The sequence below is a fragment of the Lathamus discolor genome, chromosome 3 (genome assembly GCF_037157495.1).
Source record: "Lathamus discolor isolate bLatDis1 chromosome 3, bLatDis1.hap1, whole genome shotgun sequence".
Lineage (NCBI taxonomy): Eukaryota > Metazoa > Chordata > Aves > Psittaciformes > Psittacidae > Lathamus > Lathamus discolor.
Genome location: NC_088886.1, coordinates 92,054,038 through 92,289,518, shown reverse-complemented (window position 1 = coordinate 92,289,518; position 235,481 = coordinate 92,054,038). Strand labels below are relative to the sequence as shown.

At 37.7% G+C, this 235,481-nt stretch overlaps 2 protein-coding genes across 10 annotated transcripts; one reads left to right on the top strand and one right to left on the bottom strand.

Moving 5' to 3' along the window:
• The first annotated feature begins 29,582 nt into the window (after positions 1–29,582).
• SLC4A10 (solute carrier family 4 member 10) lies at positions 29,583–193,340 on the top strand. Of its 8 annotated transcripts, none has more exons than XM_065670576.1 (26): positions 29,583–29,645; positions 94,084–94,273; positions 97,093–97,174; positions 108,269–108,415; positions 117,494–117,632; positions 125,051–125,211; positions 136,255–136,443; positions 147,720–147,811; positions 152,334–152,491; positions 154,313–154,400; positions 154,909–155,055; positions 155,597–155,697; positions 157,072–157,246; positions 157,431–157,564; positions 158,682–158,927; positions 170,182–170,287; positions 173,107–173,268; positions 173,506–173,619; positions 174,105–174,266; positions 177,018–177,269; positions 178,540–178,608; positions 180,898–181,071; positions 181,702–181,824; positions 184,918–184,985; positions 186,536–186,652; positions 191,116–193,340. In XM_065670576.1, the coding sequence occupies exons 2-26, from the start codon at positions 94,247–94,249 to the stop codon at positions 191,180–191,182; spliced, it is 3,300 nt and encodes a 1,099-aa protein (XP_065526648.1). In that variant the 5' UTR covers positions 29,583–29,645; positions 94,084–94,246; the 3' UTR covers positions 191,183–193,340. The 8 variants fall into 8 exon arrangements, 6 of the variants coding, with proteins under 6 accessions (XP_065526648.1, XP_065526650.1, XP_065526646.1 ...); XR_010610725.1 differs by lacking the exons at positions 29,583–29,645; positions 94,084–94,273 and adding an exon at positions 37,738–37,818 and having other exon boundaries at positions 191,116–191,289; positions 191,574–193,340; XR_010610726.1 differs by lacking the exons at positions 29,583–29,645; positions 94,084–94,273 and adding exons at positions 37,738–37,818; positions 190,301–190,393 and having other exon boundaries at positions 191,116–191,170.
• Positions 193,341–194,311: 971 nt separating this feature from the next.
• Positions 194,312–234,746, bottom strand: DPP4 (dipeptidyl peptidase 4). 2 transcript variants are annotated; one of them, XM_065670580.1, is made up of 26 exons: positions 234,659–234,746; positions 234,492–234,576; positions 226,678–226,776; positions 226,008–226,102; positions 225,812–225,886; positions 223,872–223,924; positions 223,700–223,772; positions 222,502–222,622; positions 221,909–222,069; positions 219,836–219,939; positions 216,256–216,391; positions 216,059–216,103; positions 213,207–213,311; positions 213,037–213,104; positions 212,792–212,842; positions 212,202–212,326; positions 211,204–211,251; positions 210,628–210,726; positions 208,516–208,585; positions 206,834–207,028; positions 205,854–205,908; positions 203,730–203,829; positions 202,015–202,079; positions 196,741–196,813; positions 196,417–196,490; positions 194,312–195,581 (listed from the first exon to the last, which is right to left on the bottom strand). In XM_065670580.1, the coding sequence occupies exons 1-26, from the start codon at positions 234,662–234,664 to the stop codon at positions 195,483–195,485; spliced, it is 2,280 nt and encodes a 759-aa protein (XP_065526652.1). In that variant the 5' UTR covers positions 234,665–234,746; the 3' UTR covers positions 194,312–195,482. The 2 variants fall into 2 exon arrangements, with proteins under 2 accessions (XP_065526652.1, XP_065526653.1); XM_065670581.1 differs by lacking the exons at positions 194,312–195,581; positions 196,417–196,490; positions 196,741–196,813 and adding an exon at positions 201,074–201,170.
• Between the last annotated feature and the right edge of the window lie 735 nt (positions 234,747–235,481).

Below are 235,481 nucleotides of genomic sequence, written 5' to 3'. Positions count from 1 at the left end.
AGGGCAGAGGGAGCGGCCCGAGACCCGACGACATTCCCGAGGGGAGCCCACTGCAGCGGTGGGCGGCCACCGCGGGTAGCCCTGGTCAGAAGTGGTTTTGCTGGGTCGTGTTCTGCGGGGGTTACCCAGCGGGTCTGGAATAAATACGTAACGTGTGACAGGTCTGAACAAAATCCTCTCCTGTGTGTGAGTGGTTGATGTTATTCCATAACTATTTCGACACGGTAATTCCGTATCTATTTCTGCGAGACATTGGAAGAGATAAGGGCTGCAGAAGTAAAAAGGGCTATTTCCTATCGGTAGGTCACTTTATTACTCTTCTAATTTTTTAGATGACTGTCAGAGGTGCACCTGTGTGTCTGATAACCACATGTTTACTGACACATTCAAATGTTTGCGTTCACCTGGAACCGAACACGCAGGGTTTGACCCGGTGCGTGGAAATGATGATAGCCTTGTGGTGCGCTTGGTTTAGTCAAAGCAAAACCCCCTGTATGAATTTGTTAGACCAGCAACTAATTGCATGAATTTTACATGAAGTATAATTTGTACAATTATTCTAGGCATGCTGAAAAGGCTTTTAATTTAATGATTGTGTAAAATAATCTATTCCATTGCTCTTTCTTTGCTTTATTTGATATAACACAAAATCAAGCTCCGATGTGTAGCAAGTAATTCCAAGTTCTTACCGGCAATACTTTCTACCACGTTTTACATTAATACTATAGCAAATGTAATACAGTGATTTACGCTCTGCAGATTTTGCACGAGTATGCTATGCATATTTGATGACACATTGCATATTTTAACAAGGTTTTTAATGACTGATTGAAATGTTTGCTAAGATATTTTTTAAGAGCTGGAGGAGAAATGGTTGTGGAAAATGTGTGTAATAGAATAGTGATAAGGATAGGAGGGTTTTGATTGACAGTATGAGGAAGCAGATGGATGACTAGGTAGGTCAGAGGTAAAGATGTCTTTGACAGCTTTTTAAGTTCCTTTGGCCATTTTGGTCCAATGAATCATGCAAAACATGTGTACATTACCAAACTGATGTCTCTGCATCGTTTACTGTTGGAATCCTCATCTTTTCAAACCCACCCTAACCTTCTTTCATCACCACTTGACGTGCTATGTCTAAACTAGATTGCAAGATCCTAAGAAGGCAAGAATCTGTCTTGTATTACTTGTCAGCAAAAAGAAAAAAAAAATAGGAAAAAAAAAATCATGTAAACCTATGGAGCTAGAAGAACAACCGTGACAGATTGGCAGAATAGGCGTAAGGTGGGACATGTTCTTCTTAATTTTCGCTGTCTGGTCATCACTCCCCTCCCCTAGGTAGTGCTCAAGGGAGATGTGGTGAACAATGACTTCCTCTCTGTCCCCCCGCCCCCCCGCCCCCGTTCCCCCCCCCCCCCCAACTGGCATAAATCTGAATTTTCATAAGTCTGATAAGAGACCTAACTGCATAATTTTCCTTATAACATTATGCAGCAAGTGCTGTTGCTATAGTTAAAATGGTTTTCTTCGCAGTCTGTCTTTTCAGGTGCTTTGTGTGTCCCTCGCAAATTACTTTGTCAACTGGAAATGCTCTGATTTATCCCTGCAAAAGGTTACTGTTTTTGGAAATCTTGTTTAAATTGCATAGGACAATTTTAAAATCGCTGTGATAAAAAAAAGAATGCGTGTGTATTGGGAAACAGAAAAAAGCATTTTGCATGGAAGTATGATTTCCAGGTACTGTTTCTGTGCAGAATGGACACAAGTTTTTCTTTTGAGTATTAGAACTTGTCATGAATGTGGTCTCCAGTGGGGAATGTGTCACTTGCTAAGACACAGGGGCAAAGGCAAAGAAAAAGAATTGAAATAGAGGAGTGATAAGTACATAGAAGGCAGCAGACTGTTTGTATTCAGTACCCTGTTATTTCCAGCTAAATAGATGTAATATATTTGTGGTGGGTCCAGAGAGCTGCATGGCTTAGTGATAACATTTCATGTGTTTATCAGAGTGCACATTAATCTGGGAAGGCACAAACAAAAGCAGCGCTTATTTCAGAGCGTGATCACTCGGAAGCTGCCCATTTGTTCAAATATGTACAGCTGGAAAAAATATATATGGGTTGAAATATATATACACATATATATAACTCTTGAATTTTTGAGCATATGTAATATTTTCCTTCTTACAGATGTAGAATACTCATGAATTCATAAAGATCCAAGGCTGCTGGTGCTGATTAGATGTAACTTTTGGCCCTATAAAATATATTACACAATAAAATCTGTGATGTTTTATTCATGCTGTCACTGCAGTTTCTCATAGCTGCAGTGTTTCTAATGCTAAAGGGCTGCTATGAGTACAAGTTATCTTGTTGGTCTTCAGCTGACTTTTTAGGTCAATTTTATTTTTTATTTTTTATTTTTCCAAACTGAAGGCTGAACGGGTGATAACTTCAGGCACATTGCTTCCGTGTATAAACTACCTCTACTGTTACACTGATATTAACAAGCATTTATTTCTTAAGCTTTAAATAAGAAACAGCTGGTAATGACTTTGAATCTGTTTTAAGAGACATTTTAGGTAAAATGCTGATAGCTTGTAAATGTGTATTCCTGCCTTAGTCTCTGATCGTGCATGCAAGTTCATATGTGTGAACAACGTAAAGCAAGAGGTCAGTCCTACAAAGACTATTCACTTGTCTAAAAATTCACAGACATAAATGTTTTCAGGATCAAGGCCTTTTTCAATAATTGTGATAGTCATGTACCTTGAAGTGACTGACTGATTTAGAATACACTTAATAATTTGATTTTTTAATATAGTAGAAACGCTGCATTGATGAGTTACCAAAGCGCGTCATACGAGCTCACACTTCAATCATTTGTAATATATTTTTTTGTTTGCTTGCTTGTTTTTGTAATTTTTTTTTGTTGCTGTTGTTACTGGCAGCACTAACACATAATTTAAACTTTCTAAAAGTCGCATCTTAATTTGTATGGGCCGTGCTATGGTATTAGTTTTTCTACACAGGCTTCTTCCTTGAATTATATTTAGTTACACATTGACTGCTTCAGAAGAAGCAGCAGCGGATAATACTGGTCTGGGACTGAAGGGCGAGAGAGCAACACCAATATTTTCAGTTGAGAGAAATTTCAGGTTGCTGAAAGTTGTCTCCTAGTTTAGAAGGAGACACCCACCCACCAGGAATTAAGCTGAAATCAGAAATGTAAGCTAACAAATGCTTTTGGTGATGGATCAGCACCCTGGTTCCAGCTTATTTACCTTTGTGGAAATGTTTGCTGACGGGGAGGCGTTATTCATCTGGAGTCGACTACAGCTGAACTGTCGCATCTCCATCTTCCATAGACTTCCTCCTGGAGACGCTGATGAAATCTGGTGGCTGCTCTCTGGCCCTGGGGAAAGTTGGGGCTCACCCTCTATCATCTGAGGCTCCCTCCCGAGGGCCTGGCAGCAGCACCTCCCGTCTTACCTCTTGTTCTGTGGTTGGTGCCTACACTTTTCTAAATTAGATCTGTGGTTCAATAACACAGAGAAATAACCGCTCCCCATGCTGTGTCCCCTTTCAGCAAACTCTTGGAGCACCTTCCCTCTCCCTGTGTTGCCACTGCCGTACCACTATATTTCTAAAGCATGACGATTTTGCACGTAGGCATTACTTTAAGCTTGGTATAAGCTCCCTTCTGGTAGCTCAGTTTACTCTTGCACTAGGAGAAGAGAATATTTCACTTGGATTAGATGAAAGGTATTGAATAAGAGGTAAAAGGTTTTCCTTTTTATTGACTGTTCCTGAATTTCCTATGGAAAACATCGTGCATGAGTGATGAGGGGTAGTAGCATTTTTCGAAGTCCATGAGCGGTTTAGTTGCCTGTGTTTAGAAATGATTAAAGTCTCACCAAGAAATCTCCAGTCTGGTGGTTCTACGGGATTTGCACACTTTTTACAGTTTGATTCTCGGGCACATTATCAAACATTTATTTCAGATATTCATTGAGCAGTAGTATTTTTTGCAGAGCAGAATAGTGTGGATTAAATCCTCTACTGGTGTGCAATTATGTCATTTCATTGGCTTCAGTGGTTCAATACAGATTTGTATCATCTGATAGCTTCCTCTAGCCAAAGCAGGTGCTGTTTGATGGAATGAAGAGGGCCAAGTATCAATTTGATATGCACATTTGTTTCTCCTGTGTTAAAATAATTATAAAAACATCAACTGATATCTTACTGTACTTGCATTTTCATTTCTCTCTGTTTATAAGAATAGTTGAAGCTTCATTTTTGCTTATTGTCAAGGTTGATTTCAGTGCTTTAGTTTTCTTCACAATTAAATCAAAACCAGTTTGCTTGGTGTGTGTTTTGCAAGAATTTGTCCTTTTTTAGGAGTAATATTTTGGCCAACTCTATTCTTTTATTATAAAAGAAACGTTCAGAAGTTGAATGGAAAAAAAATAATCAGATATTTCTAGTCCTTCTTGTATGTGTCTTGGGATTTTGTAATGCCCAGATCTTTTTCATGTTCTCCGCAGACTTATCTAGTCTAGCTCTGTTTTTTTTTTCCTTTATGTTAAATGCCACAAACCCCCTGTCCAAAAACATCCAGTATCGTATTTTTAAAGATTTCTGTTTCAGTTTTGTTTCCATGTACTGTTCACTTACAGCTTCTTTCTAATCATTGAGATAGATGAAAAATATAAAGATTTTTTTTAATCACAAACTGATTCATTTATATAAGTAGACATAAGCTAAAGTAACATGAAGTGTAACAACAGAAATTAAAAATGGGCTTTTAAAAATGAACATTAAAATTTACATTAAAAACATGTGGATACAAGATTGCTTCAGGAATATATTTTCCTGTACACCATTCAGACAGATGTAATCTAAAAGGCCAAACCCCATGGTAGTCTATTAGCAGTATATGCTTATTTTCCAGACACATTATAACTGCAGAAACAACACAACTAATTGTCCTGTGACAGTGTAAAGCTTAGTGTACACGTACACATAAGTCTTTGCAGGATCAGGGCCTATGTCTATTTTGCTTCAGCAGTGTTATCTGCTCTGGGGTTTGGGATGTTTTCTTTCCCCTTGGTAATTAAAATGCAGATCTGTCACTGTGGTCACATTTCCCAGCTTTAGAAAGACAGGGGTGATGCCTGTGCTGAATGCAGCCTGTGCTAAACAGTGATTATATTTAATTTTTACTTTATCTTGATATCTACAGCTGCCTCAGGGTAAGGATCTAGGAGATTTTAAGTGTAGTTCTGCCTACCCAACCCTTTTCACAAGGGTTGTTTTGCCGTCAGTTCAGCTCGCGTAAGTCACTTTAGATGGTGACGATGCGATTGCTTGCGAAAGGCTGCCAGGCTGGTGGGTGCAAGGGCAGGACAGCAGGAAGCTTGTGATCTCTTTCACGGGCAGGTAGGTATGAGACTGGTTTATCTATAACCCAAAACTTGCCCTCAGAGAGTTGTTTTGGATAATGCATGCATTGCTTTATTTCCTGGGAGATGAAGCAGCAGAGCTCCAACCTGATGCGAATACACCAGTAGTCCCGAAGTAGCTTCTGATCTCTTCCCCTGGTAGATCTTCAAAGCTTTGCATGAGCTCCAGCCTCTGACTTGCTCTTCTCCATCCTTTTCCTTAGTGGTGGGCGGGGGGGCTCTTCACCAGCTCCTCACGGCTGGTTCTGTTTAGAGCTTGAGTGTGTAGATGAGTGCTCTCTCCTTTAACTCCTTCTGTGGAGGATGCTTAAACAAGGAAAGCCCTGCTCAGGATTAGCGAAGAAGAGGAGATCGATGGAAGGCTGCTCTCTTTTGTACCAAACTTCGTAATTTACATTTGCATAGAGTTTCTTGTGATTGTAAAGGGTTTAACTCGTATAAATCATTTGACATGACACATTTCATAAGAATCACCAATGTAAATATTTTTAGCATTTGTAGTTACATAACCAGGGTGTCTGTTTCTGTTTCTTTTCTTAAGAAGAATGTAACAGGTGAAATGGTTTTATGGGTGTTTCGTTACAACCTATGGAGCCTTTGCTGAGCTAAGTTCGATTCTTCATAGCTTTACATATAGATATTTGTTTATTTAACTTAAACACCATTTTCCAAAAGACTACTGGCCAGAGGATATCTTAAAATAACCTGCTTTATAAAAAACATTTAAGCTTGTAGCAGTTTCTAGTCTATTCTGTAATTGCAAGGATAAGTATGTCATGTCTAGCCAATAAAGATTTAATCTATAGGATTAAATCTTGTCTCAAATAATGTTATTTCTGAATAATAGGAGAACATTCTAGAATCTATAGGCACTTTTTCAGGGTTACACAAACACACTGTTTTGCCTGAGAAATCCTGAGGTTTATGCATTTTATTACATTGTTTTGTTTGTTTTTTTCCACAGAAAAGTAGATAGTGTAATGCAGCTTTAGTCCGTCTTCTGTATTTTTCCACACATCTTGGTGTCCTCCTGTATTTCATCAGAGATTTAGGAGCAACTTGACTAGTGCTTTTATATTTTTCTTCCTTTTTTTCATGTAAGATTAGATTATTATTGTTATATTTACAATATCCTTTGCGAAGTTTCATCTTGTATTACAGTGTCTACAATGACAAACCACAGCTCGTCTGAGACTGGGAGTATTTTCCTTGAGCATCTCCACCACTGGACTATGGTGTGTGTATGTCAATTTTACTGAGAGGTTGGATTAGGGTATCAGCTGTCATTGGGTTTTGTTGAGATTTGTATTTTGGCTGTACACCACACAACTGTGTGAAGACTGGCCTCCGCAATCTAGGAGACGCATCTTCTAAATCCTTCCTCGCGGCTGTTACTAGTGGCTTTGTTTCTGACAGTTTCTAATTTTCTGTACATAATAAAATCAATTATTTTGCACATGTATGCTAAAGCTAGAGGCTGTTTTTTGACTGTGCATTCTACAATTAGTTATGTAAATAGCAGCATATGCTACAAGTTTCCAGTGCTCACCCTGCCTTTATAGAAGTGTTGGCTCAGGCTCTGCTTCAAAGTTAGTTGGCAGAGGTGTTTGGTGCTCTGTGGCTCAGGCTCTGAAGACAATGCTTTCTTCATCAGTTTTCCCTTGTGTTTAGTGTGTTAGTCTATAGTACATCTATAGTACATGTTTCTATGCCAAAGCCGAGACATGACTCGAATGCACTAGGGATTTTGTTAGTCAGATGTTCAAACTTCTCCACATTTTTCTTGGTTCGTATACAGAGGGATACTGGTAATTGTACGTGTGCTGTGGAACACTTCCTGTCTGCATAGTCAATCTTCCCCCTATCCCACTTAGGTAATTTTTTTAAATAACAAAGAAATAATAATTAATTTATTTATTGAAACAATAAAGTTTGAATTCACGTCTCTGCCTAATGGTTTCTAAACCAGCCCTGTCCAGAGATTTCAGGGGTATATAATGAAGTTATATTATTATTTAATCCCATATGAAAGCCTATTGCAGTCTCTTCAATATCATCAAACATTCCGGTGCCTTTTTTAAAAATGCTTCAGCTGCAGGGTGTAATCCACAAGGTAGGTTGGTAAAGCAGCAAATTCCAAGTGGTGTTCTAAAATTGCTCACATGCAAATTGGTTTGTTTTTCGTCTTCTCCTAGAAGATCCTGCTGGAGCCCTGATCAAGCACCCAATGTGGAGCAGCTTTTGGCACCTTGTTTTTCAGCAGGACTTCTGAACCTTAAATCACAAGCTCCCATAGCTTCAGTCACAGAAAACAGACAGGTTTGTTAAAGCTTATTTTCTGTTACTTTTGTGCTAGCTCCCTGTATGGGGGGGTTGGGTGGGTGGGCATTAAAGAATGCCCAAAATTAAATAATTTTGGTTAGGAATGTTTTATGTTGTGGCACCTACTAATACAGGATATTTGTTGGATGTGCAAGCTCCTCCAGAATTCACTAATAAAGTTAACTTATCTCTTAAGTCAACCCTGTGCTATTACGTTCAAGAATCATGTATTACTCGTATTTATGTGGAAACACCCTACTGCTGAGGGCACATAATAGTGAAGCCACAATGTAATAGTAAACAGGAGCTTAATGGCTGGAATGAGATTGAATTTCCATGCTATGAAAAGCCTCTGAGAAAAAAAAAATCAGACGAAACTTGGGTGAGAATCCAAGCCCCTGTTGTGGATTGACCAAAAAAGTCCTTGGGTATTTTGAAGACTAGTTGATATGCTCACTTTTAAGGAGTAATTAGCTCAGATTCTGTTGGGTACATGAGACAAAATATGCCAAGTGGATATACGTCCTCATAGATGAGGAAAATTCCTCAATCTAAGACAGCAAAATAACAAAGTGCTTTTCTTAGAAAAGCAGCTAGCATAGTCGGAGAGGTGGGAAAGAAAGTCCTATCACACGGTGTAACTGGTGTATTGGGTTGGTAGAAACAGATCTGCAAAAGGAGAGACCAGTCATAGGTAGTACAAGCAACAGTCTTCCATCAATATCCTTCACCTATTGTCTTCCAACTAAGGTCATTAACAAGCGCTTACATGCATGGGACCTTTTATTTTAGAGAAGGACAAGGATTACTCTTTGACCTGGAGGACTTTATTTCCTGCATATTGTTAAATAGTGCATGCATTAGGCTCTTCTTTGGATATGGGGGTTCATTAGCGCACACCTTCTATTCCAGCATACATCAAGTGTTCATGCCCTCATATTTCTGAACATGTATGGTGGCTCATGGGAGAGCAAATTCCAGAGGCAAAATGACCTGTTGGTCTAACAGCAGCTACTTTAACTAAGATACATACTTTACTTCTTTAAAATTACTTTTTTTAGCCATTTGTCTAACTTAAATTTATCTTCTAAAACCCATTCCACTAAACATGTGTAACGTCTACGCATAGGCAAATGCTTAGAAACCAACTGTAATTATGCTAATCATATTATTGATGAGATAAATGATAAATGTGGAAGCAAGTAGGTTAATTTTGCCTGATGAATGGCTTAAAATGATAATTTTGTAAGTAATCTTTTTTTCTTTGAAAGTTAACCTATTCTCCAAATGTATTTAAAATGTTAATAAACTATTAAATGAACAAGTAACACTATATTCAACATTTTTACACCATTTCTACAGTGGGTAAAATTGTAGTATAAAGTTGGTGTATACTCGATAACAATTTACATGTTTATTTTACCATCTGGTAAATGTGTAAACGATATTTTGAGAAGCACATTTCAAATTCACTTTAACAACTTATCCCCGACAATATGTATCCTATCTCATGTACTGACTGGAAGGATTTTGAAAACCTCTCAGAGAGAAATGCAGTAACAAAACATATTATTTTTTTAGTGACGCTTAAGATCAAGCTTAGCACCAACTTGGAGGTCTTTCACAATTTGGGAAGGATTTTGGTACATTCGTGGTGTCAAAGAGAGATTTCAGACTATTTTACACACCGCAGTATAAAGATATCATCTCATCTTCCCTAAAGAAACCATAGGGTGCATAGGTAGTAATAACAAAACAAATACAGTTTGCTATGTTGTTGTATAACTGCATTGTATCCTTTCCAGGGGGTTTGAATTTGCTGTCTCTTGTGTCTAAATATGGGAAGCTCATTATTAGAAGTGTTACAATGAACCCCAAGTGGATTGCTTTTCTCATGTACTTTAACAGCACTTTGACACTGCAGCCTTCTGCCTTTTTATTTTAGTCTTCTGTTTATTGGTCTCTCTGGATTAAATTGCAACCACTTTCTTAAATATAACAAACTAGAGAATATTCTGTTGTGGCCCAGCTTTAATTCACCCTTTCCTGGCTGTTACTAATCTTAACTGGGGGGGGGAGGAGTGGGGGGGGAATACTTCCTTTTCTCCTCCCCCAGCCCCAATAAAATGTAAAAAAACTCTGCCCTGAAAGCAAGTCTGCCTGGAGAACACCTCCACACTAATTACCATCTGGCCAATCTGCAAATGAGGTTTGAGAGCAGATTTCAAATGTAGGCTACAGCTAGTCTGTGCCTTGTATTAGTCCATTAGTATTTATTAAGAGATCTGAAAGCATTTAGGCAACTAGAGAGCGGGCAGGTACCTTAACTTCTGGAAAACCAATCGGGCATTTATTTGTTTCTTGCAGGGTCTAAATGCCTTTGACCTGGTACCTGATCAAGAATGCTCCTTTAGTGCTTGTGGCAGCGTTTTGTTGAGTATATACTTTATAATGGCCAATGTTCTTAAAACACCTTTTAAAATGCATTGGTGAAAAAAGATGTATAAAATTATTGTACAAATTGTAGTTACTCCTGTATCAAAGTTAATGAATTACAATATTAATTTGTTTTTATTTATGTGATATTTCAGCATGGGGGGAGAAAACCCTGCTTAGTACACAGTCAAATCCTTTACTCATCCGGACTAATCAGAGAAACCTGTGAGCTGCTCTGATTTTATGTGTGCATTTAAAACCAGATTTTATTATTATTAATAATAATAAAACCAGGTTGTCATTAAACAGCAACATTAAACTTAAAAAGATATTTGCATTTTTGCAGGTTAATTAGGCACACTGCATTTAGCATTACTGTTGTGTTTCATTTAGATATCACATGCATTTCACTAATGAATTTCAGGTTCAGCAGCCATTTTCTCTTCTCCCTTACAGAGATTAGACAGGACCTTTCCTGTTTGTAAATCAAAGATGATGTAATTCTTATCAGACTTAAAGAAATAATTTTTCTTTTCTCTTCCCTTTGCTGGCTTCTCGTTTTGTCTCAGCTTTGCGAAAAGTGCTGTCAATCTTACGTAAACAATAATCTATTATTGTGGTTTTAATGACAACAAAACCCCAGCCCAGAAACCCTTTCAGCAAAAGAGCACTAGCTGTTTAGGACACTTGCGGTTATAAAAGATCTTCCTGCAGGAGCCAGTTAGCTCATGGGTGAAGTCCCAATTGAGAGCACCTGGGAACACGCAGAACTGAACCTGAGTTTTGTAGCCCCAACAGCAGTTTCTGATAGGTACTTACAATGTCTTTCTTTTTAGGTTGTCTGCTAGTATCTATATTGCAGAAGCAGGTGGTCAACAAATTACTCAGGGGTTTAAAGTGGTGTTTAATTGGAATCACCTGGGCAACACATGGAAAATCTACTTCATAGAGTTCTGAAGAGGCTTCCTGAAATGATACAGGTTTGGAGGTAGGTAGTAAATAGACTAGGCCTTGAACGCTGGGTAATGTTGCTTTTATTGTTTTGCATTGGAATTTTAATACAGCAATTTTTTGACAGAAAAGAATTTTCCTCTGTAGCTATTTACTGTTAGATGTGGTGTTTGCAATCATGCCTGCCAACTCCAGGAAGGAATCCGCCCCTTACCCTATGATCACACTTATCCTGGTGGATTCCAAATAGAAGGTTCCTTGGCTTGCAAAATGTAAGCTGTTTCCCTTTAAGTGAAAAATATCCAAGCCCATTTGAAAAAGATTAATAAAAAGTGACCTTTCAAAAAAGTGAGTTAAAATTATATATTTAGTTCTCATATTGTTAATAACTGGTGCTTGTTGGCCTCAGAAGCTTCCCGCTCCCCATGTTTTTCTGTGTGTCTGCTTACTTCCAATAATTGTAAATATCAAACTATGTATTTAGTGCTTTAACTTTTAAAATACAATTTTAAAATTAAATGTGAAATTTTTATAGATTTTGATATTGACTAAAATGGCCCTTTTAAAGTGACATAAATACATAAATGGAGATTGATAAATTTATTTCAAACTACCATATGGGAAGGCTGATTACAAGGGCATGTGGAGCACAAAGCCAATTAAAGATATTCTTACTTCTTACTGTGGACCGTTGCTGCCTTCCCCATGTTCACTGGAAGCTAAACTGAGTAGCGTTTATGAAAAATATTAAGCTAAGGGCATCATCATAAATTCTCTCTTTACGTAGTCCTGTTCTCTATTGACAGTCAGATTTGCATCAAAGAACATGACACCAGTGACTTGCTGGCAGCTTAAGTAATTGGGGGAAAAAAGTGGTTATTCATATGGAAACAGGAGTTGGCTCATTACAGCCAATCACCTGAATAGCAAATGGTATGGCTGCCAATAGATGGAGAAAAAGGCAAGTCTAGTGGAAAATAGGAGCATTTAAAGGCCAAGAAAAGACATATGGTCTGTCTATGCTTGCCTTATACGCCTGGAAATTATAAATTAAGCTACGATGTAGCCCACCACCTTAATGTGAAATTCTCCATTTTCCCCATATTAATCTTGAGAAATTTAACAGATTTGGCTACTAACACTGACTTTGGCTTTTGTAATAGCATTGAAGTTTTATATAAAAATAATGGCTGAATTTATTGCTGTTTAATATTTCATTCTGTTATGGCCATACAGGATGTACATTTGAAATAAGCTCTCTTTCACAACAACTGTAGATGTGGATCTGTTCTGTCCTTTACAGATGTTCATATTTTCACGAGGGTAGGCAAGAGGAGAAAGCAGATTGTTCTTGGCTGCTCCTTTTTATAAGGTAATCCTGTGATCCTAGAATCATAGAATAGTTAGGGTTGGAAAGGACCTCAAGATCATCTAGTTCCAACCCCCCTGCCATGGGCAGGGACACCTCACACTAAACCATCCCACACAAGGCTTCATCCAGCCTGGCCTTGAACACCGCCAGGGATGGAGCACTAACAACCTCCCTGGGCAACCCATTCCAGTGTCTCACCACCCTAACAGGAAAGAATTTCCTCCTTAGATCCAATCTAAACTTCCCCCATTTAAGTTTTAACCCATTACCCGTTGTCCTGTCACTACAGTCCCTGACGAAGAGTCCCTCCCCAGCATCCCTATAGGCCCCCTTCAGGTAGTGGAAGGCTGCTATGGGGTCCCCACGCAGCCTTCTCTTCTCCAGGCTGAACAGCCCCAACTTCCTCAGCCTGTCTTCATACGGGAGGTGCTCCAGTCCCCTGATCATCCTCATGGCCCTCCTCTGGACTTTTTCCAGCAGTTCCATGTCCTTTTTATGTTGAGGACACCAGAACTTGTGTCTTTAATGGATATCTCATTTACTGTTAGCAGTAGTCATTAATTTGGTGTGCTAATGCTGTCCTTTATTCCTTAAGGTATATCGGACTTTTATTTCATTAAAGGAACAACACAAGTTCAAATTGGTCTGTAAGTTTCAGAAACTTTGGGCTTATTGAGGAGGCTACCTGACCACTTCTCTGATAAAGCATTAGTAAAAGCTGAGAATACAGAATCTTCTAAAATGTGCTTGTGGAGACGCATTCCACTTGAGAGACCAAGTTCTTGAATATCTGAGGGCAGTTTGAGTTGTTAAGATTTTATGTGGCCTCAAGACTGTGAAGGCCTGTACCCTTCTTTAGCTGCCGCCTTCATGAGCTTTTTTTGTTTGTTTGTTTGCTTTTTTTTTAATAGATTCCTTATTCTAAACCATCCCATGATCTAGAGTCACGTGGAGAACAGATGCTGAATTCTGCAACATTTTTAATGCCATGTGCTGAAAATCCAATGGTTTCTCCTTTTCAGTTAGAAATACTGAGAAAACACGGGCTCCTGACATAAGCTTCCTGGACCTTATTTCTCCATTTTATGTACCTGAAAGAGTTACTAAAGCTATTATTTCTGCTTTGCATTCATGGGCTTTAAAAATAAGCTAATTTTTGTATGTTATTCCAAAATTCCTGATTGCAGCTGAAACCCCTTTTTTTAGTTAAGAAATGATTTCTGACTTCATTGTAGTGTTACAGGAACAATGAAGCCTAAAATTTTGTTTTGAACAAAACTTTGGATTTAATGGAAGAACAATGAGCAGTAAAATTGTGTGTTACAACTAGCATGCATTTAAAATTTGATATGTGATAGATGTTGTGAAAACCATGGAATTTGGGGCTGCATAAAAATGTATATATGCTTATCTAAAATAATTACATCTATAAAGTTTCTAATTGGGTCCAGTGACATAATGCACTTGCAGTTCTTCCCCTACCCTCGCCAGTGTTAGGTCCTTTCACAAGTACTTCTGTTCTCCTCTTCCCTACTGCTTCTTTGCGGGTGAGTGACCTGCTGGCTTCATTTCCCTGTCTTATTTCAGCACAGGCACAATCAAATCATCTCAACTGGTGACCCTTCTGAAAAGGAACTGCAAAAATGAAGTTTCTTCATCCACTTTGAATCTGGTGCGTGTCCCACAGGGTTATTTTGGGATTTCTGAGGTATAGGGCAAAGAGAAGTAAATCTGCACAATTCTGAAAAAGTGCTGCTAAGAAAAGTTCTCATGAAAATATTGCTTTATTTTGGGATCATCCTGCATTTAAAGTACTACAGGCTTATATTTCAAGAAGTTTCATCTTGGTGACCTTTTTCATTCAGATCCAAAAATTAACCCATAAATCTTCAGTAAAGCCTTAGCAGGGAAGACCAGTCTAGGTAACGGGAGCCTTTGCCCACCAGTATACACTGGCATCACTCATTTACTGTAGCTCCAATTAATGGTAGTAGAAGTTACACTTGTAAATTCCCCCACGCATTAATGAGCGAACAGACTCCCTCTGTTTAGTTAACCATCTTCCAGTTACCTGGCACTTTCCCCATCCCTTGTGAGATCTCAAATATTTAATTAAAGCCTTTTTTTCTTTTTTCTATTTTTTTTTCTCTTTTCCTCCCCCCACTCTCCTTCATTCAGTTTGTTGAGTTGTAATTCTTGTTGGCCTGATGCCTTGGCAACATTCAGCACTTCTAATTGCCTGTATAGTCTGGCCTAGTCATGGAGCCTTTTAACTTTCATTGAGGCTTCCAGCAGTATCAGCCTTGCTGGTCACAAGCTTCCCACTCAGGTTCCGTTCACAGCCCTTTCGCTGATTACTTGTTATGTATTTAAAGAGCTCCATACTGTTTATTTCATTTCCTATTTGAGATAGTCTGTTTGCTTAATTTTTTTCTATGCTAATTTAATTTTAAACATATAGGGCTGTCTTCCTGGTCAAACAAGCCAGAATTTTGCATCCGTATGTTACATTAAATAATAATAATAATAATACAACAAATAATAGTCAATGCTTTCTACTTCTGTAATGTCTACCATTCAATGATCTCAAAGCATTCTTATTTTACAAGTGGTAAAATGGTGTCAAGAGACATGAACTACTTGTTAAACGTTACGTGTGACATCTGTTACAGAGCCAGACATAGGACTGAGTAGTTTGGCTTCACTAATAGCAGTTAGTCTAGTAATTGCAATATGCTATAGGAATTATTAGGCTAAAATATGCTTCAACTGAATGGGCTGTACCCTTGTAGAGCTATGTACTGTGGAGACTTGTTCTCAGAATATCACGTTTCTTGGTATAACAGACACAGAATGGAAAGTGGAATCCAGTGGATATTGATGTGATCTCTGTAAAGGTTAGTAACCCCTGTAAGTATGAGTCATGTTGGTTTTATAGTCATTATTATGAATCACAAATAGACTGTCTTTAGAGTCATTACTTTTAATCAGAAATAGTCCGGTATATCTTGTCTTTTGTTTTCTGTGTGAAGACCTGGATTTCAGCAAACCTCTTGCTTACTATGGCTACAGTAAGTCATTTATGTCTCTACAGAGATAACATGCTAATGTTAGGACTTATGCTGACATAATCCGAATGTGTCCTCTTTCAATGTCCAGCAGCATACAGAGGGCAACTGAAAATGGTCACTAAAATTTGTGGTTTTTAAGGTTGCTTTTGCCTAGCAGCCAATCATGGCTCTATGCTGGGAGGGCTACCACGACTCTCATCTGTGACCGAAATCACATTCCTTTTTATGATCAATCTGAAGTAGTCAATAGCTGATTTTTCAATGCCTGCGCTTGGCTTTTAGGATGTGAATGCTTATATGCATTGTTATTACATACTTATCTTCTTCTTCCCAAGGTCAGACAGCAGAACGCAAGAGTGAAGAAGAACCACTGTGACTATATCTGTAGTATATGTGAGTGGAGGTCAAGCAAGTAAAAAGAAGGAGAAATCACTGCTGGCTAAGAAAGGTTCCCTAATGTGGTAAGCATGGTGAAATGACCTTTTATAGCTTTCTGGAGTGAAATTAACTTAATTCCTGTGGTGGTACAGGGATTACTAGGGACTGCATAGGAATAATAAGGTGGGCTGGAAAGCTAACAGCTGAGGTATGTGGAAGTACAAGGTTATACAATATCCTTAAAAGAAAAATCTTAAAATGGAATCTGGTTGTTTTCTTCAAACAAGAACGACTCAAACTGTGATCATGTCTGAAAAACAACACTATAAAAAACAGTCTGATTCAAATACAGGATTTAATTTGTAAAATAAATGTGTGTCCAATACTTTTTCCATTATTCCTTGTTCGACCCATGTGTATTCTGAGCTCAGTTTTAAGCATAACTTGTTGCCCATGGATGCATTTGGGCTTCTGGATAAAGACTGTGTGGGCTTTTGAGCAATAGTCTGCCAAGCAATATATCACGAATCCTAATTGTTTTAGAAAACAGTTGTTCTTTTTCTTCAGCAAATACTGTTGTATCCACATTATTAACATAGATATGTATAGTCTTTTTGAAAAATCATTCTCGGTTTAAAGAATTCTAATGCTTCATACAGTGATTATGCAAAAGTCTCATGTATAAGCAATACCGATGTTACTGGAAGCGCCTCATACAGAGTCCAAATATAGCAGATCAAATCAAAACTGTGCTACATCTTAAGCAACTGTTGACCCATTTCCATATCAAATTGGTTTCTGTCATAGAAGACTTTGCTTTTTCTTTTAGAGATATTTACTTGTGCTGTGCTAGCTCAACTACAGTAACAGCATGTTTTATTGTAAGATCATTAAATAATTGGTCAGTTGGGTTTTAGCTTTGTTTATTAACAACTTTCTATTTAAGAGACTGTCATAGTGAAAGGTTTGTTCCTGCTCTGTGGTATGTGAACATACCACTGGCTCCTGTAAAATCAGTCGCCATGATTCAGCACATGCAGAGAGCTGGTGCTAGGTGCTATGCCATGCGCAGGATGCCTACCAGTTGGGTTGATAAGCTCAGTCCTAAATATCTAACTTAAATAAACTGTGGGGAGGAAATTCTATTTTGAAGATTTCACTTTGTCCTTTGTTTACCTTTTTTTTTTTTTTTTTGAGGGTGGAAGGGAGGGACCAACAGGATTAATGGACTCTGGCATATCAGTAAAATCTCAGAGATTGCTATAAATACCTAGAGTAGGAAGAAGGTGAGTTGTTAGCGGTGTAAAGCTTGTTTGTGCCACTTTGTTATAACATTAGCAGTATCTTAATATAGATTTCTTTTTTGGCTTCTAATGATACATTCGTTTCACTGGGGAGAGGATAGGGAAAATGTGCTACTGCTGTTTTTCTGACATGAGCTGCTCTTCCCCTCCATGGCTCCTGGAGCCTCCTCAGGTGCTAGTGGGCCCTCTCATGGGGCTGGCCACCGAACCTTGCTCCAGCTCCTGCTGTGTTTGGTAGGGATGCCTCATTGTGTATGGACACTGATGGAGCTGACTCTGCCAAAGAGTAAATCTCAGACCCCTGAAATATTTTAAAGCAGGACTAATTTCTTGCACAAAATATGTATAGCCCAGGCTGCAGGCAGCAGGCCAGTTGGGACCACAGCAAGCCTGCCAGTGCCTGTTATCCAAATAATCTGTTATGTTGCATGCCATCAATTCGCTCCTACAAAATTAATTATATAATATCAGCAATATTTGAGCATTTTGGCTTAGAAATTTCAAATAAATTTGCTTTTTTCCAATGGTTGGTTGTTTTTTGTTTTGTTTTTCTTTTTATGTGTTCAAGAAAATACTACTATTGAAAAAATAAATGTAATAAATCATTAAGGTGATTTTGATACCTTAGCAGCACTTCTGTGCTGAGGTCATGTATTTTTTGCTATCAGTGTCTATACAGATGATTCAAATGTACAAGAACAATCTGTAAGCTTAGTATATTTGTACTTTTCCAGTTTTTCCTTTGAAAAGTGGGTTCTTATCACTTGGGGGAGCAGTGCTGTTAACATCAGAGTTTTCACTAAAAGCTAAACTTATTTTCTGAGGACGTGGTTTTACACATGCCACCTCCCAAAAGACTTTTCTGATCTCAGTTAGCAGAACCTACTGTTTCCTCCCCAGACTCAAGATCTATATGTCAAATATAGAAACAACAAACATGTGTGGTTTTACGTCTCATGTCAAAGATGATGCCTTCAGAAAGCATAGCTGTTTCCATGATGATGCCAGGGCAGGGTACAATATTAGCTGACAGGCATGGGAATCTTATATTTTACTCGGTATGTCCTGATGCAGAACTAGCCTAAGTTGTGCCCTGCAAGCAGGCAGGTTACAGCCTGCTCCAGCTGCCCTGCAGCTCCTGTTCCTCAGTGGTGCTGAGTTCTGTGTTCCCACCTCTGCATGTGGAGACCCTCCAGTAGCATGGGGCTGTTCAGGGACTGGTGACCCATGAGACAAGCTGCCTCATGATAATAATCTGTAATGGAACATTTTCACATCAGAGAACGACGATTTTTTGAAAATGTCATTTCTAATGGAGATAATTTGCTTGGAGAAGCAAGAAAAATCAAGAAGCAGCAAATTTCCAGGGGGTTCCTCGCGAGCCTGGGGTTCCAGTTTCCCCCTTTTTGGCAATCTGTGTATTGGGTTCCTCTCACAAGTGGACAGTTTCAGATCCTGCCTGTCTTACTGATAAGCCTCTTAAGGCTGAAGGATGCAAGTTTCTTGGTGCCTTGCCTCTGTTAGAAGCTCAGATAGCCTGATGGCAACTCAAAAACTATGAGGCTTTGAAGCTGCTGTGCAAGCCAGGGCTTATCATCTCCAGGTTTTTCAGAGTAAGTGGTCTATTATAATTCCTTCCACCACTGATTATGACGCCTGTTTATCTATGAATGGCTGTGATTAATTAAATTATTGTAACTGGTGAATAATTAAATTATTGTAACTGTAGTTTTACAATGCCAGAGAAGCAAAACCTGCCTTTGTAACAGTGTTTAGGTTGCTTATGGCTGCAGACTGTGAAGGTGCTAGCTGTATTTGAGAATTTAGCAAATACCGGCTAAAGGAAGACCGAATCTAGGCTGTGTTATCCAGCCTTTCATATCTGTGAATTCCAAAACTATCTGAAAGGAGATATAGCAAAACAAACCCTTTCTTAAATCGAAGTGGTATTCTCCAGCTGGAATCCTGTTACACGTCATCAGATACAAATACTGGTTTTGGTGAACTCCTCAAACTGATGTTTTTTTTTTTTTTAAATATTCCACTGCACTTGGCAAAACAAGGGAAAAAAATGGAGTAGAAAATTTCTTTGGAATAAATAAAAGGTAGCTGCTCTTAGCATTTAGATTTGCATATGATAAAAACTATTTGTGTTCAGGTTCGGTGATGATGCAACTTTGAGTCATTCTTAAATGAGAGACATGGGTCTGAATCACAGCTAAACAAGTCACTGCTATTTTTTTTTCCTTCGGGGATCTTCAGCCTGGCTTTGTTCAGTGAAACTGAATATGCCACATTAGAGCACAAGCAGATGATTACCAACAATGTTTATTGATGCTACCACTAAGAGAAAATGGCAGACTGATATAAAATAAAGAGACTTAGCAGATGGGATATTGGCATTTGAATTGGTTAAAATAGATTACTGATTTTACCCCAAACCTGCCCTTTTATGAACACTGTGGTATTGTTGCTTGTGGAAGAACTGTAAATCGTATTCATCCCCATAAAATTATTTCTCATTGCAGACCCAGACTATTTATTATTACATAGGCAAAGAATATTTTATTACCAGGGAAATCTAAAGCAGTGGTTCCTTGTTAGAGCTCCTGTCAACAGTGACTGTAGACATAAGCTGCTAGCATAGAAAGTTAGATTAAAAGAAACCTTTCTTGTTTCTAGTATCCCCTTAATATAGAACCAGCAAAAGCAGATCTGCAAATGTAATTAGTCACATGCCTCTAATTGAAGTCAATGGGAATTAGAGTCAATATATGTTTGATATTGACTGCTTTTCATTTAAACACTTGTGACTGGACAGTGCTGAGAACCGCATGAGCCTGAAGAGGGACCCAGAAAGTCCAGCTGAAGGGTAGAGCTGTGACATGTGCTTCGACCCTACTAAAACCAAAATGCAGATGTAGAATAGGCCTAGGATAGGTGTAAGAACTTAGTGGAATTTAGGCTATATGCATCTGGCTCTAGGTGTCTAAATAAGACTATAAGGTCTTCATCATGGTAACTCTCATGGACTCCAGGCTAGCGTGAGGAGGCATGCAATGATTAATTAGCTCTTTGGTTTTAACATCTAGCATTTTGTATTGTGAGTATCCAGCAAGCTCTGGGCCCAGTCTTGTTCAACATCTTTGTCGGTGACACGGACAGTGGGATTGAGTGCGCCCTCAACAAGTTTGCCGATGACACCAAGCTGTGTGGTTCAGTTGATACGCTGGAGGGAAGGGATGCCATCCAGAGGACCTCGACACGCTTGTGAGGTGGGCTGGTGCCAACCTTATGAAGTTCAACCACGACAAGTGCAAGGTCCTACACCTGGGTAGGAGCAATCCCAGGCACAGCTACAGGTTGGGCAGAGAAGAGATTCAGAGCAGCCCTGCAGAGAAAGACCTGGGGGTGTTGGTTGATGAAAAAATGAACATGAGCCGGCTTCAGTGTGCGCTCACAGCCCAGAAAGCCAACCGTATCCTGGGCTGCATCAAAAGGAGCGTGACCAGCAGGTCGAAGGAGGTGATCCTGCCCCTCTACTCTGCTCTTGTGAGACCTCACCTGGAGTATTGTGTGCAGTTCTGGTGTCCTCAACATAAAAAGGACATGGAACTGTTGGAACAAGTCCAGAGGAGGGCCATGAGGATGATCAGGGAACTGGAGCACCTCCCGTATGAAGACAGGCTGAGAAAGCTGGGGCTGTTCAGCCTGGAGAAGAGAAGGCTGCATGGAGACCCCATAGCAGCCTTCCACTACCTGAAGGGGGCCTACAAGGATGCTGGAGAGGGACTCTTCATCAGGGACTGCAGTGACAGGACAAAGGGTAATGAGTTAAAACTTAAACAGGGGAAGTTTAGATTGGATATAAGGAGGAAATTCTTTCCTGTTAGGGTGGTGAGACACTGGAATCGGTTGCCCAGGGGGGTTGTGAGTGCTCCATCCCTGGCGGTGTTCAAGGCCAGGTTGGATGAAGCCTTGGGTGAGATGGTTTAGTGTGAGGTGTCCCTGCCCATGGCAGGGGAGTTGGAACCAGATGATCTTAAGGTCCTTTCCAACCCTAACTGTTCTATGATTCTATCTTCATTATTGGCAACCCTTTTTCGTGGGTCAAGGCATGTTCTTTACATGTAGGTCACCCAAATAGCCCTGAGTCACCGGTATTTGCTCTGGTGGCTTTTTGCACTGGATACAGTTCTTGATGTAGCTGAATTAATGGTGACCCTTAGTATCCAGGATGATTCATCACAATTGCCAATGCATATTTATAGCAGCAAAAATTCATTCAGTGCTAGTCAAGGAAATCATGTGTGAATTTAAGTCCAGTTGGCAAGGTAGTACAGTATCTGAAATGTTGGCTGTGCAGCAGCTGTCATTCTATGCCAATCTATTCTATCATACAGTAAGCAGGTGGCTCACACATATTGTTTTTACTACATATCATTTTAATTTTGCAATGTCTCACTGAAATAGGAAATGTGTGCTACGGATTTCAATAAGATTTTCTTTATTGAAGCCAGGAGAGCATGTTAATAGCATGCAGCAATTTACAGTATAGTTGGAGTAATACAGCAGCTGCTGAACCTGTTTATTCCCTATGGCTGTAGTTGTGTATCAGTCTTAAGTGAAGCTAATTAACTTCTATTCATTAGGGATTTTACATAAATTCAAGCAGAAAAGAGAATACAAGCCTCAAACAGTTTGTGTTCCTTCAGCACCCTTTTGCGATGCCATACTGCAGCAACCCGCCTCCTCTGGTAGACATGCGTTGTCCTCAGGCCAGCCGAGGGGGACTCTCTGGGCTCGTCTGTATTTCTGAGATTCGGTAATTTTTTGATGGCTTGATCTGCTGAAGGAATTGTCTTTATTGCAATGTGGCATGTTAATTGTGTGGGAAAACGATATCTCGATGCGTTAGAAATAACAGTTTTCACAGGGCAGCCCCTCTGTGTTTCACCTTTCACCAGAACTAGCATTTGAGCAGGTCAGATGAGGCTGGCAGGACAGGGAGTGACAGTGTCCAACTCTGGACAGCCTTAGCATCCTCATACAAATATGGTCTCTGTTTCCGGTATTGGATGATCTTCTTGGCTCGCTTGATTCTCAGTATATTTCTCAGCTTTGTCTTATTCTGGTTGGGCAAACACTTTCTTTCACAATAAGCAGTATCTCCTATTCGGGTTTTGTTTCTGTTTGTATTTTTTTAATTTTCTGACATTTCTTGGCCTGGGAGGATATCTTGCTTGGTCTGATTGTAACTCCTATTCAAATTATGGGAAGTTCTCCTAAGATACTTCTCTTTGTGTGAATTACTGTTGATAGAACTGGTAATGGTTTGTTTGGTTTTTTTTCTCTCTCTGAGAGTTGTTTTCCTTTCACTGACAAAGGATATTGATAGCAGAACCCTTACCTTGGCAAGGTGTTTTAAAAGTCTGTTGTCTGAGGGGGAGTTCAGGCTGAAACAAAAAACCCCCCAAAACCACCACCTAAAAATATAAAAAATAATTAATGGGAATTGTAAAGGAAAAAGAAGGATAATAATGAATATATTACATGGGACCGCTTCTCAGCCTTTAGGCTGAAATGCCTTTGAATTCAAGATTTGCATTTTGGTGAAGTTTTTCCCCAGGTGAGCCAAAAGATAGCCCACCTGACTTCCTAAGGGCTTGATTCATTGTCCCCTTCTCTTTGTGCTCACCTTGTCCTTCTCTCACTTGCACGTAATTACCGAATGTTTCTTCTTGCTCCCTCTGACTTTGTCTTGTCTTTTATGTCCTGCAGACTTCTTTCACTGTCCCTCTCCGCTGTTGATTCCTTCTTACAGCCATGACAGTTTGCCAGCTCATGCATCGTTTCGACTGAACGTCCAGTTCCTCTGAAAACCCCACTGTGACTCTCACGCTGCTCCAAAATAGAACTGTTGAGGCCGAGGATAAGATTAAGTGAAGCATCAACACCATCCTCTCTTCTAAAATGCAGCTATTTTCTACGAATCAATACAGTATCGTTTCACTGCGTATCACGCTACCGGCTGCTCTGGCACAGCAGCTCCCTGCAGTTGTGCCATTTGAACGCTGAGTGGCACTAAAGCCCATGTCACTGGCAACACGAGGCATTCCAAAACGGTTCTCAACTCGGGAGGAAGTAACTAACTAGCTAATACATCAGAGGGCTTTTGTTTGCCTGGGAAGGGAGGTTTTGTAGGTGCAAACCTGTAACAGGCATTACGTATCTTGGACATGTTGCCTCTCCAGTTATTTTTGAGGAGAGATTTATCTGAAGTTTTGCTAGGGATCATTCTGAAACCATTGAAGAATTCTTCAGACCATGATACTGACTTTTTCCTTTTTTTTTTTAACTTAATTGACTTTGCTATTTAGCTTCAGGCACATTCAGTGTATTAAAACAAAGCCGTTCGCCTGGAAATCCTACATAAATGTGAAGTTAAATTTCTCAGTTTGTCCAGCTTAGAGAAGGTGTAGAAAACCCCCAGTGCTGTAAGTGCTATTGAGCAACCTTGATGTTGTTTCTAAAAGCTGTTTGTGGGCAGCAATTCATATTTTGCAATACCCCATTGTTCTGGTGAAATTTTGTACAATTTGAAGTTAGTTGAGACCTTGCTCCTGCTTATTCAAAAGGTACATTTGATCAAAGGATTTTAATTTTCCTTCAAAAAAAATAGTTCCTGCTTTTATTGAAGGAACGCTGTTTTTGTGAGTAGTTCATGACATGATGTTACATTCAGTTTTCTTAAGAGGTCAAGATCATCTGTACTTTACTTGAACGAAACACCTGGGACTTGACCTTAGACAGCTGCACTTCGTGTTTGACAGTTTTCACTGGAGCTCAAGACTACCACACTGCTGTCATTCAGTGTGCTGAGGACATGACTGCACTCTTGGCTCTGACCTGAAATGCAGGAGGTATAGCTGTAGTATGCGCTTAAAAGCGAAACATTCCAATGACAGGGCACTGAATTATGTATACAAGTGGCATGCCCTATTTATTTAGTCACTAATCAGACTTGTATTACTAATCAGAGTAGTACCTTATTTCTCTTCATAGCTAGCAGATGATTGTTTGGTACAGAAGAATTTTAAGAGGATGGGTGTGGGAGTTCAGTGGCAAGCATTACTTTTTGCCACCTTTCATCTGCACACTGTGGCACTGCCCTGTTTCTTCACACCATTTTAAGGCAGGTAAGACCTTCCAGTTAAATGAAACTGAGCCAGCTGGACAGGATCTGGCTTCACCTGGAAAAGTTGACAGTTTCCATAATGATTTACCTAAATTTAGAGGGGAAAGAACCTTAACTTCATGTCCAAGCACAGCTTAAGGCAGAATTGTAATTATAGAAAACTACTGTGTCCTGAGCATGAGACAGATCTTATCAGAGAAGGGTACATCAACTTTCATCTACCACCAGGGTCTTTCAACTCTGTGGTTTGTGTTAACTTTCTGACTGGCTCTGTATTTGAGATATGGGAAGGCAAGACTTCAGAATTTTAATGGCTCATGCTTGTTTCCCATATCTGAACCTTGTTCAGCTGTATGGAAAGGGTCTTCTGCAAGCTGATCAACTCCTTTGCAGTGTCTGGCCAGTAGCTAGCAAGTGTCATAAACACAACCAGCAACCAATATATTTTCTGTTGAAAACATCCCATAATACTGCCATGCAGTTAATAATGTGATCCCTTTCACTCATATGCAGCAAAGATTGTATGTTTTTGTTGCATTTTTCTGGGATGAGAAAGAGAAATATCCATGTAAAAAAATGAAATATAAAAATGATCTTTGAAACTATAAAAATAATGGTCCCTGTTAAACAAGGGGTCTGATTCTTAGGGGGATGCCAGACAAGGTTCCTGTTGTAACGTTACTCTCTATATCAAGTTTCAGGATCAGTTATGTATGATGGGAAAACTTGTTCATATGTTCATATGTTACTGAGTTCCTATTCAAAATGGGAGTATTCTTGATATTTGCTTCTCCTGCAGCGGCAGATGAGAGTTACTGCAAAGGCCCTTAGGTCAAGTGTTCTGATGACCTCATCAGGCCTCCATCTGTGGTTACACGACTAGCATATTTTTGTAGCTCTGCGTGTCATGCTTCAGATAGTGCACCAGTGTGTGGATTGTCAGACACATGTGGGATTGCCTTTTCATGACTCTAAGGCCTGTGGCTTTCCACAGGTATCAAAAGCTGTGAAAAATATGTTTTGCAAATTTGGACAAGCTGTACTTGTAATATAATCACAATTGCTTTAAATGACCATAGATGGTGGCAGTGCCCCTTGAGTGTCAGAGGTTCTTCGTGCTCTTTCTACAGACAAAATTTGGATACAGAATTCTTTCTTTCCCGACACCAGATTCTGAAAATTCGTTCATAGTTGGAGAATCTTCTTTGTCTTCCTCCTGTTTAATATCCCCAAACAGGTATTTACTGTTCCACAGTGTGAATGGTTTTCTCATATTTAAGCCAACCTGGTGACACACTGTCATTCCTGAACAGTTCTGCCTGGAAAATGGGTAATTTATTGCAGACATTTCACAAAGAAGAGAAAAATGTCTTCCATTAAATTGTTTTTTACTACCTCTAGGCATTAACTTTTATTATTTTCTGATTGATGATAGTCTTGTGATTTGGACAAACAGCAGCAATCAGCTAAGGTGAAAATATACTCTTTTCACTTGGGGGCTTGTTCATGAGCTAAAAAGAAATGGCTCAAGGGTATCTTGGGCTAGATTTCCCTTTGAGATACAGGGTTTTTTTTTTTATTTTTGTTATTAGAAAAGATCTTTAAATTTTGTTACTAAAATTTAGAATGAAATACAATATTAATAATCACATATCAAAATATCCTTACAATTTTTCTTGTCACAGGGAAATGGCAAAGTTTCCATGCTGAATTTGTTAAGCCCCCTTTCAGTAATTTTTGAAATCTTTGAAGATGACCTACAGAATCATATGGAAACACATTGGTGTGATCTTCATTCTGTTTGGTCTCAAAACACAAAGCATCCTGAAAGATCCTACATGAAGATGCTCTTCAGTTATGCTCAGTATACCTTACACCTATTAGGCTTTCACAGTCATTATTAGGCAAATGGAAGTTAGACTATGGAAGTTAGACTTGCAGTACTACCAGTTCCTGCAGGGGAGGACAGCTATTGAACAAACTTGCAGTACACTCGGTGCTACCACAGTTCCATTGCCAGTGTTAGCCTAGCTTAGTAATTTAGGCACGGCTCAGATATGAGCGTCTGTGCTGCAACAATAGAAATACGTTATCTGAAATAACACCAAGAAATAGAGTAAAAAATACATGATCTCCAGTGCTAGCAGTATTGACATGCAGAAAGGTGCTCTTTTTCCTAAACAAGTTAACCTCCTGCCAACCCTGAATACAGTTCAAGCGACTTAACATACTCCATTTGTGCAGTTGTAGCTTGGCCTGAGGATGTGAGAGAAAACAAAGTGTGTATGGAGAGGAAACACCTCTCTTAGCGTGGTGGTAAAGAATGGATATACTTCTGAACTTGTAATCTATTCACTAGATCTAGCAAGAGGTAGCAAAACTCAAGCAAAATGTAGGTTTTACAAAAGTGGTACAGGTATGATGCCAAATAATTGAATTTCTTGTAACTGAGAACCTGTAGTGTTATCCTGATAACTTTCTTGGGGTAGGGCAGTGATTTGTTCTCACAAGAAGGCTCTGGCCTCTACACACCCTCCAGTCTCTCTGTTTTCAGCATTTCGTGGAGTACCCGAGGCAAGTCCTGTGCTCTTGCTGTCCCATGTATCTTGGCTGCAGCACACTACAGCTTCCCCATGTTATAGTTTCCTCTTTGTGGGAACCAGGGCCCTGGGGGAGAAATGGTACAATAATCTTGCTTTGATATGGGCATGTCAGAGTGGGAACCACGGGAGATGACCAGCAGTTTTCTGTCCTTTAGATAGCTCAGACATTTGTGTCCTACAGTCCAAGTTACTGAGATGTTGAACGCAGTTTATGACATACTTTTGGTCAAGGTTTTAATCAGTCCATCACTGTTTCCAAGACTCGCAGCCTGATGCCAACATCAAATTATGCAGCAGTACCCCAAGGTACGTTTCCAGCAGCGCAGTTCAGTCAGTGTGATATTTATGTTTGAAGCTTCAGGTGATCCTGATAACCTCACACTTTCACTGTAATGCATTTTCTTGTGTGCAGTTAGAGTATTAGTGGGATTCTGGAAGCTTAGGCAGCTTCTGGTCGTGCCAGCAGGTGCTAACATATTTACCTGTGTCAACACATTGGCTTATTTTTTGGAACAGGCAACGATTCCTCAGACCAGAGCATTAGTACAGGCATTTCTGGGCATAATGCAGTGGCTAGGGAGTGGATTTACGCCTGTGTCCTTACACTTACAAATCTACAAATACTGCAGTATTTGCAGAAATGGCAAAGAGATTACATGTACTAAATGGCTTGTCTGTCTTTTTTAAATCTCTTAATGGGCTTAAAGACCCTATAAATAGATGAGGTACAGAAGCCCCACACTCACTGTCTTAGAGATCCACAAACACGTAGATAAGATTTTTTGAGAACTCTTACCAGAGTTTTCTACTGCTCTGGTAAGAGTTTGCACAAATAATTGTATCTATGTGTTTAATAAATTACAAAAATAATCCCTGTTAATACTTCTGTTTTTTCTTTATACCTGGAAGTTTAATCTTTTGTTTTTCTCATCTTGAGGAGGAAAGTACAATTGTATTTGAGCTCAATTATTGCTTCTTTTCCCAAGCAAAATTGTTGAGCTCAGTTCTGTGGTTGGTGTATTTAACTTTAGTCAAAATTGGATAAAAAGTGGAGCTCAGGCTTTATGCTGATATTTACTTTGAAAATGATCTCTTTTTTCAGGTGTAATGCAAGACTCTTTGGGGGTCTATTGGTATCTAAGCAACTTGTGTGAAATCCTTTTGAAGTGACTGGAGAGGAACAGGTGCCCCTAGATCATGATTCACCTTAAATGTTTTCCCTAGGGTGAGATGAACTATAGCTGAGAAATGCCTTTTTCTCTCTATAAACTATAAAATGTGTCGAGCTCGCTCCTAGAAATTTAGGCTGCCAGTGCTGTAATATATATATATATATATATATAAAATTTGAACAGACCCCAGTTTGTTGATATTCCTCTGTACTGGGGGCAAAACACCAGAGCTGTGTTGTTCAGATGTGACTTTGTGAGTACCAAGCAGAGGGGAATAATCACGTACCTGTACCTGCTTGTTGTAGTATCACTAATTTGGCTCATGGAACTGACCCATTCCAGATGCACGACTCTGCATTTATTGTTAAACTTCACGAGGTTTCTGTCAGCCCATGCCTTCGATTTGCTGAGATCTTCATAAATGGCTGCCTGGTCCTCCACAGTGTATCAGCCACTTGCCCCAGCTGGATACTTTGCCATGGGCATCAGAAGGGCTCTTTCTGCCCCATTGTGTGGGTCATTGATGTTAAACACCTGAGGCATTAGAAAGGATCAGCCCCAAAACTGACTGACTGGAGATGGGCACCACTTGTAGCTGGCTGCAGTTAGAGTTTGAATCACCAATCAGTAGCCTTAGGGCCTTAATGGGCAGCTTTTCACTGACTTTGTGGTTCACCCATCCAGTTAGTACCGCCTCAGTTTCCCCGCAAGGATGTGATGGGGGGACTGCATTGAAAGCCTTGTTAATGTCAGGGTGGATGACAGTGTTTGTCCTCCCCTTGCCCACAGATACAGCCGTTTCATTATGGAATGCTTCTGGACAAATGCTTTGAAGTATGCTTGCAACTTACAGAATATATGTCATTAACAGTTGTGTATTGGGACCCCCAGTATACTTTTATATTATTGTCACTATCATCAAACATAATGAAATAGGGCTCTACCACATACTATGTAGCCTTCCTAAGGGAAATTTCATGCTGTGAAATTCTTATAAAACCATGGAATTGTTATCATTGACTTCAGTGAGGCCAGTAACTCCGTAAAGATTTAATTTTCTGTGTCCTAATTACCTGCCTATTGGGGAACATGGATGAAGTTGTTCTCTTTGCAGAATGAAAAGCTCAAGTTAAGTGTTTATCTTTAAAGAGAAAGTTACTGCCTTGTAGTAACTATTGCACTGTGTTTGAAAGAAGCAGTTGCAATTCAGTGAAAATCCTTTTCAAATCCCTATTTTTGTTTTGAGTAGGCTACTTCAGTAAGGAATGCACTTCATCTCAAAAGCCTATTTGACTGTATTGGAGCTGTGCCAGTTCATACCAGCTGGTCTTGTGAAATTGCAAGCCACTCAGGATCCTGGATTCTGGATTTCAGGTAAGAGATTTTTTTTTTCTGGAAATGTATCATGTGGAAAAATAAGACAGACGTGTACTTCTGTTTCACTGGTAGGTTAATACTAGCACAGCACACAGCAAGCGTTTGTCCTGTATGTAGTGGTGAGAGCAGCAAAACCAATAAAAGTGGTATTTTGAAGCATTCCTGGAAGGAATGCATGATTAGAATATATGGTAAGAGTTAGTGTTTGTTCATTTGTTTTTGGTATCTCTGAGTGTGCTCCCAGAGAAGGAGAAAAAATATTGCATCTGCTAAAAGATGTTACTAGAGTCAGGTTCCTGCCGAAGGTGGGTAGAGTAGAGAGGGAGCTAGGCTGCCAGCATCCACAAATTACCTGCAGCAATGGTTTGACTACTGAGGAGCTTCAGTGTTATATACAACCTAGAGTGGGATTGGTATTGGAATATTTATAACCTTAGTAGCTTTGTTTAAAAAAAATTAAGTAAGAAATTACCTGGTGTGTGGATTTTGTTTGTTTGTGTGTTGGTTTGTTTGGGGTTTTTTCCCTACAAAAGCTTCATGCCAGCAGCCCTTCCATTAAACATGCGTTTAGTTCGTTCGTAAACATCGCAAAGAAACAAAACATAATTCAGACATTACTTGTTTTCTGCACCACAGCACATCTCATACTGCATTTTTTAAAATGTACCAGGAGAAAAGTAATCAGTGCAAACTTAAAAAGGTAAAAGCTTTGAGGTGAGATCTTCCTGCACAGAAGCCGACAGCAGACTTTTCAAGGGCTCCATTAGAGCGAAGACTTCATCTCTTGTTTGGTATTGTTAAGCTTGGTTGGGTTTGCATCAATGTAAGTCCATTTTACGGAAATACCTTCTTTCATTGTTTTGTTATTCCTGAAGTCTGGAAATTAACTTGCTGTTTTACTTGAAATACAAATACCTGCAAAGGTTGCAAATAAGCCATCTATTAAAGGCACATTTTTCTGATGAATGTGCACTAATCCTAGTCTTCTCATTTTCTGATTTTGAATATTTTGTGAAGTTGTTCACTCTGCTACTAAAATTGGCTGGCAACCTTCTAAGTGCATTTTGGTTTTTGAATTATGAAGGTGGAGGGTGCATAAGAGATACATAAAAGATTTAATTAGGTACACTTCAACCATTTCTACTATCGCGACACTTTAAAATGTGTAGGCATTGCTTCAGTTTTATACTAAGAAAGCTTAGCTCTGAATATGTGATGAATTTTTGAGAATTGGATCTCAACTGCAGGCATTAATTAGGGTACTTTTTTTGCTGAAGCTGTGTGGAAATCTGGAGTTTACTCTTGTGGACAGAAGTTGTTAACTGTGTCTTTGGTGTGAATCTCATTGGTAATTCCGTATTAATCTGGTTTTGTAGCTAATAGTGGAGACCCTGGCCTGGGACCACGCTAAGTCAAAGGGAGGGAGCAAGTAAACCTCACTGTATGTGTTAGGAAGGGTAAGAAAAGTTCATATTTGAGACTTGCTGAAGGGGTGATGACTGTGACACCACATTAACTAAATACTATTCTGGTATTCCAGATAATGCAGTTTTAACTTTTTAGTTGGGTGAGACAAAGCTACAGATCTATGTAATTTCCCTGTCCAAATCTAACAGCTCAGGCATGACACCACGCAAACTCTGCACTCTTTCAAGGACCCACATGGCTTGGGTACAGATCAGTCTAGTTCTCACAGTTTAGTGCTTTTGTTTCTGGGATTAAAATACATAGACCTGGTGTCTTAGATGTATGTACAAAATATTACTGTTTGTAAACTGTACATATCTCGAGGAATAGTTCTTTTATAGTTACATGAATACCTATGGAAAAGCTGAAGTTTTGTGCCTTTTGCTTGATCACAGTAAGGCTGCATGATTAGTTTGGTCTGCTACGGATGCTGACAGAACCCCTGCTGAAGTGCTTATAGTCTAAGGCAAGTGACAGAGGATGTGATTAGGATTTAGAAGGTAAAAGTAGGTACATGCACTTCATAATATTGACTTTAGTATGTATTTGCAACTTTGAAGTATCACAAACAAGTAAAATCACAGCCAGTCTTATCCATCTTGCCCTCTATCATCTGACCCTGTAGATGCCTCTGCTAGGAGCTCTCCTTATGCTGCAATGCTTAAGGGAATGATCATGTTTCATGATGTGGAAAACAAGGGATGATCCAGAGGTCAAAGGCATATAGACTGGCTCCTGAGTGCTACATTGTTAAGCCAAGTTTTAGAATATTGTGGTGCTCCTGTGCAAATCGGAATAGGTCAGAAGAGCCACGACAGGGGTGCAGTCTTCCTTTGCAGTAAGGAATTAAAAGCACTATAAAGGAAGAGAAGTATTAATACAGAACCTACCTGTACTGAGAAAATAGAAGTCTTCTTGGCCTGGAAATGAGACGTAACAAGATCCAAGGACCTGAAGTTCAATCGAGACAAATGTTGTCTTATGTCTGCAAGATATATATTTAGTTATAGTTTGCTGTTGGAATAACTGGAGCAAACAGCGTATTATTCTTCCCTTGCAGGTTTTAAATTAAGGTAGCTTACTGTTTCTCAGGGATTATTTAGGGCAGTGACTAATCAGAGCCTGATTCAACGTATTTTATTTAGGAAGTCAGATTAAATGGACATGTTTGAGCAATTTCTTTCACCTGGAAAATAAGCCTAGAAAGGGTAGCTATCTTAGTAATTAGCAAGCTAATGTATTGATTCATTTTATGTATTGTATTATTTTACAAGGTAGAGTAACAACTCTTAATTATTTAGATTTTAATATAGTATTCTCTAATATTAATTTAGGAAGTAGCAAAATTCAAAGGCCCATCTTAGAATCAGAATGCCATAAAATTCATAGCCTTTGGTATGTGATACCTTGTGGGGAAAATTAAGGAAGCAACCAGATATTTGGTGCTTTTTAGCAACACAGATTGTCTGTTACGGGAGTTGTAGGATTGGGCTTGTGGACTCAGACATATTTCATTGGCATTACTTTTCTTTGGCTGAAGAATGTGAGAGGTTATATTAGTGAGACAATTATTAGAATACTTTTTTTCCTTCTGATGCCAGTATTGAAAAAGAGATTATGTCACAATCAAAGCATATATCCCAATCAGCCCTGAACCTTTTTGGGTCATATTTCAAATGAATTAACTTAGAGTCAAATAATTTCAGACAGAGTATATTAGCATAAGAAAGAGCCATTACTGCTTTCCAATGAAATGAGAAACATAACTGAGTACCACCTGTCACAAAGGCAGTACAATGATCCAGATGGTTATTTATTTTCAGATAGGGAGGAAGAATGGAGAGAGGAATAACTGCTGCCAGAATTTCTGCTGTTTCCCCCCCTGCTTTGTCACCTTCTTGTCAGAACAGTTTTTCTAATGCCAGGAAAAAAAATCTCTGAAATAGGTTGTATTGATGGGATGTTTCTTTTGATATCGAGGTAGTTCACTTTCATTAACATAAAATGCAGTTTGGGAGGGCCACCCATTACTATTTCATTCTTGTACCATCAATAAGAGAAAAATAGAATGAAAAGGATTTTGACTGCTTGGTAATGATTTCTTTTCCCTCTGAAGCTTAGAAATTAATTTGCAATTTTACTTGAAATAGAAATACCTGTAACAAGCTGAAAATAACCTGCAGTTTTCAAAAAAAGATTTCCCTTCATTAAAGAAATATTTTCTATGATAAAAGTGCACAATATGAGCATTCGAACTGATGTGTATTGTGCATGTATTTTATTCACCAGTGTATTTGAGGCTCGACCTTAGGCAAGAATCAAGAGAGAGCAAACTGATCTCACCCTAGTCCTTTCTGATTTTGAAAACTGTGTGAAATTGTTCACTGTGCTGCTAAAATCTGCTGGCAACCTTGTTAGATCTGACAGAGTGCAGGTTGGTTTTGGAATTAAGAACATGGTAAAAGTATTGGACATAGATGTAAATGAGTGAAGTAGGTTTCAAGCATACTTCTATTATGGGGACATTTTATAGTAAGTGGTTCTCATGATCAGTTTTGTAAACTAACTACCATGTGGAAATCAAGAGTTCGTTCTTGTTCAGCAGCAGTTCTCCCCCACCTCTCCCATCCTGGTAGAGTGACATATTTTATGGCTAAACTGGGATAACAGCCAACACACCGAGGATGTCTTCCTAGAACATGAATATAGAAATCATATTTGGAGAAATTTATTTTAAATTATAGCTTTATTTTGGTGACAAAATGAAAACTGACAGAAAAGTATGACAGTAAAAATATGAGTGGGATTGGGTCAATAAGTGATTCTAGGCTTCTGTGACAGCTTATTTATATTTATATTAAAATATACATAAAAATTAACATTGTTTATTATATCAGAGTACCTTCTTGGGACTTAGGTGGAGGAAGTACCTGTCACTCTTAATAATTAGGGAGAAATCTTTAGATAAGAAACTAGAACTTACATTACAAAGACATAATAAGGCAAGTAGTGCAAGACCTCTCATGAGCTTGAACACTGTAATTTTTAGGTCTTCATTTTGGAGCTGTAGCTTATCATATGTCTATTTTTGTATATATAGAGCTATGTCTGTGCTGTGTAAGCCAGTGGGAATTATTTAAATCCCTGACCATTTTAATGTCAAACCCAGATAGGTAGGTATAGGCCACCTGCCTCCAAAGTCTATGATATATATCCCTCCAAACTGCTTTAAGAATGGGCCAAGCTTTCTGAATGTATTTCTCCTTATATATAAAACATACCCTTTGAGAATATATTTTAAGGAATGAAACCTCTGTTAAGTGGGGTTTAAAGCATTAATCGTCATTCAGCAAAACACGTGCATTGTGGCTTGATGCAGGCCAGAGGGGTAAGAGGCAGTTTTAGGAAGGAGAAGAATAAATGTCAATTTCTGCTGTCTTTGTTTTCTTCTGAAAGATGACACCAGGCAGGGATCTGGTCAGTTTCTAACTTCAGAACATTATTGAATGAGAAAAATATTTCCCCTTTTTCCCACTTAAGTTTGCTATAGAAGCTTTATTATTGTAAAACTAAATGCAGAAGCCCTTGCTATATAATGCACTAGAGATATATATAAAGACAAAATTAGAGTCTGGCATAAATAGGTCATAAAGGTATCTATTCCAATAGCATATCCTAGGTATTCTTAAAATCTTAAAACTTAAGCGTATCTGCATGTCATGATGTCAGAACAACTGCTCTTCTTGTTTTTAAGTTTCTTGAATTCTTGATGACTTGAGAACCTCCTCTTACTTTTTTCCTTAGCCTTCATGTACAAAAGCTTGAAAATATCATCTGGTTGTGTACTAAAAGTTCCAACTTGATGCTAAAGCCTGCTCTGCCTCATTACCTGTTCCAGTGGAAGGCGTCCCTGCCCATGCTAGGAGGGTTAGAACTAGGTGATCTTTAAGATCCCTTCAGATCCAAACCATTCCATGATTCTATGATTTTAAAACTAATTCTTTTGGGATGGGAAGGGGCATTACTACTGTAATAGAGTAATATTGAAAAAGAGAAAATTACTGGGTATGTCTTGGAGTATGGCTCACATCAGATGCAACAGTGAAAGAAACCAACTTTAAATTTAAATTCGATTATAAGCAATTGGAGAATAAATATTACCTTCTCTTTGTTCTCTCTTTGGTGTGATATACAGCTAGGAAGTTACTAAAAGAAAATGGTAGTTATGTTTGATTGAAAATAGAACTTTCAGCTCAGTCTTTTATGTTCTTCCACTTTTGTATTTGGAAAGTCTTTAGCTTTAGAGGTTTTGAACTCAACATTTCGGATCTTCATACTGTCACAGCTGTTGGAAAGAATTACTTGCACTTTGCCTATTAATTTGTGGCTTTGTAGCTATAGAGGTCTGTGATGCTTTTACTTGAGCAGAGCAGGACAACACAGAATGATTTAGGGAGTTTTGATATTTAACAGAGTTTTTCCATATTTTGTCTATTATTCAATAATGGTGAACTCCTGACTGTAAAGCACTCTGGCAAAGAACCTTTGCAATCACATCGCTGATCCTCTCTTTTGCTGGTCCATTCAATAACTTGTAGTTTGTGTGAATGGTGCTTGTGGTCTTGATCCTGTTTCTCACTGTGAAACATTGGGAAACAGTGTCATGCACACAGTAAGCTGATACACTTCCTCACAGCCTTTGTAAAATCTGATTTGTCCTTGGGCTTTGCTTTTAGAGGTGTATGTGTGAATGAGTGTGTTTTCGGAATCTTTTGGGGAGTGAAAGATGTGTAAATGCCATTGAGCTTGATGTATTGCAGTATGATAGTAAAAATGCTCTTGGGCAAGCTCAAGGTATTTAGGCAGAGAAGACTTAGGATGCTTATAGTAATGTTCATTGAAATTGCTGCCTGTACACTGAAGGTTTTTGGTTTCACAAGTGGTGTATTCACTTTAAATCTTTTTTTTTTTTCTTTAAAGTAGGAAAATCACTTTTAAACACATTCCTTTCCCAGCTTTATAATGACTTTTATAGCTTAATTATAAGCTCCTACAAATAGGGTTTTACTGCACAAATGCTGACGCAGCGTTACCTCTAGTGACCTGAATGGCCTCCTATGTTAATTAGCGTAGGTCAGTAATCATATTATGAAAATATGCATCTGGCTTCTGCCCCAGAATCTGGACCACAATGGTGTTTGTCTTTCTATACAGTGTTACATGTATGTATCACTTGGTACTGAGACCAAATTCTCAGTCGCAACTCAGAAAAATAGTCTGCTCCTATGTGAGAACCAGCTTGAATTCCCTTTCTTTTATACTACCTCCTCAGCCTTCTGCCTGATGTACAAATAAATGAACCTGGAAAATCTTTGGGAGACTTGAAGAATATGCCTCATGGCAGATGAAATTCAGTCAGATTTAGAAAAAAACTATTTGTTGATCTACTTTTAGACTGCAAAGGCTATCAGACATGCAGGGAGTGGCCTGCTGCTTTGGCAAGGCAATCAGTGGTAACAGGGAGACAGATTTACTTTTTAGTTCAGTTTTCTTAGTTAGGTCTCTGCTCATTTTTATTCTTATGCCTACAGGCGTGGATGGGAATGTTGTTTTGGGAGATGTGCTGGGAAGTGATGAATATGAGACCTTCTGTAGCTCAGCTGCCTTTGTAGGCACCATTGCATCTTTAATAGTACAAGTAGTGCTGGGGCTCAACTATCTTTATGCTCACTTGGATAGTCAGATTTGGGCTTTGGCAATTGTTCATGTAGCTTGTTGGGACTTTGGTATGGCTGAATGTAGCTGTTGAGTTCTAGAGCCAGACAGACTAGGACAAGTTAAAGGTGTACCTAGCTTGGATGATTAAATTGGTTGAAGGGGGTAATACTCACATTGAATTAACGGTATCCAGCAGGATATGGTAGTCGGGTATGTGTTCGTAACTTGCAGGTAAAAGGGGATGGTGGAGTTATTTTAGTGGAGAATGGCCCAGATCACAGACACCCTCTATTCTGAAGATGCCGTCTGTGTCTAAGTGCCAAAGCTTGGCAGAGATCACTGGTTTCCAGTGCACTTCGGCGGCCGCCTAGACCAAAACAAATCTTGGTCCATGAGTGAGTGCACTGAAGAAACAGTCCTGGGGAGACTGGCTGAAGCCTGATGTGAAGTGGTAAACTTGGAAGCCGTGTCCTGATCAGGTTTGCTATCGCAAATCCCCGGCACTCGGGGATTCGGAGGTTTGCTCCCTCCGCTCCCTCGGGCTCGGTCAGGGAGCCCGCTCCCCTTTCGGCCGTGGGGACCGGCATCCCCGGCCCCAGCAAAGGTGCCGTGCGGAGGCACCCGCGGCTCCAGGGTGCCCGGTGCTCGGGCGCGGCCGCGCAGGGCCGAGGCCCGGCCGCCCTTCCTGGGCGGCGGCAGCAGCAGCTGGACCCGGCCGCATCCCGCAGGTGGATCCGGCTCGTGCCTCCCCCCGCGCCGGGCCGCGGAGCCATGTGACTGGCGCGCTTCCTGCCTCCTCGCCACCTGATCCGCGGAGGGAGCGCGGCGGCGCGCGGAGCCCAGCGCAGCCCAGCGGCTCCCGCAGCGCCCGGGAGCGCGCCCCGGCGGGCGGGCGGCGGGGAGGGCTCCGCCGCCGCCGCCGCGGCCCCGCCGCCGCATGGAGACCCAGGACCAAGGGGCGCAGATGGAGCCGCTGCTGCCCACGGTACGGCGGCCGCGGCGCGGCCACGGCTGCGGGAGGGGGGCTGCGAGGAGCCCCGCGGGGAGGCAGCCGGGGAGGGGTCGCGGTGGCCGCCGTGCTGCCCGCCTCTGCTGGGGGTCGAAGCGGGGTTCGCGGGTGTGTGGGGAAACAGGTTGGCTCGCTCCGGTGCCGGGCGGCGCGGCGGCGGGGTTGCCTGGGCGCCAGCACGCTCGGGGATGAAGCGCGGTGTGTTTGTGCGTGTGTGTGTGTATGTATGTGTGTGTATGTGTATGTGTGCGTGTCCGTGTCCCGCCGGGGTGAGCACCCTGCCCTCCGGCTCCCCAGCTTCAGACATCCGCTTCCCCTCGGTGCCCCTCTCTCCGCGTCCCCCTGTTTCTGACATCTCCATTCTCGGTGGGGCAGCGCTGGGGAGCGGGCACCTGAGGTCTGCGCCATGGGGTCCCGCTCCGGGCTGGGACTGTCCCTGCAGCTCCTGGCCCTGCCTTGCCTGAAGACCGCAGAGGAATCTGCCGAGGTCTGGCACTTGCATCGCGGGGTCTAGCTGCCCCCCCCGGATCCCCGGCTACGCTTCGTGCCGTGGTGTCGCAGTTTGTTGTGCTCAGTGGTGGAGCTGGTAATCTGCGGGGTTATTGTCGTTTTTTGGGGGGGTACGGAGTGCACCCCTGCCTCTGAGCACAGTGCGATTGCACTGCTACGGCTGGGCAGCGTTTATCCAGAAAATAGGAAAGGGGTCAGTTGGTGGGGAACCTCTTAGATCAGTGGGGACCCTCTTTCCTGCCTGGCTTCCCCCAGACACAGGGTTTGCAGGCATAGAGAAGGTGTGAGGTGCGTGTTGATCTTCGTCTCCTACTGAGATTCTGTTTGTGAATGGTGGTTCCTGCCTTGCACGGGAAATCACTCTGTCTGGAGCAGGGAGAAGTCTTTCATGTGCATACACTGGTGTCTGACAGGCATACACATCCCTGTGAGCACACCGCATAGGTCTGCAGAGGCTTCCCTGGCTCCTGAAATGGATCTGTGTTAGAGCGACATTGACAAAGCTTGAAAGAGACAAGTCTCAGCCTCTGCAGGTTGATGAGCTGCACTCATGGCAAGCCTGTTTTCTGTAGAGTCTGTTCCCATCATCTGTTGACATGGTCCATTTTGCAGTCAGGTGGCAGGTTGCTACACAGTGTGAGGTTATCCCTGGCATCTCCTTTCTCCTTGCGGCGGAGACAGTTTTTCCTGTTGCTCTCTCAATAGCTTTTGTGAATCCTAATTCCTGTTACTTGCTGCTCTCGCACTTTCTGGTGCTGGAGTAGAAGGTCTTGTCTTTTTCACTGGCAGACTGGCTGCACGCTTCCTTTCCTTAGAGAGACAATTCAGTGTAAATCCAGTTTCCATTGTGATCACTGATTCTTGTGGAAGGTTTAGTCCTCAGTGTTTCACACCAGTGAGGTAGCCTGCAGTCAGTAGCAGCCTCGCTCTTGCTCATATACCTTGCTAGCAGCCTCCGTGCTGGTCTTGCTTTGCCAATATGTGTTGTCTCTGGTTGTGCAATGGCCGCTGCACAGGGCATCAGGCATTAGCTTTTAGAAGGTGCAACATACAGGATTGCCTTGTGCTGTCTGGTTTAGAGTTTTGTTTCTCCAGGGGTGTGCACAGGAAAAAAGGCTGTTGCTGTGGTTGAGAGGACCAAAGAAGACAGGATTTCTTGTGTGCTGATGAGGGGAGAATTGTTGTCAGTTCCTTTGCAGCTCTGGCTGGCGGCACCCTGCCCGATGCAGTACCTGTCTGCAGAGCCACAGGTCCCCATCAGTGCTGTTGCTTGTTAAGTTTGTGTCCTGGTTCGCCACCTCCGTTTACTTAAGCAGCTGTTGTGCTTGCTTCAAGTAGGAAAGGGAGACTTCTATACTCCATGTAATATATATCATGGCGTGCCCTCTTCCTCTGTCCTCCTTTACTCTCACTGTTTCTGACAGGGCCTCTGCAGGTCAACAAGGCAATGTTGCTTTCTTGCCACAGTGATGGTAGAAGGCATAGCTCCCTCAATCTTAGAGGTTTTGCAGCCCTAGTGGCATTTTCTTCTTGCATCAAGTGATTAAGTGTGTGGATGTGCTTTGGCAGTCTCTGCCTGGCTGATGTCTAGAGCCCTGCATGTGGTGAAGGCAGAAGTGGCTTTTGCATGGTTGGGAGTCTTGTACCTGGAGTCTCGGCAGAGTTTAAGGAGCAGGAGTTGGAGCTAATGTTAGTGTTTTTAGCCTGGGAGGTAATGCTGTGACATAGCGTACCTTTAAAATGCTTCTGGTTTAGGGATCAGTCCTCATCTTTACTTGAAACAAACAAATGGGAGTCTGAGCTGTAAGATGAATGCAGTTCTGTTCCCAAATGTTGTCCCAGTTTGGTGGACTCTGGGTCTGAAGAGAAACGCTCCTAGCTGTGCTCTTTTCCTTCAAGAGCTTAGTCTAATGGCAAGTGCGTTTATTTATATTTTTTTTTGTGAGACTGTGACACATGATGCAGTTTAATTGTTATTTATAGTAAAAAGATGGCAAATGTGGTCCTTGATTAATTTTATCTTCTGATGGTGCTCAGAGATTGTGAAGCCTCAATATAATTTCCCACCAAAATCCCGCAGCTTGTACAAAGTGGAATCTATTTTTACTGTAGTGTTAGTCATATGTTGTTATTGATTTATTATACAACCATTTAATTAAAACCCCCAATCCCTAGCAACTAGCAAAATGATAAAATGCTGTGGTTTTGGGGGGGGGTGTTAAACGATTTCCTTACCAGTCTCCTTTCCCAGAACTGTTACCAAAAGAAGATTTACACAGCCACAGCACCTCTGTTTAGCAGTTGGGATACTGCTTCTCATTTTTTTTGCAGTGTGGCCAAATTCCTCTGAAAATTATTAAAACTCTGTTGCAAATTGCCTGTAAGTGCAATATTGTAGAAATAAATGTAAAAGGAAATTGTTCACCTGGAAACAATTTGTTTAAACTGCTTTTGACAATGCAAATATAGTCTTATTTTTATTGTTCAATGCATACACTAATATGGTAACAAATTGCAGGCTTGTATGCTTACTGTATCATCTAATGTTTTATTTATCAGTCATCAAGTATATTTTTTCAGTATGATTATTCAGAGTGCTTTAAAATAGTTGTGAGTAATTGAAAGATTGCTGAGGAGTCATCATGTGTTTACAGAACGGGAGAAACAAGCTCCAGATCTTCTCCACAAAGATACTTTATTGATTTCTAATCAAAGGACCAGATATGGTTAGTTTGTCTGCATACATGTATACCTTGTTGCATGCAAATTCTTTTGCAAATGGTCACTTAAGGCAGTGTGTTCACAGCAGAAGTTACTCTGTAGCGTATTTGTTTATGTATGTTCTGGATCTCTCTTGTATGCAAGTCAAAATTTGCTTTCAAACCAGGGTTGTTGTCAGAGGCTTGATACTTCAGGTAGAAGGACCAAGTGCAGGTATTTTCATAACTGTGTTTGTGCTGGGCATGTCGTTTTGCTGTGTTTTCTGAAGGTAACAGTAAAGCCCATGTATATAAAACCAAATTGACTTTTCCTTTCCAAGTTTATATTCTCTCACCAAAAAGCTGTTTTGTTTTATTTATTTATATATTTAAAATTCTGCTAGGTACAAGACCTTAAAGCATGACCTTGCTGATGCGTGCCCACAGGTACATATACGTAATGTATATGCATATGCTATGGTATGTTCTGTATGCTATACGTAAGATATTGTTTGTAATTGAGTACTGTTGTTGCTGCTGCAAGTGGCACGCAGTTACTACTACTTAGGCCTCCGTATGTGGGAGAATGGTATAGCGAGATCTTGGGTAGTAACTATTTTTAATGTGGCAGGTGAGTGTGGGAAGCTGCTCACACTAACAGGCCAAATTCTCTTGCTTTTGTTGATGCTGAGTGAGACCTCCGACGAGAGTTGCAGATGAAATGTATTGCTCATTGTGAGAATGGATGGCAGAGCTTGAGCCCACAGTTTGCATAGCAGTACTAATGCTCAGTTCCTCGAAATTTAGGATTATAGCAGCACTTATGGCAAGTTTATAGAGACTATAGGAATGTTGTGTTTCTTTTGGAAAAATGCAGAAGCAGTATTACATTTTCAAGACAGGGGTACTGAGATAATAAAACCGTTGATAATAAAACCCCAAAACCTAATTGTAAGTATAAATCTAGGATTGAATTGCTGCTTTGGGTATTTCCGTTTTTTACTGCTTGATTCCAAGTTCTGAGTGAAAAGAAAAAAGAAATCCTTTTCCAGGAAAACGCTAGAATGAAATAAAGTAACAATCAGGGGCACGTGTTTATTTAAGTACATCCCCTCCCCCTTATATTTGCCAATGTCATGATTATAAAAGATTTCTCTGGATCATATGTTGTCCTGTGGTGTTACTGTTTAAAGATAATTGGCAGCCTGATACATATCTGTGAAAAAACAGGAAAAAAGTATGAATCCTGTGTGGAAATCATGTTACTTTAATGTGTCTGTGCCTGGTTTGAGTTCTTTCCACAACTTCTACTTGTTAAACACACGCTTCCAGTTTCCTCTGCTAATAATTGTATCTTTCCTTTCTGTTTTTTCCTTTGGAAAAAAAATATTGAGTCAATCCTTAAACAAAATACTTGCACCGACACCTTTAATGCTTCTTAAATAAGTAATGTTTACAACCTCAGTGGATGAGAGGATTTAAGCAGGTGAGGGAAAACTTAATCCACTCTAAATCGTCTTGAACAATTAGTTGTGTATCTGATATCAGAAGAGAAAGCCATAGGCATAGCACATTCATTTCATTTCTGTAATACACTGTAACATACATGTTTGGGTCTGCATTGTAAAAATCCCAAACTTTTGAACAGTAATGCCATTAAGACTCCCTTTGCAATAATAATGCCATTTTTATGTTAATGGTGGAGTTATTTAATGGAGGGCTGAGTGTGTTCAACACAGTTTTCAGTATTGGTGGAATTTAAAAGTTACTCTCATGAAATGAAAAATGAGCTTATCATACTTAAACATAATATAAACCATGCTTGCACAAGGCTCTTGATTGGGATAGGCAAGGTGAAAGTTGGAATACATGATAAAGGCGGTTACTAAAAATAGAAGAAAAAGAGTCTTGGTCTGGGAGAAAGAAGTTGCAGGGTGACATAAGGGTAAAGTTTTGAGTGTGGAGAGATTTGTGCAAACTTGGAGAATCGAGGGTGTTGTATCTGACTGTGGTATGAAACAGAAGAGGGAGCTGATTAAGTTTCACACGGAAAGACTGTTTTGGTTACAGCATGGGGAAAGTCAAGGAGGAACAGAAGCAGGAAGGCCAGCTCATGCCTTTGTACAGCTGGGGCAAGACAGGATCTTGAATCTTGATTCTTCCATATCTTTTCTGATTTCCCTATCCACCTGCTGGACCCTTTTCACTTTCTTTAATTAGCTATTTATGAGACATTGTAAAGTTGATTTTTAAATAGGATTTGGAATTCTATGGAGATGTGGAAGATACATTAAGACTTGCAAGTTCTTGATTTAAATGAAATGGAGCAGGAACTTGCTGCAAAGAAACAGGAATAGTAGCATATTTAGAATAAATCTGGATCGTAAATGTTGATAACTTGTTACATCCTCCTGAATCTTGAATTTATCAGAAACGTTTGCATTTACTGTGAGCACATTCAAAGAGTATATTAGAAAGGTAGATGCCTACTATTCATCTGATTTTGTGTTTGCAAGCAGGTTTTAAAACCATACAACAACATAAAATGTAACCGTATTTATGAATGCTAATCTGCAAAATGCTAATCCTATATGTAGATTTTTAAGCCTTCATGAAGCATTATTGGCTTTTAAGGAGTATAGAAATCTGTTTGCATCAGTGGGGCTGCAAGAAGTTCTAGGACAAGTTTCACTGACAGCAATCACTTGGTAGCTGTTGCACTAAAAATGCCAGAAAGTATTACACGTTCGTGTTGCATTTTGGAGAGAGATGGGGATGGTTTTGCACCTTTTTATAGAAACTTGTATTAAAGTAGTCAAAATCATCTAAATTATGGAAAACTGATCTGAAGCCACTGTTCTGAGGGATTGTTCCAGGTATCAGTCACTAACAATTGCACTAGACATTCATAAGCACTGAAACTATGTAAGGATGGAAAAAAAAACCCCAAACCCTGCTGTTAGATTTGGGTAAAAGTAGAAAATAGATACTTTACTTAGTCTGTCAGACTATTTCATTAAATTCAATAACAAAATGGCATGGAGAGGAAGATAATATGTACATGTAAACTTCCTTTCCAATATATGAATGTGTACATGGGTTTTATGTTAGAAGAAAGCAGCCATAAAAAGAATGTGATTTCATGTTGAATCTTTCCCAGTAAAATGCTGAAAACACTGTGGTGGTTGTCTGGAATTAAGGATATTTACAGTGTTGTAAAAATTGATAGGAAATAAAGGTACAATCAGGGAGGTTGTGTATCAGATTACAAGTTGGTACTGACTAGTAGTTTTCATATTGTTTTTTTTTGTACAATCGAAGAACAGAATCCATAAGGGAATAAAAATAACTTCTCAAGTATTTTAATTTCGCTGTTCAGGAAAATTTTAGTGGTACATTTGAATAGTTGGATTTATAATTGTAGAATACAAATTAGAAATAAGAAACGGCTGCATTATACTGATGTGTTCAGTATTTGCAAGATACAGTAAAATTTTCAGTTTTGTTAGTGGACCGAAACATCAAGCTTCTGAATACTAAGATGGATCTGTTTCATTCTGTAAAGCTATATTTTTGTTGTAAGATGAAACAGAAAAAAATGATTCCGGGATAAGATCCTGAAGTCTCTCCTAGATCTGGTTGGAGCAAAGATGCAGTTGATAAATTTGTGCTTGAGTGTATTTCTAGAAAAAGAATTTTGCTTTCAACATAAATCCATCATCTGTCTGTATCCTTGACAGTTTCCCAAGAGCCAAACAGGAACCCTATCAGTCAGATTATTAAAATTCAGCTAAGAAAAATGTCGATCTGTTTCCTCCTAAATTAAGATATTGACCTTTTTTAATTTTTGGAAATGTATACTTAAATATACCAAAAAGGATTGAAGTTTTCTATTTGGAATTAAGCAGCATAATGACATCTAAAATAATCCTGAGGAATTTGTCAAAATTCCAATGCAACTATCAATAAAGTGTTAACTGCAGATCTAGAAATACGCATCTTTTTTCAAGGCCTGCCTCAGTAGAATTGAAGATGTTGTTCTTATTCTTATTTAATTATTTAATTTGCTTGTTTCACAAGTCAAAGCCTATTGCAACAGCTGTAAACCAAATGCGAATCTCGGGCTTTTTGCTAAATCCATAAATATGTTTTGCTGAATCTAGGAAGTTGATATTTTTCGTTTGAAAGTTTTGCAGGTAAGTGATGAGAATGAGAAGATGAGAATTTGAGTGAAAAGTATTAGCTGCCCGTTTGCTCTGGAGATTTGTTCTTTACCTTGGGACTCAAGGTTGAGCTTATAGACAACGCTGTTCCCAAGGACTGCTGAATAACCATGCAGAAGTGACTGAACCACTGTTGTCCTTATTACCAGAAACCTCTCACCTCTTCTGCCCAAGTGGGAAGTGGATAAAGTTGGATATCATCTGTTAAGAATGCAGAACAGTGTTTTTGTGAGATTGCATTACAAGCATCTCTAGTGTATTGATACAAAATTTTAAAGATTGGAAGGGAGAGGATATATTCTCCTGGTATGCTCTATAACATGAAGAATGTAACAAAAATGATAATTTCATATTGCCTGTGGAAGAAAGTAGGCGTTCTCCTAGCTTTGATTTCATGAAAACGTGGATAACCTGTATCCTTTTTCAGAAAAATCAGCATGCTTTAAGAATTTCTTTTAATCATTTTTTGACCTATTTAGGTAAGTACCAAAATAGAACCAGAGTGTCCCAGAACAGTACATTACTGCACTGACAGAAGGGATATTGTATGTATTGGTGTTTAAAATGAATTTGTAGAATAAAAGTAGTGTTCCCTTCCATCCTCTCACCCCCAAATCTATGCAGTCCTCAGGAACAACTTAGTTTCCAGTTCTTTTGAGGCTACTGCTGCCTTGGTTGAGATTCAAATGAGTATCGTCACTAATACAAATGTTTATGCAGTCTCTCCAAGTCCGCTGTCTTCTGAGACTTTAACATACTTTACTTTTTTTTTTCCAGAAAATTTCATAACTTCGACTGTAACCCATATTACTCATCTCCTTCAATTACTGTCATCCTTTCCCTTTATTTGAAGAGAAGATAGAAATGCTCAAACATAAAACTTGACTGATGATATAATTATCTTTTAGAAAGCTTCCAATTTATTCTGTTTTTCCTCTTAATGATTGTGTTGCAGTGAAATACTTAACTATGTCCACTTGTTTTTATTGCAACATTAGAATAGCTTTGAAATTAAAAGTGGCAATGAACTGTAAAAGCGCTCATAAAGCTGTATTTAATACTCATCCAAGAATCTTGTGGAAATTCTAATAATAGGTAAATTCTAGATCTTTTTTTTGAGAGAAGTATCTGAATGAATCCAGAATAGGTGAATATGCTCTCAAAATTAGTATTTTGAGTGCAGTGCATAAGCCTTCATGCTTATTCTCACCAGTTTCATAGAAAGGATTTTTTCTGTAGCCATACAGCTGGCTTTCCTCACTAACACCAAATGTGCCTCTTGCTTTTGGAATCTGCTTCTGCCAGTTCTTATCCTGTAATGGACTGGACTGAGAGAAACCCTTTTCTGAAGTACCCACTGAAACCTCGTGTTTCACAAGACTTTGTTCTAAAATGACATTGGAATAAAAGGTTAAAAATTTTTAAAGAAACTTATAAAGAAGAAAAATACGTTCGCTTTTGGAGAGATGGATTTTTTTTTGCAGTGATCTGTAGTTTGTGGCGTTTGATTGTGTTCGTGTCACTTCATCTTGCCTAAAAGTTTATGACTCTGTGGTGCTGTATCAGCATTGATGTACTTTGGCCAGCAAAACATGGATTTTTTTTTTTCTATTTGCCCGACCATAATTAAAAGTAGGTGAGAGGTTTCTAAATGCAAGCCAGTATTGCCCAGAGCAACAGAAAACTGCAGCTACTTCTGGAGTGGAGAAAACACTTTGAAGAGAAACTGAAGAGGTGTGCAGCTGCCAGAAGCAGGTTTCGAAGGAAAGGAGTTAAGTTTTGAGAACTGCGTATCTCCGCTGTACCCATGAAGAGGGATTTGCCTTGGACTGGCTTCTGCCACAGGAACTGTCCCATTAACAGTTGCAATGATACTTACATGGTAACAGGATTATAGCTTGCAAGTCCAAATATGTTACAGCCAAAAAGCTCAGAATCCCAAAGCTACCTTGCCCTGCTTCCTTCTCCCCAGTTTTTCCATAAATACGAAACTTGTTAGTGTACATATGTCTGTGAAAAAAAGTTAAGAGACCAGAGTTTTGTAAAAGAAGCTGTCAAAGAAGAGTATAGAAATATTAAAGTGAAGGCATTTAGTGAAAGTCATTATCAAAGCATGTAAATGCGTAAACCTGGGCTATATATCTTTTTACTTTTTTTTTTTTCTTCTGTGAATGACGCAGACCTGTACAATCCAGTCTTGCACACATTCATACGACCTACATGCCTTGGGTAGTTCAATACAAAGAATGTAGGTTTCAATGAAGCATCCAATGTAAGGTCTAAGAAAGACCGGTAGGAAAGAAGTGTTCTCATTCTGGAACCATTTCTTTTTTATCTTAAAGTCTAGAAATTTTGATTCCAGAAGTACCATGGTATTTAGAGCAACTTGGCATATAAAAATTCTGAGCAGTGTTTCAATGATAATATTATAAAAAGGTAATATCTATAAAACCAGTTCTTGGTGGACTCTTGGGCTTCTGAAATTGCAAACTGTGGCATTCATCAGAAGTTATGATTTCATGTTTGTTTGTGTCTATCTGGTCTCCCTTGGCTTGCATACAAAGAGTGGCTGTAAAAAAGCCTGCTGTGAGGTAGGTAACATCAGAGCCTTCTCTTTTAATTCCTTAGCTGCATGTGCTGACCTTACATAAATGCAAGATAGGTTTACCCTTGTTAAAATTGGGGTAATCTGCTTTGTGCTTGGCATCATGCAAGAATAAACACAGCAGTTTATTACAGCATGGATAAGATGCTGTAAATGAGACATCAAGTTTAGGTGGTTGTATTTTTTTGGTTATTTGTTTAGGCAAAAATGTGTGAACCTTTTGAGATGAGAACTGTTTTTTTGTTCTGGATGGATGTGGGGCCTGTCATGAAGGGGTTCTGGTCCATTACTGGCTAATTCAGGAGCTAGGACAGTACACATGTGAATAACAGACTTGTTTATTGGCTTGATTTTAAGCAAGTAAGTTTCTGGTAATGCAAAAATAATAGAATCTGCTGCTTTTCTGTAGTTTGTTGCTCTCCTGATTGCTCATGAAAATAACTGAGCTATTGCAACATAACCATTATGGCTGTAATCACATGAAGTGCTTGCTGTAAGAGTGCAGATAATAGTTACGAATGGTGAATGGACAATTAAAAATACCTCTTAATTTAGGCTTTTATTTATATTTTTTAAACCAATAAAACTTTTAATTTTCTTACACAACAAAGAGTAACTTTTATGGATTCAGGGAAGTGCTGTTTATGGATGCGAGATTACAAAATTCTAGAGGATTGTGATTAATCTTGTTCAAATACTGTAACCCAGAGACTGTTATTCGGCTATACTTTGATATTTGACTCTCAAATTTTTCATTTCGCAGTGATTGCAGGAATACCTGTTTATATAACATTTCCATTTTGAATATTCTTTAAAAAGCAAAAGACATAATTATGTCTGGCAAGATTGTCTTGAGTGTAACCAAAAGAATTGATAAATAGTCTGTGCGAGTTGTAATACAGTGTTGTTAATACTTTACAGTTAGAGTACAGGTTTTAATAACTCATTATTAAGAGCAGGTTTATTTCTGCTATTGATATATTTTTATATAGGAATGTAATACTGGTTTATAATTACAGAGTGATTTACTTATTTTTTTTCTTTAGTCCGTAAATGATTATTTTCCTAATACTAACATTCGGCATTTTTCCAGCAGGCTTTTCTTGGGTATTATGGATATTTGTGGCCATATATATGGAAATATGAAAATATATTTGATTATAATGGGAATATTTTTTAAAAATTCTGCCTGGTGGCAAACATTCAATTTAATTCAGTGTTTTTAGCTTTCAAGAAATACAAGAGTAGGTAATTTTTCCTTTAGTTTTGTTATTAATACTGTGTTTTGGTACTAGTCATACTTCATTTGAATTACATAAACCCAGGTTTTGTTTTGTGATGACCAAACTTCTTCAGGGCACTAAAATCACATTGAGATTTATTACAGTATTTCAAGCCTTAAAGCATCTTCTACTGTGTCAGAAATATGTATAGTCTCTTTCCTTTTCTTACATGGAATGGAAAGATGACTCAATCCACAGTTAGCAGTGGGTTTCCTTCACAGTCTCAGTTTTTAAGTGTTTCATTTAAGGTATCTTGATTGGTAGGATTGGTAATAGAAATGATAGGAAAGTGTCTTATCATTTGGAAGTGCTAAGAGATGTCGACATGAGTGATCTAAGACATGCATGTGAATTGTGAGTGTAATGAAAAGCAAGAAATTTAAAAGAAAATTCAGTATCAAATCATTATTGTCAACTTTTATGTTTCTGCTATAATCTTGCAATCTTGTAGCTTTTATACCAAGGAACACCTATATTCCAGATTTTTAATTAAAAGGTGAAAATAAAATAGGCAATATTTTAGCCCTCATGGTGGAGATGGAAAATGTGAAAACATCAATCTTGATAATCCAGAAGGCAGAAATCATTGTATGTGTGCTTCTTTTTAAATCCCATCTTTTCAGCCAATCTCTTGCTTTTTAGGTGCTCTTGCTGGCTTTCAGTATCTTTTTTTCTCTGTAACAAATTCCATCTCTCCCTAGGATGCTTTTGTCTCTGCTGTCTAGGATGTTTGTTGTCCAGGTTGTACTCCTTTTTAATGCTGTGCTCTACTTGGGCATTTACTCCTGCACTTCTGTGGCTTGTGCTTCACACAAGTGCATGCCAGTGTTTAAGGGGAGGTGACAGGCAAGTCACTGCTGATGTGGACACAATGTAAAAAAAACCTTTCAGAGCACCTTCTGCGTGTAAGATCAGGCTGCTCTAAGGTCTCCCCAGAGCTTTCACCTCTCTAAGCTGGACAACCCCAACCCTCTCTGACTCTCTTCATAGGAGAGGTGCTCCAGTCCTCTGATCATCTTCCTGGCCCTCCTCTGGATTTGCTCTAACAGGTCCACATCCCTCTTACGTTGGAGGACCTAGAGCTGGATGCAGGTGAGGTCTCATGAGAGCAGAATAGAGGGAGAGAATCACCTCCCTTGACCTGCTGGCCACGCTCCTATCGAGCTTAGTGGTGTCATTGATGATAGCACTGAGTGCTGCTAACCTGAGACAGGGCTTTCCCTGAGCTTTCAATTTTAGGACTCTAAAGTCTGGATCATATTTTGAGGTAATGTCATTCAGCCTTCCATTACTATTGGGAAGATAGTTTCTGCTCAAATCAAAGCTGTGTAGATTAGGAGTTGCTCTGTAAATGAGGCAATTCAGGAGATGGAGGATGAGATACCATGAAAAATAAAGAAAAGGTAAATACAGAATAAATCCTAACTATTTAATTATAGCAGAAATAGTGAATTTCAATAAAATTATCATTCACTAAGTTAAAAACAAGAGAGAAACACTTTCCACAAAGTATAGAGTTCAAGTACAAAACTTAAAGTGATGTGGGATATTGTGGAGACCATTAGTGTAAATAGGTTAAAAAGGAATTAGGTAATTAAGCACGATGATCCTAATTCAACAAATGCAATCACCATCTGAGGAAAACTTTAAACTGCCGATTACCAGAAACTGGGACTGAATACCAGAGGAAAGACCATTTGCTAGTTCCATTTTAACTTGTACTAAAAGGGGCAAGTAATGGGGCAGCCTGAGATAAGACATGGATTTCAAGAGAGTTCTGCAGTTCTGCTTTTGCTTTTGTTCCTGGGGTCCATGAAACAGGGTTTGTTATTGTTAGCTTCATGGGCTATGTCTTGGGTATTTTTGTGGAAAGAGAAATAATTCTCTTTGGTCTTACCAATAACTTGTTCATCTGTAGATGAGATCATTTAAAAATAATAACTTGTCCAAGATGAATTGGGGTTTCCCAGGCAGTCTTTATTTTCTTGTGCCGAAGAGTTTATGTTCTTTCTGATCAGTGACATTTTTTGTTGGATTGTTTTTGGTGTTTCAGGAGAAAGATGTTCCTGATTGAGGGGTCCCAAACAGAGGAAAATGTAGCACTTGTGAAATATTTGCTGTTTCAGCAGTGGGCAACAATGATCCTCGAGAGGTCTGTCACACTGTATTCTTGCTGAATTCAGTAGCAAAGAAAGAGGAACCTCTTTCATCTCTGCCCATGCATTCTCATTTTCTTGCAAGCAAATGAGCCATCTGTATGTGGACATCTTCACAACCTTGCAAACTGCTGTCCTTCTTCCCCAAAGTACCTCCTGTTTGCTGAATTTTTGGAATGTGCTGCCTGGCAATTGATAGGGTACAGCTTGGCAGGATATGCCAAATACTTGCTTTTTACAATGGGCAAATACTTGTGTATTCTTTTACAGATTCAAGTAATAACTACAGAGGGCACAAGGCTGCCACTGAGCCAGGGAATCATTAGAGGAGCTGATGATGGATGCCAAGTGCTTTCACTTTGATTGTGTTAATGACAGACTATTGTATTGGATTTTGCTTGGTTGATTCATTTTGTTACCAGCTGTGAGTAATTCAACTGGTGAGCCCTAGATGGCATCTAGTTTGTCTCTTTGCTGCTGCTCTGCATGCTTTCTTCACATCTTTATTGTGTGCTTGTCTGGATGATGGAAACACATGGCTATTGTAATGGGAAAGCATGATTGTAGCATTTCTGGGAGTTACAAAATTTGGTAGTTTCATAGTTCCCCACTAGTTTTGGTGCTGCAGTCTTCGAATACTGAGATTGAGATAAATTTTTGGTCTCCATTTAGTCTGCAATTTCATATAAGAGAATTCTGGTTTCTAGTATCAAGCACTACAGTCATGCACACTCTTAGTAAGATCTATTTTTCAGGTGCATAAACACGCAATATGTTGGAAAATCAGCAATTTTTTTCTGATTGTTATGACATTACCATTGCATGCAGACTTCATGGTTGTTATTTCACATGTATCTTCAGATTTATCAGGAGAGACAGAAAACCGGGTTTCTAATGTACACCACTGCAAGTATTTAAAAATAACATTTAAAACAGTGTTCAAGGATGCTAAAATAGAAATCAGATGCAAAGATCTGTAGAAAAGAGATGTTATGAAACATTTTCCTGGCAGGACTGGGTAAGACTAGATGCTCTGTTGGAACATTCATAAGAAGGAAATCTAAGAAAATATTCCCTGTGTCAGGATTAAGGAATTAAATTCTCCATTTTGGATTGTGTGTTGCTGACAAACGAAGCTTGAATTCTAATTCTGTTTTAAAGGTTAATGCTCAGGTTTAAAAGTTTGGGCCTAAAAAACCTCAGAATTTTTACCAATATCTCTATCTCTGGGTTTGGATCTTATCTATAGTAAAGAAATGTCCTGATACAGAAATTTTTCCATGCATATTTTTGTTTATTGCATGGTGAGACTTGTCCAAATACTATTTGGGAAGGTGCAGTGCTGTATAACTTGATTGAAACCAATGGAGTTGCCCCAAAAAAGCCAAAAATGTGATTTCTCTCTGTGTATTTCTGTAGTAGTTGTACAGTTCACACAAACATGTAATAGCATCTCATTTTCATACGCTAACATCTTTATCCTTTTCATTTTGTTTTCTGTTTTTCTACTCTTCTTTGATTCTCTCTTTGTCCATTGTGCCCCACCATCAGGAGCAGATTATCACTCGTCGTGATTGTGCATATGGTTCTGTACAATATTGATTTTCTAATCCTGACAGCTGAGAGCTACAATGACAGCAGCCTGAAATTAACTTAGAAACTCGGGATCCTAATCACTGGGTTTTGTGCTGCTTCAGCTGTCTGCACTTTCAGCCAGCTAAACCAAGACTGTATTACTTGCAGATGTGTGATAGAGCTGATTGATAGGTCAGTTCAGGATTTATTCGAAGTTGAGAACCCAGCTGGGAGCTGAGAAAGCAAGAAAGCCTTTTTTCCACATAGTACATGGAATATGTTGGAGAAGATGACTCCTGAAATTTTAAAGGCTATGTATGCAAAATTTCAAAGACATTTAAACATCAAAAATACATGGAATTTCCTACTGAGATTTCAAAAAAAAAAAAAGTGTAACTCCTTTTGGCATAGTATTTTCACTGAACTAGAGACTCTTGGGCAACTAATCTGATTAAAAAAACCCAAACAAACTCAAACCCAACAAAAAAAGAAGTAGCAATTAAATGCTGTAATTTTGTGACAAAATAATGCAAAATTAACACTGAACAAATGGTAATGTACAGTCATGTAAGGAACATGTAAGCATACATTGAATCCGCCTGGCTTTTAAAAATGGGCCAGATTTAATATGTCTGTTTCTGCTTCACTATACTTCCAGTGTTATACTAACCAATGAAAATAGATCTCTTTTTTTGGAAAATATCTAAAAGTCTAACTGCAAAACAAGATTAAGACAGACTATTTAAGTAAAATGACCTACAAGCTCATTTAAGGTTTATATCAGTTTTAAGTTGATCTGCTTTGCCTAGGGCACAGTACAGAAGGGCAGAACCCGGAGAGAGGGCTATGCAGGCAAGATGCCTGTGGCAAAGTCTGCTGTACATTTGGTTAGTCAAATGCTTAAAGATGCTTGTTTCTCTAGGTACCTTTAGCTTTTGTCCCCTTCAGCAATGATGAGTCTGTTCTCAGACTGTACTTTTCTTTGTGATTCCTCTAATGGTATACTCTCTGCTACTGGTTTTCTTTTTTGGGGAAAAAAGCCCCATCCTGTTCTCTCATTTACTTCTTTGTATATTGAGAGGTGTAAGTCAGAGGTAGCAAAGATGAGCATGGACTAAAATAGGAGTGCACACTTGATGGTCCATTTGTGGCTTGAGAACATCTTCTGGATGACTATAACCAGAATATATCAGTATGACAGGCTTAAAATTATAGGTGTAATTAGCATCCATATTTCATAATTCTTATTCTTTACAGAGTGTAGGGAAATTTCAGGTCATATTTCTGAAATACAGTACCTGAATTGCTGCTGTAATTTCTACTGGTGTTTCCACAATGTTTTGTGGGAACCACCTCAGTGGTTAAAGCTGGATCTGCAAGTGGACCTTTACAGTATCATGCAGAAGATGAAGATAACTGATGCATTGCAGAGGTTTCATGTTGTTGCATAATGCATCAAAATGTTGCATAATAGATTAAATGTGAGTTGAGAGTCTTTTTGTGTTAATTTGCTTAATTAGTTTCTGTATTTTTAATTTGCAGAACTTCATCCAGTTACTATAGTAATTGACAGAATCTTCCTTCACTGAAATCATACAACATAATTGAGTGCTTTCTTACATTTCAACCTGTGAGGTTGTTTTGTGGTTTTTGTTGATTTTTTTTTTTTAATAATAGTATTTTATTTTTTTGGCATGTTTCTTGTTGGCAAGTTTTTATTGCATAAGGGAGGTGTAGTGTTGTAACTATGATTTTTAGGATAGAGATGCTTCAGTTAAACAAGACCGCTGCAGAATTTTGTAATGGTGCATGATTTGGCTGATCTACTGTGGGAGTTCATTCTATCATCAGATTCTCTCCAGCTACAATTATTTTTACACTCCTTCCTCAAGCACTTAGTGATCTACATTAGGAAAGAATGCTGAAGCTTTCACACTGTTCACAGAGCCATTCAGTCTTTGATCTACATTATACTTGATTCAGGTAGGATCCCAGTCTTCAGTTAGTTGATTGGAAATATTTTGAAGAAAGCGATCATGGGTGACGGATGGCCTAAATGAGGATAATCTGAGACAGCTAGCAATAAAGGGGGATTGCACCCATGCATCATCAGTTGCATTAAACTACAGTAACCTAGCTAGACAGGGAAAATGTAGCACTTTGATCGTAATCAAATTCTGAAGTGGAAGGAAGGGGCAGCATTTCCAAGTTACTAGGACATACTCTTTACATGCTTATTGTGTTCATAGGTTCATTTTTTGAACTGACACAGGTTTTTTTGCTGTTCATAATTTGACAGCAGCTTATTGACTATAGTTTCAAAATAGGAATGAAACATTAGCTTAATTAATGTTTACATAGGGAAAATGTGGTCATTTTCCTAGCATAAATACCAAGGCTTTGAAAGAAAAAAAGTCTTCACATATCAAAGGAATATGTTCATTTAAGGAGCCAGAATTTTCTCCAACTTGTTATGATTGGAAAATTGATTTAATAGTCTTTCTTTCCCTGGAAAAGACTTGTTAAGGCTGACTGATATAAAGTTCCTGAAAATAGGGCTACTGTTATTACAATAAATGACAAAAAATGCAGTGAAAGACATAATCTGAATAATGTATTTTTGCTTGGGGGCTTACTTATATTTAGTCTCCATGTTATAAATATCACAGTTGTAATTTTTCAGTAGAAGATTCACAGCAGTAATTGTTCTGATACACTAGTAACAGAGATTTTGGCATATTCCCAGCACCCTGTTATAAAATTTAGATGATGAAATATGAAGATGGAGATATTTTTAATGTTGCCTAAGTGATTTTGATGCTTATTGATTTTTAATGACATCTGAAAATCTCCTGAATATGTAACTTCATCCCCTTGATTTTACATGTTATTCATGACCATTCAGAAATACTTCCAAATTTAATTTTCTTCCTGAAGTTGTAGAGCCTCATATAAATCCTTGCAGCAGTGTTTCTCAATTTCCATCTTGTCTTGCTGACAAGACTAGATTTGTTTTTTAACTTGTGTCACCTATCAAGGAAGATTTTTCTTTCCTTATGTGGTTATTTCCTGCTAAGGAATGAACAAAGAAGTGTCTGCTTAGAATCATAGAGTAGTTAGCGTTGGAAAGGACCTTAAGATCATCAAGTTCCAACCCCCCTGCCATGGGCAGGGACACCTCACACTAAACCATCCCACCCAAGGCTCTGTCCAACCTGGCCTTGAACACTGCCAGGGATGGAGCATTCACAACTTCCCTGCGCAACCCGTTCCAGTGCCTCACCACCCTAACAGGAAAGAACTTCCTCCTTATATCCAATCTAAACTTCCCCTGTTTAAGTTTTAACCCGTTACCCCTTGTCTTATCACTACAGTCCCTAATGAAGAGCTTGAAATGCTAAGGCCAGAAATGTTCTTACCCTTTACAATTAAAAGTTGATTAGCAGTAAACCATTATTTGGGAAGTGGATGAGTGAGGATATTTACTTTCCGATAGGGCAGAGATTTTCTTTATTGTTTCTACTAATTCTACTAGGGAAGAGTCAGCCGTTACCATGTATTTTTATTGTTACCATGTTCAGTCTAGTATTTCTAGGTGGCTGGAAAGTTCGGTTTTCAATTTCATTTAATCTGTTGAGTTCCACAGTATTTAACAATCTTGTTGTTAAAAAGTTCTTGCTGAAGTTTAACTTGAATTTTACAATGGAAAACTTACTCATGTTGCTTTGAATTATACTTGCTTAAACCATCCTAAATCATTCTCTTCAGCTCTCAGTTTCAATAGTACTTTGTTATCATCTCTTCTTAAACTCTAAAGCTTTATGTTTGTCATAGCTTCTTTTTTAAATGAACTCATTTGTTGATCACTTTCTGGGATTTAATGAAACTTTTGGGGAGCATTTGAATACACCTCTCTCTACCTGCCTAGGCTCTTTAAGTCAAATACGAAAGGTGAATTTTAAGAAATTAAATCCTGGCCTACAGCCTAAATTATTGAGATTTGTAAAATACTTTTAGGGCACCTAAGAACAGCTGTCAAAGTACAGGTATTGGCAAAACATGGACAGGAACGGAAATGGGAGTGATCTGTCCTTGGGCTGGTTCAGGGTTCTGATTTTTGTATATCTACAAGGCTTCGTTGAATCAGTGCCCTTGTTCCTTGCAGGTAACTTTGTGAAGCGCGTAGAAAGGAGTGGAGAGGGTGCATGCCACGAGGGAAATATTCGGCCAGTAGAGATGCATGAACCGGTAGAGAAGTTAACTGCAGTTAATGCTATTCGTGTGTTACAGAAATGCATTGCAGGAAATACTGCAACTTTCTCCTGACAAAAGCCGTGCACTTCCAACGCTGCGAATTCTTCTGGAGGACAAACCATAAAAAAGTTGTTTCTTGAGACACCTCGGTTAATTTTTAGGGTAAGAAACTTTACACAGCAGTTGTGGCTGTTGTGAATTTGAGTGTATCTTTCGTTAGTATGGTCTGCCCTGCATACTTACTGTGTTATCCTCTCTAAGCAGGTATTTATTAGCGCTGGGCAGTGCCATGGTATGTTCTTGAAGGAAGTTTACTTGGGACTAAATTTTCTCAGAAAGGTTATAACTAGGGAGAAGTGAAAGACCTTGCAACTGAGTGCTTAGAAGTTGTTGTTAATAAGCTTACACTTAAGCAGTGAGCATTGGGCATAATAATGTTTGTGAACCTCGCAGCCTGTTGTGAGTTTGAGCTGGTACCAGCAGTTCTCTTAAAGCCTTGCCTGAAGGATTGCCACCATCCTGGTATGGAAAAAACATGCTAGGGCAAAATTTGCGTATGTGATTCCTGTGTTTTTGACTCTGTGTGGAAAAAATAAACCCAGAACTGTGGGTGCATTTGCTGCAGCAGCATGACATTGTGCTTCTGCTAACTGTGTTTACTCAGGGGAGTTTACACTGGGGCTGTTTCCTAGAGCTGCCTGAATTCTTTCAGGCAGAGAAGCAGACCTATATCTCTCATATTAAAGTGGAACAAACAAGAGTGGATGGTGTTACAGTATTGCTAGAAAACAAAGCGTAGTCATCCCTGTACTTTAGGTGTCGTTGGACATGTGTTTTTCAGAGAAGAACAGAGAAAGGTGGGTGAGCACATATGGTGTGAGAGCAACACCCTGGCTGGCTTTAGGCTCTGGTTAGACATTTCTTTGCCCTGTTGAGACCAAGCAGAATCTTAGCCACAGATGAAACTTAAGTGTGTGTGTGTATATGCATATACACTAAATATATATATATTTACATACATTTAAATATATATGTGTATGTAATATTCATGTGTACAAAGTACATATATGTATGTAATGTATATATCTGTATATGTAATAAAATTTGTATGTATATACAGAAAAGAGAGGCTCTTGTCCCGAGTAGTTGACTATTGCCAGTACCTGTCATCTTTGTTACTGTAAGTATTCCAGTAGTCTTCTGAAGGAAGTACAAGCCTTTGTTTTATTGAGTGCTAATTGGATTCTTTTTATTTCTACTAACACGTACATCAAAATACTTTCTAGGTGTGGTCATGCCCTTTTAAATCAAGTGAAAAGCAGGGGGATAAGACGTGGAATGAAAAAATAAAAGTTTCAACATAAGCCCATAGTATGTATTAATTGCATATAGAGCATTACATAGGCCCAGTGCCAGGCATATGCATGCGTATTTCCCACCAACATTTACTTTATGTGAGTAGGAGTTTAATTAATAATTTCTTGCTTCTCGGTTGTTTTTCTAGCCAGAGCGTTTGATATGAAAGCCTTTGTCTCAATTTTCATAAAGTAAATGTAAAAACCTGGGAAAAATGTTTACATAATATAGGGAGAATAAATAACTTGTGCAAATCAGATTTTTGCCATTTTGTTAACAACATCAGCAATTAAGTATTGCTTCCTAGAATCTGAATATGTAAAATTCCCAGTGGCAGCACATTGTTTATGGGCTTTGAAATGATACTTTCTTTGTTAGAGTGTCAGTTCCTTTGGTATGTATTTCCTCTGTCACCTGAGGCTATTTTTCCAACACGTAACACATGTGAGCTTTTTTCTGCTTTCTGAATAATCAGCTTTTCCTTTTGCTCATTAAGCATAAAAATGCAGCCAAGGTATTAACACAACATGAGGTATTAACAGTGACCAGTCTCTACCAAATACTAAGTTCTTTTTGTCTCTTACCTAATTAACATACTTTAATTAGTTCACTACATTTAATGATTGTTATGTAAAACTCAACATATTCTACCTTCAGGATAACCATGACATTCAATCTAATGTGTCAGACTGGACAGTATGAATAATTAATACAGTATATTTGTCAATTTAGTATACGGACTAGCTTGACAGACTGTGTTCTGGGGTGGTGCTCAACATGGGGGGTCAGGAAGCAATCTGCTGGGCAAGGAGCAAGGGCAGCACCCTGTAATGGCTCTGCTTGGGGGGGAAAGAAGGGATGAACCTCGACAGAAATCAGGACCATGCTGGCACCAGGTGCTGCTGAATCTGTCCGGGGTCTCCTGCTGGCATGAGGCAGAGGCAATCCTTGGCTCCATCTTCTGCTTTTTGTGCCTTATACCTCCTTTCATGCTTCACTGGTAGCACTGGTTCAAGTCAGAAGTGCTTAATAGTAATTAATACAAAATGCAGTATGTGTATTTCTTATAAAAACCAAACCCCTGCACTTGAGCTATTAAAATAAAAAAGATAACTGCTGAATACTAATTCTTTAAGCTGCTTGAAAATGAATTTTAAAAAGAATGTGCTATTTTAATACTTCTGACAGATGCTAGAACTCCAGTATGTCTTGGGTTAAGTTATGTACAAGAAAAATTATGAAACTGCAAAAAAGGTTTAGCTGAGTGGAAATAGGCCTTTCTCTTGTTACACCGATGTGTTTTGTGCTTTCTCTGACCAGAAATGGCCTGTTGTGCTTGGTAGCGTATGAGAATTTTTGGCTTCAGAAACATGTGAGAGGCTGGTGGTTATCCTTTGGCACTGCCTTGTGCACCCTCTGGGTGGAGTGCTGCAAAATATCCTGTGTGATTAAGACACATGAAAATGTCTCTAGAAAGCTTGAAATTGTCTAGAACTTCTTTTTGGAAGACCCTTACTAGTAGCAAAAGTTTCTTTTGTGCAGTTTCTATGTGGGCATAATGCCATCTAGCTATGAGCACCAGTGGCTGTAAGGCTTTCTACAAAGGTCATAGGGACGACCTGGAAAATAGGCTTAGACTTAGGAATGTCAAATTAATAGAAGGGCTTGAGAACATGAGCAAGGGAGAGCAATGCATTTTTCTTGAAATAGATTATGACGGTGCTACGAATGAGAGTTTCAGATTTTTACTTAAAAGGATTTTAGGCATTATATTTTTGGGAGAGGTAATAAGGTGAATGTATGGAGCATCTGTTTGAATAAAGAACTCATTTCTTCAAGTTAGACAAATTCTGTTTCTCTTAATGATGAAAGGTATTTTTTGGTTTTCAAGGTGAGAAAGAGGCAAAGAGTTAACTGGAGCATAGGAAGTTAACTGGAGCATAGGAAGTTCCACGTTAACATCAGGAAGAACTTCTTTACTGTAAGAGTGACAGAGCACTGGAACAGGTTGCCCAGGGGGGTTGTGGAGTCTCCTACACTGGAGATATTCAAGGCCCGCCTGGACAAGTTCCTGTGTGATGTACTGTAGGTTACCCTGCTCTTGCAGGGGGGTTGGACTAGATGATCTTTTGAGGTCCCTTCCAACCCTTGGGATTCTGTGATTCTGTGAACAGACCCACTTACAATGCTATGTTAAATTCACATGCTGGTTTGGTTTCCCCAGCTACTTTTGTCTCTTCCTTGTCAAGGATGAGTTAGAATATAAGCCTATGGTCTATCAACTGCTGGAGGCTGAGTGAAGTAAGAAAGCAATTTAAAAAAAATGAAACATTTATGAGAATTTCCTTTTTATGATATAGTCTGAACTGCTTTACTTAGCTCATAATGCAAAGTACTTTTTTTTACATTAGCATGACTTATTTCTATTGCATTTATTCTAAATATTTATCCTGCTATCATTGAGTGAGTTTTGTAATCTTTTGTTGCTAATTACTTTCTTGAATGAGTTAGTTATAGGGATAGTCATTTTATAGCTGTCGTATTCAAAATGATTTATGGTAAACTGGCTTTTGCACGAGTTGTGTAAGAATTTTAGTAATGAGAAAGAATTTATATACAGGTGGTCTGCAAACAGGCAGGGTACTTGATAAAATGATCACACACTAGTGTGTAACATGCACAGTTTATTAAATAAGCACACGAAAGCGAATAAGCACACTAATGCGAATCAGGTATATATCTGTATGTATATACAGTACATAAGTACAGTAAAGTGAATCAGATATATATATGTACAGCACAGAGGAAAATTAGCAATGCATCAGATCGTTACTGTATGGAGAGAACAGAGATTAAGAAGAAATACATCACCAGTTATCACCTAATCATCATCCAGGCGCACACTTCAGGCTGGGAAACCTTGCTGCAGCCGATACCAGGAGTCTCAGGAAGTTGGGAAAATTCCTACATGATGCTTCCACCCATAGATGAGGCTTTGGATTGGGCTGCAAGAGGGTCCTGCTTTTATATTCTTAGAATAACAATGGGCTTTATGCCAGCTCTGTGCTTGTTTGCTTGTGGGGCTGTGCAGTTTCACATGATCTCACTGTTGTCCCTGCCGAGAGCGGTGGCCAGGCACACTGGTGAGGGCGAATATGAAGGTCAGAACAACTGCACACCTATGTTTTCCTGCCTCTTTCCAGTGACAGTCACAATGAACATAAACATATATACTCTACCAAATACACGTTGACAAAAAACGTACTTTGGTATGTCTCTTAGTCACAAGTGGGAATCAACTGTCAGCTAAGTTCCCGTCCATTACAGGTGTCTCATCCCCTTGCTACCAAGTGGGTGCTGGCTGCCATATATTTGTTTTCAAAATACACTTGTTTTCTTTGTAGGTTAAGGCGGAGGCTGTAATTGAGATTTACATTGCTGGCCAGAGACAATTGGAAAATGCTGTAGATAGGTGAAATGCTCAAAATTTTTACTAGAAATAGGTGTAAAACAGAAAATTTGAATGATTCTTTTCATGATTCTCCTTTTCCATATTATTCTTCTTCGAGTTCGCACACAACACTGAGCAAGTTAAACTGCAGAATTTATCCCTAAAATAAAAATTGGGTTGATGGTTTGATGAAGAATCATTAGAATAATTATGTAGAAGTAGTATATAGGGATTTGAGAATAATCAGGCTATTGGAATAACGCAGTAATTCTTGAAATATATCTGAGGTGGAATTTGTGGCGTCATAGATTATCTTGAAAGGCAGTCAAGAAGTTCTTGAAATATAGATTTGGGAGGAACTAATAAAAATATTATTCCTTACATATATTTAATGAAATTAGGATTCCAGCTATTTAGAACTAACTCAAATCTTCATGTGTTTTTTCACATCTTCTGCTTCGCTTCTGAAAACCCTAACTTTTAACAATTTATCTGAAAACTGTTCAAATTAATGAATGTATTCTTTACCATTTCCTTAACTTTTGGTTTTGCATAATAAAAGTAGAAATAAATCAAAACTTGGAGGTCATAGATTAGAATTCAAATAGCTTACATAAAACAGGCGTGATAATTACAATATTCAATGCTACTGTGACTAATGTCTTCATGATGTTATCTTGTTACAAAATTGCAAACAGCAGACAGTTACAATTTGCATTAGCTGCCTAAATGTTTTTTCATACTAAAACGTATTTATTATTTTTACCTAAAAGATTTTGTCCCTTAAGCCAGTCCAAGAACTAAAGCAATTGTAAGAGTTATCTCGGTGGTTTTAGTCATGTAAGGTATTTTAAGTTTCCTGGTACTTGAGGTTTCAGTATATGGCTAAAAAAGTCATGAGGTGTGACACTAGGTACAATTTTTTAGTGTACTGATAATGAAAGGCTGCTTTATGCAGGAGGTTTACAGCATTTTATCCAGCTGAGTTTTGCAAGTCCCAGGTAGTAAAGCTAGTGCTGCTTCCCATTTGAGACTGTTCTCCAGGTGACATAGTTCAAAGTCAGTTTTTAATGGTGTACTTCTGTGAATTTCGCAGTATTGGGTATCTGTATTTCTTCTAACAAAGAGAAAATAGCGTAACATTTTTGTATCAAACTTTGAAACGTTTTTCTGAATAATGAGAGTGTTTATGCCTCAGTGACATGGATTTTAAAGAGGATGTGGAGAATGAGAGTGAGGGTGGAAATCCTGTCACTGAATATTTCTCTGATGGACTGATGTCAAATCTTCTTATCAATGCAAATATGGTGTTGCTATGGGCCTTCATATAGTTCCTGAGTCTGGTCTGAGAACTTGGTGATAAGGTTCTGGTCCAAGTACATCTGGTAGTCTTTCAAAACATTGGAGATAGCACAAGCTGAAGCCGTGTACCCTCTGAGGAGTTTAATGAGGCTGCTGAACAACTCTCTTGTGGTGAGAATGTCTTTGCTTTATAGTTACCCTTTTCCCTGAAATTTGCATGGAAATTGGCTCACAGCTGTAACCTAAAAGGGAGTTTTAGAAAGGTTTTGAGGAGTGTAGATTATGTAATGACTGCTTGCTTGCAGAACTGACTGACATCTTTCCTTTCTCACTTACCCTTCTGAACTCACCTGGGTTTTTTACCACCAACTTAGAAAACATTAAGTCTTTTAGCGAGCTGCTACAAGGCCTGAAACAGGGCTGTGCTGGTGCTGGATGTGTATGGTGGTTCTGCTGATGATCACTGGAGGGAGATGAGAGTCGGAAAGAAATTGGCTAATTCAGGAATCTGTTTGTTGTCACTCTCTGGGGAGGTGGTCCCATCACTGGTTTTCTCCCTCTCTGCAGGAGAAGAAAAAGAAAAGGTGGAGATGGCTGCTGCTGAATATATCTTTCAGGACAAAGGGGAGGTTTATTATCCTGGGTATATTTAACCATGATAGATCTGATCACTTAATTGTTAGACTGTCAAACAATAGCTGCTGTCAGGCAGGCCAAGTTCATGCAGTAGTATAGGATGAGAAATGATTCACTGTCCTCATGTGTGTATATGTGGTGTGTGTGTATATATATATACACCTAAGAGAGAATGACTATGAAGAATCACAGAAATAAAAATCTTTGCACCTTTGGCAAAAAAAAAAAAAAAACAAACAAAAAATACCCCCAACCCAGAGTTAATGGCTACATAGCGCCATAGTTAATATTTGTATTTAAGAGTCTTTACAATGGAGCTTTTCCAGAAGATGTGCTGTTGCACTTCAGGTATTATAATTTCATTCTGGTGATTGCAATATTCTCTTTACTTACTGGGAAACAGTGTTTAATAGAACTAGTATTCAGAAGAATTAGCGACGTCGTCTTCTTCTTCTCATTATTATTTATTATTTATTATTATTTTTATTATTATTATTATTTCTTCTTCTAACCATTTCTTATCACAGTAAGGCAAGCATACATGCAATCACCAAACCCCCTTCAAAACTGGTGAAGTCCCCATTACTGGAATGCATCTTAAGTATTACATTTTCTTCATTTTGGTGTTCTTTTATCTTTGTCCTTTACACTTTTACTCTTTCATAAGTGCTTTGCGCTGAAGTACTTGGCTGAAAGGCAGTTAAATATAAAAGCTGGCAGTGTCTGACTTTTGAAGCTCCTGTGGGAGACTCTGCGTGTTCCACTGGGTATTTTATCCCAGTTTTTATCTTTGAAGCAATCATTGGCTTTTTTTTTTTTTTTTGAGATCTAAACATTTTGATCTGTCCTTGTGTTTAAAATTGTGTAAAATTGTGTTGTAAAAATATGTCCTTGAGTGTAAAATTGTGTTTTAAATATAAAAAAAAAAAAAATAAAAAATATATATGGGCAATTAGATTTTTAGAGCATTTTTAATTGTTCTAGGAAAAGATACCTTCTTCCCCATTTTTATACATAAATACATATGATTTTGTCTAGTTTATATAGTTTGTATCTCTGATTTTATAATTTAATCTATAACATCCCAACGTGAGCTTTGGGGCCTGCTCCTTGTTTGGGGTGACTTTTCTTTCTTCACCCCTTTCTGTGTTCTTCCTACATCAACCAGAGGGAGGCTGCCTCTAACCCAGTGCCTGTTTAGGCTGTGGATGCCTGCGAAGTCATAAGAAAGATGTTTAGCTTTTAGTGTGATGTACTGCTTCAATAGCTTTTCTGTGTCCCCTCCTAGAGAGGGTATAGCAAGGCAGAGCTGGTACAGTTAATCTTGGTCTGCTTGCTGTCTGTGTGTGCCATTTTAAGCTTGCAAGAAAACAAATGTTTTCTTCAGAGCTCACATTTCAGAATTGATTTTGGAATAGAGTGCTTGATCATTTTATTTATTACTATTTTTTTTTAGCTATAGTAGCTGATAAAATTAGGTAATAATCTGATATATTACATATTTATGTGATAAATTGCATTTATAAAGCACTCTTTACTGTCTGGCTTTCTTTCTGCCATGTTTTTTGTCAAGACTACTAACTAACCTAATCCTAAAATATACTGGTGTAACAGCTCTTTTCCCATAGCTTTCCTTCAAAGCAGTGGCTTTCCTTCACAACCTTTGAAACTCTCATCCCATATTACAATCTTTTAAGACTCCAAAGGGTATTTTGCATAGGACCAGTGTTAGGTTTATGCTCTGATACTTAAGCATATGAACCCACTTGTTCTGCATGATTGAAATAAGCATTTAAAACAGCCTGGAAAATTTTGGAGTAGGTGATGTATCCAGCAAATTTATTTTTGTATGCTCTTTGACAGAATAATATTGGCTAGAATTAATCTTTATTTATTACCATTCTCATTTAAAATCAATATATTTTATAGCAAAGGAGTGTATGCGTGGATGGATTTTTAAAATATCTGTATTTGTATCTATGTTGCCTGTCTATATTTTATTGATAAAACTTTGAAAGGACCATGGTGCACAAATAATGTGCAAATAAGCTGGTATCTGGGGATTCATAAAGGTATTCAGACATTCTGATTGCTTAGAAGTATAGATAAATTAATGAGGAGGAGGGCACAGCTGAGTTTGTATTAAAAGTATAGTATTCTTATATTTTTACATACAGTAGAGGAACTTGTCTGAAACTCGCTTTTGTCTTTTTCCCCATTGTTTGAACTGCGGCAGAGTTTTGTCTGATTTAGAGCTAGTTCTGAATATGATATAATTTGACATAGTCTTCTCAGAGTTCTTCCTTTAAGAAAAATGACTAAGTTCTCTGCTCACAATGGGCGTATCGATGTCAAAGCTCAGCAATGCGTTAGGGTAATTCTCTAAAGCTCTGCACCGATCGAAAAGATTATTGAAGAACGCACAGGCATTTTTTTGGTGCTAAGTCTGAAATAGAAATGGCTAAATCCTCACTGGGTATAAGTTATATAATTTGGCGATGCTATGCTGATTTATGCCTCTTGAGAGTTTGCCTGCAGCAGAAGCTGGAGGTGATGAGAAGAGATTGGATGAGAGAAAGACCATCCAGGAAAAACTCATCAAATTTGTCATTCTTGAAAGGACCATCATAACATATGGTAAGGCATATCATTTACCTCAGGCTCAGAGGAAAATGATTTCTGCTAGGAGAATATTAATTTTATTTCTTACAGGATCAGCTGACAGGGGAGGCTTTCTCCTGGCTGGTCTTCCCCTTCTGTTTTCTCTAAAGGGAAGGATGGAAGCTTGGAAATGTCTTATCTGTAGCAGACAAGCAAGTTGGCATTTTGCCATAATTTTCTGCTAGCAGAGAGGATAATGGTAATTATATGTCAAATTTTAACATTTCTCTTCTTTGAAAGAGAACTTTTTAATGCAAAATATTTAGAAAAGTCAGGTCTATTCTGAAGCGGATGAGAAGCTAGGATTAGTGAACTGACAAAATTTTCTTAAGAATTTTTTTTATTCCTCTTCAGGGACAAGAGAGAGATGAAAAGGATCAAAAGAAAGCAAGCTACGAGGTGCGCAATCTAACTAGGCTGCAATTTCATTATTGTGTAGTATTTGAGAGATACCCACAGCAGCATTGCCTGGCCTGCTGTTCCGTCTGTAAAAATACTGGAAGCACTTGCTTTGCTAAAGGATGCCAGCATTTTTTTGTTAAATTTTTATTTCTTTGTTTATCAGGAAAATAAATTTCTGTTGTGCTGTCCAAACACATCCAAATTCCATCTTCAGGATGGAGGGTGAAAATGTTCTCCTGTAATCAATTTTAGCATCACCAGTGGTTGCAAGTTATGCCCCTAGTCAGCCATGTCCTTAGTGAATAAAAGAAGGGGTTTCCCAGACCGTGGCATGTGTTACAGTACTGCTTAGATGCTTAAAAAGGTGGAAAGCTTTGCCTTCTTTAAAGTCAGAAAATGAAGGCATGGTCATTTAAAATAGGACCTGTTTACCTTCTAGACACATACAAAATTTATAATTTCAATTGATTTTTGCATATAATTTATTAGAATACATGATTTACGTAAATATAGTTTTGCTAGGAAAATAAATCCACAACTGTGAACTTTTAGAATATGTTATACTCTTTATATTCTGTGTTTTTCCAAGAGCAAATGTCAGGTCAAGGGAGGTGATTCTGCCTCTCTACTCTGCTCTGGTGAGACCCCCACCTGGAGTACTGCATCCAGCTCTGGAGTCCTGCATCCAGCTCTGGAGTCTTCAGAACAGGAAAGAAAGACGTGGACCTGTTGGATTGGGTCCAGCAGAGGGCCACAAAAATGATCAGAGAGCTGGAACACCTTTCTTAGAAGGAAATTCTGAGAGAGTTGGAGCAGTTTAGCCTTGAGAAGAGGAGACTCCAGGGACACCTTGTTGTGCCATTTCAGTTCTTAAAAGGGGAGAGACTTTAGCACGTCCTGTTGTGATAGGACGAGAGGTAATGGTTTTAAACTAAAAGAGGGGAGGTTCAGGCTGGATGTGAGGAAGAAGTTTTTTGCAGTGAGGGTGGTAAAATACTGGCACAGGTTGCCCAGAGAGGAGGTGGATGCACTATCCCTGGAGACATTCAAGACGAGGCTGGATGTGTTTCTCTGGGCAACCTGTTCTAGTTGAAGATGTCCCTGCTCATTGCATGGGGGTTGGACTAGATGACCTTTGACGGTCCCTTCCAACCCAGACTGTTCTGTGATTGCATAAGCAACCATTTTTTATATATACTCTTAAGTACTGAATTGCCTCTCAGCAGTCTGAGAAAAAGATGTCTGCCTTCTCCTACATTATCTTCTGGGAAATGGTATGCCAGGCATTTTGTAGTTGATTTTGAAGGTAAAATACTGGATAGAAATAGTTCTTTCTTTTCATTGCTTTAAAACTGCTTATTATACATTTATTCTAATTTGTCGGCAACACGTAATGCAGTGGTGTGTATCATCAGGATTTGGCCTGTGATACAACCTGAGTTCTAATGCTAGGATACAACACTATTGGCAGTAAGATATTTGGAAAAGTGGGTTTTGATACTGAAGAATTGGAAGCAAGCGGTTCATTTCAGGTTTTGACTGTGCAGCTGTGGTTCAGGTCTGCCTTTGCTTGTTTCCTACTTTGTTTTATAAGGGTTTTGAGTTTCCTTTAACCACAGTTGTGGTTATCCACAGATAACCTGATTAGACTTATGTAATGCCTGTTGAACTAATCACAAAAGGACAGTGTTGGAGCAGTACCACATTTGTGAGAATGTAGTAAGTGTGTACATAAAATGTAGCAAGTTTTTAGTGAGTTAATAAATCTAAACGTATATTTTCTAAATGGTTTTCTTGTATGCCTAGAGAGGGGTATTTACACTTTATAACAAAAAAAAAAACACTTCAATAATTTCATGGTATAATTAAGTAAGAGATACATAGATAGACTGCAAAGAGGTAATAGAAACAGTCCTGTCAGTAGGATTAAAGGGGAATGGGCTGTCATTAGTTACTTTTGAGCTTATTCCACTCAAGTACAAAGATACTTTTTAATCTGTGTTGATCTGAGAAGTCAGATGAAATTTAAGAACTGATGAACTATTTTGCTTAAAAGAAATTGCTGAGCTGTTTATATTGTTAATACCATTCTACATATTGAGACAAAAGCTCAATGTTTTTAGTATGGGAGAAACCAACTGTTACCAAGTTGTGGGTTTTTTTTTTGTTGGTAGTTTTGTTTTGTTTTTCTTTTTTATTCGGAGTTACAAACTTATTTCCAATCGGTGTTGAGCACCAGGGCAATCTCCACATTTTCCTTAGGTCCTACTCTTGGTACCAGTTCTGCTGTACCTTAAGTTTCTGCTTTTTTTTTTTCTTCAATTGTCTGTGTTTTCATGATCGTCTCTAGTAGAAATATAGGAATGAAAGACACAGTTTTGCTCTTTCAGTTTGATTTCCTGCTCTTGCAGACCTTCAACTTTTTATAGTGTAAAACCCACTAAACATTAATGACAGCTTTGTATGGATTTATGCTTGTTCCAGGATTTTTCTTTTACGTTAATATTATTTCTTTTTCCTTGGCATCTCGGTCTTGATACCTACAGAGATCTCCCCTTGGTCTTTTTTTTGTTAAACTAAACAAAGCAAGTATTTTCAGTTTCCTCTCGAAATTTCCCTGACCATTGTAGAAGCCTTTATCTCTTGCAGTTTAAATTCCTTTTCTAGGCATAGATGATGAGAATCGAGAATAGTAGGATTTTAATAGAGTTTCTTGTTATTGCATTAATGCTGATGTCTGTTTGCTAGAAGTATCTTCCCTGATAATTTTAAAATTTCATTCCATTTCCATAGGGACATCATGTTGGTAGCTCATAATTACTCTGTGATCAGCTTTGTCCCCACAGTTTCATCTACTGTAATTTTTAGCTGCTGAGCTCTCAATTCTTAGCAGAAACTTAATAATCAGTTCACATCTTTGCATTTCGCATTATTAAATTTTACCGCAATTTTCCTAAAGGTAATCCATGTCTTCCTGATGGTCAGGTAATCCTGGTCTTCTTCATATGAGCAGCGATTTCCAGTATCAGAAATTTTTGAGTGAACCCAAAATGATTTTTTTGTATTATTAATACTACTTATGCTCTTGTCATTAGTAAATACATAGTAAAATTGATCCCCCAAAATGATGCCAAGGAATATGTGTTAGTATTGTTCTTCCAGCTGTTTTGGTACAGCACTACATCATCTCACCTTACTTTTACAATCTGTAATACCTTTCACTGATCTCAAGTGCTCTCCATCACCAGCAAACATGACTTAATTTAAAAAGTTGAGTGACAAAGCTTCTGTTGTTAGCTCACTTATTGCATAGGTCAGGTTTTTTGATGTGAAGCTGATTCATAATAGACTCGAAGTGACCATTATTTCACCTTACATAATCCACAGGGAGTCTGAATTTGTTTTTTCTCTCTTTCTAGATTTTTTTCTTTTCCTTTCTTTTTTCCCCGGGGTTGGGGGGGGGGGGGGAATAGAAGGAAATAAAAGCAAACTGTATTTGAGAGTAATACTTTTGTATGCTATGAAGTGGTACCTGTTGATATTCTGAAGGGAATGGATTACCATATTCTTACTTTGAACATCTCTCAGAATAAATAACTATACTGTATAAAATAGTATTACATTTGTACCATCTCTCTTTTAACATTTCTAATGAAATGTTAAAATTTTCACTTTTGCAAAAGAGTAATTGTATTGACATGAGGAAAGACAGGGTATAGCTTCTGGGAGAAGATTCCCCTAGTTGGGATAATACAAATGAAATATTATAATCATACTGCTGTATATTTCTGAGTGCATTTATAATCTGTACTGAGATCTGAACCTAACTCATGAAAATAGTCTTTTGTCTTGTCTTCTGCTAGCTCTTGAATTGATTTTAGATAATCTTAAGGTCCTTTCTAACTGCAAGTATTCTATGATACTGTGAATTCCTCAAATGTCCAGCTGGGCAGAGATTATGTATTCTTTGTGAGCAGAAACTACATAAGTGATGTTTCTGGCAGCTGCGGTTAAAGCTCCTAGTTCTGTTTTTTCCACTCTTTGGGTGGAGATACATAGTTCAAGATTTGCACAGAGATAGCATGCATATTATTTATAAAAGGTGTCTTGGCAAAATACATTTTTTATGTGGTCACTTCTTACCATCTTCCTAGCCTTTGTATTCTAGCTAGGTGGTTTGTGGGGACTTGGAAGTGATTACCAGTACCTTATAGATACAAGGTCGTACTCCCTTATGTAGCTGTAAGTAGCTACTGATCAGAATATAGTATTGCAGAACTGCGTGTTTGCGTAGGTATAATTAATATTTAATGCTGGTGTATTATTATCTTTTATAAAATTATCTTTGGAAATAAAAATATTACCCTGGGAGATACTCCTGTTTAATACTGATGTAGGGAAAGATATTTTCTCCTTCTTTTACTGCTGAATCACTCTTTTCCATTTTTTAAAGGGCCTTTTGTCTCCTTGTATGTATGCATTTATATCCTGTGCACATAAATTTGGTACTGTTCTCTAGGTTGAAAGTGAATTCATGAGTTTTAATGGAAATAACTTGATAAGTGGCAGCTTTCACAATGAGCATTCACTATATACAAAGTGGTACCCTGACTGCCATTATCAGCTGATGTAAGAGGACAGCGTCAGGTAGTTGGGTCTCAAGATTAACTTTCTGGAAAATATGAAAAGCAGCATCAAGTCTGTCTTTAGCTGATTCCCTGCTGTACTTCAAAACTTCCTTGGGCTTTGGTGGCTAGCCTCTGCTAGGCTGCTGGACATGTCACTGGAGAACTTACATGAATGTGAGGCTGAGTTCCTTTTCCCTGTAGATGAGGCAGTTGCATGCTGTATAAAGTGAATCAATTAAAAATTGATGGCAGGCAGTTTCTCTCTCAAAGGGAAAATCTGTGATATTCATGGATGAGACCAGTTTGCTTTTATCAGTGCCATAATGTGAATGACTATAAGCCAAATTTGATTAAGTTACTCAAAAGACCAACTACTACAACTATATAATAATAATGTTAAACTAACAGAATAGGATCTGGGTGAATTAATTTAGAACCGTTTACTTCTAGATTCAGCTTCTGCTTATATTTGAAAGTAAAGAAGGACATCCAGAATCATTTGAATAACATGCAAGCTGTAGTTATATCAGGAAGACTTTTTTCCTCCAAGTTTTATTTGTCTGTAAAATTTGACCAGTAGCAATATATTTCAATATGTGTTCAGGGGATTTTCCTCCGTGTTTAGGGATATGGGCTGAGTGCCTCAATAGGACTTTCTTAGTGCGTGAACATCAGTAAATTTTCTGTGGGTCTGGAATGCAGAGGAATTATTTAAATGATAACTTTTTCCATTTTGTTGGTGGAACTGTTTTGTCTTAGTTCTGTGAAGTTTTTGTTTGCATAAATTTGTTGCCATAATAATAGCAACAATAAACATAAATAGTGATTTATGATAATTAATTTGCATCAAGTATGTGTTTTAATAAAAATCTGGTTACTACCTTGTAGTCTTAATAATTTAAAAATTACTAAGGAGAATACTATACATTTGTTAGCTCGAAAGGTCTCTTGTATCAGAAAAGAACCGTGCATGATTGTTTTGTTTGATATCAAAACACATTTTTACTGTCATAATACTGGCACGTTCTCAAGGCATGCTGTTTTCTGGCTGCTAGCAGGGAGTAATGGAAACAATGCAGTGATCATGCAATTTATTTGAAAATAGACACTGAAAAGTCTTAGGCAAGCAATGTTTTTAATTTAGGATTCGTAAGGCTGCATAAGATAGTTGTTTTAGTACCACAAAGGTATTTAAATGCCTTGCTGCCTCTGAATTGTTTATAGTTTCTTTCTGGTAATTTTCCTTTGGATCAGATTGTGATGCTGCTTCTGAATAGTGATAGTGCTTGTTGAGGAGTGGTCATGCAAGCAAAATGTGATAACCTCGATATGTCACTTCATCTGCTGTTTTTCTTTTGTTAATGCAAAGCTGGTTGCATAATATCTGATTTCTCCTGTAGCTGACCACAGATGAAAACAAAATCCATAATGGCAGCGCTAGATTTTATAAAAAACACAAGTGAGGAGTTGAAGGATGTGGCTTGTTCTGTTTGGATGATGCAGGATTGCTTTAAGCAGTAAGCTTACTGTTTTCAGATGGCATTAGCAGCATCAGTGATATAGCTGTGTCAGCCTCCTTGACTACTGGATGTCTGTAATCGCACGGAGGGAACTATATTTAAGATCTGATATCTTGAGGGTAATGACTCGAGCACTTACTGATGGACAGAATGGCTGTTAATGCTTTCTTCACTAGCCCTGAAGATTTTGAAAGGTAGATGGGTCTGTGATGTACTTCTGTAAGACAGGAAATGCAATTTTTGGGGGTCTCTGGAAATAGAAAGGTCATGCAGCTTGGAACCGGTGAGACATTGCAGTCTCTAAGTCATCAGGTACGACCTTATAGTTTATTCTAATGTTTTTAACACAGGGGTTTGTTTTACAGTTTTAGGTCGTTTACAATCTCTTTGTCTGTGTAATTGTTTCATGTTGGATTTGCTACAGGATTTGTCGGGTAGACTGTTTACATAAGCAGAGCAATGTATATCTTGGAAATCTAATGTGGTGTCAATTGCTATTTGAACAATGTAAGGTTATTCCATATATATTTTCAACCTGTTTTTATTGTGAATATGATTTCTTTTAACTAATTCAGGGTAAAGGTTATACCTGTGCTGTAAAGTAAAATTACAAGATTGCGTTGCATTTTTACTTTGCTTTATCTGTACATGGCACACAAAGCTATTGTGAATGTGTAATGCAGTATAAGGCAACTGTTTACCTACAGTGGCAGGTTATTTAAAACAATGTATGACATTGTGTAACAGGACTGAGCTATTCTGCAGGCACAGATTTTGCTTCATTTTTTGGGTTTTTGTTTTTTTTTTTTTTTGTATTTTGCAGTAGTAGGATTTTTTTTCTGTTTTGCTTAATTTCAAATCCATTTAAAAATAGCTCACTGAGCATAACAGTGGAAGTTTGGCATGATAACGCTCCTCTTTTTGATTATTACAGTTAGTGACACAAACTAATAGTAATGGGTTGTAAACGAGAAGGTGAATAACTTAAATATTTAGAATGTTGTTTAAAACCAAATTCATTTTACTTAAGCATGTCTCATCCTGTTTGTTTTTAACTGTTGCCAACTTTATTGCATGGCTGATACAAAAGTATCTGCGAATGTATTGTGGTGATGGATAGGACAGTTGGAGCGCATAAAACCCCAGGTATGTGGGTATTTTACATAGGAAGATAGTGGCCTAATTTCGTGTGTGCAGCACAAATTGTAATTGGAGATCCTGTTACAACTTTAGGTGTTATAAATGCTAGATAATAGCCACTGTTTCCCTTGAATACATCATAGAGCAATTATGTTTAAATTTGTAGAAGTTTATTTTAAAACAGGGATATTCGGCTCCATCTTAAGAAATCCTAGATGTATTTGCAGAACATTACCATGGCAACGTGTTTGGCCATGTGTTTCAAAAGCTCCACGGAAGCCTGGAAGTAGTGTGCAATTTTTCTGTCACTTGCTTTACCCTTGTAGAACAACAATTTTCACATAAAAGTGGACTGCAGATTGGCAGGGGTGAGTGATAATTCCTGACCTCAAAGAACAGGATTAAGTGATCAAGGCTTAAAAATATTTTCATATTTCCACACAGAAATGTAAACATGTAAAATGTGGATTCGATTTTGCATTTAAAACTGTGTTCTGGTTTCACCCCCATTTAATAACATTCTGCTGGAAATACATGTGTGCGGGAGACCACAGAAGACCAAACTTGAGAATGTGCAGCAAATTGCTTCAGTAAAAAAGTCTGTCTTTTCATTTTTAATTAAAAACATATTTGTAAGAAAGTGTTGTATTACTTTTATTAGCCATAATTTATAGTTTCCCAGTGTACTTATCCAGCTTATGTTCTTATTAATAATGGAGAAAGACTGCCCTGCTATTAAGCTTGATTAGATTTGGAATGATTTAACTATACCTTTCACTTGCTACAAGATCTTTTTAATCTGTTAGAATTTATTTTCAGTATTTTAATGTATTAGTCACAATGAGTACATTCTGTTCCTTGGCATTGGAATGAAATTCCTGAAAGTATTGGTTTCATGGTATTTTGGTGCTTTGAAGGGTATTTATGGACTTTTTATTAGGACGAACCTTCCCCCTAGCTTTTTTGTTTTCTTTATTCAAATGTAATTTAAAATCTTGACTTACATGCATTTTGAAGTTGTTTCTGAACTCTCCTTTGCTCATTTAAAATAACTAGTTCTCTATGGAATTTTGCATAACTGGAAACTATAGCAGTATGTCATGTGCTTATCCTGGACTCCATTTCATCATTTATATTAATTCTGCAAGCTGTTCTGTATGTTTCTGAAATGTATCATTGATAATAATCTCCAAATTGCACAATAAACAACCACTGTGGCATCGTTAGGATAGAAACTGTGTTTACAGAGGAAAATTGGTGAAGAATGCTTACCTGAGGAAGTGTGTGTTTAGGTCATTCCATTTTGGAACAAGAATTTTACTGACTATTGCAAGTGAATTTGAATATATTTTTTCACTTAAAGGATACAGTTCCATTGTAGGTCCTCCTTAGTTTTGGTGGACTAAAGAATATTGCCCCAAAGGAATGTATTAAGGAAATGAGGCTCTTTTCTAAAAGGAGTTGCAGCAAGGTAGAGATTTACACATGAGAGCAGGGAATCAGACTGAAGAGATCTGAAAACTTAAAACTACAAACTATTTTGCTTGCTTAAAAATGTGCCTTCCCCCTCCCCCCCCCCCCAAAAAAAAAAAAAAAATGACAGTTTTAAAATGTTTGCTGCTATTTGGTCATATACAGATTTGAAGGTATTGAATGCAGTGGCAGTGTCTTGGTATCAACAAGAAGGGTTTCTTTCATTTCTCTAAACTATACCATCTCTTCTTGATTGCAGTTGTCAGTATTTGAAGTTGATTGCAATTGTCAGTGTTTGAAGAATACTGTGTAAGGAGGGATTACCCTAACTAAAGTATTCTTTCCTTATGACTATGCGTAATGACTACACATCCATGAGTATGTGTTTCCCTGTTTTTAAACATTCCAATTTGATTATAAAGGTCTTAAAAAAAATGGAGTTCTGTATGGAAGTTTTAGGAGCAAAGTTAACTAGTGAAGTTAGTGAAGTTATTGGCAAGAAGCCCAATATCTGTGTAATTTACTAAAAATGTGAATGTTCACACTCATGTCAATACTCAGTTGTGTAGTGGTTTTACTTATTATTGATTGATATTCTGAATCCATACTGCTGATTTTTTTCCCATGTTACAGTGCCAGTTTTTAAGGAAATGTCTGTACTAGGACTAACAGGAGATGGTGGCCAAACATTCACAACTAGCAAAACAACACAAGAAGTAAAAAGTACTTTCAGAGTGAGTTGAAAGAATTCAAGTCCTTTTGTCCTATGTTAGTCTCTGTCCCAAGAGATGATCCCATTCTCTGGTCAAATTCTCCTTGGTTAGTTCTTTAATTTATATACCAAGTCATTTGGCGTCATAACCTGAATTATAGAAGGCTTAGAATCAGCATGTCAGAAAGGTGGCATAAAGTAACATAGCATAAATATGTAATAGTGAACAGTAAGGTCACAAAATATATAGCTAAGTGACTAGTGTTCCAAGAATGCTGTATTCCATTTAGTGTTCCAAGAATATCACTACTTGATCATTTGAAAACAAACCTTTTAAAGGAGATTTGCTGGGATGCAGTATGAAAGTGTAGACAAATAACAAAAATAATATCACAGTAATCTGTTAAAAAAATTTTAAATAGTCATAATTAGTCCCAACAAATTCTGGGACCACCTGAGAGGGAGTAGTTGGGAAGGTAACCATAATTCTGGTAAATTCCAATAGGCCACTTACTAATTAAGATCAACATAACTACAGAGTAAGCTACCTAATGACTTCATTGTGCTATACTGATTTCAGTGTGACCTGTAAAAGGGAGAGCAACACTTTCTGGAGTAATTTAAAAAAATGTATATACCAGTAAGAGGTTACAAGATGTGACTGATGATATATGGTGGGGTAATACTGCTATTTCCATTTTATTAAGGGCAAATGCTTTTTTCCTAAGTGATACTTATATATCTATTGTGTGCTCATTTCCTCTTGCCCTGTCACTGGGCACCACTGAGAAGAGTCTGGTTAAGCCTTTGCTACTTCCCCCCCCAGTCATGTATTTGTACGCTCTGATAAGACTCCTCTGAACCTTCTCTAGGCTGAAACAGTCCCAGTGCCCTTGCCATCCTCTTCTATGACCTTTATGGCCCTTTACTGGGCTTACTCCAGTACGTCCATGTCTTTCTTACAAGAAGGGAGCCCAGAACTGTACAGTATGCCCCAGTTATGTCTCAGCAGGGCTGAGTAGAGAGTAGAATCACATTATTTGGTAAAGAAATTTGGATTGTCTGTTAACTGGTCAATGAAATATAGGAAACTTGAATCCTTGAAAAATAAGGTTTTAATTCACTGAAAATTATAAATACTGTCTGCTGGTAATCTTATGGAGAAGAAAAGCTTTGAAATAGCTTTGCTTAATTCATAGCAGGTTTTTTTAGTGATGAAACCTCCTGTTGTTCTGGAATGTCATATATGAAATCTGTGTCCCCCCGTGCAAATTGATACAAGCAAAGACTAATGTGTAAGGGGAAAGGTTAAGCTTTAATATTTTGACCTAAGCAGATTTTAAAGTAACTAAGAAGATATTGTCTAGTATGATATCACTAATAATCACAGAATCATAGAATGGTTTGGGTTGGAAAGGGCCTTAGGATCATCTAGTTCCAGCCCCTCTACTGTGGGCAGGGACTCCTTGCACTAGACCATGTTGCCCAAGACTCCTTCCAGCCTGGCCTTGAACACTGCCAGGGGTAGAGCATTTACCACTTATTTGGGCAACCTGTTCCAGTGCCTCACCACCCTCACTGTAAAGAACTTCTTCCTTATATCTAACCTGAACTTCCCCTGTTTAAACCCATTGCCCCTTGTCCTGTCACTATAGCTCCTGATGAAGAGTCCTTCTCTTGTCTACTTGTAGGCCCCCTTCAGATATTGGAAGGCTGCTGCGCTAAAAAATAAACTATGGGGAACCTGAACTCCAGGGATTCGTAAGTTTTGTTTTAGTCAACTTGCCAAAAATGATTTGTTAATTTCTAGTAAAAACTCAGAGCATGCACAGAGCTCTCAAATGTGCTCAGCTGATGCAGCAGCCATCAAGTGACAGAAAATATTCAGCTTGGTGCATTGAATGAAAATGTAAAACAGGCATTAAGTGACATGAGGGAGTGTTGTGGTATTGTAAAAATCTGCTCATTTTTGTAATAGCTTCCCCCTTTTCCCCTAGGCTGCTTAAACAAACTAAAAATATGTATAGGAGACTTCAGTGATTCAAGATTCATCCTTTTCTCTACTGATAACATAATGGTTTCACTTGTTTAAATTCGCTTTTTTAAAGATTTTATGCAGGCACACAGAGTCATTAAAATATGTGTAAGAAAGCATACTCACAAGGTTTGTATCCACATTTAATGCAATTAAAGCTATTCTAACAAAAGTAGTGTTGGTTTTATGTCCAAATCCTGTGACAGGAAGTTTCCGGTAAAAAGAGTGTCACTTTTTGTACCTGAATCCTTGAGTCCTGAAGCAGAGAAATACATTGTACTTGCATTTGTAAGGGGAGCTGCAATTGAGTAATTGCATTCAGGTGTGGAGTTTCTCTGGAGATGGGATTTTGCATGGTAGAAACCTCATGTCAAGCTTATTATGTGAGGGGGTTAACTGTGCTTCAGGGGGTTGCTGTCTGAGAGTTAGTCATGCAGGTCAGTTACAGCATCCACTGTCATTCTTTAGTTCAATTTTTCAAGGTGCTTAAGTGTTCATTTTCTATTTTCCTGCTAAGGTTACTTGAAATACTTGGGGGATGGGGGGAATCAGACTGCTCTTTCCCCTTTTCTTCTCCCCATTGTTCATCTAACTTTTCAAGTCCTGTACCATGCATAAATTTTGATGAATATAAAATTTTGGACTTTGTGCATGTACATGCGTCTTAAGCAGCAGCTGTGCATATCACAACTTTGTATTTAAGTTTAGGCAACTCTTAGTATATGAGGAAGTGGAGGTTGGGTGGTGTTACCTTCATGTTGTCTGCCATGTAACATTTTTAATGGAGTGTGCACTGAATGAACATTAGGAAAATGCGATAGTTCTGGAAAATACAAAATGAGAGTTTTGTAACAATGTAATGCAGTGATTTCTTATGGCTTTGTATATTCTGCTGAAGATTATTCCTAGGTGCTTAGATTTCATGTAGCAAGTATAGGCCTAGTTCTGTGAGTGCTACTAAGGATGCAGCTGTGTCTGGTAACTGTGGCTGGAACTTTAGTGTATCATTTGTGGTAACTGTGCTAATACGTGTCAAAAATATGACTCCTTAGATCACCAGGGCATAGGATTTAGTGGAGGTTGCTGTATGTTGCTGGTAATCTTTACCTAACTTTACATGAAATATGAGACACAGGGAAACGAAAAACTGTCCTGGCATTCTTGTTTTGTTCTGGAAGGGAGTGATGACCTCTTTCTTCAGGAACTTGGTTTCCTTGTTTCATTTGCCAGACTTCTTCCCTCTGCTAGATCTCAGTGTACCATCACCAGTCTTTCTGGATGCAGTCATGGGTGAATTTCTCATTTCTGCTAATGAGCATCTTGCAATGACTCACTGGGCTTGGTTATTGCCCAGTCTGCCTCCTGCTCTCCTCCTCCTCCTCTTTCCGGAATGGTTTGCTATTTTGTAGGTTGCAGACATGCTGAAATTTCTCAGCCATCTAACTTCTAATGCAAAGATGCATATTTGCTGTGGATGTCAGTGAGAGATGTAATCTGTGCTGTCAAAAGTAGTTACTAGCACTGCCTTGTGTCCCGAACATCTACAGTAGCAACAACCTCACCACAGATCTGAGGCATGCTCTGGGTCCTTTTCTTGTCTGCTTCAACAGATAAGAAGTGTTGTTTCCTTTTTAGTATCCTTTGCAATTGCTGAGACAGGGATTAAATTTATGTTTTTAGCAATGTCTGTATCATCAGCTGTAAACAAATTTCCCTGGCAGTTGCTTAGACTTTATTTCCCACATGGGCCTCCTTTTATGTCTGTATAAATGTCATTATCAATGTCTAGTTTAATTTCCTTTCAATTTTCCTGTCTTTGCTTAGCTATACTATACACACCTGTAAATAGGTAATCTAAGTTAGGAACATGAAAAATAGCACTTTTATCTTCCAGTGTGCACTGCATAAAATTTCTTCAGGTGACCTGAAGAATTTCTTGCACTGTTTATTCAGTTGTAGCAAACAAGATAGGCTCTTTTGCTTTGGACACTTTTGGCATCTGCTTCTGTAGAGAATTGGGCAGCAGGGATCCTGTAAAGTAAATTGGTTAAGCCCTGAAGCTGATGCTGTTCCCATAATGGATGCATCTGCTTCCAGCATGTTCATCACCATGTAGCTTCCTCTCTTGGTTTTCAGTTTGCTTATTGGGATATTCATAGTGATGTACAGTGGTGTAGTACTGTTGTGGAACAAAACTGCTCTTCCTGGAATTCAGGAGGGGGCTACATCATTTCCAAGGCAAGAAGCACCCCGTTTTCAGTAACCCCCACTTTGGGAGATTGGCTGTGTTAATGAAGGCAGGGTTTTCTTTGCTTATTCAGGTTCCTAGTGCAATTCTGCTCAGTTTGAATTTATCTGTATTTATAGCTTCCTGGTCTGTTGTCAGAGGACGTCTTGACCAGTTTCAGTGCAGAACTGCAAATGTACCTCAGATCCATCAGTTGATATGTTTCCCTGGAACATTCCACAGGATTAACTGTTGTCCAGTATATCATGCTTACTTGCGTGTCCTGCAATTTTATTCTTTAACACAGTTTCTCTAAATCTGCCCATTGCTAGCAACAGGCTATTGGGTGATTGTTTACAAACACAAGAAATCTTTTTAGAAGATTTGTTGTAGTCGGTGTAGTTGACATCATATGTCCAGTCTTCCAGTTCAAAGGTGAGTTCAGGTAATCCAGTTCAAAGGTACGCGAGGTTATTTCAAGGAAGGATGTTACACACCACATTCGGTCTCTCACCTGTAGAATTTGGGATTACAAACTGGTTTTGTTGACTAAAATATATTGAGAGTAGTTCTGTTGGAAGGCTATGCAGATTTATTACCAGCCTCCTTCTAGGCTGGCTGGATCTCCACAGAAATGTAATGCAGCATTTCAGAAACAAGAAAACTGAGGAAGCAGAAACATTCAGAAAGTGTTTTAAACACAAGTCAAATACAAGATAATAATGTCGCATAGTTTCAATTTTTTCATGGACAGATTAAAAAAGCCATCCTGCCTTTGCAGTCTTTTATTGTTCTCTGGCACAGGCATTATTTTTGTGATTCAGGATGATGAAAAGTGAACAAGAATGAGAATAATCATGAATAAATTTTCCAAGGGAATAATAGCAGTATCTATTAATGGAACTGTGCACAGGATGTGTTGACTTGATCTTTATGATATTGAAAAGGAGAAATTTCTTTTACTTAGTAATTAAATATGTCACTTGCTACTCCCACCCTTTATTATTTTTTAGCAGGTGAATAATAAATGGACATAGTGTGATATTTAGGCTAAACTGCCCCTTCCAGTGATTGTGAGGTGGATGAGCAGGTTTCCAGACTGCCCTGTGCAAGTTAGATCCCCTGCTAAAAGAAGAAGCAGGGACATTTGCTTTTTCTGTTTCTCTCTTTTTTCCCTCAATGAAAAATTCTTCAGTTTAAATGTAAGCTGTACGGGGAGATGTAGTTTCAGTCTTTAGTGGTCTTACAAAAGCTTTGGGGCCTGTCTCTGTTCAAAGGTTCAAGGGGCATTTCAGTTCTGTTCTTTCTGTTATGGCTTCTAGTCTCTTACTGAATTTTTCTACACTCTGTTGCAGTTTTAAATATGCTTATTCTTTTTCTTAGTACAGGAAAGCTCTTATGGTGTGTGCTTTTTAGTGTTCTGCTGCAGTCCATGGCAATATTATAGTTTAAAATAAAAAATATCTGGAATCTTAACTAGCTTCCATCCTGCTGGGTTCCTGCTGATCACACTGGAATTGTGCAAGGTACAACTTAATGTAGGATTTCACATACCTAATGGGGATTAACATCCCTGTCATGATCTGGTCTACTGAGAATTCCACCAGTCAGAAATGGATTTATAATCTTGATGAATTACAAACTTGCTTCCTCGAGTTTTGAATTCTGCCAGGCTTACACCAGGAGGTGAAACGATACCAGAGCGTAAAGGTTTCAAAAAAGGAAAAAAAATTAAAAAAATTATTGCACATAACTCTTAATTTTTTCCTAAGTGCTGATGTCCCTTTGTTTTTTAAGTGTGCATGTCTGTGACTTTAATAACGCAGCAGAGTGACAGGGAAGGAGTGGATTTCAAGTAACACTCTAATTTTTTTCCTTTTTTCCCTCTTCTCAGGCAGATCAGCTCCTAGAGCTTTAAGTGTTAGCTGAAATCTGTGTTCCGATATATAACACACCTGATTGCACCCTTATTTGGGGACCAAAAGCCCTGTGTAACTTCCTGGGATAGGTCTGGTTTAAAATACATTAGCTGGCATTCTTCTGTTTACAGTCCTTTGACTTCAGAAATCTTCTACTTGGAAACAATCGTTGGTAAAGGTAAGTATCAGACATACTAGCTGTGATGCTGGGCTTGGAAAAGAGTAAGTATGCTCAAAGTAACAGTACAAGCTTCTTAAAAAATGACAAACACTCCTTTCAAAGAACCCAGACATCTGATCATCCAAGGTTGCAGAATACCAGTTGACCAGGGATGTTGTTTACTCTCTTGTGTACAATGCCTTGAGAAGAATTAGGCAATCAGTATGCTATTCTGGCAGACAATCCATAAATACGATTAAAATTCCTGGGAAAACAGGGCTCAGATTAGTCCAGTTGTGCATTACCAAAGATTTATTAGTGCATGTTGGCATGAATTTCTAATACAGCTATAGAGTGTATAAGTATAAAATACCTCAACTGGTACTGCTTATATGGACATGGCATGCAATATAAACTTCAGTGGATTAAATACTCTTCTAATGTAACTATGTCATAGCAAATCATCCTTATCAACTAGAATTTTAAATCACCATGTGATTTGTTAAAGCAACTAGTGTGTGTCAGATAGGGTATATGTAACAGCTTCAGATCTAGAAGTTTCAGGGTATATGAAAACAACAATCAGGACAGTACTGTTTCCTTTCTGTTGTTGTTTTTGATTGCTTTACTGATACTTGATTATGCTTTCTGATACTTTTCCTGCTTTTATATCAGCCCATGCCCAGACTACACTTCTTTTGGTATTCTCTGTCCTTCCTCCCTTAAGTTACATCTGCCTTTGGTTCAGCTTCCTCTCTGTGCTGTTCTGTCACTTTCTTTTTTCCCACAGATGCAACACTCCTCATCTCCTCTATTATCCATTTTCTTAATGTTTTTGGAATGTTACTGGTCTCAAAGAACCTGGAGGCTGTCTTTTTACCTCCTACTGTTCTGTCCAGCCCACGGAAGTATGTTCCCTTGTTTATTAACACCGCATCATCTATGATCCTTTCTGTGGAGATTGTTACCTTTAACAATATCTACTGTGAATTTAGGTCAGAGAAATTGGTACTTCTCTGCTGTTATTCTTAAGCTCTGCCTGTTCCCAGCTTTATTTATTAATGTACATTATTTAACAATAGAATTACCTTCTGTCTGTTTTGCTGATGTTTTTATGGTCTGTATGCACACAACTCTACCTATTCTCATCTCTCTGTCTGACTTTCATTCATAATTTCTCACTGTTCAGTTTCCTTATGGATGACCGTCCAACTCTGTAGCTGCCCTGGTGCTGTTGTTTCTCATTTGAGTTGTATAACTGTGCCAAATCAGCTACACACTCAAGTTGGTCTTTTCTCTGCACTTGTTCTCTGAGTTCCTTTTCTGTGATAACTGTTTAAACGCTTTCACCATTTTTATTCTGCCTCTCTCCAAGAATGGGACTTCGCAAAACTTTCATTTTGTCTATCTTAATAACATCATTTCTGCTCGTATTTCCTTTATTCCTCTGTACTTTCCTCTATCAGCTTATTGGTTCCCTTCAGGGTCTGTTTTTTTTGTTCTTCTCATACAGTTCCAAACCCTTTTGACAATTCATGGTCCTGGCTGACTCCCAGTATCCACTTTCTCAGTTCCTAATGCCATCTGCCATGCTTCAGAGATACTGCTGACTATCTCTGGTGAAAATCTTTTGATTCTGTTGACTTTCTGCATTTCCTAATCTCTGGGATTTTTATCATCTGTTATGAGTATCTTTCTTTGCAGTTTTGCCAGTTCTGTATTTTTTGTATTAATCACATACATTCCGTTCATCTCATCTATTCCCCTCTCTCTCCATGTGAACATCTTAAAACCAACCAACTAATGTGGAAATTCAAGCTTCCTCTTCATTTAGTGAAACAGACATTAAATTTTTGTTTTGTAGTCTTTGAACCTGTTCGAATGAACCCATCCTTATCCCTGTTCACCTTCTGACCTTCTGCTGTTCTTTTCTTCTATATTTCCGTTTCTCTTCTTGAATTGCTTCCCATACGCAAGAAATCTGAGTCTCTTCACATTAAAAAAACCCAACACAAAACAACTCTCAATTTCAGAAGTTTCTATTCACCAGGTTAGCATCTTACCCCTAGACCTCCCTCATCTCATCATACCCTGACTATGTTTTGTACAATTATCTTAATTGTCTTCTAATGCCTTTCTAGAACTGCTCACTTTTGTTTTCTGTCTTTTGCACAGAAATTTATCTCACTAATGTTCCACTTCTTCCTGGAGGATTTCCAGGCTAGTCCTTTATTCTCCTCCACTCCATCTGTCATCTCTCTGCGATGCTATGTTGTAGTCTTCACTAGATTTTGCTGTTCTTAGACATTTGTCATTTTGTCCTTGTTGATTCTGTTTCTTTTCAGACTTAGTTTCTTATTGGGTGGGTCTTCTCTGCCCCTCTTCCTCTTTTTGCCTGTAGGTGTGTGTTCAGGTCTCTTAATCCATCCTCAGTCTTTGCATCCTCCTCCACACCTTACTTCAGCTAAAATAGCCGTAAGCATGGCTTCTTTATGCATTCCTGCTTTACTTTTTAGTGGTCTTCCTCCAATCCAGTTAAGCTATACTTATCTCAGAAAATTTTCTTGGTCTTCGGTGGTCATCTGAGTATAATCGTGTCAGGAAGAATTACTGAGTTTTCTTTACTTTCCTCATGTGCTCTTCTTGCACTATGCAATTCCAAGGTCTGTCAGTTCCTGTTTGTCCATGTAGCCATAAATCAGATTGAAGGCTTGCTTGCCTCAACACTGTGATTGTTGTGATCTCATCTGCCTGTCTGACGCTAATACTTATAGCTTTGCTTTACTTAATTACTGGTGTTAATATCATCTTCACTTACCATTCTGCCTACATTACTTGCTTTTTTGTCTATTTACTCATCTTCTGAAATACAAACTTCTTTCTTTGAAAAGCATTAAATTTGCCTTCCCCTTTCCTTCCAAGGGAGAGATTTTACGACAAAGTTGAATTTTGTTTTCTCTGCTGGTACTGTTGGTTTTGATTTCCAAATGCTATTTGTTTTACAGTCATTAGTATACTTGCTCAATCTTTGTTGAAGCTCCTCCTCAAAACTCCTTCTGTAGTCTCTAAAGTTAAGTATAGCCTGCTAATGACTGGCCAGGTGTTAGTTGTGTGCATCTTGTTATACTTAGATTGCCAAGAATTCTTAACTTAAGGCTATATCTTGTTTTGTATGCCTACAAGCTATAACGTGTCTTTTAAATTATAGGACCATTGAAATAGTTATAAATAAAGTAATTTATTTGAAGTATTGACTATCACATCATGCATATATTTTCAGTATATATATCAGCAGAGCCCACAGACGCTATTTTTCATTCTCCACACATGGTGTATTTAATAACAGTGCTAGTTAAAGAAAAAGTAGGCAGAATTTACAGGTATAAGGAGGGATGCTTATAAGGCCAAATACAGAACAGAAGGTATTATTATCTTAGTACCTATATTGAGATCGTGCCAGAAGAGGAGGAGCTTATTCTAATAAGCCTGATATAAACTTGTAATAAATGAAAGACTGATCCAAGTAGCTTATGGCATAATGTTTATATGACAAGAATTTTCTTTTTTTTTGTGTTCATCACAAAGAAATCCTTTAACAAATTCTTTAAATAAAAAGAAATAATAAATAAATAAATACTGAATGAAAATTCCTTAATACAAGGAGATCGTGTTGTCTTGGCAAGGAAGGCTCTGGAAAGCATCTGCTGGATATTATTTTTCATCATTGTGCTTATAACTGTTCTCACTTTAGAGTAGTATAGTGAAATACAAGTAGTGATTATGTCATTCTCATTACTTGTGCCAATAATACTTGATATCTAGTAATTTCTGCCATTTTCTCAAAGTACTAGATACTGGAGACACTTATATCAGGGAGATGGAGTCTGGAAGGTGAAATTTAATGGGAGACTAGTTATCCAGTAAATACATAAATAAATGAGTAAATACTATGCCTGTGAGAAGGGCTGAAAAAAAAATTGCTTTGGAAAAGTTTCCTTACCATTACCAAAATGGGAATGCAGTCCTAACAGCCTTTCTATTCAAAATGCTGTATATATCACCACAAGAAAGACTCTCAAATTCCGAAGGAAGAGAGTAGTTAGAGGTTAGCTAATACCCCTCAAAGGTCTGATGGAGATGGATTGCTGTTCTCTGTCTACAGGTGCACATGAGTCTGTCAGTTGAGTTAGCATTATGAGGAAATAGACAATGAAAATGATACTCTTTTCTAACAATAAAATCCTTTAATACAGAAGCACAAACCATGTATAAACTGGTAATGCCATGTTCACATTTACTTTCTACTGTATAGTAATACTTGTCCTTTTCCCTCTAAAAGTTATGTTCTGTAATTTCTATATAAAGCACACTGTTAAAGCCGTATCAGTTGTTTCTGACTTTTTATTGTTTGTTTTTATTGTCAAATAACTAGTCTAGAACAACAAGGTCATGGAAGTGATGATGTTTAAAGCTTCCAGATTACAGCAGACGTGCAATATGTACAAATCTAATTCTTAGATCTCTGAGAGTTAGGAAGACCAGTTGAAGTACTATTTATAATTCATATTTACCTTTGATTCTTTGGCAGTGCAGTTCAAATTCCTGAATGTGTATCTTGTGCACTTGTGCTGTCTAGACTTTTAAACTGCACAGGTACCTCATAATCTAATTCCATTGTCATGATCACTTTCCCAATATATTTTCAGTGAGTCTTTGATATAAAAATTCTCTTTACAGTGCAGTATTTCATCTCCTGGGCAGAAGTGATGCACAAGTAACTTCAAAATTGGTATCTCAGATCTGTTTATTTGTCCTGTTACTTCTCAGAGCACATTATCAATTTCATTATCTCACTTGTTTTCTGCTTTTTGCTTTTATCCCCACTGCTTCTGCACTGTGTACTGCTTTTCATAATTCCAATGTGAATTAATTAGAGTATCTGAACTTTCAGGTAGTAGATCAATATCATCAGTGGCTTGGAGAACATAATTATTTTTTATCTTTGTAAATAGAGTGGCTTCTGACTGTTTCCTCTGGCATTGCCCTCCCCAGTCACCATAGCTTCTTGAGGCCCTAGGAGAGATGAATAGTGAGAGCAAAGATAATCAGAATGTCGTCTGATTATGAGTTGGAGAGTTTTTTCTTGTCTTATGCTGTGACTATATAGGCAGTGCAAAAGGCCTTTCCATTTCTGTTAAGGTAACAGTTTGTATGCAGCAGAATATTTCTGGGTGATACAAATCTGGTTTTTTTGGGTTTTTTGGTTTTTTTTTTTTCCCCCCAATCACATCAGTAACTGTTGCCTGGGTAACCAAATCATTCATGACAACAAGATCACATAGATCAACCTAAATCTTTGGAGATGAGAAGTACTGGGTCATTTGTTCTGGATTTTCTGCTGAAGTTACTCCATGATGATATAGATGATTTGGGAATTCTTCAGGCTAATCCCTGCATTTGAATTTATACATTTTGGCCAAGAAAAACTTGCCAGTTGTCTTCAAGGAAGTTATTTACATGTTTCAATTTAAAAAACCCAAGTTAACCAAACACAATCATCTTTTCTCTTTTGGAGGATAATAGATCATATAGAAGACAAGTCTGAAAGACTACAGGAATCTAATTTCATCTTCAGGTATGCAACAGAAAATTGTGTGGTATTCTGAGTCGGGGTTTTTTTTCTGACAATGGATGATAAAAGGGCTGTCTTATTTTTTAACACTTCAGTTAGGTTTGGTTTTGCTGCTGGTTGAGCAGTAATATCATGAGTGTTGGCAAACCTGGAAGGTTAGTGATGAGTTTGGCTACATATAATTGTCACACTTGATCAAACTGACTGTCCATCTAGTTTACTACCCTGTCTCTCCAGATAGTCGTAATTTGACTGTTCTAAGTCTCAACAGTTTTCAGCCCATCTTCAGTGACAGTCAGTCCACCTAAGATCTTGCGTATCCGGTGGAAGCACCCATCTCTTTGCATTGATTATTAAAAAAGTGGATGGTTATGTCATCTCTAGTTAAGGCAACTTCAGTTAGGTACCAAAAGTTTTATGGAATTAATCTTTGTATTCTGCTTGTCAAGCGTGTTTGTCAACTGAAAATTGTGGATAGGTCTGAGAAACAGAAGAATCACTGAACATTATACTGGTGTTTCCGAGAGAAGGAGTTAATACATTATTGATCATTCTGGCTTGCAGTCTCAAAAAAAAAGTGATGGGTTGAACTGTACTTGGCATACATTTGTATGTAAAATATGCAGACTCCAGACTACGTAATTTTTGTGGCTGTAAAGAAAGACAAAAGGTCCTCTCCCCTGTGTTCTAGCGGCTAAGACAGATTCTGATAAGTTGGTCATGACCTCTTTTCTTCATTGCACTTGCTACTTCCACATGAGTAGCTGCTGCAAGAAGACTGCTTTCTGTGATTCTTTCCTCTGACCCTAGTTCTAGGTAAAGAAGTCTCAAAACACATCAACTTTTCTGAGGCTGAAGGCAGATCTTACGAGATGGGAAATGTATCTAACTTAAAACCCAATGTATCTTAATGCTGATTAAGAAGCTAGCAATTAACATAATGTACGTTTTTCCATTTGCTGCCCAGCATCTAATATCCTGTTGCATAGTGGGCTAAACTCCGCATGTTTAACTACATGGAAATAATGCTGTTATCCTGGATCTGTCCTCACCTGGCATTGGGCCAAGAGAGAGCCTAGACATGCTAAAAGTAAATCTCATTTGGGCTTTGGATAAAGTCCTTGCATCCATCTTCATGCTGTTGGACTTCTCTGTAGTAGCTGAGAGAGCCATTGCTGTAAATGAGAAAAGAAGATTTCAGCTAACGGGACTCACTGGGATGACGTAAGACATTTGAATAATAATCACAGAGATAAAAAATAACCATGCCTCAGGTTGAAGTCTGTGCTGTTCTCACCTGCATAATTTGTAAGTATTTGACAATGTAGTAAAGAAAAATATGAAGCAAAGGGAATAAAATCTCAGTCATGCAGATGTGATCCAGCTTAACTAGCAGCAAGGAACACTTTATTTTATTTATTCAGAGGTCTGGCTGAAACTAGCAACTGAAGAAAGATTAGTTTACAAAACCAGCAGATGTGATATGGTAGGAAGGAAGGGGAGAAGTTACAGGAATCTTAACATGACTGCAAGAGTTCAAAAAACCACCATAATCTAGGTGCCTTCTTCAGGTTTTTAAGGCGCTCACATCATTTGGGCATACCTGATAATTTTACTCTGAGGCATACAAAACATGACAAACACAGCTGCAATTAAATGTGCATGCTTCAAACAGATACTGGAATCCAGAAAGAATTTAAGAGTACATTATTTCCTTATAATATCCAATGCTCCAACAGGTTTATCGAGCCTTAGTGGGATCATTGTGTGTGTGGTCCCCTCCCCCCCTTTTGTTGCAGCAGTTATCAGTACAATAGGTGTATGAAGAATAGATAACGTAACGTATCTGCCTTGCAAATGTGGGAAATATATTGTTTCTACCTAACATGGCTTTCTAAGAAAGAAGATTCCTTATCAAATGATAGGGAAATATTTTAGTGATTATGCATTCATTTATGCATCAGTTCTTATTGGCTGTATTGCGTATAATGGTAAATAACTAGCACAGGAGGATTCAAAGTAGATAAACACAGGGATTGCATATATTTGTGAGCATTTGGTAGTCTGTAGAACCTCTTTGTGTTATTTGTGTGTACATTTTCTGCTTGCATTTCATATCATTAATTTTATAATAATAGTATGTGCTTATATTTAATGTCTGCAGGGATTATCTATGTTTACATGTTACAGGAATTGCATTATTACATTAAATGTGTGCTTAGTCTGGTCAGTAGCAAATGAGTTCTTTGGAGCCAGTGCTGATTAGTGCATTTTTTAGCAGCATTGCAGAAGATGGTATTTCTTTACTGATCCATGCTAAACAATATCTTGGCTTTTGCTGTAAAAGAGAAAAGGGAAAAAGAGGCAGAGAAGGATGCTTCTATGCATATGAAATGCAGCCTTGGGGAAGATGCAAATCTGGAATGAAAACTAATTGCTTTCTATTTTGTTGCATAGCCTGGGCTATGTGGAGTAGGGCTGACCAAAAGGAGTATGTGCTTTACGTTAACTAGTAGTGATTACTGCAGAAAGCTGCCACAAACGCAGAACTTACTGAATTATAAATGTGCTGTGATGGGTCTTCCTCGATAGGTGGATAGAGGGTGAAAAGGATAATAACAGTGAAGCTAGTGGAACTGAAAAGCAATTATATTTAATCAGAAAGATAAAATTCACTGTACTTCATACCTCAGAAGATTTCTAAATATGATTATATGTAATATAAGTAATTAAATGCAAAAAGATTTGGATGTTAGGGTGCTTTTTTTTTCTTTTCTTCCCTGTGCTTGTCTTCAGAAAGTGAAAAGAATTGTAGCATCTAAATTGTGGGCATACATATTGTACACTGAACTAGTTTTGTGTGGCTGTGTCTGTTCAAGGGCAGTTAAAAGGACAAAGCTGAACATGGCAGTCACCAGTGATTTGCATCCTACAACAGGGAGGCATCCATCTACATATAAACAGCTTTTTAGCCATTCAGATTAATTGTCTTCATAAGATAATTCCAGTATGCTGTTGGCAGATCCTGAGTTCAAATAATTCACTTTTCTACATTTTTAATAATGCCATTTTTCTGAAATGTCAAGCTGAACTTGACAAAAGGATCTTAAAAATAGAAATATTGTGTCATGGGTCTGCGAAATAAGTACAATACAAAACAATAATGCTGGAATATCTTCAGGCTGGGAAGGCAATCGTGGTGTGTATGTGATCTCTGGATAAGTCTTTAGAATTTCATTACTGACCATTTGAAAGCTGAATACACAAGGTTTGCACCACTGAGTTTATTTATTTCAGATTATGTATTTTATCATATATTACAGAGTTCCATCTTTTAATTTGTGTTTATTGATAACACAAAATAACTAGAATAATTTTATATTATAGCTTTCTATTGTTCATAGGAATGCAGTATTTAATATTTTATGCTGACAGGCGTTCCTGAGTTCCAGATGGCATTGGAGAATTATGTAGGTTGTCTAATCATCAGTAAGTGGCTTATATGGAGAAGTAATTAATACCATGATTATTTTTCTTATGAGTCATCAGGTGTGTCATACATAATTTCTACTGAGGAAAAGATCAAAATGGCTTCTGTTCTGCTGTATAAAAGTATACCAAAAAGGATTCTTTTTGGTTATGTTTTTGTTTGTGCTGCGGGTGCATTAAGAATGTAATTAAAAAGGGAAAAAAATTTACCTGAAGGTTTAAAAACGCTGAAATTTTTTCTGTAATATTAATACTCTCTGGAGCTGATTTTTGTGTTGTGTTTCAAAGGAAATCAATCATCCGGTTTATTGAAAAACTGACCAAATGTCAGAGACAGAAAATAAAAGTAGCCAGGTATGAAGAAAATTAGGTAGAAAGAAGGATTAAGAAAAGGAGTAATTTCTGGTTTTCCATGTAAAATGAAAATTTTTGTGCTATCCATTGTTCAAAATATTGGCACCAAATACCATACCAGTGGAGCAAAGTACCTACTAAGGGAAGGTCAGAGAGACATATTTATTGCAACTATTTAATAATTTTCTATTGTCCAAACAATTTCTTGTTTCCTAATGTGTCTTTATTGTTGTTCATTTACTCATCTACAATATGAGGAATATGTCCTAATTCCATCATCCAGAAATATCCTGAACTTCTACAAGTGTGTCTACATTAGCACATAGGTATTTAAAAATGCTTTAGTATGGATCCATCTTTGAAAGGAGGTACTTTCCTCTTTCCATTCATCTACCACATGATGAAAGCACTAACGTTTGTAAGAGCTATAACTAAAAATGCCCCAAAGCATCTGTCATACAATGATGCTTCTCAGCTTTTCTAAATGTGTGGTTTCTCCATTAATTTAAGTGGTTTGAGGTGTAGAAGGGCAATGCATAGTTCTGGGAGGTGTCAAGTTTAACGATCAGCCTCTTTGCAACACAAGATGAATTAGTTAGGGATGTATCATAGGTGAAGAGGAAGCTTTGGGAAACTTTCCAGGAGGTCATTTATATAGCTTTGAAATATCCTGGGTAGTGATCTTTATCAATACATTAGTGGAAAGGGCACTTTAGACATTTGTTTTAAGTTTCTAAACCATGGGCCTTTCTGTTCCTCCTGACTTAAAATTCCTGGCAACAGCTGCAGCCTCACTTTATACTCTGATAAGCAGGTTGTTGATCTAAGGTTGAAAAGCAGTACTCCTAGCACCCATGGTGACCTCCTTCCTTCATGACTACATACCAAGAAGTGGAAGTCAGATGTCTTTGAAGGTTGTTGATTGCCTTTTAATTTTGTTCAAATATGTGTTTCAGTGTTACAGTGTGTGGTGGCATTGTGAAGGATGCAGAGGATGACTCTACTGTCTGCTTTTCTGTACTCACCGCTGTATTTAAATTTCTAGTATAAGGAGACAAAAATAGTAACAACTATGTCTATAAGACTCACTAAGTTAGGTTTCTCTGAGAAATATGTGCAGCAGATGCTGCTATGTGGGAAGGTCATTTCAGCATTCATTTGGAAAATGTAAGAGGTGAAATCATGGACTGAGTAGAGTTGCTGAGCCTTGGTCTCCAAGGAGCTTGTGGTTTCCACGTGAAAGCCTCAGCTTTTACTTACTCTTTTATCCCAGATAAGTTATTTCTTTTACTGTGTGTTTGCTGATATTTTATTGCTTTAGGGAAATAAAATGTTTGCACCTACATTTAAATAAACCATTGTGTGATAACTATATTAATCAATAAAATATTTACAAATACAATTAAAAAGAGAGAGAACTGTTAGGTTGTTTATAAATATATGCCATGTTTATTGTGCTCTGATTACAGCTTCACATAAATATAATTCTTCTGCAGATTGCTTTTGAATTAGGCTAATAGAATGCAAGCCCAGTATGTTTATTTTTATGTAAACTTTGTCCAGTTAAGTTGTTAAAGCTGTGCACCTTAGAAGTATTACAAGGTATTAATATACATTGATTTGATGAAAAAACCCAAAACACTTAATGCCTAAATGTTGAGTTTTATCAGTCTGTTGTTTCCTCTCATCGTATCTTCACGTGCGTAGAGTTTCCTAAATTGAATGATTTTCCACTTCTGTGGTGCTTTACAGTTCTGAAATGCTGTGTGAATATATTATAGCACAGAGCAGCCTGGTCAGGAAGGTAGGTAAGTAAGTATTATTATCCCTATTTTGCAGATGGGGAAGCTGAGGCACAGAGATTAAGTGACTTTCCCAAGGCCACACAGCAAGTCAGTGGCAGATCCAGGATTAGCGCTCGGGGACTTCCTGGATCCCTCTCCCATGCTTTAAGCAGTAGACCACAGTGTTCACTGGACTCAGCAAGCAACTGATTGCAATAATGGACAGTTCCAAGGACTCATACCTGGTCAGTGTGTCCACGCATTTTTTTGCAGACTCCTGCAATAAGTCAGTATGATTTGAATACCCTAGTCCTAGCAGATTTGTGCACTGTGTAAAATTTCTGACCTTCCTCATCTTCAAATAGGGTGAAAGGAAGAAGTGTTAGAATTCTGAAATAAACATTGCATGGCTGTGAAAAGCATTGAGTTTTCATGCTTAATTCTGATCCTCCTGAAACTAATGGGCAAAACTGCAGTGGATTCATGGCTTTGTTAGTGTAGAGGTTGGTTGACTGCTTGGTACATTAAAAGTCATCCAGAGTATGAATTCTATCTTCCGTGACTATAGTTAGTCTTGCCTACATTTTCAGTTTGAAACTCTCATTTGTTGCAACACTTAAAAGTAATAATTTTATAGTTTTTCTGAAAAGGTAATAAAAAGCAGATTATCAACTGAAATTAAGTTTCTAGTCTCTAGTCATCATGGGAAAGTGGAGTGGATCTGCCACTATTTTTACTTGTATGGCAATAGTGTTTACCTCCAACTAGGATTAAGACCTAATTGCACTAAACTAATAGTGAGCCCTTCCCTCCTGTCTCCCCTCCTCCAAGGAGGTAGTACAGGAATAACAGAAATTACTTCTAGACTAGATGTAGTGTGACTCTTGTCCTGGTAAAGGCAAGGTGGCTTTCATACCGCTCCCTGGGAAGTGAGAGTGTACAGTGCAAGGCCTGTTTAATTGGTCTTTGCTCAGAGTTTGACAAGTGAATTGGCAACAACACAATACTCCCAATTAAGCTGTTTTTCCCTATAATATTAATGGAATAAACCCACTTCTGAGAATGAGGCGAGACTGAGATTTGCTGTGACATTACAGGAAGAGGAGGCAGGGAAGAAAAAGATTGCCAGAAGCTGAAAATTGAACACATGGGAAAGGAGAAGTCAAAGTGTATGAGCATATTTTGATAAATATTAATGAATTAATTTGTATTTAATTTACTTAGATAATCTGTAAAGGCTTTAAACTGTCCAGCGATTTAATGTGTTCCGCATTGTAAATTTCTCCTAACATTGTTTCCATGAGGCCTTTTCAGTATCAGTAAAATACTGAAGGCTATCTTATACTAGAATAGCACTATTTCTGATATGGCTGCAGTACATATATGGACTTTGGCATCCTGCCTAACCATTCACCCAGGGGCATGGCATCATGCCAATGTAATGAACGCCCAGTTGTGTCTAAACTGCTTAAAATAATGGATTCATTTTTACCTAAGATGATAAAATGGTTTGTGTGAAATTATACTGCCCTGGTACACCTTAATAGATTGTTAGGGTCTAAATTATTAAAAGACAAACCAGTTTCAATAGAAGGCCTCTTTTCATTGCCAGATTGCAGTTACATACTATTATCTGTGGGAAAGCTCTAGTAAAGATACTGTAACACTCTTAAGTCTCTCTTTCTTTCTTTAACAGCCCAGATGCTTGGAGCTGACACATTCCCAGGATTTTTCTATATAACATAGATACAGCATGATAGCTATTTTTAAAAAAGAGAGGAGCCTGAAACAAAAACTTACATCTGGAATGCATGACATCCAGCTCTAGATGTGAATCTTTTTGCCTGGGGCATCTGCTCTTTAAGGAGAGATGCTTATGTAGTTAATTTCTTGTTATATTTGGTTTCATTCTATATATAGATATAGATATTTAGCATGTAACATTGATATTCAAATTCCCTTGCTTCAGACTTCTGTTAAAGTACGAATTTTGTATACTGGAATCAAGCAGTTCTAATATTGCTTACTAAAACCCTTTCACTAATGACAAGTAAATATGTATTCATGATACATTAGTTCATGTTTTTGTATAATTCATCCTTTTTTCTTCATCATCACTTACTGGAAACCACACTAAATCATGTTGTGAAGTATAGGCTGTGCTTAGTAACTGTATTTTTACAATTGGTGATGTGAAGCTCATAGTAAAGCCAGTATTTGTTTTAGCCCTGTTGCTGAAACCCCAAAAGATTTCTCTACTTAGGGAAATGTGATTTCCTCCCCTTCCCTCCTTCATGTCAGAAGCAACCATAATAACTAATTTCTGCAGCTTTTTTAGACTAAACATGATACACTAATTCGTCATGTGGTACCTTTACAGTGCAGTAGAGAATAGTTAAAATGCATGTATGATCACAGTATAAAATTAAACAAGAAATACATGTTCTTAAGGAAGAACATCTTCTTTCTTTTCTACTATTACTTTTTCTCTCTTCCTTAATTGTAATTACAGTTGGTGTTTGCAAAGAAAAGCAAAACCTTTGCAATTTACCAGTAAGCAAAGTCAGTTGTTTTCAGGGTATTAAAGTATTCTTTCTTACCATGTTGTCAATGAGTATCATTCTCTAGCTTTGCCAAAGTACAGGGAGAGTTTGTGTTATTAATTTGGAAATTCTATATGTAGTTCAGGATCCTGGTCAAAGGACAAAAATACATGTGCAATCCCTTTCTTCAAGAGTACAAGAATAAAGCTGCCTCTGCCAGACATTTCTTCCCTCATCTCTTTTGTTTTCCTATTGACTCGTTTTTTTCTTAGTTCCCAGTAACCAGTGTTTATTCATCATCGTGCAGGTTTTAACATTTCTTCAGGTCAGTTACCTATAATCTTACTTCAGTAAAAACTGAGGCATGAAGAATAGATTTTAATAAGAAAAATTATATTCTTAAAAGCTTTTTTGTTCCTGAGTAGGAAAAATTAAAAGCATTTTTGTTTCATAATACTATACAAGCTTCCAAATTTTCCAAATGAGAAGCAGCTTACCTGTCCTTTTTTGGTGTTTTACAGAGGAATGATGAAGAGGCTGTTGTGGATAGAGGTGGAACTCGCTCCATTCTCAAGACACATTTTGAAAAGGAGGATCTAGAAGGTGAGAGAATTTTTCTGTGCATTACATTGTCCTTTTTTTTCTGAAGGTGCTGAAATGCAGTTCCAGTGTGTCAACTTTGAGCAGGGGTGCAAAAAGAGTGAACAAGAGAGTAGAATCTTACGATTAATTTTATAAAGAGAAATATTACTCTCTTCTCACACTGGTGCTCAGATAGAGATGATGGTGAAAAGAGCTGGCTGGTTCTCAGTAATCTATAATCAACTCCTGTCAGCATGTGTGTATGACTTTAGATAAGTCTTTCTACCTTTAAGTTTTGAAATATGTAAATGCAAACAGGATTGATGATTTAGGATGTATAATGGCTTCTACACTTGCTTTACCATCCCCGTCTAGTTGCCTAGCCACATCTTCAGCTGAACAAAACCATTCTGAAATGACACAGATTGTGCAGATACTTGATAATACCCACTCCAGAAACCACCTAACATCATGTAGAAGAAAGTGAGAAGTTGTGAGAACTGTCTTACCATATTGGCCTAATAATTCAGATAATCTCAGGGTCGCATTTCACTCTGTTTAGTGGATCCCTAACTTATTCTGTACTTACACTGTTGTATGACGTTGTGTAACACCCCTCCCTCCCCCAGCTCATAACTACTGGATGAAACTGAATTTCTGTTGCACACATAATATCCCATCCCACAGACTGGAACTTACTGATTTCAACTGTTAGCTTCTTGTGGTGGGATGTAGAAGGTTCTTGTCTTTGTCATACACAGCCACAAGAACGAGCCAAAGTGAAATACTAATATCTGGAGTGTATTTAAACTTCTGCATCTGAAAAGTTACCTTCCTCATGTCTAAAGAGAGTTCTCTCTGTCTGTGTATGAACTTGAGCTTTCTAAATGCCTACCCTTGATTACTTCATCATATTTTTTTTCTTCTCCTTTCACTCTGGCTGTATGAATTTCGCGTTCTCTCCTATGTGGTGGCCATATTGATGATTTCATGTGAATATCTACATGATACAAAGCAATGTTTTGCTTCCCTCAGCAGTGCCTCAAAAAGCATTTTGAACGGGGCCTGGATATGTTAGTCTGTATGGGGTAATCTCTTACAGAAAGATGTGTCACTCAGTGTAGTATATATAAGATAGTCAGCTCTCTGCTCAGTCTGTGGCAAGTCTGTGTACATGCAAGGGTAGATCTCAGGTAACGTTTCCGAAGTGGCATTTAGGGTTTTTTGGTGTCTTCAGGGGTAAATGGCTACCAGTGGATCAGGCTGGCAATGACAATTTTGAACTTAAGAGCACAACCCCTTTTTTTTGAATCTCACACTTAATCTTCTGTAGTATTCAGTCCCTTGATCATGTCTTTGGACAGAGTGAAACTATTGTATCTGGTGTCCTTAGAGAAGCACCTGATGGAAGAATGTAGGCTCCCTGCCTTTCCTTCTCTGTAATGCTGATTCACAGAATATTTTGTTGGGTTATCCTACCCCAAAAAATTCCTTTTGCCAAGTCATTTTACTGTTGATGGTAAGGTGGCCTTATAGAGATGTACAACTTTCTTGAGAATGACATCTTTAAGTCAGTCACATGGGTAGACTCAGGTGTTAAGGAAATCAGGATGACTGTGATGTTCCACATGTGACTGCATGGAATCTAAAGCTTCATCTGAAAATCTGAACAAGTATGTAGTTTAAAAATGTTGTGGTTTAAGCCCAGCTGATAACTCAGAACCACGCAGCTGCTCACTCTCTTTTTCCTTTCTTCCTCTTTGGCTTCTGGTGGGATGGGGAGGAGAATCAAAAGAATTCAAACCACATGGATTGAGATAAGAACAGTCCAGTAACTAAGGTATAACACAAAACTACTACTGCTACCACCAGTAACAATAATCATAAGGGAAATAACAAGGGAAGAGAATATAAGACTAAAAAGGGAAGGGCTAAAAAAACCAATAAACACAAGTGATTCACAACACAGTTGCTCACCACCCACTGACTTCATACCCAGCCGGACCTGAGCAGCAATCTGGGCCTTCCAGGTGACTCCCCTCAGTTTATATATTGGGCATGATATGTTGTGGTATGGAATACTCCCTTGGCTAGTTTGGGTCAGGTGTCATGTCTCTGCTTCCCCCCAGCATCTTATGCTTCTTTTCAGTGGCAGAGCACGGTAGACTGAAAAGTACTTGATTGGGGTAAGCATTACTTAGTAACAACAAAAACATTGGTGTGTTACCAGCATTGTTCTCAGGCTAAAGCTGAAACACATCACTATACTCACAGAAATATAAGAAAGAGAAATATAACTGTTACAGTGGAACCTAGGCCAAAAAACTATTTAATTACTATTTTTCACCACCATCTTGTGTATATAGAGTTGCTCCTGTGAAATACCAGTGAAATAGTCTTTCAAAAATCTGCTCCTAGGGTATTATCAATAGAAATCAGAACATGACAGTGACCACCCCCCCAATCTTTCCATGAGTTTAAATTATTTAGAATACTGAAACATTCTGTAGCTAGCCGATGAGTCTGCTTTCCTTTAAAATAAAATCGCACTGCTCCCTAATGTTCTAACAATCATTCAATATAGAATCCTTCATAATGCGGTTAGCTTTCTCAGATAAATTTCATGTCCAATCTAAGATCAGATCAGTGTGTGTATAAATATATAACTGCATCCAGAAATACCAAGTGGCATAAAAAGATCATAAGAGATTGTAAATTTTAATATCCAGTTGCTGTTAATAGCATGTCCATTTGTTTTGCGGGACATCGAGGCACTTTTCCATCTGGAAGCAGTGGATGTGACTCACAAATGTCACTTTCTTATTTTTATCCAATGTACATTGTGTTGGGTTCTGCTGAAAGCTTACCTTTTTCATAATGACATAACAGATATAAAATATGAAATTATACAATCAGGTGCTAATTGCATAGCTTAGTAAAAATCATATAATTAGATAATTAATATGTATTATCTAATTAGTTCTTTGACAGACACTTAATTGGATTTATGTTTTAAAAATATAAATAGCTAGTTACAGAATATTCTAGCAAAGACTAGTTTTGACAGGGTTTAAGTTTAAATAGCACCATAGCAGCAACATCTCAAACCTGCAATTTGTATGAAGAACTAAAGGTTCTTTAAATCTGAAAATCAATATTCTGTTTCTTCTGATTAAATTTTAAAATTGTAAGTATTTTTCTGTATTTTAATTTTAGACTATCAGCATTCAAATGTCAGAAATATTGATTTAAATGTGTACTGAAATTTCTATCTGAAATTTCTTGGCCCAGCAAATACTTGTATTTTGGGACAGCCATTGTGCAAATATATTGCAAGTACATGTCTTGCTGAAAGCTTGAAAATATGCTGGTGATTAATGCTGCCTGGAAGAACATCCACAAGACCAGAATTTTGCCTCGGTCTCTTTTGGTCAGTGTTTCTATCTTCCCTGAGCAGTATAATGAAAATCTGGGGAGACAGGACAGGAACTGCAGTACTTACAGGAACAGAAGAGGTGTGGTGCTCGTCTTAGTGCCACTAATGATGCTTGCAGTATGTACTTTGAATTGTATCCTATTATTTAAGTGCTTCAGAAGCAGACTGTTTGCAGCACTTTGGCATTCAGATTTTCAGCATGGATGTTTTTTATCATGTAATTCATTTTTGCTCATGGTTTAGTGGGAGGTGTCCCTGCCCATGGCAGGGGGGTTGGAACTAGATGATCTTAAGGTCCTTTCCAACCCTAACTATTCTATGATTCTATGATTCTGTGCTGAATTGTAAGGTCAAGATTGGTCACTAATACCAAAGAGGTCATTTGTCTGACTGTTGCATTAGTGAAAGGACAGAGAAGGCATTTCTAAAAGCAAACCAAGAAGCCTGTCTCCCCTGGTTTTAATCACATACTTTGTGTGTTATCTTTCAATGTGTGTACAGATCAGTGGTGAAATTCCTGAATGAGAATTGGGCACTGGTTCTGGATAGTAAAGTACTTAATTGCAGAAGGACAGGTTGTACATGTACCTGAACTGGGAGCAGGTAGGCAAGTTTTCATAAGCAGATGTACACAGTTGCACTCAGCTTACTCCCTGTTGTCATCTCTGGCTGTTTGCCATTGCTTCAGCGGATGTTCAGTAGTAACAGTTTTCTGACAAAATGTATATACCTACTTTTTCTCTCATCAATTAAAAATGTTTGGATCGCTCTCCATGTGTTGCGACTTTTGGACTATATAGGTATGCAAAAGGATTGGCACTAAGTGCACTCTCACTAAAGGATTTTGCTTACAGACACCATATTAGCTGAGAATGAAAGTGACTGTTCCATGGCTGTTGTCATTAGTGGTGTTCAGCTGCAGATCTGGATTTTTGTGGCAGGATTTCAGAACTGCTGTGGTTTGAGAAGAAGCTTCAATAGAGAGATGACTGAAGGCAGGATTATTATGTGGAGGTTCAGGGATGAATTCTGGCTCTGTTGGAGGAAATCACAAAATAATCCTTCAGAGAAGTCAAGATTTTGCGTAAGCTTTTTTATGTTTCATACATTTTGTCTGCCTAAGTGGTGTGGGAAAAATTTGTCTCGTGGGAAATCAAGTTTGTCATCTTTCATGTCTCTCAGGATACATAACACACCGTATCCAGTATATAAATCGCTTACATCAGATTATTCATTCTGACACTTTTGACAAAATTTAGATTATGTGGACTGATTACTGAAAGTCACAAAAGACTTCAAGCTAAATTAGGAAATAAACAACCCTGAATAAGATGCGAAAGCTGAGGATTTAAACTTAATAAATGAGAAATTAATTTGAAATGTTAAGCATGCTTATAGCGATATTTTGTATTTAACAGCGTGCATGAAGATCAATTTTGGTAGTAGATTTCGTTCTGCTGACCAGAAAAAGAGAAATCCTGGAGTATTTAATTACTCTCTATTAAAAATGGTTATTTTAGTTATTATTACTGTCTAGATTTCTTCCAGTTTGTGACAGTAATTAAAAAAATCATTTTGATGACAATTTCAATATACACAGTTAGGGTTAATATATGTAAAAGTCATTGTGATTGAACTCTAATCTCCATATATTATTATTTAGTGAAAATCTGAATGGCTCTATATCCTGAAGTAGCCTTTTATTCTCAGAGCCTGAACATTTTTTATAGAAATAACATGACATTGGACCTGTCTGCCACTAACATTATTTACTTAGAGTTAATAGCAGCTCACAGGACTGAGAGGAGATAAATCTTATTAACCTGCTGGCTTTGATTCAGCTTGCCCCCATGTGGAAGCAAGTCAGTTACTAGTTCTGCTTGGCTAGACAGGAACACTGACCAAGGTCTTCCCTCCCCTTGACTGACAGGTTGGTATAGCTTATTGCGAATAATTTTTTACTCCATCAGTACAGATCCCCTCTCCAAGCTTCCTTGCCTCTGCTTCCCTTGGATGCCCCATTCATCTTAATGTGCACTCTCACCTACCGATGCTCCTTGTGTCAATGTTTGTTAGACTTAGAGGGGTAGAATGTAAGCTGTGTAAGTAAAGAGTTGGAGAGAGATTCAGGTTAGTCTATGCTTGTAATGTCAGCTTTATAAGCATGAAATTCTTTCATTTTGTTGCCTGTGAGGTATTACATGCTCTAGTTTGTTCCATTTGTCATTTCTAAGGCACATCTTTCTCTGTTTTTGACTCCTTTTTCCTGTGTGTCTCAATATTTGTCGAGATCTCGTGTTCTCCTGAGCTATGCTTGCACTCTTGCCTTAGCAACCACCTGGAATCATAGAATGGGTAGGGTTGGAAAGGACCTTAAGATCATCTAGTTCCAACCTCCAATCGTGGGCCAGGACACCACCCACTAGGCCAGGTTGCTCCAGGCCTTGGGCAGCCTTTTCCAGTGCTTCACCACCCTCACAGTAAAGAATTTATTCCTTATATCCAACCTACATCTCCCCTGTTTCAGTTTGAATCTATTACCCCTTGTCCTGTCACTGCAGTTCCTGATGAAGAGTCCCTCTCTGTCATCCTTGTAGGCCCCCTTCAAATACTGGAGGGCTGCTGAAGGTCTACACACAGCTTCCCTTCTCTAGGCTGAAGGGCCCCAATTTTCTTGGCCTGTTTTCGTATTGTCCCTTCACATGGGTCTCTTGTCCCTTGTTTGTGGGAAGATGGTTCTCCTTGAGGATTCATGAATAACTCTGCAGGACATGTTCACATTCTGTGTCTGCTGAGGTTTTGGCAAGGTCTGAGACCTGATCTCGTGATAGGACTGTGCACGCCATACCTGGACTGCTCTGGAGCAACGTGAGGAAATCAGGAATGAACATAAGTACAGTCAAAAAGACTTTTTAACCCAGCCACAACCTGGAAAAATGTTTTGTTAAAAGGAGAGCTTTGTCTGGAGGGCAGTGATTGATGGGGGCTCTTTAAAAGAACCTTAACTTTAATGACTTCAATGAGATGCGCCTATCCTCCGTATTCAGTATGTCCTTAATGCTTTCTTGAGCCAGGGATGTTGTTTGTTCTTTTTTGTATATAATTTCTGCTGTAATTTAACCTAAAACATAAGTTGCATGCATGATGTAAAAATTTTGTGAGGCTTTCTAGGCAGTTCCTCCAAATTACAGCATGGCAAAAAGGTGAAAAAATGTCCCTTGAGCAAACCATAACCACAAACAGCAATGTAACTGCTGGTTTAGGAAGTATTGCTTTTGTCCTTTCTGCTTTCTCTTTAGCTCTGCTTCCCTGCTGCACTACAGTAACGAATCATGACTCATGTATTGTCTACTCCTACACAATTCACTATAATCACTTTTTCTTTTATAAGGAAGGACTGCTGGATTTCTGTCTCTACTCACTGTTCATTTTTGAGAGGATGGAAAATTGCATTAGGTTCAGCTGTAGTTGGCAATACATAAAAGAGGCTTCAAAGCACTCTTTCCAGAGGAGGAAGAAACCCCTCCAGTCCTGCTGAGGTCAGCAGTGATTTGAGACTTGGCTCAAACCACTGGCAAAATATTCTCTCTCAAGGCATCTTGACTTTGCAGTGTGTTTCCTTACTAGGTCACAGAAGTCTGCCTTTCCTCCTTCTGGAGGTGTTTCAAGACCCATCTGTTCCATTATCTGCCCCTTCACATCATGCCTGTGAGCCGGGATCTGAAAGGCTTGGTCTCAGTAGGTGCCTAACACAGATTCAGAACCTTCCAGGTTGAAGGCAGCACAGGCAGATGTACCAGGTGCACCTGGCACTCACAAACATTCAGATCCAGGGCAGTCACTTTTTATGCAGTAGTTATCACCTTGGCTGGTTCACTAAGGAGCAATTAAAGTACCTGCTTGAGTCCCACATGAATGGCATAGCATGGAGGCCTGTGGAACCTTTACTGGTGGGGAAGCAGGGAGGTGAATGTAGATTATATGGTTTTTTTCCTACCCGATGGCTGTTTTCTGTGTTAAATTTGTGCTTGGAAGAAGAATGGAAGGCACTGGGGCAAAAATATCTGTACTCTTAGCATTCCATTAAAAAGGTCTTAATTCCTCTAAATTAAGGGAAACATTTAGAATCCCTTTCTCTCAGCCTCCATTTTCTGTTGCAATGTCACATTCATTCAAACAATTCTAATGAGATTTCCAGAAGTTCCTAAGTGAAGTCATCAAGCACCATAAGTTATAATGGGTGCATGTTTTCAAGGCTTTAGAAATCCCAGTACGTTTCCTTTCCTTTCCATTTATTTAATGAATAAGGTAAGTGGCTAGGGCAAGCTTGTGTTTTAATGACCCAGAATGCCAGGTTCTGAAAATCAGTTTTAGATGTTACATCTGTAATTTTCAAGGGCTGTGCAGAAAGTATTTTATTTTCTGAGGTTTTCTTTTTAGATTGTTAATTTAATACTGGGGTCTTCAAATAAAATTTAGGTGTAAGGAAAAATTTCTTCTTTGGAATACAGTAACCCCAAACAACCCTTCTACTTAGATTTTATTCTGAGAAATGTCTCTAAAAGATGTATTCATATTAATAATGTATATTTCATATCTGTCTTCTCTAGGGCATGGAATTCTTACCTCCGCAAAGTGGAGATATTTATAGCACAGTATGCTTTTTCTTCAAAAGTTTAGGGGAAATCCTGGTTTTTACATATGCTATTATATACTTTCATCTGTATGAAAATTAAATGTAATTAACATGATTCCTTTTAAATATTTTATAATATAATTTGGGTTTGTTAATATAATCCTATAAAAATTAGAAAGAACACTTCATAAAAATGGTCATTACGCCTTAAATCCTTAAAATATTTTTACCTAAGGAGTGTTTTAATGCTTTGAAGGTAAACCACAAGGGGTCAAAGCCTCCTATGCTATAAATGCATGGATTTGAACTAACTTTATATTCCGAGTTTTGTTCCCCAGTTCTGTGCAATTTGATTAAAACCAGTCTTTTTTAAAAGCAATATTTATACAATTTAACAGTGGGCAGGTAACATTGTATAAAGGTGACATTGCAGAGCAGGTCAGCTCAGTGTATTGCATTTCATTAATAAGCTTTCAGACTGTAGATAATATTTTATAATAATTTATTTTCTCAGAGGTTCAGTTTTTACAAATTATTAGCTCCTAAATCCTAATACTTAAAATATGTAAGCATGTGTTTATGTTTGGCTTTCCTAGAGGCACATCTGGAATAAATCAGTGTTTTAGTTCAGAGTGTGTTTTTCCAGGAACAAAATCATAGTCTTTCCATGATAAAACTCTATTGATGTTAAGGTAAGGTTAGTTGAAAAAGCTCAGGAAGACCGTAGGATAAATCCTATGGCTCACTGATACCTAACCCACCTGACACAAGCAGGGACACCTTCCGCTAGACCAGAGTGCTCAAAGTCCTGTCCAACCTGGCCTTGAACACTTCCAGGGATGGGGCAGCTTCTCTGTGCAACCTGTTCCATTGTCTCAGCAGCCCCATAGTAGAGAATTTCTTCCTTGTGTCTAATCTAAATCTACTGTCTTTCAGTTTAAAACCATTTGCTGTTGTCCTGTTACTACATGCCCTTGTAAAAAGTCAACCTGTTCTAGTGCTTCACTGAACCTTGTTGCGAGGATCTAGATTTTTCTCTATGTTTATTAAAATTATACATTGATAGAGCTCTGTTGGCCTCAGTAGGTTTACACAGAAGGAAGAAGATCCATTATTCATTTTCTTGGTTATCCATTTCGGTTTCCAGGTTCCTGTTTTCTTTTCAGTGTGAACCAGTTCTTTCTGCATAGGGAAAGTTGTTGTGGTATTCAGACATAGATGAATGGTCTGTCATTTTAGGGCCTGTTTTCTAGTTCACTGAATAAACAGTCTGGACTCAGGTCCTGGATTCAGCCCTGGAAATTAATGTGTGTGAACCTGAGCCTGCATTTCCTGATGCAGGTACAACCTGAGCATCGAAGTGGTACAGAACTTCAGTCATGCATTGAAGGATCATCATGCCCACTTCTATCACAAAGCAGCAGGAATGTATTAAATTACTGAATTAAAAAAAAACGATCTATCCACACCTCTGAAAATTATTAAATCTTAGGGAAGATAACCTGATTCCTTTCAACATGTTTTTGGTTTCTTTTCTCCCCAAGGAAGGGGACAAGGAAGTGTTGAATACTACATTACTGTCCTTTGGTATCTTTTCCTTGTTTCATGAACTACTGGTTGCAATATATTTGAAATATACCAAAGCCATCAGTTCTTGTTAAACCATTTCTTGGGTTAAATGTAATAAACATGAAGAAAGAGGCGTCTGATAAATAAGTATGAAAAAAAATCCCCAACAATTTCAGTTTGTGGTCTTTGCTTCTGAAAAATCGCCTGACTCTACAAGAATAGTTTCCTAAAAATTGATGCCTCTGCTTTCTAGTCTCCTCTGCATGCATCAGAGTTGAGGAGGTAACTGGTGTGGTGTCCAGGCCTTTTCTCCAGCTTTTTTTGGCTCCACCTTTTCAGAGAATTCCTATGAGCTTTGAATTTCTTTGATGTATTGTGACAAATGCTGCCTTGCTCTGTTTTCTGTCCCTGCTGGAGACTCCATGGGATTAGAGATCACATGCTACCTTAGCTTAATGTTCTTGACCTTTTTCAGATGATTGACACTGCTGAATGATTACAGCAAAGCAGCAATTATCCGCTAGCTGTGTTATGCTTATTTCAAAGAGGAAATAAATGTTATTTGAGATGAGTAATCTGGACTGTGTCTTTCTGCTGAGTAACTGTAGGAGACTTGCCTGTATTGAGTCATGATTCCTTTCCCATTTGTTCTGTTTTGTGGTACTTTGTGATTGCTTCCCTTCTGCTCTCCCCCTCCTAAATGATTTACTGTGCTCTGATCCTGTTATCCCACATAGCTAAGAGCTAAATCTTTTGGGCTTGATCAGCAACATAAAATTCCTCAGGCTCAAAGATGGTGGTAGGCATGGCAATATACCTTCTTATGTATCTTAAGAAATAAAAGAAACGAAAGCACCCTGGGCTACCAGCAATGTATTTGTTAAGTGAGCACATAAAACTGTATAGGGATTTTGCAGTCTAGCTTTCAGGGCGTTTTATTGGTTTAAGTAATCTTTTTTTTTTCTGTTCTTTTTTTTTTTTTTTCTGTTCTTTTTTCTTTTCCCTTCAGTTAATTTCCCACAAGAATTCTGTCAAGGTTTGGCTCATAAATAGCAATGAGTTTTGTAAAGTTCCTGTACACACAAAGCAAACAGCAACTTCACCAAATGTTCAATGCAAAGAGATCCATGTGTCTCTTCATGTTACTGTTTTGGAAGACATTTTACAGAACACCTGTCTAGCTTTAATGAAAGTTCACACACAGAAATGCAAATTTGAAGAAAAAACTTTAAAAATCTGGCACTGCATCATAAGGATTGTATCAAGTATGACCTCTATCAAATGATTGTATATGTGTGCCACTACATCATCATTATTGTAATCAATAACATTATGACTATGACATTAGAATGATCAATATTATATGATTACACAGTTCTAATGATTATTATACCACTAATGCTAGTATGGTTATTAATATTGTTATTATGTTGCCACAGCCACTTTTTAAAAGGTAAATTTTTTTTCCCCATAGGCCATCGAACATTGTTTATTGGAGTTCATGTGCCACTGGGTGGAAGAAAAAGTCACCGACGCCATAGGCACCGTGGGCATAAACACAGAAAGAGAGACAGAGAGCGAGATTCAGGATTAGAAGATGGGAGAGAGTCTCCTCCGTTTGGTAAGATAAATTTTATCTTTGCATAGATCTTGTAATAATAAACGTCAGTATTGATTATGCATACTTTACCCTGTTACGGCTTGGATACCATTAGCAGTGGGGTTTTGGAGAACCCACCAGAGCCTCTCCAGTCTCTGCTGGAGAGGCAAGATTTATTCCTCCCATGAAGAACAGCAGACAGTGACAGTCAGTACATGAGAAATCTCAGTAATTTCTACCACTGTAGGAGACAGTCCATAAGTGTTCTCATAAAGGTAGACTTCCACTACCATTGAGAAGGGCTGAGCACTTTATGGCACCAGCTGCCCTGTGAAGGCTCTGGAGTATTTGCCTCTAAAACCGTAATGTGCTGGATGCTGGAGTGGTGGTTCTTTAGACTTAGTTTTGTAATGATGTCCATGTTACTGAGGCTGCAGTGTTTTATCAGATGTGAACCATGATCCAGATTGTGTTTGCCTTTTTCTTACGTGACACCATAATGTGCCATTGTGAGATGAGTCTGCTGAGGACTTGAGAGCAAACAGGAAAAAATACTTTTCCATTACCGAACCTGATACAAAACCCCTAAAATTCTCAAAATTTTAAATTAAAAAACATTACAGAGAACAGAAAAAGGTAGTAATGAATAAATTAGTCAAGCTTTATTTCAAAACATATGCGGATATTATTTGCTGTTCAAAAATAAGAAGCCCATGTGCTGAAATACCCAGTAGGTGTTGAAAGTATAGTAGAAACCTGTATAGAAAACAATTCGTCAGTGTACAACAGAAGAATGTTTTTAAATCATTAAGGAAATGTGCCAACATAATTTCAAGTTACAGAATGCTAATGATAAGACTTCATTTTAATCTGAAATTTGTATTATGTATGTAGAAAGATCTGGAGCAAGTAGATTATAAGTGGTGATGGTTACAGAGAATGAAACAAAGTCAAGCTTTTTTCAGACTCAGTAGATATTGGCTGTGGTGTTTCTGTCTGGAATGTATTTCAAATTTACAAAGACCCAATACTGTACTGAATCCAGTTTCTTGTAAAACAGCAAAGTTCATAAATTATTAAAATAGTTTTCAAAAAGAATATGCATATATACATATAATGTCAGATTGAAAAGAAACAATTGAAAGTTACATTAGCCAAGAAGTGAGATATCTTAAACTATGAAGCAATGTCTTATGTTAAGTCATCTGGTTTTATTTAAGTGCCAGTATGTGACACATTTTGGCTGGGAACTTAGCTCTGTTCTTTCAACTTCTGGAGACCTAGGCTTGTGTCCTTCCTAATGTCAAAATAAAAAAAAAAAAGCCCCAAACTAAAAAAAAAACCAAAAAAACCCAAGCCCCCCAAACCCCAGACCTGGTTGAATCTGTCCTTAATAGTCTTTTGACAGTTGTGCAATAAAATGCACCGTTCAACACAGTTCTGTGTGAAAATCAGCCTATGTTCAAGAATGCTCCAATGAGCATTCATGAGCAAAATGCAAGTGCATTTTGAAGTGCGTTTGTAAATTGTTGTTCACATCACTTTTCTACAGCCATACTTGTTCGAAGTAACAGGACTGCACTTTCACAAGTCACATTTTCACTTGTAAAAGTAGTACAATTATGAATCGAGGGGTGTGTAGGTAACATAAATTATTATTTTTATGAAAAAGGCCAGGACACATAAGATACAGAAGTAATCTCTGGATCTGGAATGCTGAAGATACTCTGCAAAATACTTGGGTAGTAATGAATGAAACAAGCCAAATACAGAACTACCAAACATTCAGAAAAGTCTGGGAGTAGCCAATTTTTCCACCCTGAAATAATATCTATTTAGAGAAATTTGATGGTTTTTCCCTTCGGCTGACTGGCCAGAGAACCAGACTTTGAGTGTTGACTTCTGTCCAGCCAGGCAGAAATGTGGCATCCCATAGACAACAGTGGAAGGGATTTGTCTTATGAAGGTAAATCTGACAGTTGTACAGTGACGGAAGGGTTGGACAGACAGCAAACAGACAGATAAAATTATACAGGGATTAAGCGTAGTCTATATCCACATCCTTGTTTTTACAGTGGATTTTCCTTATAGGAGTTTCAAACAGGTGATTGTGCTGACTGGGGAAAAGCACTTCCTTTAGAGAGAATATAAACATACTTTTTCTGTACTTTATTTACTCAGAGGGAGCAACAGATACTTTCCTCACACTAAGTCTGAATCCACTAAACCTCAGTAGTGCTTCTTAGCTCTCATCTCCCAGCGATCACAAGGTTATAACAGTATCCAGAGGCTGAAGGAAATTGCAAGGAAGACACATGCACTTCTTACTCTTGATGCATAACTTACTGTGAAGTACTGCTACCTAAGAGATCGGATCCAAAATAGTCCCTTAATCTGTGAATCATTCTGATTTAATTGAACACACAGAAATGCTTAGCTGCCTCTTTCTCTAGACGCCTTTTAACATATTTCTGTTGAATGGTAGGAGGCTGTATTCTTGAGAACTGAGAGGGAGGAAAGGAAAGAAAATGTTTCAATGAGCAGGTACAAGAATAAAGACAGAGAAAATAAGCATTGTGAGCGCAGCTGATAGAAAACAGTGCTTTGAGATAAGTCAGAAAAATAAATTGGATTTCTACATACAAGAGAATAAATTAGCAGTGTTTTGAAGCAGTGAAGTATGAAAGGAGCTATAATAAAAGATGCACCAACTGCATAATAAAGATGCTGGAACAAGTAAAGGCCTGAAATATTCAGACATGAAGTGCTCCAGACTGCTCAGTTAACCAAGCATGGGATGAAGCATTATTTTTTGTCATAATCTATAACTTTGTAAGTTATAACTTCATCTGTGAAGTACCATTAGGTGCAGATCTTGCTCTGCTATTATTGCTTCAGGGAGCTGTGCAGTACATAGTGCTGTGGGACTGTACAGGACCCCACTCAGTGGACAAGTGCCACCAGGTTCCTATCCAGTGAAAACCAATTTCTTAAACAGTTTTCTTTGTATCAGCATGGCTCGAAAACACCTGTATTCAGTGTAATGCCCATGGCTGGAAGCTTCATGTTGCTTTCTTTGAGTCCTGTCTGGTAAAGCTGTACCAGCTACTTTCTGAGATAAGGTGTTTGCAGAGAACAGATTTTTTAGAACATTTTGATAGCAGCTAGTAAGCTTTTTTCTTGATCTCCTACTGTCACTTTTCAAAGGTACCCTGAGTATTCTCAGTGTGCTTGTAGATTCAGAGCTTGTAGACAAATAATACATAGAATATATAGGTAATGTGCCCTTTGGGGGCACAGATCAGTTACTCAAGTTTTATTTCTGTTTTCACCACACCTGATTCTTGTTGTCTGTCTGTTGCCTCCTGATGAGATGAGGTTGTGCAAGGTGTTTCCATTTTCCAATAACGATGTGTCTTTGAATCATGTAATTTGCAGATTACATGGCTTGCTCATGGAGAGGCTTTTTTGGGTAGTAAAAATTGAAAGCAAAGTGATTTTGTTATTCTGGATTTCCACCAACTTGCCTCACAATTTTTTGGAAGAAAAAAGAGAAATCCAGTGAAATTACTCACTCTAGTTAAAAATGCAGTAACACTATTTGCTTTATTGAAGAGGTTTACTGTTCCCAGCTGAAATGCTGCTGTTGTAATTAAAGACCCAGTTTCATGCCCCCTTTAAGCTCCCCTCCTCCACAGCTTTTTGCGTGGGTCAGGTGTTTCAACTGCTCTGTGAATTAAATTAGGGAATTGATATAAATTCAAACTAGTTTGGCAAACAAAAAGAAAGCTGTTTCTAGCCTAGAGTAGCTCCTTGTGCAGCTTGTTGGAAGGGCAATGTGTGCCAGCCCTGGTGGGCTGCATGGCCACAGGCTGGCTGGGACTGTTCCATCAGTGCTATGGGTCCTGGTGGTGCTGAAAGTCTGCAACAGATTTCCCTTTGGCTGATTAGTTTGCACTTGCTGGGTATGCACGTGGATTTTAGCAGCAATATTCAGTATTTTCTCGATGTCTGGTTATTTTGCCTGTAATCAGTGAAACTGCTGTCTTGTACTTCCACTCGTGAGTTAAAGATATGTTTCTGTTTTAAAATGGGCTGGAAAAGGAAGACTTTAGCTGTCAGCAGGGTGTCTTTAAGGACAGGTTTTGTAAGAGTGAAGTGAACACAGCTGTGGATATTGGGGTTTGATTTCATTCTCCTGTGGTGTTTTCTAGTACTAGATACTATTGGGGCTTGTGCAAGGTTTGGTTTGTTCTTTTAAGAAATCTGGCTTTAATAATCTCTGGTTTTAAAGAGGCTTAAATTTATGATTCATGCTATTGGATGTGGCAAGGGAAGCTGAACAACTCTGGAGGTGATGCTAACAGAAGACTGTACGCACGGTTGAGAAAAGGCTCTTTGAAGGTAATGCAAATAAAAATGAATTGCAAAGGGGAACTTCTCTTGGTGACTAGAGGGGCTTGAAGAAAGCGTAATAAAAGGACTCAGCTGGCAATTTGGTAGGTAACCTTGAATGTTGAAGGGGTATTAATGGGGCAAATTTAATTATTTGTAAAGAATGGGGCTGTTAAGAGAAACTCCTAACCTTAACTATAGGCTTTGTCTGCTGAACAATAGAATTAGAAATTTGAATCTCTGGGCAGCTGTGGAACAGATTGCAGGAAATCTGGATTAATACAAAGTATCATAACTTCAGTTTTAAGAGTCGAGCAAAAAGATGATAATTGAAGCTTGGGAATTGCCCATGTTGTCAGATCCAAAATACGAGATTATTTGTCATAGCCTTGATGTGATGGAAATAATTAATGGGAAGAAAATGCAGAGAGAGCTTCCTGAAACAAGATTATACGTATAGGGCTGAAGTCCCAGAGGAGGAAGCAAGGGGATACTTTCTTCCATTTTGTCTGCGATGTTTGCTACCTTATGTGAACTTCTGTAATATAAATTTTATTTTAATGTTTAACATGTTTTTGAGTGTAGAAAAAGTAAATTTTCACTCCTACATTTACTGACCCCAATAAGAAACATTAGCCCACTAATACTTCCCTTAAATGAAGGCTCTCAGCAGGCTTAGGAATACAGAAACCTGTTCTGACAATTGAACTAATAGACTGTTACCAGAAATATACTTTTGTATGCTTTCTGGGGCTTATGAAGGGCAGAGGACAAAATTTGGATACATTTTACATGTGTTTCTGATTGTGGTATGGCTTGGACAGATTGTATGCACTTCTGACTGATGGCAGGGTGGTTTGTCTCAGGGGAAATCCTGGTGTGTGCTGAGCAGGAGGTGTGGATCACTCTGGTGCAATGGAGCAGGTTGTTTGCTGGGATGCATATATGTGGAGGGGCAGAGAATGATCCTGCTTTCTTATCTCAGAAACCTTGTTCCGTTAGGCGAGAGAGAGCAGTCCTGACCCAGAATTGTGGTTGCACCTGGGTATGTGTTAAAGGGGAAAATGCCAGTTATGGTTCTTTCCTACCTGTCTTTTGCAAGGTGTGATGGTAACACAGGCCACTGTTCCCCCTACCTGCATGCAGCACTGTTCCAGGGAGCAGCTCGTTGTGCTGCCCTCTGGGAGTCAGGTTATTAGCATTTCTTGGCTCTCAGTTCAGCTGTTTTGGTATGTCTGTGCACATATCTTGCTTTTGTTTTAGGGATGCTAATGACTTTACAAAGAGCCTTTGTAGCGAGCAGTATGTCAGGTTGCTGCAGACTCACTTTTCTGCGGCTCTGAATTCCAGCGTGAATTTGTGCTTTTGACAAGAGCTTATGCACCAGGCCTTAATTTTTACCCTTTTGACAGTGCAGTAGAGTTATACAGATTTTTAAAACTAAAATATTCAGGTTTTCTATGCAGGCAATGAATTTGATGTATCAGAGGTGGCTTGGATATCTATGTGAGTGCTGCACATGTGATGTGAATGCAAGCCCAGAGGAACACGAAGTCTGGCAGGAGGCTTCTGTGGTGGAGCCACAGCAAACAGAAGCTGCTTCGGCTTTTCCTTACTGAGATGGCTCATTAGCCAAGCATGGGTTGTTGTTGATGGTACTCGTGCTCCTGTCGTGTACCAGACTTTGTGCCCAGTCCCAGCTGATCCTGGAGGATTTCCTGAACTGGTGATGAGCCATTTACTTGGGAGAATCAGCAGCTGCTTACTGTGGAACTCAAGTTCTAATTGCTTCTAATACCTCTGTGCTCTGATATAAAATAACTGCAGTTATAGTAATACTAATGTAACAAATGAGTACCATTCATTTATTTTTTTTAGCTTGATCTAGATTACTTTCATTATTTTTTAGAAATAGCAATAATAATATAAAGGATTTTTTTAATGTTGGCTGTACTAGTTGAAATAGGGATAGACACAGGTAGTATTCAAGCTGATTTCTGTTTTCCCAGACTTCAAAAACATTGAGTGTCCTAAATTGCAAATATTATGATTCTAGATTGAGGATTAAGTTATCACAGTTTGACAGTCAGCAATTGAAGTATTCTTTCATACTGTTTTTGAATCATAGATTACTCATTTTCCATATAATACATTAATGACATATTTGGTATTTATTACTCTGATGAATAAGAGCCAAATCCATCTGGCATTGCTCACATGAGTAATCCTGTTAACTCAGTTTTACAAGTAGAACCAACAGATTTTCTTTTTTAATTTTACTGTTTTCCTGTAGTTTAATTTTCTTAGGGGTTGTCCCTTGAAATAAAATTATTGTACTATAAAGCAAACAATACCTTTTTTTTTTTTTTCTTTCCCCAGCTTGGCATCTGAAACTCCACCTATGGTTTACAGGTTTCAAACACCAGTACAAATTACAGCAGCAAAGAAAGCCAGAATCTAGAAGCTAGTTTTACTCTTGTCTTAGAGAGGGTGAAGATAATTTAGTGCAGATTTTAACATATATGTAGATTCTTCACTGTTGCCAGTGAAGTAGCTGTGTTACACAGAAGACCCAGTAAGAACAGATCACAGTAGTGACGTGTTTCCTTGTTACTGTTCACCTGACTTCAAGAGATTTCTGATCCTCTGCTTTCCTTGCCATGCTGAAAGTGTGCATTTGTATTAGTATCATAACTTTCATAAAACTGCAGCTCTGCTGTACAGCACTACTCATTTATTACTTAATAGTAGCTGTTGCTCTAAATCAGTTCTAGTGCTGATTTTATCAAGAGTACAGGATGTTCCTGGCAGTGCTTATTCTCAGATTCTCACTGCAGTCCAGCTCCCTACCAAAGCAGCTTGTTCTCCATGTTCTGTTACTTGTCATGTGCACTTGCCCTTTGCAAGTCACTGAATTTTTTCCTTTTGGGAAATACTCTTAACAAGTTGCACCCTTCTTGACCAGAATATGCTATCTAGTCTCAGATTAAATCTTGATGTTTGTGTTTACTTTATCCTTCTCCAGAACATGCTAACATGTGGATATGAAGAACATAAAGAATTAAAAAAATCTCCAAGTAAACAGAAATGGGTAAAGAGAGGCTGGAGGGGGTCTAGAATAGAGGTTGAAATGGTCTTAAAGAAAAAAGAGGACTGAAGAGAGAGACTAACGAAAGGGTAAAGTGAAGGAGGTTATTGCTATTCTTCAGTGATTCACCAGAAGTAATTTCTGTCCCCTTGGCTGTCCTTTTGCAGTTCCATCCTCTAAATCTTAGTAGTGCCTGAGCCTGTCTTTCTCTCCCTTCTGTCCAGTATTTCTCCTGGGTTTCATTTCCTTGCTTTGTGAAGGAGTAAGTAGCCTTGACCATACCATATCTTTACACTCTGCTTAAGCAAATAGACCTTAGGTGAAAACTGTCAGGTACTGTTTGTATTTTTTTTCCTATAGCAAATTTACTACTACCAAAAAAGGTATCTTTATTGCTGAATTTAATCTTCTGTATTGGATGCCCATTTAATTATTTTTGATTAGAGCTGTATTTGCCCTTCAACTAGCATTTGGTGAGTCTATTACCTCAGTTTTTCCAAAATTCAGAGAGCTTGAGGATCCTATGTTTTGATGCTCTTCACTGCTAGATGGAAAATACTGTAGGTTGTCTTGCAAATACAGTTGTAGAAGAGAACTTCATTTAGAGAGTGTTCAAGGAATCGCTGAGCTGTTCTGCTGGATAATCAATTTTTCAGTTGACTGGCAGCCTGGACCCTATCAGTGCTCACAAAGGGCTTTTGGTTCCTCTCAGAAATATAAAATACATTAGCAGAAAAAAGAACTGTGTATTTTTAGAGAGATGGGATTTCCTCCAGAGCTTGTTCATTTGAGATTTACATCTAAATAAGCAAATAGGATTTTATTTTTTCAAAAAGCCTTACAAAATTTGAGCTATGAGCACTGAATATACATGTATGTTAAGGTGCCTTTTCAGTTCTGGAAGTTTTCTGAGTGATGTGAAAAACAAATAGTATTTCTCTAAAATGCATTTAGTGTTCTGCACTGAAAGGTTATGAAGAAAAATAACTGGTAAAGGGAAGACAGAGATAGGAAGAATAAAATGGAGAAATTGGGACGGATAAACGACTTCTTCATTTGTAACAGCCTAACCATGTAGAAACAGTTTACAAGGTGCAGGGAGTGGTAGGTGTGTAGATGGGGATGTATTCTGTTTGAACTTCCCAGTGTATATTGACATTATAGAGTTTTTTTCTGGTTTCTTTCTGCAGAAAAGGTAAAACAAAGAATGTACATTTAGTATACTAGCTTTGTGAGCTGAACTGGATCTGTAGATTTAGACTTAAGATGTGGCAGAGTAGTTGGAACACTGGAGTAAAAGAGTTTTATCAGGAATATCTATGCTGCTATCTGTGCTATTTTCTGTGAGATGCCATTCCGGCTTCCAGTAGTTACTATTCCTGTACATCACATTCTATCTTCAGATGAAATTGTTTAATTAGCAGACGAGACAACTATGATAAAGAGGCCTCAGTCTGAAGGTGTTTGTATATGAATATTTTTACAGTATAACTATAATCATGTTTTCTGTGTGGCACTAAATGATAGGGGTGATAATCTCATGAAATTTTAAATATTTGCTTGCTTGGAAAAATAAAAATTGTGTTCTGGAGTTTATATATTTTTTTTTTCCCCAGATACCCCATCACAAAGGGTGCAGTTTATTCTGGGTACAGAAGACGATGACGAGGAACACATTCCTCATGATCTTTTTACTGAGCTTGATGAAATTTGTTGGCGCGAAGGAGAGGATGCAGAGTGGAGGGAGACAGCAAGGTGAGTGTTTTCATGAGTTTTTAAAAATTATCTGTAGCTATTGGTTGCTGGCATATTGAGGAATGATTTGAAAGCGGTGGTGAGATCAGGAACAGATTTTGGATATAAAGCTTAAATAAAACCATAATTTTAATCCTTGGACTGCTAGTATTACAACAGTATTTGTTGTTTTCCAGAGCCAAATGTTTTGATCTGGATTTATGAAATATAGGTCAGAGTGAATATCAAGGGAAAAAAATATCAAAGTAAACATATCATCTATATATATAAATTAAAAATTAGTGATTTTATTAATATTTTAGCTCATCATTTTGAGAAACTTTCAAACTTCATATTCTATTTGAATCCTCAAGAAACAGATAACATTTCCATTATAAAAAGATTGAAGTGAGGAATGAGATTACTTTGGAGCAATAAAATTTTTACATATTCTAGCTATCAATGAACTGTTGATTTTGGGACTTTGAGTATTGAATGTTGTATTATTTTGTTTTTGTTTCTGGTTGTATGAGGCTTTTATTTCCTCTCCCCTCCCCCTTTCTTGGATTTTGCGAGGAGCTACATATGTGGGCTGCTTAGAATGGATACGGCTGTTAGCTTCCCTTTAGTTTTACTGCAAACTCCAGGTTTCCAAGAGGGACACAGAATTTTCTATGACCTTCACTTTCCTTATCTGTCTATAAGAGGCATAGACAGATGCTAAATATAGATCTTAACATGTACAAAATTCTCATATGGGGGTTGTGCTGCAAAATTAATGTAGTAATGTTCCTAACTAATCTTATTAATATTCAGAGAGAGTAAATCTAATCAAGTTAATCATCTGCAGTGTTCTCATACTGATTAAGAATATATAGAACCTTCCAAGAAGGGTGTCAGCTTTAACTGTGATTAAAAATAAAAATCACCATGGCTTAAGTTACTTTTAGGTACTGAAAAAGCTTCTTTAGTTCAACTAAAAAAAAATAAATAATCCTTCGTAGAACTGTGTTTCTGAAAAATGAGAACAATTTTTATTAAATAAGATAGAATTTGAAAGGAATAGGTGAAATAAAGGGTTTTCTGTCTATCTAAAGGGATTGATCTATGTTCAGCCTTTCCAGTTGTCTTTTTGTAACCAAAGAATCAAAAATGTCTAAGAGGAGGAAGATGAGATTGTTGAAAAAGGACATCAAACCACAGCCAAGAAAACTATATTCAGAAAATAAAAAAGTGAAGTATAATAGCTAATACTAAAAATTTCTTTAACTTTAGAAGTAAGATGAAAATAAAGAGTTTGGTTGCCATGCAGAAGGAACTGGTCAAGATAAATGGTCTCCACTTTGGATCCAAAAATTGCAGGCAGCATTTGATGTGGGGTGGCTGGCTGTTAGAAAAGGAAGAGATGGCAGTGAAATGACCAAATTCAAAACTAAGACAAGAGTCAAAGTGCTTTATCTGTGCAAATAAGAGGGTGCAATAATTTCCATCATAGAGAGATGAAAGAACGTGTATTTCATGAATCTGGTAAATCCTGTCTTCCTGTGAATCTCTCAGGTGCATTGTACTGTAGCAAATGCAGCAGCACTGTTCAAAAAAAGATGAAATTGGTTGGGATTAAGAGAAGCCTGAAAGTCAGATTTTGGAGCTATGCAAGGCTTGGAACAATATGTGAAGGAAAGAATAATTGTAGACTTGGAGCTAAGTGGAAAATTGGATCAAATGCAATACAGTGGTGTATCATGTCAGACTAACAATAATGCTGTTTAATCAGATAATTGATTTTTGTTTTTCTGACAAAGAAGAAACTGGATGTTTAGTGAAGTATTTGATATGATACAGCAGTGGGAATTTATTACTTAAACTGTTCTAGTGTAAAGTTGTATTAGTGGGTAAGGAACTAACTGAACAGGTGGAGTAGGTCATGCTGAAAGATTAAACTATTGGTGTGGAAGGTAGTGACAACTAACTTCTGAAGTATTAGTCTTCATAAATAGCTTTATTCTTGAAAGACAAAACTAGGACTGTAGTAATGAAACTTGCTGATGATAAGAAATCAGGAGGTACTGTTACTCTAGAAATAAATAAAGATATCGTACACAAAGAGCAAAGAGACTTTGAGTAGTAGAAATGGGGTAGTGTTCAATATGCAAGATCGTATACTTAGAAACTAATACACTGGATCACTTTCAATTTCAGTGGTTGATTCAGGATTTCAAAGGTACTAATTTGATTAAAAGCTTGGCATGGAAAGGATGCACCCTGAGTTTGTTGCTCTCCCAGCCTTATTACATGTTTTCCATCTGTGTGAAAAATGCCACTAGCAGTATTTGTAAATCTTACTGTCTGGCATTGGACATAATGCCATGTAGATGAATTGAAATTCAAATGATAGAGATCACTAATTGTGTTTAATGAGAATGATGCCACTAAGTGATTCTGTATTCATTTCACCAAGGTCTGCATGGACTGAAGGGTTAGGTTCACTCTGTTGGAGTAAATCTGCATCTTCATATTTTATGTTTGATTGAAAGTGCACAAACAGTTCAGATTTAAATTTTTTTAAAAATAGTTTTTTGCTGTTTGCTCAAGATATTTGGGATGTTCTGTTCTTATTTGATCAAAATAGTAACATATCAAAGGGAACCACGGATAGGATTTGACTGAAGCTTGGTGGTTTCCCCCCCTAACCCTCAATATCTCTCATGGGCAAAAGCATTCCTGCAGATTAATTAGTAAGAGCAAGGAAAAAGTGGATTCCATTCCAGGATCTGTTTTAGGCTCTCCTATCCATGGAATAACTTAGTTATGTGGATACAGTGATAAAATTTACTATTTTCCCCCCAGTAATTGATTTCAAGCCAGAAGAAACATTCTTTTTAAAATCAATAAAAATCAATTTTGTCTGCAGAATGCATGATGTTTCTGTTCTGAAAAAAATATCTCCAATAAGTTTGTAGAGCAGCATATTGACGCAAACCAGTTGTATTTATTTTATACCCACAATAGTATAGTTGCAGATTGCAGCTATTAGGAAAGCAGTTCATGTTAAAATCTATCCTAATAACCTCTTGTGATCGTGGCTGGAAAATAGTGCCTGATTTGTAGCAAGTTTTACCCAAACTGTTAGGACTCATCTGCTAATATAAAATGAAAATTTTGGGGAGAATATCTCTATGTTTCTGGAAAAGAAAAGAATGTATAGTAGGAAGGAAAATAGACACTTTGGAACCAACAGGAAAGTGTTTAAGCTTGAATTTTAATGAAACAGCCCAGTTATGAAAATAAACCTCTGTCCGTAGTTAGAAAGTAAAATATTAATAGTGAGTACAAAATGGATGTACTAGGGAAAAATTATGAAGTGAAAATGCATCTTCACTGGATCAGAACTTTCTTTGAAGACATTAAGTCACAAAAACCTTAGGTTTGTCACTTCTGTTTTGTCTCTGACATGCTTGTTCATTTTCAAATCGGTGTAGGCAGGCAAAAACTCATGTGGAGATTGTCAGATTGCATTTATACATTGACTTTTGAGCGGGTTGTGAATGTATACTCCAGCTCTTTGCTGCAGACAGAAGAGACTATAAAATAGATCATGTTAAAGTCTACAACTTCATGTTCTGCACCAAAATGTAACTGAGTCTGCAATGAAGTGGCCCCACTCTGATTGACTCCTAAAAATTAATGACTTTGGAAGATGTAATATATGTATATATGCATATGTGTACACAAACACATCTGAGTAATATTTTTCCTACAGTAGCATACCTTGCTGAAACTCTTCTTGGCATGTTTTGTTCCAGAAAGTATGACATCAGAGGAACTAAACTATGCGATTGATACACCTGTGCTAGTTTTTACCAGTAAAAGAAAACTGTGATCAGACACAAGTAAGGTAGCTGTAAATAAATTTGAAGCACATGGGGATACATGTGACACATGAGCTCAATATAATAATGTGATTGTGTTTTCTGGGAAATTATGAAAGGCTTGTATGTATCAACCACATCAATTTAAGGGGTTAAACTGCAAAAGTAAATATGTTAAAGTTTGTCTTTTTCTCTGAGAAACTGAAGAAGTGTAGCAAATTGGCAAATCATGCCTGAATTTGGATTTCAAACCCATTTCTATCCTTGGATCTTATACATGAATCCAGAGGGTTGTTAAAATGGTATTAAGATTTTTAAAACCCTTGAACTCTTAGAATTGAACAACTACATAGAGATTTGTTTGGTTTATATTTTCTGCTGCTGTTTCTCGTATGTTAGATTAGGTTTATCTGACATAAGAAAGGTATTTCTGAAAAGATAAAAGATGATAAACATGATTTTCTCTTGATGAGGTGAGTAAACTCATGTAATAGAAAACTGCAAAATAGAAGTTTATTACAAATGTAGAATTCTCACAGGTGGGCATGACTTGTTTATGTGCTAGCCTATTGGCTAATTAAATAACAATGTATGATAATGTTGCTAATGTATGATAATGCTCCATCCCTGGCGGTGTTCAAGGCCAGGTTGGACGAAGCCTTGGGTGACATGGTTTAGTGTGAGGTGTCCCTGCCCACGGCAGGGGGGTTGGAACTAGATGATCTTAAGGTCCTTTCCAAAACTAACTATTCTATGATTCTATAATGTGTTTAAAAAAAAAGTTTTAGTAGCAGTAGGAAATTGGATGCAACGCATAGAACTGTGCTGCTCAAATTGATTGAAACTCAGAGATGATCATGATGGCAGTTATAACCATTTGAGCAGTAGCAGTAGTTTCCTATGGATATTTATGTTGTGCATAAGCTTTGATGTCTGATTGACACCATAAACTCTAATTAAAGCTGTTTTCATGATTTAGACTTTCCTTGTCCATGTGTCCATAGTAAGTTACATAGTGAGTTCTGGTTATGAGCCTTGCCTTTCTTCAGTCACCTGTCTTAATGAAACTTTTAAGAATGTGTTAGTCTTTTATCACTTCATTTAAAATTTGCTTAGAATTGGTCAGTAGATTCAAAGTAGTTAATATCAAGAGCAGACTGCAGCAGTATAAGCAAAATACATATATATATGTAGAGAGAGAGAGAGAGAGAGAGAGCGAGTGCATGATTTTTTTTTTTTTTTTATTCTGCAAAAACCAATATAGCAGTCCATCAGAAAAAATTGGGCATACCCAAGCACAAAGTTTATAATCTTATAAAATTCCTAAAGAGATGAGAAACATACATAAAACCAGAGGTATGAGAAGATAAAAGAATGTATTTTGCAGGGTCTTAGGAGGCAATAGTTCAGTAAGGACAAATAAGGCACCGTGTTTGTGATGTTAAGGCGACAAATAAGTCTAGCATATTTTTAGCTTGCCAACATGAGCACCATGAGTAAGTTAGGAGCAGCCTGTTCTTACGCAGTTCAAGTGCAACTGCAAAATGAAAGAAAAAAAAGCAAAAACCAAAAACCCAACTTCATTTCCTCTACCTTTCCCCTTATTTCATGCTTCTTGGTAACTTCCCTGAGTAGTTGTAGCTCGTCCCTTTCAAACCATGGCTTTGAATTTGGCCTGGGTGGGATGCATTAATTTGTTTGATGTATATTTGAAAATATGTTTGGAAAACCTCATTTTCATATGCATATTCAGTTTCATGGTGCAGCTCTGTGGTAGCAGATTCTTGTGTGTGCTGTGTCCTTGCTGCATCACTGGAAGAATGAAAAGGTAGATAGCACTGGGAAGAAAAGAGAGATTGCAGTGAAGGGAGTGGAGGACAGAAGTCTGATGGAGAGGAAAGAGACCTTATGGGCAAAGAGGAGATACGGCAACTGGCCAGCACCAAGGAAATAGAGGGAAAAATGTTTAAATACAAAGAGGAGGAGAGGGCCGGTCACAGGAGATTAGAGATTTTGGAGGAGCCAAGGGGCTGGGGGCAAATTGTGCATGTAAATAATGGAAGAGTGATTAGGAAGCAGCTGGTACAGTTAGAAGAAATGGAATGCGTCAGGAATGGAGCGTATATGTTGGTGATGAGTGGGGTCACTGAAGTGTAGTGGTTGCTCGCAGGGCGGCCTCAGGAGGGGAAGAGTCTCGTACACAGACCGAAAGGAGGGAATTGTCTAGAATACATGTACATGGGCATATTTAACAAGTAGGAGCAGAGCTAGGCAGGTGGGCTGGGAACAGAAGAAGCCAGTTGTGTTTGGTGTGTTACTGGGCTGCTTGGTAAAACTGGAAATTACTTAGCTTTAGAGGTCCTAAGGCTCTACACTTCCCTGCTGTCTGGAAACAAGTGTGAAGGTGCTGTCAAGGTGTGAGGCTCAGCTTGACTCCTCTGCTGTCTGGTCCATATGAAATAGCTGAGTGCTATTGTATCAAATGACAGAGGCTTGTGCTGTGGCTGCAGCTGTTCAGACCTTGCCAAGCTGGCAGGCTGTATGGCTCCACACAGCAACATCTGTGTATGCTTGAAAGACTTAATAACTTCAATTTAAAACATTTTTGCATATGTTAACAGACTTCTTTTTTTCGTTTGTTTAATATTCTTTTATCATTTTTAGTGTAATTTCAATCAGTAAAAAATTAAAAAGTCATACGAGAAATTCATCCAGCTGGCTTGTAAAGAAAGACTTGATCCTCTCATGCCAGTTTCATGTTGTCTCTGCAGATTTACACTGAACCTGAGAACAGGAGAACAAGACTCAAAATAGCGAGATATGATATTATTGGTGTGTGAAGTGATATTTCATGTCATTCGTGTGACTGTTTTACCTTAATAAGTCCTTAATTGGGGCTTGACATACTTCACAAGTGTTTACACATTGCCTGTGTGTACTTGTACGTGCCTGTGAGGTTTTTCATTTCAATTAACTTTTACGTGAAAAATAGCCTGAATTTTACACGTTAAAACTGCCTTCATGATTAGCTTAGTGCAGGTAAGTAACTAACAACTTAAACCAAGTTCATAATAGTCTTTTGTGGTGATGATACTGGATGCAATTCAGTGAAGTGTGAATATGTCAGTATGTTTACTTTAAATGAAAGATGTCTCTTTGTTATGTTTAGTCCAAAATGAAGACTAACTGGAGAAAGTTCTATCCTGTGTTCTTATGATGTATAGCTTTTCTTTTTCTCTACCAGAAATGCTTGAATTTTTCATACTACGTGTTCTATTACAGAAATATCATTGTATGCCATAGATTTGCTCAGATTTTCTGTAAAATGCAGTGATGATTACTTAATATGCTTCTCTTTTCATCTGTGTGATCAGAATTTGTCTTCAAAACCGGTATAATACAGCATTATATAGGAAGAACCAGACAAGGGAGGTTTCTAATATTTCCCACAAAGAAAGAATAAAGTGAAATTCAAACACATGTTTAACAGTGATCTTTCAATATCCATGGAAGTAATTGATATTTAATTTCTTATGAACAATGGAGTTATAAAATTGGTTATTTGTACAGGTGGTTGAAGTTTGAAGAAGATGTAGAAGATGGTGGAGAGAGGTGGAGCAAGCCTTATGTTGCCACACTGTCCCTTCATAGCTTGTTTGAGCTGAGGAGCTGTATCCTGAATGGCACAGTCCTTTTGGACATGAGAGCTAATTCCATAGAAGAAATTGCAGGTAAGTATTGATGCTGCATTTGTTAATTATGAAAATAATTGAAATGCTTACAAAATAACTATTGCATAATGATCAGTTCAATCCTAGGAAATATTTTACTCATATATTAGAAAATATGTTAGAAAAGAATCTGATGTCTGTCACAACTGGTAAATATTTATATTTTTTGTATAAACTTTGCTATTTACATTATCAACTTTTATGTAAAGGGGAACATTAAAATGAAGCAGATTGGACAGTTGAGATATATTTCTATATTTCTCTGGCATGTTCTCTGCTCTTGCTGTGACACCTCACATTGTGAATGATGTGTGTGCTAGCTTCCACAAACTTAATCTATTGCTATGCTAATTGCAGACATTCTATCTTAAAAAATATGTGTATATATATATAGGGAAGTGTGCATCATAATTATGTAACACAGTTTAAAAACCATGTCTCTGAACTGAGAATAAAACCAAGAGTAATCATATAAAGTGTAAGTTTTAAAACAATTTTCAGGTACATGAATTTCTCTAACTGAAGTTGAGTGTGGTTTTTCCAATAAAGGTGTATTTGGCAGTTGCAATTCTAGAGCTTTTGAGAACTGCAAAAGCAGAAAGCAAGAGAGAGCATAATGGATGATTCTTGTCTTCTAAGAGTATGAGTGAGATTGAGACTGAATGCCATTTTCTGCTTTCCTGGTGTTTCCCATAAAGCTTATAACTAGTTAACTGCAGGGGCCTTTTTTCATGGCAGTGCATTTGTTACTGTAATGGAGCAGGTTTTTATGGGCTGTATAGTACAGACCTGTAATAGATGATCTTAGGGAGTCCTGAAACTACAAAGGTTGCATAGCTGTGTTAGAATCATGCAATAGTCTGGTATATTAATTTCCCTTCCTAAATACAGCAGCTAATTAGAATTAGATAACTTATAAATAAATTTGTTAGTAGACAAGAACTGAACATAAAGTTAGTTTCTCTAGTCTGTCAAGACAGGGATAATATATGTATTATAAACATATTTGCATTAGACTTTATTTAAAATTCATCATTAAAATGTTAACACCCTGTCCAAGGGTTTCTAGTGGTTCTAGAGGGTTTCTAGTGCTCTGTCCCTTCCTGCAGAGAAGACATAGAGCAAAGACCAGTACTACTTTGTGATCTGTGGTCTCTAATTTTCTTTTTATCTGCCTTTAGTATGAGCCAGTCTCACACTCCTGACGGTTACTGGACTGGTTTCGTTACATATCTTATGTCTACTTGAAAGTTTTTCCTTACTTCTACCTTACTCTATTTCACAACATTTCTGAAAATGATGCTGTATCTGTAAATCATACCTTTGACACTTTATACAAATTACACGGATCTTGTTATTTAATACAAATACTGTATTAGATTTATGGTATGCTCTGTACTGCAGACTTTGCTGGAAGATCAAACATGACTGAACAGGTGTAAATTTGGGAAGGAGCACCTGCACAGAGAAATGGTGCATGAGTGGCTGTTGGGGCCTTTATGTTGCCTTGTCAGAGGTGTAAAGTAGCATGTTAACAGAGAATGTAAAATACACAAAGAAAAATAGTGAACTTTGTTTAGGTAGAGGTAAAAAAGATATCAAGAAAAAATTCTCAAGTTGTCAGGAAAACTGCTTTATTGGTGATATATGTCTATGTAAGGGCCAGGTAAAATTTTAGTTATTTACATTATCAGGTAAGGGGGCTATTGTTCATTGGGCTATATTTAACAATGGAAATAAATTGGCTCAGGTAGTGGTAGCTGCTTTTTGCATTTACCTGTCCCAAATCGTTTATGTCAAACTGACGCAAGATATTATTAATTCCAATCTGCAGAAACTTGTGTGGGTTTCTGTTCTGTGTTGTGAGCCGATTTTCCCATGAATCATGGTCTGAATCAGAGCCTGAAAATTTGTCTTTATAATGATAAAAGATAAAATGAAGAATAAAAAGCAGATGATTCGAAAGAACAAAAGTTTACCAGTACAGAGTCATAGAATGGTTGGTCCCAGTATGCTGCTTTATTAATATTTTTAACAATCAAGAATTACTTAGGTCAGCTGCTTGATGTTTTTATTATTTTTTTGCTAAAATAGCACATTAGAATTTTCAGGTTCAAGCTTTACATTTTTAATTGAGAAATCTCAACTTCTTCTGTAGTCAACTAAGAGATCCCTTCCAAAATTATTTTAAGTAGATAAAAAAGTAAGGATTAATGCAATAAAAATAACTTCAACAAACTTCTCTTTTTTCCTGGTTTTGGAAGATACTGTATAGTAAGACCACAATGCATTCATGTTTATAATCTTTTCATCCCTAGTTATTAGCTATAGTAATTTTGTTCGTTTGTTTAGTTAACACGTCCAAAGATTTGAGCATTCACAACACTAGCTTGATTTGTTGATTAGGAAAATGTGTTCTGAGAAGAGACTTTCATGAATGGGCGTGTGCTATTTTCAGTTTAAAAGTACCCGTTGTTTTGTCAGATTTGGGTGTATTTGATTTGTTGTCGTATTTGACCTGGTAGGCGTGCCTTTCTGGTAAGGTGATCTGACATACAGTAAATTTGCATGGGTCTTGCTTTGTCTGTGACAGAGGATTCCCACTACTCTCCCCTCCTCTCCCGGCCCTGATTCAATACAGAATGATGTAATTATTTTGCAGCAGGTTCTTCTGGCAAGTGAATCAGTCTGTAAATTGCCCACGTTCTGTGTTAGGTTTCTTTGAACAGATTTCTTCCCCTGACCCCGTGAAATAAGGTTGCTGTTCCATTTGCTTTTCTCTATTATTTTTATTTGTCTTGTCGTAATGCTGTTTTCCTCTTCCTCAATCAAGTTCTTTTGTAATTTGTTAGTCTAATACTCCATATGTAGTTCATTCTCTCCAGCACTTACAAAATGCTACAGAGTGTAGCATACATTAAGCAGTGCTGGGAGGAGGAGACTTATACGAGTGGTGACCGTATGCCACCAAGATACGTGTGCTAGGTATGTTAGAAATTTGGTTATTGCAAATAATATGACAGCCTGCTTTTTTTCCATATAAAGGACAACTGAACCTAAAGATTAGACAGAACATGTATTTCTCAGGAAATCCTTTCTTGTCTGTTCTACTCAGTAGCCATTCACTGCCAGTAGTTACAATCCTACTTACTGTGTGCTTCACAGTACAAACATTGTTTTCTGGTGTTGCTATGTATTGCAGTTTGTATCTGACAGTCTCAACACTTTAGAATGTAAAGAAATGGTTGATCTCACCTGTTGGCTTAATTGGTTCTTTTCCCTACCTGTCTTGTTTTGCTTGCTAGCCATTCTCACGGTTGCTAGTCCAGTGATACTGAAGGTCACTTTTGGTTGTTCTTTTCAGTGCTACTGTGTATACCACATATAGAAGAATTTGCCAGAATAGATTATACCATGTGGTCTTAAGTGTTACTCCTAAAATTAACTTTGGTTCTTGTACTTCTGGTTCATAGTTTATTATTATGTTTTTTTTTTTTAATGCAATCTGTTGACAGTTTTACTGCATTATATAGTGCATCATGTCTTTTGAGAACAAATAAACTAATTTTGCATGTGTACTTTCTTTACACTTAACACTTTGTTAGGAAGAAAAGTGTGTGCTGTGTATTTGTTGGTAATGTCTTCCTATCTGGGCTATATTCCAATATCAAAGTACATTTCTGCAAATGTAGTGCCAGTCTTTGTATCCTTGACAGAGGTGTACTTAATCTTCCTTGCTAAATTGAGACAAAGAATTCCTGTTTGTTTTAGTCAAGGCTTTTAATCTAAAAACACTCACTAAGGCATTAAACTCTCAGCACTTAGGCCTTGAAAATTTCTTTTATTAAAGCCTATGTTTTAAGACCTTAATGGGCTTGTGGCAAAATCTACAGATGAAAAATGTCTTTTTTACTGTTTGCATGGCTCCCAGAACATTTTGTATTTCATCCCTGGAAACTCTGATAGCTCTGCATAAAAATATTTTGGCACCAGTGATGTGGTGAGAATTTTTAAATCATCCTGTCTTCCAGCATGTCCATTCTTTATTAGATTCTTTTTCATTCCAACTGTGTTATTATAAAATGACTTGGTCTACAAGACTCTAAATTTCTTTGGACAGTCACCCAGTTTTCTTTGTTGATAAAGAGTTTATTTGTACCGATGATGCTGAATTCACACTCACAATGTCATAGTGACTTCTGAGATAAATTTCCAACATTGTCATCATGCAGCAAAACAGCACATTTATTCTTGAAGTTTCTTAACTATTTTAAGATGGATTATACTTTTTCCTTGAAAAGAGCTCAATTCCTGTGTTGAAGTTTTCCTGTTTTAAAATGCGCTTTTAATTAAATATATTTTAGAGGGTTTTGTTACTATTTTTAATATGCAACAGTTTTTTTTTCATGTCTTTACAGTGGCTCCTATATCAGTAAGCTAGCACTCCATGCACAAGGAATTCCTTTGAACATTTGATGTAGTGTAATATTTTATCGATCACTTCTGTATAGAACATATGTTAAAAGGAAGTCTGAAAAATCTATGTAATCAAAACAATTTATTTTGGAACTTGTCTCTTGAGGAGGTATTTGCCAGAGTCTGGCTGCACCATTAGAGAGCAGCTTCACAGTGTTGTTCAAGTTGGCAGATTAAAATGTTCTCTTTTGATATTTTCATTTAATTCCTTTGAAACCATGTAGATTCTCAGATTACCATCTGTTTTTTGGTTGTAACCACTGAATGAACCCAAAAGGTTCTTCTACTTAACATATGATGCCATTTTCTGCTGTTTGGTTCAAAAACTGTTCGGTCCAGCCTTTAATGGCAATACTTTCTTTACAATATGAATCACAGATCTTGCATTTTCTTGGTAGCTGTGCAGAGTGTACTGTGAACAAATGTCAAGCCTTGTCAAATACAAACTGTGGCCTCAAATACAAACTGTGCACAGCAGTGTATTGGGGACTTACGCATGTTTCAAATATTAGATAGTCCCACTTATTTTAAATAGATTAAATGTAAAAATGGTTTATTTTTTTAAATTTAATTCTAAATATTCCCATGCTTTCCAGTCCAGAGATCTCTTTTTTTTTTTTTTTTTCCACCCCCCAGTCTTTCGTATGTTTCTCACAATCGAATTTTCAGTCTGGGTAACAGCTTAATCTTGTGATTGAGGTCACTCGACTCTGTGCTCAACAACTCAGGGTATTACATCCCAAGTGTGCAGTTTTATTGAATTCAGTGATATCATGTTAAGCTTTCAATCTGAACAAGTAGTCTTTTGCCTCTGTTTGCTTTAGGCTATATTAAGTGAATATTAATGATATATTTAAACTGGCTTCCATTTAGATTTTATTTCACTTGGAGCCTTTTGTTTCAGTTGCAACACTTAAGTTGTGTTATATTTTTGTCAGTGCTTTTATGGTAACTTTAGCTTTTAGTTCAACACCGTAACAAAGTATGGAATTGCTTGTGAGCAGTCTGCTTCTCTGTTTGACCCTACACCTGTCTTTTGTTCAGCTTTCACCTTCTCACTTACCCAGGTTTTCACATTTGTTTGCTTTATTTATAGCTTACTATTCAGTGATTATCTCTACAAAGAAACCTCTGTCAGGTTTTGTTCCTTTGCCTATGGGTGAATTGTAGTCTAGTGTTTTGGTTTAGTATTTTCCCATGATAACCAGAAACCTGGGAATTTCTTAGATTGCGCAGGTCAGTCGCAACATTTGTCTTGTGTGTAGAGACATTAATCAGTGTTACTCATGGCTCTTGCTCTGTTTAGAGATGCAAAGTATATTGTTCTATAAGGTCTCCATTCTTCTTTTGGTAGCATCCACTGTGGCATGTTAGAGTATCTCTGACTTAGAACTGTGCTTGCTCTCTGAGATGCAAGCTGGGAATTTTAGCCTCATCTCTAGATTTTACGATTTTATGAAATACTTGCTCTTGTTCTTCAGTAAAATTGCTTTGCTATTAATTTAATAAGAAAAAAGGGAGATTTTTCACTCTCTTGTCTTTCTTTTTCAAGTAATTCAGCGGAGAAGTTGAACAAGGTAATTTCAGGTAGAGCTGGAAATAGAATCTGTCTCTCAGTGCACTGGAATGTTCTGCCTCCTTGGATGAGTGGGCTAAATCCATTGGCTTAGATAGCTTGTTTATAGTCACCATTGTAAACACTTTAAATGGGTCTTGGTTCACAAGTGCAGCCCAAGAATTCTAATAATTAGTTTTGTATTGCTTCTAGTGTCTAACTCGCTAGGGAAGTATATATTTGGGTTCCTATTAGAGACAGCTTAAGATAAAGGACAACATTTCAGCTGAATGTGTTCTATAAAACACTGTCTTAGGTTTACTTGTTTTTTCTTCTCCCCTCTCTTTAAGGGAAAGAAAACAACCACAAACCAAACAATCCTTGGCTTTTAAATTAGGTTTTGTAGTCAGCTGTCAAGGCAGTCATGACGCACACAAAAACCCATGTGTTCTATTTTTTGTCATTAATCTCTCTTTTTGTCTTGCAGTTGCACAGTTATAAAATTTGGAAGATTGAAAGGTGTAAATACTGGCAATTTTGCCAGTATATATTGGGTTCAGTTTCTTCTGCTGTAAACTGTCAGTGCCAGCCTTTATCAGGAGAATATGAGCCCAGCAATTCAGACCTTATATTCCTTCTGGTACACAGCTCAAAAAAAACCCCAAACCGAACCCAAAAACTCCATCTCTGGATGTTGGTCCTTTACTCACCACTGCAAAAGTCAGGCCCAGTTTAGCCTGTTTACCTGTTAGTAATTTCTTTTCAGACAGCACAGTCTACCTTCTATATATTTATTCTGTTTTACCTGGGAGTTTTGTGTATGTGGGGTGATGGGCACACTGTGAACCTGTGACCTGTGGCCACAGTTAAGTGTCTCCATACTGCTTGTTTGCTTGGACCTGGGGTGGCTCCACGTGGATCTGGCTGCATGTCTATCTACAAAACTGCAGTGTGTGATAGGCATCTCCAGAGTGAGTGGAAGCAACCAGTCTGCTTTTGCATCTTTGCTGGCTCTTGAGGTGGGACAGAGGCATTTTTCTGTGTGGGGCAACACAGGAGCTGCAATACTGAACTGATTTGATGATGCTCTAATTTAATGATCACCTGATGCTCTAATTCACACCCTGTGTAAATTGTTCAAAGGTGCTGAGGATTTACATTTGAGTTCCTACAGTAGTTTTAAGTTCTCACATTGCCCACATGTACTCACAAAATCAGTTATATGTAAATGATGTATTGTAACTGAGTCTGAATGGAGAAAACGTTCTTGCAATGATATGAAACTGCAAATTTCTTTGAATCTTTTCAAACAACCAGGGCAGGAAGAATGCCTGTCTTTAACTGAAATAAAAACTGATTTCATGGTTCTGGCGTGAATCAAGATTCCTTAAGGAAAAAACATCCTACTTCAGTGTTTGTGATGTCAGCAGAAATGGTATGGTGTGAGCAATTAGTAGAATGGGTAACACTATGCTGATGGATATTCCACACATATTATCTTGCTGAAAGCTCCTTATGGTTATGAAACATCCTTGAAAAATCTTAAGGTAAGCTGTATCTCTGGCTGGAGGAGGGCTCTGTGGAATTTAAAAGGTCATTCAAGAGGAAAATTCTTTAAAACAAACAATCCCTAAACCTTTGTTGCTGAGCATAGAAACCCTGGAGAGTCTCTGTTGCTACACAGTAGTGTGGCTGTGATACAGGGGTGTGAAGTTTCAGATCTGTATTCTTTACTGTCTTTTGTCGTGTGGAATTTGGAGAAATGGCCATGTGCTCTAGGCACAAAACCGCAAAAACAGGGCTTTGAAAAGAACATGCAACTTCAGCTGGTGGGACCATGTAGAATCTTCTCACAGGATTAAGGAAATAAGAGTTTGTTTTGAAAATGAGATGTTTAAAATGCTCCTGTTTGCCATTTACTTTTGGGCTTTAACTGTGTTGCTCTTGTTTTGAAGCTTATCTTTGCAATCAAGAGTGTTATCACTGACATTGCAGGTGCTTGGGTTTATAAAAGATATGTTGAAAAACTTGGGAAGAAACTGAAGTGGAATCCCATAGTGATAGGTGCTGAAGGAGACAGTCTTTCTTATTATTATTCAGATCTGTTCACGTCCTGAAAAAATGGTCAAAATACAGCAATCTGGCAGTAATTTGACTGCATTTAAACTCCTACAGCTGCTACTGCAAGTAGGTCTGTATTAAAGGAATGACAACTGAAGGGGAGTATCAAGGCAAGAAAACACGTCTTCACTCTTTCCAAATCTGAATGCATCTTCTCTCTTTACATGTGGCAGAGGTGCTAAAGTAAAGGGGAAGTTGTTAAAAAAAAAAAAAAAAAAAAAAAAAAGAGAAAACTTAAGGTAAGCCACTTTCTTGTCAGTTTTGCAGGAAACAAAAATTGTTAGTCACACTGGCACTTAGCTCCATGGCTTGTGTGACTGTTAACGAGTCTAGCAGAGCATCTAGGCAAGAAAGAGGATAAGGGTATGATTTTCCTGGCATTTTTGTCTCCTCAAGTGGATCATCTTAAATATTGACATCATCCTCAGCAGTTAGTATGTTTTAATATTTACTATGGAAAATGCTGTAATTCCAGGAATGACACCATACTAGTAGAGTTGCATTGATCTGTAAGCAAGGTGATGACCACAACCTTAAATTTGCCTGCTCTAGAGGAGTCATTTTTTTCAGCTCTTCCTTTTGATTTCTGTCTTAGAGCAACTCAAAGAAGGTAACCTTTGGTTTTGCATCTTCTACAATTTTTCTTTTGGTCAGTGGGATTTAAAAGAAGGGGGGAGAGGATCACTTCAATTGTGCTTTAACACATATGTCCTAAGTTATGTATGTATTATTTATTTTTATCTTCTAGGGATCGCCTTTCATGTTACAGAAAGTACTGGACTGTTTTGGGAACTGTGACATGCAAATTCATGTACTAAGGCTGTCTAAAGGGACGATGGGCTTATCCTCAGGGCAAAGGCAGTTCCTGAAGAGGCAGTAGAGTTGAGCAGGAAAATGAACATTTTTCTTGGAGCTGGAGCTTTCTTTTCTTTTTCTCACATTTTGCAAATTCTTGGCTCCTCCTGACAAAAAATTTACTGAAGACTTTCTCTTGAACTTGTGTTACCTTCTTTTTTGCCTTTCTGTCATTCATCTTGCTTCTATGCCTCTCTATCTCTTCCATTAGAGTCAAGTGTAATGGAAAAACAGTGTTTGTCTAGGCTGGGAGTGTGGAGGTAATTGACCTGCTGGTGAGTTGACCCTGGAGATAGAAGTTCCATTCAGAGTCAGGTGAAGCACCCTGAAGACAGGTTTTACTAGTTTAGGCTTGCGACCAGGAAGTACTATTCTTCAGTATTAGCTGTTTGATCAGCAATGTCTACTGCACAGTATGTAATTGCTGGACACAGTCAAAGGCAGTGTCAAAAGCCTTTGCATTACTCTTCATTGTGAGATGTGGATACATCTCTCATGTTTGCATCTGCCGACAGCTGCATTTATCTGTGGTCCTAGCATTCTCTTTTTGTGTGTATGTGTCATCATAGAGGTAAGAAATTCTTTCCTATTAGGGTGGTGAGACACTGGAATGGGTTGCCCAGGGAGGTTGTGAATGCTCCATCCCTGGCAGTGCTCAAGGCCAGGTTGGACGAAGCCTTGGGTGGCATGGTTTAGTGTGAGGTGTCCCTGCAGGGGCGTTGGAACTAGATGATCTTAAGGGCCTTTCCAACACTAACTATTCTATGATTCTGTGGTTCTAAGATTTGTTGGTGGCCTCTACATAGCAAGTGAAACATGCAGGTAATTTATTGTTCTGCTCTTAAAGCAGCCTATGTATATGATATATTGGCTTGTTACGTGGATATTGAGAATTCAGAAAAACTGTTGTGTTTTTTAAATGTATGCGCAGGGCACAGTTGACTGTTAGCAATTAAACTCTGCTTTTAACCAGCATAATTGTTGAGTGCCTTTTATTATCTCCCTTTCTCTTGCTCTTGGCAACTATCAAATACCTGACAGTCTCTACTGATGATGCATCTATGCATCTGCTTTTTCTTTTATTTTTTTCTCCGTGCTCTGCTTGCTTTCCCACTGAGTTTACTGGTAGATATGAATCTGGCTGCAGCACACAATCATGATCTGTCTGAATTTTCAGTACATTTGACTCAGCTTATTATATCACTGTTTTTGTGCAGTGCATTTCTTCAAATTGATGTACAAGGACAGTGTGTACTTAGCTGCTGTTTTACTTGCTTTGGTACAGATATTTTTTCTTTTTTTTCTCTTAAGCGTTATTACTATTGCTAGCAAGATTTCCCAAAATAATAATTCAAAGAAAAATTCTCAACGGTTCTTTCCCATTTCGAATATATAATGTAAATATTTACCAGTAGTTTTAAATATGAATAAGTAAGAATATTTTCTGCCAGTGGAGTGCAAAAATGGTTGTAATTTCCTAGCAGGGGGATCTGTTTCACTCACACCTCTGTGTAATGGTTCTCTTGCAAGAACATGTACGTCTGGCAGTAGAATGAGATTCTATTAAGTATTTGCAAATGATGCAGCAAAATTTCCTGTATTGTCTTATCTGAAATTTCTTTATATTGTACTGAAAGTATTGTAATTATAGTTACAAGAAATAAAGAGCTAAGGTGTGATATGCTGTGGTAAGTACAAGGGAACAAAAAAGTTGTTGTTTCCTGACAGCATACATGTCCTTTGTAGCAAATAGGGTAGCGTTTATTTTTGGGGTGGGGGAAAAAGAGTGCTTAGGGACTGACTTCAAAGCTACATAGGTGACCTTAATTTAGGAACTACTTACTTTTGAGGGCTTGACTCTTTTCCATTGATAGTAACCTTATTTATTTATTTATTTATTTATGCATGCTGAGAGTGCAACACTTCTAGATAAAACTTAACATTTAATTTGTCTCGTTAAAGAACTAATTATTATAATTGAAAAATTAAAATGTTTCCACTTTCCCCTCTTTTATCATGTTTATGTATGTTTTCAGATATGATTCTGGACCAGCAGGTGGGTTCTGGGCAGCTCAGCGAGGACGTTCGTCACAGAGTGCATGAGGCATTACTGAAACAGCATCACCATCAGAACCAGAAGAAGCTGAGTAACAGGATACCAATTGTGAGATCCTTTGCTGATATTGGAAAGAAGCAATCTGAGCCTCATTCCATGGATAAAAATGGTAATGCGTTGCTTTAGTTTGTGTTTTGGACTTCCAGTAATATCTACCTGTTGAGTATTGCATGTGCTTTGTACCCAAAGCTTGAACTTGGCATGATTCTGCTCTGAAAAGCTACTGTGTGAAAGTGGTAGCTGCTACATGAGAGCTGTTACTCTAATGCATTCAGTAACGCACCTGTTTAAATTAGAAATTCAGGTATCCTGCACAATTCAGGGCTGTGCAGAGATATACAAGGGATCTAGCTCAAGTGTTGGAAGCAGGTAGCTGTGTTGGTGTGCCATTGTGTCCTAGATAATTGGCATGGCACATTACTTATGGTGCAGCAGAGCTCAGGGGCACTTGTGGTGCTCTAGTAACTCTGTGATCCATCAGATTGAGCTTGGGTATCTTTGCTCAGTGTTGCTCTGAATTGTGGACATGTTCCATTAGTCACAGAAATGGGGTATGACCGTTTTTTACTTCTATTGACTATCTGAGCCTATTTAGTTAAAATGGAATGGATTGTTGGAATAGTTTCTATGAGAGTGTCTGCATTAGCCTAGTGTTCAACTGGTGCTTCAGGCTTCATAGTTGAGTTTGAGGGGTTGGAAAATGAGAAGAATATTTTCAAGATGACAATTTTGGCGAGATGCTGTAAGAACTGTACCTTATTCTTCCAGAAGACCACTTTTTGAAAACTCAAGTTCATGGATATGAGAGAACACATTTGTGGAGTTGTTCCGCAGTAAAATATTGGCTTAACCTTTTTATTTCTTGCTTTTACAGAAGCCTTTATAAGCTGTACTGTTGCTATAGGTTAATCATAATGAAAATTCATTTCTTATTGCCTCTTTCTTATTTACATAAACATGGGCCTGTTTTTTCCAAAAATTTCAGTCAAATTTTGCAAGTATTTACTATTAATTCAGTGGAATTACACATTGCAGTGTTAGTGAGCCTCTGTATCTAGTATCGTCACAATACCCACAACACCTTTGTCTGAAAACCATTGGACTATAGTGACTCTGATTCCAGAAATCACCTTAGCTATACCAAAATCTCAGTCTCTTCTGCTGTCTTTCTGGTTTAGGGCCCTACTGAGCTCCCCTGTTATCCTGGGAAGCAGGGAGTGAGGAAGGAACCATAGCAGAGAAAAGGTGCTGGGTGCAAGAGTCATCTGTGTGCTGTCAGGTGTAGGGTGGAAGGGAAAAGAGTAGTGCAGCTGATGTGGAAAGATGGGGCTGTTGGTATAAAGGTTAACCTTGTTTTCAAGGAAGGACCATTTGTTTCAATCATTGCCACGTGAAGTTTTAATAGGTACTTATGAATCTAGCTGCTTCCCAGGGGAAGACTTTGAGACCTAAAGGCAACGTATAATTTCACTTGAAGAGGATGTTAAATTGAAACATATTGATTATGCCAAAATATCATTTTAAGAGTAAAGAAAAAATACTATTTATTGGAACAGACTGTCCAGAGAAGTTCTGGATGCCCCATCCCTGGAAATGTTCAAGGCCAGGTTGAATGGAGTTTGGAGCAACCTGGTCTAGTGGAAGGTGTCCCTGCCCAATGGCAAGGAGTTAGAACTAGATGATCTTTAAAGGATCCTTTTCAACCCAAATCATTTTATGATTTATTAAGATGTATGTGATCATGTATATTGATGCACAAGGGTAAAAGTAAGTAGGATGAACATCCATCATTTTAAAGGCAACTTTCCTGTTGATTTGTGCAATTTGTTGCTAATGAATGATGACTTTAAACAAATATTCAGGAGAAATTTAAAGTTAGTGCTATAATATTCCTGTTTCTCAATTTGCACAGGATGCAAGATGGAAACTTGCATTCCATAAGCTTTTTGCACTAGATCTTATATAACAAATAAGCAGCAGATCTCCTTAAAAAGAGCCCTTAGTGCAAGCTGTGAAAGTATCATAAGCTCAGTTTTTTCTGACTGTTAGTGGAGCTGATGCAGCAATTCTCTCCGGAAACGTTTCCCTTCAGCGCAGGTTTCTTCAGGGAACCTTTCAATCTTGTATATGTTTCCCCCCAAGTAGATTCTGGACAACCGCTAAGTCCATATTAAGCACACTAGTTTTATATATTCAGTGGTTAAGTGATTCTGTAGGTAAGGAAGCACATTCTTACCGGTTTTCATTTGTCTGTGCTTATTCTGCAAGATGAAAAATTGCTGAATTCTAGTTCACGTGTGTATGTAGAGATACCTCAGAGCACTCAAACCCCAGGATAAAAGAATCACTTGGTCACTTTCACTATGTTAGTTTAAATTAAATGCACCATAAACAATACAAATCTAAATAATTTTAGGAAAATTTATGTAAAGGTGAATCAGTGTTTTATCTAAAATACAGTGAAGAGTTCCAAACCCAGTCTTTTTGGACACGGATGTTTTTTAATCAGTTTAAAGCATTGCTCTTCTGCTTGCATCCTTTAAGTGCTAATGCATATTTGGCAATCTTCTGCACTGTCCTCTTCAAAACAGATGATGGCCCTGTAATAAAGCAAAGAGGGGTTGGTTTATTTTAAGCTTCTCTTTTGCCATTCATTACCCTGTTACATTAAAATTCTGATTCTTATTTTATTGCCTGAATTGTACCAAGAATTAGCATTAGCTTTAGAAGAGGAATATTCAGTCTAAGTTTTTGTTCTTAAAAGGAATCACAATTTTTTTCTCTTCAGGACAACAGCAAATAAGCAGAACATGGGATGGAGTAGCAACTATTGCCTCACTAAACCAGGGTTAAAGGAGTGAGGAAAGGGATGGATCTTAGAGCTGCGTCATTTCAGGCCAGGCACACCGAGTACTACCTCTTCTGGCATACTCTAAGTTCTTTCTTTACCCTGACTAACTTGCTGTAGTACATCTTATATAAATTATGCATGAATCTACACTGAAATGCTTGGTTTTCAGGAACTCTGCTGTCCCTAGAAGCTTGACCAGAGGTAGCTGCGAGGTTTCTGATCTTCTTCTGCCATTGCCTCATGACCCAAATGCTAGAGTTCAGCGGCAGTGTTACGCTCACTGCACCTATATATTTCTCTTTAGATTGGAATGCCTGTGCAAGCCTCTCGTAATAATACAAAAAAGATTTGTTAAAATATAACTTTGGATCAGGTGAAAGCGAAAGAAAAATCAGCTAAATATGCATAAAAGAAAGCAAAGCAAAAGGATATAAAGATGTTACATTGTCAAGAGTGTGCTGAGACTCACATCTTTGTTACCTAAGGACAAACTGGTAAAATGCAATCAAGGCATAATTTTAGTCTGCTTACTCCCATTTGTGCACAAACATTATGTAGAATGTATGAATGTAAAATGTTCCATATATTGCGAACAGTGGCAATATTGTTCTCTCATTTTAATATAAAAAATGCATTAAAATAGTAAAATATCGTATTGCTTTTATTTTCTGGATGAGAAGCTTAATACCTAGAAGACTGCAGAGAGAAAACCAGATCATCTCAGGTACTACTGATGAGCTTACAGCTCAGTTCACTGCTATCAGAGATCAGAGTTTTCAGAAATGGCAAATGCCGGGAGCTTTAAATGGGCCGCTTGTTTGTCCCCGTTGAAATTAGGCAGGGGAACTTGGACATTATTTCTGGAACTGAGTTGGGTTAAATTTGGGTTTAGTGTACAGAGTTTAACTAATAACCATCCTTAGCAGTCTGCAGTGTGTACAATAGGTGATTCAGAGACAAAAGTCTTTGCCATCTGTTTTGTATGGTACAGCTGAGGATGCAAAACCCCTTCTTTGTCCAAGTTCTGGACTGTAGTAGCTAATCAATATATCAGTCTTCAGATATTCAGGATCAAGGCCTGAAAACAAAGACATAAACTTCAATATATGGCTGTGCTTCTGACAGACCACTGTGATATCTTTGCTGGAAGATAGTTGTACATATGTTCTCCCTCCATCTTTTCTTTGTTTAAGAGTCTGTCAGACCATCTAATTAATTTGCTTTGTATTTAGTAGTATTATCTTTTGTTTACAATGGCTTTTCTTCACATCCTCTGCAGGGCTAAGATGTCAGGGTGCTATGGATTTACCATGCATTTTTAATGCTGCCATGCTGTGTTTAACTTTCACTTTTCATTAAGCATCAAAACTGTGAGAATTAAAAGCCTGCTTTTGATGTTCCAGTAAAAACCGACAGTCAAATTTGGCATAAAAGCAGCAAAAATTATTTTTTTTAAGTCTAATTTGACACCAAATACCCAAAATAGAGGGTGACAAGTAATTTTAGCATAAATACTGTAAAAAGCAGGTAGAATATGAATATTTGTCATTAGTAAACTTTGAAAAGTTTGGTTTGTGAAGCAATTTAAATTGAGATCAATAGGTTTTTTACTCTGAAACCTGAGAGCTGTGTCTGTAAATTCTTACAACATGGTCTAAAAAGACAAAGACAATTGCAAATTACAACTTCCTGTTGTTGGAAGAGTGCTAAAATGATTTCATAAGCCTTTCCCCTTTTGTAAGTGTGCGTGGCATCAAAAAGTATCTGATTTGATGAAAATGTAGTTAGAAAAAGAAGTTTTCATCGTGTAAATATTTTAGTTTTTCGATCGGCTGTTTCACTTTTAGTCTAGACTTCAGAGTATGTGTGTATGTATATATATGTAAGGAATTCTAACAGACCTTTTACTAATTAAAATCAAAGAGGAAGGAGCTAGGGGAGAGGAGCATGGCAGGATAAGTGACTTGTAAATTGTATGTCCATGAACCTTGCTGAAGTGTTCTTTATCTATAACATGAGCATGTGCCTGTTTTCTGTTCCATACTTATGCTGTTTATAACTGTGTTTTCTCCTTTGGTGTCAGAGCAGACACATTATTAGTGTAGAAATTACATTATGCCACACATGATGTCCCATTTTGAGAAATTCTGAAATTCCAAGGTTTATTGATACACCAAAGAGCGTGAAGAAAGCAATGGCATATTAAATTTGTGATCTTCAGAGTTAACACCATGAGCTGCAGGGGCAGTTCATTTAGAGATGTTCTTTTTCAAGCCTTATCCCAGTTGTTTCAGTTAGCATGATGGGCTGGTCTGGGCTTCTTCGTTGTTTTATGGCAGTATGAGCACTCATGGAAGTGTTTAAGACTAAGCTTGGGTGGCTAATTTTGGACAGTATGCGTGTATCTCAATAAATCTGTATTACCAGTTATGTGATGGTGTTTGTTACTTTCCTCAGTTTTATGATCTCTAGTAAAATACAGTTCAAGCATTTATGCCACGACTCAGAGCTAGTTTACAGCATGTAAAACTCTGATGTCAGTAGTACCATGTGGAGAAAGATGGACATTACTTGGAGGAATATGAAAAGGGTAGGGAGGCATTGCTAGGTTCATGACAGTTTTCCTTTGTTTTGGGAATAAGTCACAACAAATGTCATCTATATACCCAAGTTTTCTGGCAATATTGGATCTGGATCAGGTGGATTGCTTGAAGAGATTTCCTTGAAGACAAGGCAAAGCTAGTTAATTCTAGCTTAAATTGGCTAATGATCTATTTCTTCTTTTATATCCTTCTCAAATGTATATGTGTTAATCAACTTGTCTTATCCACAGGTTTTGGTATTAAAATATATAACTTGTATTTACATTTTCATTGGATATTTATTATTTCTTTCTCCACATTTCCTTTTACCCATGATAAAATGTGTACGTATAATCCAGTACCGTTCATCTTTGTATTTCTTTATTTTGCTGTCTTTGTTGTGTCTGTCTCTAAGAAGCTCATCTCTCTATCTCCTTCATCTCCTATCCTTTGGGTACTGTAAACTCCCTGAAGGTTCAGAGGTAGTATAAATAGCTATTCTTGCCTGAGCTTCAGGTTATTTCAAATGTTACACCCATGTCTTTGTCGCAGTTTCTTGAGCATGCAACTTCTTGGTCTAGTGATAAATAGTGAAAAAATACCTCAGGCCTTTGTCAGCAGCTGTGGCACACTTAAGAGAAGCTAGTGTGGAATGATGAGTTTGGGAAAAAAAAAGTGCCATTTCTTTGTAAATTCATGTTCTTGCATCAATTTGTAAAACTTCTCTTGTAAAATCTCTTAAATTATGTATCATTAGTAAGTACCAAATCTGCTTGTGGTTGCACAGGTGCAATGGGGCTGACATGGTTCTTCATTGATTTAAAATGTTATGCATTAAGGTCTAAAGGTACATATATAATTCATCCTGTGAGGATTGTATCACTGCTCTGTTATATTAGAATTTTGCCATCTACTTAGGAAAACTTACTTTTTTTAGTCCTTGGTTTTTGATCTGGACAGTGTGTCCATTTAGATTCGGAAAATTGGTGAATAGTTGCAGTGAATAGGTGAAGATTGTAATAGCTGACTTGCAAATAAGATTATTTTTTTTTAAATGGAAAGGAATCCGTATGGTCTAGAAAAATAAGCAACTTATTTTCTGATTCAGTTTCCTTTGGTGTGTCAGTTGCATCCAGCTTGTTCCTGTTAACCTTGAGTATCTGAATGAATTGTTCTTGTTTTCTGTCATTGACATTCTAGATGCCTCTTGGGTTTTGATTAATAAATACAGTAGACACAGTTGAGTGTCTTGAGCTTTAAGTTTTAGGGAGCTAATAGTATGTTGCATGTGACATTGATTTGCTGGGATTAATTTCCTGGTTTTTTTTTTTCCAGCTGGACTGATAGTCTCAAAATATGGTATCATCAAATGCAAACTTCTATTAGTGTAACAAATATTAAACTTATTTTGTTGGATTGCAATTTTTAAGTGGCTTGGCTTCCCAGGATATAATATTTTTATGTGAATTCTTGCTCTAGTCAAAGCTCTGGTGATTCCTCATTATCTGAACCATCCCCCCCCCCCCCCAACAACCACTCTCTTTTATGTATACCAATTGAAAATATAATTTTAAAAACTGTTCTGATACTGGCCCTTTAATACCTACATAAGCTTTAGCACCCATTTTAGTGTGGTTTTCTGTTAGGTATTAAGTTCCTTTGTATAGCGGCTGAATATTTCAATGGTACCACATTGTTCATTTTTTTGACTGATACTTTCAAAACTCTGAGTGGCTCTGATGGATTCTTAAAGAACACAGCTCTTCAGATGCTTTATCTAGATGGACTGCAGGATAAATCAAGGCTTTTAGACTTCAGATTTATAAGGACTCAAAGTACTATATTGCACTCTTAAATACTGTATTTACTCCATACAATGCGTAAATAAATTTTGCTCAATAGAGATGGAATAGAACTAGCAAGGACAGGGCATGGAAGAGCTGAATAAGTGGCAAGGCTGTTGTTGCTCTTATTTACTCTTAGAGTTTGATGGTTTATGCCTTCCCCATTCTTACCAGCTTAAACCCTATATTGCTGACTCAAAAGTAATAAATCATTGTGTTTTTTTTTCAGAGCAGGTATTTCAAGCCTAGCTAGGGTTCGGTGGTGGAGTTTTTTTTGTTTATTTAATAATTTCTTTTTTGCATGTAGTGCTTTTAAAGCTCCCGTATCATAAAGGTTAAATTTGGAGAAAACATGGATTCAGTGTAGTCTATATATGATGTGATAGCTCTCCTCTTCATTCACATAGCTCTTGAATTGATTGTTGCTTCATGGGACCATCATGGTGCTAAAAACTCTGTCCTTAAGTCAGAGAAAAAAAAAAATCAATTCCTGAAATTAAAAGGGGCTTGAAAATAAAGTGCATCTATAGTTGCCAACATACTTTAGCTGAGTGTTTTTGATGACTTTGGAAAACCAGTCTAGCATGGTGGTGCCAGTGTTCACTAGGTTGTCGTCAGTGTGATTCTGGTCCTAACCCATTGAGAGTTACTCATGTGCTTCACAGTATTCACCCCAAAGATACCTCCTTTAAGTCAGTATGAAATTATACATAAAATTAAATTGATTTATGAATTTTTGTGACTTCATTAATGAGAAGTAGAGGAAGCTACCCAATATAAAACCAACCATGTAGCATTGCAGTCCTGCTGCTAGGGAGAGGGTCACCATAGCACTGCATCTACCTACTATGTAGTGCAAAATATATAGACGTTTAGTAAACTATGTGTATAGGAGCAAAACTGTCTTAAAAACCCAGTACTTTTAGTCTTACTTTTCTGTTGAAGGGCCATGCAGAGACCAAGTTCCAGATACACATTTTGCTGACTTTATTGTTGCACAAGAAACACATTCCTGCAGTTTAAGATGCTCTTTAAAAAACTGTCTCCATGTCTGTCATGTGAACAGTAAAATTACCTGTCTTCTCTACCATGTATTTTGTTTGATATTCAATACAGTAAAACCCCCAAACTTCTTGTTCCAAGATTCAGAAAGCTGTCTTAAGATGCAGAGCTATTTAAACATCTCTTACTGCCTCAAGGTAAAACTCATGTTCTTTTGGATTACTCCAGCATATGGGTAAATCAAAGTTTGAGGTCTTCTGTTGGCACAGAATAAGAACATATGCTATTCTTATAAACTTCACATACTTACTGGTTGTGGCTTTTATTTCCTACCATGTATATTTTTACATGTTTTTCTCCTAAAAGGAAAGTGGACACAATGTTTAAAAGCTAGCCTTTGGACTGTTATGCTAATTGCTTAGAGGCTTTTGACACCTCCAATTATGATGTTAAAGTTTCAGTATTTATAACAGGTGGTCCATGCTCTGACTCCTTTGTTGGTCAATATTTTTATCTCCCTGGCAGATATCCCTGCTCTCATTTTCTTGAGTTTTTGGTTCCAGAAAAAAGAAGTATAAATGTAAATCTCTAATTAGCAACAGAAAGATAATGAACTACTATTTCTGTTGCTTTCTTGTAACATCTTTGTAATATAGTATGTACATTAGTATGAGTAATTATTACAAGTATTTCTCTTTATATAGATCCTAAAATATGGAGGAGTGTGTAAAAGGAAGAAATTAAGAGTTAAGAAGGACTAATATTACTACATTTGAAGTTTTCTGGGAGTAAGATAAGGGAGGAATTTTCCCTGAGCATTTTAAAGGCTTCTCTTTTAGAATTAGTGGAAAATTTGTTTTTTTTTGGTTGTTTTTTTTTTTTTTTAATATTATTTAAATCTTCAGAGTGGTACAGAAATAAATTTTTTGTGTTAATTATTTTTAATAGTTATACAGGATGATTTCTGTAAAAGTAATCCTAAGTCTGCTAAATAAACAATACAGAAAAAATTACAGTGTGAATTAGTGTATGGAGATACATAGTGTAAAGGTGATGGTGTAACAGTGATAGAACTCAGTGTTTTTCTTTAAGTTCTAATTTAAAGTCAAATTGAATGACCATTTATAGGCATCTTGCATATTTGATAATTTCTAGCTTCAGATTTACAAAAGTTGTATCTTGTGACATTAAGGAATTAAGTCTTTAAATGTGAACTCCTTTAAGTTACATTAACATGGTGCTTTCTGAAATCAGTCCTTTGTTCTTGCCATATGTAAATTCTAATCCTGACTTATTTTTGTCTACTTGGTTAGTTTAACATGCTTGTCATGTCTGCTTTTTTTACCATTCTCCGTTTATTTCACTGTACTGCTGAACAAAAGCCGTAATTTCTGTTCCTGCTTTGATCTGTCTTTGTCCTGAATCAGAAATTGGACTATTTGCATTTTTAAGATTGATACATTTAAAAAGAAGATTCCTAGCAATACATTTGAAAGCATTTTGTTCCTGTACTTCTTAATCAAAGTGAAATATCTCTGGCTATGCTACCAAGACAGCACAAGTCTGAAAACTGTTTTGTGTTATGGGAGATTTGCGTAGTGGAAAATGAGATGTTGATTTTCATGAAAACCAACCTTTTCCTTGAGCAAGTGTTACAACTGGGAATTCATGACCAGCTTAGACAAAGATACTGTAGTGGTCAGCTGTGACAGAAGCTGGATAGTTAAGTAATTTGGCAGTGGCTGAGATCCTCTTGCAGGTTTCTGGTCCTGTTTAGACTGGATCCAGTGAAGTGCTCTGTTTCCTGTTTGTGGCTGAGGACATGCTTGGACTGCAGGCATGTGTTTACAGTGGTGTAAGGGGACACACCATGGCTTTTTGAATCGCCCAGACAACATGCCTAGCTGAGGACTTTCTGACTGTCTTTATCTTCAAGTATCGTGAACATATGGTCTTAGTTACTGTGCAAGTTTAGGTTGATTTTCACCAGAACCAATGTTTTCACATCATCATTTCTCAGTCATATGAGAGACTTTATTTGCTATGGAAACAAATATATGCTGGGCACGAGATGCTGACTCTGGGCCAGTTGGACTCTGTGGTTATTCCTGGGTATGTGTTAGGGCAGTAAGAGATACTTGGCTCACATATTTAGTACTTTTTCCTGTACTTTGTTGTGGTGTTCAGAGCTGTGCACGGTTCTTGCCATGCCAGGGAGGGAGGAAGAGTGCAGGCAAGCAGGGAATGGCCCACCTGTGGGGTTTGTGTGCCCTTAGTGTGTGGATGGTGGCCTGTGGCTGTGGACAGGGGCAATGTTGGCATGAAGTAAAAATGTGCTTTGTGTGAAGTATACTTGTTGCTTAATCCTGCTTTTCTTTTTGAGCTTTTGCTGGGAGAATTTATTGGTCAAAAGGCTTTACCATTTGCTTATGAGATTGAGGCATGTTTAACCATTTCTCATCTTGAGATATTTTTATAACTTCTACAAAATACTAAAGCCTCACCGGAATTTTTTGAAAGTGTATTTGCCGAAACATTTGGTTTACACATGACAGTAATCCCATTGTTCAATACTGAGTTTTTAAATCATCTTGATTTCCAATACATCTGTTTTTATAGCAGCCCATTTTTATTCTGGGTTTTGTAGCTGTTGTTATAAATAGGGCATTATTATGCACGAGTGAATTTATGAAAATTAAGAGTCCTGTTTTATTCAGTAAGGAGTATTCTTGTAGAAGGATATTACCCCAAATTGGCAGCTCCTGAAATTGCTAAGAAACCCGTATGAATAGCGGGACTTTCATAAAATGTAATATATTAAAAATCACGACCTTTAATTGGCATAGAAAGCTTGTCTTCCAATATATTAAAGAGTATCTCTTGCATTTTTAAAATGACATTCTCCCATTTCTAACTGCACATGATGAATGTTCTGTATTTTGAGAATGTGCTGTTCTCAGTAAGTATTTAATTAAAATGCCATGTTTGGATGCTTCATATACATATGATATGAAATGTGTGTAGGTCTTTAACAACTATTTCATTGGATGTTGCTTTATTTATAGAAGTAATTGTTAGTAGTCTGTAATAATGGTACTTCTTTTAGCAGGTCAGATTGTTTCCCCACAGTCTGCTCCAGCCTGTATTGAAAACAAAAACGATGTGAGCAGAGAAAACAGCACTGTTGACTTTAGCAAGGTGAGTGTTCGCTGACAGTGAAAAGAGCTTTCTGACTACCAAAGAGATCTTTTAAATTAAATCACATGAATCCATGTGAATCAGCAAATGCTATGAAGTGCAGATTTCACTTCAGCATTAGTTTTGTGTTCACGGCAACACAGTTGTATACAACAAAAAAGAATTTTTCGTTTTCTTGATAAATTACTGGTAACAGGAAATCACAGTTTAGAAGTGTTGATAAATTTATTGCATGACAATATCATAGGTGTGCAATTTGTAGGGGGAATTTTTACAAGTTAACAGAATTACCTAAGCAGGAAGGTAATTTGGAATTCTTTTAATTCAGATTTACCTCTCAAATTTTTACTTTTTTAGAAGTAACGCGTGAATGCAAACTATGCTTTTTATAACCTGAACTCGTGGATTCCAGATGTCTCAAACAGAATGTGTTTCTGTAAACCTATAAGTTAATTCTTCTGGCAAGCCAAGATATTTCAGTACGCTTCACAAAAGATGTTAACTGTGCAGTAGTGGAGATTGCAATGACAGTTCAATGTTAGATAGCAAAGAAAAGCAAACAGCTTCTCAGCTTTAATGTAGAGGAGAATCCTAATTTGTTTAGGAAGTCTCTATGTACCTAAAACAAACTGTCACATTAGATACAGATGACAGACCTGACAGGGATAGTTGACTTCAGCTGACACGTTAATACAACAAAGGTTGAGGAAGTGAAGAAAGGTGATTTAAACCAAAATTCTGAAGAACAGCACTTTGAGTCTGTTGAATCTTAATGTTAGTGCAATTGTGCTAAAAGTAGAGTTATGTGATTGCTCCATCTGGTGCCAGACTTATTTCCTAGCAGCAGTAGCTATTTGCACCATTTGAATTCTTGACTGAACATGCCAGACTAGGAATGGTATATGGCTAAAATAAAGATGAGAAACAGATCTTTTTGTCAAAGACAGAAGAAAGGAAACTGGCTGGGGATGGTATTATGGACCACATTTCTACAGAGGTAGCAGGGAGATCTATAAACAGCAACAAGTTGTTAAAAATTTAATGCTAATACTTTAAAATTATTTAAAACTAAGATTATAATGCTTTAAAAAGTAAAGTATGGTTTTGTTTTCCTGATGTTTATATTTAAAGTGTTAAATAAAGCTAACTGTTTTGGCAAGATTTCTAATATCAAGATAGAAAATTTTGTAAAGGATATAAATAAAGCTGTCTGTTCAAAATTAAGCTGTGCAGAGGTGAGGCTCATAACAACCCAAAGGGAACAACATGGCTTTCAGTAGTGCTTTTCTTGCACGTTTCCCCAGTTGCTTTCAGTGTTGTGGGATCAAAATCCCAGTCTGTTATCTAGCTGTATGATGTTTGTATCAAGCAGGATTGGAATCTGCATCCTTTGAGCCTTCACTCACTATTTTAGTAGTACTGCAGCTTTTCTGACCAAAAGAACTCTTCCTATTTAAATTGGCCTGAGAAGAGATCAACATGTAATTTTTTGACTAGCTTTGGCACTGTTGGATACCCACAAGGATGTGAGGAATATGAAAGGAACAACTTTTGTTTGCAGGAATGAAATAGCAGTAAAGGATTGTAATCTAAATATCTTTTTTTACTGCCTTTAAATAGATCCATTTATCCTTTTGAAGATGCATAAGTACCATTTCCCCTTGAAATGTGCTATTGCAATAGCTCCCAATGGTTATAATTGGAATTATATGCACAGATTGAGAGGAAAGTAGAGCGGTACACTAATTTTCTCTTGGGTATTGTGATTTCTTGCTCTAATTTTGTTCCACATATTAATTTCATTTATCTTCTGCAAAAAAGCACCTTTGACTACCTCACATATTCTCTCCTTGCTAATCTGTCTCCCTTGGGCTACTTCAAATATTCCAAATTTTGGAGTGGATTCAAAAAGCTGACTTAATCTGAATACAGCACTGAGACTGTTGATTATATTGGCATCTATTTATGAATAATGTAAGCCATGGCACTAAATGCTGTCTTGAATGTTACTTCAGCAGCACAGAGAGGGAGACATAGTTTCTGGTGTTTGAACTTGTAAATGTGTCACTCCTCTCCCTCTTGGGTCACCACTAGGACTTTGTATTTTGGGGGCAATAAGGAGATGATCTGTCACAGCACCACTTGATCCTGTGTGTGAGCAAGATAGGGATGGCAGTTTAACAACTGCATCTGGCTGATCTCTGCCTCTTATGCCAGAGTCTGAAGGGAACTCTACTTGTCCTTAAATACAAAATGTATGAAGAGTCCGTAGTCGCGTCCCTTCTCATGGCAACATTCATATGCTCCACATGGAAACATTATTTCTGAATTAAACCCTGATCCCATACTGACAGTTTGCTCTTTCAGACACCATGTGAAATAATTGACTTGCTTTGAATAGTGGTTGGCTTTGCTTGTAAATGAATCTGGTCAGTATGTGTCACGGCTTTCCTAAGAATTGATGTTGGGTATTTTCTCTTTGTCTTCATGTCAATTTATGTTTAGTTCTGGGGAAGGGCTCCACCACCATTTTCAGTCCTTGAGTTGCCCTGGAGTGGAATGGCCTCCACATCAGTTGTTTAGATCCATGTTTATTTGGAGCTTACTGGGACTATTTAGTACCAGGTCATGAAATGTGGCTCATGTTAGGGTGCAGATGAAGATCTACATGAGGTCTCTACAGCTTAAGGCTTCTTGTGATAAGAGATGTATAATGGATAAGTCAGATGAAGCCTTTGAAAGATGCAGATTCTGCCTTTGCCCTGAATTCACTCCAGGGCCACCTCTGCTGTTGTTGTGTAGTGGAAGTAACACCTGGAGTTCGGGTGTATTTGCCCAGTTTGATGCTACTCTGCCAGCTACTTTCCTTTTAAATGGGGCTTCCTTTACTACCTAGAAGATTGTGGAATCTTGAGATGATAACTAGTACAGGAAACTGTAACTGGAAATACTTTCTGGTAGACAGGAGACTGAATGTTTCCTTCAGATCTGAATCTTGATTGTGTGATCTGTGTGTTAGTGGGACCTTAAGGTGACAACTGTAACATGTTGTACATAAGACATTAGTTATTAAGTGTTAAATCTGTACACAAGGTAAAATCTGTACCGAATGCACATTGCTATAGACCTGAAAGACTGCTTCCTTTCTCTCAACTATAAATGATCTATGACACCAAAATTAGGTGCAGAGTGAATCTGTGTTGATTTTGTATTTAACCCTGAAGACTTATTTTGTGATTTCAGTGAGAAATAGTATTTACCTCACTGATACTTTACCTGGAAAAAGTACTTGATTTCCAGCCTTCCAGGCTGATTTGTTGCTTGTTTAGCTTTATGAGGCGTTTGGTCATGGTTCTAGGTTAGTTTTGGATAGCATTAGCCATCTCTCTGTGATTTCAGAAAAATAAGATTTCATTACACAGGCAACTGTGTTATATCTGAATTCTGATTTAGTGCCAGAGCCATTTGCAAGAAAACAATTTTCTAAATATTACCAAAAACTATGCAAACTAGTACTGACAGATGGCTGTAAGATAGACATTAAAATGGTCCACTTTAACAGTTTATATTGGATTTGGTTGCTGTTGTTGTGTTTAGATTAATAAAAGGAAAGCAAACGACAAAATTCATGCATTTTGAAATGTAGACAATACTGGTGCATAATGAAATCAAACATACATTATATATGCTATTACTGCATGTTGAACTTTGTTACAGAGCAATACTAATACTAATACTAGGACTAATACTAAGGAAATAGATACAAATGAACACATTCCTAGGCAAATACTTCGAGTTTATATACCATGTCATGGTGAAGCTCTTTGTCTTTTCCCGATTTTCTGCTGTCCCCATGAAAGTCAACATCACTGACTTAAATCTCCAAAGCTTTTATTCTGCTTTGTTCTTTCAATTTACTCCTCAGACAGTCATGGTCACAGCTCATTTTCTGTTACTTTCAGCAGAAGGGCAACCATCTTTCATTAAATCCCAAACCAAAAATTCATCTCAGTCAGAGTAGTAGAAGGAAAATTACATGTAGTGGAACCTGGTTTTCTTCTCACTGAGATTACAGTATGGCAACTGTGAAGTATGAATTCATGATTTCCAGAATTTTTAGTTATAGAAAAATAAGGTGTCTTCATTTCTTCTACTGTTATGACTTAGTGATTCTGTTATGAATTTCTGATGCTGATGTGGTTATTGATAAAAAGTACTATGAGGAAATTGGTATGGTATGCCTAACAAGGTTTCAAATGTGATTTTTTTGTCTTTATAAATTAATTCTGCAATATTTAAACTATGTTTCCAAGAAAAAAATAGTCAAAGAATGAAAGACCAGTTGCTTGGTTTTGAGACACATTTTTACTTAAAAAAAATATTCAACAGACAAGAATAGTAGAAACTGTATAATTGAAATGTCTAAGATCATAGTGCAGTGACCAGAGATTCTCTATCAACAAATAGTGGAAAAAATACCTGTGAATAGCGTTTGGGTTATAATTTAATATACTTTTCCCAGGTTGACCTACACTTTATGAAAAAGATACCACCTGGAGCTGAAGCGTCAAACATCTTAGTTGGTGAACTAGAGTTCCTGGACCGCGCGGTTGTTGCTTTTGTTAGGTTATCCCCTGCAGTGCTGCTTACAGGACTAGCAGAAGTTCCGATTCCAACAAGGTACAGTTGGTTTTATTTCTCTTCACGTTTTTCTCGGTTTGTGGAGGCAGGGTGACATGACCTTCAGCTTTTGTCAGTTACTGAGTTGCGAATTCAGTTCTGTCTTTAACAAAGATGTTTATTAGACACATCTCTCCACTCATCCTTTAAATGATTTATAGGAATATTCAGAAACATGCCATTTGTGTCTGCAGATAATAGTTTTTCCACAGAAGTAGAAATGATTGCTTGCTAGGTTGCAGCACACAGTTTATGCTATACAAATTGGTAATACTGCAGATGAAATACTAAGGTGAAATATTCAGCTTCTTAGAATACTTCATTTGAAACTGAAACTGCTTGTGTGATGCTGCATAATTATAGCCAGAAGAAAGAAAAATGAAGAGGAAATAGAGTAAAGGGAAAAAAGAAACTGTGATTTGATTGACTAGGGAAGAATGAATGAATGAAGAGCATGCTGTAAATGTCATACTTGTCTGAAAGTTACTTTGTAGATACTTGCATGTAGTGAATGTGACTTTTAACCATAAATTTTTAGTAGATTAGTTTGTTCTAAGTTGAAACTTTTTCCTGATGAAGTACTTCAGTTGTGAGAACACATTATGAACAATTAAAAAAAAAAAAAAAAAAAAAGAAAGTCTAAAATAAACTTTGTAGTCAAGTAGAAAGCATTTAAATAGGCCTTCAGGTATATTGTTTCCTGCTAGGGTTGATTCAGATCAAAACTCCAAAGTGATTCACCCATATCTGAGTTCACTGACCTAACTATTATTGCAGTCTTTCACTTTTTTCTGTATTTGTGCATATGTTTATGCATATATTCTGTCTTTTGTTCACCTTCCCTCTTTTAATGTCTATAGAACTAGGATTCTAACAGAAGATGGTGGTGTCTTCCAGTTGTTAGAGATGCTCAGGAAAGGAGTGTTACGCTATAAAATGCAAGGCTGAGACTCAGATCCTTACTCCTAGTCAGATAAACAGTATAGGATTTTCTTTTACCTTTTAGTTACATTCTAGTTACTTTGTATATGACTTTGTGTTTTCTGACTTTCGCGTGTGTGTAAGGAGCATTGGGGGACTGAGCTTTTTTCGGAAGCCTTTCCTTGTAATCTCACCCAATTTCCCACAAAGAAAACCCCAAAAAAACCTACCAAAAGAAAACAAAATTTTCTTGATTCTTGTGTAAAAGAAAATGAAATAATTAAAATTCAGGATAATTAGGAATTTATGCAAAAGTGCTTACTTTTAAAAAAGTTAATGTTAGTCAAAAAACTGTCTTTTGCATTTTAGCACAACTGAGAACTTCAATTATTTCATGTGGACCTATCCTCTGCATTTTATAGAACCTTGCTAGCCCCAGGCCTAGAGTAGATGCTATCCAGAGCCCTAATGGGAGTAAGAATGATTTAAAAATTCTTTTTATTCAGGGTAATTTAACTTCCCCAATATTGCACTAAAATACCCCTATCAGAAAATAGTTGATTCTATTGAGTTAATAGAATTAAATAAATGAATGTGTTCTGTACATAGACTATAATTGCATATATTTATTATGTAAGATGTAGTTTGTTATGTAAGGAGGCTTTGATAGTCTCACTGAAGTCTGACTGTGAAGCTTATGGTATATTTTTGGAAGTTATTTTCATATTTTTTTCTAACCAGAGCTTCATGTTTAAATGCATGTGTGAGGATCTTGAAGGAGATTATATATAATATTTCTCTTAGAGGTTCTTCTAGTCCAGTTTAAGTTTTTCTGCAGTGTATATAATTACTTTCAACCATCTATCCTTTGAAATATTCAAATTTACCTTTTATTTCCAGATTTTTGTTTATTCTTCTTGGACCACTGGGTAAAGGACAACAATACCATGAGATTGGAAGATCAATTGCCACACTAATGACAGATGAGGTATTTTTATTCATGGCTTGGTTTTAGTCATTTTGTACTAGCTGATGAGGTTTAATATGGAATCTCCAGTGTGGAATTGTCCAAATGAAATGTAGCTAATCATTCTAATGAGGCGCAAAATAGCATTCTAGTTCATTTCATGATTCTGTAACAGCCCAGATTATGCTGCCATAAGGAGATAACAAAAAGAGAAGCAATGTTCATAAGCAAAATTATCCTTAAAGAGAAGATTCCATTTTACACAGTTACTTTCTTGTTGAATTAATTGTGTTTAAACTGTAGAGCCTCTATAACATTTAGCACCCATAAGGATGTTTTTCCATAGCAGCTGGAACTTCTATGAAAGCTATTTACTACAAACTCTAGTCAGTTGAAGCCGAGATTGTTTGGTAGGAGCTGTATGAAGTGCTTTCTGTTTCAGAGAAAAGGGGCCATTATGAAAAAGGTTATGAGAGTATTCTTTCTCCATCTCTTTTCCTCCCGCATAACTGTTTCCCGTTTTTCACAGGTGTTCCATGATGTTGCTTACAAAGCAAAAGACCGCAATGACTTGGTGTCTGGAATTGATGAGTTTCTTGATCAGGTTACTGTTCTCCCTCCTGGAGAGTGGGACCCAACAATTCGAATAGAACCACCTAAAAACGTTCCCTCTCAGGTTTGTACACTGTAAAATTCAGACACTTTTAAATGCTGTGATGAATTTTTGCTAGGTAGAATTAAGTCTCATGAGTTACCATTTAGCAGAGTCACTATATAGACATTTTGTGTGCTCTTTTGTTTAATTTGCTTTAAAAGAACTCCTGTCTTGCAAGCATATGGTATAGGAATGACATTTTGTGTAGATCAATACTAATTTGCTCCTGAATGAAGATAGATAGTTGTATCTAAAGATTCAAGGGTAATTGGTCATAAGGATCTTTGACTATGTTGATCAGACATTTGCTTTTCTTCTAAGCTTATTGCAAGAATTGATCAAAGCTGCCTGGCTTGCTACTCTTTACAATGTTTTCTGATACAAAATTTTCTGCGATCAATTCTTAAATTTCTTAGACCATAATTCCTTCTGTTCTGGTTAAAGAACTTCTCTTAGAATAAAATTTGCATGTTGAGTCTTTCAACTCTCAAAGCTTGTTTCCTTTGCTAAAATTATGTTTTGGTTGCTAAGACCCATGCAAAATATCTTTTCCTTCTGGTAGGAGAAGCGCAAGATCCCAGGCGTGCCAAATGGAACAGCAGCCCATGGGGAAGCAGAGCAACCTGGAGGACACTCTGGACCAGAACTGCAACGCACTGGAAAGTTAGTGAAAGCATATGCAAGAGTTTAGGCGTTTTAAGTGATGCACTTCAAATGAATTATAATGGTCTGGTTCTCGCTCAAATGACTGGCTTGTCTTATGATTTTTATTTGGGTGTTTTTTCCTGATTCGTGTTACCACATGGTTGAAAAGGACAGTACATGCTAATTTGCAGAGACAGGGAGAGGACAAAAGGATTTGAGTTTTCACATTGTATTTATTGCAGGTTGCTTTCTCTATTATTTATAAAGGTCAGACCTCTCTTAAACCTGATTAATATTTCTTACTGTTGCACAGCACAAAGGAAAAGTTGGGAATAGTCTTGTGCCATGTGTTACGAGTGCTTACAATTATTTTGTAGTTGAAGTTTCTGGGTTGTGCTGCTCTAGCATTAGTTTTTTATCTCAGTAAGCCATACGTCCTGGTACATTAGGCTATGATTACCACGGTGGCTGCAATACACACGCATCAGAAGCAAGAACTTGCCCCAAGGAATACTTAAGTTCTCTCATCTAATATCTTGTGGTGTACGTGCATCAGCTGTTAGTGGGGACCATAGTGCAGTCTAGTTGTGCTATAGGCTTTTCTTTTACCTTGTTGCCAATTCCTGCCTGCATAAGGCTAAAGATTCAGCTGCAGTTTTGGTCTACACAGTGAGGCAAAGGAGATGATGGCCTATAAGCTGTTCTCTCACCAATAAACCTGGTAATTGATGGCTTGAAGGATTGTTCTGATATTTAGGGAGATGGTAGCACTTTATCTTCCTCTTTAACCCAGCAACATCTGATACTTTGGGTGCCTGTGAGAAAAAGAGCATTGTGGGGATGTTTACTTTAACTATATTGTAAGGGAGCATCTGTTCCTAAATATGTGATTATATTTAGCATAGTGTAAATGACAAAAGATGTCAGTTCTTGTCCTTGGAAAATTGTGGCCTACATTCAATTCTATCATCAAGTGTATTGAGGAACAGGTTCTTAAATAACGTGAAACTCTGTATGTAAACGTGTATGCAAACGGACACTATGGTGGCTGATTAAACAAATGGAAAGAATTATTCCACATAATAAATAAGGTTTTGTGTGTGGGAGCTAACAACTATTCAGAAGCTTTGCATCTGGATGATCAGATGAAGATTTTATGAGAGAAACAAGCAAATCAGTTTGTTTTAAAAACGCCATTTCCTGATTAAAGTTATCAAGACAGGGTTCCCAGAAGCTTTTTTCTGGGAAGATGAATTGTAAGAGTATGTATCATTTGATCAAGGAACAATAACTTCTCTTCAGTATATTTAAAGCAATATTGTGGAAGACAGTTTGAGAAGCCCTTTTCATTAATTTGACTTCTAATTTTTTTTTTTTTTTTTTTTTTTTTAGATTTTTTGGAGGATTGATTTTAGATATAAAAAGAAAAGCTCCCTTCTTCTGGAGTGACTTCAGGGATGCTCTCAGTCTGCAGTGTCTGGCATCATTTTTGTTTCTCTACTGTGCTTGCATGTCTCCTGTCATCACATTTGGTGGTCTGCTGGGAGAAGCAACTGAAGGTCGTATAGTATGTGTTAAATCTGAACTTTTAAAACAAACATTCCTAGGTTTGTGGTTAGTATTTGCTTACTGTTGCATGAATCACCTTTAAATATTGGTTTATAGTCAATGCTTAGAAGGCTACAGAGTAAGATGTTGCAAAAAGAATCTGTTTAAAAATATATGGACACTTCTTTCTGTATCATATTCAGAGTGCAATAGAATCGCTGTTTGGAGCATCCATGACTGGAATTGCCTACTCCCTCTTTGGTGGACAGCCTCTCACTATACTTGGAAGCACAGGACCAGTTTTAGTGTTTGAGAAGATCTTATTCAAATTTTGCAAGTAAGTGAAGATCATGATACGCATCATCCCTTGGGTGTTGCTAGGTAGAGACACTGATCCCAAAGTTCCAACATCTGCAGATGAGATCAGTTTGTTTTGAGTGCACTGCTTAGGCTTTCAAAGTCTGAAAATTACACAGGCACTGAGACGAGTGAATTGGTGGTAATGCAAAAAGGTTGATTTGTTGTTTTTTGGTTGTGGTTTTTTTATTGTATCATTTTCTACTCTGAGACAATACATTTTAATCTGTGGTTTTTCTCATCCCTAATTCCTGGAAAAGGTTTTAGCTCTCACCCAGGAACTAAGTGCAGTGGCAGTGGTGCCATCTTTCAGTAATCACTAATATAGACCCTGCCCTTCCTCCACCTAAACAAAGAAGGGGTGAAGCATCATACCAGAGCAGCATATCCCCATGTTTACGTTAATGTGCTATACATGACATGCCTCTGCCACAGAGTAGGTAAAAATTATGTTTGCATGTCAGCGACCATCATGCTTCCCTGCAGTCGTATTTGCTTTTCTGCCTCATTGCTGTGACAGGGACTTCTTAATCAAAATCTCCTGAGCAACATACAGTCGGAGACCCTGCTTACCACCCCAAAAAGCTCTTTTCTCACTTTCAGGTAGACCTTTCAGTTCTCTGTGATAGTGTCATGCAACATGGAGTCTCTACTGTCAGATTTAATAATCATACAAGATTTTGATGAAAGTTGTTATTATAGCTACTCTTGCAGCTTAAGAAGAAATTGGCAGGTGTTGACTGTTCACAAGACAGAATATGGGATAAAAGTGGGTGGACCTTGCGTACCTCATGAGTGTGACTACTCTCAAAGCTGTTCGCTCATTGTAGTACAGATGGAGCTCTCTTGTGTCCCGTTAACTCGGAGGAGAGCTCAGGTCAGGAGGTGACTTGACAATGTCTTCAGTTCACAACAGGCAAATAATTTCTGTTTCAGACTGCCCCCAGGATCACACATCCATCCCTAGGCAAAGGAAATTTTAGAGGCATCTCTTTTTGCATTACTGTGGCTGGGCAAAACATAACATAAACTGTGATTAATGTTTTTTTTTTTTTTGTGGGGGATTTTTTTTTGTTGTTGTTTGTTTTTGTTTTTAGAGAGTACGGGTTGTCATACCTTTCTCTGAGAGCTAGCATTGGACTGTGGACTGCAATCCTGTGTATCATCCTTGTTGCAACTGATGCAAGCTCCCTAGTCTGCTACATTACCCGGTTTACTGAAGAAGCTTTTGCTTCTCTTATCTGCATCATTTTCATTTATGAGGCCTTAGAGAAGCTATTTCATCTCAGTGAGACATATCCAATCAACATGCATAATAATTTGGATCTGCTGACAAAATACTCGTAAGTAAGATTTTTTTGTTTTCTGTTAGCACCATTTTGGTTTTGTTTTTTCACGTGTTGTGTTTTCTCTGTGAGGAAAGCAGACCAGTGCACAGCAGGAAAAGTTTGCGGTAGTTGTAAACTTAACATGGGGAAGCTGTTGAGTTAGGCATGATGCTGGCATATGGAAGCAGTAATTTTTAGAGGTATGTTTACAAGCAGTAAGCATTTACTTAAGTGAAAAATGTCTTGGTTTGGAGTTTGGAAAAGCTTACACACATGCAACTCGGAAGACATAGATTGAAAGAGTAGGTCCTTATTCACATTTTTGTTTAATGAGGTGTAGTTCAGTGATCTGTTACTATAACCATGTACTGATGATTTATGATATTTTATTGGGTGTTCAACATTTTAATATAATATTTATCTGTTTTTTTACTTGTTGGGTTGTTTTGTGTTTTCCCCTCCCAAACTGAAGTATTGATCTACCTAAAAAGGATATGATTTAATGTATTTTAACTCCTCCTCCTGTATTTTAACCTCCCTGACAGTTAGGGATCAAGCTTCAATAAGTGAAGTAGATTTGGAATTCTTAGGTGCTTCTCAGCAGTGATTGATTTTGTCGTAATCAATTTGTTCTTAATAACAAGATTCTTAATATAAGTCCATTTAAGCAGCTTTAGTTTATTCGTGGAGTTTTGACAGGTATTATTCTACCTGGGGAATAAAAAAGTGAATAGTTTTAATCAATACAGTTTCATTTCGATGTAAACCCTCTTGTTTCTGTAATACGAGAACAAAAATGTTCTTCTAGTAAAGGACAAGATCCTCGTCTGTCCTGAGGCCAATTAAGCCTGGTCACCTCAGCAACTAGAATGTCATTAAAAAGCATTTCCAGAGAAGATTCCGCTCTAGAAATGTCTTTGTTATTTCACTGAACTCATTTGAACCCTCTTCATGAGCAGGGTGGGGCCCAAAAGAAACAATGCTTGAACAGTGCCACATCTTCTGTTCACTGGAAAAACAGGAGTGTCTCAACCAAATGTCTCATTTGCATTTTAAGCTGGGAAAAACAAAACACAGTGACGGAGAAAACATTTGAGCTTTGTGTATGTTATCACTAGAAAAATAGTTAGAAAATGCAGAATCTGAATGCACATTATATACCTTAATATGCAGAACAAGTTAAATTACAGAAACTATAGTTCTGCTGTGACATACTCTCTCATCCTGCTGAAAAACATATTTATCTCTGAAAGTTTAATCAGTCGACAAAGGAATAGTAATTTGAAGAGAAAGCAGTAAACATCAAGAATAGACCATGTATGCAGGTGAGGTTATATCCTGGTCTCATTTAATTTCACCTAAATGAAGTTGGTCTTTTACTCTGAAGAGCATCATATAGCACAGTGTTTGTGGATTAAGTTTTCTTCTCCTAACAACTTAAAAGTGGTTGTCTCAAAGGGAAAGAAAATAAGATGTTCTCATATAGTTTTGAAAGACAGATGTTGAAATACTATACAAAGACATAAAATTATTCAGAAACCATTTAGGAAGCAGAGCTGAGGTGTTAAAATATGTCATGAAAGCATAAACACAAATAGCAATACTGATTCCTGGGTATGTAGCTTTATTTGTGGATAGCTGAATCCTGTGACACTGCTTGAGATTCCAGAGAAATAAGATTAACAGTCTTGCTTTTATGGGGGTACATTGTTACATTTCTCTATATTTTATGAAAGTATTTTATTATCACAGTCCTTTTGCTTACAAAGAAATGGTTTTGGTTTTATTTAAAATTCCATTCATTAATCAGAATCCCATATTAATTTTTGAAGAGTGGTGTTTATTTCCCATCTGACCTTGGTAACTCCTTACTGAATGTAGAATCTGCAAAGCATGCAGAATGGTAAAAGAGCGGCAGTACTCTTCCTCCAGTTACAGCTGTTGACCTGTCATGTCTTACAGTGTTGGAATACCAGCACAACAGTTTTAGATTTTTCCAAACACCATTCCTGAAGGAGAAGTATCTTTCAGATGTTTGTAAGAAAGACTTGACCACTGTCTGGTAGTTTCAAACACATATATGGCTATCAAAATTATTTGATGTAATAATTTTGTAGTTATTTGAGGTCATCAATTCATACCTCTCATGTCAGATATTCTTTCACTCTGTGTAGATAGTACAAATAAATTGACTTTAAAACTCTTATATTGCATTTCTCTTTTGGCATTTATGTTGTATCTTCTACTTGCAGCAATATCCTCTTTATTATTGATATCATGTCCATGGCAACTGACCCCGCTAATACCACAATGTTTGTCTCTAAACATAGGTATAGGCAACATATCTCTTATGGGATGTGGCTTATCTTTTTTTAACCTTAAAATTGATGGAAATGCCATCGATTACCTTATAAGAGCACATGTGCTGATTCCAAGGATCTGTACTCTGAACACAGCAAGGTGATAATTCCAGCCTCTTTTATCTTCCCTCCCTTCTCCTTCATCTGAGTTTTTCTTAGTTGTTCAGAACCATCCCAGACAGGTTGGGAGAACAGAAAGACGTGCTCTTTTGGAGTGATTCTACATCAGCTGCCCAAATGACTAGTGCTTTCACAGCAGGCTTGGTGCAACCTGAAGTCGATGGGTTTCCTCTGCAGATACACACATGTTACTGTGTCCAGACACAGTGGCCATTTGCCCAGAAGGTATTACAATTATCATCCCCACAGGATCATCACAAGAAAAGACATTTCAAATAACCCTTAGTCCCTGCTTAAATGTCTGTACACGCCTCGGTTCCAGAAAGATGAGACACAAGAAGAACAATAGGAATAAAAGCTTACTTGAATTAAAAATCTCATTTCTGTGTACTTGAAATTGGGGAATATTGCTTTCACAAGGAATTAAAAGCTTTTTCTGCAGCATCTGACTCCAGTCCTTCTACTTGCAGTTTAAATTGCTAACAAACTTGGGCTGAAACTGGTCCCTTCCTTAAAGGACCAGCATACTCTGTTACAGAAGCTAATTAGTATCTGCTGTTTTGCTAATTAAAACAGCTGTTTGCATTTTCCTCTTTGGGGATTTTAAAGACAAGTTTTTAATTGTTAGTAAAGCCTTGGCAGTTCTTTAATTAGCGATGGGTGAACTTCAAAAGGTTGTGCGACTTATTTCTCTTTGAATGCTCAGCCAAAGCTTACGTAAAACTTTATCTTGGATCTGCAATTCTATGCTAGAAAACTCAGGTTATACTGTAAAATTTCTGTATTTTCCATGTTCTGTCTGCTGCCCACTCAAAAAGTTGATAATAAATAGGTCAGGACACTGTACACATTAAAAGCATTAAGTGTATGCTGTGGCCCAGCTCTCCTCTCTTCTCCCATGGGCTTTCTGAGGATACTCTGATGATGTCCTCAGGTAGTCCTACAACCCAGTACTGTTGCCTTTGCCCTGGAGAAGGCATGAGTTTGACCCAGTAAAAGTCATTGGCATGCTGTTAGTACTGTCCTTTGGAGTACTGGAAAAACAAAGAAAATTGTAATTTAAAATGGTCGGTATTTCAACCAGATTGGAACCATATTTCAAGTGGGAAAGAAAACCCATTCTGTATTTTGGGTGGGTTTGAATTCTGTCATAAACAGTCTCTGTTGCAGGAGTTTCATGTAAAAGACTGTACTGCATGCATCTCCTTGAATTATATTTGAGTTTAGGAGTTACTACTAGGATCTGCCATAACAAATCTTAGAAGACTGTAGAAAAAACAGTCAAAACAATTGTTTGTTTGGTGTGTGGGTTTTTTTTTTTTTTTTTAATGAAGCTGACCCAAATATTTGAAAATCATCTGAAAGTTCTTGTAAAAGATTTCTCAAAAATTTGTATTTTTCATTTTCCCATTTAGGTGGGAGATGCGAGTCTGAGTTTGTTACAGAATTCTGTCTCGAAGAACCAAAAATTATCTTTATGCATGATCTAATTAATGTAGAACTAGTCCTAATGCACTTTTAACTCATTTTCTTCATTATGCTTGTTTGCAGTTCTGTGTTGAAATATTTGCCCTAATCATCAGGTGATGTACCTGCAGGCCAATCTATTAATTCATACGTAACTTTTCCTTAAAACACCATTTTAACGATAAGGACTCTAAAGAATAAAGCATTTAAGAGCTAAATCAGAAGAAGGGACAAAGACAACCTGATTTTCAGTGTGCTACTGTGCTACAGTTTCTTTTCTTTTCAAATTACATTGTTTTGAAGGAATTTAAATACAGTGGCCGTGTTGTTTAGTAAATGTAATACACATACACTCTGATCTGGGCTTTTCTTTCTTTTTCTTCTTTTCTGTGACCTTTTTGTATTTTTCATGCCATTAGCATTTGTGGGTTGGCATAGCAACTCTCTTATTTCTGCACTCTCCTCCTCCCGCTTTTTCCTACCTCTGTAGCAAATATATCTTCACTTAGTGAATCCTGTCTGGTACACTGATGCACATCACTTTTAATGTGTATTTTAAATATTAGGATATCACTTTGCTAGGAAAGGAGAACCTTACATCTCGGTGGATTAAACCCAGAGGTTCTCAAAAGAACAAAGTAAGCATTGTGGACGAAAAGGACTTGATTTAGAAAGCAATCCAGTATTTTAAAAAATACAAGCATTTTAAGATAGTTCTCTTAGAATACAGAAGATAGTTATTTCTCACTGTGAGGTTGCTTAGATCTTGGGACTCCATATACCTTTTGGTTTTTATTAGTTTTTTTTTTTTCAGAGTGACGAATTTGTGTTGTTTTTAATAATTCTTTACCAGAAGTTACTCAATTATTAACAGATTACATTGAATAATTTTAAAGTGATTTCTTGGCATAGTAATATGCATATTGCAATCTGTCTTGGTATTGACATGCACTTAAGCATTAGGAGTAGAAAATCCCACTCTGATGTAATTAAGGAGCCAAGATCATGTCAATCTTGGTATCTTTTGCAGGCTATGGAAACCATTGCTTCTAGAAGGCACTGCAAAGATTTAATTTTGTGCATACTACTGTTTGCACAGGCAAGTTTTAAATCATTCCTTTCTGAATAACTTAATCTAAATACATTATTATTGGATGCAAATCGTGTTGTTTTATACCCTGTATTCCTTAAGCTGCTGCTGGTGGAATGAGAAGAGTTAGTGATGATAAGCACAGAATTTCTCATTAGGATCCCAGGCATGTAATTGAATTCCAGTTCCTGTAAGGATTTCTTTGAACTCAAATATGAGTATAGATTTTCCTTTTCCGTTCGCTTATATCATTTCTGAACCAGCATTATACTGAATCTCTTCTCCTTGAGTGTATGATATTTTGAACTTTGGAAACATGGTGAAGCAACATCCTGGAACTGTTTTTCGGTGAAAGGTTCTAGATGGATTGTCAATATCACACAGTTACACTGTTCTGCACATCAACTTCTATGTATGTTAGTTACATATCATAGTACTGCTAAGAATGCACGGACTGCATACTGCACCAGGTAGCTAATAAAGACTGACATTTATGAGTGACAGTCAAGGTTAACAAAACTCCAGTGTGATTAAAAATCTGTTTTCTGAACTTTCCCCTTGACAGAACAAGTCTACTCCTGATGTGCTATTCAAAGAAATCTGATTTCTTTGAGATTTCTTCATTCTAACATGAGTTTCTCCCCCTCAGATTTATCTGTGTGTGTGTGTGTGTGTGTTTGAAATTGTTGTGCTTCTGAGTACATTGCCTAGGTACTTCTGCAGAATTTTCTGTCTTCCTCCTGAACTTCACCAACAAAACTATATATACTTCCAACTTCAGAGAATAGTATACACGGATGCCTTCTGATATTCGTGATTGTCAGAAATGGGCTACTTAATGACTCAGTGGTCTAATTCAGGATGGCAGATCTCATGAATAAATGAAGAAAAAGTCTTGTCTTGCCATGACAGCTGTACTTTGAAAGGTTTTTTTGATACTGAGAATAGAATTTAACTGACAAGTCCATTTCCCATCAGTATTAATTAATTTGCTTCCTGTTTCTTCTCCACTGAGACTTTGATCGTCGCTATGAATTCTGACATGAGAAGGAATATGGTAAATTTAATGCTAGGGATATACAGGTTTGGGTTGTTTTTTGTTTTTTGTTTTTTTTTAGGTATGGGATAGCAGAGAAAAGTCATCCTCAATGATATCATTGTTTCCTTTCTATAGCAGTAGTTGGACAAATAGAAGGACTCTGTGAGTGTCCATAATTCACATGAAGGTGGTGTATTTGGAGACAGTTGAAGCATGCATAGCATTCTGCTGTTGATGTACTTCCCTTCAACCTTGTAAATGCAGTTATAAGAATACTTATGCATATATTCTTATACCCTACTTTAGAAACAAAAGTAGTGATGCTACCTTCCATTTCATACCACCTTATTATTCTGTCTGTTATTTGATCAGTGCATAGCACACTTGTAGAGCATACCCTGTGTCTTAGGGGAAAAAATTCCTGCACATAGTGCCAAATACGTGCTTTGGTATTCAGGAAGACATTGTTTAAACAAGCATATTTTGTAACTCATTTGTCATACTTGCTGTTATTTTTTTTTTTAATAAGATAAATATTCATATTGAGCAAATCTCATTCTCTACCTTAAGTGAGCCAGAAAGAGATTTTGCCCTTCTAGGAAGGGTAAATGGTATGTTGGCTAATGATGAAGGAGCTGCAGTTGCATCTTTTATAGATCTGATCCTTAGTTAGTATGAATAGGTGTAGCTTGAAGTATATACATACTGGAAAAATAGGAGCTCCAAAGCAGCGCCTTATGAATTGAATAAAAATCATCAATAGTAAGTGCCTTCTAGTCTTGAAAACAGCACACTGAAAAATGGCAAGAGCCTAAGGATGAATGGCCATGAGGCTTTTGGAGAAGCTGCACCATTTATGTGTGTTTTATTTACTCACAAAACCAATGTACAGGGTTCTTGTTCAAAGCTCTTTTACTGGCTGTAGTGGGAGCAGAACGAACTAGCACCATGCTGCATGTTTAAGGTCTGTATGGGGAGGACAGTGCATGTGACAGGTTGAAGAGAGAAAATGGTGAAGAACACGCCTGAAGAACCAGGGGTAAGATGTGGAAATTTGAGGGATTCCCCCAGCAGACTCAGGTTAAATTCAGTTGAACAAATAGGTATAGGGAATAAGTTTCTTCTTTTATAGTAAACAGAAAGTTGCAGTCAGGTTGAAAGTGTTTTTATTGCAGAACCTTTCACCTGACTGGCTGCGCAACAGTGATGTCTATCTTTATTGGTAATCTATGAAGGAGGAGGGAAATACTCACTGGCTTTACATCTAAAAAGTTCCTATTTTACTAACCCATATTCCCTTTCCCATTTAATGGTTGGACTTGATCTTAAAGGTCTTTTCCAACCTAGTTGAGTCTACGATTCTGTGATTGTCCATAGAAAGAAGGATAATTCAGTCTTTTTAGTGCCATTAAGGGCAGCAATATCTATTCCTTTTGCAGAACAAAGAACACTGCTAGTTGTCTGAGATGTCCCAAAGTTGTTCTTGTCAGATCCTAGCTCTGTTCTTTGAAAACAGGGCAAGTTGTAGGAAATGTTGCACACTGAAGTTATGATGGCTGCCTCAAGTTCATGAGATTTATCAAATTAAGACTTACGAAACAAAACCAAAAAGAGCTAGGAAAAACTTAGGGAAGTCAAAAGGCTAAGAAGGGAAGGGATGTGCCATCAGTGGCCTGTACTGCGTATATTGTTATAGTTGGACTGGTGCTGAAGATTTAGCTGCAGTCATGATCCTCCTGTAAAAGGGAGAGTGGTACAGACTCTATAGGATATCAGATTGTCAGCCAGTCCTAAAGTGTATTGTTTCTAATCTACGTTTGTACCCCATCTTGATTTGCCAGAGACTTCTTGAGCATCTTGGAAGATGTAATGGCAATAAAGATTCCTTGCTGTAGTTACTTTTCTAGCTAGCAGGTTCAGGCCATTATTTTTCTTACTTTCTCCTTTTGTCAGTTCTGATCTTGTGGCATTTCTCCTGCAGTTGCCTGAAGTATGTCTTGTCTGAATTGGTTCATACCTCAGATTTCTAAGCTACTTTGTAACAGGCTGTATTAGATATTTAAACACCCTAGAAGAAATTAAGCTCCACTGATTTCTGCCTAGTTACAGAATATGGACATTTAAAATGCTGTAGAGAGTGACCTGTGTCTGGGTAACTAGTGCCAATTTAGATTTCAGCCTTCATCTGCTTGAAAGCAAAAGCATGAGTCACCATAGATGCTCTCACATATGTGCCAGCTGATCATGGATGTCACAGATACCATGGGGTATATAGGTGCCCATGTTTAGATATGTGAATTGCTCCCAGGAGATCAGAATGTCTTGCAGTAGCCAAGAATGTAAAGACGCAAAAAGAATTGTACTGTCATCAGTGTGATAAAATGAGTGTATTGCGAGATCAGCAGCAGAGACTATTTTTTCACTATAGAATAGTTGGTACTGTATTTGGAGCTGAATATATTGCTTAGAAAATATACTTACAGTATATATATGCTCACTGATAATAGCATAAACTCCACATGTATCTCATAGTGGGCAAGTGCTCAGCACTTTTAAACAACTTTACAAGAACTTTAGAGCATTTGAACCTCCAAGAGGCAATCTGTTTTTTTTATTTCAACCTTCTGAGTAATATTTTGTCAAGAAAGTAGAAAGACTGTGTCAGTGGTTAACAGTTCAGCCTAGCCTGCCTTTTCTCCTGAGTGCTGACCTCTCAGAGTGAAAGATGACAATGAAAGAGAATAAAAGTTTTAAAATATTAAAGTAGAAAGTTTATTTCAGTAATGTGAGTTTCTCCTTACAGGTCAGTTGTGTTGGGAAATAGCCATCATTAAAGCAGTTACATCTGTTACGAAATGTCACATTTTGGTAGATAATCTTTTACGTTCTGGCACCATATGGTACCTCCAATTGTGTTGGGTTTGGGCTTGATAGGGAATTTCTTACTATCTCACTTTTCTATAAAGCTAAATGTTTAGTGTGATGCCGGAAGACAGTTACACCATGGTGCAATCTCACATCAAAAGGTCAGTGTTGGCAAAGGATGCATAATATTGGAAACAATGTAATTTTTATATATGTATTTGTATATATGTTTAAAACCACTGAGGTCATTGTTTGAATTATCTTCTCAGTAGAAGGCAGGATCTGAATTTTACAGTTAGGGCCTAATTCTGTGCTTGGGTGTGGGTGATTTTGGCTTGCATGATTGGAGTTTGCACAAGTCACTTATTGCTGATGAGCAATCTGCCATTGGTAAATGCCTGTGAAATTTGTTAAAGGCTAGACTGGAATGCTGTGAAGGAGGAAAGTGGTATTGGTACAGAAATAAACAGGGTGATGATCTCATTTGAAGGTAAATTACTTGAGCTGTATTAAGCTATAGCTTCAATTGTCAGGTTTCTGACTAAGGTAACAGAAAATTTGACTCTAACTTTTAAATGTAGCTTTGCAATTTGCAGTAAGTGTAGCTGTACCGTGTAGTCTTGGTGACATGCACAGTCTTCCCTTCTAGTGAGAAAGTGACTGTGATTGAACAGCCCACGTCACCTTGGCCTACTGTAATCAAACCCCAATGGGCCGTCGCCTAGCGTCTGGCCAGTCTGCGATCAGCGATGGACATCAGGGGGCAGGGAGCTCCTGTGCTCACAGGAAACAGTAGTAACCTGAAACAGCCACCTCTGTTTTGTTGCATGAACATCAAATACTCCCTCGTAATGATATAGACGTACTGTTGACTTTATTACGTTACTGTAGCTCACCGGTTGTGATGTGCTTCATTTGACCCATTCTGTAATATTTTAAACTCTGCGCACATTCATTCTGCACCTGGGGTCTGATCCAAAACATTAAATACGTTTGAAAGATCAGTCCACTTTAAGGACTTTTGGCTCAGGCCCCCTGTTTCTCTGAATGCTGTTGCTTCATTTTATTTTATTTTTTAATTGCTTTTTGTTAATTGGCTGTAAGGATTTATTCTTTCTTTTGTAGATAGCTGCATTTAAAATAAAAGCAAGGAGTTGCACAAAGACAACCTGCATCTCTCTCTATGTATATCATAAATGCAGCTGTTGTCACATGTATAGTATTGTAATCAAAACACAGTGTCACTATTCTGTACTCATAATGTAGATGGTAGAATTACTTACATCAAAGATACTACAAATCAGATGAGAATTGTCCTTTTGTGGAAATATAAACAGACACATAGAAAATAGATGGCATGGGTAAGTGAATAAACTGATAGCCTTCTAGAACTGGAATGCAAATATATGCTTATTGGATCTCCACTTCATAGTCAGATGTTGTCCTGTCCCCAGCTACTCCTGAAGACAGTATCAGAGAGTACAGAATTTATTTACAGCCATCATAAGCACATTTTAAAATGCTGGCGGGATAGATAGTACTATAAATTTTTAAAGTGGTATTAAAGAGAACTGAGAAACGCACTTGACACGTTGGAATCTATTGAGTATCCTGCATATTTTAAAGGCTTTGTTAAACAAAAAACTTCCCACAGTTGCTTCAGAGGCTTTAAAGACTTAATTTTGATTTCAAATTGCCTATTTGCAGTATTGTCCTCCCACACTGCCTCATCACGTTTTGTATGCTAAAATACACAATATAGAATGAAAAGCATGCTTTTAAAGCAGCTGTGGGGAAAGAAAGAACAATGGACACAGAAGTTCACAGTGCCTTTGGTGCTGGTTATCTTGCAGAGCCCTGATGGTTGACTGGGCAGTTTGGCAGTTTTGCATGTAAAGGTGCTCTGCTAAAGGGAAAGCAAGAGGATACGGACAGTTTGCATTTGAGAAATGTATCCCATGTAGTAGAAGAGTGTTAGGTATAAGGGGGTGGAACAGGATTGGCACTTTCTCAGTATTACAAACTGTGCCTGGAGGTATTGATAGAACAGGAGGAAAATAGGTGGAAAAACTTGCTGTGGACAGTGGTTTAAATATGTCACATTACGTACTATATATGCATATGCACCTCACGGCAAATTATACTCTAGTAACAGCACAGCTACTGAGCTGCAAACTGCTTCAAAGCATGCGTTTCCTGAATTCTTTTGAACTAAAATTATCTGGCAAGGCAGAGCACAATTTCAATACATCATAAAGTTGATAATTTGGATTAATATCTGATAGATTTTTTTATTACTAAGGAAAAAATATTACTTTGTCTTTTCAGATGCAATTGTGTGGAACCAGAGCATCCTAGCAATAAAACCTTACGATACTGGCAAGACTACAATATATCTGCATCTGATGTGCCATGGGGGAACCTAACTGTGTCAGTAAGTGAAATATTGAGACTTAATAAATAAAGGCATAAGCGTATATAATTTTGTGTCTCCTACTACAGCAAATATATTGGAAAAAAACCCAAACCTTTTCTGATCATATTTGTTCAATTAAAACATAAACTATATTTAATTGAACAAAGATTAACAGAGTTTGTAGCGTGATCTCATTGTAAGCATTTTGCAGCCCTTGATGGTACACATTAGAGCAAGTATTGTGCATTTTTGTGCCCTGCTTTGGAAACTTCTTGACACGCTAGTACAAGAGTTTGACTAGGATTAAGTCTAAACATGTCAAATGACAATGGATTTGTCCTAAATTCTGCCAGATGACAAAACCAAAGGTCCTTTGAGTAGGAATATTCAGATGCATTTACTTCCTCTAAAACATTCTTACAGCTGGATGGGCTATAAAGGAGAGTAGGAGAAGAAATTTTGTAACGTTTTCTGTTGAGTGATCAAATTTATCTCTTAAATAGACATTCGGTGTTAGCTGTGTCAGTTGTGTCATGTTTTTTTTGGTAGGGAACAGGGAGGGTGGGGAAGAGCCAAGCTACAGACAGTTTGGGGTGCTTGCATGGATATGCAGCCTGTTTCAAAATGGTGCATTCTAGGTCTAAAAGATTTATTACTTCAGGTTTGCCTTCCTTAAAGCAATATATGCAACTTGATTAAAACACTGTATTGATTCTTTCCCTCACAGATCTATCATTTCATTACACAGCCAAAGGGAATTGAGTGCAAAAGACACCAAATTGAAGTCTTCTTGCAAAAATATATCTGTATTAACCTCATTGTAGGCATAACCAAATGAAACACTTACAAGCCAGTCCAGTGGACTGTCTCCATCACATACTTTTTTTTTTTCTTGCAAAGGTAGGAATGCAGAACTGGTATCCTCCAATCAGGAGTTAAGCAAGAGGAGCCTTCCATGGCTGCCCTGTGTTGATAGCAAGGACTGCTCCTCAACTCTTGTTGGTGTGGCAACAGCAGAGAGAAAGTTGAGAACTGCTGGCCTGAGAGATTCCAGCAGTCCAGAATGAATATTCTCAAAATTGCAGCACAGTCTAAGAGCATCTGTGCAGGGGCAGACTCCTCCTCTCACTTTCTCAGATCTCTGACAGTGTTTTTCAGAGTACATTTGCATCTGAGGAAATCTAAAATAACAGATTTTGTTTTAACTATAAATGTAAAAGACCGGCTGCATTATATAAAGCCCTGTAGAACTTCTGTAGAAGCTTATTACTGAAACTTCAGTTTACACGTGTAGCAGTATAACTGACTGGCTTTTCCCATGAGTCCCTATAGTTGTTACAGAAAGAACTGAAATTTTTCACACTTTTGTGTATTTATTTCTTGTAAGATTCATCTGGAAACTTCAGTTCTCCTGTTCTGGAGAATTGCAGTTAAAGATTAGACCTACTTGTCTGTAAATATTTGCTCAGTTTTCCCCCATTGTCTTTTTTACTACTCATTTCTTCCTCTTCTGTCGGATTTAAGTTTCAAGCTTTTGAAGATACAGATTGGCACTCTCTCTTAAAAAGAACAGTAGCATCAACAGGTTTTTTTTTCCCTCTGTAGGACAAAATGAGTGTGGGCAAAGTCTTTACACTGATGGTTGCAAAAGCCTCTCATTTCTGTGCTGTGCCAACATCGAGGTCTAGCTCAGGCCAGGACAAGTTTTCTATTTGATGTCCCAGAATCTTGAGAATTTCTTCTGGATTTTCTGAAAAATGTTTCCCCACCTGAAACCTTTATTTCATCAATCAGAAGTACATCATGTTTATCCCAGCTTTATTGCTATACCAGTGTAAAAAGTTTTGCACTCCTTTGTTTCACAGTCATCAAATCTATTAACCGTTGTTTTCAAGCCAGCCTTTGTTCAAAGCCCAGGTTTCTCATAACATGTCAAGCCACAGTATTGTGACATGAGTATGATGAGCCAATGACCTAGTTTATTTGTTACTAAAAGATCCTTATCTGGCAGGAGATTGCTGCCTGGAATCTCTAGTTCTGGGTGCCGCTTTTCTTTTTGCTTAATAATAGGCATGGAAGGATTTGGGAAGGATTGCAAATCCAGAGTTTGTAGCTCACATATTTAGAGCTACTCTTCTGCTTGTTAACTTGGAGCAGGTATGATTTTAGACAACTAAGGGTGGTATTGGAGTTTTTCTAGACATGTTTTCTACTGTACCTGTGTATTTGATAGCATATTTGATAGAATGAATGTTACAGATTTTGGGGTTTGCTGCGTTTTATCAGAATGCTTTTAAAGAAAAAGATAATTTGTGGAATGTGCTGCCCCCGTGTGGTATTAAATGTATTGGTCTTCTTGTAGCCTAATACTGTACATTCTAAGAACCTTTTTCTTTAATTGTGAAGTTAAAACTAAAAATCAGCTCTCGAGAATGCACCAGGAACAGCCTTCCTCTTGGTAGCTTTTGAGCTTTCCTCTCTTGGAAAGAATTGTAGAAGTGCAAGTCTGTGCTTGCAAACAGCAAATAAATGTCTGTTGTGTGTCTGAAATGAATCTGGTTTTACATTATTATATTTGGGTTTTAATGACATTGTGATATGTCTTAGTGATGTCATCATTTAATACTGGCTAAAAAAGAGATTCTTTTGAGGGTTTGAGAGTTTTCCATGCAGAGTAGATACAAACATTCGGAGTTTTAATTTTTAAAACAATAAATATATAAAATAATATCCCTAGTAATAAAATCTGCCTGCAATTTAGGTGTGTAATAGGAAAGAAACTATCAGTGTAAGCATGGGTGTTTTTCAGAACAATACTACTTTGCTCTCTCTGATAGGAATGTAAAAAGTTTCATGGAGAGTTTGTTGGACGAGCCTGTGGACATCATGGCCCTTATGTTCCAGATGTCCTCTTCTGGTCTGTCATCTTATTCTTTTCTACTGTAACGCTGTCATCCACACTGAAGCAGTTCAAAACTAGCCGATACTTCCCAACAAAGGTGCGTGCCATTTTTTGGATTCAAAGGTTGTTAGTCGTGTGTAAGCACTAATTCCATACGCGTTGCAAATTCAGTTAACTGCTGGTGAAGTGGACACCGTGTCTTTTACTGTTAGAAACTGTATCAGAATACACATGGTTTTAGCTGTAAGCACAAAATGGCTTAAGGCAATGAGAAAAAAGAAATCCTACATCACGATGTTTTAGTTAAAATTGCTGTTTCTCTCAATAACCGTAGGTACGATCTGTTGTCAGCGATTTTGCCGTTTTTCTCACTATTTTGTCCATGGTTTTAATTGACTATGCCATTGGGATTCCATCACCAAAACTTCAAGTTCCGAATGCTTTTAAGGTAATTGATAAATGATAAAAGAATTGTTATGTTGACAAAGTACTGGGCTATGGTGGGTTTATTAGATTTCTTTATTATCAGGGAGTAATGATACTATTCTGAATTTTTCATGTTCACCAAGTCTACGCAACCTTTCTGTTTAGAGGCCCATGTAAGTGTCTCCCAGCAGGCCCTTTCATGCTTCCCAGTGTCTTCTGTGTGAGGAACAACATGGCTCAAATTGCCTAAACTGTAGACTGCTGTAATGTTCTGGCTCTCCTTCCAAATTCTGGGCTTATTGTATCACAGACAACCAAATCTGTTTTGACTTCATTGTATAACTTCTCTGTTTGGTATCATAGAAAGTTTAGCATTTTTCTGTGCTCTTACATAGATTGATTTTAAAGGAAGTTGTATCCTAGTAATGTTCTTGTGTGTATTCTTGTGAAGTTTGTATGTAAATAATTCTGAGAATTCTGACTGGTCATGCATGACTGTTTTTATAGCCCACCAGAGATGATCGTGGCTGGTTTATTACTCCTTTGGGGCCTAATCCTTGGTGGACAGTGATAGCTGCTGTAATTCCAGCCCTACTTTGCACTATCCTTATCTTTATGGACCAGCAGATCACAGCTGTCATTATCAATAGAAAAGAACACAAACTGAAGGTATTCAGTCAAAAGTTGTATTTTTGCTGTTGCTTTCTGCTCCAGGTTATGTAATGTGCCTTCATCTACTTGAATATGCTGGTTTATTTACACTATATAGTACTTTTTTAAATTGTGCTTTTTCTCTGTTGGTGCGTGTAGTACCTGTGCCCTGTGTCAGTGATTTCCTGCCTTACAGAAGTCCCTATGAATGTAATTTAGAACAGAGATTCTGAATCAAGAAAGTGCTATCCTTTATGCTTTAATAGAGGATGATACCCGCTCACCTAAATTAAAAGAATCTGGAAGTTAATAATTTCCTTATGTACCATAATATTAATTGCCTTTTCAGGTATTGACTTGTTCCACTGGATTGTATTTTGAAAAACTATTCAGGGTTATGTTGTGATACAAAATTATCTTCTCTCCTCTCTTCGTCCTTCCCTGTGTTTCCACCAGTCCAATTTTTTCTATGCCCTTCCTATGTTAAAAAAGGGGGAAGAATAAAAGTGAGCTTTAGAGGCACAATGGGTTCTTAAAACATGGGACAACTTCCTGCTCTGTTCTCTAACACTTTAGTTGCCTACAGATGGAGAGAGAAAAAGGGACATCACCCCTCTGAAAAACTGTTGGGCAAAATCTAGCAGCAGGTTTCTGTACATGTATATGCAGTGAGCTTAGGCTTTTTTTGACATACTTTTAATAAGCAGCAATCCAATCCCAAGTTGCTTTAAGCAAATGCATTTGCAACCTTCACTTTGCACTGCCTCTTCTTGGATGATTGTGACATTTGATATGTTCTTTTTTTGCCCTCTTTGTCAGCCTGGCTCTTCATGTCAATCCATAGCATTGCATGTGGTTAACTTGACAGATGCAGGAATTTGCTGCCAAGCTTTGGAATGCGTTTTTTCAGCACTGGCATCTGGGAGTCAGATGGTCCTCCTGGCTGCCCCCTTGTCTTGCTGCGTTTTAGTTTTGCTGGGGTCTGGTGTAGCATCACCTGTTGCTATGCTTCCTTTTCTTCCCATATGTCAGGTTCCTCAGATCATGTATGAATGTGAGGAAATGCTCTCGGATTCTGTATGCATTAGCAGATACATTCCTCATAAATGTGTCAGAAGGTAAAAAAAGGTGTCTCTGTTAGGATTTAGAATTAAACTCTTTCTTTGAGTGCATTGTGCATGTAACTAATATCTGTGTTTGACACATCGCAGAATTTGTCAGGATGTGTCATGGAGATAAGACTCAAAAGCACTTTTGGGGAGTGAAGGAAGGTTGCTGGAGTTGATTCTTTTCGTTTTCTTTACATGAATTCCCCTTTTTAAGTAATGTAAGCAAATAAGATGGCATTTTCATTTTGATATGTGGCTTACATTTTCATAAACCCAGACGCTTCCCATTTTAGAAGTAAAAGTTGTCTTCAGAAAGAAATGATTTGTTTGCTTCCAACTCGTTTTCCCCTCTTTTTTTATACTTCCCATAGCAAATTCTGAATAGTGCACATTTCAGCTTTTGGCAGTCTCTGTAGCAAACCCTTCCAAGTTTAGTTTAGTTACTTTTTTTATGTCAAAAGGCATTTGCATGGGTTTACAGGCAGAATTATGGTTCAACATGTTCACATTGTTTGCATGAACATCACTGTTTCATCAGACCATGACACTGGATTTGTTGCCATATTGTGAAATTTGGAGGAGATAACTACCTACCTGACTTTTTAAAGGAAGATAGCATGAGTGCACAGTTGCAGCTGTGTGAGTCCTGGATGCTTCCTAAAATTGAAAAGAAATATCCCTCTCAGCTATGGTAACAGGTATCTGTACAACCAAGCTTGATGCATATCATTGGTCATTTTCAAGCCCAGGCTGTACCTGCAGGTTTATAAATGTATCTTAAGATTTTACCAAAGGGTTTTATCCCCTACTATAAAAGCAAAGCAGCATCATCCTGTTGGTAAATTATAGAGTATTTGACTACTACAGAGATGATCCAAACCCAAAGGTTTTGTGCTGACTTCTCGTGTGAATGTTTATGATACAGCTTGTAAGTATTGAATAGGAACACTAGTAAAACAGTGCCTGATGATGAATATTATTTTGTTGTTTAATGTATAGCTTGATTATAATTTAATTTCTTTTAATTTATAGCTATCTGCTCTTAGAGAAGATGAAAGTGCATTAGTACTATCATATGCTTACCCTGTATAAAAACTTTAAAAGAATTTATGTGGTTTTATGGCTCTTTATAGCATAAACTGACTTTGCAAACATTAACTAAAATTTTTTTGTGTAGAAAAGAATCAAAATACATATTTTTTTGACCTCCTGTGTAACGATGGATGGAGTTTCTATTAAGATTAGTGCAGCGGCAAGTAGGCAGTGTGGCTGGATGTTCTGCTTACTGTTATCCACAAAAGAGGTTGAGTTAAAACAGAAAAGACGTATCTTTTGCATTGTCTTCCTAGTATCTCTTTTATAAGCAGGAAGAGTATTTGGTGCCAATTGTAAAGTGGAGTTATAATATATGCACTTAACTTGTAACTGGAATGAGTCTAATAACATAAAGCATTTCTTGTGAGCTAGCAGTAATTCCCCTTAGATAACCAATTTGCCATCACTACTGACCCAACCTGGATAACATATAAAGCTATTTTTTGCTACAAGTCACAAATCTTTCAATTGTCTCTGACTGTTCATTAGGAATGCCTGTGAGAAGTGTTCTCCTCTATTCAGATACCATTTAATATCTTCTTCTTGTCATTACTTTTCTTTACAGAAAGGATGTGGCTACCATCTCGACCTACTCATGGTGGCAGTCATGCTTGGAGTGTGCTCTATTATGGGATTGCCGTGGTTTGTTGCAGCTACTGTCCTCTCTATTTCCCATGTGAATAGCTTAAAACTGGAATCGGAGTGCTCTGCTCCAGGGGAACAGCCAAAATTTCTTGGAATCCGTGAGCAAAGAGTCACAGGGCTCATGATATTTATCCTTATGGGCTCATCTGTCTTTTTGACAAGTATCCTGAAGGTAATTTGGGGCAGTAAGGAGAAGCTAAAGAATACTGCACTGCACTGAACATTTCACTGATATTACTGCATTCTTTAATGAGTGTCCTCTCCAGGCGTGTTACTCGTAAGCGCATGTTACACAATGATAATCTAAAGCGGACTTCTAATTTTGCATAATAAAGTGGTCAGGGTCATCTAACATTCTTAAAACAAAAACCTTGTAATGAAAATCTGGCCTGACTGAAGTCAAAAGGAATTCTGCCACTGACCTGCACTATATAGAGATTCGCCCTTTTTTTATACTTGGGCCCATGGCAAATTATCCTGAAATGGTTTTGCCAAAAGTATACCAAGAAGTAAATTTATTTAGAAAATTTAAAACCATTTTGTGATTTCTAGATAATTTAAAAATATTTTCACAGTTGCAAGAGAAGTTTTGTGGCTCCTTTCTTGGAAACAAACATGGAAATTTGCTCATGCTGCCTGCATACACAACACAACTCACCAGTGTCCTGAAACTGGGTGTCTACTTACATGTCTACGTAATGCCAGCTATATTCATAATATTGTTTCTTAAGAATTACATGGCCACTGGCTTCAGTAAGGCCAGACATTAGCCTTGCATGTTGTCACAGTGAAGGCAATAAGCCCTTAGAACTTGTACTTCTCAGTAGTATTTTATTAAGTATATCATAAACCTTCACTTTGAAAACACATGAAACATGCACTTTATGTATTTAGTATTTAAACCAGATACTTACCTGTGGAAATACTCCTTTACCTACACACTGTACACTAGGAGGCTGAACATTTAAAATAGCCTTTTACAAACCCATTCCTTAAGTCATTTACCCGTATTTAAATGCTTACAGCACAGAACATTTCTTTGAGCAGTATGAAGTATTTTGTGTATGTCTTGAAGATTTTTCTGAGGATTATAGCTTTACTTTTTATTCAGATGCTCTCCTGAGCAGTGTTTCAAGTAAAGAATTTATCTATCAAACACCTTCTTTTTTCACAGAGTTCTGTTAATTTTACTACTAGTGAATAAAGTATTGTAATAACTGGCTGTGAAGGGAAAACAAAACTATAGAGCCAGCTTCTTCTTTTGCTTTATGCTGAGAAACATTATTAATTTGTAATTGAGTGACTCTGAATTTACAACTTGTCTGATTAATGCAGGCATATGGCGCTTTGAATTTCAGCTGCTTAGAATGTCTTTCTAGAAGCATTTCAAATTGATAAATGGTATTTAATATGCTCTTCCTTTTCTCTGCTTGTGTATGCAGTTTATTCCTATGCCGGTACTTTATGGAGTATTTCTTTACATGGGTGCCTCATCTCTAAAGGGAATTCAGGTAAAACGGGTTTATGAAGAGTGTGTTAGTGACGATGCTTTCTATAAAATGTGTAGTTATTGCATTATTTTACTATCTTTTGTGTATACTCTTAAAGGAATATTGCCAACCTTAAATTCTTGAAAGTGACTCACTTAAAAAAGAAAATGGATTCCCTCTAAATAGAGTATTCCCTTTGGGCAATGTGCTCCAATTTTTTATTTTTTAGGTGCTGATTTTTCTGTTCTCCCTTGTTACCAAGGGTATTTGGCTGAGCCTAAAAACTGAGTGAATACTATCAGGAGCTCTTCCCTCTCCCCTGCCTCCCTGTTCGCTCTTGCCTGCTTCCCTTTCAGTTTCCAAGTTGGTGCCTTTGTAGTGGTACACTTGATCTTGAACTTTGCCTTTAGAAGGCTTTCGGCTGAGTTGCCCTCAAACTAACATAGGTGACATTTTGAAGGTATTTCCTGTGTGAATAAAGGCCGCAGGCAGGAAAATGGAACTGTTGCAAGTCCCATGGTAAGTGGAACTGTTGCAAGTTCTGTGCTACTTTATTTCTGGCTTCGGGGATGAAGGACAAGTCTAGTGGAAGGGCAGCATTCCTGCAGTGGCCTTAAGTAGGAGTCTCTGGCCAAAACCAGGCACTCCAGCATTCAGGTCAGGGTTGGTCGTGGTATCTTGTGTACCACTTCTCCTGGATGACTGCAGTGTTAAATGGCATGGTTGTCAAATCTTTTAGCCCTGACACGCTCAAATTTTCAATTGTGCTTTTGTTGAAAGTTGAGGAAGTGTACATTTTCCAAGGCGGTGGAGAAAGGACAATCACATGATGGAAACTTGAATTGTACTGTACAAGAGGCTGTCAAATACAAAGAGCAAAGAAAATGCCCGATTGTTTCTTTCATTGTATTGAAATTCTTTACTGAGAGGTAAAAATGTCTTGCCTTTTTTTACCTATTATTTATAGGCAAAGCTGGGAACATCTCTTGGTTTTTGTTTAGTGTTTTTCTGTTCAGAGGCTTGTTTTTATAACTTTTCCTAGCTCTTACCCATTTGGGTTGATATTCTGAGGAGTGTAGTTTGGTTTTTACAAAGGTTTAGATAGTTTAAACTTAGTATGGTTCAGCTGTTTCTCAGAACAAGGGTATGAGAAAGTACTCAATTGAGGAGTTGTTTTAAGGCATGCTAAAATCTGGCTGTCTTTACTTGGAAAAGTGATAGCATCCCCCTTCCTTCCTCTCTCCCCCAGGCTGGGACAAGGAATGGAGATTTGATAAGATGTTTTTTTGTGGGAGGATGTGCTTTTTGCTGTTTCTGTGAAAAAGAAATCTGCTCAAATCTGGCCAAGTTATCTGCCTTTAAAAAAAACGCAGTTTGAACATGCTCAGTAAAAATTCCTGAAACTTGAAATTCCTGAAGGCTGTTTGAATATAGCGTAGCTCATCCATGCAAGGAGAAATGGTGCATTACCATCTTCACTGTGCCATAGCAGGTGACACAAAGTCTTGGGTCAGTGCGGAACCAAATAGGTCTGAAAAACAATAACCTCTCGTGTACATGCCTGACAGTGTGACAGTTGGCTGTCTGGCATTCCTTTAGTTGGTTGGTTGGTTTGGGTATTTTTGTTTCTGGTTTTGTGAACAAAGTATACCAGGGAACAGCCTGGGATAAAGTGTCTGCTGAAGTACACACAGGACCTGGAAGGCTGAAGAGATCCCTCCATGATCAGCTTTTTGTGTGCTAAAGAAAACAGAGCTTAGTTGTTGAAAAAACAAAGTTTAGAATGTATTGGAAAGATGGTGTAATAGTGGGTTTGCCCAACAGGATCAATGAGCTTCCATTCAGTTCGAATCATAATTGATTCATGTCTACTCTGAAGTCTGGCTTTGCCTAACTTTAAGAATTCTTGACTTGAAATCTTAGCAGTATTATTTTAAAACAACTGTTTTCTTTGTGTATAACATACAGTTATGAGCAGGATGCTTCTTGGCATATGACTATGCAGTGTAATTCAGTGGAATCCAGTATCTAAGCACATAGAAATATGTAAGGAGACAAATGTGTATTAAAATTTAAAGGAACTTAAGAAGTATGACTGACTAAATTCTTACAGCTTAGCTGGAAAGAAGATGAGTCCTTTACTACTGTATACTTTGGACTAGTATAGATTCATGGCTCATGTGCTCCTAAACTTCTGCACAGTTTTTGCCTTTAAGCCAGAAATGAAGGATATAGAGTCAGTGTGTCAATGTCAGCATAGGTGATCCTACAGCTCATTTAGATGCAAACTTTAAAAACTTTATCTTTCAGCTTTTTGACAGGATAAAGTTGTTCTGGATGCCTGCAAAGCACCAGCCGGATTTTATTTATCTGAGGCATGTTCCTCTTAGAAAGGTCCATCTCTTCACCATCATTCAGCTGAGTTGTCTTGTGCTTCTGTGGATTATAAAGGTTTCAAGAGCTGCCATTGTCTTTCCTATGATGGTATGAAATGTCTTTTAATTCTTCTAAAAATGACTTTTATTTTACTTGTGGATATTTATTATTGAAGAAAAACATTTAATTGTGGGCAGGTAATTACAATATTGCTTCGACTTGGTGTTCAAGAACAGTTCATACTGTATTAAGGAAACATTTTACACATAACCTCTTGCTTGAGTCTGGGTTGCGCTCTGTTTATGTGTGGGGATAGCCCAAGTGTGTATTCTCTTAGGGAGAATTCTTCCCTTGGAAAAAAAGAAGATATTTTTATTCAAGCTGTAGTGCTTAATCCTTTTACAAAAAGAACATTCACCCATTAAGGAGACTGTTCATTGCACTGAGGAACTTTACTGATAGTTCTGTGTCTTGCTGGCAATAAAAATCTATTCTGCTGCTTAATAGATCTCTCTGATTATCTCACTAATTCAAAACGAGAAATATCTCTGACCTCAGTGATTGTTAAATGTTTCAAGCCAGGCTTCCTCTGAACAAAGGAAGACCAGCTTTTGGCCTGTCCAGATTGAAGGATGAAATTCTAGCTGTAAACTGTGGTCACTTTTGAAAGTATTTCTCTACAAGCGTATTTGTCAGTTTTATTTGCTTCATTTCTTGTTTGAACTAATATCTTTACAGGTCCTAGCTTTGGTATTTGTCCGAAAACTCATGGATTTCTTTTTTACTAAGCGGGAGCTCAGCTGGTTAGATGATTTGATGCCTGAGAGCAAGAAAAAGAAACTGGAAGATGCTGAGAAAGAGGTGGGTCATGGTTTCAGGGTGTTTTTTGGTGTTTCTCCTTCATTAAAAAGAAATTTAGGGAAAATTCTGTAAACAAGGCATATTCCATGCAACAGGCAGACTTGTTAATATTATCCAAAGTTTAATATTGTAATATTTTACAGAAGTCCTTTTAAAGTTGCAAATCTAATTAGATTAGGTCTAATCCCACTTAGGTGGGGATGTCTAATAGGTATAGATTCTTATGCTACCATACTGTCATAGAACATAGTATCTACAGTGTTCCTGGGGATTGCTTCTGAGACCTGCTCAGATGAACTGCAGGGGTGAACTTCTAGGAAAGTCCCCAGATGCCTGGGGCACTGTTGACTGTTTCAGATCTGCACTCCGTGTCTTCTTTCAGAGAATATGCATTTAAAATCATTTCTTATAAACTTGATACAGGACAGATTCTTACACATTTCTACTCAGAATGTTCCTGTGTTTTGACAGTGAAACAGTGATTTTTCTGACTGTAGCCTTCTAACCATTTTTTCATCAGTTTGATATTATTTTCATCTAGTTGCTGCTTTGTGAATTGCTTCTTTGAATATCTCATGAAACTGTGGTAATATTAAGTAACTTTATGTGCAAAGGATGGAGGTCTTCATCCTTTGTCCCTGGTTATCAGCCACCTGGTCAGTGTCAATGGTCAGGGAATGTCAGTATTGGGCCCAAATAAATGAATGTCAAATCACTAAGTGCAGGAGCAGTAGGTGTAGAATATGTTGGTGCCAGGCTATTTTAAATGGGAGTTGTGTATTCTGCATCAGCACTTTTAAATGGTAGCATGGTGTGAGGCTGAGATGGCAGTGTGAAGTGAAGGTGTAGATAATGGCATGTGGTGTTGGCTGGCTGTGGTCACTTCTAGGTGGGAGTGGTCTTCAGACAGTTGTGCACATGACCTCTAAGATGCCCTAAAGACCTGTGAGACTTAAATCTTTTGGTGGTACAATGGTACCGCAAAAACTAGACAATGTGAATGGATAGATCAGCAATTTATCCTTAGGGATACTCTGAGTTGTCATCTAAGACTAGTGAATTGGTGTGTGTAAAGATTCCCATTGGTAAGTCTATTTGCAGAAATAGGACATGAGCTAATAATTTGAACATGTAACTATGAAAACTAGATTTCTCTGCCTCTAGGATTCTTCTGTGACCTTTGATGACTCACTGCCTTATCTTTAAGCTGGAGAACAATAACTTTGCTTTCCTTGACACATTAAACTTTTTATTTTCATAGAGTACGTTTTGGGGTAAATGTTTTACCAAGGCGATAAACATCATGATGACTTATTTACTATTTAGTATGTGCCTGTAAAACTACCATCTGCAATTAAAATATGTGAGTCATTGTATTCCCCCTTGAATTGAAGAGAGTTGTTTCATCACAGTATCTGTTGTCATCACAATTCAGAGTAACCAGAAGTAACCTAGGTAGTAGCTCTTTTCTTGTGGCTCTGGTTACTGGAACTAATTCCTTGTTATCCTTACGATTTGGTTATATGTCACTTTCCTTCCCATGCTTGATAGGATGGCATCAGAAAACAAACCTGGGGAAATATACTGGTGTTACTTTATTTCATTCACTGTCTATTTTGAGAGGTTATTTTTACATATTTTGGCATTTCTAAATATTTGGAGCTATTATTAAAACTGTTCAACTGTCAAAAACTTAGGAAGCTGTGAAGCCTGGAAATGACAAAATTAACTAGTAATAAAACTTCTGACATGTAGCCTAAGGAATTAATTGGAGAGTTGCTATCACACGGCTTTTAAAAATAGAAGTATTCTACCCACAAGAATATTCAGAAATATAGTTGACAAGATCTGAAACTTATTTGATTGGATCCTCATTTCATCACTTAAGTTGTTTTTATATTTTTAGGCCATGTTTTTTCAAGGCTTTAGATTTATAGTGGATATTGTACATGCCTTCTCCTCACAGACCTCCTTTGGAAGCCACTTTGATGTTAACCAATTAAGTCTTTTCAAGCCAGGAATGAACAAAGTGACTTCTCCCATTTGGAGAAAAAGAATGTTGTGACTTATAAAATAGCTGTAATAGTAAAACATAGAAGGGGAAAAAAAAAATATCTGTGCATAGAGGACTTAAATTCTACTATTTTGGCTAACTGGGTCTTCCAGCTAATACCAACTTATCAGTGTGTGTGATGCATGTGGGGTTTTGGGTGATTTGTCAGGAAATGGTAAGCTCTCTTTTTGGGAGAGCCTACTCACACTTTCAGACAGGCACCAGGGTAAACTGTTACAAAGCCGTATAAAGGGAAAAAAAAGATGTGGAGGTCTCTGGGCATCTTGTTATTATGCTCATAGTGTATACACAGTGCAACAGTTTAGGGCAGGATTTGACCATTACATTCATGTGAAGGCTCCTGGGTGTGGTTTTCCTGACCTAACAGAGGTGTGAACCTTGAGAATCCTCCTGTGGAACTTTGTGTTGATGTCAGAGAGGCAGATTCTTTTCCTGTATTCTTGCAGGCAGGATGTGGTGTTTGAGGGGTGTTGCTTTGTTCTCCTCCTAAGACAGATTTTCTAAATTTGTAATTATTTCACAAAGGATTATTGGTAGAGAGGTCTTCACTTCCTGCTACTCAAAGAAGTTTCTTCCCTTTATGTGAAAACTGATTTTGGTGTCTTGTTTCACTTCCTTTCGCTGCAATAAAACTTCATCAATATTAAAACTGTGTGTGCAGCCTTAAATTTGACTTACCTGTTTTTTTGCATGTTAGCAGTACAATGCATATATCCTCTTATGCATGGTATTCAAAATTTGCCATACAGTTGCTCACTTAGTGTTGGTAAGTTTTCTCTTTCTTTCTTGTTACAAAAGTGTCTCCTCCATTTGGCATTGGAAAATAACATTAGGTGAAGACACGTACTTTAAAATAGAAGAGGTTTTAAATGTCAAATATGTATGTACATTAAGAAAGTTGAAAAGTATGTTATTTTAAGAAGTTCAAATAAATACTTAATGAAAAATGGAAAGAGGATTAAAGTACATAAATCTCACATCATCGTATCGTGTCTCATACCTAAATTCCTTCCTTCTAGGAAGAGCAAAGTATGCTAGCAATGGAAGAGGAAGGAACTGTTCAGTTACCACTGGAAGGACATTACAGGTAAAATATACCTTTCCTCTTTTAGGTGAGTTGCAATTAAACAAATCAAATAAACATGCCACAATACTAATTCTTAATGCTTACTAAACGTTGGGAGGGTGTTTGTCTGGTAGTAGAGTACAGTTAGGTGAACTGAACCATATACTGCTGCATTCAACAATCTCAACCCTTTTCTAGTCTTTCCACACGATCTCATGGTCCAAAAGAAAAGGCCACATTGGGTGAAGTTTTCCCTTGGGCAGGACTGCAGGATCAGGCCATTCATAATGAGCTTTCTGACGTGCACAGCAGGGGGAAGGAAGATGTAGAGCAGGTTGAACCATTCACTCTGATGCTAGCAGGGAGCCAGGAAAGGTTTTGAACACAGCCCAGAAAAGCTAGGTTCTTACAGTATTACTTTATAAAACATTCTAATTAAGATGCTATCCATTTGAGATAATAAATGAATCAAGAGCTGTCCAGGGTAGATAAAGCATAATGCGGGGTTGACACCAACTTAAACACCATGAGGATCCATGTTATAGCTAGTAATAATACACATGGCCAGCCCATAAGGACTTATTTTCAGTTTTCAGAAAGTTCTTAATAAAGGTGTGAAATATCTGGTGATAGTAACCTCTGCATTAATGAGAGTTTATAGAAACACTGTCTCGGAGTGGCCTTCTCTGTTATATTTTAACACAAAGTTACCCTAATGTCTCCTAAGGCAAGTAACAGTCTATGTCTCTGAAAAATCCCACTCTATTTCTTACTTTTGATCCATCACACCACCCTAAATGGTCTGTTTTTTGTCTTCTTTTGTCCATACCTTTGTGTTCTACTCTATATTAGCAATGGTTAGCTTAATTTATTTTGAGGTGTGATCTATATTGATCTGTAGTTTATTTTGATAGAGTTGCCTGGGTAATACCTGACTTTCTCTACTGTCAGCGTCATAGTCCTACAGCTAAAAAGAAGTCAAGATATTGGTTAATAAAGTGGTTCCCCAAAACATTATGCAAACAAGTTTACCGAGGGCTTACTGAATGTCAAGCCATATATAAACTGTGAAGGACAAGCAGGCCCTCTAAACATTTAAGACTATTATTCCTAAGTGTATAAATATGTATTTGGAGCAGTCAAGATTTTTGATTGCTTTTAAAATTGTTTTAAAAGCAGATGGAGTTTCAGAGCATAAGTACTTTGAGAACTGTTATAGGAGCTCTTAGGATTCTTGTTTAATCCATCTATGCCACTGGCATGTTGAGATATCTTGGGCAATGTTTTAATTTCACAGTTCCTCATTTTTCTCTATTAGTTGGAAGTTACACAACGTATTTTATTGACATTACTGTGATTAATTGCTGTTGGAGGAGGAAAACACTAAAAAGTGCGAAGATGTTTTAAGAGAATATTTAAGTCATTGCTCAGGATTTTTGAAGTTAAACATAATGTAACTTACATTGCACTTACTGTCATCACTATCAATTTTGAAGAACTTTTATAGGTAATAAGTAACAAAGACTGATTGCTCATTGTTTTATTTTGTATTTATTTTTATTCTTGCCTAGAGATGACCCATCTGTGATAAACATTTCGGATGAAATGGCAAAAACTGCTGTGTGGAAGACATTGTTGATATCCTCAGAGAATGCAAAAGATAAGGAGTCAAGCTTTCCTTCTAAAAGGTTTTATTTTTTTTTTTTACTTCATTGTACTTTATGTATTGGTGTCAAACCAATATCAGAATATTGTGAATATTGTGCTAGGGATTAGAAAGATTTCTAGCATCTTGCAGTTTTATTTCTTGAGGTTTCTTTTTATTTACATCCAGTCATAATATTCTGAGCTCAAAAAACCACAAATGCACCCTTTATTTAAAAAAATAACCAAACCACAAGTATTTGCATGCTACTTAGTTATGCTACAGGGAAAAATGAAGTTGAGCATGAGTGATGCTTGTGTGATGAACCACCAGCCTACACCTGGATATTGCACAACAGCTGTTGCGTGTTCTGCTTGCTTTTGTTCTTTCCTCTTGAAAAATAAGTGGTCATCACTGCCCTGGAAATATTTATATGAAGGACTCAGTACTCTGAATGCAATCGACTAATATTTGAAGTGAAAATACTTTCAAGATTGCATTACTTCATTTCTTTTGCCTTCTTGCCTTGTACTCAAAACAGTTAAATACGTTTAAATTGTAGTCGAGACAAATGTAAAATGAAGCACTGATGTTCTATCTGTGCTATAGTTATTATGTGAATAATAGTAAACACAAGCACAGTAGGATCATAAGATAAATTTTCCTCTTAATAGATTTTAAATTTATCTGTTTCTACTTACTTGTTCCATATCACATTTTGTCATAAGCTCCCCTTCCTAATTACTCTAGAGGCTGATTCCCCAAAGGTAAGACCCTATCTCCCAACCTTTTCCTTGACTGTATCTTTGAATTCAAAATTCACCTAGGAACCCAAATGACTTGACTTTCTGTAGTTTTTGGAGAGACAGAATGAAAAATTTCAAATAGGACTGTAAAATGTATTAAAATATTAAAATATTAAAGTCCTTAATATTACAATCTAAAATTTATTTTGTATTAAAAATAGAAGCTGTAGATGTAGTATATTTAAATATTAAATGGAATTTATTCTTAGAACTCTTAATCAAATATTTCAAAATATAAAGTTATATTCTGCCTGTTTCTAAATCTAATTTTCAAAACAAGCACCATGTTTGAAAAAGCTACTCGTCGTCCTGTGGTGAAAACATGCAGTAAGAGAAAAAATCCTGTAGGAAAATAAATTGTTTAAAATGTTATTACCCCAAAATGGCATGCTGCCTTTCAGTGTTGTTCCTACCCGTAAATAGCATAAACAAAATGATCAGCTGATGACCAGATAAATCATTTCAGACACCCATGGAGCAGCTGATTAATGTGATCATTTTAATGCTGTTTCACTGACAGCCAAAATAGCACTGTAGTTCTGATTTGCTTTCCACCCTCAGCTGAAAAGGACCATGTCACAGTGAAATCCATGTGGTGCATGGGAGAAGAATGTACAGTAGGGTCTTCTTACATTATATGCCTCTCTGTCCAGGCTGTGAAAGCCTGGAGAGAGAAGAAACTGATGTGGTACATTCACAGCCACTGGGTATACTGTAGTTCTATTTTTCTCTAGTGCATATTGCTTTCTGTGATGGTATAATAGATTATGTAAACACGTACTGGTTTTAGCTGAAATTTTCAAAGATTCTTTGAGCAAAGAGCATCTACGTAAGACTGTGGCTGAGACAGTATTGGCAAAAAAAGATTTGACCTTTCCACTGCAGTAAAATAGTAACTAATTTTCTAATGAGCTCATTTTCAATCTGTTCTTTTATCTTTGGTAGTGAAAACAAAGGCTCAGGTGGAAAGGAACAGTTTGATGGTTTTAGGTATAAGTATCCTGTTGTAAAGGAACAACCTCTTAAAGAATCTGAAGCCTGCTTTTTCACATGCTCTAGCTTGTCTCAGATTCCCAGACAGAAGTAGATTCAAAGAACTTTAAACCTAGAAGGCTTGCTTTCTGATAAGGAAAAACTTCAGACATTAATCTTAAATCTTACTAGAGACAGAGCTAAAGAAACATTATATTCCTAAACGAATGTATCACTACATGAAGATATAATTCAATCCTAGGTAAGTACTGAGAAAAAGAAAGCTTGGAATGGTGGCAGTTGTAAGGATAATTTTTGCAAATGATCAAACTCACCAATATTACATTACACAATTCCCTTCAGTGAAGGGTATCTTACTATAGGGGCAAAAAAATCATGTTATTTTCTGATTAATTTTACTGATGCCTTTTGAAGTTCAGCTACAGCAGTGTTTAGTACTCTTTTTTCCTCTTGTCAGGTCTGCTTTCTTATACTAATACCCCAACATACTACTAAATGGGGATAATTAAATTATGATTCTGTACTATGCTTTTATGTAAGGCACTGATCAATTAACAACATAGGGTGATTTTGTAAAATCTGGAAATTCTTGGTACTAATTAAATATCGAGTTGACATAGCTAATGAAAGACTGGCCAATAATAAACTAAGATCATCTTCAAAGGGATTTTAAGCACGAAGGGTTTATACAGATGACTTCTCAGCCTGATGCATGGATAATAGCTATCATACTGCTATCTGTGTAGCAGTACAGTTGTGTGACAGTTACATCCCAGACTCATAGCACTGTTTGTCTAAATTTAATCAACTGTTGTTTAACTATACTTTACAATTTTCCAACCTTAATTTTTCACTATTATAACTCCTAGGGCCCTACAGGTCTCTCCTTTTGAGCATGTCTTGGTAAAATTGAACACCTAGGCACCTATCTGAAACATAGCACTCTTTGGTACATATAATTAATTATTCCTCTGTCTTTGCTTATAACATTAAGCCCTTCAGACAGCAATGTCAAAATACATGCAGAAGATTTGACCATGTATAGAAGGAAAGGTGCTGGAGAAATCTATCACTTTGTAGGTTGTGTGAGTCCCCTTCTCTACCTGAAGATAGAGATGATACAGAAGATGTAGGATGCAAATCCTTCATCCCAAACCTTCCATCTCAGGCTTGATAGACTACTCCCTCAGTAGGTAGGAGTAGAGTGCCAAGTCTCTTACAGATCCAGCAGTTATCTGTTTTACTGGTAAAAGATTGGACTTGTCCTTTTTTGGTTTCCAATTTCTCATGACACTGAAGCCCACATCTGCAGGTGATGCTCAGAGATGTGAATCCTACATAGATAGAAGACTTTCTTGGTATCATGGAGGCCCCTAAACCACAGGAATATTATAAAAGACTGTAAGGCCAACACCGCATCTTCACTGTTTGCTTTTACTAAGCACAGGTAACTCTCAGCCTGCTGTACTGCTGCACTTTAAATTCACCCCCCAGGAATTTGTTTGCATACCCTTTGTGTGCAGAAAGTGCAACATACCCAATTCTATCACTGTTCTACAGAAGGTGATAGATTTGGCAGTTGAAGTGGCAGAAGTTGGTATTCTTTAGCTATTTCCATTAACACCTCTGGAAGCTGCCATAGGCATAGAAGTAAGCTTTGGCTGAACTGAATTGTATCCTTAAAGCAATTTTTATGTGAAGAAAAATGTCAGATGATTGTAAAATTGTGCATGAATCACCTTAAGAATTTGAGAATTGATCTTGCTTTTTTTAAGCCTTGTGTAACAGCCTATTTCTCATTCATTCTAGTTAAGGAATTATTCCCATGAAACCTGGTAGGTTATGTGCTTGATACAGGTTTGTTCTCAGAACCATCTTTTTTCTTTTTTTAGATACCCTGCCACTCTTTGTTAAAGGCTTGATTTGCCCGTGTCATGGAAGCCTCTTTGCATTTTCCTAGTGTGACTGAAACTCATTGCAAGAACGTGATTTTTTTATTTATTTATGCTGTTTTAAATTAGGACCCTCTTCACCAAAAAAAATCATCTGCTTTGCACATATATTGCTTTCTCTAGGCAAATCAACAGTGTCATAACTGGAAGGAAGCTGAATCCAAATCTGAACTCTGCTTCAGAGTTCTTATTGATACGGCTTTTGTAAGATCTTTCAGGCTTTATGGGTCAAAAGGGGGAATACTGTCACTCCCCAGCCCCCATGCTTTTTCCTGCCAAATACTACAGCTGAAAATTGGCTTGCACTGCTATAGTTCAGAGACATTCCTTCTAAATTTACATTGAGCAACAGAATACATTTTAAAGACAAGAAGTACTTGTGACCTCTTGTTTGTGCCATTTAAGAAAATGCCGGTATTGTCTGAGAACTGTACCATTGCCATCTTCTAATCAATTAACAGTTGTATTTGCCAAAAAAAAAAAAAAAGAAGAAAGTGGCTGCCTTTGCTTGCATGCTGGCTGATGTCTGTCTGTACATCTTCAGTTCTCTATCTACCTCATCACTAAAATGCTGGCTGATGTCTTCTGCACCATTGGGCACAAACTTTCACTTGCTTCCCAGTTTGTGCTATGCAGCATGAAAGAATAAGTAAAATACCAGTGCAATGTTGGTTTTGTTTAAATCACGACACAGGTACATCATTAATATACACAGTAGTGCTACTGTAACTCTTTTTCCCCCCTTCTTTTCCTAGTGCTGAAATCAGGAAAGAGAAGAAAGCTGACTCAGGGAAAGGTGTTGACCGGGAGACTTGTCTATGACTTGTTCTTCAACTAATTTTTTTACAAATGAACGAAAGGAGTGCCACAACCACTAAATATATATGATTTACTGTGTAACTTTTGTCTTTCATCTCAAACTAGCACAGGTAATGTAGTGCAATATTTGTCTCATTTCACCTTGTCTACATGTCTGTATCATCTAGTATCTGTGTAAATGTCTGCAGTAGCCAATGCAAAAAATCTTTATGTTCTTTGCTGATACTGGCCATTTATCAGTGTTTGTACCATAAATCTAACAAGCAAATTTTCTTTCAAATTCAACTTTCCTGGTAATAGGTTTGTACTGTATTTTACTACTTTTTCTGTGTGAGAATACTTACTAATCTTCATTCAAGATTAAAAACCACCTAACTCACGTAAATGATTTCAGGAAAGCCAAACTGACAGCAAACATTAAAGAAGTTTTTAAAGTAACAACTGATCTGACCCTGTGAACAAACTAACAAGGATAATCCTTTCCTCCTCAAGCTGTCCTTCTGAAGTCATGGATTACTCTTGCAATGAGGATTGCAGGGTTAGATTCTGTATTTGTGAAATTTTCCTTGATTTAATACAGTGTATTTAATATTCAAATTTGTATGTAGCTGGAACATAGTCATATATATTTAAAAATATGTACTAGAACATTCTCTTACCTTAATTGAAACACTCCACCACATCCTTTGATGTGAAACATGGGTACAGTATTTCTTAATATGCAATCTGTGATTACAGTATCTTATCTTGTATTGTATGAATGTTGCCATCATTGGCCAAACAACTACATTATGTCAATAATCAATCTATTATTTTATAATAAGGAAAAATTTGTAGATACAAGCTATATCCCACATGCAGTTATATCCCCTTCCCAGTGTTTTTCTTCTTCATTGCCTAAAATACAGCCACATAAAGGGCATATTTGTATTGGCCTCTCTACCAACTGTAAACCTCTTAATTTCAGAGTAATAGTGTATAATACTTAAATGAGTATGCTGATGTTGATTTTGTTAGTTCTTCACTATTCCGTGAAGTACATTGATTAAAAGATAAAAACAACTTTACAAAGTAAAATGTGGCTTTAAAGCTATTGCAAAGACATTTTTCATAATGGAATTTGTTACTGCCTGATCCTTCATGTCATTCTTTTGTGTAAAACAAAGACTGAGATTAGGTATTGAATTCATAGAGATGTGGAGAAACAGGTTTTTTGAGTAATTTGGAATTTGCTGATTTTTAAATTTTTTTAAGGTACGTTTTTAAATTATTAAATGAAAGATAACTCTCGTTATTATGCTATTACTTTGAATCCTACCAGTAAGAATTAGTCTTGTAATCTTTGTAACAATTCATCGACAGGAATCTAGCATTCCCCAGCTTTCTAAAATATGATAATCTTTCCACAGATCTCATGCAAACAACATTTCAGATGCATCACATTTTAATTATTCCTTCTAATGTTTCTGTGTGTGTGAGAGTGTGTGATGTTTTACTACTGTAGCCATAAATGATAATTGCATTTTGCTGCAAACTAATAGGGTTGCTGTTCTAAATTTGACTTTGCAGTATCAAAGCCCATTAAAAGCCATTTTTATGGAGGAAAAAAAAATAAATATAATGGACACAAAGAAGGATTTACATTTAATTCAATGTTTGTATTTGTAAATTTAGGAAAAAAAAAAAGCTGATGCATTAAGCTAAAATGCTTTGTTTTGTGTACTTGATAAATTGTAAGATTCCAATTGTTTTAAGATTAGTATAGAAGTTCAATACTGGTTTGTTCCGAGAGCAGCCTGGTGGTGTTTTAATATGTTGCTGACTTTGTTACAGATAACGTATACAATCAAAATGTATTAATTTCACTTGACCAACTCTTAGAATATTAAGAAATCAGTGTATTCAATGGCATTCTGTATTTCTGTTCAGTATTTCAGAGTGGTTTTATTTGAAAGCACTCTGTTCTTGTGTGAATTTAAATGCTATTCCAATGTTAATCTTAACATTCTGAAATCACACACAATATAAAGCAAATGTAGTGCTATATTTACTTCTAATTTAATATTCCTGGTCAAAATTACTCAATTTCTTGGATGTAATTTATTACAAAAGTTTATGTGTACATGTGAATAGACTGTTGTGTTTTTCACAAGACATGTTATGTGAAAATAAATATTTATCCTAAGTAATTTTCAATTTTATTTTCACACTGCAAACCCCAGAAAAACTGTGTAACATGGGACAGTATTTTACATGTCTACCCGATGCTTGAATATGCTTCCCTGTAGAATGCAGTCCTGCTCGGTGGAATCTCACTGAAACATGAAACAAGCCAACAGTGCTAGCGTGCTGTGCATAGTTGATAGAGGTTACAGTAAGGGAATAGGTGTAGTTCTTTAAGTATGAGAGCCTAGTTAATGTAGTTGTTGGATTACAGAAATACTGTTTTGGTCTATATGACACTATTTGTCCCTTGCTTCACAAGCGATCCGGAAGTTCATAATGATCATCTTTTTTACAGCCTGTCTGCACTGCTATGATCTATCTTCATACTGATCTATGTTTCTTTCCCTTCAGTTAAAAGAATCAGAGATGAGGTTACTATAACCTTTTGGAGACAACTGACAGCCTTCCTCCTACCTCTAGAGCTTGCTTTAACATTGATGCCAGTCTGCATTAGAATGACTAGTACTGTGAGCCCAAGATTATATTTATAATTCTCATCTCCAGTTTGTTTTCCCCAAAAAACTTCTTTATTTTGTGAGTCAAGGAGGTTTTGGTTTGTTTATGAACCCCTTCTTTTTCTCATTTACGGCCAAGCTGCATGAACTGTCTTGACATTCTTCCCCACCTCCCTTGTGCTTTATCTGTGTGCATTTAAATTTATCTGTGTACTTTTACATTCAAACCTAGTGTCCCTAATACCCCACAATACATACCTGATTGCATGCTGGCATCTAGTAGCAAGAAATTTAATGTCAGATAATGATGTCACCCTCCATTACATGATACCATTAAACAAAAGCAGAAGTTTCACTGTTATTCTCTCAAAATTAACAGTTTTGGTTTTTTTTTAATTCTAAGAGTTCATTTCTTGAGCAGCATTTTCAGTGATACAGACTACACCCCCTATTCATAACTTAGTATCTTTTTTTATTTAAAAGCAGCACAGTTTGTAGTACATGTGGGTTGTATCTTTTCTGTGTGAAATTAAGAAAACTAATCATCTTCAGCTGGAGAAGTCTACCTGGAATGCTAAAGATAAAGCAGATGTTTACTGGTAGGCTACAAAGAAAAGAAGGTTTGCTAAGCAGCATGTTCACGTGAGAGTTAGTTAGGTACATGAAAGTCCAGCCTTTGCTTGAAGTGACTGCTACTTTTCATTGTAATGTTTTATATTTTGAGTGCAAGGAATGTATCCTTTCATCAGTAAATGGGAAACTTGCAAAAAAACACAAAAAAACCCCACCAGATTTTCTGTCCCATAGAGAAACAATGGTGGGGTCCTAGAGTTCCCAGATAAGAGTTTACCAGTGCAGATTTCCACAGTAGCAGCCTTTTTGACTACAAAGTAAGCAAAACTCACAGTACTATGATAGGAAACAAAGAAATCCAGTGCCACTGGTTTGAACAGGTATCATTCATTAAAAAACTTTGGTGAAAGCTGCTTACATGCCTTCCTTGCAAGGCTTCTACAATTGTAGAAGAGATTATTTACTTAAGGAACTGCAGTAAACACATCAGTATTTTTCTGCAAAGGGTTTCATTCTGCATGGACAATATTAACATATTAATGCACATTAACATTGCAGTATTCCTGATACTATTTCTAAAATAATAATTTATCAAACATTAGGTAATTTCTGCAAAATCTGGTTAAGTTTTTATCAGTACTTTCACAGAAATGATCACAGGGTTGATTTTATTTTTTGTGGGAAACATTATTATATTTGTTCTTCAACTAATCTCCATGTTGGATCCTCTGTGACATTTTCATCATTCATTACCCTACTACAGAAACTGGACTGTTTATGTGTTATGCTGAAATAGCAGAAGGTACTGATTCAAGCAAGTACCGTGCTTTCCAGAAGTCTGGAACATACCTACATTCTGTTGATAAGACCCGATTAAACATAATCAATAAAAGTGCAGTAGCTGTGTGACAAAAGCAATCAATCATTATAAAGATTAGGATTTCGTTGTGTACACAGGTATCCCAAGAGCTGATCCTTATCTCAATTCATACTGGCTCAGTGTACATTAGCTAGAGAATATTCTAGGGAAGTACCATCACTTGCTGGTGCTAGGGCAGTGAGAAACACTGCTTTATGAAATGGCTCATGTGGGTATAAATATGCTTATGTGCTTGACCACTGATGGCATGGTCTTTGTCGGTGTACCACTGTGGGAAAGAAAAATACAGAGAATGTTAGTTCTAGCTACATCTAAATCAAACAAGATAGATAGACATAAAACCATGTGCAGCCATTTAAAATTAGCCCAACATGGAGACATGATACTTCAATCCCTGCTTTGCATGTGGGATGCACCATTTATTCATACTAAAAGTACAAAAGGAGTATGTGGCTTGTCCAAATGGAGGGTAGATGCAGCTCTACAGTTTAGAACAGCACCTGATCTCTTGAGCCTGTAAGGCCTGTGTATTTGTCTGAATGACAACCACGCACTGGTGCACTTCCTCCTGTATTTCATCATTTTCAGCACTGCTCCCCATGAGCTGGGAGAAGGGAGGAAAGGAAGAGCTTGCAGCTTAGTCTGTGAGTTTTCATGTACGGCATAAGAAGGGGCAAATAACTACGTGTCTGTCTTACAAGTTCAACAGAGAAAAACCAAACATTACCACTGGATAGGAAGATAACCTGGACAGATTATCTTGGACTTTAGGATATAAGTAAGGGTTAACTTCAGCTATCTATCTCTAACATACTATTCACTGGACTTTGTGTATATGCAAAGATTGGTTTTGGCTGTTTGAGAGCACAAAAATAACAAGGTGAAAGATTAGGTAAGCTGGGTCAAATACAATTTGTTGCTTTACATTTTTTCTTGTACAGAAGATGCATGGGTGGGTTATGTTAAAATTTCAGTCACTGAAAATGAAATAGGAGTATGTGAACTTTAAGATAGCAGTTAATTTAAACCTTGCAACAGGGAGCTTTTACTATTATTCTCATAGTACAAACCCATTTTTATGATTATAAACAAAACAACCATACCATTGCCTGAAAATCCACTTCAGCATCAACAAGAGCTTTGGAAATCTGTGCTGCTTGCTGAAAGTGAACATTATCTGAAAAGCGGAAGAGACAGAGGAAAAAGGTAAACAAAAAATAGCTTCTGTATTACTCTAGGGGAAAAGCAAAGCAACGAACACAGCAAACTCCCCAGCACTGCTGACTGAAACACAAATTAGTTGCAAAAAGCAGTATTATTTTATTGACGTAAATTTAACAGCCTTGCCCCTTCATGGTTTTGTTTTGTCAGTAGTAGAATTGCGAACCTGTCTGTAATACTAAAATGTCTAATTAACTGCAACTCACCATCTGCTGTTCCATGAATAAGGAGATATTCAACTTCCTTGAATTTTTCAGCTCTGGCCATTACTGTTGAACTCTGAAATTACAGAAAAGGGGGGCGGAAGGAGGGGGGAAGAAAAAAGGTGCAATTTATTAGAAGATGATTTGCTACCAAATGACTTTGATTCCTGTTGACATAGTCTGGGGTCCTTCACATAAAAACAACCACCCCTGCTCCCCCCTCCACACCCCGAAGTAGCATGTTCACATATCCAGCAGCACTGTGCTCGCACTCAAACCATTCTGCACTGATCTGCCATTATTACCAAGGGTTATGTCTGCAAAGTAACAGGCAGTTCCAGAGGGGAAGAGTTTTGTGAGTGAGATACACATTTAATGCATTGCTAACATGTTGTTAGCCTGCAGCACACCACTTGCCATAGGTTTCCTGTGCGACTGCAGACAAGTTAAAGAATGTTGCCATGGCAACAGTGCACCCTATGATAGCAAGGAGGAAATATTGCAGAGCCTACATGTGTTATCTTCCCCACCAAAACATACACTAGTTCACATGTAGGTAAGTCAACAGAGCTAATATTCCACCAGTCTCAAGTAAAAATGGGTGTCAAGAAGTTTAAAACAATGCTCTCCCCAAATACAATAGCGAAATGCCTGAAGGAAGAGAGAGTAGATGACATCTATAAATAGATGTCAAGCTGCATTTTGGGAACTGAAAGACAATACAGTGATAAAGAAAAAAAAAGCTACTAGATTAATCAAGAAACTTACACCACAGTAACAACATACTCCCTAAAACATAATAACCACCTGATCATAATGTGACTAGGTACTAAAGAATGAGGAAAGTAAGGATTGCAAGTAAGATCTTTAACTTGGGAAAGGAAAGGGAATGGGATAGTGCTCTACCATGAGAATGGGAAGATGACAAGGGACAAGAGACAGTATTTTGGGTTTGACAAAGCAATCAGTATAATAGGGCAAAAATACACTGATTATATTTCTTTCTATTAGCAACATTATAGGGATTCTCTTATGAAAATAACTGAATCCGTGTGGACTTTTCTCTGTATTACAACACCTTAAAAGCTACTAGGCAAGGGAAAAAAAAAAGATAAAAATTAAGAATAAAAGAATTTTGATTTGGTTGTGGTTTGTTTTTTTAATTTCTTCTGCACCATGTACTAAGGCTGTATCCTCACATAGGGATTTTCATTTAGTACCCCCAAAACATTGTATTACCAAGACACAGAAGTGTTCAAATTTCTTTATGTCTCTTGTATACTCATGAATCTTTAAAGCAAGCATAAATATTAATTAAATGTCAGAATGACTTACCATAGCCCTCTCATCACTGCAAAGAACTGATTTCCCTTAATTCAACCAAATTAAAAAAAGTTCAGAGGGGAAAAACCAGCACCCTCACAGTCCCTAACACTGCAACTGCCCTCTTTTAATAACAAAAGGCTGCAGAGCACCAGAAATCCCAGCTAATATATGGTGGTAATCCACACACACTGGAAGGATGACATCCACTGCAATGACTTGGTATCATGGAGTAAGAACAGATAGTTATGAGAGTGCCAAAATTTAGAAAGAGGACTTTGATTTAGTGAGCATTGGCACAGCAGCGAAACAAAAAGAATGATTCAGAAAGTAATCGCCCAGTGATATAAACAAGCAAGCAAGCAAACAAAAAACCCCAACAACAAAAGAAATCAGGAAAAACTAAGTAGTATCCTTTGAGTGAATCATTTTCTACATGTGTAGAGGGAAACTTGATAGGTTGCCTTTAAAAGCTTTCTTCCAGCAAATCAGTGCTGGTTAAAGGGACAGCCAGCCGTCTGTGAGTGGGAGCCTGACTTGAGCTATGCTTCTGAGAACTTGACTTTCCAAAAGCAGTTTGAGAAAGGATGTCGTTATTTTTCCTCTCCAAGCCTTAAAAAGTTAAAACTATTTATTTGCTAAATACTTCAGAAAGAAGGAACACACAAAAGAGATAGATACCTTCTAAGTTTTTTTGTCACTTACAAGCGATGTCTCACTTGCTGTACCCATATTCAACAGTAAGAGTCCCTTCCCATAAAACACGCTTTACAGATACAGTACTGCCAGAAGAAAAGGTTGCAAGATTGGGATCAGTCTCAAGGTAGGCACAGTTACAGCACAAAGCAACAACTCCATCAGCTAAACAAACCTGAAATGGCCAGCAAATAAAAATTTACCCCATCCATAATTATACTGCTGGGACAAAGGTTCTGAAAAGGTAATGTGTACAAGTGCTGAGAATTCGGCCCTGCTGAGTGTAACTGCCTCTTCTAAAGATCACCCAGCAGTCAACATTTTATCAGCACTCCACAAACAAGTTAAGGTTTGGCTGAAACTGAAGGTCTCTCTCCCCTTAGCATATTCTCAGATAATAGAACAAATGTCAAATCAGTACAAGATGGCATATTTACAAAATTGTACCCTGTTTTGCATAACCTAATGATGCAGCAGTTCTTAAGGACTGAACATTTCAAATCTGCTAGAAAAAGATTGCCAAATCTATGACTGTTTCAAACACTTGCCAGAAGCATATCAAATTCAGAGTGAACTGCAAAATAATCTTCTCACAAGTTGAACAGTCTCTTTGGTACACTTTACATGGCTACTGCATCTGACCTCCTGAGCTCTGCCCTGATACAGTCTTTAGTCTTTACATCAGGGATGTTTCCTCCCAGGCAGCCTCTGCTCCATTCAGCGTAGGATCCCTGCACAATTGCATTAGGAGCTCCACCCATGCTTATTCTTTTCTTTCACAAATCTCTAATTTTTAATAGTTAACAACTACCCTAAAAGGCACAATCAATCATCACACCTAATGGAGTGGGAGTCATCTCTCAGATATGTCTCTTGACAAAGAGCATTTAACATGTCAGACTCTCTTCCTTGAATAAATGAGAAGCTCTGTGTCCCAGTAACACAAAGGTACTGTGTACCCCTCTCACCATAGCTAGTTTCTTCAGACTAAATGTTCAGTCATTAATAATACTCTGTGCATTAGGAAGGTGCCTAGCAGCATGCGTCTTCTTTAAGCAGGTCTGTAGACAGTCTCATTTCTTTCCAATTAGGGCACACACCCTATAGAGTTTATGCAACCCTTCACTTTTCAAGACAGCTTATGCAGTAGGATAGAGAGTATCTGATGCAGTGCACAAACCTGACAGTACAAAGTTAACAGTTCAAAAAATGCTCTAACAGCTTCAGCTAGGAGAGCTTTCAGTACATGTTTTTGCATTTACTTGCTAAAAAACATTCAGTTCAGGAAACAGCTCTCATCAGAGACAGGGGGCCAGGAGGCTGGCTGTTGGTACTGGGACATTGAACAAAGGGGCTGTAAGCCAGGAACATGCTGGGCTGAAGGCAGTAAGGTCCTCAGCATCCACAGAATCCCACAACCCTTCCACTGATGCTACATGAAAAGCAACAAACTTATTGCCTTGATCTACTCCATCCCTCCAGGTTCAAATGGAAAAGTAAATTCCAAGTAATATGTTATTTGGGGCTTCTAACAATTAATGAGGACTTTGGTTGCATTTTCCTATCTCTAGAAGCAGCAGTGAAGTGTGACAATCTGATCCGTGCAATTACCCCTCCTCCATCCAGCCACCATTCTTCCCAATTAGTCCTCTGAGTAACACATTTGAAACCTTTAGCTCTTTGGTACTGGCAGTTTCAACGTGGCCATTGCCAGCAATGGATACTATGCCAAGAAAATCCGACTCCTGGCTTGAAAGGATTAAACAGTCCTCTGTTGCCATCTGTGCTGTGAAGCTGGTGAATGACTTTGTGCACCCAGAGCGTTAACGTTCGTTCTGCACGACGACAGTAACTTCTATTTACATTGCTACCTCGCAGACCTCCTACTGTTCCCACTGCCTTAAAGAAACAAATTTGGGAAACGGCAGGCAGGCGGCTGTGGGCTGCTGGTCAGCCCCTGGTGAGCCCGAGTAGCTCGCTGGTTAGAGACAGACTCAGCTCCAAGTCTTCCGGCAGTCACTAACATTGACCTCAATTTTGACTGGAGTGTCTCAGACAGCAGTTGACAAAACTAGATGGCTGTGGCGATATGTCAAAACAGATGTTTCAGTCCATATCTGTATGTATTTATATGTTTTACCATACTTTTAAATCAATGCAACAACCCTCACTCTTTCCCCCCCTTTTCCATGACAATCACTTTTTCAAAGCATCAAGACACAAGTGCTAAACTGTTTTCTAAGCCTGTTTACCAACCTAAACACTGAGAATGCCTCACCTCTTTGCCTCCATCACCCATCTTTGGTTCCAGCATCACCATGGCTGAACACCTCTGTAAAACATCCCAATGACCAGGGCACAAAGAACCCCTCAGATCCATCACACTTCAACAGCCACTGTATTTCCACCTAGATCTGAAATTATTTAACAAAACCTTACAGAAAGCTTGGCCTGCTCTGCCTTATGCCCAGCTGTTACCCAGCTACGTCAGAAAACTCTTGACGCAACAAAAAGCAGCTGGCACAAGGAACAGCAAGTCAAACAATTCATCAATGTCATAGTGAGGGTAAACAATCCACAGGTATTTTTCAACCTGGAAATTCTCTCAATTCTGGGCAAACATTAGACCAAACCTTGAACACCCTGTGTTCATAGAGATGGGGCTAAAATTCCAGCTCCAACTTGGTCTGCAATTTGCTTGATATGATTGCAGTACAGACTTGCCTATCTGTCAAATTTTCCTAGTCTTTAGGAGATTTTGCTTTCCCTGAAAGAAGCTCACACATTCCCAAAACAAGAAAGTTCACACCACACCCATCTTTTAAAAGTTACATTTCAAAAAGAACCAGAGTACATTTGTTTTGGTGGAAATGCTGTTTAAGATAAAGCATAGTTTGCCCACGAGCCTATTAAATTTTAAAACAAATTTGTTTCTTGGTGATTAAAATAAAACAGTTTTTACAGCTTGTTTTACAGTCTGCAAAGTAGCCAAATGGAGCTGAATGTAAAAGAAACCAAAAAAAACCAAACACACCAAACAAACAACAGAAAACCCACACCATACAGCAAGGAGTAACTACCTCATGCAAATCCAGACACATGAGACTACAGCCTCTAAAAGCACAATGCAACAGTTAGAGCTGGAAGGAAGAAAAACTTATTTCTTCCCATGGGGAAGGAACTAGACTATATAAAGAAAACCAGAGTGGTTTAGAATATAAAGAACACTTCAAAGAAACAAAGTAATGTATTTCTTACATTATAGTTGTTCAGGTTATCACTTGCTATAGGAAGACCCATGTATCGCTCCGTGTATATTGAATCTGTAATAAAAAAAACAAAAACAAAAAAACAAATCAAAACCAGAATCTGCTATTTGATTTTCAGTCAGTCTGTCTATTAGTCTACCCACTGATATAAAAATGCATACAAAAAAAAATGGAAGATAAAAACAGGTTTTCCACAATGAAGCTTGTAGGTAACCATCATTATTCAGAATATTTAATCTTCTTGTTGCCATGGACACCTGAATGCTGAATATTAATAAAGTAGTTTGTGTCAGTGTTACCTTATTGTTATTCTTTCAGTAATCCTAAGGAAATTACTGAAAATCTTGCAGTAAATGACTAGCATTGGACAAAACACACATTTTATCTAAATGTTTCTACTAAAAATCTGTACAATGAAAATGTAGCAGTAGATTAGAAATCAGCTTAGCTCTATGTTATATACAGTAAATATTATGTATCTCTAATTTTCCAGATTCTTCAGCATGGTCTATTTCTCTTTTTTGCAGATTTGCTGCTTTATTTTTAGCCGTACAAATCAATGCTCTGTTGTCATAGTCTAATGTCCACTTGACTTCTCATGAGTGTCGGTGTTGTTGCACTGGCTGGTTTTTTTTTTTTTTGATGCTGAATATGCATGCCTCCATAACCCTTTCCTTTATTTGATCAACTAAAAGTGGAATTTTAGAGATCCTGATCTTCGTTAAATAAAAAAACCCCAAAAAACAACCCACCACAAAATTCCTGCCATGCTGTAATATTCATGTCCAACACCAAAACACTATGAAATCTCCCTTACAGCCTCAACGGACTACTGCTAATACCTGGCAGTAAGATTTGATCTGTGGAATTAGCCAGAGCACATCATATGCTATTATACAGACTCTGTGCTAGCTGCAGAGTGATAAATTATGCCTCGTTTAGTAGAGGTTTGCCAGGAAAAGCTTTTCTTTGAACATTTTTGGACAAATCAAAACCAGAAAAGATGTAAAAATGTGGTCATATTGTACCAGGATATATTATATTTTCAACTGTATATAATTCTTTTAACCTGGAGGAGAGTCCCTATAACTGTATTCATAGCCTCATGCAACTACAGCCATATGGACTATAAGCTTGAAGCACATACAGACTTGCCCACTTGTTCAGGTTTTCCTCAAATCAAGCTATTATTAAGATTAATTTTATAAAAATCTAAATTTTACACTCTAAAGGGAACAAACCTAAAGGCAATTCAAATCCTATTCTGTTACTTTGAGAGAGTAAGTTATAATGCAAGTTTGATATAAAGCCTCACAGTTCATTCTAAGTGAAGCAGCATTTTGAAGAAGTCTAATAGCCATGGATTTCTGACAGACAATACTGGTCTCAGAATATGTGGCAGCTTCAGAAAGCAAACACAGACATATTACAGTAATCCTACAAAATTACAGTAATTTTTGCTTCATTAGAGGTTAAAGACATTACCTGGAATGGTGGATCTGACTTTTAAAAATGGAAAATAAGATTTAGGGAATTGGGGGTTTAATTTCAAAATGCAGTACCCATGAGTTCATAAAAACAGATCAAGTGGCATTTACATGGCATCTACTAGCTAATCAAAGTTCTGTGCTATGAATCAACACTTTGCAGCATGTGCACTGCAAGACATATGGGAATCCTTGTAACAAGGAAGCCATCACATACCATAATACTGCCAACTTGACACGGGGGCAACCGCTATTCCACACTTGAACACGCCGCTTCCAGAGCCAAGCACCATGGAGGTCACATATCCCCCATAAGACTGAGAAGAAAACATTGCTGTTATTTTAGTAGGAAAGAAAAGGATGGGGCCCATCTGCTAAACAGTTCATCAGACATTTATAGGCTCAGTGTTTTTCATATTAATGAACTCCATTCTGAATTTAGGTCAGATCTCACCCAACCTGCTCAGTTGGGGAAAAAGGCATCAAACAGTGCATGGCAGCTGTGGCGCTGATGAATGAGAACTTGCTGGGGAAAAAGGGTGCAAATGCTGCTGAACTGTGACTCAGCTAAGGATGACAGTGTTTGGTAGCACCGTAGGTAGCAGCGAAAAACAGGAAACAAGACACTGCTGAACTGCTGTGTCCCTCTCTGTGCTGGGGGAGTGGGTGGAAGCAGAGCTCAGGCCCACAACACGCCCAATGAGTAGTTGCACTAGGGCAACTGAAAATTTACAACTCCCTCAGAGCAGGCCTACAGCAGCTCACTCGCTAACTCTCCTCGAAAACGTTGAGAGCAAGATTGTGACTGGGGAGTGAAGGATCTTCTGCAGAGTCTGTGGGAGGAACTGTGCACCAACACACTCCTTGCTATGCACAGAAAAATCACTCATAGGCTAGCTTGATACACAGATGAGTAAATATCTGACACACTTGAGCATCCAGACAGCAAGATACCTAAACAATGTCACTGACCACCCAAATGACTGCCCTTACTATAGTCTGAAGGGGTTATTTAGGAAAATGTGCCCATCCACATCAAAAAGAAGAACAATTTTTTGATCTCACTCCTGTCTTGAAACCAGATGACAGGCAAATGGAACTGTTCAAAGCCCTTAAATGTTCGCTCCAATTTCACACTGAAGCCCTCCCAATGAGATAAGCAAAGTAGCTCACCTTCATAGTAATTAAACCCACATATACATACGTTACCTAACCTAGCCACAGTAAAGATACTATTGCTAAGATATTATTGCTATTATGGCAAACAAAATTAATGTACCGAATGACAGTCTGACAATCTGAAAACTCAAGAGATAACCTGTTTGCTAACAGGTTCAGTATCCACGATGCATAACTCCAACATAACTCTAGAGAGGATTCCACCATTCATCCCAAGGCTCATAAGGAGTAAGATGGTAATGCATTTAGTCCTCCGTTTCTGCAGAAAGATTTTCCCTCCCACTAAAGTTAATACTACTACACTTGACTTCATACAGAACAGACATGTTGACCCCAACAAGAAAAGCTAGTAAAAGTATCATCATCATCCTGTCGTCAAGCAATTTATTCACTGGTGCTTGTCGCCAGCAGTGACCAAATTCCAGCTAGCAATTTAATGCAAGATCCGCATTTACTTAAACATACTATGCTTAAACAGAACATGAAATAATACTCCCCATGACCAGAAAAAACATTGAAACAGCAACCTGGGACAGAAATGTTCAGTTTGAATCAAATAGATGTCACTAACACTGCATATGCACTTAGCCTTGCAGCTGAGGGGTATGTACATTCTATTAAACACTCCCCTCTACTGTGATAAGTTTTAAAGATGCATCAAGTCAGAAAACTGGGCTCTGCTTGGATATAGTGCTGAAATAAAATACAGCCAAGCACAACAACATAGCAGATTTGGGTATTTTCAGGCTGCTAGTAAAAATGACAACCATGGCACACAGCTGCTTCACATGTAAATTTACACCTTCTTAAAAAGAAAAAATTAAAATCATTCAACTAATCCAGAGTGATACCAATGAATATATACTTGGGTCATTAAAAAAAAAATATTGGTTCATCTTGCACACAGGAACCTGGCAGTATCCCTTTAATTTGATTTTAATCCCTCTAGTAATCCTAGTTTCTGTTTCAAAGGCTCCTTAATGCTTGCAAAGAGACAATGTATATGGGCATTGTACTTCATCAGTTCATGTACTGTGCCATGACCCCAGAGATACCTCCCACTTAAGAGCTCCAGCACCCTCACACACACACACCACCACAACAAACAGCTGTTACAATTAGGTAAAAAAAACCAAACTACCAAACTTACTGGAGTACTTACCCAACCCCAAATAGCTATTCTGTCCTTATCAACAAAGCTCATTTCAGAAAATTTTCTAAAAACAAACAGAAGAATTAAATACTTAACAGATTGCAGGTTATCTGCCATTATACAGACATGCCGGTTTACCATCATGTCTGCCTCTTCCTATTGTAGAAATAATAATTTTCTACTTCATCAGAGTGACTGCATAAGAAAACATAAAATAATTCAGGCATGTGTGTCTTTAAAAAAAGTCAGAAAACCATCCATGCTTGTGAAAGTAAACCCCTGGACACTATGTAGAAGCCCTCAAACTACACTCATTGACATTTGTATTGTATTAGGTTAGGTTGCACCACCTGCCTTGCCTTTTCTTTTAATTATTATTTTTTTAAAAAGAGGAGCAACCCCCCAGTTGCAGCCATAAGGAACAGGCCAACACCTGTAGATCCAGCCAGGGTTTAAAATGAAGATTCTGAAATGTAATCTGTTTATAGACTCCTTAACATTTTATAGTCCCCAAAAGCAAACCCTGTAAGATTACTTCTTTGTGATTCTGAGATTTTCATACCGACATCGTTCAGTTAGTGAGGTTCTACAAACATAAACCAAGTGATGAACGTGAACTATGATGCAAAAGCTGAGTAGTTCATAAAAATAACTCCTTCACAACAGAAACTTTAAAAAGCTTGGAGTAAAACTTCCAGCTCTAAGTTCCTTGGTAGCATGCTCTTTTAATGATGTGACAGGTATCTTCTCTATAAAATCAGAGACACAATAAATTTGTATTACAGCATTAAGTCTTCCTTCGTTTTGAGTGTAAAACAATTATTTGCCCACAAATGACACACTTCAGCATAAAGAATTAATGCAGAGTTTAGTTATGCTTTCGACAGTGATTTCAAGATTACCATTCAAAACCTTCACCTTTGCCCCTCCACCCCCCCAATAAGCACAGAAAAGAAGGAGCAGATGTTGACCATTTCACTATAGCTCACCTCGCTGCTGCTATCTGATCTTCCACTTCATATGTCCCCAGCCTTCGGTTTATTGCATGCATAATTTCATCCCCTTGGTATCCACTTCCTCTGCCATCAAAGCTGGCCACAATGATGTGCTCAGTGCTTGCCAGGTAAGTAGCCCAGCTGAGCCCGAAGACATAATCCACTCTCTGACTACAGGGTCCTGCATACCTGGGAAAAAAGTGCCACAGAATTCAGGCATTAATTCTCCACATATTTTTGTATCAAGCATTTGAAATACAATTATTGCTGACAATTTTCAGCCAGTAATGAAGATTATTATCTGACAAATTAAACTGAGCAAACAAGAAAAGCATCACTCACTGACTCCAAACTGCTCCTTTGCCTGCACACTAAAAGCAATACGCTTTTTTAAAACGTCAACTGTTAATCAAGAAAACAGACTGGATTTTGTGTTACTGCTTTCTGCTCCAACAAGAAACTTTTATTATTTTGATGTTGATCAGGTTGTCAGAAATCCAAATCAAATTCTTTTTTTGTGTTGGCATATCTAGTCACCTGAGCTTCAAAGCAATGCTCTTCAACTATTTCTGTTCCAGTTACCCATAATTTATTTGGTTAAAGTCTGAAATCAACAAATAGCCTTCATTTGGGAAAATGAAAGAGACCTTTTTTCTGCATTTTTAGTGCCTCACCAGTGTTCCCTAGAGTCTAAACCTTCTTATGCAGGCTGAGGAAAAGAAAGAAAAAAAGCATTTTTCTCAGTATTAAAAGCAAAGAAAAACCTGGGAATTCTCTGTATCAAGCTTTGTTTTTATACACTATGCATCCTGACACTTCTGAAGTGATTTCTGATTTTCGTATCTGATCACTATGAAGCTGAGGTGATCCTGACAAAGGCCCAGGTAAGTCAACAAAAAAAGAATGAAAATCAAAGTAATTCCTAAGAAGCAAAGAGCACTGACTCCTCATTAAAATGTTCAACAGGCATATCAAAAGTATTACAAGTGCTACCAAATCACATTATATAAACACGTATCTAACAATTAACAGGAGTGTTTTTGTGGATTCAGACTTTCATAAAAAAAGGAAAATATTAACATTACTATTTTAATGCATAGCTAAATTTCAGTAATTTCCAGTTAGAAGAAAACATACCATCATGAACAGAAGTGCTAAGGAAGAATGGACCAAACAGCACATGCTAATGGTCCTTGAATTTATGAAAAAACCCACCAAATGCAATCCTGACCACAGCATGCAGTTTGCCAACAACAGTTGGCAGTCAAATATCATAGATAAATGCAATGTCACACTCACTACTTCAGCTTTAGGATACACAGATTATTCAGAGTTTCATTCTGGAACATAATTTCATTTAGTATTTTTCCTAAGGAACCGTAAGAGCAGAGGAGGAGGAAAGCTAATACTAACATCCTGGCTTTTTATTCAGACACAGAATGCATCTGAGCCTCTGCCACCAGCAAAATAGGTGCTTCTTAAGCATTACATCATCTTATGGTACAGGAATCCATCACAAACTGGGATACACTTCATTTTTTTCATTCCCTCTTAAAACTACTTCAAGAAGTAATTAGAAAACATGCCAGTTTTGTGTTTCCTGATCTTATTAAGAGCATTTGAAGTAGATGAAAGTGATTATTAACACAACATTGCCATGTAACTTGAAGACTTACACATCAAGGAGCAGAGGGTACTTCTTTGATGAATCGAAATGGGGAGGCAATATCATTTGATACCACAGGTCTGAAAGGGAAAGAAGTTTGACTTAGGTCGGTTCTCCAGCAAAATAATTTGGCATGCAGTGCAATTCATGCAAGAGCACATCTGAGTCGCTCCCTAAAAAGTAATTTCATCTGAACTGTCCTAATATCTACAGGTAAATGTTCCTACCTAATCTAACGCTTATTATTATTTTTTTTAAAAATGTTTTACAGCTAGGCTATCAGAAAGTCTGGGGCTGGAGTTTCTACAATAACATAGGTGACTCACCATGCTGCCTTGTAACATTATTCTACATTCTAAGCTTACGCATAAAACTTTGTAAGTCTCTACACTAGTACATCTGACGCTAGCTCAGAAATGTTTCTCTACTCGAATTCCTCTCCCAGCACAAAGAAGAAACTTTAAATATTTTGAACCTGCCAGATAGGCTTTGCATGACAGTTTGTAAAGCATCCCAGAAACATATCCAAATAGCTATTATTTCTCAAGAAACATTGATTCCAGTTCCATCCATGTTACTCTTTCCACCCAAGCTGGCTGAGAGTTAGCTGAATATTTTAAATGCAAACCATGTAAGTTTTGCAAAATGATTGGCTTGGCTGCTCATGCATGAATTCTAAAAAAACCGATTCTGCAAAGGAAGCAATGGCGATGGACTGCACTGCAAGTAATAGCCAGCGTGCACGTCTTGCATATTCGTATCTGGACAAATTTCTGTAAAACATTAAACCACCAAAAAATTAACAACCTAAACCAAACACATGAGAATATTAATTTTACTTCTGTGTACTCTATAGTCACAGCAGCAGATTTCTTCTTTGATTACATACATGGATTAGTGAGTAGAACTTGAAGTAGGACTACATAACTGGATTTACTGCTCCTATTTGTGACACCAAAAAAAAGATTCCCCTTACCCAAAAGCTTTTACCCTGAAGAGATGATTAGTAAGAACAAATAGGAAATAAAAAAAAAAAAAGAAAGAATATACAACTGATAGCACGAAGAACATCTTTAAACCTCCATCTTGCCTGGAAGATTTCATCTTTAGCCCTAGTAAAAATGTGACAGAAAGACAGAAAACACAAAGATAAAGAGAGTTATAATATAAATAGGTAACAATGGAAGGAGGGAGGCATCAAAAAGAACAGTTAACAATGACTGACAAAACTAAGTATAGTTTGTAAAATATAATTCTATTAATTAATATTAATTCTTTTTATCAAGAGGAAGTTTGTCACAAAGATAAAAGCTAGTAGTAAAGGCTGCAGCAAGAACAGATTAGGCAGCAGGCCTCCCACTGCCTGTCTATCACAGCTGATTCCTCAGCCTAGAAGCATACCAAGAAAGCTGCTGTACCCAGATGTGCAAATTCTGAGGGGCACCATTAGCAAAGCATCAGTAGTTCCATTTTTTACCATTTCATTTTAGTTTGTATTCAAAGGTTTATGTAGTCTTTGAGCATGAGTGATTTTAGGAACATTTCTATTCAATCCAAATACTCCCCTACACAATGTCATCTAGTGGAAATGTAGCCTAAACAATTTTGTAAGCTTTTCCATTTAGTTTCTATACACATTTTTTGTTACTAACTAAACTTCTCTGCTTGCCAACCTGCTAACACAAACCAAAGGGACTTGTACCTGTAAAGTAAGAGTTAACTGAATGTATAATTTAATTTAAATTCAACTATGCTTATGAGCTTTGTGCCCCACCCCTACTCCTGTAATTTACTTAATGTGGTGCGAGGGGACTTCTGTATTTCAGGTAAGTATCAAGGAAAAAAAGGAGTTGAGCCACTTCTTTATGACAACATCAAGGTATCACAGGAGGACAAAAGCGTATTTTAGTTAAGAATATTTTGGGATTTCTGGAAAAATAAAACAAACATCCCAGAATGTCTGGAGATATCAAAAAAAAAAAGTCCCAAATTTATCTTGCTTTAAGTTCTGAATAACTGCAGTAATCCCCACTACACCCACCTCTTCTGTAATTGTTTTCATCAGGAGACCTTGAAGCACTTGGTGAAAGGGAGAAAGAAACGCATACGTTTTTGAACTTACTGTATCCACCTATAAGAATGGAGCCAAATTTTTTTGAAGGTATCTGAATATCTTCCAACAAACTTTCCAGTTCAGTGTTGTTTTCCAAGTATCTGAGGACTAGATAACAGTTAGTAAAAGATAAATACATTACTTTCAAATGCATAGCTCTTTAATTGTGAACAACTTTAAAAATTCAATCTGAGATGATGGCAGCCTACACTGCAGTTTTAGCTTACTGCAGTTTTTGTTTTTCCTCTCAGATTCAATGTTTACAATATAGTTTTCCTTCAGTAATTTAGTAACCAGAAAGCTGGTTTCCCTGTTTTTCATGTAAGTGCAGTTTCAGAAAAACTGAACAATTATCCAGTAAATAAGTCATACATTACTCACTGTTTTCTAGCACAATGTAAAATATTATTAAATAAACTATGACTAAATGTATGCCAAGCTATGTAATCTATTCTTCTGGTTAACTATACTAATCACCTGAAATTAAATTTACCCTTTATAACTGACATTTTAATTACTATACTAAGCAATTTACAGTGCAATTTTCTGAGTCAACACAAATTATATTTTAAGACAATCCCATACCTTGATCATTACTGCTTCTGTGCAGAGTAGATACAGGCAGGCCAGGACCTGTTAACAGAGCACGAAACCTTCATGTTTGCATGATGTCTCAAAATACAGCCCTCAAAGTAACTGGAAGTGGGTGACTCATAAAAGCTCAGAATTCGTTTCCCTCCAGTCTGCACAAGCTGGATTTTTAGCTGGGCCCAAACTCAAGTCACAGGATCCTGTAAAATATGCACACTGTCTCGCAGGCGAACCACATGGCTGTGAAGAATTCAACTTCCACTCTTTAGCAAAGTCTACCCATTGGCTGTGGACCACAGTTTGGAAATCAGCAAGCCTTGTCACGGAGACCACAGCAGCCTTCTTCAACCAACCCATTGTTACAACTTGGCAGAACAATTCCCTCCCTGCTGTCTCTCTGCCCTTCTAGCCCATAGGTCAAGGAAGACCTTGGCATCCTAAAAAAGAACATACAATTCAATTTAAGGGAAATTTCAAAGAAGATTTTATTTTTCCCATCCTTTGATTAATTTTTCCCTTGTAGTATCTAGTACAAGCACTTAAAGGTCAGAGACAGACTACAGTCCCACTACTTTAACTTATGATTATGTTCACTGGATTTTTATGAACAGGACAGTCTATCTCAATTTATTGCCATGCATAAAGCACTTCTCTTTACCCAGTCTGTTGCTCGCCTTGTTCCCTGAGCCTTCAAATTCCTTCTACAGAGACGAGCTCCCCATGCAGCTCTTGAGGAGCTACACAGAGAACAGGAGTCTTTTGCACCTATTTCAGGACCACTGACAAAATTTGATAGATCTATCCCTGTAATTTTTGACAAGGTGCTTTTGAAACTAGGAAGGAGTATGTTTTTCTGCTGCCAATGCATTTATCCAACAATACCAACACATATCATTGTTCCACAGTACATATCAAGATCTTGATGAAGTGAACTTCCCCACCCAACTAATCAGTGAGTCATGTTTATGTCAGCTAATTCAAGATATACTCACCACGACAATCTAGTTGATAGTACTGTGCATCTTTGCTGAAGGACACAGAATAATACTGGCACCTTTCTCGATTCAGATCACAGCTAACACATTTAGTAGAGTTTGAACTGCTTTCCAAGAGCACTCTGCAAAACAGACGAGCTTCATTTCAGGGATGAAGTTGGTTTTTTTTGGGGTTTTTTAAAGCTATGCTAAACTAAGGTATGATTTTAAAATAAAATGACCAAATGAAGTATGTTAAAATTCAGGAGTAAAGTTCTTACTGATTTAAAGATTAGAGAAAATAGACTTTAATTTTTTAAGTTCAATTAATACTGGAATTATAGTTATAGCAAAAAAAGCATAAGATATTTTCTTTAGGGGTTTGTTGCTAATTCTTTTCACAATTGTCCTTACATTAACTAAATTTATAGGAAAATATTGTAGTTATTTTTCCAGTTTATACTCCTACACTATTTTTCATTAAATATCCTATAAATGATCCCACATCAGATTGTGAACATCCTAATCTTTCATTTTGCAATGCTTTTTCTTAAAGTTTCTTTTTCATTAACAAATATTTTACTCGTACTGCAGAAAGAAAGTCTTACTTATAAAGATTTCTTCCTCCTGGCATTCCATTTTCATTACTAATGTAGTACCTATAAAAGCAAAACATACTGGTTTTGATAAAATATTTACAGTACATTACAATATTTAAAGGTTTATCTTACAAATTTAGATCAGATTTTCAATGAATTAAATGACACCTTCTCCCTGTTCTTCCTCCCTGCTTGCTTAGACCCTTGTTACAAGCCCTTCTGATAGGAATCAATAGCTTAATTACAATACTTACAAAAAGTTACTGGTTACAGCTGCTATGCTGATTACTTCCCATTTTCCTGCAGTAATAGGCACTGGAGCCTGGAGAGGTGGGGAAGGCAAGGCAGAAAGTAGAACATGAAGCTCCCCAATCAGCAGGGGAAACACAGGTCAGCAGTGACGGTCCTACAATTTATTACCTACCTGTGAGCCATTTATGTAATGGATGTGCTTGTAACCTACTGTATTGCTGAAGACCCTGTAGTAGGTAACGTTGTCGGGTGCAAAGTGAGGGACAGATGGCTGAAACTTGAACAAAAGAGAGACGGCTATTAAAGCAAACAACAAAACTCCAGAATGATAAATTTAGTTTTGATATTGCTAAACAGGAGTTTCAATACTTAAAACAACGCATCACTGAATGTATTGGGATTTTTTTTTTTTTTTTGCCTACTTAACAGGTAGAACCTGGAGCCACTACCCTAAAAATAAACACACTTAAAATATTTTCTTGCTCCCTTCAATAGCAGAATTTCCTGAGTATTAGTCCTGGTAATGACTGAAGTCCCCTCCTACCTTCCTTGAATTTGAAATCCTACAGTTGTTCCTAGTTTCCTTCCATTTTAGGACACAGTATGTGCATGTATAAAGTCACTGTTTTATTCTGTCCAACGACAACATGCAGCTGTAACCTATAGCGATGTCAACACTGCAAATACGTTTTCCTTAAACTTCCCATTTTAAAATGGGCTTGCGAACAAATTCTTTGAAATTTTTCTATTTTTTTTCTTTTTAGCCTGACAATGAAAAATAACCCCCTTATTTAAAGAACACAAGCTGCTTTCCAAGAGGAAATTTTGCTACTAAGTAGAAAAAACCCCTAACTGATTACAGAATGCCAGAGAACCCAAACTGGAATGATATTTTCATGAAAGAACTATCCACTTATCAATTGGGAGTGACAGAAATGAATGGATTCCTTCTACTGACTGTCATTTGGATGTGCTCCATATGGTAAAGAGAAAAACAAGAGGAATGAAATTGAGCCGAATGAAATCCAAGTTACTTCTGTGATAAATGTCCAAACCAGCTAAATTTTAATTAAGCAACTGACACAATGCAATTACCTCCGAGACAGTATACCCATTTTTTTAAACAGAGGTTGAAATAGAAAGATGAAGTGACTTGCCTCTGGTCACTCAATGTAAGCAATGACAACTTGTGTCTTCCTAACCCATGTGATCCAGATCATCTCTCCTTCATCCCTAGCAATATTTTTTGCAAAAAATAACCTGGCAAATATTTTGCTAGCTTCTCCCTTACCACAGTCTTGCTTTTTCAAAGTGTGACTTTCCTTCAACTCAACTGGCAAGCTTTAACTTAACTCATGACCTGGAAGCCTTATGCAGTAACACAGGCTGTTCTGAGCATTCTTAGATTAAGCATAAATTCATCTCTACTTTGGAAAGGGGGGGGGGGGGGGGGGAATTAAAGAAAGAGAGTGTAAAAGAAAAAAACCACTATATATATATATATACACACACAAAGATAGATCTACATATCTATATTTTACACACCTATTTTACTTAAGTTTGTATGTACACTTATATGAATTGTATACATATGTATGTGTGCATATATATATATATAGACACACACACACACACCCTCCCCCCCTTATATATATGTAAATCTCCCTTGTCAAATGTCATTTTAGGTAACAATAAAAGAATAAATATACCTTTCCTATCCCCTCTTTAATCCTACTTTCCACTCCCTTCTGAAATCCAAGAATCATATAGTGAGATTATCTTTTTCTTCCAACAGCTCCTAAGATGTGGGTTGTCTCTTTAAAAGAAACAAAAAACCAACAACCTAGTTTAATGGCACAGACTTGCATTTTGCCCTCTCATTTTGCACAACTGTTTACAAAGTCTGCAGCTTGATCATCACATTGTCTAATTGTGAAGCCTTTGCTGCAGAGAAGCAAAATGTGTCAGCGTTAAGGCCTTCCTTTCCATATCAAATTTGACAGCAGGTGGGTTGATCTCTCATCTTCATACTGTGGATGATTTCATCCCTGCTGTTGCCTCCCTCTTTGCATTTCTTTAAACTTTCATTTTTGACTTCAAAAGTGAATTAGTGACTAAAGCATAATCAGTGTGTGGAAAATGCGGGAGTGGAAAGTGTACTCTGTGTTCTCATCAAAAACTCTGAAACTCATTTCTCCCTCCAAGTCTGAACTTTTGCATCTCTGCTTCACTTCCCCCAGATCTTCTGTGTAGTTCATTAGGTGCCTACTCTCTACCATGTACAAAAGGACTGAGAGGCAGCTTTGAAAGAATCATCCAGACAGTAGCGACTGGTTTAGCAGAAGTTTGGGAAGATTTTAATCTGTCCAGTTATTTGCATCTTGTCCCCCATTCTATTAAATGGGTATTTCAGGTGGGGGCCAATAAATAAAAAGCCCCAAGGAGAACGTAGAATGGTTTGTTGCATCCTGAAATGCTAGAAATTACTTTTGTCCTCTATGCCCTTCCTCCAATAGAATTCAAAGGTTATAGGATAAACTTCTTCATACATTTTATCCCCTAGATCATTCTAGAGGTGGCGAGAAGACTGGAGCGCTGCCAAACCAGCATAGCTGACAACTCCCCCAGAACAGAGGGAATTCTGATTCTGCCTCCTTCACTCCCCTACCTACTGCTACCAAAATGGTAGCTCAGAATTAAAAAGGAGTCTGGAAGGAGCACTCTGCTTTTTGGCAAGCTGAACATGATGCACGGGTCATAGAGGACACAGTTACAGCTCCAGCCCATGCTGCACTGTCAGCCCAGCCTGGGAGTTCAGAAACTCTGCACCCACAAAAGCTAAAAACCGGGAGCAGTGTTGTAAAGGAAAAAATGGTCTCGAATGGAGCTGCTACATGTAAAATGCAACAAGTGAATGGATGAGACCTACACACAAAAGGCACTGCAACTGGCGAGGCTCACGTGAAATTTTCTTAATTATCAGTGTTATTTAGCATGTAACTGTTTTAGAAATTGAACACTTACTCTGCCAATCCAGCCAGTTGTACTTTCTTCTGTATGCTGTTTTTCCTAAAAAAAAAAAAAAACAAAAAAAACAAACAATCCCTGATGTTTATTTTACATCAGGCTATGTTTCTACAATTATAAACATATGGGGATATTCTGCTCCTTTCTAGTTTCATCTATCAACCGTTGTGACTCTCTCACCTCCTTTTTCTTACCTGTGGACACAACCAATTTCCAGTAGCACTTTCAAAGTCACAGACTGTGAGGACCGAAAAATTCTGAATTCTTCTGAGCCACTGCAGACAAATCCTTTCATCCGTCACCCATGTTACAACACTCAAATAATGATCCCTGAAAACACCAATAGAATAGCATTCAGCAATTTACTGAATGAAACTCATCTGGCTATTTTCACTTCTATCGACTCTTCCACAATAAACAATGATGCAAACTTAATTGAGCCATTTTCTTATAAATTGTTTTTGTCACTAGTAGATGTTTTGGTTATTTTCATTCACACAATAAAGAAATAGAAGTTTTGTACATAACCGCTTTCAGAAAGACTGAAATTAAATTCTAACAGCCAGATCACTATCATCTAATGCATAAAATAGCTACTCCAGACTGTTCACAAATCTTGTACTGTGTGCATCTAGAGGAAATTCTTCTGAATATTGAGTTGTACAAGCCCTAGACTTTGGAATTTTATCTTTAGCTGCACGAAGCTGGTTGCTTGTAAGCACTTTGAGTGATACGTATCTTTGTTCACTTTAATACTTATTTCCATGATTTAGAATGGAGGGAGAGATCATACCAAGAACAGCTATTACTATTTGAATATTTTAATTTCATCTTTAGAATACCAACTAGTTGACATGAAGTACTGGAGTATCAAAAAAACCCACCCCAAAACCCAAAAAAACCCTGTAATTTTCATGAATATTCCTATATATTAATTTTAAAAAGGCACCACATAAAATTTAGTGGTTTTGTTTACCGTTATGATCTGTTAGATGTACTCATCTTTTCTTATTTTAGATCTCTCCTATCTCCTAGAAGACTTATGAACTAAAAATAAAACAAACCTCCCCTCCAAGGCAAGTATACATTTTTAACTGGAATTTGCACATTTGACTTAGTTCCAAGTTCATGTTCTCTTCCCCCCCCCAAAGTCAGTTAACAAAAATGTGTGGGAGGTTTTGTGATGGAGTGAGTATATTCATGATCACTGGGGGGTGGGGAAGTGGAGAAAAAACAAAAAGGAAAATACTACAATTAGAGTGGATGGATTAAAAATATATGCCAACTGGTTGCTGACCACTTTCAGGTTTATTTCTAAACTGCAGATTAGAAATCACGTTTGAAAAGGGTCTATTTTTGCATTTATATTTGACTGGGAAGTTAGTAGGTCATTTAATTGTTATTGTCACTGCTTCAAAAGTGTATTTTAGACCAAAAATACTGTAAAAGCATTCTGCAGGAGCTTGTTTGATGGAAAAAAAAAAAACAACCCCCTAAAAAAACCCTAACCAAAATTCAACAAACCCAAACCTTGTGTTCCTCATGTATCTGTAACACCCAGTTCCCCTTTCTTTAAAAGGGGAATTAGCCCCCCAGTTTTTGTTCCCTCAAAGTAAGAGAAGTTAATTCTGGAGACTATAAATCATCTATCAGACAAGTTGCACAGTCAAGGTAAAACCCCCCCAACAAAATTTCTATTTATTATAGTATTATTATAACATAGTAAATATTTTCAGGTTATTATAGAGACTTGGAGGCCACTTTCAGTTTTCAACAGCCCATCAAATGTTAACTAAGCTAAAATTAAGTATAGCATACAGTAGTTCTGCATTGCCCTTACTCATTTGCTGCTGAGAAAGGATATTCCTGCAATAATTGTCTGGAGCTCTCTAATCAGAGGACTTATTTTTAGGACAGATCACTTCATACCAGAAGCATCCACTGCCCTCATCCTCCTATTAGCCAACAGGAGTCCCCTGTACCCATGATGCTAAAAGTGGTGTCTATACACTGCATGGATTTCATGCTGGTCATTTGTGCAAAAACTATCAGGTTTTATTTACCATGATGTGTGGCACTGCCATTCCAGATTCTGGCAGCTTTTCTTGACAAAACTTCTCTGAAACAGAAGTATGCTGTGCCCCCTTCAAATGTGGAGGTGCAACTGCTGTGGATACAAGCTCTGGATAGCGCTGCAACAGGCAACCATTTGCTGGGGCATTGCCCACCCAGGCAGGTCAGGTATGCCACCAATTCAAACTTAGTTTTACTCAGAATCTGACTCCAAGAGAGTAAAAATAGAATTTTCTATCACAAAAAAGTAACCTTTCCTGCCAAATAGTGGTATAAATATACATGCCATGCAAATATCCATTACTTTGCACTTCCAGGAGCAAACCTACCCGACAGCAACATTGCACATCACTTGCTTTTTCCTACTTATGTACTTTTGCTCTTGCAAAATTCCTCAAGAATTGTTCTGGCCACCTCAATGTTTGCAGGACACATGTGAGGCTTAACCATTACCTGGAGCAGCCGTTGTGAGAAAGATGAAATTTCATTCCCTGCACTCATCATTCAAGACTGGTTCACACTGTTACATTAATTTAAATATGGATTAACTCCATATAAATCTCAGGGCTATATATTAGCCAAATGGATACAAGGCTGGAAGGGAGATGATGGTTACTCTCCCCAGGTCACACGGCAGCATTGTTCAGCTTTCATTAGGTATGAACAAAACATAAAATATGACTCTAAGACAGCAAGAATCTAGACCAGAATTGAGCAAAACATATAGGGCTTTTACTTCTGGGGCACTGAAATTCTGAAGAAAACCAGCATACAACAGAAACATAACACCTTGCTATTGCAGTGTTACTGTACAGAAAGGATAAAAAATAACATTAATAAAATTTTGCTTAATGCAGAGATGTTAGTTACACCGTGGTGAGGACTGAAATGGAATAGCACTGAGATTCCAGTTACAATTTTTTGGCCACTATGTTCAAAATGCTGGTTTTACGCACTAGCTAACAGACCTCTCTTGTTTTTCACTGAAGTTTATCGGTGTAACCTATGCTTCCATAACTGTGTTTATAAGTGCAAAGCGCTAAAAAATTTCTACAATGCTGTTAAAAAGAAACAACAAAATCCAGGATCTGGGATACCAAATTCTGTGTGCATGCATTTTAAATCAACTTAGCTGCTCTTTACAAAATACATTTATATCATGTTGTGCATTTCCAGTGGCATTTTGAGAAATACAATTTTCCATTTACTGTGAGAGGTGCTGGTTTTCACCATGTTTCCAAAGAAAACAAACATTTTGAGTAGAAGTTTGAAGATCAGTCATGATACCTTGCCTTAGCAAGGAGTCTGCTTCCAACGAAATCAAATCTCCACTTGCCATTAAGGTTTTGTTTTGTCGTCCCCCCCCGGTGAACTGGAATACATATATTATAATTTGATTATACCAAAACTTGCTCATATTAAAGTTGTACTGTGAAATGACTTCACCATAGTTAGACTCCACTGAATGTGATGAGCCAAGAACTTGTCAAATTCTGAATATAACATACATGGAATATGCCATCTATATATAATCACTAGGAGTATAATCTCTGAGCAGATTTTCGCTGGTAAATCTTGTTGCTATCGGAGCCCCAGGACTGGGAAAAACTGCCATATAAACTGAATACAAGGTGGTCACACATCAAAGCTCCTCCTCTCCCACCAGAAGAAACAAGCAAACATTGAACCAAAATTTCTTACCCTGATATTATTTCCGCAGGTGGAGAAATTTCAGCAGGGTGGAAAGCAGGAAGCGATCTGGTATCCACAATAAAGAACTGCACAGTTGGATTTTTAGCTCCTGCCTAAAAATAAAATTTTTCATTGTACTTTTGAAGAGAGAATATTCTTTGTGAAATAAGTGTATGAAATGATAGCCAAAGAAATTACTAGAGTGAGGTAAAACCAGCCAACTTCAAACATTTGAAAAGCCAAGTTCCTAATGCAGCTCTTAAGATCAGTACATAAATTATCCTTTGTGGGTTTTTTTATATGGAAGTGTTAGTTATGCATCTCTAGATAAGAAAGACTACTACATTTAGAAACACTGGTAACTACATAGGGCTTGCTGTACCCAAAGCAGTTTTGGGCAATATTTCATCCCACATGCCACACACAGTACCTGATGGTGAATCAAATCCACTGCTAACAGATAAAAAAATTCTTCTTCATGGAAACCTTACACTAAGTGTTCACATAATAAATAGCTGCCTATATCACAATCAAAGCTGTGACTGCAGCACACATCCCATTATTTTTAACGTAGTATTACTGACAGTAAAGTAACTGTGTCAAGAAGGGATTCTCTAGAATTTAACCAGTCAAGTCCTCACCATAACGGTTAAATAGCTGTAGTTGACCCCCCTACAGAAGTCAAACAATATTCCAAACACAAGGGGTTTTATAACAATCAAAGGTGCAATTTAAATTGGCAGCTCATTCCACACCTATGTCTGTACAGAGGCAGCATGCTCAGAGCAGAGCGCCTGCAGTGGTCCACAAGCCCAGTGCCTCACTGTGAGCAACGGTGACCTCTCTGGGGGAGGCTCCAAGGGGACAGGTGAAGGTCATGTGTTCCTTAAGTTTTGGGGAAGTCAGGAAGTGACTGACCATGGCTGCTGCACAGAAAGCTGACCCTGAGCACAAAGAGGACCAGAGGACAGCTTTTTACAAACAGCTGAAACAGCTGAGTGATCAGTCAACTGTATCAGCTGTTCTGCCCCAGTTAATCAAAAGAATAAGACTATCTTCCTGTGCTGGCCAGACCGGCATATGGGAGCATATACAGGTGCCTAAGACTATCTTCCTGTGCTGGCCAGACCAGCATATGGGAGCATATACAGGTGCCTCAGCACAATACAGACTATAAATACCAAACAATGAACAAAAGGAACTGAAAAAAGTGATGGGCTTGAAATGGTTTTAACCCATGTAACTCCTTCCCAGCAAGAGGAACTCCCAGCACTGCAGCAGCGAGCGTGTTATGGAGACCCCCAATGAGAACTGTGTTTATGTCACGATTCAGCAGTATAGTGCAGTTGTTGTACTTTGTACTTGTATTGTGTCTTAAGTGCAATGATGCATCTACTAAATCAAAATCCCATATAACTTCAAGGAACTTCATACAGGTAAATCTTGTATTAAACATGAAACCCTCCACTTATGAAGCACAAGAAGCTGTCTCGAGCACATTGGACTCTCTCACACCATTTAGTCCAGCGCCAACTGTGCCATGAGCCGTGGGCACAAAATCAGGTGGAGAGGAAGGGAGAGGGAAGGAGCTGCACACACTAAAGGCTTCCCTCTAACAGCTAAGACTGAAAGAGCTCTATGCTTAAACAAAGAAACACCATCAGCGGATTTCTCTGCTTCACCCCAATATAGGAAGCATCCTACAACTAAAAACGCTACATTGAAGCTGAGAAGTTTCCACTAGCAATACCATGCACAACCCCAACACCACGTACATCTGTCAAATGCTTTGTACCAATTACAACTTCCTGAGACTTTTTTTTCTCTCTCAACATCTACTTGCTACCTCAAAATTGTCTGGTGAAACAACAAAACCTTAAATCATATTTTTTTTTCTTTTTTGCTTTCCCCTGGAGATAATAAAATACTTTAACATTGCCAGATGCTGTTGACTTCAGAAAGAGTAATCACAGCAAGCTGTTGAGGAGAGACAGACAATATTTTCATTAGCAGAAACTGATTAAATGAGACTACTCTCTTAATGAAACTGCAGAACAACCATGTTTAATAAATAACACAGACCTTGGGATACGGGATTCTAATGGTCTTTGGATACTGCAAGGTGTCCTCAGAATAAAAGGAATACTCTATAACAGGAACTTCGGAATCATTAAACGCTGCATATGCCACAAAATTGCCATTTGGAGACCACCACAGAGCAGAATGGGTGCCAAACATTTCCTCTGAAAGAGATGCAAATGCATTTAAGTTATAATTGATAAGTTGGCTCTTGTCCTAGGTACTGTTCTCATCAGTTTTTAACAGAATTTTTTTAATTGAAGCTCAGGTACCAAAGTGAAGACTTTGACAGCATTAGATCAATGCTTACAGGTCTATCATATTAAGTGAATTCACAAGCTGATTTACAGTGATGTACTGCAAGTTAGATGAACTCATTTCTACTCTCAGATCCTCACACTAGCTAGGTATTAAGCTCAGATAAGGATGCCTGCTTCTGTTAAAACTCAGACTAAATTATTTTGATTATTAGATTATTTTGAACTTCTCAATGATAAGAACTTTTATGAACTTTATTTTTTCAATTATAAAAATAAATTAAAATAATTACAATAAACAAAGTTTTATGCAAAGTAAAATATGCTTGACATAGTTACCTTCATAAACCCAGTCCGGTATGCCATTGAAAATTTTATTTTCTTCTCCATTTTGAGTGATTTGCACAGAATCTGCTGTTGGTGAAGGTTTTATATAAACATTATTATTCCAAACATATGCCTGCAAAACATGATTGTGTTTACAATTACTATTAGAGTAAATCCTACTTCCTTCCTTTGCTTCATCTACTGGGAAATCTACAAGAGATGACAAAGATTGTCTGAAAGCTGTGTTTCACTAAACATCACTGACGCATAACAATCTTGAATTACTAATACAAATCATGTGTAGCAACCTAACTTCAAGCCTAGGAGCAAAAAACAATCAACTATGATGAATGACACGATTACCACATCAAGTTTTGAAAGGTTTTTTTGCTACTCCTTTTCTGCTGAGGTACAAGCTTATTTTCCTTCATTAGGAGTTGTTTTTCACTCATTTGTCTTTCAAAGAAAACTATCAGTACTTTGGTAAAACTTTGCAAAGATGGTGCATTTCTTCACTATTACTTTAGAATTCTAGTTTTTGGCACCTGCCTGCCTCTCTCATCACCCCGATTTCCTCCTCTCCAACAACTGCAGAGTTTTGTTCCAGAGCTTCGCCCCGAGATAGAAAAAGCTCTTTTCAACAACCTTGGCTTATGTGGTTGGGCTCTATAATTCTCTCTTTTAGTCAGATCCAATGCTCACCATAACCCTGCAAACACAGTGGCTGTCACCATCACCATGAACTGGGATGGAGAGGAGGAAAATAAAAAGCACAGTGGGAAAGAGTTCAAGAGAGATTTTGATCTTCTAATCCCTGTTACATGCATCCATCAAGTAAAACTTCATTGATTGTGATGTCATTAAGAGATAAAAATCACAGCGGATGAGTAAGACAATTGTAATGTTGCTCCTCTGAAACAGATGAGCTACTGTCTGCAATTGTAAAAACACAAAGTTACTGGGCATTTGTGCATTTCATGACTACTGGGGCCACTACTAATTTCAGGAATGCATTTTCACTGAAGAATGAAACAAAAAACACAGAGGGATTTTGGAGTCTTTCCAGCAACAGCAGTCAATTTGGGAACTAGTTCAGCTACTTTATCCAGCAGTAGGAAACTCCCAAAACCCCAAAGGTACAGACAATGTGAGCTTCCACGTGAGTGTACAAAAATGGCTGTTTGTATATGTTCCACTTATCTTTACTAACCAGTTTGTGACCAACAGGTGACCAGGATATATATTGCGTATCATTAGGTAGTAGTCCATCATCTAAGATTGAACTGGAAAAATAAAACCAAAATGCAGCAAAGAGAAATCAGTGAAATGTCATTTCATTGGAAAATATTGGTAAAACTATGTCTTGTGCAAAAATTACTGACCTGCTATTGAAATCATAGATGTGATATGAAGCCGTATAGGAATGCCTCCACAACTGCAAAGAAAAAAATAAAAATTAGTATTAAGAAAATCGATTTCACCAGATTCACATCCCTTACAGTTTGAATTACCTCTGAAACTCTCCTTATGCTTTTGCTGAAGTCAGACAGACCACAACGAATGTAAAATGGTAACAAATCCCTGCAAGGTTTAAGAAGAGACTAAATAATTGCCACCCCCCTGGGGTCATCACTTAAATACTATGACAGAGGCCACTGACTAAGAGATAGAGAGGCCAGAGATGCTGCAGATTTTTAGAAATCCTTGCAGCTACATGGCAGACTATTGTAGCTATGCACAGTTAATCCTCCTCCTTCTGCCTTACGGGTGCACTCGCTGTTTTCATTTCTCATTTTCCATGCTGTTTTATTTAACTTGGCAACTTATTACTCAGTAGTCCTCACAAGTCCCAGCAATATTTCTGTAGCAGTTTCTCCAGTTCAGGAGTGACCTAATCCCATTCATATTGCCACAGAAATAAACCCTTTCTTTCAAAAACCTGCCTTTCAAAGTCCTAACACTCTGTAGGCACTTACAGAGAAAAGATGATGATGATACTGCAGATGTTTAAATGTGCTCACTATGTGGGGCTGAAGAGATTTGATTTAGCCCATGGTGTTGACATGTTACAATAATGCTACCCTTCTATGATTGTTCTGGAAGATTTGTATGGAGATATAAACCAATAACTTAGTACTACACAACCAGATGGCTATTACATAAGAAGTGTCTACATCCTCATGATTCATTTTGTTACTGTTTTCTTGCAGTAAAGATTAATAACTTTCATTCACACTATTATATAAAAGGTTAAAAGATTTTGCTTCAGCATTAAAATAAAATTAACTCTTATGACTGCAACAGATAAAATCCTATAAAGCAATAAATCACGAGTCGTGGGAATGGCTACGGTAGCTGGAAATATACAAAACATTTTGTGGCCACTAATGACACAATGAAAAGCCAGACATTATTAATAATTCGGAAAGACAAAAGGTAACTGGCTTAATATTACCTAACAAGGAAGCTAAAACTGAAAAAGTGATGGCTGAGTCCATGGATTCTGGCTGGCATAGTGAGAGAGACATTCCTGGACTGCAAAGCTAGAACATGTAGACAGAGCTCAGTGGCACAATGCTTGAGTATTTGTACACTGCGTTAAGTCAGCACTGAACTTTTTGCAAACAAAACAGGCAGATGTCTATTAAAAAAAAAGAAAACAAAGTTACTGGCTTCTCAGTGCACACACTGTAATGTCTCCATTAATTTTCTGTAACTGTCCTCATGTGGCATGAAGAACTAGGTTTTCATGCCACCTGGCATAAATGTAAGTTGACCTTTGTTGAACGGTTAACCACCATGTCTGGATGAGGCATTATGCTGGGCGTTTTTTATGCGCTCGCTGACAGTAGCCATCAAGGGTACCAAAGTCCATTCCAAGCATAAGAGGACAGTCTTCTCTTGTAAGCACATGCTACTTTTCATTCACGTCAGTTTTAAGTTCTTATGTCCTAACATCACAGCATAATAAGCGTATATATATAGCATATATGTACAACCATGGGTCTACAGTCATATTTAATCATCACTTCTCCTCACTTACAGAACTCCTTGGACAGTGATGCCCAGATGAATTACCCAGCCTCACTCTCCTTGTGATCTCTCTCCATCCACTTTTTACCCAGCTTATCTTCTTCAGTAGCCATAACTCTTCTGCCAAGCTCACAGATAATACCAGTCTCTCTTCCCTCCTTCTGCCTGCTCAACTTCACTGTTCCTCTGCAGACATTCATCTCATTCATCCATCCCCTGTATTTCCCTTGTATTCTTTCAAGCCTCTCAGTTGCTCCCAAACCTTTATTTCCCAGTTTTATCCTCATACCTTTGTAGAGCTGTATTGCAGAAGAGCAAACTTTTGGTCAGGTGACAATATAACTGTGGTTGCCTTGTATTTATCCTGTCAACAAAGGGCAAAAGGAACACATTAAGCATTGATCCCAAAGAAACGCACAGAGCAAAATATTAAACTCAATACCTTTCCCAATGTCTGCATACGTATTATATATAAGTCAACGTACTAATGTTGTATTCGCCAAGATTACTGAAGATGTTCCGGTGTCAGCATTGATAAGCAGGATGTCCCCATTAGATGCTTTGTGAAGATACTGATTGCCTAGAAGAACAAGGAAGTTGCTAATAAACAGTACGTAAAATGCTGATGAGTTATTTTCCTTGAAATTTTTTAGTGGGAAATAAAATTAAAAAAATCTGGTCAATGTTGTGTTTCCCACTTTTATAATGAAAGGATGCTTCTAGTACAAGAATGTTCAGAGTGTAGTCCTGGGACTCACAGCCACTGCTTACTGGCACCTCTTTTCCTTGGAGCACTAAGCATATTCAAAAAGAAAAGCACCCTGTATCCTTCTGTTGCCTGATAGCCTGATGCACAGGAAGCTGACATACTTCAGAAGATAACATGTTTCCACAAAAACACATAGATGTAAGTATGCTCTTTTACTAGTAGGAGAACATAGCTTGACATGAACACAAACGTCTAAGGGAAAAAAAAAAAAAATCAATAAAAAAAAAAAACCACAAACCTTTGAGATATGCGCCATTCTGTAACAGCAACATTAAATACCATGTCTTATCTTTTCAGGATACGGTAGTCACCTCAGCATGAAGATATATGTTTACTGAAGGTAGTGCATTTCCTAGATATTTATGCTCTATGTAGAAATGAGTTACCTGAAATCCACTGCAAATCATACGTTCTGTAGTTATAGTCATTGTTCAAATAATTATGCAGAGTGTAGGTTCTTCGTGAATCAGGCTCAGTGGTACTTTCTGAAAGAAAGAGACAGAAGAAATTTCAGTGTCACTGCAACTTGTTCTACCCCAGCTTCTCAACCTGACTACTAAAATAAGTGGGTTTTTGTTGCTGGTTATTGACGTGTTCTAGCCAACTAGTTCTAAAGTACTAGCAGTGAGAAGGTACTAAGGCTTTACTACAACATAAATTCAGCAAGCATAAAAATAAAGAACTATCAGTGAGATCCCTCAACAAACTCTTGTGAAAATGAAAATACTTTTTTGACAGTGACAAAAATAAACAGATGACCTCTGGCCCTCGTATCTCAGGAAACACATACTTGTACACCTCAAAAACTGAAAAGAGGTGATCTTAGTGTCTTTCCCTTCTACGCTCACACTGAGAACTTTGCTACAGAGCCCTGACTGCTAATATTTGCATTAGACATCAACTGCAAGGCGAGTCATGCAAAGCAGAGATGTACATGCTCACGTTGGAGTGGTAGATGGGCAAGGTTGTCCAGGTGAATGAAATGGGTCATCCACATGAGTACATGTACAGACCTCAAAAGACACCCTAAAACTAAAGCAGCTGATGTATTTTATCACATATTCTGTAATACTGCTGTTCCTGCTCATGAACCTTTCAGCTGTGAATCATCTGCTTATCATTAAATTCAAATTTCAGAAATGCCTCAAGTAAAAAAATCTGAGGAGCATTAAAATATTCAGGGAAGATCTAATTTAAAAAATAAAAATGAAAAAAAAATTAAAGCACAAACTCACAAACTCCTACTGATAAGCTTATGATGAAATAACTAGTTAAATATATACCCCTCTCCATGTTCTTCACCAAGGTATCTTAATGTTTACTGAAACATTACTATTTTGACTGCAAAATTAAAGCCAAGTTAACTGGGTTACTATGAAAAGTGTAAGTGAAACTTTGAACCCAGTTAATGAGTTTGGTAATCGGCTCCAGCACACTGCAGTCAACTTCTATGAAAAATATTTCTTTCTTACTAGCTGCAGTGCACAAGCTATTCTTTCCAAAGTATAATAATAGGTTTTTGAGTCTTTGCGATTTTTTTTCCTCTGAAAACAAAGAGTACAATTTTTAAATTCAGGTGTGCAGTTCTCTCCCTATATCTCCCCTGACCTTTTTTAAATGGAAACCTAAAAACTGCACAGTGCAGAAGGGAAGCAATTATTATTTCAACCAGCTAAACCATTCCTTTTTTGTTACTACCAGTATAAACCAAAAGACTTAGGGCAAAAACAATTGATAAAAAAAACACTCAAGTATAGATGTGGTGAGTGATCAACCAAGATAATAACCTGCCCCTATCAGTTCTAAGAGCCCCAGTCTTTCAGATACTTTTAAACAGATAATCTCTTCTTTCATTACAATAAGAAAAAAACCTGCTGCAAAGTCCTGGGGGATGCACACACAGAAAAGCATCTTACAGTAACGTTTACAGGTTCTTTCTCTGCAGGTTAAGTACATGTGACATCTGGAACACAGCAGGAAGATACTTATATTAGCTTTTGCAGTTCTACTCTTACTTCCAATTAGTAAGCACATTGTACAGTACAGACTGCACAGCCATTGCTCCAATAGAAGAGCCATAATAAACAATTATTTTAGTCTAAGGTGCTCCGCAAAGGTTTAAAGAATTGCTTGCTCAATTTGATCTGAAATTTGACTGTTCTAAAAATTTGCTAGTTTAGATTTCATGCTCCTGAAATTTCTGCGAGAATATTAATTCCTCAGGTTAATTATTCTATATTAACTGAATACTTAATTTGATGGATATGAACAAGTGTGCATTTGATATTCATGCACAGTTGTCTAGTTGGGAATATCACTTCTTTCCTCCTTAATTGAGTGTCATTTACAATTAGAGGGGCTTCTGAAAGCAACAAAACTCTCTCTTGGAAAAGGAGGAGCAATTTAAGACAGGTGGCTGATGAACAGGTTTAGGGATTTTTCCAAACTGATGAATGTTTTCCCCCTTGGTGACATACATATTTTGCTGAGGTCTCATTACTAAAAATCAGGACACTATTAAGATTTGTTGGCTGTGTATAAAATTAAAATTTCATTTTCTGTCAACACCTTCCACATAGTAACTGAATATAAAAACATACGCCAAGCTGTAAGGGTATACTCATGAAAGTTCTAGTTGAAATCTTTTCTTCATTTGCAGGATAGGCCATTACCAGTATATTCTTACTTAACCACATTGTGCTACCCACTGAAGATATTCAGCGTACATCTAATTCTGCATTTTGCTACTTCTTGTTCAGATTCCATTTTAAAAAAAGTGTCAAACAGGTTTATTTTGACAAAATAAAGTAGTTGTTGACATTCAAGAGCATTTTATTGGCTTTGAATATTGGATACAGGTCAATGTATGTTCATATTTTAGCAAAACAGCTTCTTTCACTCTTAGGTTCTTCAGAAAGGCTGTGAAGGCTGAATTTTCTTGCTATTTGCACTATTCCAGATACAGACTTATTTTTCTAAATTCCAAACAACTAGCTCCTCATCTCTACCCCAGCAGCACATCCATATTTCCAATGGCATAATGATATACTGGAAATATTTAAGTCCTAACACCCCTGTTAGAGAAGCAAAACCTAAGTCCTCCTGGGAAGAAGGCTCTTAGCTTTTTATGGAAATAGTACTTATTTAAAGTTGATAAACAATTTAGTTTCTGTTTTGGATTGTTTCTTTTTTAAAATGTCACCCTTTTTCAAGGGACAAATTGAGTCAGTTTCTGAAGGTGTAAAGCAAGCAAGAAATTGTACTACTGTGTAATGTTAATTATATGACATATCACCGTACCAAAATCTAAAGTTCTTGACAAATTACTTCTGGTATATGTATTGCTTAATCCCCAGTATCAAGGCATATTTTACTAATTTCCATATATAATAAAAAAAAAAGGGCAAGAAATTACATAAGCAACTTAAAAGAGGGAGAAAAACTATAAACCCAGTAATAACAGAAGCTTTATTACATGGTTACTGCTACCAAGAAAGTCTGGATGAACCACAAAGAAAAGACAAGTACAAGCATGATGCTCAGCAATAAAGAGCCAGAGAAATTATAAAAATCAGTAAAAGGTGAACGAGTATCGCTGTTTTAAAGTGACGGCAGAACAAGACCAAGAACAATCTGCTATGTAAGAATGTAATTCAGGAGCAGCATGAGAGATGCAAGAAGGGAAACCTGACTGATTCAGTAGTTAGTCAGAAAAGTAAGTGACAATTCAGGCTATTTTTTTTTTTTTTTTTTTTTTTTTTTTTACAAACCTTCCTTCTTCCCTGTTTCTCTTCCAATGTGTGTAAGAAAGCACTCAACCCCCCACCCCTTACACTCAAGCCCCCAGTTACTGCCTGAGATAAGTGACAGCACAGAAATCGAATTCTAGCAAAGAAAGTACGAATGACTCTCCCAAGGTTCACTTAACCCAGAATCCCATCTATACCCAGTAGCTGGGGTGGGACACCCAGAAGACACTGTAACTAACAGGTGAGTGCCATCACCCCTCCTGGGGCAGTTCACACAGATGTCACACTCTGGGGCTGCAAAGACTTCCCCAGAGGGAGCTAATCATTAACTTTGAAATCAATAGCTCTGGAATCCTCAAATTTGCCCCACCTCATGCAAAGCAAGGAAATAAAAATAGCAGAAGTGTCCTTACAGATAGCAATCCACTGCTGGTATTTTTTTTATACTACATTACTCAACATTGGAAATAAGATACATATCAGAATTAAATGACAGTTACAAAACACAAGGACATACTGCAGGAAAATATTTCCATTCCCTGTCTTTTACTTCACTAACTAGAAGAGTAATATATCTACACATAACATGAGGACTACAAGAAACCTGTAATGCAGAGCAAGGTACACGAATACAGAGGGAAAAGAGAAGAGTTAGAACAGTTAGATTCAAGCCAAAAGAGTGTTTGGCCAGACAAATCTATGTCATACTCACAACAAGGCAATTAATCTGCTATATCCCCCATTCAACTTCGGGGAGAATTTCAGCCATAATTTTGATTAAAGGCCTTTGAAGCTAGCTGAATGGAATTAACTACTGCTCACTCTTCAGGTAACAGTTCTCTTACAAAAAAAAAAGGGGGGTGGGGGAAGAAAGAAATCCAAACCCTAAAATCCCACACCAAGTCGAGATTCTTATCTAAACCTTAATTATTGAATCTAGAGCCAAAGAGATTCTACTTCAAAGGCCAATTTATGATCCACAGATTTAAATTCCCTTACAGATTTTCTAGTTTAAAACACCTTTAAACCTAATGACTTACAGAAACTGGAGTAATAGAGGACCTCTTTATTCCCAAGAAAACAGTGACAGATCACAGCTGCCAGATTCATTCATCTTGTGGCATAAGTCTCCAAACACAAAGATTGTGCATCAACCAGAAGCCTCTCTCTATTTTAAACATACTGTTCAGTTGCAAGCAGCGTGTTGACATTGGCAAGAAATACTCCTCCACACCACCCAGTCACAAATTTGCTTAGTTCAAGACAGAATGCAGATAGGGTAAGCCAGGGAAGCCTGTAGATATGACCATCCTCAACAGAACAATGATGAGAGCTAGCTAAAGATTTTATTTCTTTTTCTCTTCAGTTATACATTAACACAACTGTGAGGAAATCAGCAACCTCACATGCTCAGGTCCTCAAAGCATGAAACCACCTCAGCATTCTTCATCTGGAAGTCCAGGATGACATCATGAACTTACTGGACTTCTGCTGCCAGTAACCCCTCTCTCTATGGTGGCTTTCTACCAGCCACTAGTAATACCCAACACATCAACTAGGCATCAGACTTACAAAGTACCCTCAGACACCTTATGGTCATTAACTTTCCCAGTACCTGCTGTGCTTTTCCAGCCTCTTCACACCACAGAAGCCCAAGCATTGTATCATCTAATTATGACAGTGATGATCCTTCTCATTTAGTGAATACCTCACCCTTGGAGAATTGGACCTGTGGATGCACGAACCAGTTTTGTGATCAGACCACTGTAAAGGACCTCCCACTATAAGGCTGTTGATGACTTGCTCATGGCAGCAGAATGATACTGCATAGTGCACCGTCTTCTTCCTGCTGTCAGCATTAGCTACTCTTCCTCTCACCCTGGGCTTTCCTGCCCAGCTGGTTGGAACAAGAACTGTTGCTACACAAGAGATAAAGGTGTATGGCCACTGTACGTTTCGATCTGCTTTTTGCATGGAAGCTTACAGGAGAAAAAAAAAAAATACAGGAGACACATAAGGGATAAATGGAATAAAGATCAGACAGACCACAGGTTTTTAGAATATATTGATGCATTAAGGGTAAACACCTGCTGTTGTAGTCACCTCTTGAATAGCTCCTCAAAGCATAACAATGCTTTCATCAACAGACTTTAAATACAACCCCCAAGGCTATTTTGAGATTAAACTATTTGATGCAACTAGCTCCATGTGGTTATTAAATATAAAATAAGGTGGCACAACAGGTAGTAGGTATAAACAAAAACATAGAATTTCCTACACAGTTCTGGCTGAAGACCCTCAAGGTAGATAGTGAAGGGCTGCACCCAAAACTTCGCAAATTTAAGTCTACAGTATTTGTCCACACTAAATAGCTGCAAGAGAAGAAGCAGAAGTTCCATGTGGTAGGCCTACAGTTCAGCCAAAAAACCAGAACTCCTCTGGAGTGGCAAAATCTCACAATCTTTCATAGCACTGTAGTCCATTTATCAAATTAATTCTGTGATGCTTTACTCTAAGCTTATGAAATCTAAGTATACTGCGAAGCATGGCAGGGAGAAGAGGAGCAGGCCAAAAGTAAGAATCTCAACTCAAAGTTGTGTATATCAATAGGCATTATTTTTACTCCCTGCACAATACTTGACTCATCCGGATGAAACAGACTTGACTGCAATTACAATGACATTTATCAGAGCAGACTTTGATTTCACACAGTCACATGAGGTGCTCCTCCTCCCCAAAGCCCCCCAGTTTTGCCACCTTTCATTCGCACTCAGGTCAGCCCCCGTACTGACACAGGAGGCATCTTCAGCAGACTGACACACCCTGAGGGAGTTCATAAAAGCCATATAATCAACTTGTTAATGACTAAGTGCTCTAACATATAAAGGAGTAATTGTAAGTGCAGCACCTGCGTACTCTCATCTGCTAATAAAAAACATTTATTTAGCATCTTTCAGTCAAAAATTCAAAAGCACCCTGCGGCCCCTGAACTATAATGGTCACATTTGTTATCCAGGTGCTACTGGTGGCCTGATTTGGGAAAAGACTGGAATTCAAGTTTTCTAACTGGGACCTCTCCATCTCAATCCTCATTTTATCCAGAGGGACCTAGTGAACTACTTGGGTGTGACAGGTAATTTACCATGCATTAATTTCACCTCAGTAAAGACACTGACACAGTACACTAGTCTTTTACAAGCAAAACTATGCAAGCTAAGGCTGACGGCATGGTGATATTCTGCATGCCATCCAAAAGAAGTGCTTTGTTAAAATATATTTACTATATAACTCAATGACTGATTCTGAATTGCAGACACTTCTACTGCAAGATTCCTATGCTACAACTTATGAAAGAAAAACCATGTGACTTTCAATACAACATGGTACTGGTATTAAGGCAGACAAGCACCAGCTCCAGCAGAGTTCAGGCCTGCAATACTGAATTCTTTCATTAGGTGAAACACATGCACCTTCACTAGGCTGCACGCATACATCTGGTAAGTTACCAAGACCCGTCTCCTTCTCTCCCCACTTTAAGAAACTATCTTCTATTACCTCAAAAATTTGCTTTATTGAGGTAAGTGAAAAAAGCTGCCCCAAAATAACAGAAAGGAGTCAGCATCTACTGATGCAAGTATTAGTCCAGAAGGTATGTAGAGGACCTTTCTGTGCACATAAACAATTGCTGTGTCCATATTTGAACACCCTGCCAAGATTAAGACACACATCTTCACATTTCTTGGGGTGCACCTCACAAACAGAAGACAAGCAAAAGTCTAGTCTAGAAAACTGTTTCCATAAGTTTGCAGTACTCAATTCTACATATTGCAGCTGCTCAGCTGTTCACCAGGACACGAGAGATTAACCTGCAGCTCTGTCCTGCCAGCTGAAAGCAATGCATTGCTTAATGAGCAATGTTTCACATTAACATCTAGAGCTACAAGGATAACCTGTAAAATGATCAGAGTCCAGTAATGCATTCCAAATCTTTCCTACTTTTCTGACCTCTGGAACTGTGCTGTGTATATAATTTCACTCAACAACGTTAACAAAAGTTGTGCAAACAAAGCAAATTAGAGGGAATATAACCTTATCTGTTCAATACACCCTAGGAAATTGACTAACTGGGGTTTTACTGCTGGTTCTACAGCCTACAGCTGCAACAGTCAAGAAAAATACTGAAAACCTTAATGCTTAGAACTAGTATTTTCCCAACTTACACAGAAATCGAGTGACATCCCCCCCCCCCCCCCCCAGATGAGGCACCTTCTTGACCAAGTACCCGGTTTCCCAGGACTCTGGATCTCCAGCTCCATCAGCCCCGTTGCTTAAGGCACAAACTTTCCGCAAAAGCCCCCACTGCATGGGTGTCGCGGCTGCGGATCCCCCAAGCCGGCAGAGCCCGGCAGCCGCAGGGAACCCCCCCACCGCCCGCCCCGCCGCTGACTTACTGCCGGTGAGCAAGGCGAGGGGCACGGCTATGGCCGTGACGATGACAGCAAACCCCAGGATCCCCAGCAACCACTTCAGGAAGGTCTGCAAGGAGAAGTCCCATCAGGCGGCAGAGCAGGACCCTCCAGCGCCCCCGGTCCACTGACCCTTCCCCTCTCTCACCCACCTGCATGGTGCGGAAAGAAATCACGCCCCCCTACACCTTCCTGCTCCTGCTGCTGCCCTCGGGGCTTTTCTGCGGGCGGGCTAGGGACGGCAGCCGCTGGCAGGAAGGAAGTATCGCCAGGAGCCGGGGGTTTATGCGAGATCTCGGCTTTCCTGCTGGCTTTGCAGTTTCGCGTGTTGTTCTGCGAGCTGGTTTTTCTCCTTCAGTTCAAACACTTGGAGCGCGGTGACACGGCTGCACGATAGAAGGGAGGGACCTCTTGACACTGAAAAGATTTCTGTAGGAAATCAGATAACGGCCACACAGAGATTCCAGAAGTGAAATGCCTTCGAACGATAACGGCAAAGCTAATGCTCTGATAACACCAGCATTTCTTGTGAAGTTTCTGCTCTTTGAACTTTCTCTGGCAAGCAAGTTATGGAAAGACTAATAAAATTGCAGGAAGGGCTGGTATTTATTTATTTGGCACTGGTTGTTGGCATAGAAGATAGGTGGATGTGTAAGTCTGCAAAATGGAATTTTAAATTAAGCCCAGAAAACGGAAGTGCAGGATAAAAGTTTAAAATCTAGCTCTGAAGATGACCTCGGTTCATCACATCAGCCAATTCCATTTCCAAGGAGAATTTTGATTATGCGTTGAGGTATTAAGACTAATTAGTGGGAAAGACTGAATATAACTTGGAAATCGAAACTATAAAGCATTTGTTTAAAAAGCTGAGCATCACCAAGTAGTCTTATGCTCAGCTCACTATTGTGTACCATTCAGCTTGAAGGTAGTGGTTAGTACTACTTATAAATTTATATGGTGCTAGCTATAGCGTTT

Coding starts and splice junctions, on each gene's coding strand:
- SLC4A10 (XM_065670573.1), top strand. CDS start 37,771: ATGGAGACCCAGGACCAAGGGGCGCAGATGGAGCCGCTGCTGCCCACG. Junction 117,633..125,050: donor GAGTGGAGGGAGACAGCAAG/GTGAGTGTTTTC, acceptor TTATTTGTACAG/GTGGTTGAAGTTTGAAGAAG. Junction 173,620..174,104: donor AAGTTCCGAATGCTTTTAAG/GTAATTGATAAA, acceptor CTGTTTTTATAG/CCCACCAGAGATGATCGTGG.
- DPP4 (XM_065670580.1), bottom strand. Junction 210,727..211,203: donor CAGAAGCAGTAATGATCAAG/GTATGGGATTGT, acceptor ACTGTTATCTAG/TCCTCAGATACTTGGAAAAC. Junction 205,909..206,833: donor GATCAGATAGCAGCAGCGAG/GTGAGCTATAGT, acceptor GTTTGTTTTTAG/AAAATTTTCTGAAATGAGCT.